At 36.5% G+C, this 288,358-nt stretch overlaps 9 protein-coding genes across 17 annotated transcripts; 2 read left to right on the plus strand and 7 right to left on the minus strand.

Annotated features, from left to right (window-relative positions):
• Window positions 1–13,381: 13,381 nt before the first annotated feature.
• On the minus strand, window positions 13,382–72,243 carry rassf3 (Ras association domain family member 3). The gene is made up of 7 exons (XM_044107791.1): window positions 71,663–72,243; window positions 59,097–59,209; window positions 22,141–22,248; window positions 20,035–20,208; window positions 18,762–18,849; window positions 17,092–17,207; window positions 13,382–16,267 (listed from the first exon to the last, which is right to left on the minus strand). The coding sequence occupies exons 1-7, from the start codon at window positions 72,180–72,182 to the stop codon at window positions 16,118–16,120; spliced, it is 1,269 nt and encodes a 422-aa protein (XP_043963726.1). The 5' UTR covers window positions 72,183–72,243; the 3' UTR covers window positions 13,382–16,117.
• A 2,190-nt stretch (window positions 72,244–74,433) lies between these two features.
• On the minus strand, window positions 74,434–82,211 carry LOC122826215 (apoptosis facilitator Bcl-2-like protein 14). 3 transcript variants are annotated; one of them, XM_044107799.1, is made up of 7 exons: window positions 82,138–82,211; window positions 77,997–78,399; window positions 76,546–76,647; window positions 76,396–76,466; window positions 75,642–75,800; window positions 75,434–75,547; window positions 74,434–74,509 (listed from the first exon to the last, which is right to left on the minus strand). In XM_044107799.1, the coding sequence occupies exons 2-7, from the start codon at window positions 78,388–78,390 to the stop codon at window positions 74,474–74,476; spliced, it is 876 nt and encodes a 291-aa protein (XP_043963734.1). In that variant the 5' UTR covers window positions 78,391–78,399; window positions 82,138–82,211; the 3' UTR covers window positions 74,434–74,473. The 3 variants fall into 3 exon arrangements, with proteins under 3 accessions (XP_043963734.1, XP_043963735.1, XP_043963733.1); XM_044107800.1 differs by lacking the exon at window positions 82,138–82,211 and adding an exon at window positions 79,642–79,747 and having other exon boundaries at window positions 76,396–76,463; XM_044107798.1 differs by lacking the exon at window positions 82,138–82,211 and adding an exon at window positions 79,642–79,747.
• Window positions 82,212–83,720: 1,509 nt separating this feature from the next.
• On the minus strand, window positions 83,721–163,431 carry dgki (diacylglycerol kinase, iota). 3 transcript variants are annotated; one of them, XM_044107795.1, is made up of 35 exons: window positions 163,339–163,431; window positions 158,375–158,648; window positions 127,600–127,708; window positions 124,413–124,508; window positions 116,246–116,320; window positions 116,029–116,085; window positions 115,881–115,946; window positions 115,732–115,800; window positions 114,686–114,802; window positions 114,295–114,369; window positions 112,995–113,090; window positions 112,828–112,910; window positions 112,550–112,610; window positions 111,234–111,347; window positions 108,006–108,131; window positions 107,703–107,781; window positions 107,330–107,385; window positions 106,709–106,771; window positions 105,200–105,273; window positions 104,474–104,585; window positions 104,305–104,391; window positions 103,181–103,293; window positions 101,426–101,488; window positions 98,115–98,215; window positions 97,159–97,238; window positions 96,859–96,903; window positions 95,391–95,460; window positions 95,276–95,316; window positions 95,078–95,202; window positions 94,214–94,239; window positions 93,171–93,208; window positions 90,789–90,909; window positions 90,657–90,693; window positions 90,212–90,311; window positions 83,721–88,714 (listed from the first exon to the last, which is right to left on the minus strand). In XM_044107795.1, the coding sequence occupies exons 1-35, from the start codon at window positions 163,376–163,378 to the stop codon at window positions 88,604–88,606; spliced, it is 3,000 nt and encodes a 999-aa protein (XP_043963730.1). In that variant the 5' UTR covers window positions 163,379–163,431; the 3' UTR covers window positions 83,721–88,603. The 3 variants fall into 3 exon arrangements, with proteins under 3 accessions (XP_043963730.1, XP_043963732.1, XP_043963731.1); XM_044107797.1 differs by lacking the exon at window positions 163,339–163,431 and adding an exon at window positions 158,719–158,846; XM_044107796.1 differs by lacking the exon at window positions 101,426–101,488 and having other exon boundaries at window positions 163,339–163,418.
• LOC122826213 lies at window positions 118,616–124,397 on the plus strand. 2 transcript variants are annotated; one of them, XM_044107794.1, is made up of 4 exons: window positions 118,616–122,595; window positions 122,696–122,762; window positions 122,895–123,019; window positions 123,153–124,397. In XM_044107794.1, the coding sequence occupies exons 1-4, from the start codon at window positions 118,731–118,733 to the stop codon at window positions 123,191–123,193; spliced, it is 4,098 nt and encodes a 1,365-aa protein (XP_043963729.1). In that variant the 5' UTR covers window positions 118,616–118,730; the 3' UTR covers window positions 123,194–124,397. The 2 variants fall into 2 exon arrangements, with proteins under 2 accessions (XP_043963729.1, XP_043963728.1); XM_044107793.1 differs by having other exon boundaries at window positions 122,895–124,397.
• A 668-nt stretch (window positions 163,432–164,099) lies between the features above and the next one.
• creb3l2 (cAMP responsive element binding protein 3-like 2) lies at window positions 164,100–192,422 on the minus strand. The gene is made up of 12 exons (XM_044107801.1): window positions 191,858–192,422; window positions 172,328–172,571; window positions 170,996–171,198; window positions 170,841–170,919; window positions 169,817–170,019; window positions 168,633–168,779; window positions 168,429–168,487; window positions 168,084–168,152; window positions 166,760–166,859; window positions 166,502–166,625; window positions 165,393–165,621; window positions 164,100–165,296 (listed from the first exon to the last, which is right to left on the minus strand). The coding sequence occupies exons 1-12, from the start codon at window positions 191,954–191,956 to the stop codon at window positions 165,227–165,229; spliced, it is 1,626 nt and encodes a 541-aa protein (XP_043963736.1). The 5' UTR covers window positions 191,957–192,422; the 3' UTR covers window positions 164,100–165,226.
• Window positions 192,423–195,148: 2,726 nt separating this feature from the next.
• Window positions 195,149–199,737, minus strand: ssbp1 (single-stranded DNA binding protein 1). Of its 2 annotated transcripts, XM_044107803.1 has the most exons (8): window positions 199,566–199,737; window positions 199,196–199,228; window positions 198,920–198,991; window positions 198,672–198,729; window positions 198,258–198,398; window positions 197,213–197,300; window positions 196,525–196,613; window positions 195,149–196,442 (listed from the first exon to the last, which is right to left on the minus strand). In XM_044107803.1, the coding sequence occupies exons 3-8, from the start codon at window positions 198,941–198,943 to the stop codon at window positions 196,399–196,401; spliced, it is 444 nt and encodes a 147-aa protein (XP_043963738.1). In that variant the 5' UTR covers window positions 198,944–198,991; window positions 199,196–199,228; window positions 199,566–199,737; the 3' UTR covers window positions 195,149–196,398. The 2 variants fall into 2 exon arrangements, with proteins under 2 accessions (XP_043963738.1, XP_043963737.1); XM_044107802.1 differs by lacking the exon at window positions 199,196–199,228 and having other exon boundaries at window positions 199,566–199,688.
• A 530-nt stretch (window positions 199,738–200,267) lies between these two features.
• Window positions 200,268–231,099, plus strand: lamb1b (laminin, beta 1b). 2 transcript variants are annotated; one of them, XM_044107804.1, is made up of 33 exons: window positions 200,268–200,541; window positions 200,783–200,955; window positions 205,398–205,533; window positions 208,341–208,414; window positions 209,494–209,682; window positions 209,760–209,823; window positions 211,140–211,342; window positions 212,048–212,168; window positions 212,707–212,895; window positions 213,930–214,106; window positions 214,225–214,337; window positions 214,428–214,507; window positions 215,558–215,693; window positions 215,780–215,938; window positions 217,111–217,244; window positions 218,469–218,589; window positions 218,699–218,885; window positions 219,461–219,604; window positions 219,684–219,915; window positions 220,833–220,990; window positions 221,145–221,369; window positions 222,086–222,303; window positions 223,559–223,655; window positions 225,241–225,610; window positions 225,679–225,863; window positions 226,568–226,809; window positions 226,888–227,088; window positions 227,375–227,519; window positions 227,597–227,804; window positions 228,905–229,046; window positions 229,910–230,086; window positions 230,167–230,326; window positions 230,688–231,099. In XM_044107804.1, the coding sequence occupies exons 1-33, from the start codon at window positions 200,508–200,510 to the stop codon at window positions 230,822–230,824; spliced, it is 5,331 nt and encodes a 1,776-aa protein (XP_043963739.1). In that variant the 5' UTR covers window positions 200,268–200,507; the 3' UTR covers window positions 230,825–231,099. The 2 variants fall into 2 exon arrangements, with proteins under 2 accessions (XP_043963739.1, XP_043963741.1); XM_044107806.1 differs by lacking the exons at window positions 200,268–200,541; window positions 200,783–200,955; window positions 205,398–205,533 and adding an exon at window positions 206,773–206,881.
• A 1,426-nt stretch (window positions 231,100–232,525) lies between these two features.
• On the minus strand, window positions 232,526–238,410 carry eri1 (exoribonuclease 1). Its single transcript, XM_044107807.1, has 7 exons — window positions 238,008–238,410; window positions 236,212–236,387; window positions 235,919–236,135; window positions 234,825–234,908; window positions 234,636–234,745; window positions 234,434–234,548; window positions 232,526–233,840 (listed from the first exon to the last, which is right to left on the minus strand). The coding sequence occupies exons 1-7, from the start codon at window positions 238,080–238,082 to the stop codon at window positions 233,598–233,600; spliced, it is 1,020 nt and encodes a 339-aa protein (XP_043963742.1). The 5' UTR covers window positions 238,083–238,410; the 3' UTR covers window positions 232,526–233,597.
• A 1,125-nt stretch (window positions 238,411–239,535) lies between these two features.
• tmcc3 (transmembrane and coiled-coil domain family 3) lies at window positions 239,536–283,908 on the minus strand. Of its 2 annotated transcripts, none has more exons than XM_044107808.1 (5): window positions 283,654–283,908; window positions 246,115–246,285; window positions 245,103–245,893; window positions 243,462–243,597; window positions 239,536–241,373 (listed from the first exon to the last, which is right to left on the minus strand). In XM_044107808.1, exons 1-5 carry the CDS (start codon window positions 283,732–283,734, stop codon window positions 241,068–241,070), a joined length of 1,485 nt encoding a protein of 494 aa, XP_043963743.1. In that variant the 5' UTR covers window positions 283,735–283,908; the 3' UTR covers window positions 239,536–241,067. The 2 variants fall into 2 exon arrangements, with proteins under 2 accessions (XP_043963743.1, XP_043963744.1); XM_044107809.1 differs by lacking the exon at window positions 283,654–283,908 and adding an exon at window positions 266,142–266,479.
• Window positions 283,909–288,358: the final 4,450 nt, after the last annotated feature.

The raw sequence follows: 288,358 nt of genomic DNA on the forward strand, positions 1-288,358 counted from the left end.
AAGTGGCCATTGTTCAATTTGGTGGAAATATTTGTGTGGTACGGAGGTGGGAGTATTAGGTTTAGTTGGTGTTTTTACTGCAGAAGCGACTCTTGGGCACTTCATACAATATATGGCAACATGAAAAATTGACATTATTGAAGCAATGTCTCAAGTTATCAACCAGGAAGTTAAAGATTGGGAAATGAATGAAGATTCACAAGAGCCAAGGTAAAACCCAGTGTTTAAAACACAAAACATTTTAAAAATGGATAATAATTCACAGTTCTAGTTAAGTTTGAGGATGAAATCTCCGGTTCATCAATCAATGACCTTGACGTACGTCAGCTGGTAATTTGTGTTTGGTAGCAACTTGCAAATTAAACTTTATTTGAAAGAGGATCAAAGAACACAGCAGAAGAATTTAAGATGGCAACTTTCCAAGTGTGAAAAAACTTTAACCACAACATCCACATTTTATGTGCTGCCCTTAAGCCTAGTTACACAATAAACTTATTTTCTTTCGTTTTTACAAGTACCGTTGGTGTGTTTTTTTCACATGGTGTTCTACTGTTGAATGCAGCTCTATCTACACATAAATATGGTTTTAACCAAAAACTAAATAAGCATCTTTGATTCACACGTCCACAAACCATAAATTTTTAGGGGCCCACGCCTAGTAATGTGTCATTCTTTCATTCCTGCTGCAGGGAAACCTGTGCAGGTTCAGACCAAACTCACTCCCACACAACTTAATGCAAGTAGCTAAATGGACAACCCAACTGCCATGTGCAATCATGAGAAAGGAAGCATGCAGCGCTGTTATCCTGAATCCCATCGTCCCCTTTCATGTCTGCAGACTCCTCCGTGTAAGAAGACCTCTTCTTTGTCAATGTGTCTTTAGGTTTGTGTCACAGAGACTGTGAGAGCCATGCATTCCTTTGCCATCCAACCTCTGTCCGGCCTGGACTTTCCCACAGAACTCTAAACCCTGTGAATGAGAGTAAGCCTTTGTTTCTGGCATTTTTCATCCCTATCCCAGCAACTTCCACATATTGGAATGCATCAGGAATGCCAGCACCAGCTACCTGGCATTAGAGAGTCTTTGTGCGGAAATAGGAGAGGCTAGGTCAAAGAGGTCCGACAAAGGATGGCTTGGCTTCTCAAGGTGGCCGGCGCAAATAAAAGAGTGATTAAACAGCAAAGCAGGGGTCAAGCATTACAAGGTTCACCAAGGAAGACCTCGAAGCACAATGACGGTGCTCACATCTTGGAGAGTTTTGCTATGACTTCTTCATGTGTACTGTAGAAATTATTAACTGGAGAAGTGGTGTAGCAACTGATTGGCATGCAAACACAAGCTGAAGCATTTAACCGGCTGCTTTGAGGTTATCACTGGCTGAAGGCTGACACGGTGAGGTATTGGTTACCCTCGAGGTGCAATTCCAGTCATTCCTGTCGACTGAGAGACAACCAGCACTGGATTTTAATTTAAAGGAAGGTGATAAAGATTTACTAAACAGATAGTTGGACATGATTAAAGTGATGGCTCTTTGGGCGTCTTCATTTATGGTCCTGGAGACTTTTACTATCTGAAGACAACTCTAATCTCAAATATACCAATGTGGTTGGTGCAAACCGCTACTTTGCAAAGCTTTAAATTTAATCAAATTACTATTATTTGGTGGATATTACCCTAAAGACATACATCTGGATTTAAATCAATTAGCATCACATTGGAAAGTTAATTAATTTTAGTAATTTAATTGAAAACATCAAACTCAGTTACTCTACAGACTCAATTCAACAAGTGTTATGAAAACCCAAAACTGTAATTTAAAAATCCGTATTACATAAAACATATATATATTTTAAAAATCTAATATTTCACATTTTTAAAAAGTCACTGTTAAAGTCACTGACTGTTTGCAAAGTTCTGCACATTAATGGAAAGTTAAGTAGAAGGAAAGATTGTAGCTGAAAATGTTGCAAACATTGTGAAAAAATAATTAAGTGGAGAATCACAAGGTGAAATAAAAGCTGAAAGACTCACCAGACACAGACATAACATGAGCATGGTCTGCAAAACAAGTAGTAAGATTAATCACGATTAATCGATTATTGAAATAATCATAAACTACTCTAATAATCAATTAGTCGGCTCAATAAAAAGCCAACATAGTCAGAACAGTAATTAAGCCCAAACTATGCAAAAAAATCTGCATTTTATATTTAACATAAAAACATCTTTGTCTGTAAATAAGTTTTACCTGAAACTCCTCATGTGACATATTTTAGGTTCACCTGGTTCAAATTCACTAGAGGAATGCTGTTAGACAATACAATGTTTTCTTATTTAAACAGAAATGTAACTGTTTAATTGCTTCTTTGACTGCATTCCTAATATTGTATAAAAAAAGACTTAAGTGGTAAATAAAAAATAAGCAGAATGTTCCAATATTTTTATTCAATTAATCATCAGAATACTCGATAGAATAGATTCTGAACTATTTCTTTAAGGGTGTTTTCCATAATGATAGTCCAGTAGATTCTGTTTGACTGGAGACCAAAATTGCAACATTTGTTACATTTTTTAGCTAATTGGTTTGCTTTCACACTACACTGTGTAAAAAGACCCAAATTAATTGAAAAACCTGTTCCCCTCCTCGCCTGTGGTGGCGCTGCACCAAGAACCACTGAAGAAGACAAAAGTATGACTTCCTTCTTTGTGAAATATAAACAAACATGGAGTAGCATCAGATTTTAGAGGTTGTAGGATTTCTTGTCTTTGGTAAAACATCACAAGGTATTTCTCCAGCTATAGCGCTTGACTTCTGCATTTGTTTTGATTGTATTTACCCAGAATACTTTGTAAAAAGTCCACTTCCTGCTTCTGGAGCGGTCTACGGCCTGCTTGGCGTTCACATATCCAGAGTTCACTTCAACCAAACCAAGAACGAGGTTTGTAAGCGGACCGAATTGTTTTAACAATTATGCATTTCCAACCAAACTAACCTGACTTTCTAGACAAAAAAAAAAAAACCCAGAGTTTGACTAAAGCAGACTAAACAGGGTTGGTGTTACTGCACCCTAAGACAGCACTCATTGTTTTTTTTGACTCCTTTATAGTTGTTGCCCTAAAGACAAACATGCAGACAAACAGGAGTCCGTCAGTACAGCAAATTCAAGTGCAACATGAGCGGCTGATCTTCCCTGGATCCTGAGCCTGAAGATAAGGAGACCAGATAAGGTGATAGCTGAAGGGCAACGTCGGACTCATGAAGGCAAAGGTGGGGCAAAAGGGCTACCAAAGGGCCCTGCAGTTACCTCCTGCAAGGACATCTGTAGCCTCTGCACTGCTGGAAGTCTACTTTACAATAATATAAATATCCAGAGTTATAACTGAGACTGAATATGTATCATTAGCCACTAAACAGCAGTATCGCTTGCCATTTTGAGACAGATGAAAGCGGCTTAATCCCAACCTCGGTTCAGCTCCAAACCAGATCTGAATCCACTCTGCCGGGTTCCTAGAAAACTCAGCAGATGTTCTGTTTATTACTCTGACACTGCCAAGAATCTCTGGGAGGACGAGTGAACACGGGAAGACCAGACTCCCCTTTCTTCCTCCTGAGAGGACATTTTATTCGCTCATGGAAAAGACGAATCATCTTACTCGACATGAAATCACTTTCGACAAACTTTCCAAAATAACTTCCGGTTTTAAAAAAAAATCTGGATTTCTTTGTACAGAGAAGAAATCGGTTTTCAGCTTTCTCTTCCATGCTTTATCTGATTTACCAATTTTGTTTTATATGAGGGGAAAAATCTAAGTCATGCAGCAGAGATTTCCCTTCAGTTCTTGTTTGGTATTTACCAAAGCAGACTTCACCATGGTCACCGACCCTGCATGTTGAGCAAAAAGGGAATCGTTTCCTATTTGCTTCATTATGTAACCAAAGAAAAGCTGCACAACCACCCTCACCACCTCTTCAACATCCAGAGGTTTGCTATAAAGTAATGTCTAAAGGATCAGAAGAGTCTGGATGGGGCTTGTTAAAGGGTCTCTGTCTGCACAATGTGGGTGAAACATTAATCACTAATTCTAGTGCAAAATTAGCTGCTTTTCACAATCAACTGAGTGCAGAAAATGAGAAGTGAGAGAGACAGAGTGGAAATGTTTACTTCTTTATTCTGTTAGAATGTGATAATGAAGAAGTTATGAATGAAGAACACGTTGCATTGCTTTAGTCCAAATTAGTCAGAGCTAAGATCTGGTTTTTATTTGTTGAATGCAGTTTGACCGGAGAAAAGCGTTTTCACTGTAAGTTGGAATGCGATTGGAAGGGAGAATTAGCGTGTAAACTGCAGCTCTGTTAACACGTGGAGTCCCTCATGACAGAGCCGCAACGCTTTCTTAAAGGGACAATGACACAATTTTCCAAACTCAAACTCAGAGTCAAAAGCCTGAACAGAGAATGAAAACAAGCAGAACTATAGGGGAGGGAGGGAGGGATGGATGGACCAACAGATGGATGAGCACATTGATGAATGGATGAATGAACAATGAAAAGATAAGTTAATGGAAAAATTACCAGATAAATAGATGGCTGGACAGACAGATGGATGAATGGTTGGATGGATGTAACTTTTAGACAACAAAGAAAGGAAATACCAATATTTCCGTGTTTTTTTTCACATCTTTCCATTTTAAAACCAATTTTCCTTTATCGTCATGGAAATGACAAATATTTCTCTGCATCGTGAACAAACTAGCTGCCCGCCTACAAACAGCACTGAGGAATAATGTTTATATTATGATATTTGTCTTCTCTACTTTCACTTCCTGGTGGTAAAAGAATAAATTTTAGGTTTTTATTCCTGAGGCTTTAAAACATGGCGGCTCCAGTTCATCAGCAGGAACCGTTACAATGGAGACACTCTTACTTTTTATTCTGTTAAATTACTTTATTCAGCTTTATAAAGATTGCCTGTTACATTTTACTGAACTGTGTTTTATTGTTTTTTTTATTTTATTCTTCAGAACTTTGCTCCGACTTTATTGGTTTTAAGCTTCATATTAAAAATAAATGCCACTGAACACTGATCCTAAAACTTTAACACATATCCTTAAAGCTGTTTCGTTGTTGTTCCATCTTTGTGTTTAATGTTTAAACCTTTTCCAAAAAATATGAAAGACTTTATAACATGTAATAGAAACAAAAAGCAGCTACTTTTGAATTGTTTAAAGCCTAAAACAGGATAATTTTCCAAATGTACTATTTTTATAACAAAACTTAAATTGGAAAACATTTAATCTGGGCAGTTTTAAGTGTTTTTCCATCTGTACAAACTTGTACAGATGGAAAAACACTTAAAACTGTTCAGTTCTTACTGTGCCATGTTTTCATTTACCTCAATACAATTTCCCATTATTTGCAAGGTAAAAATAATAAATAATAATAATTTTCAAGAGATTTTGCAAAAACATTGTGAAAAAGGTTGAAGTATCATATCAGCTGTGCATCTGCAACATTTTTGCAGGTAAAATACCGGAAAGGATAAAATGTGCAGGCAAGCCAAATGCATTTGAATTACCAAAAAGTAACACCAGGATCTCTCAAAACATTTGTTTTACACATTTACTCAACTATTATAAATGAGATCTAAGAGCTACTCTTTCCCAAAGAACATAAAATGTTGATGACTTCTGGAGCAAGAAGTTGGAACTTGCTAAAAGATAAAGTCAGACGTAGGAGTTTATCTTGTGAAATCCTCATAAAAAGGAGAAAATGCAACAGTGCTTTCAAACAGTGAGATTCCATGAATTACATTGGATATACTCACCTAGTAACAGGTAAACACACATCAACACTGACTCGAAAGCATTAAAAAAAATGTCCAAATTAAACAAAATCAGTCAAACGTTTTGGAGACCTGAGGTACAGCAGCCTGTTTGACCTCCACTTCACATCTGGTTCACTTGTGGTTTTACTGATTTACTGTCAATCATTATCGCCGTCAGAGAAACAATACGGCAAAACAAAACATCATAAGGTGTCCTTGGATAACTAGCGAACACATGACCAAGATAAAGGGCATTATTGCCGATATTATGATGCACCATAAAGTGTGTGAGTAACCATACCCAGAGGCCTTTACTCTGCCGAACAATAGACACAAAGACCTTCTGCTTTCGCTTAAAGAGTTTACAAAGAAAAGCCTCGAGGTTTGACGTTTACGCTGTACAGCTTCATTATAAGCATTTGGGTTTATCTAGAACAGAGTCTCTCAAACTTTTTCACATAACTTGAACATTTTCTCACACTAAAACAACATCTTAGGGTAGATCCGGTTCGATTGGGGACCAAAGTTGAAACATTTGTTACAATTTCAGCTGGTGCAGTTCAGTTTCTCACTGCACTGTCAAAACTAAATGAAAAACATGTTCCCCTCCTTGCCTGTGGGGGCGCAGCGCCAGCACCTACTGAAGGAAACGACACAGAAACCTCCTGCTTTCACTTAAAGAGTTCACAAAGAAAAGCCTCGAGGTGTGACGTTTACGCTGTACAGCTTCATTATAAGCATTTGGGTTTATCTAGAACAGAGTCTCTCAAACTTTTTCACATAACTTGAACATTTTCTCACACTAAAACAACATCTTAGGGTAGATCCAGTTCGATTGGGGACCAAAGTTGAAACATTTGTTACAATTTCAGCTGGTGCAGTTCAGTTTCTCACTGCACTGTCAAAACTAAATGAAAAACATGTTCCCCTCCTTGCCTGTGGGGGCGCAGCGCCAGCACCTACTGAAGGAAACGACACAGAAACCTCCTGCTTTCACTTAAAGAGTTCACAAAGCAAAGCCTCAAGTTGTGAGGTTCACGCAGTACAACTTCAATATGAGCTTTTGGGTTTATCTAGAACAAAGTTTCTCAAAAGATTTCACATAATTTGAAAATTTTCCCACAATAAAACAACATCTTCGGGTAGATTTGGTTCAACTGGGGACCAAAATTGCAACATTTGTTACATTTTCACCTAGAATTGAAAAACCTGTTCCCCTCCTCGCCTGTGGGGGCGCTGCACCAAGAACCACTGAAGAAAATGACACAAAAACCTCTGAAGAAAACTAGCACAACTTCCTTTTTCACAAAATGTAAACAAAAATGGAATGACATCAGATTTTAATGAAGTTAATGTAGCCAAGATGTAAAAAGAGAAGAATAAGAGGGGAATTAGCCAGGCTTAAACTTGGAATTATTGACCTAAATTATTCCTTAATAGTTACTTGTAAGTTACTTTTGTCTTTTTTCAAGTGTACAAATCTATATGCCCAAGAAACTAAACCAAAAATACTTATGATTTTCAGTTTTTGCAGTGCTGGAGATTGCAAACAATTAATTCAAAACCCAGAAAAGAGGAGAAATTAACCCTTTGGAGATGGAAATCCAGTCTACTATGAATTTCTTTTTAAAAATTATTCATACCATCTGAACTTCTTGATTAATTGGGTTGGAAAAAATACAAATAAAAGTGATGTGCTTCCTCAATTTTCATCTTAACTCTTTAAGTTTCCTTTTTAACTGAAAGACACTGTCGGCTAGTTAGAGGCCAATTTAGATAATCAATAAATGATTATCATGAATGAACCTACACAGCAGAAAATGAAAGAGTGTCATTAGTTCCACTTTGAGAAGCTAAATTAAACATTAACAGTTCGCAACAAAAGCATCCGTTTCCGGGAACTGGAGACTTTCTTTGCATGCATGTTATCAATAGAAAGAATCAGTATTGGTGTAAATTTGCTGGTGAAAAAGGTGGAGCTAATTTAAAGTATAAACAGAAGGTGAGTGATAATCAACATTTGGAAAAGCTGGATGTTTTTTTTATCATCCTGATCTAAATGTTTGCACCTGCTGGGAGTGTTTAGTGTACACAGTATGTCCATCTGATATGTTGTCATATAAATAATTAAAACGCTTTAATCCACAACTGCCACATTATGGTTGATCCAGATAAAATGCTTCCTGTTTGAAAGGAATTACCACAAAAACTTTAAGTAATTGTGATGTGTAAAATTTTGATTTCTTGAACATTTCCCAAATTTCATCGTTTCCTTGGATGCTCTTCTATCCATTTGAATCTCAGTAATGTTATTAGTACTATTATGAATATTTAAAGTACAAAAAATATCTAATTTAAGAAACTGGAACTCAACTGGGAATGTTTTTTTTAATTCAGGGCATTAAAATTAAAGTTGTTGCTATTGACAAGTAAACACACCTTACATGAAAATTATTGTAGTAATTTTGTTTTTTGACTAAAAATCTGATTGGTTAAAGTAGTAAGGACCTCTAAGAATATGTTACTGATTGATGTGAATATTTGGGTATTGAAGTACTTTTATAAGACTGGATAGGAAAAATAAATATTAATCATTTTCCCAGCAGTATTTGGGAAGTTGATATTTTTTTCTACTTCAGTGTAAATACACAGCCGACCTTATGAATTTTTTTTTATGCAACGTAATTCAAAATTATTTGTAGATTTTTTGCCTAGGGCATACATGAAATATTTGAAGGAAAAGATAAAAGAGCATTTTTCATGCCCAAAATATTTTTGTACATAATAATGTCAAAGTCATGTGGCTTATAAAATCAAGAGATTATTAGATACTGATCCAAATATCAAAGGCTAGACGATACCGCAGGAAAATATATCACGATATAAGCTGTTTCCTATTAGTCAATATCAATAATTATTGATTAGTATTTCATTTTAAATATCTGAAATACTACAAAACTGGCAGTGTGACCTTTACTGTTTCATACAGTTTTTATTTAACAGTGTTTTTTATTTTTAAGCAGTTGTGAGACACGGTGGCAAAATATTAAACTGCTGCTGTGCAAGTTACTCAGTAGGCTGTTGCTAGGTAACCAAAGAATGAGTGAGTGAGTTGATGCCACAAACCTTGAGCTAGCTGTGAGAAGTTAGTGGCTAAATCCTTTCCTCTGCCTAAATCTCCCAGAATGCTGTGCGGTTCTGGATCGGCGTTCAGTGAATATTCTATATATTTTATCACACATTTTATTTATTGATATTGATCACATGTCTATTTTAATTTAGACTGTTATTGATTTATTATCCAGCTCTAAAACAGACCTTAAGAAACCCTGAAAAACTGTTGATCAAAACCACTTTTACAGACTCCATTAAACTCAGGCTTCATGAATGCAACCCTCAAAGAAATGAGGAATGACGGAAGACTTTTTCACTCTGACAGATTACAAGACAGCGCAGAAAACTGTTTGCAGCACGTCGGTAAAATGAGATGGTCGGATGGTTTCCAGACTTAGATGAACAGTGAAGATCTGAAGCCAGAAACACTTTTGGAAACAGCTGACTCAGATCAAGAAACATCTCTTGGAGCCTGAAATGAGAAGATACCTGCATCTGAGCAACACAGCATAGAGATGACTAAGCGTGGGGCCTGCTGCCTCTGGCACTGTGCAGACATGTTCCACTCTGCAGCACACAGAAACCATTTCACACGGTCCCCAGACTCTTGGCTAAGCAAGTGGGAAACTTCAGCAGCTCTGTAGAGAGCATTTATACTCTGTGGTTGACTGTGTACACTTGCTGCCTGGTGATACATCAGCAAACGCATGAAACATTAAAGCATTTCAGAACTAATGAGTTTTTCCTCAAACAGCAGTTTAAAAAAAAGGAGGAATAAAATGAACAAAAATCTGATTTTTTGTGGATTGTTCTCAGAAAATAAATGCAACAGCAGCATAGAGAAGGAAGTGAGTCTATTTGCTGGTATTCCCCTCAAATATCTGAGCTAAGCTTTCTCTTCAAACCCACCCCCAATGTGAGTGTGTTCACAGTGTGTGGTCTGAAGGGAAAACTTTCCATGCTTTGAGGTATCATCGCCATCTCCTGGTCACTGTGACAAACTGCACCTACCAGCCTTTCAGATTGAAAATTAGGAATATATGTCACGGTAGACATGTGATCAATATCAATAGATAATAGAAAATTAAATAATTTCACTGAATTTTGATGCAGAACCGCACAGCATTCTGGGGGATGTAGGCAGAGTAAATACTTTAGTCCAGGTGTGTTCAAAGTGTGGTCCAGGGGCTATTTTCAGCCCTTGGAATAATCCAACATGGCTCCCAACTGAGGTTTAATAATGGTACAAATTTGAATTTCAACACAAAATATTTTTTTCTTTTATGAGCCACATCTTTTCAGCAAAATATAGGAGCTTGTTTTAAGTCAATAATAATATTGACTTAATATTGATGTAGTTGTATGTGAAATAATCTGGCATTAGAACAAGACATCTTAATGGGAAAAAGAAATTAAAACAAGCTACTATTTTAAAAAAAGGTTTCTTGTAAGTTAGTTTTGCTTTATTTCAGGTGTACTGAAATATTTGCACTAGAAACTAGACCAAAAATACTTGGTAAAATTTTGTGCTTTTGTATTGTAGCCCAACAGACAAACAAAGAAACACCCAAAAAGTAAAAAAAAAACTCAAACTTGCTTTTACTTACTTTTCAGTACCTAAATCAAGTAATGTAATTTAAACATGCAGTATTTCCATAAACCAATGCAGAAATCACAATAACGAAAGATTTTCAATCAAATTACCTGGCATTTTTAATTAGACAAAATATGGCCACTCACTTCTGACAACTTGTTTGCAAAAAGTTTGGAAACCCTCGCTTCAGCTGCTCAACCTCTCATAGCCAGATCAGCAAGGTTGGTGGAATTAACAGGTTGTTTCTAGGTAACCAAAGAGTGAGTTGCTAGGTAACTAAAGAGTGAGGAAGTTAGTTGAGTAACTTTCGGAGCAGCAGTTTAAAGTTTCGCTCTCATGCCTTTTAACTGCTTGAACTCAAAAAACAATGGCATGGCGTGAAAACTGTAGATAACACAAGAAATGAATATCAAATAAAACAGAGATAACGCCACAAATTAAGTTTAAAAAATGATTCCTGAATTCTTATGATTCTTAGAGGAATTAGGTACACTAAAACTGAAATATGTGTTTAGAAAAACACATGCACAGACATGATAAAGGAGGTGGATTTCCTCTGTTTAAGGTTCAAAAGTTTAACGGCAAGAAACACGGCGACTGTTATACTTTAATCTTGACCGAGGAGAAGACAATAAGGCTTTGTCTAAAGATCTAAAGCGGTTTCTGTCAAACAACAGAGGATAAAAGCTCCATGATGTCAGTGGGAATCAAGCTTTTAGAGCTCTAAATGTTTTCAGTCCGATCTCAACTTTAACTCTAAAAGCAGCTTTAAAAGCGCTCAAATAAAATGTAAGTCATGCAATATCTTGTTTTAGATGTGTATCTGCTTTCTTTCTTTTAAAAAAAGAAGTGTTTTTCCGAAAAATTCTGTTATTAATTAAAGTCAGATTTTCAGATTTTTAGACAGAAGAATGAAATGGCTATAATCATAGCACTGATCATGTAAATTTTTAGCATTTCATTTTCAGCAGAGATGCTAAAAATGTAATTTGTTACACATTTAAAGTGAAGGATGGAAATTAAAAAATAGTTAAAGATCTAAAACTCCATTTTGTCCACTTTTTATGTTAAAGCTAGCCTTAGCATTAGCACAATATATTTTCTGAGATAAAGCAGGATTTTTTAAAAAAAATAACCAGTCTAGGGTTTTTAACTATTTGGTGACAGTTTAGGAAGTTTTATGTAAAAATGCAACTGAAACTAAATCTCAAGTTTCTTGTTTTTGTTTTAGCTAATATTTACAGCTAGCTGTACACGATAGCATTAGCAATACATATCCACTCTAGATAGGGTGAAAGTAGCAAAACTGTCTTAAGGAAAAATAAAATTAGGGCCAAAAAACTCTGACATTAATTTCAGAATTCTTACTTTTTTCTCATGACTTTCATCTCAAAATTGTGATATTTTCATGTCATGAGTAGAATTCTGACTTTAACCTAAAATTTTTTAAGATTATGGCTTTTTTTCGGTGGCCCTCATCTTCTTCCGTACATAATCCACATAGATTGCTAAATGAAATAACTTACGTATTTTACGTAAAATACGTAGATATTTTAAGTAAATACTTACGTAAGTAAGTATTTTACGTACGTATTTTTATAAGTACGTAAAATACTTATAAAACACAAACTTAACTTAAATTAACCTGATGTAATCCTAAAATATTGTTATGTGAAAATACATCAACTGGTGGACTCAACCACTGCGTGTCATTTTTATTTTAGCTCACTTGAAACACTAAAACTCGGTTAATTAACCAAACAACCAGCTAGCTTTTAGCCGCGCAAGCTAGCAGGACAAATTTATGATTTTACATTTTGTAAACTTCTTAAAATCTGAGGGTTTGGAAGTGTCTAAGTCACAAACAAATGTCTTACCTTTATCTTTGCTTTCTTTCATTTTCTTACATTTTTCTGTCCCACTAAAATAACTTAATTGAATGCCATAATCACCGTTCGCCATACCCGTCAGCGGAAGTCGCACTGCGTCACAGAAAGGAAAAAGGGAAAAAAAAGGATTTTAATTTAAATATTCCATTAAAACATCAGCTACATCTTAACATAATGGCTTATTTTATTCTTTATTGTAAATGTATTTTATAAAGACGGCATTTTATTTATCTTCAGATAACGCTAAGCATTTAACATTATCGCCCTCTAGTGGCTGAAGGAGTACCATGCATTTGCAGAAATTGAAAATATGTATTTGCACTCAAATAACGAACATGTATATATATATATATATATATAGATATATATATATATATATATATATATATATATATATATATATATATATATATATGTATATATATATATATGTATATACACATATACATACATATATACATCAACTGGAATCGTACATGTAAAAAGGATTAGGGTTAAATTCACATTTTGTAGACACCCTCCTTTTGAATTATGTTTTTAACAAAATGCTCTTTTAACTTGTAATAGGAATAGAAAATATAACTTTGGAGGTTTTTATTTAGTGTTTCCAGTAATTTTTTGATGAAATAGGAAACAGTGATAAATGGCAACCTAGCTTGGTATTGAAAATTTTTTGTCTAAAAAAAAAAAAAAAAAAACAATCAGGAAATGAGGCCCAAAAAGTGCAGAGAATCAAACTCAACTAATAGAAAATAAAATAAATTCAACACTTAACATAAAACATGTCATTAATACCATAAATTCACACAAAAAATATCCCAATAAAGGTTAAGATACAACAGAGTGTGAAAGCGGTTCAGATTAAACAGCAAAAAATATTTATAGATTGAAAAATGAATTTAAAGCAGCAACCAGCCTGGTTTGATGTCATAAAACTGATAAACACAAAAAACACAAATAAGGCTTTAATTTTTTTTATTCCATGCAGACTTTCACATCATTTTCAATAAAAGAATATGGAGGCACTAACGGGGCAAAAATACCACTTTGTCTTGACAAGAAATTGTGTATTAGAACCTATTTATCTTTCATAACTGCCAATTAGAAAAACTTACAAAGTAATAACCAATTTATGCATTTATTTTCCCTCTAGATGTTTTAATTTTGCTAAAATAACCAATTTTGAATCCAAATTCACTCAAGTCAATGTTTTAACTTGTAAAAACAACTATTTCTCTGACTCACTTTTACAATTATTCAGTTATGTAAAAGATTCAAATTCCTAGAGCCCCTTTTTCCTTCCATAAACTAAACCCAGTGTTAGATATAATAAATCAGGGTTAATTTACCCTTTAAATAAAACTCTAAATATTATAAATTCTTCCCTGGATTGGGAAGAGGCCTCTGGTATCATTTTGCTCCTGGCAACAACACAAAAATATCTTTGGTTATAACAAAAAGACAAAGAACAGCAGAAAGAATAAATCTATCAGATGAGCAATGCATGTTTGACACAGATTTAAGAAAATAGTTACATTAAATGACCGCCAGAGGGCGTCATTGTACAGCAGTCCCTGCAGCACCATCAGCGTGACGTCATTCAGCGTCAGCAGAGAAAAAAAAACATCAGCTTTCATAAATCCTTATTGATTGTCTTTATACTCCTTTAAAGACTGATTGTGTTTTTTAAAATAAATTCAAACAAAAAGCTCCCAAAAGTGGATAATTCTTACAATAAAATATTTCAGTAAAACCTTTCGCACTTTCTTTTTCTTAGGATTTTTTTTTCCACCCTCACTTTCCGTTTCCCTCTGGTGTATCTCAACTTGATAAAAGGGGGTCAAAGCTGGACATTTCAACTTGACATTTAACACAATCTCATGTTTTCTTCCTTGTAAACATCTCATATTTCGTTGCTACTTCCTCAAACTCACTCAGTCGACTTCCAGAAACTATTTGCATCTCGTCGCTTTTTCCTGCACAAACTAGATTCTCCTACCATCACTGTACTGAAAAATATTTTTATTAAATCTAACTTGATAAGAATATAACATTTTCTGCTAAAATAAGTTTACATTCAGTACCTCATGCTTAGATTTAGCTGTACCAGTTTGGAGGCCCATTCCTGCCAGTGCAAAGAAATAAAATGGCGTATTTACTGTAAGTAAAGTTTACGACTTTAAAAGTTGAAATAATAAAAATGAACCTCAATTATGTCAGAATTATGAGTTTCCAGCTGTAAAACTCAATATTATGACTAAAGCTCACAATTTTGACTTTATATCCTATAATTACAATGTTAAAAGTGAAGATTACAACCAACACTTAACCGTATTTGATGTCATAATTTTGTAACAGATCATCAAAAGTAGGAATCTGAAAGTTAAAATTAAGACTTAACCACTCACAATTCACTCAAAGCACACAATATTTTGCTTTGCAAAAGCAGCAATGTGCTTCCATAGTTTGGTTTATGAATCGTCAAACTGGTTATGGAGCCCAAAATGTGCCAAAATCAATGCTATAAAAAGCTGACTCAATTACATTTCATAAGGCTTCAAATACGAACCAGTAATATATTACCAATATTTCAAAATCTAAAACTATAAGCAGTAAGTATAACAAGTCAAAAAAGTGATAAAGTTCTGAGCAAAACATACTCATATTCTATAACTTTTCAGATTTTTTTCCTAAGAAATATGCTAAAATAAATATAAAAACAATAATTTCTCCTTAAACAAAATATTTAATAATCATTGATAGTGATGGTATATCTTAATATTACAGCTAACTAAATTATATACGGAAATTAATGTTTGTAAAAAGTGGTCAGACTGCAACATCGTGCCGAAATTCAAAGAAAAAGAAAAAGATGACTTAAACATAATATTGTATTAAAAAAAAAAATGTAAAAAAAAAAAAAATTCTAATATTTTATATCAATAAGTGGACCTTAGACTTTTTTTTTGAAAAATAAAACATAAAAGCAATTCAAGATATTTAATATAAACTACTTCTTTAGGTGAAATAAATATATAAGCTTTTGAGTTTGGCACATCTGGGACTCCATACTTTCAGTAAAAAGCTGCTTTGTCTGTAGAAATACTTCTCCGTTTCCAGCTACATCCAGTTTACCTTTCTTATTTCCTCAGAGTTTTTGTTTAATTACATGCATCTGATTGACTCATCATCTAGTAAAAGCCCTGATAAACTATTCTGTCTGTCAAAAACAAGTTTGTTTCTTCCTCAAAACAAAACAAAATAAGACTTGCTTTTTTTAAAAAAGGAGAAAAAAGATAAAGCTTTCCCCATATAAATTAAGAAATAATATTTACAAACCTTTAAGAAAAAGGCATTCAATTAAAAAAATACAGCCTCAAGTCTTTCACTAGTTAAAATAAAGTGAAAGAAACAAAAAGGAATCACAATAAATTATGTGACAGCAGAAGAAAAAAGAACGAGGGATGGTTGAAAGGAAATAATGTGGCACGTGAATGGACCTTTGGCAAGTGAATGAAGTCTAAAAGTTAATTTATTTTCTTATTTGTCCATCATGTCTTTTATCCAAACCATCCCTCCGTCCAGGTGCTGGTTCCCTCCGTATTCACAGCCGTCCCTCCACCAACACGTTCACCTACGAGGAGATTAACGACAGAAAAACAACGTCCATTTGGTTTGATGGAGGGTAAATCCTCTACGACGGCGATCCGACCGCCATCATGGCCTCCTGCAGTCTTTGGCGGCAGACTTCATAGCGGCGAATTATCGCCTCCCTCTGCTCCTGCTCCTCTTTTTCAAGTATCCGGAGAAAGTTTCGCAGCTCTGGGATGGAGAAGGCGTCCCACTGGAGAGGAAAATACAGAAGTTTATGTTTCTACAGGAACGCTGCAAAGACTCAAAGTGTTTCAACGTGGTTTTATGTGACGGACAACAAAGACGTGGAGAACTGCTAAGAAAAAGGAAAATCTGAAAAGTGTAGACATTTTTTAAAGTTGACCTTTAATAAGGTCAACCTTTTTAAATGGGTGATCCTATGTATCGCCCATAGGATAGGTCTATGGACGATACAAAACATATTTATAAATTTTTTTTGCACAACACTATTCTTAGATGATGAGATTTTAATCTGCTCAGTTCTGTCTTTTTAGGGCGTCCTGTCACTTTAAACCCTGATAAACAGCTTCTGGCCAAAATCCACACGTAAAAGTTGCTGCAGAAAATCGTACATTTTGAAAAGCAGAAGAAGAGCCTCCTGCACAACCAGCAATAATACAGAAAGTGGTTTCTGATAACTCTTCCAGCAGCCATTGTACAGCACATACAAGGGGAAAACCAGCTGACCAAACATGCTGGAACTCAGCTTGGGTTGTTAGGTAACGGGTTGTTGGGCTGAGCTTTCCTGGGGTTGCTAGGTAACGATGCAGTGCCTATGGAATGCGACTTAATGGTGAGGTTTTTGAAATGGCTCATTTTCCAGACACCAAAAAATATTGATCTCCCCCCCCCCATGACAGCTAAAATATCTATATTTTTAAGCGCTTGGGTTGTTTTAAGAAGCAGTTGAGAGCCAAATGGAAATATAAAAAAAGCCTAACAGGAAAGAACACAGAGGACGACTGGGAAGAACAGGAAGACAAAGTGGGAACAGATCTGGGAAGAGTCCAGCACCATAACTTCTCCGGTCTGTTGTTCTCTCAGAACGAAGCTGAGCGTGTCGAGGTCGGGTCCGGCCACCAGGCGAAGGAACAGCGGCTTCTCAACGTCCGCCAGTTTGCACACATACACTGCAACACACAAGGGGGATAAACATCAACACACATTTATACAGGTGCTAAACACACCAGGATGGGTGTGGCACTTTAACAACCACCAACTCTACAAGAAACCGGGGTCAAAGTTCAACATCCAACAGAAATGTTAAAACCCTGAATCATTCCTATTTGCTAATTCCTAAAACAATTGGCTAATTTCTTGGAATTCAGAATCTTAAATATAGCAAAATGACATTTAAAGGGTGTTTAAAAAATGTGATGATGTAATTTCTTTTAAAGCTTCTGATTCACAACATCAGAGTTAATCGGAGCCACACCTCCGGATTTATTTAATGGCAGAACTTCAAACACATTGCCTCGTCATGGGAACATGAACAGAAATAAGCCAAGATATCAGACATCAGTTCTGTTTCAAGAGAAATTTACAGATGCCTAAAGGTGCCACACTGCAAAAACAAAAAATCTTAAAAGTATGGTTGTTTAATTTCTACTGCAACTATCTAAGATTAATTGAAATTAGACAAATCAAACGTACAAGACATATGAGCTTAATTTAAGTAAATAATTCCTTAATATTGATGAAAAAGTTCTAGTTCCATCTGTAGATTATTTCCCATGTTGAAAGTCAAATAATCCTCCACAGGAACTAGTTCTTTTAAAATCAGTATTAAGGCGTTCTTTACATCAAACAAGCTTTTATTTTCTTATAAAGTTCCCTATAAGTTAGTTTAGTCTTGTTTCAAGTGTATTAATATATTTGCACTAGAAAAATACTTGGTAGGATTTGGTGTTTTTACAGCGTATTTTGATTTGTTCAATTAATAAAAGCTGTGTGACCCAGTTACACCGATTCTGTCAGGAGGAATGGATCAAAATTGCATGAAATTATTTAGAGATGATGGCAGAAGGACATTCTAAAAGTTTATCTCAATTCATAGTTTAAAAATGATCCTAAAATAGAAATTTAGCTTGATTTAAGACCAGACAGTGATGAAAAATATATATTTATATTTAGGAATTAAGCAAACACTGACAACCAATCTATAAAAAAAATTAAGCATTTATTCCTAAAACATTCCTCCGTCTCTTGCCCACAACACAGTAAAAATTTTTACTTTCTAATTAAAAGTCAAATTGAACCCTTTAAATTTTACATACATCTCTGTCTAGACATAGCCTTTAATTAGCAGACATGGTTTCACTGCAGTAATTATAAACCAACCCAAGGGTGGCAAAGAAGAAACTCCACAAATTTATATAAATATTCTACTGATAAATAACTTTGAAGATAAACATTTAAGCTCACATTGGAGGTTTGTGGGTGATAAAGTCTCTTCTCAGTCTGAGCTGTTAACTAGACTCAAACAGAGGTGAAATCCTACACCATGTGTGTGTAGTATTTATGCACAGTGTGTGTGTATTCCTGGGTGTCCCTGGTGTGTTGTCGTAGTTGGGTGAACCCTGTGGTATTCAACACGAGGGCGAGGCCTGCACACATTAGAGCTCAAGCATCTGATACTGCGCCTGGCATGAAACTGCATCTGCCAAACGGTGAGGAAGACTCACCCTGCTCGTCTCTATGGCAACGCTTGTACAGCGCGTACTTGGCCGGGTTGTCTGCCACCGTGAACTTGTTCAGCAGCGCCATGATCACCTGAACTCACAAAAACAAAAAGTTGCTCATAAACACTTTATTAAACAACAAAGATTTTACAACTTTAGGTGAAATTGTGGATTTATTTTGGGAAAAACTTTTTAAAAAATTTAAATGCACCAGACTCACATGTTCAGATTTTATTAGCTTAACATATTAAAATATGTAAATATGCACAACATATTAAGTCAAGGGGGCTTAAAACAGTTACACGCCACACTTTTCAGATTTTTTTGGCTACAAATATTTAAAAAATTTTTTAGTTCATAATTATTCACCACGTTGTGTTAGAGCTAAAACAATCGTGATTATTCAATTATTGACATAACAGTAAATTAATTTAGTAATTGATTAATTGCTGAAATAATTGCCGCTCTGAGTGTGTCAAGTCAAAACTTTACAAAGACTATATACATTTTGCATTTAAGATTTTTTTAAATCCTTTATCTGTACATATGTTTTACCCAAAACTCCTCAAGTTATGTAGTTTTAACTCCGCCTGGCTAAAATTCACTAAAGGAAAGATGTGTTGCATTTCAGGCATAAAATGTTTATTTTCTTATTTAAAAAGAGAATTTAATTATTTGTTTATTAGCCTCTTTTAGTATATTTCTAGAATTGCATACAAGATTCAAGAAGTTATGTAAAGAAAATTGAAGAATGTGCACATTTTTAATCAGTTTAATCAATTACTTGTCAGCATAATCGATTATTAAAAAAATACACATTTTGGATATAAAATAAGAAAAATCTGTAAATACGTTTTACCAAAAACTCCTCAAGTTGTTTTAGCTTCACCTGGTTTAAATTACTGTAAAAAATCCTATCAAGCACCTTCTGATACCAAATTATTAATTGGTGAATCAGAAACTTGTCAAGTGAAGAGGCCTACAGTTTCTTAACGTTATTAATTTATTCTTGAATTGTGGTTAGGAGGCCGCAGGAAACCAGTCCAGGAGCCACAAATGGCCCCCAGACCCTTATTTGAGCACCGAATTATCAGATCTGTCAAATTTTGTGAAGCATTTAGAGTTTTGCTGCCTTTCATTTGGACTAAAGTAAAATATAAGAGGCAACTTTCTGTTTTGTCTCTCTGACCTTGACTTCATCCCGTATGTCATCACATCCTGATTAAACTTCCCAGGTGGCTGTGAGCTGAAAAGTGCGTCTGTGTGCGTTCCCCACCTGCTTGACCGTGTTCTCAGAGCTGATGTGGAGAGTGTTGATGACTCCTCGCGGCAGATAGAAGGCCTCTCCCATCGTGGCTCCTCCCGCTGCCCTCTGACCTCCGCGCACCGTCACTGGCCGCCTCAGATCCATCATGACCTTGACGAAACCAGTGTACACACCAGTAGGGTTCTGAAAGACGGACAGCTACAACGTCAGCTCAAAAGTTCAGGCACGAGTCCTGGGACTTTGTCACTCAAGATAAAAAAGGAGAGTAGAGATAAAAAGATCAGAAAAAAGAGCAAAGACAAAATAAGGTGTGGCAGAAAACTGCTCTGGTGTCGGCGAATATTTTGTTACGGGACTGAAAAGAATCCGGTCCGAGTTGTTTATGAATCGCCTCAACATTTCCAGGAAGCAAGGAGCTATAAACCATGAGAATCTGCCGGTTTCCTGTCCAAATCGTTAGAAATAGGGCTGCAACTAATAATTGATTATTATATTGTTTATTCTGACGATTCATCGGATAAAAAATAATTACCAGATTCAGCAGATTTTCATTTAACATCAAGCTTTTTTTATATAATATTAAAAATACTTTAAAAGAGTCAAACAAATAACTAAATTCCTTTTTTTTTTTAAATAACAAAAACATTTTATTGCCTAAATTCAATAATGTGGGATTCTTTCAGTGAAGTTATTTCTATTGGTTAAAACATATTTACAGATAAAATTTATATTTTACACAGTTCTGTCTCAATTACTGCTCTGAATATTTCGGGGGATTTTGATTCTCTATACTCCAGTTAATGGTAATCAATTGGTAAATTGGTAAATTCTTATTTCAGTAATCGATTTATCACAATTAATCCAATTAATAGTTTCAGCCCTAATTAGAAAAAATGCAAATCACTGCAGTTTCAGTGAAAAATAAGTCTGAAAACTTTTATAGTTTTTTATTCCTTGAAGCTAAATATTTAATCTGAAATGTTTTACTTCAGAGAAGGCTGAGGCAAAACTCCTTATAAAAGTTCAGCACCACCATTTTAGCAGCGAACCCAACTTCAAACACATCTGTCAGTGCCAAGGGAAACACTGTAGGGGAGAACAATAGCAGGAATAACATCACGGTCTGATGTGAGTGTTCGGGAATGCAGGGAGCAGGAGGGAACCGGCCTTAATGCTGAAATACCAGCAACAACCTGGAACCTCGAGTGTGAACTGGTGTTACCTTCTGCACAATCCACATGTGCAAAACACACTGCCGTTTAGCAGCAGAATTAAAAGTTTTCAGCACTAATTTAACTCCTTGAACAGGTTGGGAAAGGTCTATGGCCCATATAAAACACGTTCTTTACAATTTTTACAGAAAATCATTCTTAGATGAGATTTTGAATGGTAAAACACTTGTCTTATCCAGCAGCCATGAAAACAACTGACCAGACATGCTTGTGTCCTGGCGTTGCTAGGTAACAGGCTGGGCTTGGCTGGGGTTGCTAGGTAACGGCGCAATTCCCATGGAATGTGACTTTACTTTTGGGAGTTTCTGAACCGGTTCATTTTCCAGACTACAAAAAATATTAACTTGTTGCTAAAAGTTAATATAAGGTGTAATATTAGGTGTTTTTTTTTTTTTGTTTTTTTTATAATTTTGGCTGTTTTAAGAAGCAGCTGAGACCCAAATGGCAGCATAAAATCAAAATACTCCTTATGAAAGCCTTTTTATATTTTTGGAGTGCTGGTTATTTATTTTACATAGGCTGTTTTACTCCTAATTACGCTGACTGAACAAATTAAAGTGTAAAATGTTTTTACATTTGATCAAGCTTGTGAAGTTATTGGTGTATTTAAGTATGCTATAACGGTGAAGAGTAATCAAAAATAATTGTAATTCAGTACATTATGTCTGTGTTTAAAAAAAGAAGAAATGTTTTAAGTAAATTTAGAACTGCTTTTCTTCATTAGACTCATACTAAACCTCAGGTTTTGGATTGGTGCATCCCTACTATTTTTAATATACAAAGACAAAGGCCAGCTTTAACTCTCTTTACACAGGAGAACATGTGAAGATAGACTGAAAAACATTCTACATGTTTAGCATCATACAGTAAGGTATCCACTCACCAGAGTCATTTTAAGGTAGTCTCTGGTCAGAGAGTTGTACTGGTCAATTTTCTGCTGGATTTCCTCCCTGCTGAACTCCGTCCGTACTTCTCGTTCCTTCTCCACATCCTTCAAGAGACGGGAAATAAAACGAAAATGTGAGCCGAGATATACCAAATCAATCTATTCAGACAACAATAACAAGGCCACCTAAGGTTTTGCACGGTTCAAATATTGCGCCCAACATTCTATATGAGTCATTTGAGTTTTTCTTGCATGAGAGGCAACATGTGAAAGGCCTTTCTGCTTCAGGGTCAACCCATGACCAAAATCTCTTAAAAATCAACCCCATGCTAGGAGACTGACTGCTAATTTTAGCACGTTCATAGGAATATGACTGGAAATAAACACAAGCCTAAAAAAGTCTTTAGTTTGATTAAAAGCTCACTTCCAAACAAGACACAGATGTAGTCAGTGACTCAAAAAACACACAAAGCATAACTCTGGTAACATGTAGCAAGCGACTATGTTGCAGTTGTAAATACGCAGCACTCTGACCTCAGAGGTAATTAAATGTTTTATTACATAGCCAACATGACTCCAAGGAGCTCAGATATTCATAAAAACATGTCATAAAGTTCAGCTAAAACTTCAGCATCAGTGAATCTTCATAAAAAATAAGAATATTTACTTCGTTTTGAGCGTCTGCAGTGAAAACGGGGATATGACTCTTTAAAAACAATTAACTGACTGAGCGAAATGTTGATAGAAATTGGCTGGAGTCCTTAAAAGGGGGTAATTACATGCATATGGAGTTTAACTGCTTCATTTCTTTTAACCAGTAGAGCTTTTCAGGCCTGAAAATCAACAAACTCAAACGATTAAAACTCAATAAAAATCATTCAAAGAGTCCAACAGCATGTAAATCCCAGTGCAAACGCTTTATCTTTCTCTGGTGTATCCTGTGCATAAATGGGCATAGTGCAGCTCCCCTCTGCATCTATTAAAAACCACACACACATATACACACACACACACAGTGCAGAATCCAGTGAGCCTCTGAAGCACGTACACCCTTATATGGAAAATGCACACAATGCTCCAGGAAGACCCGAGGTGCCAATGCATCAAGTGTAACAAGTCAAAAGGTTTATGGCTCTGAAAACACCAGGAATCCCAGTCTCTTTAAAAACGTTAAAACAATTTAAACTGAGAAATCTAAAAAATCCAAACTAGACTAACTTTAGTCTAGCTTGTATCATCCATCCATCCATCCATTTTCTTTCACACCCTTCTTCCCTAAATGGGGTCGGGAAGCTTGTATCATAACATATACAAATCTTCGGAATATATGACACTGAGCTACAAAAAGCTGCAGCAGCGATTCACTCCACAGTTAATCATTCATTAAAAACAAATAGAATATTAGAATAATCAAAACATTTATGAAATTACTTTTGAAAAACCTAAATTATTGTTTCAGACCTGATCAGAAGTACAATAAAACCTTTTCCAACTTATTCATGATTATATACATTACATTATATACAACTGAAACTTAATATACAAATATTGCATAAAAATACACAAACAGGTCAATTTGGATAACCTAAATTATCTACAGTTCTTCAATGCTTAAGTACTATGTTTTTGGGATTATCAGCATCATAAGTCAAAAAAACACATAAAAGTTGCTATGGACTATAAGTTGTAATGAAGCTATGCAAAAATGTGTGACATACTCCAGAAAATACAATAATTTATTCTTTTTTTTTTTTTTTTACACGCTTGTCTTACTCAAGCCTTATATTCTGCTTAATAACTTGAAATAATTTTAAAAATTGTGGAAAACTTTTAATCTATTTTTTATGACTCGGAACCACTGAAAGCTACAACATTCATCAAAGACAATATTTCTAAAAAGTTGAATATTTAATCAAATCTAGTCAGCATACAGCAACTCGTCGGGATTAAAGAAGGAAGACAGACATGAAGACATCAACGCATCTGATTGATCAGATGTTTAACAATAGAACCAGAGTCAGAATAAGATCAATCAGCTTTAAAGATTTCTCCAATGATTCTAAATCTGTCTGGTCAAACTGTTTATTTTTTTCCCCGTCATGGTTTAATCTCACCTCTAAACTGGGACCGGCTCTAACGAGACAAATCTCATCACCAGGAAGTGGCAGGTAAAGCAGATTATCTGCCTCGTGAGGAAAGGGAAAGTTCAACAAGCAGCTATGTAGTTGGACCTTCATGCCAGCTGCTTATAGTTGAGAAATGAGGGCGACTTAAAGGGGATCTATTATGCAAAATTCACATTTTACATGTTTTATATTTCCATTTCAGTCTCTACTGCTTCTGAAATCAGCCCAAATGCTTTAAAAAAAAACAACAACAAAAAACGGCTAGCCATTGTTTTGGTAATAAGGTAATGTTTTTGGTGTCAATTATACAATTGTTCATCTTTGAAAAGCAGAAGTGGAGCCTCCTGCACAACCAATAAGAATGCAGCAAGTGGTTTCTGGATGGGAAGTCAACAACAAAACATTTGTCTTTTCCAGCAGCCATTGTACAGCAGTCAAACTGTAGTACAAACGTGCTAGAGTTTTATGGGTTGCTAGGTAACAATGTCTGCTGATTTGCAATGTTACATTCTGGAGGTTTTGGAGACGTCTCATTTTTCAAGCACTCAAATTAAAAAAATTATAATTTTTTTTAAGTGCTTTGGTTGTTTTTAGAAGAAAAAAGTATTTGCATGTTTTAAAATTCTCCAAATTGCAAATCCAAACCTCGTTTTATTGAAATTTCATGTGGTAGACCAACAAAATGTGCACAATAGTGAAGCGGGCAATGTGATTTTAGGCTATTTGTTTTTTAAAAAGTAAATATCAACCAAAAATGTGCATGCTGATCAAAAAGGCCAGGGTAACTGGAGGAGCTGCACAGATCCTGAACTCCACAAATTTCCTTTGTGATGGAGCAGAAAGAAGAAAGTTGCTGTTGAAAGAAACCAAGAAGTTCTGTTTGCACATTTCCACAGATGTTCTTAATCAGGTCTGGATTAACAGGTTACAATTTCAGTTTCTAGTTAAAGTGGTTGGGATTTACCCCAAAATATTAGCAGCAGTAATCAAAGTTAAAGTATCGCGTCAATACATAACTTCATAATTTTCACCATAGAAAACATTTGAAAACTTGCAATGTGTTCTTCTACATTGCCAAGTACTGTTTGGTGTAAAACACCAAATCCCAATAAAACTCACTGAAGTCTGTGTTTGTAAAAATGTAAAAAAGCTGAACCTGTACAGTGTGGTCAGATGGGAGTTAAAAGGGAACTGGGAGGATAAGAGCGACTGGATCTAAACAAACAGGAGAAGAGAAGTGCTGCAACACAATGAGGTCATAGACCGTTTTCAGGAACAGAGCGAATCCTCCCACTCAGGCTGAAAAATCAACACTAAACCGACGAAGCAGCAGCCAAGAAACACGTTATCATAATCTAAAAGGTGTCTTTTCTCTCTACTTTAACCAAACTAAAGGTTTTATCTCTAAAGATGTAGTTGCTCCCTTCAGTCATTGCATCAAGCTACTAAACATTTCAGATCAAGAGAGACAAACTAGGTGGAGTTATAATTCACTTGTTGCACAGAGCAAAAAGAAAAAAAAAAGGCAGAACTTTGCAACACCGAAAGCAGAACAGAAAATGAAAACCATAGTTTTGTCAGAGAGGGACAGGACTTTCTTTCTTTAGCCTTTTATCACACACACCTGCAGCATTCCTGCCTCTGTTTACCTCTGTCATGCTCGTCTGACATCCTCTGTCTGTAAATATGTGACATCACCGTAGGAGGAGTCTGGGCTTTTCTGGGCCCAGACTAAACACACGGATTTAGATACAATTTAGCTGAATATTGCAATATTATAATTAAACCCTTCTTATTTCTGTGCAAAAACAATAAAAACAGAATGTGGGTCAAAGAAACACTTTCTGTATTCAGCCAAGTCTTAATACAGCAATTAAAAGGAGATTTGAGTGCAACAAGAAGTACTTTACAGTACAAGTATAGTTACCATGACAACAGAAGGAAACCAAGGAAATCATGGAAAAATTATCACTTTGTGTTACATCAAATATTTTTATAAGAAGATTTTAATTTAAAAGTCATAGCTTTGTCCTAATTTACGTTTGAATTGTGGTCTGGTGGACCGCACAAATTCAGTTTATGGGCTGCAAATGGCCCTCATGCCTCACTTTGAGAACCCTTCCTTTGAACGCTCTTCTGATCTGGATTGAATACATTAATAAGCTCCATTATGACTTGTTTTTAATTTATGTTAGAATTTATTTCTTTATTTCTCTAAGCTTGCAGCCTGTTCCTGTGACTTCCTGTTGAATCGAGGGGGAAGTCTACTCGAGCCACACCTTTCCTCTTGGCATTCCTGCACTAAAGGGACCAAACGGCCCCGTGAAAAAGCACAACAATGTGCTTTAAAGTGCGGCTCACACCTTTCCTCTGGTGCAAACAGAAACAGAAACTTCAAATTATTTCTAAATGAACCTTCTGGGACTGATGGACTCATAAATGATACACATAGCTTTGATTGTGAAGTTTTACACCCAAATAGTGTGTTATTCACAGGAAAATGTTATTTTTAAGATTCATCAATCTGACATAATTTTCTAACAATGAAAAATATTAAGCAGAACAGAGTATTCTACTTTTATAACAAGTAAAACGTCGATCCAGATTATTTTACTGAAAAGCCGACTTTGCTGCACCCAAATCCGCTATTATCTAATTTATTAAACTCAGCTAAATATAGCAAGTGTTTTGAAAGAAAGTGATCCAAATACTGTAGTTATAACAGAGTAAATTAATTCAACTGAGCCCATAAGAATGTGAAAACTGGAAGCCTTCCTTTTAACACAGCAAACAAGTTTTGGGTCTATGATGAATAACTTCCCTTTCCAACAAAACCACAAAAAACAAACAAGTTTTAGTTCGAATTTTATTTTCTGAGTTCTTCTGAAAAATTAATTTATTTGCTTTTTGCATCTTATAATGTATTTCTAAAATTGTGTAAAAAAGGCTTAAGTTTTAAATGAGAAATCTGCAGAATGTGCAAAATTTTTCTGTTTAATTAATAGTCATATTTCTAAAATAATTGCTAGTTGCAGCCTGGTAAAGCTGCATATCTTATACATCACTGAAATGCAAGGTGGATACTGAAATAATATGATGTGGGAAAAACAACCAAATTGTTTTAGCTTTGAAGAAGTTGATCTGTAAGGATTTAGATGATTAGCCTGTTCATGTGAAATCTAAACACTAACGACACTAATGAGTAATTTTACCAATGAAAACTCAGTTTTGTAAGCATCCAACAAGGAAAACCAGTCAAACTTTCCTCTGCCAAGGCCGCAAATCACAAAGTCGATTTTAACTTGCCTAAGATGTAATTTAAAAGAAAAAAAGAGAAACCCAGATTTCTTAGTAGAGAAAACAAAGGTTTGGGTTTGAAGACCAACGAGTAAAACCTGCAGACTAAACCTGCTGAACCACAAGGAGTCCGGAGCCAGATTTCCTCACAGTAATGAGGACCACACCGGCATCGAGCTTTTCCACTGTGGTCCAGTCAGTACAACACAGAGAACACAGGATATCCAGTTTGTGTCGCAGGGCTGCTATGAAACCGCAACAAGTGTGTTTGCAGAGGCCACCCAAAGATGGAGCTCAGTTCATTACCAAGATCAGCAGAGGGAGGAGAAGGGGAAGTAAAGACACATGAGACAACATGAGCTGCAAAATGTGGAACAAAAAAATTAAAAATGACAAGAGGAGAAAAAGGCTAATGGGTTCATCCAATGCAAACCAGCAGGGAGAAAAGAACAAGAAAATCCCATAAAATTACAATGAAACGGCTCCTTCCAAGTTTTGCATTCAATAAAAACATTTCCACCACAAAACAATTTCAGTGTTTATTAAATACCGTAAAAGAAAAAAATAACTGCTGAGAAAAGGTCCCATTAGCTTTCTTTACAACAAACCTTTCCATAGGAAAGGTTTGTTTCTATGGAAACAACCACAGTTGATCTGCTAATTCTGTAGTCATGGCTGTTTACGGCAGATTTGTTAACTTGAATATTGTGCAACACACTCAAACATTGAGAGGTGTGTGTGAGTAAGTATTTACTGGCGAAGATTATGAAACTTCATGGCTCTGACCTTGGGAAAAAAAAAAAAAAAGGGGGAAAAAAAAGTTCGTTTTCAGACAGCGAGGCAACAATAACGCAGACTGGTTGTCCTTCTGGTTTATTATTTTGTTTTAGTCCGTATTTTTAAAGTAAACTCTAAGATTGTACAGTAAAGTGTTTGAGATTGGTTGTTTTGTTTTTTTTTAAAGAAAATCCTAAACAAATCAAATATAATTTACCTTTTAGTGAGCTGGTTAGGTTAAAGTGTTTGGCGCCATTAAAAGACTAAACACGCTCTAAACAAGGTCAAGCAATGAAAGGTGCAGCAAACAAACAGCGGCTGTAATGGAGAGCACTAGCAGCAAAGTTCACAGCAGAGTGAAGCAACACATTAACCAACAGTGTTATCTGTCATCTTGGTTACTAAATAAACCCTGAGCTGCCAGACTCCTACAGGAAGGGCTGCTTTTATGACGTGTGCGGTTATTTTCTGAAAACACGTCGAGTTTAGCCTGAAGGACAGAGGGAGTGCAACATTACGACACCGTCAGCTGTAATTTATTGACACCTGAGGTGTAATGTTTCTGTTGCACAAGATCTGAAATGTTCTCCTGCTTTACTTCATCCATACATTTTGTTTTTTTCCATAAATGAGAACAGGTTGGGCTTCTGTAGCTTTAACGTTTGCGTCATTTTCACGCTGAGTGAGTCAGTCTTTATTATTACATGCAAAATGAATAGATGAGATAAGGCTGGACGATAAACTGATTTGGGTTTCCATAGTTCAGAGTGGCAGAGGGCGGCCAAGCATGTTTTACACCTTCTATTTATTTAGACTTTGAATTCAGATCAACTCTACTATATAAAATATTAGGACCTGCCCGCATTTTTTTAATTACAAGAATAAAGACTCATATTATAAGAATAAAGTTATGAAATTAAGATTTCATAAATTACGCCTACACAAAAAATAAAAAATTTAAATGAGGAATGTAGAGCATAAGAAAGTCTTAAAATTACAACAAGCAGAAACAGCAGTTTGAATGAGAAAAGAGCCTCTAGAGTTATCAAGATCTGACGTGAGCAGCTCAGTCTGTGTGGCTTTAAAAAACAGATTCAGTCTTTTTCACAATCTTTTCAAAGTTCTGTTCTGGATAAAAATTTGATGCCGATGTGTTAAAAGATTAAGTATTTCTTTATCTGTAAAACCAATACAAAGTGTAACATCACAAAAGGCTCAATATTCCCCAATTCAATTTTTTGTGTCTTGATTTTTTTCATAAAATTCCGACTTTATTCTGATAATAACGCTTTACTCTCGCATTATTTTGACTTTATTCTTGTATTATTATGACTGTACTATTACTTCATTCTTGTAATAAAAAAATTATAGGCAGTTCCTAATGCTCTGTTGTAGAGTTGACTTGAATTCAAAGTCCAAATAAATAGCAGCTGTAAAGCACGCTTGCAAAACAAGATGGCCGCCGTGGGCGCCGACATCCCTCTGAACTACGGAAACCTGTGGACTGCATTGGTGAAAAAACAAAAACTTCATTAAGTTAATAAAATTGTTTTATCATCATTCCTGAATTAGCAAATCTAGAAATATTTTATTCAGATTTTTTGTTGATTTTGCATGATCATGCTAAGAATGTTAACCAGATTACTTTTGCTATAGTAAGAAGTTTGGAAGTCATTTATATTAAACATGTCTAGCTCTTATAGAAACTACAATGAAATTTACATCAAACCAATTCATCAAGTTTTACAAGGTGTGCACCCATTTCAGCTATCATCTGCTGTAGAAAAAGCTGATTTCTTATTATAATAATCTCATTTAACTTCTAACTAAACAAGGATCCTACAGCCAGAGGTTTCGCAGTCTATGATTGCATCCAGATTGTGTTGCAGAGGAAGTAGAGCTCAGTAAAAGAGCAGCTTTAAATTACATGATGAATCATAGTTCTGTATTTGTTGCAGGGCTACAATAATGACAAAGGAGGGTGTGTCTGGGTGCAGTCAGTAGGAAGACAGGAAACAATACCTGTGAGATGTGCATGACTATATATGGTTTCCACCTCGACTGCAGGGGAAAATCCCTTTTAATATTTATAACCCTCTGACTACCTATCATCAAACTGATCAAAACCCAGGGCGATAATCAGCCAAACAGAATGACACTGACTTCACAGCAAACATCCACAGTCTCTTTTTATGACACGGAAACAATGACAGGTTAGAGACGCCGTCATTAAGTAGAAACCCAAAATTAGGCATGTTTCAAATTACAAACTGGATGAATAAAACGTCTTTCATCGTAATAAACGGCTTGGAGGACATTTTAATACAGTGATATATATATTTTTAAACTTATTTCACTGATGATTTTAATCAAAAAACAGCTTTGTATCCCAAAGGGAAATAAAAATTTAAGTATCTTCAAAGAGAAGTTGTAGATGGTGATGCTAAGAGCTGGAAAGATCTCCATCAGCAGCCAGTGTCGCAGAGTATCGTAAGAAGCATCTGACTGAAGACAGTTGCTATCAGCTCAACATTCAGGGACAGAGATGATATTTTACAGCAAGAGCTCTCCTTTCCAAAATAAAAAAAAATCTATTATATAATTACAATACAATGGAATGCAATTTATTCCACTAAAAACTGAAAAACTTCAACTTGCATTTGTTGTTACGTCTATATTTAGAGTCACAATCTGATTTCAGCTAAAGTAAAAAGTCCAATGAGGCTTTGGTTGCACTAAACACCTCAGCAGAACCACAGGATCATGTTCACTGCATTCCTTGCACAAAGATGCTCTGTACACCACAACAAAATACCTGAAACAACACTTTGATAAAACCTTGGAGATCAAATAATGCCCAAAATATCAGGGCTGCAACTAACAATTATTTTAGTAATCAATTATTCTAACGATTAATCGGATAAATTGAAACATTCTGCAGATTTTCATTTAGCTACTTAAGCTTTAATGCAAGTAAACAAAATAAAATTTAGTTTTTAAGTAAAACAAAATTAAATTTTGTTTTTAAATAAAACAAAATTACATTTCATTTTTAAAATAAACAAAATTGAATTTTTGTTTACAATATTCCTTTAGTGAACGCTTGATCAATTCTAGTAAAGAATGCAGCTGCAGTTAAAAATATCTCTACCATCAACATGTGAAAAGCTCCAATTATTAATTGATTAATTTGTTTACTAATTAATAATTTGATAACAAAAGGTCCTTAATAGTATATTTACTTTGCTAAATTTGAACCAGGAAAAGGTAAAACTGACTTCAGGAGTTCTGGGTTGAACATATTTACAGAAAAAAGTGTTTAATGTGTATATTGTTCATTTTTGGCTTAATTATTGCTCTGAGTATGTTATTCTTTCTGCAAATGGCTGTTTTATTTAAAGTCTATTCAATTAATCAATTCAATTATTAAATTAGTGTACGATTATTCCAATAACCGATTAATCACAATTAATGCGATTAATCGTTTCAGCCTACAAAATATTGTGCAAAGTTGAAGAACTTTATCATGCTTGAATAAATTGTCTCTCACTTCCTCTGGATCTGTATAATTTTTTATTGTTCCACTTTCACTCTCCTCTGCACACATCAAAGCGAGCAGCAGACCACCTCAAAGACGGCTGTGGTTTGGTGATAATGGCAGCCTGGAGATCACAGTCGCTCAAACTGCTCCCAGATGAGCTCTGGGCTGCAGAGCAGGAGGAGATGGAATCGCTTACGGAGCCCAGTGGCAACCCAACAGCACCTCGTTCCTTTTGCTTCATGTCACATGAAGATCATTTACTTTGGGATCAGATTCTAGTTCCAGCAGTCATCTGTGTTTGGGGAATTATCTGATTACCTGTCACGAGACGCATCAACGTGACCTTGTACCAAATACAAACACAGCAGAGGAAGATAAGAAACCTCCCTAAAACCTCACAGAGCTAATGAGCTGAGAACAACATCACCATGGTCTTTTATTAAAGGACTCTTAAACATCTTCTTTATGTCTGAATCAAATTTACTTCACTCCGTTTTGGCCTGTTTTAGCATAAGAATACAATATTGATTCATGTTGAAGCATTTGATTCAGAACAAAGTGAAAGATGGATTAAACCAAATGAACCCACCATCTCTGCTCAGTCTGGTTTATTCCCCTAAACCAGGGTGTCCAAACTGTGGCTTGGGGTCCATTTGTGGCCCTTCAGCTGATTTTGTGTGGCTCCCAACTGCTTTTCAAAAATGACACAAATCTTGCCTGTGCAGCTTGCAGACGGAGACTTTTTATTTTTAATCTGGGTAAAATTGTTACTGAAAAAATTATCTTTTAATGAAAAAATGTTAAGTATGACACAAAGTGTTTGTCTTTTTATAATCGAACATTTACGGTAAGTGGAAACTTTTACCAGAAAGCCGACTTTTCTGCACCCAAAACAGCTTTGATTTAATTCATTAAACTTGGCTAAATATAGAAAGTGTTTTGAAAGAAAATTACCTATTTTTGTTCTGACAACTGAGAATAAATTTGTTTAATTAATTCTTTAACGTAGCAACCATCTTTACACTGAACAACATATCTTTCCTAAAGAAAAAATTGCACAGCTTATTATTTTCTTGGCCTGTGTTTACTTCTGACTTGACGATTTTGGTCCACATGACAAAAAGTTTGGACACTATTGAGTTTACTTGATTCTCCCACTGTTTGCTTCTCCGTAGAGTTTCTCTTTTGCAGATAATAATCTTAAACCAAGCCGTGTTTAGGCGCAATTTATCATCATCCCAGTCCTGACAAACACTGTTCTCCATGACGCAGGTAGTTCTTTTCAAAGGCAGATTTATCTTATTATGAAACAACACACTGCTCTGTGACGGAGCTGTGTGTGTGTGTCTGTGTGTGTGTGTGTGTGTGTGTGTGGGTGTGTGTGCATGCCTTAAGGCCTCTGGGTCTGTTTTAGAAGATAGTGAAGGCCACACAGAGAACTAAAGAGGCAGAGTCTAATAAAATCCTGAGAATAAAGGAAAAGCGGTGTTTCACATCAGAATGATGCAATGAATCTCAAGAAGGAACTCTGACTTGAGCTTTAAAATATTACAAAAGCAGTCAGGAGTTCTGGACCCAAAACCCAAAAAGTTAGCTTAATCATGAGACTAAACACGTTACACGCTTTGCATCCAGCAGCTGTTATTCTTGAGCTCAAACCCACAAAAATTGTGATTTAGTGGTTGGCAGAGTCAGCAGGATCCATCCTCAGACCGGACTGAATGAAACTTCACAGCAATATTTTCTATTAGTTTTCCATATTTAAGTTCTGACAAATATTTTTTTAGGAAATAGACTTCTCCAGACTCTGTAAAAACTTTTGATTTTGTTGTTGCGACGCAAACTGAAAACAGAGAGGAAGTGAACTTTCAGGAAGTAAGAAATCAGGTCACAGTTGGACAAAGGAAGGAAATCTAGTGATGGAAAAACATGGGAATGACTTTCAGTAAAAAGAAAAAAAAAAGAAGAAAAAAAAACCCTAAACTAAATATACAGTAAAATTAGCAGCTCTGCCCACTGGTTACATCTAAATATGAAACAACTAAAGTAATGCTTTAAAAAGACATTTACTCACATTTTAGTATATGGTTTTGTTTTGGTTTTTTTTAATAAGTAAAAGAAAAAATTGAAAAAGAAAAGCAAAAATTGCTCCCAATGTTTGGGAACAATTTTTGCTGAATAGTAACTCGTACCTAAACGTTAACAGAATTTAAAATATGATTTTTTTTTAAAAAAATATGGCTCAAATTTGTGCTTTAATGGTGCACAAATAACCACTGAAGTGATCAATTGGTTATAAAATATCCAAAAGTTCAATATTTAGTAGTAGGACAAGCCTTTTCGTAAGAATAAAAGATTTTTCATTTGGCAAACAACATAAAAATGTCTCCAGTAGGTCAAGCAGTGACGCTATGAAACTGTTTTTAGAATGCGAGAGAATAAATGAATTAAGAGAGAAATTAGATCTCCACCACAACAACAGTCAGCTTGTCTTCAGAGTGGCCTTCCAGATAAAAACTAAGTGTCAATTTTCCCACAGCAACAGATGAGGACGTTAACGTCCAAACACCGTGACTCTGCTTTAACTCTAGCTGGGATTCTAAAGAAATTTCCAACTCAGCCTGACTAACGTAAATGAGCGTAATGATGCAGAAAAGACCGGTCTAACAGCACACAAAGTGATTGTGACAACAAACGGAAAGGAGAGCTGAACACCAGCAGAGAGGCGCAGGCTGCAGCCAGGTACCAACAAAGCAGCATAAACCAACAGGCAGAGGAAGCGAGCGTTGAACAGCAGCAGAGGATCCGCAAACAAATCCTTTATCTCACTCTGTCAAGCACACAATGATGTCAGTCGTCCTGGACCCATTTGAAAGGCAAACACGGGCTGGATGCAGATCAGGAGGAATTACTACTTCCTCTACAGAAATACATCCGAGTGAACTCTGTACCTGAAACTAAGTACTGCTCCTGAAGTCATAAGCTGCTTTGGAAGCAGAAAAAGTCAAACCAGAGGGAGTAATATAAATTATTTCAGCAAGATGACAATGTTAACCTGACTAGGGATGTTTTGATAACTAAATTAAAATAAACCATAAGTTATAACAAGTGTTAGCATATATAATGATTATTAGTTTTTTCTTTTGACTGAACTCGCATTTTGCTTTTGTAAATTATGTTTTTCAAAGTGCAAATCTAAAGCTAGCATGTTTACACTTAGTTTTGATATGACTTGTTGATAATTTGGAGTTCCAGTTAATCATGTGTGAACAAGATCTATGTGACTGGCACGTTCTACAGATTTTTTATCAAACTACTTTAGCCTTTTCCTACCACATATGAAATACATTAAACATTGTAAACTCGCAAATAATTAAATTCCTTTTACAAATAAGAAAACATGTTATTGCCAAAATGGCATTCTTTTAGCTAAAACTTTGCTACTTGAGGAGTTAAAGCACATTTACTGACAAAAGTTTTTTTTTTTTTTTTTTTTTTTTTTAATCTTAAATGCAAGATATACATATTGTGAAAAGCAAATGGCCTTTTTTGGGTCTCTATGCTCCAGCTAACAACTAATCGGCTATAAAATTCATTGATTATTTCAAAAACTGATTATACACAATTAATTGTTTCAGACCTAGTATATTTTGCACAGTATTGTATTAATTACTGCTCTCAATGTATTGTTTTCCCAGCAAATGGCCTTTTATGGACCTGTATGCTCCAGTTAACAATTGATTATAAAATTAGTTGACGATTATTTCAATAATCAATTAATCACGATAAATCCAGTTAATTGTTTTTGCCTTAATATGTTTTGTACAGTTTTGGATTGATTACTGCTCTGAATGTGTTTTCTCTGTGAAGTGCTTTCTTTTGAATGTGTATACTCCAGTAACGATTAATTGATTACTATAGTAGTTGATTATTATTTCGACAATCAATCACGAATACAATTAATCATTTCAGTTTTAAAATGAATAGTGCTCCCTAGATTGGCTGCTTTGCAAATGCAAGTCAATTAAATTTATTTATATAGTGTCACAATAGACTCGAAATTATAATTGGTCAATAAGGTAATTATTCGGAAATAAGTTAGTCACATTACACAGAAAAATCCACAAATACTGATCTATTATTGGAGGGAATCCACTCTACTTTTCTAGGAAGGCTATCTGATGATGATACATTATGTCCCTGTTCCACAAAATGGTAAATAAACAATAATGTTCAACTTACTGGTTTCATTCAGTAAAAAAAGAAGTAAATCATTTTTAATTGAAACATTTATTCCAAATGTGAAGCTTCAAATGTGTCCAAATGAAGAATACAAGAATATTTTGTATTCTTCATAAATACAAAATAAAACTGTAATATATAGCCAGAACTGGTGAGTGAAGGAAGCAGCTGCTGACATCCATCCAAACCTCAACACTATCACTGTTAGTGCAAACTGCATTACATTTTCTGTGTTAGTCAACACTCTGCAGTATCAAACAAACTGAGCAAGTCATCATCAGATTGTTATTGTTCAGATTAATTCATGCTAGAGGAAGCGTCTCTGCAGCAACATGGCTGCTGACGTCAGCCACATAGTGAGCCTACAGTCTACCAGACTGATTTGAATTAAAGATGAGCTTCTGCTTCAGCTGTCCACTGCGCATATGTGCATGTATGGCTGATGCAGGGGGGTTTGGGAGGGATTAACCCAGCGTGGTTCTTCATTTGGTCAGCGTGACATTTCCAGACACAAACTGCCATTCACACAGACGAGGCCGTTAAATCCCCCTTAGACATGGCTACTCTGAGTCTGCCTCTCAGCTGTCAGTCCTTGTGTTCCTTCGTTTGTCAAATTTTATTAAACTTCATTTTCTTCTTCATGCAGGTACTCTAAAGTAGCCTGAAATGCATGCTCTCTGGATTCATACAGAGAACTTCCCCATTTTCTCATTTGCATGCAAACAACTGTGTGAACAAGACCTCTGAGTTGACAATCCCTAAAGAAAATAACAGTCTAATACAAAGCTGGATATAATTACTGGCACACTTTTTTTTCTGCTTAATTAGAAGCATTTTGAAGGTTTTGTATTGTTCAGTCTAACCCAGATTTAGCTTTATAGACAAAAATATGTGGGTTAAAGATATGCCATGTAACATGACAGCTTAGAGGGGACCTATTATGGAGAACTCACATTTTGCAACTTTTTATTCTTCCATTTGGGAAAAACAAGCCGTTTGAAAATCCTCCTAATTACTAAGTTACAATCCACTGGCTCTGTGCCGTTACCTAGCAACCCAACAAGAGCTTCAGCATGTTTGGTCGCTGGTTTTACCGCTGTATAATGGCTGCTAGAAAAGCGTTTTATTGTTCACTTACTATTCAGAAACCACTTGCTGCATTCTTCTTAGCTGTGCACGAGGCTCAACTAATGCTTTTCAAAGATGTACGGCTGTATAATTGCTGATCTGTTTGAGGCCCTTTTTACTGTAAATGAGTCTGGAGGTGTGGCCAGCAGCAGCTTGTTTGGATTTAAAGTGACAGTCCCTAAAACAGCTCAAAATAGGCAGAACTGACCAGATGAAAATCTTAAGTATGATTTTATGGGGAAAATAAATCTAATGAATATGTTTTGTGTAGCTTTATAGACCTGCCCTAATTTGTTAAAGAAGCATAATAGGTCACCTTTAACCTACTGATAAGCAATACATTTGGCAGGAAGTAACTTACTAAAACTATTACAGTCTCTAAAAGGATTATACTGAACACAATAGTGAGCATAAATAAACATTTAAACTGTAGCTGTCCTTCAGTTCAGCAAATATACAAGCAGTGGTTTCGTGTAGCAGTGCCACACATTCTTTCCCTGGGGGCAGCTCCCCTCCAGTTGTAATTACTGTTGGCATGTGGGAAACCAGCAGCACCCCACTGTAGCTCCAGAGCAACGGTTTAATGTCACAACCCCTCACTGCAGCGCTGCATGGGTCGTATTGTCCGTCGACCAAAGCGGAAAGGTGAAGGGTCATGCAAGGCTGCAGGATCTGCATGCAAGCGTCGTCTGACAGAACCAGACAAATGTGAAATGGGCAGAGAGAGGATGAATGGCTTGATTCTGCTATAGTATGCTGAGCTGTCAGGGAGGGGAACAAACCAGCTGTGTTTGCAATGATGAAACAAGCCAGGCAACTTATGAAGAAGAGTAGCAATTCAAGGGCATGCAGTACCTTGCAAGCGATTAACACATTGTGTTCCTTACAACCACTGAATTCAATACATTTTATTCAACTTAATGCCAATTTTAGAAAAAAAAGACAGAAAAACTGATACATCAGTAGCCACTTAGGTTTTCAACTCATATTTCCCTGTACTTAACTCCATCCATGTTCCCCTCAACTCAGAACAGCCATCATGTCCCCACTTGGTCACCACTGTATGATGCTGCCACCACTATGTTGCAGTTAGGATAGTTTGTTTGCCAATTAAAATACAACGAAGTTTGTATTTGTAACTATGTGTGAATGATTCTGCAACTCGGCATTCAGTCCAAACCGTTCTTCAACAGAATCATTATTTCTTAAGAGTGAAAACTTGCCAAACTGGGACCACTGGTCAAATTCCAGCGAAACCAAACTTGAAAAACGTGAAATAGCGCAAACGTTCTTGTGAAACTCACTGCCAAACCGCAGTGAAAATTAAAACTATTCTGTGGTTTTACAATTAAAGGAAAACCTGTAGTATAGGTAGAATACAAAAGCACCGAATATTTATAGCTATAATAATTTCAGTTTAAATCATAAGGTTTGCAGGTGGTTCTCATCTCCCTGTCAGGTGAAACCAAACTTGCACAACAGGTGGGCGGACGCAAAAAAAAAAAAAAAAAAAAAAAAAAAAAGTTATTTTTCATGTGTTCCCGGCATAAACTGCAACTATTTCAGAGGTTACCTTGCTGTCTGTGACTTTCCCGGGAGGTTTTTTGAAGAAAGATGTCCTGGCGGTGAAAAAGTACTCCTCGGAGTCTTCCTCTAAGCTGCTGTAGCCGCTGCTCATCGTGCTATTCCACGTCATTTGCGGGCAAAACTTCCCGACGCGGACCCGGTCGCATCAAAACTCCCCTTTTGAAATAACAGTACTAATAAAATAAATACATAAAATCCCCCGTAGCTGATGTTAAAAACAAGCTCCTGACACCAGACCTTTGGGTGTCTCCGTCAACTGGTGATTCACTCCTTTAAATTCACTCTACTGTCTCCCAGTTCTTTCTCTGCCTCTTCTTCGGTCACTGGAATAAGTCCGCCGGTTTGGCCGAAACTCGTTGAAATTGTTCCATTTTAAAACGCCAAAAACCCAACCGAGTTATTTTGCGAAAAAATACTCTTCTGAGTAAAAATAAACAAAAATTTTAACTGTAAGAAAGGGAGGAAACCACGACAAGCTCCAATCATTCGACGTCTCTGCCCGTTTGACTGTTGAATGTGCGACTCCCCTGTGACAGCCAGCAAGCTACAGTGAAGCCCCGCCTACTACAAGAAACAAACCAATCACCTGTCTTAACGTTTTTACTAAGCCCGCCCCATGCAAACAACAGCCAATCACGGAATTGAGTACTATTTTAAGTCTGTCTAAATATTCAAAAGAAAATGGGTGTAAAAATATACTTAAATTTAGGCTTTTTTTTCTTAAAATTTATTTTTTGAAATCCAATTTTAATAGAACCGAGCTACTCTTTAAACGAATTTATTACAGAATTTATTATAAAACCACAACTCAAAGAAAAAATAAAATAAAATGTTACTAGTAAACTCACTGGAAAAAACTGACTGGCAGTACAAGTACATGTTGTCACATTTTGTTGAGAGCGATCATAAAGTTGAGGACAGTAGTTTTATTTTTTTTAAACATGTGAAAATCTGAAGGGAGGGGTTTCCATTTTTATTCTGCCCTATTTACCCAGACAACCCTAAATAAAATTTAGGGCAGTGGTGTCCAATATCAGTCCTCAACAACAAGTATCCTGCATAACTTTACAAAACCTTTAGAGTATAGATGAAAAAAAGCTGTAATTGCAGCAAAACATGGTTCTATAAAAAGTTTATGAAGCACAAATGCTCTTGCAAGACACTGTAGATATAAAACTTTAAAAATGATACAATGCTGTGTCAAAGGTTAGCTAAAAGAAGTCCAACTATAGACGTGCAAAACTATCCCAAAATATTATTAAACCACAATGAAGCCACACCTACTCTAAGTTATGAAGAAATTACTAGAAACTGATGCTAAAAGCAAAGCTGCAACAAAAAGAAACCCATTGTGCATGTTTTCTGTCTTTCTGTGTGCAGGGACAAGTGAGTGAGCGTTACTTCACATACCCAGAGGCAAAAAGAGCCATTTTCTTCACTTCTGTTCAGCAGGAGGAGATTCACTTAAACCTCAGTAAATCCAACACATAACAAATCCCAACAGAAGGAGTATAAAGTTACAACATTACTGAAAAGTGCTACATTAAAAAAGGAGAGGACTGAAGACAAATATTTTAGAAACAGAAAGGTAAGAAAATGTTTTACAAAGGTAAAATGTTGTTTTACCTCAATTGCATAGTTACAAAACAAGTTCTTCGTCTGAAGAAAGCTTTTTCTCGTCCCATTCTTGACCAAAATTACAAACTCAAAATGTTTTAAATGCCTACTTGTGTCTGAACGTTTGATCTGTTTGCCTTCTTTGGATTCAAGATAACATTTTAGATGATTTTTAAACATTTCATAAAACATTTATCAGTGGCTTTAACCATAAACAGAACATTTTTCATATAGGTAAATGGTCAGATTCAGTGTCAGTTCCTGAATTTATTGGAACATAGTACTCCTTCATATTTCAGTAATTACTGGTGGGCAAAATTGACTTTTTTTGCAATATTTTGTGGTACTACTGTGATATCAATAAACTTATTTTTTACGTAACTGTATGACTGAGTGCATGACGCAGCATTCACAGCGCCACAAACACAAATATTGTTCTTGAAAAACATTTGAAATAGGATTCTTCAAGATGTCAGTCACTTATAATGTGTGATTTGTATCAACAAACTGGACGAGGTAATTGGATAATCATATTTTCAAATTAATTGACATTTAAAGATCCTCTTCTGGACCAAACAATGAAGTAGCAAAAATACATTCCAGAACAAACTGTCACTTTTGTTTTTTATTTACCATTAATAGCTGAAATTTATTGACAACAAATCAAAATTCCCATCATTGACACAGGTTTTTAATAGACTGTGATTGTCTTCTGAATATCACTACCTCACATAATGTCATAAATTCAATTAACAAAATGTAAACTGGTACCAAAATAGTACAATTAATAACATTTAGTGAGAAAGTACACTTACTGTTGAGTTTAAGTGGCTTAAATCACATCAGGGATTTATTTATATTTAACCATGTGGTATCAAAGCCTCCTATGGCATTTTTACGCAGTAAAAGCTGAGGTAAGTTAAAGCTGCTCTGTTTTCGGTCGCCTTTATTCATTATAGAACATGTTGTTAAGATTCTCAGTATTAAACTATTTGTGTAGCAACCCACCCAGCTGCAAAAAAGCCACAAAAATCAGAAAAAGCAAATTCAGATGCAGAATCTATGCTACATCTGCATTAAATCAGGCCTAACCCAATCTCACACATGTACACACTCACACAGCAGAGGGAGCGTTACATGCACACGAGTGCTAATTTAAAACCAGGGAGGGTAGGAAAGAGACCAAAATAAATATGCCTCGTGTGGGTCAACCAAACCAAAATCTGGTCTTTTGAAATACAACACAGCAGAGATCTACTCAAAACAATCAGAGTGCTCAGATCAGCATTGCTTCAGTGGACCGCCCAGCGTCCGGCGGGACATGAAAACTTTACTGGACATTCTTTCTTTAAATAATAATAGTTCATAGTGAATCCAGGAGTTAAACAGATTTTAAGCTCTAATTACCACAGAAGAATTTTCATCTCAACTGTCCACAGATGTTAAGATTGTGTACAAACAGATAATGTCTGGAATCAGCTTCTAAAAACTCCTGGCATTATGTCATTCATTAGCAGCAAACTTATTCAGAAAATCCCAGTTTAACTGAAACTAGAGATGCAATAAACTGAGAGAAGTGCACGAAGATGTGCTCATTGTGTTAACCTGCTGTTCGGTGACGTTGGCCTGGAGCCAGTCGGGTTAAACATTAATCGAATTCCAGTAAAGGCAGCCTTTAACTAGAATACACTGGAGTGGATGATGACCTGTTGCCCTTTTGGAAAACTCAGCATCTAGGTAGAGACAGACACTTTACAGGAATAAACAGCAATGCTACCTGATGCTAAACACCATCTCAGACCTGAGACAACAACACATTTTACTCAGAGTTTCCCCCTGTGCATTATAAGTCTGGTGGGCCACCAGACTTTACTTGTGCCCCCACCATGCTAAGCATTGCTTATTTTTCAAAGCCTTTTTAAAACGTTTGCATTTTGTAAGACTTTGTTGCTGTTGTTCATGTATCAATTTTCCAATATTTTAATAACGCATAATTATTGAGTGATATTTTCCAAATGCCCCGTCAACTTTAAACATTTTTTAACTGAAAAACCCGACAGGCTGCTGGATGAATGGCTGCACTAGCACCCAACCACCAGGCTGAGCAGGTTTTCTGGGGGAAACCTTGGTACTAAACAATAAAATGTCCCAGAAAATATTGCAATATGCAATAATATTATTGTTTTGAAACCATTTTCAAAATTATTATGCTAATAATAATTATTTTTTATTAATTATTATTATTATTATTATTATTATTATTATTAACCCCACCAAAAAATGTACATCTTGTAGAGCACACTTAACATTTAACTGTAAGATATTTTAAATATAAAAAAACCACAACCAAGAACAATAAATAAAACCCATTAAAAACCATTTAGAGCCTGAATTATGAATAAAATGGATTATTATGTCTCCGTAAACAAAATTACCATTTAAAAATATCAGAAAAAAAAATAAAGCTAATTTTAGGTTAACATGTGATTGATTGCTTATTGTGACAGATTTTACAATCTCAAATGTGAATAATTTGACAGCTTTAAATTTTGTGAAACCCCTTTCTGAATACTGTTATATCTATTTATTCCTCTTTTGTGCCCATTTTAAATATTACAGAAAAATTATAATTAGGCAAAATTGGTTTGAATAGGTCCAGGCTTTATAAAAAAAAATAACATTGCCTCACAAATCTGTTTTGTTTACATTTTGGGTCAAAATTATTTTATTTTTACTGCCTCCAAATGGTGAGAATGGCCATTTGTTGCTTTAATTCTAGAGAATAAATAGCACAGTTGATTATATTATATGGCAGCTATTCATATAGTGGCCAGTTTTTAAAAAATGAAACTTGCAAAAAGTGCAGACCAATAATCTTAGATATTTCTGTATCTGTGCAGCATTATTAGAGCAAAAGGACAAAAGTGGAAAAACTTTGAGTTTCAGACGATAACAAAGCTCTCAAACTCAGTCAAAGTCCTTCTACTTTTAGATGAATCATTTGTCTAAGAAATCTGATCTAAATGCCTGAATTACATCCACTGAAAGCAGCCATGCTCTGCAGAGTTCTGATAATGATCTAATTATTTAAATTATGATGTTGAAGCAGAAATCAATCTCAAGGTTACAAGATGTCAGAAACCAGAGGATTAAAAAGTGAATGTGGATCAGTGGGATCAAACTTTCAGCCTGGAAACAATCTAGGATCCCCAAAAACGGGATAAGAACTGAAAAAAATCAAATAAAAACTACGAAAGGCCCTCATGAAGAGACAAAGGACCACTGAGAAATTATTTAAAACTTCTACTCGTACTTAACATTGCTACAAAGACTGAAGCGTAACTCAGCCATGTATTCAGAGACGTAGTGACGAAGAGGTCTGGCCATAAGAATGCTGTTGGGTAAGATGGATGATCTGTAGCTCCTTCAGTTACACATTACACACATTCCTCTTCTGACAAACCGGTGATGTTTCCAACACAGCCTGCAGCTCTGATCACAGACTGACGGTGAAACTGACGGTGAAACTGACGGTGCACCCGAGTCACCAACCAATCACTTCCTCAAGGTTTAAGAAACCATCAGAAATTAGTTTTTCTGCTCATTTTTAATGTGCTGGAAGGATTTTAGTTGGAAATACCAGATGTACGCTGTAATTAAGTGTTAAACAGATAGAAACTGAGGATATCCAGAGTTTTTGCATGATTTTTGGTTTCAACTGTTTCTAAAAACAGAATAGTTGCCTAAAAAAACACCCAGATGATTTTTTAGCAATAATTTAATGTTTTTTGGTGTCTGGAAAGTGAACCTCTGAATTGATATGATGCTGGCCCTGCCCCCTTGTGGAAGTAGAGCTGTCCTCTGACAAGACAACTGTTATTATGGCAGACTAACGGACCTCAATGTGTTACCCGAGACATTTTGTGAGTCATTTTTGTCTTATAAACCAACACTGAGGCAGAGACGGCAGGCAAGAAAATTCTCTAACTAGTCCTACGTCGGGTCTATAAGGTTATTAGCGGGAAATAACAGAGAAATCAACAATAAAGCCAAATGAGGGACACAAAGTCTGGTTGGATGCGAGTGTGAATGCTGCAGGACGCACTTTGCACGTACAAAATGTGTGAGTAACGACTTAAATAATACAGGCTTCTAAAAATCTGCCTTCAGGAAAATGCAAACGGTATATAAATCCCAATACAGCAGTTGGCGCAGTCTGTTTTCATCCTGCCATAGAGCTACCGTTGGAATCTACATGCATAAAATCCAGCATAACTACCTTCACTTATTGATCTGGAAATGATTAGGTATTTAGCATTGCTATTTTAATTTAACTCAGTTGTGTTTATTTGACGCTTAGCTGTCAGTCGTGAGACGTTAGCCTTTTAAAATGAGTCATTAGCACGGAGCCTGAGCCGTTTGTAAGGAGTTGTGAATCGTTAGCACAGAGATAGCAGTAAGTGTCATTATGGCAAAAACTGGGATGTTTACTACCAGTTACCTTCGTGGTGCTGACTAACGTGGTAATGTCCATCCATCAGTTTCATTCAACTGGATGTGAGGTCGGCTGCAGTCCATGATCCATTTCTTGCGTTATTCCAGACTCCTTTTTGGTTTTGGAAATGTAATAAATTGTATTCCGGCCTCTACACTTTCTGGGTGATGGTTGTCGGGATTGCATATTACCCACTGATAATTTGGACCATGATTATCTTTTATTTTCCTCAAAATCTCCCTGACTGCAGCGTGTTTTCCATGATAGATACTGTCAATATTATCGAAGGATTGTACTGATTGGTCAGTTGCTGACAAGTGTCCTGGAATGATTGAGGGAGAATTACTCTAAGTCAGCATGGGGGCGGAGCCGGTGTCATGTCAATTGTTAAGTCATATTCGAAGGGCACTGCGCTGTTACCTAGCAACCCCAGCGGAGCTCCAGAACATTTGGTCAGCTGGTTTTAAGAAAAGTGTTTTATTGTTGACTTACTACTCAGAAACCACTTTCTGCATCTTTGTTGGTTGTGCAGGAGGCTCCACTTCTGCTTTTCAAAGATGTACGATTGTATAATTCTGTGTTCTGCCACATTTTTGATTTAAAATGTTCAGATACTTTAGAGCTCAACAAGATTAACCAACATCTACCTCATATAAGTGCCATGCTCTTGTCTTTCCTGTTTTGAGGAGTTGCTAAGAGAAATGGTTTCCGTGCTGATTTATAAATCACATCAGTCTCTTGTATTTTAATGGTAATTAACATTTGTCTGGTTTATGCTATAAGCAGACAAATGACACTACTGTGTTAGTTGTGCAATATATATTTTTACTTTTTTATTAGGAAAATTCATAAACATTTGGTAAAATTGGCTTGAAAAAAATGTTATTGTGCGTCAGTCATTTTTTTTTAAGTTTTCACATAGACCGATCATCCAATTTGTTGGATTTATTTATTTTACAAGTTTTTCATTTCCTGACAAAAGTGAATAAGTCAAGGACTATTTGCAACTTTGATTTTAATGTTTTCTGTCTGACTTATCCAGTACAATATGTTGGGATCTCCTTAGGGTAACAATCTGTTCATGTTTTTTCTCTGAAACTCTGTAAGTGTAAACGTCAAAATATCTGAATAATTTAATGTACAGAAGGTTTTCAGGAGCAGATGTCAGCCCTTAACTGTATTTGGCTGCATTTAAATTAAGTTTATCTCGTCTGTTGCATCTGCTGCCTGGTTAAATTACCCTATATGGGCTAATTTGGAGCACATAGACTTTAAACCTTTAACTTTTTTTAAAAGATGCATCAGTTTGGATTTCTCTGGAGCGTTTTAAAGTCTAAATTCAGCTTTTTCTGGCTTTCAGCAGTGAGGTCCTGTGGGAAAATCAGTCAGATGCTAAATGTCTGGTTAAAAATTAATCTGGTTTAAAAGCAGACAGACCTCATTGTGTCCTGGGTGAAGGGACAGAAAGCAACGTAGAACCACCAGGTGGACATAAAGCAATAAAACAGACATGGCAGTTTTCTCAACAAAACAAAGTCAAATTCCTTTTGGCTTTCATGGAGGGAAAAGTCAATCTACATTTCTTCTTCTTGTACTTCTTCTCTTTCTTCTTATATTTAAAATGTATTTATTTGTGGCATTTGTTTTCAAAGTCAATAACACAAAAATAACAGTAAAACCAAAGGATATGACATCATGTTTTATGAATTCATAAATATTCCAGGAGGAGGAAGTTGGGAGGAATGAATAGGTTTGCATTTTAATTTAGGAAAGTAATTATATGCCTGTTTCTGAACATTTAGGATAGAATCACACTATGTATTCTGTTCAATTGATTTCCTAAACAGAACAAAAATGCATGAAAATTTACTTTATGCAACATGTTATTGGCTGTTTCCCGATCAAATAATTACACAATTTGACATTTTGGAAATAAATTTGGGCAATTTAAAGACATAAATAAAATAAAAAAACACTTTTTTTGGGGTAAAATGTTTTGGTTTTTCATTATCAAAATTGGTTTATTTCAAAAAACATCAATGAATACACTTTTTGTCGCATCACACAAGTCACATGATCAACAACCTGATGTTGCCACAAGCAGAAAACAGGAAGTAGTAGGAGGATTATGGTCAGCATGTTTTCTAACAACTTATAAAATGAACAAACTTATTGTTCATTTATCCTGTATGATTTTAATTGTGTTTCTTATTTAATGGAAACACCGCAATTGATCAAATGTGTCTTTTTTTCCAACACTATTGGGATATTGGCAATGTTTTGCACACATTTGTAATGGAAATGCAGCTATTCTCAACTAATAAAGTTTTAGAAATTGCTCTTACTTTTATTATTTTTTTAATCATTTTTCACTTCATACGGTTTGTTTCTGGAGTGCAGTGGGTGAAATTTGAAGACTCAATTTCACTCAAGAGTTAAACCTTTAAGACATGTATCACACACAATGCTGGATTTTGTTCCAGGCCATTTGGGCAGTTGCCCAGAGTGGCAATAGAGTGGCAGAGTGGCAGACTAACATCAGAAAAAAAAAAAAAAAAAACAAAGACAACAGATCTGTCAGTTGGACCTTGAACATGATTTGTGGCAGACTGTCGTCCATTTCATACACCAACTGGAGGTACAGGTGCACAAGGTGAGTAAATATAATTAAGGTGGATAACCTGAGAATACAGAAAATATTTTCACAAAGTTGGCTATCATTTAATCTAGAAATATACTCCCCACTCTAACCAGGTTTGTGGTTTATGCTACAAACAGACAAATGGGAGGGTCAGAAAACTTGCTTACCGACCCTGATGCTTAAGAGCTCACCTTGTGAGGCTCTTTGTGTTCAGGAGTATTTATTAGTGGGGAGTGGTTTCTTTTTTTCAGCAGGAAGGTGTGTTTGTGGTCTAATTAAAAGGTAGGAAGGTTGGGGGTTTAAATCCCTCACAGCTGCTTTAAAGATGAGAAACAACAGAAGGGGATTTTACTCAGGGAACTTCTTTCACTTGGTTAATAATTAACACTATTTTATGCTGTAGGAATTAGACCTCATAAAAATTGGTCTGAACTGCAACAGAAAGGTCACGATTTTATAGGGATAGCTGCAGACGTCGCAACAGGATTTATGTTTATTTAAACATATTAAGCATTTGATCAATCTGGGAGAATTCAAAGCAACATTTTTAAAGCAACACTTTTAAAAAAGCAACATTTGCTTCAATATGTATGCAAGTATAAGTCAATCTAAACAATAACATGAAAAAAGGATTTAAAACTAGATTTTAAACTTTTTGCATATTATGTATTGTTTCTCAAAATAATAATACAAAACTCACATTAACACATGAGGAACTAAGATATCACATCCAAATGGATAAAATAATCATAAAATAATCAAACATCAGGCTGCTAGTCCTGACTCTGAATAAATTATGCATAATTGGAAAGACAAAGTCTAATTACAACTAAAAACATATAATAATTAATTACATATATTTATAAATACTCATTGTACATAAAATTAACTCAATAAGAGGTTTTGCCTTTAATCTTCAATTTACTTAAAGTTTGGAAAACTATAATTCAGCCACCATTGTTGCAGAGAAAAAAAAAAAAAGAGTAAACAATTATTTTTTCCTAAATTACAACTGAAGGCTTTATGTTAAATAAAATAGATTTTTTATTTGTCTGAATTTATAGTGAGACCAAAATGAAAAAACTTTCCTTAATCTTTCTACATCTTGCATGGCAACCCCAACTTGCTTTGATGTATTCTTTAAATGGTTTTAAGAGCATTTAGAAATAAAGATCTTTTTTAAAAAGTTTGTCAATATTGCATTTATGTTCCCAACAGGAGGAACCAGACGTGGATCACCTCCTCTGTCAGGATATTAAATGATGCACTGAATTTTTTACAGCTTGATTTTGCATCAAAAGTCTTAAACTTTAATCTGAGACATTTAACTCAAATTTATTTTTTATTTACCACATCCGTCTGGCCTTAAATCATACTTTAGTTGAATCAGTGCTGAATTTCTGTGCCGAGTCTCGGACAGATTCAGAAACTGCATAAATCGAACATGATGAATTCGGTTTGTTCAACATAAGAAGATGCCTGCAGTGTATTCATTTTTTAATTTGGACTCTGATTGTGGTTTCTGAACGTGTCCCAGCACACTGTGATCTACCTCAGGGTGTGCAGCCCAGTATTTTACCCTGACAGACAAAACACTGTGCGTCTCATGATCAAAGAGCAGAGGAATGCTGCCGGAGGATCACATGCAGGCCCGGTGTATCGCATAATCACAGACAGAGAGCCAGAGATGACGGATTAAACACAAACAGTTGCTGGAGAAGAAGGTGCATTGAGAGTAAAGATGCAATAACACCCATTATAAACTGCCAACCAACTGAAACAACAGAGTAGATGTATAGTTGTAACCAGACACACACCTATATGGGCAAAAACACATAGTTATTTTTAATCTACAGTTTAGATGTGTTTTTACTTCTAGGAGTGTATTTGTAAGGTCAGACACTGATGTTGGATGAGATAACTCCAACTCTAATTCTATCTGGCTTAAGTGCCTGCCAACCAATCCACACCAAACTTTCCAAAACTCCTAAAAACAACCCAACACCTTAATCGTCCTTTCACTGAACTTTAAACTTGACACAATGGAGTCAGTTGCCGTTGTTATGACAACCACTAACCTCAAATTCATCCACTGGATTTCCAGAAAGAAGCAGGGTTTCCACTGGCCATTTAATTGCGTAAACTGGAATCCAAAATTAAAATTTGCTTAATGGAAACAATTTTGTTTGCATCACGAGTCATGTGTTCAACAACCAGATGTTACCACTGGGAAAGACAATGAAGAAGAAGACAACAAGAAGTGGTAGGAGGATCATGGCGCTGCATGTTTTTTAATGATTTATTGTGTGAACAAACTTATTAATGTGTAACTTTAATTATGTTTTTTATTTAATGGCAACTTGGCAATTGCAAAAGTGTGTTTTTTTCATGTTGGCTGAATAGCTAAGGTGCGCAAACAAATATTTGCGCATCTTTATAATGGAAACACAACTACAGAAGTTTGATTTGTCTCTCTGGAGAACAGATCTCTACTACTCTGTAGTGCACAGGAATCGTTTTACACCACTTCACTCGATGCTTTGATTAACACTTGGTGATGTAAGTTTGGGGTGAAGCTTCTGAAACCAGTTCAAATTTCACTTGTGTGGTCTCCAGATGTTTACAACTCTGATATTTCCATTTTTGTTTAAACTGCTCTTTGCTTGCGGGATTTAAATAGTGGTGAAATAGACTTTTTTTTTCTATCCTATTAAATTATCAAATAACATCCAACATGGCAACCTTTGTTTTAGTGTTTTAAATTGGTCTTGATCAATAGTTTGGCAGAGTTTCTAAACATTTTAAAATCTCCATAACATTTTCTGCTGTAATTGAAGAAGATAGTAGAAAGAAATACTGGTAGAAATATCAAGCCTCCACAGCAGATGAACAAAGTTGCTTTTTTCTGCTCAGCACTGATTTTTGATGAAGAAAAGCTGCAGGTCTGAACTGAAACAGCAGAAGGGAGTCTCAATGCAGTAAAACCAAAACAGCAAAACCCGAAGTCAAAAGTCAAATTCACTCAACTGCGGGTGATTTATTGCCAAGATAAACATTTCTGACTCTCCCAACACAATTTTTTATTATCCTTTTTAAAAGCTCTTCATGAGGAATTTCAACTTTTTAAAATAAAACTTATCAAAATATACACCTGAAGCAAATTTAACTTTATGGTTTAGTTCTTTCCCTTCTGTCGCTTTATCATAAAACACAGACGCCTTTGTATTTAAATATTTTCCTTTTGGTTTCATCTTGTTGCTTTAGTCTGAAGTCTGAAAGCGTGTATTCAGCACTTTTTGTTGTTGACAGCAGGACCACGGTGCAAGAAGTCTGAATGAATGCTGAATGTGGGTCATTTACAGTGCACTCTTATCCAAGCCAGTCGGTTTCTTGGATAGAGATCATCCAACAGGATAAGGACAGGACCTGAGTTAAGCACAAATAAACAAATGCTGCGCAACATGACAGATAGCAGTTCACTGGGGAGTCCCACCCTGATGGGTATCTAAGTTTTCCTCTGAACCACCAACAAAAAACAGGAAAAAAATACTTCTTCCATTCATGTGAAGGAGAATATACTGGGTTGACAGATCTGCAGATCTGGTTTAGACTTTTATCCTGACCAAATAAACACAACTGAAAAAGATCCGAGTTTGTAGAATCCCAGTAGGCAGTTAGAGATTTTTTTCAAAGAATAAATGTAAACAAGGCAGCTGAGGAGGAAGGTTAAGCATTAAATACAACTTGCATAACTATTACCTTGCATCTTACCATCTTTAGACTGGTTAGTTACCCACTGCTGCAACAACTATTGTTATAGTAGGTTTAACTCATCAAAAAATACTCAAACATATTAATTATACTAACTATCTGCTTACACTTATTTTAACAAAGAAATAAAAAAGATATAAATAACAACATAGCTAGCTGGAATTACAAACTTTTCTAACTTCTTGTTGCAACTAGCTGTGCTACATGCTAATACTAGGTCATATATAGACAAGACCTTGAAGTTCTACATTATCGACAACAGAAAGACATAATGTTATAAAGATTAAAAAAAACACCATGCTCATGAAACATTTTGTTGGGTAATTTCTTTTCAATTCTATTCTTTCTGTTGTAGTTAATTATGCTTTCTCTGTGCTGTTATATAGCCTTTTTTATTTCATTATATCAATTATAAAAGCCTTTTATTAGTCTAACACTGTTGTGAAAATTTCTATCCAACTCTATTCAGTTTATCCACCTCGTAAATGAAGGACATTAAGTTATTTAGGGCTAGTCCAAGACGAGAAAATTTGTAATAAAGATTTCCCGATTAATAATTTGAAATTGGCTCAAAGGACACATATGGCAACAAGAATGCTACAGCAGTGGATGTTGATGAAAAGCAATATTCTTGAAGCTAAAAGAAACGTAAAAAACAGCCAAACTGCAGGATCCCAGGAATCAGTCAAGCTATATTCTCAGTGGTTTGGTTCACATTAATTAGACAGTAAAAAGCATCCATTAGCACACAGTGACAATGGCAAACATGGGGGCTCGTCCGGGATCTTAATGGACATCTTAATGGCTTTAACATTACAATTGCATGAAAGGAAACATTACTGCAGTTCCATGAACTGCGATAGAACTTGGATTTGATGAAAACAATATTTACAGAGCTAAAGGAAAAATCACAAGCTTACCATGTAGCAACCATTTGGCTCAATGACAAATCCTTATAAAAGATTTGATAAATGTGGGGGCAAATAGCAATAGCTATGAAATAATTGTTGACAATATCAAAATAAAACACTATATTTACTGTTACAGAAAGATTTACAAATACATCATAAAATCTCTCTGCTTCTTTACATATGTTTTATCTCAGAATAACAGTTGGTGATGTTGCACATGTTAGCTCCCAAAATTGAGGAGGAAATCAGAAGGACCCATCTGCTGGTGAGTCTCTAAGCTGCAGACGGGTGTCCTGTTTCAGCTGATGATGTTAGAGCTTTGTTTGTCAGACTGGGGATTTAATCCCAGACAATCCATAAAAGATTACAGTTTAAAAGTGAGTGTAATATTTCATCTCTGTCACTCGTTCTGCTGTTATGCAAATGTATTTTCTGTTTTATTACAGTTTTTATATAACCAATTGTTTAAAATGTAAACTTTAATTATGCAGTTTAAAAATTGATTCTGATTTGTTGTTTATTATTAGAAAATTTAAAAGAAAAAAAAATGTTTTCCAGGTGATTGTAGATGAAAGTGATGCTAGCATAGATTGGTGGTTTTAATTAAATAATTGGTTTAATATTAAGTTATTAAATGTATTTTTTTTCCCTCTAACGGATGTCCTAGATCTAGCTGAGAAAATACTTTTGTTCAAGTACCCAAAAAATAGGAAGTGGATCTCTTTAAGGACATCAGAATGATGCCTTTTGTAAATTTTAAAACAGCCCACATATTTCTGCACTCTTCCTAATGACAGATAATATTTGGTTTCTGTGGAAACGTTGGGGTCTAGCTTCAATTTGAAAATAATTTGTGGGATTTGGAAATGTTTTTCTCTCCAACACATGTTTGCAGGGGTTCCGTTTCATCATTAAAATGCTATATGATCAGTTTAACTTAGGACTAGATATCTACAAAACACTAAATACAGTTCAAACTCATGTACATCCATTAGCTAACTCACATTCAATAGGCACTGTGTCGTTACAGAGCAACCTCAGCAAAGCCCAGCCTTATTACCTAGCAACACAAGTGGAGCTCCAGCACATTTGGTCAGCTGGTTTTACCATTGAAGACAAGCATTTTGTTGTTGACTTTGCACTACTCAGAAATCACTTTCTGTATCTTTGTTGGTTGTACAGGAGGCTCCACTTCTGCTTTTCAAAGACGTATAGTTATAAATTTCGCAAAATGTAATGAACATGTTTTGTGTGTTCAAAGAAGCACAATAGGTCATCTTTAATGTATTGTGGTGCTAATGCATTCAGTAATTTATAAACTGTTAGAAGGATTTTAAAGCTTGTTCTCCAAGCTTCAGCGAAGATGGAGAACAGGTGATGTGCTCTATCTTCCTAGTTTCTAGTGACACAAGAGGTTGTTGATTAGATGACAGGAAGAAAGGGAAGATTGGAAGAGATACACTGAAAGGATGAGTAGTATGATAATTGCATGGTGATGGTGTTTGTTTACAGCACATATGTCAGAGTCAAGGCCCGCGGGCCACATCCGGCCCGCGAGAAGATTTTTTACGGCCCCTGGGATGATCTTGATTTATTATTAGAACCGGCCCGCAGACCGCAGCAAGCCGGCACCCCGTCTGAAAAAAAATATCTTCCTTATTTGAACTGTAAGTAGTTCTTTAAATGTTCTGTGAGATGATGTACTTACCCATGTATCCATAACAACCGGAACTTTCAATATCCACCAAGTTATTGCCGAAATATACCGTCTATTAAACGAGTGCCCCCCGGATTAATTATACTCTCTGCAGCTGCAGCTGCGAAGTTACCGTATTAACCCGATACTTGCTGGAAAGTGCAACGTCTCCCCTTTCAGACACCGTTGGAATTTTTCCACTTAGCGCTACGTGTGGCGGAATTACGGTACTGCAAATTTAGATGCGTCGCCGGCGACACGTCCGGTCTAGAAGGGTTATTAGCACAGCAGTCGTCAGCATAACTGTAAAATTAACTTTCAGATACCCATCAAAAATGGCAAAAAGGAAGGTGGACACTGAGAACCGGGGGTTTCAAACAAGGTTTAGAGTTTATATTTAGAGTTTTTACTCAGTTCAAGTTTAAAAGTTAAAGTTTAATATTTGTTTTCACTGCATATTACTTCTCCTTGATGAAAGTGTTGTTTTTGATTAATAGATTTTTGCACTTTATTTTATTGTATTTCAATCCAATTATATTTTAAAAATATTTCAGTTGTGTCTGTTGAAAATTAAAGATTACTGAAAGAGCCATAAGAAAATATTGCTTTATTTATCTGATCATATTGGAATATATTTGTTAGGTTTTCAGTAGGTTCAATTAGGTTCACTAGACTATATGCGTCATTTAAAAAAATTTCAATGAACATTCGATCAGTCCGGCCCTCGGCTTGTAGCTAAATTTTTTATTTGGCCCTCCGTCCATTTGACTTTGACACCCCTGGTTTACAGGGATATCTGCATGAATTCAGATGTTTGATAGTGAAGGAAGAAGAGGATGAAATACTCAGCCTTTAGAGATTGTATTTTCTGCTTTCCTGATGTTTTCTGATGAATTTTCTCTAAGTATCCTGTTGTTTTATTTGATGTATTACTGAGTTTTGAGCAATTAGGTATTATTAATGTAGTGATCCACATTCTGTCTGTCTGTCTGTCTGATCTTTGCTTCTATTTTCTGAGATCGCAGCATTTTTCTGTTTCGTTTTCGTTTCATTTTTATGTATTTGTGTGTTTTTGAATTTGTCCATGCATATGTTTGCAATGCATTTTGTTTGCTAAGCGTTTGCACCAGTCAACCAATTTATGTAACCTCATAAGTTGATTTGTAAGTTGACTCTTACAAAGTTTAGTCATCTCTTTCATGTTAAACAAACAGCTCGACTTGCAGACTTGAATTCTCCATTTTCAAGAACATTTTAATCACTAGAAAACATTAGCAGCACTAACAGATGCTCTGCTGTCCAAGTTGTGATCAATTACGTCGTAACAATACTTTCCCACAGATAGGTTCTTTCCCACAAGACAAGAACCTGGCACACAGGCCATAAAGCTGGGTGAGGTCTCATGAGATGCTAAAGGAAATCCAGCAGCAGCCAGATTGTTTAAGTATTTTATCAGATGTTTTTGGTATGTTTAACATCATACAAACCACTAATATAATTTTTAACAACAGAGTTTTGTGTGCTGTTTTTGTTGTTTTCCTGGAAAGCTCCAGAGTTTTCTAATCACTTCCAGACTCAGATAAATTAAGCAACCAAACTAAAAGACTTTTTTTTTTTTTTTTAAACCTGATAGACATTGCCCTCTGTGTTCACTCTCATTTCTTCCAATCTGTGAGGGGTTTGGTTTCTCTTGTGCTTCTATGTTTGTCTTTCCCAGCTCACAGGAAGTTAATTTTATTCTCTCTTTTGGCTCCTTGTCAATCATTTAAAGGATCTGCCTGCATTTAAACCAATTGCATGGCAGAAGAGGAATATCAGACCGTGTTACGTGTGCATTTTTTAGTATACTTTCATTGATATGTTGTCATTAGTATATTTACATTAGGTTTACTTTTTAAAAATCTATTAAACTGATAAACAACCTCCATTAAAGGAATGCTCTATTTTTAGGAGGATAAGTCAAAGTGGAGAAGAGCTACAGCTTTAGACCGTGACTTTATGTAATGTATAAATTAATATAATGTACAGGATTTAAAATGAGTTATCATCTATGTATTCTTGTGTTCTCAGTATTTGTTGTGTTCAGGTTTCATGTGCTGCACATTGAAGCCAGATGATTGAATTGACTGTTAATTCTGTTAGTGGTTTATATTAAGCAGACATTTCCTCCTAACAAGGTTTTATGGACCATGGTCAATGTTTTGAACTGTATCTGCATTAATGGCTGACTTTGTTGCTTATTGTAGCAGTTTTATTTATTTTTTTGCAGCTGAATTATTTTAAACCCGATTCATTGATGGATCTTGTGAGGATATTTGTAAAATTATAGCATATTGGCTTTTAAGGGTGACATAAGAGTCACACTGTAGTTGAATACAGCTACTCTGACAGGACTTTCATACATGCAGTTACAGTAAACTGAAACGGATCTACGTGAATATATCTAAGTGTAAATCCACAAGTGTTGATAGATGTTCACATACTGCAGAGAATACAACCGATTTACTTATCCTTCAGATGTATATAGGTGTGTGTTTGGTTGGTCGCTTAGTTGGAGTTTTGGTTGAATGAATGGAAGACTTTTTGGATAATTTCTTAGTCGGTCAGATGGTTGATTGGATCATTTTTTAATTGGTCAGATGGTTTGTTGGACAATTTGGTTGGTTGGTTGGACGGACGGACGGACGGGTTTGGGTAAAAGCCACATGAAGCAACGGCCGGAGCAAGAGAGGTGGAGAAGAAAGAGCAAACCCAACAAAACCTTTGAAAGGCCCAGAATTGGTCTTTTCTCCTGAACAATTTCTTATTCAACATCTAACATGAATTTCTCTTTCAAACTTTGTGATCAGAACTTGGCTTAAAGAAAAACACATAATATAAAATATGTTATTTTTTAAAATTACTGTTAACTCTTTGTGATGGTTTTTATGAGAATTTGCTTCTATTGGGTTTTTACATGGAAATACTGGCAGAACATTAAAAAGCAAAGAGGAAAATAAAGAATTTGGCTGAATTTCAAACTGTGTTTTATGGAGTAAATTCAGTATAAGAATAATTCACTCTAACTCACCCTAACCCAGGATGCATCACATGATAAGAATGGTGTTTTATTCCTAAAGGACAGCTGGGCGTGCATCCCTTTTAGTTTATAATGGCGTAGTTTTGCAGCTCACACTATTCTATTACACCCACATTTTGCTCATTTTAGTAACTTTAGCAGTTATTTTATGTGTCAGAACTCCTATGTAAGCAGCTGAGATTATTTTCCTTTCAGGAAACAGTTGCAGGATGTGTGACACAAGCACACAGAAACACCAACATTCAAGAATTCAAGTCAGATAGTTTATCTTCATATACACAAATTACACATCAAAACATGAGGATTTTTGTCTACTTTAACCACTATACTACAGTTTTCAGTAACTTAAATTTGCCTCCATTACATTTCTGGACTGGATTTTTTTATTAAAAACTGCAATTAAAGGGTCTCTTTAAAGTGTTATTTTTTTAAATGTGTGTATTTAAAATCAAACTAGGTTCTAAAAGGTCTCAGAGTTCACACATTACCTCGTCCTGACATGATTTATCGCCTTAGAGACCAATGTTTCACCTTTGTGTTTACAACACATCAAACCCGTTGATCTGCCTGCTGTGAATTTAGCTCTGCTGCTGCTCAACACTGATGTGGTTTTATTCCTCCTGCAGAACCAGGATTATCTCAGCACATTTCCAACCAGAGCTGAACACATTCATGAATCGTGCTGAGTAATGCTGAGTGCAGCATTGTGGTCCATTCATAAAAATATGCTTTTGTTGTGTGAGGGTGTGTGGTTGCAGGCAGCTGTGTTAGCTCTACGGATGGCGATGTTTTTCATACCTGATTTGCTGCACATGTGCTGCAGAAACGCTAAACCAGGGTTTAGTTATTGCTAATATGACCAGAATAATAAAAAAATAAACTAAAAATTACTGGAAAAAGTTCGACACAATTCCTGACGGTTGCATCTTATCATTTCTAAGACTGTTGAACTATTTCAAAAACTGTCTGTGGTTGTTGGTGAGCAAAATTTAAATCTTTTAAAATATTTACTGATTTAGTAAAATTATCTTTTTTTCCTATTTATATATAACGACTATATTGCACGTTAAGGCAGAAAATAATGGTGAAAATCTCCAGAGGCAGAATGTTTTACTACAGCACCATCATGTGGCGACCCCAGGTTACTACAAAATGTTCAATTTTCATAAAATGATACCAGCTTCATTCCAGTTTAAACATTATTTGACTATCTGGACTTTTTATCTGATAATTAATTGACAAAGCATAAACCTAACTGGAAGCCCTGAAAGTTGCAGCACCCAAATGTCTTGAGAAATGTAATCTGGATGATCCTTAATCAATACATTTTCTACTTTTAATAAATTCTTACTTTTAATCTATTCCGGTTTCTAAAAATTAAGCAAACAATGAGAATTAATCACACTGTAAAAGTTTAAAATGCATCTCACTGCTGTATTTGAGACAGCTGATTGGGTCTGTCGCAATAAGCAGTAAATCAATTAATTGCACAATAAATTAAGACAAACTCAATAATTTCCATTTGCACCTTTTCTCTTTCTTAACTGAAAACTGGATGACTAAAGTTTTCAGTTTGGTGCTTTGGTCTCAACTGTACTCTTTTTTGAAGTGCAGTTTTGTTTATAGAGGATTCATAATAAATTTTATTTGTTGTTTCTGTAGTTTTGTTTATTTATTTTGAACATTTAAAATGTCTTCCAGTTCCAGTGTTAAATGTTCATTAGAATTTAAAGTTTATCTTTAAGGATATGTTCTTGCATTCTAATGCCATTATCATCATATTACTTGAAAATGGGTTCAAAACAAAAATCTTATATTTTGTCGCTTCCATTAATGTTTATCTAAATGGAAAGGAGGAAAATGCAGCAAAATCCTCTCAAATATGACAAATTAGAGGAACTGATATAAAACAAAAGTATGATTAAAACATATAAATACACATATTTACAAGCAAAAGTGTAGATGTTGTAAAAACAAAACACCCATGAAGACATTTACACAGACAGCTGCTGAGGTAAACAAACGTCGGCTCATTTTTCACTCACATGGAGTGGCGTGTTGTTGTTGTTCAGATGGTCCTGACTGAGAGGCGACGCAGCAGGATGGCAGTCGAGTGACACTCTCTCTCGACATTCAGCATGACAAGCATATTTACAACCTGCAGAGAAATGAGTCTGCATCAGCTTAGAAGAGCATGCCAGCCAGAACAATAAGAGGAAGACGTTATTTGTGAGCTTCACAGACATGCAGAAACAACGTGTATGCAAATCCTCCATTGATATTGACAGCTCGTCGGTTGGGCTCGTAGATCCCATTTTGCAAATAAAGCCAACGTCATGCAAATTCTGAGATAAGCAAACTATAAAGAAGGAAAGATTTCAAAATAAAATTCATCAGGACACACTAACATTTTAATAATAATGCACAAACAGGACAGATTTCAACAAAATAACTTGGAAAATAAGCATGGATAGAACAAATGATTGAGACAGACAAACATTCTGAATGATTTTGGTTTAAAAACAAGTGCATTCTGGGAAATTGAGTGCAGTATTGGTCCACAGATAATTTTCATAGCCATTACATGGAAGGAAATAAATACTGGGAGAGAATAAATGTGAAAAACACGCATTATAGTTTTACAACATTTCCACTAAAATCAATAAGAACTTACTAATACTTTTAATTCAAAAGCTCTTTGATTTTAATCGCTTAAATTAGGCATAAACAAAAGTAATACAGTAAACGGATAATAAAAACTTTTCAATTATAATTTCTAAAGTCATATTTCATGTTTAATCTGTAAACTGCTAAGACAATAAGAAGAGTAAGAACTATATGGGAAAAGTCAAGTTATCAACTCTTTAAAAACATGCTTAAACTAACTGACAATTGTAATCAATAATAATTCAAATTGTAACAAAAATAAAAGCTGTGAAAAAAGATTGGTATTTATTCAAGTGAATACAAAATTAATACAATAAGACAGTGGAAAAGAATAGTTTTATTTAATTCAGAACTGAAAAACGTAGCTGAATTGTAGCATAAAAATAACAGAAGTCATAAAATTCATATTGAATACTTTAATAGAAAAAATTTAATTTTAATTTTTGGATTAAGTAAATAGTTATTGAGCAACTTAAATGAATTTTAAGATTAAAATAAAATATGTAAATATAATTAACTTTGATATTGCACTGTAAATATGTAAAGTAAAATGAATACATATATAGTCCATTATTTAATAACTTGGATCATTAAAAATGTAACTTAATAAAATAAAATGAATCTATTTTATGGTCAAATTTATTAGGAATTCAATATGTGAATAAATAATCGTTATAATATTAGTATTATCAATACAATATATAAAAATTACATACATGAAATATAAAAAAATGCATGTTATTAGTCCTTAATTAGAAAAACATGCTTAAAAAAAATCTTCAGTGATATTAAGTTATAGGAAGAAAAGTTCATTTTAAGCGTTTTGAAGAAATTCCAGTAATATCCCGTGTTCAATCCAGTTTTCATCCTTAAAACTGAGAATTAAAACTGAATGCTAAAAACACTGGACAATGTAACACTCTTAAAAACAAGAAGCAGTTTATATTTACATTTCCTGACATTTACGCATCTAATTGTGAAAAATAAGCATCTGTATCAATAACAGGTGAACTGCAAGATACATAAAAAGATGTTTTTAGGTTAAATCCCTTGATAAACACTTGGTCAATCCCACAATCCTACCTGTCGACTTTTTCCTCATGTGCTGTCCAACTTTATCCGACAGTTTGCACATGGCTGCTCCCATCTCCCATCTTAAACACTGTTAGACCTCATCGTCATTGTTCAATAGAAAGCTCGGCTCCTCGCTCTGCTGTCTGTCTGCCTCTGATCAGACCTCAGATGTGCGCAGCTGCCATTCTTCCCCTGTGTTGTTGTGCTGAGTGGCTGATTTAACAGTCAAATGGAGGCCACAGTGTGATGGACACAGACAGGGCAGGAGGGGAGGAGGCGGCGGATGGACACAGCACTGCTGACTCAGGCATGTCCAGCAGCTCTCTCCTCACTTACGCAGTTTGTTGTAACTAAAACACGTCCGACTAACCCGGCTTCCAATCCGTCCATTCATCCGAACATCAGATCATCCACATGGATCCACAGTGGGAAACACAAAACCCTCTACACACAAACTACGATCCAGAATAATAAGAAAGGTCTTTGCATATATTGTCTTTTAAACTGCACAACTTGGGTCAAGTTTCTTCCAGAAACCTCTCACAATAATTAGCTGTAATTTTGCCCCATTGCACCTGATAGAACAAAGTAAGATTTTCAACTCTGTTTAGGCCTGTCACAATAAGCAATAAATCACATGATATTTTAAAACGAGCTCAATAATTTCCATTTGAATTATTTATTGTTTTTCGCTTTTCTTTAAAGCAAAAAAGCAAAACATCCACGTTGCTGCCACCTTTGTACTAGTCTTTAGGACTGCAGGTTATTCATTGGGTTAATCTAAAGTTGATTAATCTTATCGATCAACTAATTGATAAGCGGCCATTTTCTTAAATACCGGAGTTTTCTATAACATAAAAAACTAAATTGCTCTTAATATTAAAATATGAAAAGAAAATCATTAATTTTCAGCATTATTTTGTCAGTTGTGTTAAATACTGACAGAATAAACAGAAAATTGTGATTTTCTCCTACTGTTAAACTTAGAAATATTTAGAAAATATAACAAAACAAGAACTGTTTAGGATTCAAAATCTATCTTGCTTATTAGAGTCATATGTTTTCCATCACATTACTTTTTTATCCCCACCGCTTTTCTGCCATCACATTCTCACCTTCGTAGCTCATCTGTCATTCTCAGTCGAGAAGTTGGCGCTGCTACGTTATGTAGCTCGGCTGAATTAGCGCTATTAAGGTGAAACTTAAGGAGCTTGTCGAATGTTTATATTTCAAAACAACTTAAGGAACTTGTAGAGTGCTTATATTACTAAAGGAAACCGCATAAATAGTATCTTCCATCCCACACCGAACGCCGTTTGGACCGTTTGTCTCTCCAAAGAAGAGGCGCGCCCTCCGCCATCTTTGTTTCTGCATCAACGGCTCCGCTTAAGGATGACCAGCGGCGCCCTCTGTTGGATGGCGGCCAAACTGCAACACTAAAAGAAGTATTTAATAGATTGGAGCTCATTTTAATCTAATAAAATTATTATTCGATTAATAATTAATAATTAATAATTAATTATTAATTAATACGTTATAATAATTTAATATTTAATCATTTAATCAACAACCATTGCCCAAAGGCATAATAACCTTACTGGATGTAAACGTTTGAGCTTATAGTAATGATAAACTACCGTACTCAAATAAAACATGATAAGTATTCTCGCTCTTAGCAAAGAGAAATAACTTAATTAAACCTAGCTGACCCAAAACAGGAAAAGATTAGTCTGATTTAATGTTGGACAGAGAGAAAAATGTGGGAATTTTAAAAAATATGGGGATGTTGAAGCCTGTAAAGTTTCAACATGCAACATGAATTATCTTAAATAATCTCTAGCATGAGAAAATTCTGAGAGAAAGAACTATTTTCAATCTTTGGGCAAAAATATGCAGCAATTCCTGCATGTTTTTGCTGTCAAGTCACAGTTTGTAATACTTAAAAACGTTAATTGTGCTATAATGCTGCAAAGATAAAATGCATAATTCAGTTCCAGTGGAGCATTTTGCTTTTCCTCTCTTCCTCTTCCTCACCCTCATCTTCGCTCTATGGAGTCATAGTGCTGTCTCAGATAAAAGCTTCCTTGATGCTGCAAATCGATCAGATACAATCAGCCTGACAGAGATGAGCTTGGACCAAAAAAATGTCCCGACCTTTTCTTTTTTCACATCTAGATGACTAAATATAGAACTTATTTGAATTTAAGCGACAGGTGGACGGATGTTTACTTGCTTACTTAGACACAGAAAATAATTTAACATTTTTCTGGACTGGAATAGAATCCTCTTATGATTTTATGTTGAAACGAAATGGTGCATCATTTCTACTAATCTACTATAAAGTAAATCACTACTTTGGATTAGATTATAAAGAATTGAAAAGCCTGATTTAAATATAGTCATAAAGTTTAAAGAAATTCATATTTATAATCTGAATTTACCTGAATGTAATGAGTTAGTGCAGTATGTTTTTACTAATCATTAGAATTTTCATGACAAATGTACGCAAAAATGTGTTGATATTCTAACTGAAAAAACAATCTTGCATTTGTGTACTGAATAATAATTCACAACACAATTATTAATTATTATTACAAATAATAATAATAATAATAATAATAATAATAATAATAATAATAATAATAATAATAATAATAATAATAGTAATAAATTAAACTCATAGTGCTTTTTAGGACACTAATTACATGGAATTAATGGAAATGCAACTATAAATATTAATACGAATAAATATTAATGACTTTCATAATTTTCATTTAATATTTGCTTTTTGATATTGCTTATGTATAATATTGTACCTTTACAGAAATTCACAAGTAATTTTAGTGTACTATTTTACCACTTATTATAAATAAGCCATTTTCTTAGTAATATTATTATTATCAATCTGTGAATTATCTAATAGAAAAACTGTGTTGTAGTTAAAGTTTCACCTTTTCCTCGTGACTGTTTCCAGTAAAACATGAGCTCTTATTGTGAAAGGATCAGATCTGAGCTCAAACCTGTCGGACGAAGAGATTTTTTTTTTTTTTTTTTTTTTAGATGCGTGTCAAACTTTTTTCTCTTTTGGCACCACGACTCTAATTCAGTCTGTGTTTGCAGAGAGAGCAGCAGAGAGGCTTCAGCTCCTCTAACATTTATTTACCTGCTGAGACGTTTCTGACCTCAAGCTGACCCAGAGACAAAATGGAGACAAGTGGCTCTAAAACTGGAGCTTATCACGTTACAAATGCTTAAACTACTAGAGAAAATATACATTTAATCTTTTACTGTAACTTTGTTTGAGAAAGTTTGAAGATTCACTCACACAGCGTTCAGAAATGATAACAGTAGATGTTACCGTTAAACATTGTGTTGATTAAATGAGTTGTTGTTTTTGTCTACTTATGTAACAATTGCAAATTTGAGCAAGGTTTCCAGGCACCACATATTTACATATATTACATAAATAGACTGTTTTTCTTCTTCGCAGTCCTGCAGTACATCAGATGAAAATGTTCCTGTTTTGTATCTATTGAATTACCAAATGTATTTCTTTCTGCTAAATGCCCAAAAAATTAATAAAATGTGTTTTTAGAGAAAATGTTTCCGCCTATCCCAGGATGAAAATGTTTCAAATATTTATTAGATAACCTGTAGGAAAGTTTTTAATTTCACTTTATCAATAAAATAACTACAAAAGAGGATTTGCTGCATGATCTAATTGTTTTTAAAATAAATAACAACTGAAATTACTGATATACGACTGTTAATTATTAAAGATATTATATTAGGGAAACAGCTGGGAGCGTTAAATATAATATAACTATCGTATCGTGCAGCACAAACATTTGACCCCAATTTAGTTTGTTTGGTGGGGGAATTGGTTGACCTTTGACCTCTAAACTTTTATTAATATCTTCAAAACAAAAGCAGCACAAACGAACATTTTAGCAGCACAAACATAGCAGAGTTGATGGATACCAGTTTTGTTTAACTTCATTATTACGGTTGACCTTTTGTGACCTTTGAGACCTTTATTAATGTCTTTGAAATGACCGCGGCACAAACAAACATTTTAGCTACACCAATGTTTTTGACACCAATTTTGTTTGGTTTGTTAAATCTTTATAACTTCACTCAGGTATAAAAAAATATATAAAGATTTATATTAACATACAAATCCTCTGTGTATTAAATCTGCTGTTTTTTATTTTATGATGCAAATATTGTTTGAGCCGAAGTTAAGTTTACTCCCAGTTGAGATCTGAATATGTTTTACATTACAAGAATTCAAATATAAATTTATTTGTAAATTCACCAAACAACAAGCAAGCAAAAGAGAAAAAAATAGTCTTTTTCAGTTTTTATAATTTAATCATTATTTCCTAAATAAGGATGAGAAAGAAAATATTTGACGGTTACAAGCATAAATAACTTTGATTCATGTTGAATTTGTTTGGGTTTGGATTGTTTTCTTTCCTTTTATATTTCTCTTTTGTGATTTTGTATATAAGAAATTGTGTGTTTTCAGTTTTGATATGTAATGATTTATGAAGAAGTAGTTTAGTTTAGGGCTGCACAGTGGCGCAGTTGGTAGAGCTGTTGCCTTGCAGCAAGAAGGTCCTGGGTTCGATTCCCGGCCCGGGGTCTTTCTGCATGGAGTTTGCATGTTCTCACTGTGCATGGTGGGTTCTCTCCGGGTTCTCCGGCTTCCTCCCACAGTCCAAAAACATGACTGTCAGGTTAATTGGTTTCTCTAAATTCTCCCTAGGTGTGAGTGTGTTGTTTGTCTTGTGTGTCTTTGTGTTGCCCTGCGACAGACTGGCGACCTGTCCAGGGTGAACCCCGGGACGCAGCTGGGGATAGGAACCAGCAACCCTCCCGACCCCATTAGGGAAGAAGGGTGTTCAGATAATGGATGGATGAATAGTTTAGTTTAATTTGATGTATATCTTTTCAGCCATGTTGTTTAAATTGTTCTAGTGTTTTGAAGTATTAAAAAACAAATTATTTAATTAATGATTTTTCAGTTTCACAATAATTAAACTGGATATTAAACTTTTCCCATCCTTTATCAGCTTAGCTGTTACTTTAAGCTTAAAAAAGGAGAAAAGAAAAGAAAAAAATCACCAATAGTTACACATCCGCCTTAAGTTCATCAAACTGAAATAAGAACAGGAAGCTGGAAAAGCAACGTATTCAGGTCCTTTTTGTGAAAATTTTGTTGTACAGTATTCACACAGCAGACATAAAATTCAAACATGCTTTTGTTTGAAGACTGTGAGCGTGTGAACAGGTGAATAAATGCTCCAGCCATCTGCTTTGTCCCAAGTCTTTTACCAATGTCCTTCCTACGTGCCTGAACACGAGCTGCAATGTTTCTGGCAAGCAATCAAACTTTGAGCTGCTCAGAATAAAAAAAAAGCAAAGCTATAACATTATAATCGATCCTAAACACCTCCAAACAAGCAAATTATTCATTTTAAAAATCAAAAAAATTGTAAAAACAGTAACTCTTCATGAATTTAACTTTGTTGCTAATTTGCTACAATTTTTTGCATTAAGAAAGAAAGAAAGAAAGAAAGAAAGAAAGAAAGAAAGAAAGAAAGAAAGAAAGAAAGAAAGAAAGAAAGAAAGAAAGAAAGAAAGAAAGAAAGAAAGAAAGGAATTTGGAAGCAAAACAGTTTCATTCACTCATCAGTGGAGGCACTGATGTTGCTAAAACTACAGGCAGAAAATTGACGTCATCGTTCATGATTTCTCCTTCTGCTCTCTGATTGGCCCGGTTGAAATTCTACCGGAAAGAATTGAAGTGAATAGGAGAAAGTCCCGACGGCTAGCCAAGCTAGTTCTTTACCAAAGGTAAAAATTCAACCAAATATCTTTAGTTTGGACACTGAGCACACCAGTTATAACCAAGAAAATAATAACAAATATTTTGGATTTTCCGCCGTCGAAACTCACCCGACTTTGTCCTAAGCGGACCAACTTCCAGACCCGCGGAGCGTCGCACCACCTTTGGAAAGCGGCAGAAAAACCGCGATATTCCCCTCACCCTTCTCCCAAAGTATTCAACGAACCCCATCAGCCCCACACTCTGCCCGGATGTTTCCACCTCTGAAAGATAACTCCCATCTACAGACGCCCAGATCCGGAGAATCATCCTCCCTGAGACGCTTCTCGGCCAGCGGCGGCGTCCACAGTGATCCACCGGCTCTCTTTGCGAGTCATTATCTGTCCGTGGGGGCCGTGGAGCCAAACTGTCAGAGCCACTGAACAAACAAGAGACGCCGGCAGCTGACAGACGCCCACTGAGAGCCGGTGGAGTCGGATTATACTGAAGAGGTTCCGACAATCAGCTCCGGTATTTTTCACAGAGGTTCAAAATGAGATTTAACGATGTGAGGATTTACTGCTGATTTCCTCAAATAAAGTCAAAATTCTATAAGATCTAAGATGCTGGGATGGATGTTTGAAGAAATGGTTTAATACATTTGTAGGTCTGCAACCAACGATTATTTCAGTAATCAATTATTCAATTGATTATTCAGACGATTAATTGATTAATTGGATAAAAACATCAGTCATATTCTGTAGAATTTTCATTTAATCGCTTAATTCTTTTTTCTTTTTTACGGTGGAGTATGGGAATATACTAAGACAAAAATTAAAAAGAATAATATTACAAGAATAAAGGCAGAATATTTTCAGAATAAAGTCAGAATATTACAAGAATAAAATAAGTCAGAATATTAAATAAAGTCAAAATTATGCTAGAAGAAAGTCGTGATAATATAATTAAGTCAAAAAGTCATAAGACTAAAGTCATAATACTATGATTTTATCATAAAGACTATATTCTCAAAATATTACGACTTCTCATATTACAACTTTACTCTTGTATTATTTCGACAATAAAAAGTAAAATTATGAGAATAAAGTCAGAATATTAAGAGAATAAACTCATATGAGGATAAAGTCAAAATAATACCAGAATAAAGTTGTAATAATATGAGAATGAAGTAATATTTTCAGAATAAAGTCAGAATATTAAGACTTTATTCTCAAAATTTAAACTAATGCTGTCAATGAGAGTTCAAAATTAAATAACTGTCTCATTAAGGAGACTTTTTCCATGAAAATAAGAGTGGACAGAGTGAGCCAAAGCTCCAGTTTCCTGCAGAAATGGCTCCCGACAGCCTCTTGGCTAATGAACACATGCTCTAATGCAACATTAAAGCCAATCCAACAAAGATACCTGCTCTGTCTGCAGGTTTCTGTTACTGCACGTCACTGAGAAACAGACAAAAACCATCAGTCCTCACACTCAGAGGCACAAACACTGAAACAGGAGCGCCAAAACTCAAATTATTAAACGATTACATTCAATTCATCACTTGGAAAAACATGGAAAATAAAGTTTAATATGTAAAGCTTTCAGAACTGCTATATAAAGAACATTACTTTATCATACAAAATGTGCTTTGCACTGCAAGAACACAACATCTAACCAAGTATTTTATTTTAAGTGTGTAAATAACTTAGTACACTTAAAGTAAGACAAAACTAACTTACAAGTAACTTATTTATTCCTTAATATTGATTTTAAAAAGTTTTAGTTCCACTGACTTTTTTCCCCACTAAAAATATGGAAATATTTTGTTACAAGTGGAAAAAAAATCAGTGAGTGGAACTAGTACTTTTATTTAAACCACTATTAAGGAATTACTGACATAAAACAATCTCCTACTTCTTGCTGAAGTTACTTGTACATTAATTTTGCCTTAATTTAACTGCACCAAGATATTTAAACTAGAAATTAGGCAAAATCTTCTTGGTAAGATTTTGTGTTTTTGCAGTGTGTACCTTTGATTAACAGAAAAGCATCGATCAGGTTTTGGTCTAATTCCAGTTTTTGATTTTAGTAAAGCTCTAAACTAGGAGTAATTTCTGTATAATCAGTAAATCCTGGATTATCTACAGTACAAATTATCTGAGACGTTTTCTACAGGATTTTATTCAATTTTGAGCTGTGAGATTCATTTGAAAAAGGTTCATTTTTAAGGTTGGAGAATTGTTTCTGTCTGAACAGTGAATTCTTCATTTATCAGACAAAAAACAGGAGAGTTTAAGGTACAGAGAAACTCAAGCAAAAAGACATAGCAAAATGTAAAATATTTCAATATCCAAATAAGACTCGCTCATCTGGAAAAATTAATGTTCAACTGAGGAAAACTTCTGCTCTTGCTGCCTTATAAGTGACTGTTTCTTGCGTTAATAAGTGAATAAGTGACCAATGTAAATATCAGCAGTGAAGACAAAAGTTTTTCCTTTAATGTTTGTTCTTGTAGTTGCTTATTCATTTCCTTGATTTGCTGGAGGTTAAGCAGAAAAAAGACATTTTTGGGACATTGTGTTTTTGCAACTTGTCTTTCTGTAAAAATAATATATAAATAATATTAATAATGTGTGGAAAATGTAAACTAGCTAAAATGAACAAGTCAAACTCATAAGATAATAAAGCAAACAGTTGGAATATTAAGTTTTTTCTGAACTAAAAGTATTAGAATAAAAAATTCTAGTGTTAGCTAGTTAGCTAGCTAGCTCTAGCTTTCCTTATTTAAAAAATGGCAGAAGCTGAAATTATTGCTTTCACAATTCATGTAACACGTTGCTATGGCAACAATAAATTCAATAAATTATACATCAATAAAATACAGTTTTTTGTTAGTACCACTTCAGTGTCAAAGTAGGGAAATTTTAAAACATAAATACACAGGATTTGAATCTAAATATAGCAACTTAGCTAAATAGCACTAGCTAGCTTCATAAAACAAAAGAGGTAAAACGTGATTGTTTTTCTCCATTTATTAAGGTTGTTGATATGCCAGTTAAAATTGACTAAACTAAGGTTTTTATCAATGTTGTCCATCTATTTTATTTATTTGAACAGGAAAAGCATTTTAGGTGGGCTTTTCACATATTATAGATTAGCTGTAACTTGCTAGCCTGTTAGCTAACATTAGTCAATTTCAAAGCACAGGAAATCAGAAAGCTTGTTTCTGGCTTTCTCCTGTATAATCAGCTTATATCCTCTGTTTAGCTAATAAATTGATTGCAGTGGACATCAGCCTGTTTGTGGTTGAGCTTTTGTGGATTCACCTATTCCTGTATTTTTCAGTGGAACATTCTTTTTCCTTGACTCTGATTGGCTAGCTACATGAGCTAACTTAAGGAAGAAGTTGGATGTTAGCCTAATGTGGTAGTGCTGTGACATATTTGTACTGTTTATTGGCACATATGAAAGTATATTTGGTGTTTGAACTATTAAAATAGTCAGTCCCTCTATTTTTAGAGGGAACTTAAGTATTTGTGGATTTAAGCAACTGACATCCCTACAAATGCAGGATTCCACTGTGCTATAGCATTTAAGCTAGTTAGATGGTACTATGTTGTTTGTCTATGTTTACAAAGAACATATTTTCGGTTAGTTATCATTTTAATGAAAATAATATTGAAAGTGAAGCTAAAAACAGGAGAGGAAAAGGCTTAGCATCAAAATCCAAGTGACACAAGTTTCGAAATAAAAGAATATGGCAAAACTTCTTCCATAACTTCCGCCTATTGTTTGTCAGATAACATCACACAAAGAGAGGGAAATGTAGACGAGTCAGTCAGGCTAGTTTTGTTTTGTTTTTTTAAAACCTGAACTAGTTCACCTGCATACTGTCCACATTCCTGACACTAAGCATTTCAGAGCCCTGCCTATTAATAACTACAACTTCTGAGCAGTCGGTCTTTACAAACGCCAAACTAAGTTAGGTGTTATGTCGACTTTGTCTTGACACCAGCCAGTTCTTACAAAGTATTTCAATCCCAGCTGTGAATACAGAGAGGCTGTTATGTTCAGATTAAATTATTTAATGCATTTTTTTCATACAATTCACAGGATGACAAAATGAGGTTGTGAGTTTAGGCTCCGAGTTGTACTTACAGCAACATCAAAAAAAGGTTTTGTGTAGTTATTAAATTGCTGGAGAGATTATGGTTCTTAAACAAGATGAACATAAACAAACTGTTTAAAGAAGCTAGCCTCAAACTGCCATTAATTAGCAAATTGTTTTCATCCTTAGATTGATATCTCTGAATAAAATCCAGGGTACCTGGTATAACAGATCTAAATGATAAATGGAGTCCACCAGAACATAATATAAGTTTAAATGGAGTTTATCATTGAAGGCCTAGGTTTCCTAGAGTTGAAAGGTCTAAAACAGATTTAGGTTATTAAACAATGTCCCAATCTTTGAGCATCTTAATTAAATCAAATCTACAAAAACATGGCTATCTATTCCAGGCAAGACAAGGCAAAAATACATTATGGAAGAAGACCAAAAATGTAATTTCTGCCCTAATTTCAACACACTGTATAGTGGGAAAGTAACGCTGTTATGTTGAAACATCATGCTGTGGCGGATACTTTTCATTACCTGGAAGATCCAGGAAGAAAACCTTTTAGAAACTATTAAAGATCTGAGACGTTGTGAAGACTTTTATCCAATTGAATAATCAAGACCATCGTTTGGTCTCCATTCAATCTGAGTTTAACTGTTTTTAAGGAAAGATGGGAAACATTTTTAGTGTCTGTACAGGGTAACTTTATCCCTAAAGACAGCCGTAGATTAAGTCAAATTTGGCTCAACAAACTAGGTTTCATGTTTGATTTGTTCCCTTTAAAAAAAAAAAGAAAAAAGAAAAGTAATTTCTATTTCACTTCACAACTGCGCTACATTTTGTTTACCTGATAATTAAAATCCAAACTCATTGAGGTTTGTGTTTGTCTCTAATGAGTGAGTTTGGACCTCCACCTTACCTGCACAGGTGAGTCCGTGTTGGAGGATATAATTACAGCACACATCGCACCAGTTGTTCTCGCCTCCGAGCTCGAAGGTGTGTCCCTCCCCGGTCTCCTCCTTCACTCTGGGGTCCTTTTCTCCGGGGGAGAAGATGGTCCTCACGTCGGGGGCTCGGAACCGGCTCTTCCTGCTCCGGGGTGGCCCCCCACCTTGCCCTTCGATCCCGTTTTTAGCAGCTTCTGCCGGCTTCTTCCTCTCGGAGCTCCGGGGATTCTCCTCTCTCGGACTCCAGACCTCCTCCAGAGTGGCCGATTGCGGGGAGGAATGCCGCCGGACCACTCTCACCACCACCGCGCCCTTGTTGGCCTTGGAGATCCGCATCCTGGCTCCGGGCGGCGGCCACGTCGTTTCGCAGGGAGCCTCGCAGGTCGTCGGGCTCAGCAGGGATGTGTTGATGCGAACAGGATCCGCTGCCGAGTCACCCGTGGGGGCGTTTTCACGGATCCGAGGCGGGGGGTTAAACATTATTCCCTTCATGCTCGGCTGGGTCGGACGGGACTCTGACACCGAGCCGCGTCCTGCCGCTTAAAGTCCGCGTTGGTTGTCGGAGAGCAGGTTGATCTGCCGGAGAACGGGTTGGATCTCATTTCAGACTCCACAGCGGCCAGCATGACACGCTCCGCTTACAAAAATGCAAATTTAAAGTTCCTTACAAACACTGCAAAGTAATAAAACCCAATTTAAATTACCCACACTGTCTATGCAAAAGGTAGGACTTACAAAAATAATTCGTAATCACGCTTTTGCTTGTTTTATTTTGTAGCTCTCTAGCCTGTAAAATACAATTTATAAAGTAAAGCCAATAATCTTACGGTTAATTAAAAATAATAACAGTCTTCAAATTTTTATGTGAACGAACAGAAAAAACTTAAATCTAAATGTCCGTTTTGATGTAAAAACGCAGTTTGACACGTTGTAATTCCGATTTTGATCACATGAGGGCGCTGTTTCAACCTGAAATAAGTTTCTGTTGCAACTAAAACGCAAATTTTAAAGGCTTTACATAAATTGCACAATAATAAAGGCATCTCAAATCACCCACACTGCATATTTAAAATTTAAGCCTCTAAAAATAATTCAGTCTGCTTTATTTTGGTTTTAAATGTAGTTTTATGTGTTAAACACCTTTTGTAAGCAAATAAACCTACTGTTAATTTTGAAAAAGACAAAATAAAATCTTAAATTTCATAAAAATACATGGAAAAAAGTTAATATAAATGTCAGTTTAAAAGCTAAACCAAGGTTTACATAGTTGTAGTTCCTTTATTCATCACCTGAAAGGAGCTTCTGTTTCTGACATAAAATTTACTTTACAAAAATTAATAAACTCACTTAAATAAAGGACTCTGTCCATTCTTAAGGTTAGCCTGAAAAAACTGACTTTTAAGTTTTTATTATAGTTTTCATTGTGAAACTTGGCAAATCAGATAATCAAATTATATTATTTGTAAATATGTTAGAAATGTACACTTAAATATTAGGTTAAGTGTTTAATAAAAACAAATTTGACTGAATTCACACATAAGCTTCATTTTAAATCTATATTTTTAATCAACTTTTGCATTAGTTTAAATGACACCTTCTGTGCAAAATCCATATATGTAAAAGGAAGTAAACATGAACATAATTCTTCATAATTCATTAGTTTGAAATTACAAAAAGATAACATTTTAATATTATAAAACAATGTAAAAACAGTTAAGGTACAAGTCTAATCCTGCTCCCTCTGTAAACTTACCTTACTTGATATTAAATTAAACAAATCATATCTAAATTACGATCAAATTCTCATTTTTTAAAAATCAAAAACCAGTTAAATCGGCACCTTTAGATACTTGCAGTTCATTTTATGACCTCATGACGGCGCTGCTGTACAACATTAGCTATGAAAATAATTAAGACCCCGTTACAAGAGACAGAAGTTACAGTGAGAAGTTTCGGCATTACGTTATTTTATATACAGAGAATATAAAATGAATATTTTACACTCAACATCAAGTGATTAGATTTAAAATGGATTTTAACAATTTATTGCAGTGAATTACAGTTAAAGTTGTATTTTAGTTAGTAGTTGTACTAATAACAATCATTTTTGTTTTGCATAGATTTTCTTCAACACAACTTATGGTTAATTTTTATAAAACTATGTTCTTATTTGAACAAGTTGGGTAAACTTTAAGGTATTCCAGAGAAGTGTTTTCAGTTATTTTCTCATACTCAGTACAAGATAATTGGAGAAGTTTATCAAAATAATATTACAGTAAAAGTAGCTGTAATTAAAAGTTAACTGTGGTTAAAAAAATATTAATTTGTGAACCTTTTTTTTTGGCCGTGTGTTTGACTTTGGCATTTTTTGTAGATATAAAAACCGTCTTTTATTATCTCCATGAAATAAAGAAACTGACATATTGCCACAAAGTGTTTTTATTCAAAACTATAATTTAAGGTTTTCACTTATTGGTAACAAAATAACATTAACATAAAAAACTTAAGGCATTCTTTTGTTTTTTATAAAAGTGCAAGTGCATTAATGACACACATAATGTTTTGTATAATTAACTTAATAAATTTTTGTTGATGGTAGGCTGCACAATAAGTGCTTTCCATTAAATTAATATGAAAATAATTTCCTCTTTAACTTTGGTCCAAGCAGAGAGAAAACTGCTTCTTGTAAACGATGAAGGTCCTGAGTGATTCCTTTCTTTGCACCATTTTGGTTTTTTTTTTGTTGTTGTTGTTGTTCTTGTAATGAATAATCAACTTCCAAATCAGTCAACTTCCTCTTCATCAGGAAACACTGCCTCCTGTTGGAGAAAGATCAAACATGTTTCAGAAGGCTTAGAAAGAACTGGGTGAGTTTACTTAGATACAGAAAACAGGAAGTGGTGCCATATTAGGAAATGGAACCACTCTAGAACTAAAGGGGGCGCTATTGTCTATGTTGAACAGTTTTTTCTCTTGAAATCTTTATTATTCTGGTCATTGCTAACAACATAGTGTACCAATTAAACGGCTCTCAGAACAACTTGTACATATGAATTTTATATATGTATTTTCTATATACTTCATTTGTTTTTGCCATTTTTCTCAATAAAATTTCTTTAAAAAAATTTAACTCTGATATTTTTGATGTGTGTATCACAAATGTTTGTTCTAAGTTATGTAAAATTGCTTTTTATGTAATCCTTTAATTTCTCCTGTAATAAATGGAGATTATTATTAAGTATTATTTATAATGAATATTTTATTTTAAGTGTAATCTGAGTTTAATTTCTATTATTAAGAGACTTGAAAAGTAATGGCCCTAAAGAGCTGAAGGGGGCGCCACTTCCCATCAGAAACAGAAACTCTTATTTTGAAACATTATGAACTCAATTTACTTGATTTTTTGTCTGAACATAATATTTTACAAACATTGTTAAACAAAATTAAAATATAGGTACATTTTATGTCCATTTGCAGTCACTCCTATTCCCACAATATTGCAGCAAAGACCTAAAATTATACGTTTATTGCAAATAGCAGCTTTGCACAAGAAGTAAAACCAACAAATTCAATTAGTTAAATATATATTGATTTATGGATGATGACAGAAACAAAAAAAAAATTAGACTGCACTAAATATTAAATGGCACTCCCTACAGCTCTGGAGTGGAATTGTGTCATTCCCAAATATGGTATTTCCCCTGTTTCTGGGTATTTAAAGCAGGAAGTGAGGATGTACTTACGTATCCACCCTGCGTTTGAGCCCACAATGAATAATATTCCTGCAAATATCGAGCTCCATGTTTATATAACTTGACTTTGGGCAATGCCTCCACAGAGGCGAGACGACTTGTAATCTGATGACAAAAAAAGAAAAACATTTGAATGAGACAAACTACTGGCATTAAGAGGTACAAGCTGCAAACTTGTGAAGCAAAAAGCTGCTCTCACCTCTAAGGCGGCAGCGATTTGGGTTCTGTTGGCTGCTTGGGGTCCTAAGGCGTCAGAGTCCGGTCTCCTGAAGCCGATCCGGATCAGAAATCTGTTGAGAAGCCTCGCGAAGAAGCTGTAGTCTAAAAAAAGGTCTGCAGCAATGTGCGCCAGGTCAAACTGTGGGTGGACACAAGAATAAACTGGTTAGTTTTGGGGAAAAAAAGCTGCTTTAACTGTGTAACTAACCACCAAAATTAGAGCGTTGTAAAAAGTCTCCAACAACACAGAAAAACGTCACTAGATTTATCAATTATTGGTTTTTGTTAATCAAAAAGTTGCTAAATATAGTGATAAAGTTTATAAATAAGCAACAATGCTTCTGATGATAACCCCACTTAAACCCCCCCATCTCTAAACCTGGCCACGCCCCTCTGTGTCACGTGACTCCGCCCACTTTGAATGAATTTTAAAAATTTTAATTTTAATTTCACAGTCAGCTAAAATCCATAAAACCTTAAAAATAATGTTTTAGAGAAATATAGGCTCTTTTTTGTTCATATTTTTATATTTTCTCATCTGCTTTTTTTTCCAGCTTCTGATAAAGCTGTGAAAATAATTCAACCTATGAACTCTGGAGGAGTCATAAATGACTGAGTCTGAGTGTTTTATTGTCGAGTCCAACTGGAAACTCCATTGCATAATAAAAATGCTGAACATTAGTCATGTGCAGCCAGACTTCCCGGAAGAACTTGATTCACTATCATTTCCTTACCTCTTCTGTCAGCCGGTCGCCTTCGTCCCTCAGCAGCAGACCAATCATCTTCTCCACATCATCTTCCCCTGCTAAAGATTTTAGAGGAAATTATCTTTCTAGTTCAAAATAACAACATTTTAGGGCTCAAACTAGAAATTGGAGACTTGCCATCGGACTCGATGCACGGATCCATTTCGGTAGTGAAATCAAATTCATCGGCAATCCCGATCACTCGGTCCGCCACTTCCTGCATCGCATCCTGATCTTCAACTAAAAGAAACAAATTATCGGGTTGAAACGAAAACAAGCTGCAATGTTACATCAACTGAGTCGTTTCCTTTGCTGCTCACTTTATTTTTTTTAATTATTTCAGTCTAATATTTTGATGAAGCATCAGATTTAAGGTTTCAGTTTGTAGAAGATGAAATACAGAACTTGTTACATTTATGGCACACTTAGTAAAGATGTCTAAAATAAACTCTCCTATAAAATTTCAACCTTTAATTTGATTATATTCATTCAATGGTAGAAAAAAAAAGAGCAAATGTTGAGCCATTTTCTACCACACTTCCAGTGATTATTAAAAGTATCCATCCACTTGGACGTTTCACCCTCTTATTGCTTTTACAAATCAATCAGGGTCAACAAAATGTGACTTTCTGACCAAAAAAAACACTTCAATATTAAGTGAATCTATTTCTACAAAACAACGACAAATATAGTTCACAAAATAAGTGACAGCATGAATATTAATTTTCTCGAAATCAGTGTTATAATTGGTAATGGTTGATTTCTGAAAGGATTAAAAGGGTAAAACATCCCAGGAACCGTTTTGTGGTTGTAACCTGATAAAACTGAAACTTGCAAACAAAGTTTGAAAACTTCTGAAATCCACTGTTCAGATAGAAAATCCAATATAATAATAGAATTTCCAAAAAACTAAACGGTCAGTGAAAAATATAATATTTTCTATGGGATTTTTTTCTCCTGTGCTGAATAAAATATACTCAAATTAAATGTTAGATTAATATAAATATTTAACAATGCGAATCTGCTTCTGCAATAAAAGATGAATTTATTTAAAGACTTATTCCACATCTTCACCAGACGTGTTTAACACTGAACGTTTCAAATAATATTTAAACTCAAACCGATTTCTTAGGCATAATTTTTTCATCTCAGAATTTGAGTTACTGTATTTAACATCGATATTAAAAAATAATTTCGCTATTTTGTTCAATAATACTAATAGCAAATAATTTACCTCAACATCAGTCTCTTTATAATTATTAATTTGTCCGTATAAATAAACATTTTTATTAAGTTTGTAGCTAAATTCCGACATTTATATTATAATTTACAAGTAATTAAGCTACAAGCTAAAGTGTAAATGTTAAATATGTTTTTAGTCCTGCTTGTTAATTGCAACATAATTAAGTAAATTTTTAGTGCAAGTTGATTTCCTGTTGGTTGTTTTTTACATTATTTGGTCCTGAACTGAACAAAAACATTTTCTTCTACCTTTACAACCATAAAAGCCTCTTCAGATGTTTTCAGATTTTTTATCTGCACACATTAAATCTGAATTATTCAACAGGGAGTTTTACCGCGATGCTCACCTTCTTCGTCTTCAGGAACAAATTTTCGGTACATGGGGTCGGTGAGGTCATCATCCTGTGGTGATTCTGGCTCCACCGTCTGAGGCTGAACACACTTGAAAATCACTTTCAGATGCCTCCATATCTTCTTTTTCTTCTTCTTCTTCTTCTCCTCCACCTCTTCCTCCTTGTTTTCAGTCTTTCCAGATGTCTGAGTCAGCGATTGTTCTGCTGCCGAGCCGTTTTCTTTGGGTGTGTTGACTTTCGCTGGCCGCCGCCTCTGAGCGTAAGCCATCATGAGCCTGAACTCCACCGTGTCCTCCATGTTTTCTTTATCAGAGTTCAGATTACAGTCCAAGTGAGCGGTGCTGTCGATGGTTTCTGAGACGCGGTTTTCCACTTTGCCGTTCTCCATCGTATTTATCTGTAAAAACATATCAAAGTTGTATTTATTTATCAAAATAATAATAAAAAACCCCTAATAACTTTAGTTATAATTTAACCTTTTTCCAGCCGAACATTTAGTATCTGAGGTTCATGTTTTAATTTTCTGTATTTAAGATGCAAACAGCTATTTTCTTTGGTTACCCATGAAATGATTTCTGCAGCCGCAGAACCAAAGGCAAGGATAATAAATGACAAAAACAATTCCTTAGCAATCATTAAATAAAAAAAAACAACAATTACAATTTTAAAAAAATAAAAACAATTCTTTCTTATATACGCAAATCTCAGAATCTTTATTCAAAAATGGGGTAAAAAATAATATATTTATGATTATTGTCAAAGTTCATCATCAGTTTTTTGTTTACATTTTTATTCTTTAATTATTCCAATTCTAAATGGAGTCTGACACAGAAATAAAAATAATCTCCACATTTACCCTGGTCATACTTAAACTATATTATTAAACTTATATATATATTTTCATGTATCCATTTTAAATCTTCAAACTTACATTAAAAAGATATCACATTTTTATCGTTTTCCATATTTTTCACCACTTAGAAGGTGTCAAAGAAAACTTGCAAAATATTCTAAAATATTCTAAAAAACTTCTAAAATATTAAATAAATAAATTACCATAAACTCAAATTGTGTATTGTGAAACTTTAAATATGCAAGAAAAACAAGAGAAAATCGCTCTCGGTTTTTTTGGCACAACTGGGTTGCTGTACAAAAAGTTTAATCTTACACACATACGTACTTTCGCAAAAATATACAACAAAAGCCTAAAACTACATGTCTATGAACTCAAGAAATGTATCCTAGTCCGATTTTTACTTGTGTAAGATATATTTTTTGTATGTTTAAGTTAATTTTTGGATATTTCAAATGTATTTTCGGATTAAGGAAGTTTCCTGAATTCGTGTTGAGGGAGTTTCTTCAAACAGCTGTTTGAATGACGACACAGATCAAAATCTGAACTGTAACAGAACAAAGTTAGTCAAGTTAAAAAAGACAAAATGTCGACATTTGTATTACTTATTCAATAAAAAAGAAAAACCATCGTAGTTCTGGTAGTTTAGTGGTCACATTACGATCATCTTTCGCGGAGGTTTAACTTTTTACGGTGAAATTAAACCAAAAACGTATTTAAGTCTCGTTATAAATTATGAAACCTAATTTTAAAAAACCTAAATATGCAGAAAACTAAAGTACTTACCGTTCTCGAGCAATAAAAAGTCTTCTTGTCGTTTGTTGAAACTCCTCTGACTTCAACCGACCAACTAAAAATGTGAGCCGCGTCTCATATTTATTACGTTTATGACGTCATTCCCGTCGACGTCAAATGAGATACATGTTTTACACAGATATGGCAAGCCGTTTTAACATAAATTCGGTTTTGTCTGACTTTCCGTAATTACATTCTATCTAAAAATGCATTTTGACTAGACAAAACTACATTTTGACTATCCGGAATGGTAATTTAAGATATCTGTATTTACATTCTGACTGGGAAGAATAATAATTCGAGATATCTTCAATTACATACTGACGAGTAAAAATTCCTTTTAATATATCTCAAATTACGACACTGGACCCGTCATTTGATGGGACACATCCGTAATTATAATTTAAGCTATCTCGAACGTAATTATGACTAATCAGAATTACAATTTTATATATCTGAATTAAGAATTGCGTGGAAGACCCTTTATGCTGTCCAAACAGTTGCCTGTAGAAGTTTATGTTTTTTATGTAGCATGTAGAAGTAGGCTATATGTAAACTTATAGAATATGGTAAGAAAATAAATAAAAAATCTAATTTATTCCCACAAATCTAAAACAGAGCCAATTTTGCCATATTTAATGTAAAAGATCTGGAAACATTAGTTTTTGTATACAACTTTTTATTGTATTTTTTTACCCTTTCCTGACTTACCCTTCTGTAATGTTTAATTCTACATAAACTTAATGCAAACTATGATATATATATATATATATATATATATATATATATATATTATAAAATCAGGCAAATATAATTAAATTCATCTAATTCTGCTAGGATAGTAGAAATGTATTTCTGGTCAATAAGGTTGCCATATTTGATGTTAGATATGTATCAAACAAAACACAGAATGCACTGGATTAAATAGCGTTTAAAACAAAGCATCCATTAAAGGGGAGCAACTGTTTTTATTTTATACACCTCCCTTTAACAGCAGGGTAATAGTATCGGCTTTATTCAAATTTCTTCGCGTTTTGTTTACAAATGAATAATGCAAAATAAGTTTATTTGAAACCATTAAACCTCAGGCACAACAGTTATTCAAATTATCCAAAAGGTCCCAGGTTACAAAACATTGAGAATTGCTGATCTAAAGTCTAGATGAAATACCAACTTCCTCATTAGACAACCAGCATGTTTTTTTTCTTACTTAGTCATAGGATGACTCAGAAATATTAAGGCATGTGACATGTTTGTTTTTAAGAATCATTTGAATCTGAGTATATTTCTTTGGCTCTATTGCTACATAAACAATTACGGTGTGGTACGTTCTGTTTGGCTGTAGTTCTCAGATGTGTCTAAGGATATTCACAACTGATAGTCCGGTAGATCGGTTCTATTCGGGATCAGAATTACAGCTTTTCATACTGTAGTGTAAAGAAAGGAGTTGTAAATTACTGCCAAAAAAATCTCAGAAATTTTTATCTCAGAAATATTCTAGAAAGAATTGCAAATTTCTGAGTTTTTTTGGGCGGAAATTTCTATCGTTTTTCTAGCTATAATAGCCCTAACACTCCGTCGTTCTTTGACGCTACACTGTCAAATGATCCAAAGCAGGGGTCTCAAACTCCAGTCCTCGAGGGCCGCAGTCCTGCAACCTTAAGATGTGCCTTTGCTGCACCAAACCTGAATAGAATAATTAAGGCTCTGGAGAACTGATCTACCCAAGGTGGAGGTAATTAAGCCATTTCATTCCAGTGTTTTGAACGTGTGGCACATCTAAAGTCTCTAAGTCATTGAAAATCCTGTTCCAATCCTCGCCTGTGGTGGCGCTGCATCAAGAACCGCTGAAGGAAGCGGTACGAAAACCTCCGAAGAAGACATGAACTAACGTCTTCATAAAATGTAAACAAAAATGGAGTAGCGTCAGATTTTAGCCGTTGTAATATTTCTGGATACAATCTGAAAACATTCTTCTGTGAATTTTACACATTAAATATGTTGAAACACTTTTCCTTCCGTCCTGTTGACCATTAACTTTTTCACGTTTAGCCTTTATTTAGCTTCACGCTACAACGGTTTGTTCTTTAGCTACTTTGTTACTCAATGAATGATAAAGCTAAACCAAATTAAATGCTGTTTTTTTTGTAATTCAAAGCTCAATCGCGTTATTTATCATGACGAGATAAGAGTCATAACAGCTTTCCAGAAATGAACTCTACCACTTACGGTAGAAAAATTTGCTCTTGGCTTGTTTGTCACAAGGAGTCCACATGATTTTCATGTCATCAAGAGTAAAGCCAATGGAAACATCATGAGATCCCATATGATAAGACTTCAAAATTATCCTGAGTCACAGTTTTGGTTTTCTTTGTATCCTAAACGTCCTTGTTTTTAATTTATAGAAAAGCATAATATCACTTCTTTAATTTGATTTTACATCATAGTCTGTGTCTGTGTAGTAATAATGAGGCAAGTATAACTTACTGATACACAGGGAAGCAACCAGATGTGGCGGATTATTACTAAAATGAACCCAGGTGTGTCTAATTAGAGCTTAAAGAGCTCGGGAAGAGAGATATTGTGTGATTGGTCACAAACCGGAAGTGGGCGTGGTCACGTAATGCCCTTCCCAGGAGTTGTGTTGTTGACAGTTCCTAAAAGATAGGGTGAATGACTCACACACATTAGCATAGTAACAGAGAACAACACTTCTCCAATATATTTAAATGCCAAACCGAAAGCTGACAGAAGTAACAGGAAGTAACTAACTCTTCAACTTAACTGGAAAACAGTCAGTGGAAATCCACACACAAAGATGGGAAATTACAGCAGTCACTCTGATTAGAATGACAAAACAATATTTATTAGTAGAATTAAGCGAGGAAATTCAGAAGAAGGTGAACAAAAAAATGGCAACTACAGGAACTGAACAAGGCGATTCGTCCTGCTTGCCGCTGGACCTCCCTCCTTTCTTTCTGGTACCATTTGTTGGTAAAATAATAAAGATGTTCTATTTATTACACATCTTGACAGTTTTTAAAAATGTTTCCTTATGAAATTATGTTGGTGATTGTTTACATGTGTAACAAGCTTCAGTAAAACAAAAAAAAGCTAATTTAGATTATATAAACTAACATTAGCATCATGTTGAGCTGCCAATGGTTCTTTGCCAATTGCAAAAGTGAATAGAATACTAAAGAATTAAATTTTCCCTACGTTACCTTAAATCAATAGCTAAGAAGTGGATAAAACCTGAATTGAATTGAATGTTGCCACCAAAGACACATCCGACTGGTTTTGGAACAGATTAAGCTGGCTAATGTTTAGAAAATATTAATGTTTCATTATAATATTCTGAAACATTTTGAAAATCAGTGGACCAGGTTTGTGGTATTAAACCAATCAAATTAAAGTAACTCCATTAAATTTTCCAAGAGGAGTATTCCTATATCCAGACAGAATGATCCTGTCTGTAGCTACAAAGTGTGTAGTTGAGTTTTATTTTATGAAATTAAATATGAATTAAGGATTATGGACACATTTATTTAGAGAAAATCCTCAATAGATGAAATCTTGTGTTGCTCTCCTATTTCAAGTTATTTCAACATTCAAATGATTTTAAAAACAATCAAGACCATGAAGAGTGGATGTAAACCTTTGACCAAAACTGTACATGTACTCGGTTTATGTGTATTTATATCAATATTTAATAAACAACACTGAAAATAATATAGATATTAAGTGAATATTTGGCAGGATAATGATAGCAAAAATACTGAATGGGAAAAATAGTAAAAGAATAATAGTCTGATATGATAAACTTAGCATTAGCATCTTTGAGTTAGCCTAGAATGCTACTAGCATATTACTTTAACAGATACTTCACAAATTAAACATGTAAAAGTTGTATTACATGTTGATAGTTACCAGTTTGATGTAAATATTAGCAAAAACATCCTGTTCAACAAATGGGAAAATTATGTGGTTGCACTCTCGCTGTATCATGCTAGTAGATACTAGCAGTTACCACGTTAGCATCGTTAGCAAAAAGTATAAAGTCTGTTTGGTGAGCTTGAAATAAATTTGATGTACTTTATTTGACAAAATATGGACTTTGTACTGTAATGACCATCTTTACATATATACTGTACACATACTAAACCGTATAACTTCAATACATTGGTGGTTTTCAGTCGGCTCCTTGCTGTAGAATTACAAACACAGAAATCAAGAAGTGTGGAGCCCCTTCTACATCTAGATGTCCAATGACAAGCACTTTTGTTGCAATGAGGAAATCACCAACTTTCCTCCAACATTCACTCAAACAGCAACGGAGGTCAGAAACAAAAAGAATCAGCAGTTCTTTAAATAAACCTCAAGTAATCTCAGCAGCAGGAAAATGAAATGTAAAAGCAGAACAAAAATACTGCCAAAACATGCCCAAACTTGAATGAGACTCAGGTATAATGTTCAAAACTAGAAAAATGTAATACTTTAAACAACAATAATGTAATTTTTTAATGTAATTAACCAGAAAACAGACCCAAAAGAGGTAAGAAAACGTCATGCACAAGTGAAATGTGTTTGTGTCGTTCAGAACAGGCTGGAACATTTCACACAGTCATTCACAGAAAATCCATTTTTCTATAATCCCGAAAGGAAGCGCTCTGCGTTGGAAATCGGACAGCCATAAACATCGCAGGAGTCCTGCATTTCGCAACAAACGTTTTTCATCATCAAAAAGTGAATTTAGTTCAGAAAGTTTCTGGTAAAAGTTGCACAATGTTAGGAGGAAGACAGAAGAGTCTGATTCAGGAATGTCACCAAAAGTAATGCTGTTGCAGATTCTGATCATTAGCATTAGCAATTCGAAAGAGTCTCAGTTTAAAAAAAACAGCATTTACCATTTTTTATTATAAAAAAACATTTAATCATGTTTTAAATTGAAAAAAAAAAAAAAAATTTCAAAACAGCAGCACAAAAGTCCACCTTTTAATTTGAGTACATTTATTTAGTAGGGAAAACAAATATTACAAATTAGAAAATGTTTTAGTTTGAAGCAAATGTTGGCTTTGGATAAAAATATATGACAAATTCATGCCATTTGAATTTTCATAAATAAGGAATTTTTAAGAAAGTAATTATTCAACCCAATTTATAACAAATGTATTAAAAAGTTTAAAAAAATTTATATGTTTTTGGAATATCATTGAACAAAACATGAAATTTCAGTTTATGCTGCTGCAATGAAAGATATTTAAGGCTTTCTACCAGGGCTGCCAACAAATGTAACTTTTAATCACACAAAAACAACAAACATTTGAACCTTTCAGTTAATTAAGTTAAATAAAATCATCTTGGCTTTCAGATTAGATCTATTCTTTAAATTATTTCTGTCAAAATCGAGCTAATTTAGGCAGGAATCTGGAAACTAAAGTAAATTAAAAAATACATAAACTTCCTGAACATCTTACAGAAAACCTTGTAAAGTTGTTTAATTTCTCTAAAATACAAAAGAAACGAAACTCCAACTCAACTTTGCACATTCAATACTCCTCGGTGCTAAATGCTCGACTGTGTTAAACATTAATGTAATGTAAACAACAAACAGAGAAATGTAAAAATTGAAATAAAAATAAAAATAAACATCTTTATATTCTACTGAATGGCTCAGATGGTTTCTTTTTTTGTTGTTGTTGTTTTTCTGGATGAATACTGCAAACACACTTTGCTTGTGTTGAAGGATAAATTAATCTGTACAGGCTTGTTTTTGTTGGATATGTTGTGAGTCACATCTTCCCGCTACACGTTTCTATGGAAACGCTTTATAATTCAGGAGAAGCCATTAAAAAATGACAACAGGCATCGGTTTGATTCAAAGCACATAAAGCTGCTGGGAGATCCCAGACTCATATTTACTCGATTCTATCGCCTTTCAACAGAAACATACGCAGCTCAGGTGAGTTCCTCCTTTAAGCCGGATGTCTTAATGTATGGCAGGCAGTTTTAGCATAAAATCAGTTTCGTCTGACCATCCATAATTACAATCCAGGTATATGAAAACGCATTTTGACTCAACTGAATGGTAATTTAAGATTATTCACGTTCTGACGATAATAATTCAAGATATATTCAATTCAACTTTTCAATTCCTTTCAAAATACCTCAAGATGCATCATTGGGTTTGTCATTTATTTGTAATTATAATTCAAGATACTGCATCTTGAACACAATTAAAAATAAACTTTTTACATATCTGAATTAAGAATTGCCCCTTTGTGCTACATTGTAAAACGGAAGAATAAATTTCCGGATTAATCCAGAAGTTTTCTAGGGAAAATACGGAAATTTCTGAGCTTGAAAAGTTGAAAATTTGCCAGAAAAAACTCAAAAGTTTTGAGATTAATTTCAGATTTTTTTGTAGAAATCTTGGAAACATCTGAGATTTAAAAGTATAAAATGTCTGAACATAAATATTTAAATTTCTTGAAACTTTTTGAGATTGACCAAAACATTTTGAGTTTCTTTTTCTAGCTATTTTTCCGACTTTTGGAGCTCATAAATGTCTTTGTTTTTTCTGGGACATTGAGACACATTATTTGCTTCCAGTTTAATTTGCATCAGTCAAATATCTAAAAATACATTTATGATGTTTTTAATATTTGTGTTATTTGGATATCAAATTAGAATTATGACTAGTCAGAATAAAAAGTGAGATATCTTAAATTATTTTATGACTAGTCATAATTTAAATGTTCATATCTGAAATATATGTTGCAATTATTGTAATTAATTGTATTTATGTTGGTTTAAAGCTTCCTTACAAATCAATAACATCATTTATACCACCCAGAATATGTTTACTAATACATCTAGTCATATACCAACTTTAGATATTTGAAATATAAGTGTGTTGAAAATGATTTTATGTTAAAACAGCCTGCCATACACTCACCTTTCCACCCTGACAGGTGAATAAATCAAAGGCGATTTGCTAAGAAAATACTGAATTTGACCCTAAGGAATGTGTTTTGTTGAAACAGAACAGCTAATATATTTCAGTGTTTAGAAAAGGTGTTAAAAAACAAGCAACACTTTAGAATATTTACATTTGAGGCAAAAAAGGGATTCATTTTTCATTATTGGTCCAAAAGTTCAAGCTGTAATCAACACCTACAGACACCTGTGGTACAGATGTTTAAAAATAACCTTCAAGAACGTTTATCTTTTATTGCAGTAGTAGTAGAATACATTTAGGATGCATAAAAGCTTGTATTTATTAATCCCTGACTTGCAGTTTCTCTAAGGCTTAATAAATCAGAGAAGGAAAGGAGAACATGCCATTCAGGTGATTCAGACGTCTGTGGCTCTTTGCAAGTCAGGACATGGTTCTAAAAACACAATTATGCTTTTAACTTGGTCCAAATCTACAGTCAGTCATGAGTAAGAAGCACAGAGCAGCCTGACCTCCACAAACAAAACATTTCTTATCTTGACTCCATCAAGGAGTGATTTCCACTGGTTTGGAAATTATAATCACAAAAAGGGACATAAAGAGTTTACTAAACTCTATCAGGATTTTACCTGAAATATAAATTAAACATTCAATATGTGGAAAAACCACCTAATGTGTACAGTTGATTAAAAGAAGAGACTGTTTCTCTCCTTAAAGCCCCAAGAAACACAAATTATTGAAACATGAGGTCATTTTTAAATAAAAGTCTGCCGGAAAACTGAAAATGGTTTATTTCTGGGTGTCTTATTAGCATAATGATCCAAACTTATAGCCAAATAAACACTAAAATGGATAAAAATCAGCTTTTATATATCTGCAGACCTAATAAAACATGAATAAATTTGTAAATTTCAGATTTTTTTCCGGAGCAAAATGAAGCTGCTGCAATAAAAGATCAATTTTTCTGAAGGTTTTCTCAGGAGTGTCTGTACATGTGGATGATTTCTGTTTATAACATCACAGAAGAGCTCAGCTTATTAATGCCTCCATGTACACAACTGGGTGAAAGGTCAGTGTGTTTGTAAAACAGACAAGTTCAGTCGTGTTGATGATGTTGGTTTGACTCCAGACCGGACAGACGGCACGAACAGGACGATCAGCACAAAATGAAACCTGATGAACGGATGAGCTACATTCAGTTTCTTTAGTTTGTTGTTTTGGTTCAGAGAAGATTTGTGGTAATTGTTTCACATCTAACATGTGACCTCCACTTTCCATTCAAAAACAAACTGTGGTTCCATCTGGAAGTTTCCAAGATGGCTGTTTTGACTCGTATTTAAAGGAGAAGGACTAATCCTACAGCACGCCTTTGTTTAAAACATTTAAAAAAAAAATGATAACACTGTCCGTTGTTTCCTAGAAGAACTTTGTTTGGGAGAAATGGAGCGCTGCTGTTTGGTTTCTGTACTTGAGTCATAATGAGCTGTGACTCATCGGGTGAAAACAGCAGCAGCATGTGACAGACAGGTTTGAGTTCACGCCCTGGAAATCCAACCTGGATTCATGAAACGGTGGTTATTTGGATTAGATATGACACCACAACAGTGTAATGTCTTTGGCACACAGGTTTATGGGATAAATATTCTGCTTTGATCGCAATCCCGATCATTTTCCAGACTTAATATAGTTGCAAAATATGACCAAAACAACTCCATTACAAGACGAATTGCACTTGCAATTGTTAAAAGTCAATCAACCAGCACAACCAATAAATAGAATAAATAAATATAAATAAATAGTCGAGCGTTAAAATCTCTGCTGCAATGCTGCCGCGTTCGGAGGCAGTTTGTTTCCTGGTTCGCGTCTGCGCCTGCGGAGTGAAATCCAACACAGGTGTGACACTTCCCTCCCGGTTCCTCTCTGCTCCGGGCCGGTCCAGAGTCCAGAGTCCAGAGTCCAGAGTCCGGCGGGAGAGAGCGACGGAGCGTCAGCGCCTCAGACGGCCGTCTCCAGGTCTTCGTTGGTGCCGGATGACGTCTGCTGCTGGGAGCTCAGGAAGACGGCGAGCTCAGAGTCTCCTGCTGCTTGGTCCGCCGCCGTCTTCCCCTGGTGATAAACAACAAGGCTGGAGATTAACTGCAACGTCAATCTGTTAGTTATTCAACAAACAGTATACCGAAACCAAACGTTTTCTCACTGTCCCACACAAAATCACCAAACATTTTCTTGTTTTATTCTGCAAATTTCACTTTTGTTCCACGTTTCTGTACTTTGATTTGGGTCTGAGCTGTTTCTAAAAACAGGCCAAGCACTTAAAAAAAAGCAAAAAACAGACTTGTTTTCTGCCAATAAGTTAATGTTTATTGGTGACCAGAAAATTCACTGATTTCACTGTAATGTCACATTCCATAGGCACTGCCCGTTGCCTAGCAACCCCAGGAGAGTTCCACCCATCGCCTAGCAACCCCAGCAGAGTTCCAGAACATTTGGCCAGCTGGTTTTATTGCTCTATCAAGATCAGAAATGTCTTTAAAGGGAAGATTGTGGCAGAAAGTTTTGATGAAACTTTACAATATTAAGAACTTCTTGAATTTAATTTAGCAGAATACAGATAATTGATAACATAATATTTCAAAACGCAACTGTAACCTTGAATGTTTTATTTCTAGAGTCTAGATCTGATTTGATTTGACACATGTGACTTACTGCATTCGTGTTAGTTGTGCAGGAGGATCCACTTCTGCTTTTCAGAAATGTACGTTGGTGTCTATTTGCAGCTATTTTCACATGCTAGTGTAAACATTGAGTGGCCAGCAGCAACTTAATTGAATTTAACGTGTCAAGAGGAGCATAATAGATCACCAAAAACAACCCAAAATTAAAACCATACTTAATAAAAACAAAACAGTTTTTGCAGCTGTGGGGAAACTTTCAGCTTGTTTTTTTTTACTGTGATCCCCCTTCGTTTCTGCTCAGCAGCTTGCAGGTGTTTTGTAGCACAATGCCAGGACACAAACACATCAACAATTCTCTAGAGAAGGAAGTGTTCCTGTACATCAGTCTGAGAAGGGTTATAAGGTAATTTCCAAATAATTTGATCTGGGAGTCCATTGTTTACAAGTGGGAAACATTTAAAACAGCTGCCTGTCTTTGCAGGAGAGGGTTTCTCAGGGAAATGGTATGAAAAACCCCCCACAGTGTGATTCCCTGCCTCAGTTAGCATTTCTGTTTCTTTTCTGATTATAAATGGCTCCCACCATAGAGTTTATATTTTAGGATTTCAACCTAAACCAAAATCAGGTTTAAATGCAGAAGCACAAGTTGAGCTGAATTTGACTTATTTCTGCAAATAATTACAAACTACACATCAATTTTCCCTTTGCTATGTTAAAACAAACCATATTTTCCTGGTTTACTTTAAAATGAAACATCATGAAACCAAAACTGAGGCTACACCAGAAGTTAAGAGGGACACGCCCTTAAAGCCTGCAAAGCAACTTCTGGGTAAATCATTTACATGTCGTGTTGATCCGAAGTTATTCAGCTGGAGTTACTGAAACTGCTTCATATCTTTTCACTTCTACCATTTCATCTGTTGGTTACCTGGAAGTTTGTCTTCCCCAGCGAAGCGCCGGCCTCCACCAACATCCGACACACTGCATGCTGCTTCTCTGAGGCAGCTTTGTGCAAGGCGGTCTCCCCCCTGCAGACACACAGGAAGGCTAAGCTAAATATAACTCTGTGGTTTGATAGTCGACGACATTAACAAGTAGACAACAGTGACGCAAAACTGACAGAAAACAACAATTAGCAGGACACAGATTGGATGCTGGTGTGAATTCACACAAATGTCCAACTATAAATATCTTAACTGGGTTCTTAAATGCCATTGAATAAAAAATGGACAATTTTCAACACATTTTTGACATCTAACCACATTTCCTGTAAATGGAGTGACTACACATGCTAGTGAGAAACATGCTAGTGGAGTTTAACATCAGCAAACCTTCATAATTAATACATAACGTGAACATATTTTCCAACCTACCTGTCTCTGTCGGTTAAATCCAGGAGAACTTTTGAACCTGCAGAGTAAGAAACAAAAAAATAAATAATAAAATAACATAAAAATCATCTACATTATTTACCAAATGTGTTAGAATAAAGTCCAGTTTCTCGCCTTGCTGCAGGATGAAGTTGACCAGATCTGTGTGTCCGTTCTGGGCAGCTAGATGTAAAGCAGAACAACCGCTGGAGTCTCTCACCAACAAGCTGACTCCTCGACGTACGCTATCCGTCAGCTGGACAGAAAATATGCCACAATGTACAGGAATCTTCAGGTTTTATGCAGAAAGTGGGAAAAATACATTGAAATCACATGCCACTTTTAAGAAGTGCTTTCAGGCAAACTTTGTATTATTGCTTTTAAATTTCTAATCCAAACCTTTAGAGGAACAATCCAGAGACAGAGTGATGGACTCAGACCTGAATCTTCAGAGTCACATTAAGACAGTTACAAAGTCAGCCTTCTACCACCTGAAGAACATTTCCAGGCTTTCATTTCCAGCGTATCACCGGGTTACAAAATGTTATGTTTGTTGCTTGTTTCATAATTGAACACTGAATGATGCAAGTCTTTATATCTGTTGCTGATGTTACGCCTAAATTTCCCTTTTGCGGGACAATATTTCTATTTTTAAATCACTTCCAACTGCCTTGTTACTGAAATATGCAATGCAAATAAACTTGACTAAGAAAAAAGAGGAAGTGCTTATGAGAAACCGGTGCAGTTTAAGAACCACCAAACCTCAAACTTCCGGTAAACTGCAAACGGAAATGAACGGAACACGCAACATTGCATCAAGTTCAAAGTGAACTCAGTTCAAAATCAACACTTTTAACATCGATTAAAATTCAAACCTGGCCAAATCGACGTACGTTCAGAGAAACGTTTTGTAAACAGATAAGACAAATATTGAGCTACTGAGCAGAAGTATGTTTGGTGGAGTGTTAGGTTGCATTCACACTGGAGTTTGAAGTGACCCAATTCCGATTTATTTTATTTTTTTTGCTTTAATTCGACCTTTATCCGATTTTTTTCATATCATTCTGAACAACACAAATCGGACTTTTTTCGACCCAGGACATTTAGACATCCGATACATATCCGATATTTTCAAATGTGATATGAATCTCAGAAGATCGCATTCATCCGACCTGAACGTCATTGATATTCGACAAACGTCACTATTCTGCGTCCTGATGCTCGCAAGCGGGAAGAAAATCAACAACCACGGTGGACCTTAATGAAGATTAAGTCGTTATATGCTGCTCCGGTTGGACAACAACTTCAAACGTGTAAGTTAAGTTCTGCCGTTAGCATCCATGTTTACTTCCGCAAACACTGAGCTCTTCTTCTTCTTTTTTATGGCGGTTGGTAAAACACTACTGAGCACATTGCGCCCTCTACTGGGACTGCGGGACACTTTAAGTCGTTTGCAGTTCACACTGTAGATCACATACAAGCCGCATGAATTTGGAAGTATGAACGACCACGCAATAAATAAATAAATAAATAAATAAATAAATAAATCCGATTTGAGAAAAAATTGGAATTGTAAATCACTTCAGGCTGCAGTGTGAACGTAGCCTCAGTCAGCAGCACATGGACTCATCCAGGTCAAATCAAGGTGAAACTCGGCCTCTGCATTCCAGAACTGACAACTCTAAGTTTTTGTTTGTATTATGGATGGATGGAGCTCATCAATGCTGTACCATAACATGTTGTTGCCATGTTGTTATGTTGTTGCCATAACATAACCATTACTCTCTCTTCCTGGGTCTGCTGCTTCTGGGGAAAGCAAAAGTGAAACTTGTTTTGTGCAATGTCATCTCTGCTTCGCCTGTTTCCGGAAAGCCAGCTCAAAGTTTTGTTATGACGAAAACTGTAACTAAAAGAACTGTGTGGAAATGTTTGGAAGCTAAAGATTTAAATCTACTCTGGACAAATATATGAAGTGGGCAGAATTATGAAGACACATGACTGTTTCAGATCATCAAACCTGGAATAATTTTCTCAAATCCCGACTAAAATACAGTCAAAAAAATTGTGGACTAAAAGCTAGCTTAGGGACAGGAGACCCAAAATTCAGCTAAGATAAATGATGTAAGATGAACCAGGTAGAACTATGATGCATAGATGTAGAGAGAGGATTTTTTTCGGAAGCTTGTTTGTGTAAAAATAACTTTATATTCAGAGATTTAGAGTTTTGGTTTCTGTATGTATGGGATGTGTTTTTATAAAACAAGGTGATTTATACTTCAGTTTAGGACACAAAGTTTAGGAGAAATGTTACAAATTATGGAATGAAAAATTAGTCAGACTTAATTAATTTAATGACTCAGAGGTGCTTTTGTTTAATAGAAATCCTAAACAGACTGGAAAATCCTGTGGATCACTCATGCAAGTCTATCCTAACTTAAACAAACAGGCAGAACTGGCTTTAGAGTTTTTAAGTCTTTGGACATTGTTTGTTTTTTTTCCCAGTGGAAAGTACCGTACCAGTAGAAGATCTCCAGTACTGGCAGCAGTTAGAAGAGCTGCAACAAAACACAAAGACACACAGCGAAGTCACGACAAGATCTCCTCACATGATTTCTGAAGCATTTCATTAGAAAGATCACATGTAAAAACAATCTGACTCATCGTGATTTAAAAGGTTCAACAGATCCAAACCTGTTGTCTCAGAAATAAACCACATGACTGTCTGACTCTTGGATAAAATGTGTTTCTAAAAGCAGCACATTAAAATGGTTCTATAGGCACTAAATAATCATTATCTACATGAAGGTGGCACTAGATAATTTTAATGTTGATGCAGAATTGCAGAATTAAAATGCAAAAACTTCCAGAAAGAAAAAAATAAGTTATAAATTGAGTTTATAATTGGATTTTGGAGCTTAAAACACAGGAATATTTTGTGCAGAAATGTCCTTTTTAACCTTTATGACGTGAAACTGAAAGCAGTGCAGAAAAATAAAGAGTGAAATGATGAGTAGTAAGAGGAAGTTCAGGGAATTCCTGACTGTAAATAACTAAACTTTGCTCCAGGGTTTCCTTTTATAACAAGACAAGTCCAGGCATGTCTCAGTTCATTCACTAGAAACAAGCAGAATGTGGAAATATTCTATGATTCTGGGTTTAATGATTCATAATTCAAAAATAACTTCTTAAAATTCTCTTGAACAGTTGAAACTGATTTAATGCACAACGAGTTGAAGAAGGGAAACGCAGTAATAAAAAGTAAAACACTCAGAAGTAATAAAAAGTAAAACACTCAGACTTTTACTTTGCAAAAAGTCGAATGGAAAAAATATAAAAAAATTCAGTACAGCAACGAGTTTACATTATTAATTCATTATATTTTAATTTTATTCTGTTCACTGCATGTTTTTTTTCCTTTTCAGATTAATTTTCTTGATCTAAAGTTTTTGTTTTTGTTTTCAAAAAAATCTAAAACTTCACATATGTTACACCATAAAACTATTATCTGTGCTATGTAGGTTTGGATTATATCATTATATAATATGGTTGCCGTGGGTTACCTTGTTCATCAGGTGTCAGAGGAGCCCTGAAAAAAAAAAACATAAAAAAGAAGAACAATTATTTCATTAAATGTTATCAAGCAGCAAATCTGGCTATTAAAAAAGAGAAAAGATTAGAATATATTATTTTTACTCAGGCTTTCCTTCCAGTGGTCCCATGTTAAAATGATACTGGAGGCTCTGTTGTGTTGCCACGGCAACCCCTTGGCATATTTACGCCATTTTTTAATCTATTGTCAAACATTTGCACCGAGAGCACGATTAAATGTTTCCAATTCCAATAAACAATAATAATGATTTTAAAACAGACAGTAAAGGCAAAAACCCCCTCAAAGTCAGCATTTCACAGGCGACATGAAATGACATTAAAAAATATTTTTCAGTTAAAAATTATTTTCCAGGCTTTAATTTTCAGACTTTTGTCCATTTTGGAAGCATAACACATGAATCTAAAACAGATATTTCTACACTAATTCAACCCTTTACCATGATTGAATGGCAATAAAGTCTGATAATATTTGTATTTTTCTTTACTTTTAAAATATGTGGAAATATTTAAACACAAATCTTTTCTAAAATTATTAACTCTGAACGTGCCTCAAAAATTTATTTCTCTTACCGAAAAAGTGATCCATTAAATAATAATAAAAAAAAAAAAAACAACGTGTCATTTGCTGAACAAATCCGTCATCTAGTGACATCTGGTGGTCAACAAAGGTAACTGCAGCCACATTTAACGCCTCAATGTATTCAGACCTCTTCATTAAAACATTCCCTGCTCTGAAGTCTGAAGCATTAAACTACTAAAAAGTACTAAAAGAAAAAGATTCAAATGAAGTTATTCTAAAAATGTTGCTTTAATACCCTGCAGTAGGTTCAACCACCAGATCTGGCATCCCAGCCGACGACGCCTGGCTCCCCACTGGTCCCTCATGGTCCAGGATGAAAACCTCGTCCTGACATATTTCTGTCACGAAGTGAAGATGCTCCTGCAGAAAACGGTCAGAGTGAAATAAGAACCTGTTCTCACCGGGCGTAGTGACGTCTGACTGCCATCCTTACCTGAGCTTTGTCGATGCGATAGAAACGATCAGCTGATGTCGCTGAAATCATAAGAAACAAAAACAAGTTGCTTAATAAGATTATACAAAATATTAAATGTGTTTTTGAAACTCACAGTCCAGGAAGCTCCAGTTAGGAGACAGTCTACTGGTTGAACTGGTTATGGGGACGCCTCTGATTTCATCCTGCAGGTAAAAAAATAAACAAAAAAACAAAAACAAACTATTTTATTATTGAACTAACAATTAAAAATACATAGATAGATACAGTTAAGCTGTTTTGAATTGTCTTTTCCAGATAAAAACGCACAAGGTGGAAAAAAGTTAGCAGAAAAGGAAAGAGTAGAGAACATAAAGGCATCAAAGGAAGCAAGGATGGAAAAGAAGAACGAATGAAGGAGAAACAAGAAGGATGGAAGGAAGGACAGCATTTAGGAAATGAAATAGGAAATTATCTCTGTAAATATAAGTAATTTTTCTTATAATCTGAAAAATAAATAAAATCCAAACTTTTCCAGACGGCATTGAAGCTCTAAATTTAAGAAGCTGGAAAAGATGTTTGGGCAATTTAATTTCCTATATTTTTAATATTCAAAACACATTTGTAAAAAGAGAATATAACTTAAAGGTGAAGAGATAAGAAAAAATTAATTCAGAACAGAAATTATGGAACGATCGAGATAAACTAAATCTCTCAATGCATTTAAAAGACAGTTTAAAACGTCTTCAGGATGAATTATTGGATGCTTTTTGTGTAGTTATTAGTTTTCTAAGTTTAAGTCTTTATGTAAATTGCGGCAAATATTCTTTCTGCTCCTTTTCATTTATGATTTATTTTAGTTGCTACTTGAACTGTTCATATTTACTGACTGGTGAATTAAATAAAAAATAAAATGAAATGAAATCATTGTAAAGAATGCAACATTTTTCAAATGAAAGGTATAACAAATCAAAACCTAAAAATAGAGCTGGGTGATATAACTTAGAAGAAAAACCTCAGTATTTTTCTTACAGCAGATCTGAATCTAATTATTTTATTTTTTAAAAATGAATCACAAAAACAACAAATGTTTTTATTTCAATCCTCCATTCTGTGATTTGTACGTCGGAGGTTTAGAGAATTTGTATTAAATCACGAGAATAAAGTCATAACACTAGCAAAATAAAGATGCAGTTTTACCAAAATAATATCTTAAAAGTACAAGAGAAAAGTTGTTTTAATGAGGAAATAGTCTTGATTTTTTTTTTTGTATTGGACCTCATAAAATTATCCCTTGATTCTTCTAAAAAATATTTTATTCTAGTAATATTAAGACTTTATTGTCATATTATTTTGACTTTATTTTCTATTCTTATATAAAAAAATGAAGGAAATTGTAGCCTGACTCTTACATTTTGTTATAGAGTTTAGCTGAACTCAAGATCTAAATAAAAAGAAGCTGTAAAACAAAAGGGGCAAAAAAAATCCTGATTTTTCTAAAACTTAAATTTTTAAAAACAAAAAAATTTATTTATCACCCAGCTCTACTTAAAGCCCCAAATGTCTTTAAATATTCCCTAACTGTCCCTCTCCAAGCGAAGTACCTGGTAGTGCACTCTGTGGCCAGTAGATGGCGCCTGGTGTAAATCCTAGCAGGCACAGCAGACAGGTTTGAAGGTTAGCAAGCAGCAGAAGAAGAAACAAAACACACAAACTTCCACACATGTTAAAGTCAAGAAGCTTTCAGCACATGAGGCAACCAGCTTAAAAAGCAGCGCTGCGCTGCGAGGTCACCTATAAATAACCCGGATCACACAGAGGAAGAAGAGGAAGAAGCAACAGAGGAGGAGAGAAAGCAAAGCGCCGACGAGCAGACGGCGATGATGATGAAGATGAAAACTTGCCTCTTGTAATCTGTCGATGTAAAGTCTGCAGGTCTCCAGGTCACAGTCGCCTCTCACAACCACAATGCCGACTGGGATTGCTGGGAAACACAACAAACACTTTAAATTACTTCCTCTTAGCACAGGGGTGTCCACAGTGCGGCCCGGGGGACATTTGGGGCCCTTGGGTCTCCAACTGGTCTTCAAAAATGATACAAATTTGGCTTTTCAATGCAGATGGAGACTTTTAATTTGTAATCAGGGTAAAAATTAACAATGTAATTTTCTTTTCCTGTGTTGTACATTGAAGTACAACAAAAAGTATTTTTCTAACTAAGTTTTAACAAAAGGTTGTTTCTTAAATTTGGCTAAATATAGCAAGCGTTTTGGAACAAAGTGACCCAAATCCTGTTCTTATTACTGAAAATAATACAGTTTAACACAGCCAACATGCTAAATCTGCTACGGCGTATTAGGAATGTAAAGGAAATAAAGTTGCACATTTTTGCCCCAAGAAATTGAGAGTAACCTCAACATTTTTTAGAAAAAACTTGGAAATTTACAAGAAATTTTTTTTTTCCCCTAATTTTTCTAGGGGGAAAATATCTGATCTGTAGATAGAGGTTTTATTTTAAAAAAAAAAAACCTTTTCAAAAATTTTCTTTTGAAGTTTTTTCTAGAAGTTTTATTAAAAAAAAAAAAACCTTTTCAAAAATTTTCTTTTGAAGTTTTTTCTAGAAAATTTCCAAGTGATTTTGTGGTTAATCACAAGATTTCTGAGTTTTTGGTGAAATTTTACTCGTACTGCTTTATATCAAAAAATTTTCAAGAAAACCTGTCAAATTTTTCCAGAAAAGAATTCCAAGTTTTTTACTAACTTGTGATTAATCACAAAACTTCTGAGTTTTTGTGAAAATTTACTCAGGTGTTCAAATTTTTCCTGAAAATGTTTTTATTTTTTAGAAAACCGGCCTTACAGATGTCTCGCAGTCGCTCCTTGTCGTATTGCAGCCTGTCGTACTCCTGCAGGCGGATCCGGTTCACCCGCAGCCGCAGACGGTCCGGAACCGCATGAGGGCTGCAAGGGAAGAACATGCCAGTGCATGTACGTGCACGCGCACGGATGAGACATCACACATGAAACGGAGCAGCGACCCGGAAAAGTATTCACATTTACAACCACAAACTTCAGTTTATTCAAATTGGGAAAAGGAAATAAAATCTAACGTGGTTTTTAAATGTTTGTATGAATAATAAAAAAATATTAGACATTTTCAAACTCAATCTGGATTTTTTAAAAACAATGTTTTATGGATTTTTAAGAACAAAATATTCACCATGTTTCTGCACAAACATGGTGAATACAAACAAAGATGGCTTCCATTTCTGCAATTTGATAAAAGTTTTTTTGTTTGTTTTTTTTTACATTTGGATAAAAATGTGCATTCCTTTAGTGAACTCTTGATCTTTTATAGATAAAATTTTTCAATTAACTCATCAATAATTAATAGCAAAAGGTTCTTAATAGGAGTTTTTTTTATTACTTCTCTGAGACTATTTTTAAAATCTGTTAATTATGAAATGATTAATCATGATTAATTATTGTTTCAGTCATAAATGCATTAATTTAATATTTGAAGAGTTAGGAATAGCAATGTGTTTTTTATGCACTCAGAAATGGTCGAGTTAAACACCAAGAAATAAAAGGGTGTAGATTGAGTTTTTAATTAACTCAAAACCAAAGTAATGTTTTGTGTATTACATTTTACCTTTCTGTTCATTTCCGTTTACTTCACAACAAATGTCATCTCAAGGCACTTTATAAAAAATAATTTCAGAAGTTTCAACCTAAGGAAACCCAGCGTTGAAATTACCTTCTATTTTTTAGAAACTCAGTTTCTAATCTTTTAAATGATGAAATAAAGTCTGAAATGTAAACATATTCCCTGCTCAGGGTTTCCACGCTGCAAAAACACAAAATATTACCAAGTATTTTTAGTGCAAATATCTTAGTACACTTCAAATAATACAAAACTAACTTACCAGCGACTTCTCAGTCAGAAATAGGAGCTTGTTTAAACTAAATAATTCCTTAATATTGATAAATAAGTTCTAGTTTCACCAATGTTTTAACCTATAACAAGACATTTTCCAATGTTATATAAGTGAAATAATCTTTCTAATTAGGTGACTTCATGAGTAACTGTGGTTTATATTTGTACATTTTCCCACTTCACATTAAGCTCCACTGATGTTTATGGTTGTAATGTAACTTTAAGAGGCTTGGCTACTTTAGCAAGGCACTGCATGTAGTTTGTATTTACGCTCACATGCACACACAGACACTCACAAATCACAACTAAATCTGAACTTCAGAGACATTTTTGCAACGTTTAGTTCCTGCTGTCTGGTTCTCCTCTTAGCTAGAGCCTTAAAAGATAAAGTCTCACTAACTGGAGGCTGTAAAACATTTTTAAATCTAATTCAGCACAATATCAAATCTGAGCTCTGGTGATGTTTCAAAAGATGCTGGAAAAGAAAAAAAACCCCGAAACATCGGAAACTGTCCCTGAATCTCAACATGTTACCTTTAAAAGAAATGTTTAAAAAACTCACTTTTATCACTCAGATATTATATAAATTGGTATTTTTGTATGGAAAGACCAAAGACATCACATTGAGGGGAGATCTAATAAAAGCAGAGCTCACAGTAAAGTTAAAGGGACGACAGCAGGAAAAGAAGCACACTGAGAAGACGTCAGCATGCCGCCAAACACTTCCTCGCTTCAGTAAACACTTCCTGTACAAACAGACACTTACATTCAACACAGCACAGCAGTCTGACCCATATTTGATGCTTTAAAAATATACATATATACAAAAAACCTGCTTTACGTTTTGAAATGTGTACGAACAGACTTATGAACTTTTGCTGTTGCAACACAAACATTATTGCTTGTAATCATAAAAGAAACATTTTCATAAACTCTAAAGCTAAAATTGGTCTTTTTGTAATAAATTCTTCTATATTCTTCTGGTCTAAACACGTTTTGATCCTTCTGAACGGATTAAGACAAAACAACTAGCAATTATGAGAGTTATCAAATAATTTATCAATTATGCTGAAGATTAATCGGATAAAAATAACACATTTTTTTAATCAAAGCTTTAAAAAGGTTGGAAATAAATAATTCAATTGCTTTTTTAAATAGCAAAATAAACAGTTTATTGCCTAAAATGTAATAACATAGTGTAGATTTATTATTTGTAGATGCAAAGGACGCATCTGCAGCTATAAAATACTTTATCAACTTGTGAAGCTAAACTCTGTCACTTAAGAAGTTCTGAGTAAAACATAGAAAGTTTTTTTATTTAAATGCAAAATGTATATAAGTTCTGAAGAGTTCTGGCCTAATCACTGCTCTGAGCTTGTTGTTCCTTCAGCAAATGGCCTTTTTTAGAGTCTGTACTCCATTTAATGATTAATCGATTAATAAATTAGCTGACATCATTTATGGTCACATTTACTGCCAAAGATAAGCACAAATTATATCAATCACAATTAATCATGATTAATATAATTAATTGTTTCAAAGAAAATGCACAAAAATAAACTAAATTACACCAGACTGTAAATGCACCACAACGTTCAAATCTACCAGAATGTTTATGGTCACATTTATTGTCATAGATAAGAACCAATAATGCAGAAATAATTGTAATTATTTCTAAATTAGCAGCACAAAATCTTTTATTGTTACTGCAAAATCCTGGTGAGACTGATCAATGTGAAAAGATACTTAACGAGTGGAGAAACGGCTATTTATTGATATTTAACAGTTTGTTAATGGATTTTATCAATACATTTTGGTGCAACTGGCCCTTTAAGAACATTTATGATCTTAATATTAGTTTTACACCTCTAATATTTTGTGACAAATCACTTAAGGAATTATCTTATTGTTGCTAAAATACTATTTTCTGTTATTTGAAGTGAGTACGTGAGATTCTCTTTTATTTCAAATTCTGTAATGTTTATTACCTGGAAACTATTTAAAACCCAAAAGTTTTCCTCACTGAAATCCCTTACCCAGATTTGACTTTTGCTCAGAACATTATAATTAGCTAAAAACCAAACTGTAGTAAAAGCTGCAGTGATTTCCGTGACACGGCCTTCAAATATGGGCCAAACCTGACGGATAAAACGTGACGGCACCTTTTCATTCGCGCCGACGTGCACAGAGACACGCGAGCGTCCAGCGACAGGACAGGGGTTAGAGGTACTTACACAGAGAAGGAGTCGGGGGGAGCAGAGAGGCGGCGCAGATCAGCTGCACACACCTTCTGAATACTACGGCCGCACAAACGCAAACAGACACGACAAAGACGGGAGAGAGGACGGACGGACGCATGGTGGTGGAGAGGGAAGACAACAGGAAAGAAAAAGAAAAGGTGGGGAAAGTGTGTTGGACGGATGAAGAAAATAAGAAAAGGATGGAGAGGAGGAGGGAAAGATGGAGAAAATCCCAAAAGGTAAGTCGACAAACATTGATAGCACAGTCCCATAGCAGTGACACTAAATACTACAACAAGAAGCTAAAGTCTCTACTCTTCTTTCTACCACAAAAGGCTGGGCGATCAACTGATTTTATTTTTTGAAAATTAAATTTTTTTGGGGGGGAAAATCTGGTTTTTATTCCATTAATATGCTCTCTGGGTTGTCGGCCATCTTGTATGAGTAGCGTGTTTTGCCGTTTCTATTTATTTGGACTTTGAATTCAGATCAACTCTACGATGGGAGAGGCTACCATTATTTAAAAAAAATAAAAATAAAGTAAATTTTTTCCCCAAAAAATTTTGACTTCTCAGATCAAAAGTCTGAATTTTCTTTTTTGAGTGGACCTAAAGCAGCGGTCCCCATCCACCGGGCCGCGGCCCGGTACCAATTGGTCCACGGACCGGTACCGGGCCGCAAGAAATAATTAAATATGTCCGTTCTATGTATTGAGTCTGGAGGAGCTTTTATTTTGAAAATCCTAAACCGGATGCTGTCGGTTCCGTCTTGCGCGCCAACATGCAGCAGAATGAGCAAGAAAGAACAGCATCGGTCTTGGTCCTTACAACGCGCACCAGCCCCGCTCTCACACTTTTAGTACAGCGTGTGTATTAACACACACACACACACTGTACTAAAAAGTTTGGGGACCACATCAATTCAGGCATTTTCTAGAAAACAAAAAGAAATATCTGAATTTCAAAAGTCAAAAATTTGCTAGAAATGTTGAGATTATTTTCTAATTTGTAATCAGGATAAAAATTACTAATTTTCTTTTCTTGTGTTGTACATTGAGTTCCTTAAGTTCCAAAAGTCAGAAAAAGTTTTACTTTTTTCTAGAAAATCTTTGAAATGAATCTCAAAATCTTTTGCAACAGGAATAGAGTTGAAATAATACCAGAACAAAATCTTTATATTTGCAGAATAAATTTGTAATTTTATGAGAACTCAGACGCAAAAAATAAATTAACTAAATATTAATTATCTGAGCTTTTTTTTCCCATTAAAACATCTTTTTCTAGTAGAACTTAATCTTTTCCTACACTATCCTTCACAGAAGTGATGACTGAAATAAAAGAACATTTTTTGAATAAAGTGAGAAAAAAAGTTGAATAAATCAAAAATTGGATCAGGTATAAAAAATATCTTAGACTTTATTTCTCGCCCAGCCCTTCTGCCACAAACACACATCTACTGTAGCTCGCTACGAAAAGCAGGAAATAGACCCACATTTACATTTATATACTAAATACAGGGAAAAGACAGAGAGTGTTAAATCCTCAAAATGTCTCCTGATCTGTAAAACATCTCTAATGGTTTCATTTATTCAAGCACAGTGAACTCACTAAACAGATTGTGTGACTCGGTGAGTGTGAGCTGCAGCCCGGTCTCTCTGTAGCACCACGCCTGGCCCAGTTCATCCGTCTCTGTCTGTGTGTGTGTGTGTGTGTGTGTGTGTGTGTGTGTGTGTGTGAGGAGCTGACTCACTCGTTGAGCAGCGGCACCGACGTGCGTCTCTTGCTCTTCTGGACCATGTTGGCCTGATTTCGCAGGGAGATGCGCAGAGTGGAAGGAGCCAGTCGGCACGGCTCGCCGTCCACCTACACACCCACACACACATACACACACACACACACACACAAACAACATTATTATTCTGCAAGACTTCTCTGTAAAATAAAAACATTCATTTCAAGTAGAGATACTCAATATATGACATCACTATTTTCATCATTGCAAAAATATTATATTTTTTAAAAATATAATATTTTGGAGGGTCTAACTGGTTTTGATGCTTTCAGTGGATTTATGGTTTTAGCAGCTGAAATGTTAAAGCTAAAAGAAGCTTTAACAATTGTGATGGCAAATTTAATTATAGACAAAATGAACTGCATTGACAACACAAGTTTTAGAAACTGTATTGACGTTCTGCAGTCCTAGTTTAAAGTTTTAATCAAATTTATTGAACGGATGGATAGAAAACACAAAGTGGAAATTTAGGAAAATTAAAATTCATCACCTTGCAGAGCAGGAGAGAAAGAGAAAGAGAGAGAGAAAGTGAGAGAGAAATTGAGAGAAAAACAGAGACAAATGGAGAGAGAGAAAGAAAAGACAGAAAAGGAGTGAAGGTCAAAGACAAACAGGGAGAAAGAAAGAGAGAGAGAGACGGAGAAACAGAGAAGGAGAGAAGTAACAGAAAAATAATCAAATCCTTATCCAATTTTTTGTCATATGTTTCACACAACATTAGTGGCCTAAAAAACAAAAAAGGTATAAAAATGTGTGAAAATGTTTTAAAAATCCAAAAGAAAGTAATTGTGACAAACCTAAACAGGCATATATTAATGCAGACCATCTGAAAAGATTACAGGTTTAAATTTATTATGTAGTCAGTTATTAATATAAGCTTGTACATGTTCACTAAATGCTTTTATTTTCAGCTTTTAGGGTTGAAAAACAATAATAATACTTCAGAAGTTTACAGTTAATAAAACCTGGGTAGTAATTAAACATTAAATGACTCAGAAATAAGAGACTTTAAACAAACTGTATTTTCTTTACAACGGTGACACCTGCTGGTCATCACATGTAACTACATCCATGTTGGTTACCTGAACAGGTACAGTCTTGTAAGTAGTGAGAACGACTTCTCTGCACTGGTGAAGCCTCTCACCGTGACCGCCGACCTGTAGCGCCGCCTGGTGGACGACACAAACATGTACGGTTTAGTAGAACATAAAAGTTTTCCTGTCAGTTGATGTTTTTTAGTGTTTTTCTCACCAGAGAGGCCATGGTAAAGCCGATGACCTCGATGCAGCCGTCGTCGTGGCGCTGCGGTTCAAAGTCTCGGTGGTCTCCGGTGTTTCCCCACGGCACGGTGCCAGCACAGTACCTGCATGTCACACATCAAACACCAGCAGCTATGGCAGCCGTCTTCATGCACCCAGAGAGGAAGCTGCTCTTCCGCTGAGGACAGAAATCATCTCCAAAGACATGAGAGTCAGCAACAGACGGGTCGAAGCTCTGAACCCAATTAACAGAGAACACGTCAAGGATCCTGCTCCGGTTCAAGAGTCTCATCGTTTCTAAGAGGCCTCAGCAATCAAGTGGAAAAAACTCATTTAGAAAGATCAGATGTGTCCTATTACATCAAGAAATAAAAATAGAAAAATTTAGTAAAATTTATGTTACAAAATAAAACTGAAAGAGATGCATTTCTAAATTCATTATATATAATTTTATTGTGTGATTTAATAATAAAATTTGGCAGTTTGTTTTACACATTTCTTCCAACATAAAATATTAATTTAGTGTACCGGTATTTACATAAAAAGTTGCTATTTTTCTAAATATTTTTTGATTTATATTTTTTATATTAGGTTAGATTCCCTTTTATGTTGAAGAGCTTAGCAAAATTCCAATATAGAAAATATAAATGATCAACAAATATTTGACTTGAAGAAGTAAAACCGTCGATCGGTTTGGAGGAGTTTGTGACGGACCCACCTGGGAATGTTTAAAAACACGATGCACTGAAACTTGAGCTCCTGGATTTTGGGCGTTAGATCCGTTCCATCGCACTGCAGAAAGCAGAGAACCAGAGTCACTCCTGTCCAACCAGAACCAGAACCAGAGACCCGCCTTTTATTTTGACAGGCCGCTCAAACAGTAAGCTCACTTCCTGGTTTCTACTGTCAGATCACACAGTGGGGGCTCCTAAGCACCAGTAATTGGTGCTGTAAAATATTTTTTATTCAACTCATAATAAGAGATAATTGAACTATTATGACTGTTAAAGCAGCAGAGATTTAATGTTTCAGTTGTGAGGGGACGCGGACGGTTTAATGCTGATGTTAAACACAGCTGAAGTCAGAAGATTACATGAACGCCTCATGGGCATAAATGTGACACTAATTAATTGATTTTAATGATTTATTTGAAGTGCTATTTTACTCCAAGCTGGAGTTAATGTGGAGCATCTGTAAAAAAACAGTAATGGCTCCCACTGGGAACAATAAAGACGGCATTAACATCGACTACTGCAGTTGGGTTTAGTGTCAGGAGTAAACACTCTGTAAAAACATAAAATCTTACCAGGTGTTTCTAGTAAAATATCTAACTAAAATATATATCTTGTGGATGGAATAAAATATTTGATCTGGACTGAAATTTTAATGAATTTGGTCGTTTGCCTGATGGGATTCATCACATGGAAACCACCCGGTTTAATTCAGTAAAGCAGCTTAATGAATGTGTCAAAGATAACGTGCTGTCCTCATTGGTGTCACTGGACAAAACAACCATTTTACAGGTAGGCCAGGTCTATGGGTGTCATAAAACGTTCGTTACATTTTTTTAAACAAAATAATTCTTAGATAATCAGATTTCGGGCTGTTTTAGGACCTCTTGTCACTTTACATTGAAATAAGCAGCTACTGGACACGCCCCCGATTCAATATTTACACTCGCAAGTGTAAATACAACCTTACAGCTTTGAAAAGCAGAAGTACAGCCTTCTGCGCAACCAACAAGAATGCAGCAAGTGCTTTCTCCATGGTAAGTCAACAACAAAACACTTGGTCTTTTTCTGTACAGCACAGTAAAACTAGCTGACCAAACGTGCCGGAGCTCCACTGGTGTTGCTAGGTAACAGGCGTCACTCCGTTGGGGTTGCTAACTTTTTTTCACCAAAAAAGTGAAGCTATTGACAAAGAAATGTCTGTGTGTGCATTTTAAGAGCTTGGACTGTTTTTAGGAGCACTAGAAACCCAAATGGAAGTACAAAAAATTTAAGTTTTGAATAATAGATCCCATTTAAACCAGCTTTCTAGGCCGTGGAGATCTATTTATTTGTTTTAACATGGAGTGAATGTGAGCGAGGAACCCCAGTGGGACTCCTCCTCAGGGTCAACCCCCAAAGAGAAGTTGAAGGACGGCACGTTTAATCACCCGACTCAGACATGTCGACACGGAAGACGATACGAGTCGAGAGAGGAAGAGCGTGTTAACACTCACCACCACTCTGACGTGCTTCGACAAGTCCCTGGAGCTTCTCTGGAGGAAATCTGAGAATGCAGCCTGAACAGACAGACACAGACAGACACACACACACACAGAGGCAGAAAAACAGACAGAAGAAGCCAATCAAACAGAATTACAGTTCATTACATTTCCCTCATTAAAAAGAGATAACTCCTCTGTACGTTTCCGCTTCAACTGCCGCCCATCCTTTCTGACCTTCAGCTCCTGTTTTGTAGAAAAAAGTCGGCTGGATGGTTTTGTTACATCTGTTTATCACTTTCAAGTTGATTTCAGTTACTTTTATCACTGGAAACAAGGCGGTATTCTATCAGGTTTGTTTAGTTTTTCCTCAGAATGAAGGTCAGATGAATTATTAAGAGCGTGACATTTGCTTCGCCAGCGTTCTGGATGAATATTGCACAAGTCAGGCTGCTCATTATTGATAAATAACTTGGAAAACACTTTCCCATAAAGGCCAGTGTTTAGTTGTTTTTGAGAGAAATTTCACTTGATTTACTGTTCCTCATTCCTGCAGGGTGTGTGAGGGTCATTAAGGCAGAATTACAGCAAACTGGAGACAAAAGTAAACTATCCAGTCAAAGTTTTTAAACTTACACCGGCGTAGAACATCTTGTTGCGGAAGCGACTGTTGAATTTCTCCGGGTTGGCCTCTGGACGAGAACAAAACGCCGAAAAACGGAGGAAAATTCAATCAATGTGTGCAGAAAACATGGAAAGTTCAGGTCTTTGTTATAACTATACAACAGAACCTTGATAAATTATTCACATCCCTTGAATATTAACATTTTGTAATGTTTTGGAAACAAACTACAGTGTATTTATTGGGATTTAAACATGAAGAAGTGCATTATCTTGAAGTGTAAGTGTGGTTTTAAATGTTGCAGCACATAAGTTTGAGATAAGTACAATAGAAATTGAAGTCTGAAGGGGTGCGAAAACTTTTGGAAAGGGAATTTGTGAAACAGACCTCTGGACTCGTGGAACTCCAGCGTGACGTGAGCATCAAAGCCGAGGCTGAAGTAGTTGTTGAAAACATTCAGAGGAAGCTTAAGAGGAACAAAAAACATATTTAAATATTCAAACATTTATAATTGGACATTAATAGCAAAGTAGGTAATTTGCCAGGGAGACACTGGTGCAACACATAATCAGTACTTACACATAAAATATTTAAAAATAAAAACAAAACAGTTTTACAGATTCCTTGTTCTGAAAAACATGCTTAGGAATAAATCCAGCACATTTTCTGGCTTGACCCTTGACCCCTGACCTTCTGAGTGCCTTCTTCTGGCTGGACTGCAGTTTTCTCCACCAGCAGGTTCCACCTGTCGAGCTGCACCACCGAACCGTCCTCAACGTGACACAAAACCTTTGACACCGGCTCGTCTGTGTAACCCTGCAGCAAAACAGAAACAACAGGAAGAAATCAGGATGTTTGAACTCGGTTTCTTCTCATGTGAATTTAAATTTAAATATGAAGTATGAATAAAGGTTAGTTGCATCCCCAAGCAGAAAGAGCAAGAAATGATCCAGCGTTCATTAAAGGAGTGCTGCGTTATTGCATTTTAGGAAATAAAATATTTATTTTCCAATTTAAAAAAGAAACGAACTGATCGTTTGCATCTTTTCTAATATAAGATGAGCTTAAGTGCAAAATGTGTCAATTTTTTCTGATTTCCTCAAAGATGCTCTGATTCCAGAGAGCTAAAAAGGACAACCTCACTTTAACAAAGACCTGCAGGAGCGATAAAGACGAGAGTATTAAACCAGACGTCTAAAAGAGGAAAGAAGAGAGGAAAAAATATGAAGAAAATGAAGCAAGGAGGGATTAGGAAATGGGAAAAGATAAAAAGAGACAAGGAGAAAGAACAGCAGTCAGGCGTATGCAGAGGATGAAAAGGGCAGAGCTCTTGCACATATGGTAGCTAGAAATTGTCTCGGTCTAATCTTCTCTCGAAGCGTCAATCTCTCCGTGGATCAGAAGTATCTCAAAGTCATCTGGACGTCCTCGCCGCGTCATTTCAGATCAAACAGCTTCGCTCTTATTGAGCTGAATCTTTAGAAACTAAACTCTGCTCACAGGCCATCATTAAAACTCATCTGTACTGCTGAATAATGCTTCCTAGTTACTGACTAATATATCTGCTTATGCAGCAATATGTTCTGCTGTAGATTCATTAAAAAATAAAAATAAAGAATGGATAAAGGCAGAGGACCTTTTTAAGACAGATCAGTCAAACTGCAGAGAATGTCTCATCTGTACTGACATTTTGCATCAACCAAGAGGCTCAGAGTAACTTTGGAGGAGTTGCAGAGAGCCACAGCTCAGGCGTTGAGAAGAGTTTTATTGGCCCTACAAATCCAGATTTAGTGAAATATTGACAAAAACTAAGTCAATTGTTTGACAAATGTTCTGGTCAGATTAGACCAAATTATGAAGCGTTGAGTGTGGAGGAAAGCTGTAACTTTCCTCCACACACATAGTGGTGGCAGCATCATGCTAAGGGAAGGATGTGTCTACTTTTCAAATTGTACAATTAAAGAATTTTTCAAGGACTTTCTAGGCATGTTTTCCAACTTTTCCAGCATCACAATTTCGAGATAAAAACATAACAAATTAACTAAAAAAATCACTTTAAATTTGCTATTGTATAATATAATTTATCATTGTTATTAATAATGTTTGTGATAATATTTTATATTCTACAGCAAAGACAACGTAAACTAAAAATATTGAAAAATTTCAATGTTTCTGAAATGTTTCTCTCACACAGACTCTATAAACCTGAACAAAACAATAATTTAACAAAAAAGATCCTCAACTTCAGTCACATTTAATGCATAAAATATAAGCCAACCTGTATTTTAACTACACAGATCAGTAAGTCACTGAGCAGTTAGAAATAATAAACATTCAAAAATAAAATAAAAATTGTTCTCGCCAAGTTTTCTGGCATTTCGCAGACAGAAATAATTTAGGTAGTTCGAATTAAACTAAAATAAGAACATTTTTTGCCTTTGGGAATGTCCTGAGATTCAGAAATTTTGGAAGGAGGTTTTGGATAAACTTTCACTTATCATTGGTATTGATCTCAATCTCTGTCCTGGGTTGTGTGTCTTAGGAATTTTTCCCACTCAAACTCAAATAAGAAAGGTCGATCAAAAGTCCATAATTTATTGTTTGGTGCAGGCTAAATATAGTATAGCCAGGTCCTGGAAATCTGTAACCAGACCCCAACTAAAAACCTGGATGTCTACATTATCAAGCTCTCTTGCCTTGGAGAAACTCACCTTTATGATTAAAGGTAAATACTATGTGTTCCAAAAGATATGGGAAAAGTTTTTGCTATTCTTGGAGAATTTAAATACTCATAATGAGGATTGACTGAATGTTTTCTAGCTAATTTTGATTATGTTTTTATTCTCATAGTGACTGTAAGTCTGTTATCTTCATGTTAATTCCAAATGTACTCACTTGCTCAAAAATGTATGAAACTTAAACACTGACGTCGGGATGCATAGATTCAGGGAGGACAGTGCCTTCACCTCATACCTAGCCTGTGGACTGTGATTAAATCTCTTGGACTAAGTCTCAACATACTCCCCTGAGATATCAATCTTAAAATATTTTGCCTCACTGTAATCAACTAATGCTGGTCACCTTGAATGTTTAAATTGTTAATGTGTTTTCTTTTCTTTTAATTTTGTTAGGTGTTTTGTGCACTTGTGAGTTATTTGTCTGTATGTCTCTTTGAATTGTAAAAGACAATAAACAGATTTTTGAAGAAAATAAGAACATTTTGGTCTGATTTAACTTCACACTGAGAAAAAAAAAGTGTCTGTGTCTTTATGTATAAAAGTATCTAACTTAAACTGTAAATATTTTCCAAATTTAAATTGAACTTTATTCTAAAATTGTGCAGTAAGAATATCAACCACTTTCCAAATCTAATGGAAACTCAAGTATTTTCAAGGATTTGAACCACCTGTACAAATGCCTAGTCAAAATGGCCTAGTCAAAGTTCAGAAATCTAATTAGCGACCTGTGGGAAGACAGTTTCTGAATCTCATTTGACAGATCTTTAATTTCACCACTGAAGAATACTTTTTGTTTGGTTTATTTAACATTCCTGAATCATTTTTGAGTTTTGGGGAATTTCATTCAGAACAAGCGGAATATTTTGAAAGGAAACAGGTAAAATATCAACTGTAACTAAATCTTCTGTGCTCGATGTGCCAGCGGCTTCGAGGAGGTCAAACAGAGGTCAAGGCTTGAAATGCTCCGGAAGAGCGCTCAGACATCCTGGAATGTGGGTTTCCCTGAAACTCCCAGAGGCGTTGGAGACGCAAACATTTACGTTTATTTTCAGAACGCGAGACAAAAACAGATGAACTTCACCTGCCGTGTGAAAAAAGTAATGTACTGAAATAACTGGAGGATAAAATAAAACCCCGTCTGCCGTCCACTCTGCAACATGAGTCAAGGCTGGAAACTCACCCCGCCCCAGTTGAGCGTCCTGGCGAGGTCATTTCCTGTTCCCAGAGGAAGTACAGCGACCGGAGGCTGGGGATTCATCTGCAGCTCATCGAGAGCGGAGAGGATCCACCCCACCTACAGACAGAGGTGGGTAGTAAATACCTACACTAAGTTACAGTTACCTGAGCAACTTTTTCTTAAAAAAATACATAAAATTACTTTTACTGTATTTCTAGTGCAAATAATACACTAAAAGTGTAATATTTTTTACAGTGGATACTCTACTCACAGTGAGTGATGTCACTAAATTAAGGCAAAACTAACAATGAATGAGAAACAAACGCATCCTTCCGCTAAAAGTTTGTTTTTCTAATGTTATTTTAAACCAGGTGAGCCATTTGGAATAACTTTACATAACTTTCTAACATGCAGTATTTATTAACGACTGTACTAGTTTATTACTTTATTTTACTTAATGTGTATAACTTTGGTGATGCCACTCATCAAAATGTAATGTTTGTTCAGTTGTTGGTTGTAAGGTGTTTAATTTATAACTTTGTAATTTTGTGTTTTTGCTGTAAAGTATATATTGCAATCTATTATTCAGACAATTAATCGATTAATTGTATAAAAGATGTAGATAAATTCTACAAATTTCTTATTAAAACACTTAATTTTTATACAAGATTAGAAATGCATTAAAAGATGAAAATAAACCAACAATTAATTTCTTTTTTCTTAAAAATAAACATTTTACTGCCTGAAATCTAAAAACACAGCATTCATTTAGTGAATTTGAACCATGTGAAGATAAAATTATGCAACTTGAGGTGTTTTGGCTAAAACATATTTTCATCTATTTTTGTACATTTTGGTATAATTACAGCTCCAAATATGCTTTTTTTCCCCACCAATTGGTCTGTCTGCTCCAGTTAACAATTAATCAGTTACTAGAATTAGTTGACGACTACTTAAATAATTGATTCATCAAAATTAGTCGTTTCATAATTTTTGATGATTTCTAAATGTGCTGCTTAAATCTGGTAAATTGTAATGATGTTATGTATATATATAGATATTATTTCAGTCTTTAAAGTACCAGATTTCGGACTTAGTTTTAAATTTTTGTCTGTCTGATTACACATTTTCCAATATTTAATCAGATGTTCCGATCAGTGACTCATGACTCAGTTTTAACGTTTTTACTTTTAATTGAGTAAAAATATGTAAAAAAATATTATTTCTGGATACTTTACACTGCCTGCAGAGAGGTAAAGAAAGCTCCAGGATCTTGGTAAATAATAAGAACTGGTTGAAAAATGAGCATAGAGTCTTACTGTGCCGTCTCCACCGCAGGCCAGGATCCGCAGGTTTGGCACTTTGCGGTACAATTCCAACCTGAGAATTGAAACAGCAGCTGCAGAAATAAATGGTTCCTTTCTCTGTCGAGATTGAACTCCTCTCCAGTCTCAAAAATCTAAAATCCTGCCCAGCTGGTGTTTAAAATATATCACAGATTTCCAGGCATTTAATAAAAAAAACTCTTAATTCAAGCCCCTGTTACAGTGTAGGAGATTCAGATCTTTTTTTCTAGAGATTAGAAAAGATTACTCACGCTTCTCTTAGTCCACCTTGTGACAAGTCAAACACTTGTCTGGGGTTTAAGATCCACATGAACATGTGCAACAACTTGGCACCCTGCAGGTGCAGACGTATAAAACAATGAAGGCTAACAGTTTCAGGTGCTGCTAGCGAGCGAAAGGTGTAAAAAGATTCACCCACCTGGTTGCCTCCACTCTTGGGATTGACAAAAACCAAGACGGGTTTCATGAGAGGAGAAGGAAGCGGTTTCAATATGAACGGACGCCATTTAGAGTCCTGCAGACAGAGAGAAAAGTTTAAAAATAAAAGAAGTCCAGGTAGAGAAAAAGAGTGAAATCCCTGTTAATTCACCACATCTGGATTAAGAAAAAAACTTAAAATGTTTCTATGGTTTCTTTGTTTTTTCATCTTAATCAATAACTACATTTGTAAAACTACAACTTTTAAAAGTTTGAAAGTTTTGTGAAACCTCCATTGGCTGATTCAGGTGATGAATTGATTGTGAACACAGCTGAGTTGCACTTATATTATTATTAGTTGTTTGTATTTCAATTACGTTCACCAAAACATCGATATAAATACATCTGATATAAAAATAATACTACAATTACTGTAGTTGTCAATTAATGTATCAATTAATTGTATCTTAAAAATATTAAGTAATATTAGAAATACATTTAAGGTGTAAATGAACAATTATATTTCTTTTTAAATTAACAAAATAAACATTTTATTGTCAAAAATTCAATAACACAACATTCCTTTAGTGAATGTTTAATCACTTGCAGCAAAAAATTCATCTGCAGATAAAAAAATGTCTAACATGAATATGTGTTAAAGTAAGACAATTTTTTCTATTAGCTAATTAATAACTGGGTAGCAAAATGTGCATAAAATATATTTTATTTACATAATTTGAACCGAGTGAAGCTAAAGCTGTGACTTGAAGAGTTCGGGTTAAAATGTATCTACAGACAAATAGTTTGTTTTTATCTTAAATGAGAAATGTAAGTAAGTCTTTGTACAGTTTTAGATTAATTACTGTGTTAATGAGTGTGTTGTTCTTCCAGTAAAAAACTTTTTTTAAATTCTGTATACTCAAGGTAACGATTAATCAATAATGAAATTAGTTGATTGTTTTAATAATCGATTAATCACGATTAATCCGATTAATCATTTCAGGCCTAAACTATGCAATTAAAGACAAGAAAAAGTTAACTTTAAATAACAATTTAAAAATGTAAAAAGAACATATTTGAGCTTGATGAAATTATATTTTAACATTAAATCTAAAATTAAAAAGAGAAAAAATGTATGAGAATAAAGAAACTGATTTAAAAAGATATTAAATATTTTTCTAAACTGAAATAAGATTTCAAAAACCTGTTTCTGTGTCAACACAAACATTAAAACCATAAACACATTTTCTTCGCTTGTTTGCTAAAAGCCACTGGATCAATAGGAGCGTTTTCTCACTCACATCCAGTCCTTTCTTGCTCGCCCTTCGTTTGAAAGACGTCCGTTTTTTCCTCCTGGCCGAGTTCTTCAGCGAGCTCTGGGACACGGAGAGTTCAGATGTTAGTTCGCTGTCACCGCGTCCACGCTGACGCTGATTAGAAGAGCAATGAAGCATGCGACGTGTCTGCGGGAGACATTTTTCTGCGCTGGTTTGTGTGTGAGGGAGACTCACACTGAGGTCTAAACTCAGGCTTCCCTCGGAGGTCAGACGTACGTCGGATCACATCGCATCACACCCACCAGCCTCCGACAGGCCGCTTTTCAAATTTAGCCCCAACGAGGTCGCTTTGCATCATCGTCACCGGATGACAGCGGGTGAACTTGATCAACTGGAGGGAGGGACTGTTTCTCACCTGTGGCTTCCTGACTTTGATGATCCAGGAGGGAGGGACGATGACTCCGGCGTGGGCCCCCAGCGAACACGGCTCCTCGATCTGGTGCAGCATGAAGCACGTCACCTTGTTGTGGAACTGGAAGACCAACGGACGTTAACTTTTATTCATCTCTAACAAAGAAAACCCTCATTTCATCTGAGTATTAGATGAATAGATCAGCGTAATTAAATCTTAACACTTGCATGCATCACCTGCCTCAAGTCTGGAACAAATAGACACTAGCAAAGAACGGCGTTATTAAATTATTAGGGGTTGCTAGGCAACAGCACTGTCCCCATTCATAGTGACTTAACAGTCAGGAGGTTTTTGAAATGACTTGTCCAGACACCAAAAAACATCAACTTAATGCCAAAAGGTGACCTGTTAAGCTTCCTTGAACAGGTCAAATTCTTTGCACAAAATTATTCTTAGATTTGCCTAATGTGATCTGCATTAGGGCAGATCACATTAGTTTTTTCACTCAACGTTTACACTTGCATGTGAAAACAGCTGCAAACAGTCACCCAACTGTACACACATACACCTTTGAAAAGCAGAAGTGGAGCCTCCTGCACAACAAACGAGAATGTAGCAAGTTGTTTCTCAGAAGGCAAGTCAACAACAAAGCACTTGTCTTTTCCAGCAGCCATTGTACAGCTGGCCAATCGTTCTGGAGCTCAGCCTGGGTTGCTAGGTAACGGGCTGGGCTTTGCTGGGGTTGCTAGGTAATGGTGCAGTACCAGTTGAATGTCATTGAATATTCAGGAGGATTTTAAAATGGCTCACTTTTCAGACATCAAAAAATATAAACTTATTACTGAAAAACTTTTGGGTGTTTTTTTAGAAGCAGCAGGGGCTCAAATGGAAGAATAAAAACATGCAAAATTTTAATGTTGCATGATAGGCTCCATTTAAAGTAGGAATATTCTTTAGGAATTGTACATTTCACAACAGTGAGGCCTATTGTTTCTCATCTACTTCATTTTTATTTAGTTTTCTTGAAGATGAATGATGAGTTTCCTTACCGCCTGTTTACACCAAGAACAACTGATGGCGATTATTTCTTTACTGTGGAAGAACTTCTGCTGAAAACTCTGAAAAAACAAACATTGACAGTGAGTTTTTGGTTCTTTATAAGGACTCAAAGAACATTTCTGTGTGTGAGTAAGCCCACCTTCCCACACTGTTTACATTTCCCCTCCTGTCGTCGCCTGTGGACCCAGTGGTGTCTCAGTACGTTCTGTTGGCAGATAACGGCGCTCAGAGCTGCGATTCCTCATTTTTACAGCCACACACACATGTTGACATGAAGAAACACTCACGTCTCTGAGGCATCGGGACCCCCCCTCCCTGAAGGTCGGCTTGCATCTGAAGTTAATCTTAACAGAGACACAAACCGCGGTCGTGAGTCTGAAAGCATTCATCTGCGGCTCGACAGAATTTGACGGGAACAAGGTTGGATAGAATTTAATTCAAAGGAAACAAACGTCGGCCTTGAAGGATGAGCAGCTGAAGCGTGTTGGTGTTTGTGTGCCTCACCTTTTCTAGCTGCTCTACGCAGCTGGTGTGGACTACAATCTTGCAGGCGGCGCATTTCCTCCTGGGGGCCGACTTCTTAAAGGAAACACAGGGAGCATAGAGCAGAGTGAGACACAAAGCCACTGAAAATACAAGCAGTGAGGAAAAAACGAGTCATTTATCACCTGGTGCGTCTGGCAAAACAAAAACACTTCAGATGTCAGAGACGAAGTTGTCTTCATTGACTGGAACTTCACGGCTACAATAAAAGCATTTTTACTCTAGTTTCTAATGCAAATATCTCACTGCACCTGAAATAAGACACTTTTAAGAAACTTTTCAGCAAAAAATAAATGATTAATTATCATTAATTCCTTAATATTAATAAAAACATATTATTTATTGGTGAAAAAACCCACCAGAGGAATCAGACATTTTAAGTCATAATAAGAGAAAAATATCTTGTTTCACTTATTACTAGTACATTTTCATCAGGAATTATTGACTTAAAATAATGCTGGAAATTTACCTTTATATTAATTTTGTCTTATTTCAGGAACATAGACTAAAAATAGTTGGTACAATTTTGTGTTCGAAGTACTAAACTTTTAATAATCAGCCTTGTTTCTCTCTTTTTAATTTCATAATAAACATATATTTAATTGATTTACTAAAGTTGGACAAATACATTATCAAAAAAATAGTGACTCAAACTCTGTCCTAGTCTTGTCAATTAAACACCTAAAAAATGTGTGAACTGTGTGCATTTCTTTCAATAAGCATAATATTCCCATGTTATTCCCTTAAAAATGGCAACTTGTTTCACTAAAACACAGTTTTGAGGTTTATTGTTACACAGGAACAAAACAAAACAAAACATGTCTGAGTTTTAATTTAGAAAACTTTGTGGTCAATGTTGCAAAAGGTTTGGACACCACTGCTTTAGCTGCTTTCCTAATTAACTACAAAGAGACCTGAGAACATTTTATAGTTCCTACCACAGCCTGTTAAAGGTGTTGCACATTTGAAAAAAGGACAGTTTCATTCATTTTCACATTTAGTTTTCATCTAATTTAACTTATTTAACCCACAAAGACAAATCTACCTGGAAGTCAGAGAAATCTCTCAGCGTTTTCTTCTAATCATACTGTAACTACCGTGAATGCTCGTGTCGTAATTTTATTGTGAAAAGTGCAGGTTGTTTCTCTGCTCTTTATGCTAATAGCTGCTATTCTCTGCTAGAGGACAGAGTTCACAAGGCCTATAATTTAAACGTAAACGTCTCAGCTGTCAGGGATTCTCTAGAGCGCAGTTTGTCAAAGATGTGAATGAAAATTAAACCATTAAACAGTGAGAACTATTGGCAGCACTTTATTTTAAAAGATAGATGCATAAGACTGTTACAAACATAAAGGAGTCTTCAAAATGTTTAAGACTGTTGTGATGAAGGTAAATAATGACGCTTTTAATGAACTTTTAATGCAAAATTGCATCTTTAAATTCAAAGTTACAATAAAACATGCATTACAAGCACGTTAAAAGTGTAGAATTTGAATTAAAATGATTATTTGTTGAATAATGACAGTTAATGCAAAGTTGTACTAAAAGTTGCATTAAAACTGTCATTATTTACTTTTGTTACATGCCTGCAGGCTGTTTGTTTCTCTTTCCCCTCCCCCTTTGTCTCTTCACAGGTATTAGGGAAAGCTGGTGTCAATCTCCCTTGATTGATCCTCATCAACCATGGGCCAATCAGCATCCAGGGAGGCCTTATTTAAGCAGCCCAGCTGGGGAGAGCGAGGAACTGGCTTTGTTACCTGACGCATGTCTTGTTGCTCTTTGTATGAAGGTTTGTGGTGGGAGTTAGAGGGTGAGGTAAGTTTGGGGTACCCTGTACATTTCATCACGTAGGTGTTTGTTCTGTTAGATACACTAGGTAAGTAGGTGGGTGCCGCCCATGTAAAGTTTTGGTGGAAACTTTTGTTAGATTAGATAGGCAGGGTTTTTGTTTTCTTTTGTTTCTCTAGCACAGACGGAAGTTAGGCCCTGTTTTGTTTTATTATTTTCTTTGATTTGGCACCACCTAACCACCCCTTTCTCCCCCACAGTTTGTGTGAGCCTTCTGGGATTTTCATTATCAATAAATCCCTCCTTTTTTACAACATTCACTTGGATTCTGTCAATTTGTTGTGGCTGTCGTGTTACTGCCCTCCTCACAAAAGGGGGGGCCGTAACACAAGTGGGGGCTCGTCCGGGATCTCCATTTTCCCTGAGCTGTAGACATCCATAATAAGTTGAGAGATCCTTGTGTCTGTTTAGAAATGAGTTTCAGCTTAGAGGATTTTGTACAGGCTCCTAGCCATGAACAGCTGGAATTGTGTCGGACTTGTTATGTCTGGCTGAGCATTTTGACATTTCAGTGAAAAAACACTTTTCAAAAGCTGAAATTAAGAACATTGTTGTTCAAAAGCTGGTTGAGATTAAAGTCCTAGGGGACCCAAGCAAAATGGATGTAGATGTTTGTGATGTTCCTTCTGTTGATTTAGGACGCCCTCCTTCAAAAGATGAAGGAGTTGCTGTACTGGCAACGCCACCAAGGGGGTTGGCAGAGCCCCAGGCGCCCCCTGCGACTTTACCACGGTTCGATCCAGTGTCACCAGAGCTCAGTGGCTCCGGTGGTAATGTCAGACTCAAGGTTCGGCTGGCTCGCCTACAGCTGGAGGCACAGGAGAGGGAGTTGGTAAGAAAAGCTGAGTTTGATTTCAAACTTGAAATGCGCAAGTTGGAAATTGAAGCTGAAAAAGAGATTAAGCTGAAACAGCTAGAGGTGGAAGCTATGAGACTTTCACGTGGCACCTCGCCTCCTCGTTCATCTGTGTACTCTGATTCTCCACAGGTGGTGTCGGACAAACACAAGTTTGATGTCAGCAAGAATATTGCTTTGGTGCCTGTGTTTAGGGAGTCAGAAGTGGACTCTTACTTCAGTGCATTTGAGAGGATTGCTGTGGCACTGGAGTGGCCAAAGGAGATGTGGGCTGTTCTAATGCAGTGCAAGCTCATAGGTAAAGCACAGGAAGTTGTGTCATCATTGTCAACAGAGGAGGGCATGAAGTATGAGGTACTGAAAAAGTCAATCTTGCGTGCTTATGAACTTGTACCTGAAGCTTACAGGCAAAAATTCAGGAACCATAAGAGGTCTAGTGGCCAGACCTATGTGGAGTTTGCACGTGAGAAGGGACTACTTTTTGATAAATGGTGTGCTGCAAGTGAGGTTAAAGGTGACTTTGAATCCCTTCGCCAACTAATTCTGTTGGAGGACTTTAAGAACACATTGCCTGAGAGACTGGTGGTTTTCCTGAATGAGCAAAAGGTGGCCTCTTTATCTAAAGCAGCCATTGTTGCTGATGAGTTTATGTTGACCCACAAGAATGTATTTGTGTCTGTACCTCGTGCAGATAAAGTTTTGAACATTCGTCAACAAAAACCTGACCCCACTCAGTCAGAAGCTAAGGCTAAGCAGCAATCTCTTTCTCCACGTGAGGTAAGGGAGTGTTTTTACTGTCATAAAAAAGGCCATGTCATTGCTGACTGCCTTTCATTAAAGAGCAAGGCTTTAACAACACAGACAAAAGGTGTTGGGTTGCTTAAAAATGTGTCACACTCCAGCAACCAAACTACTAAAAATGAGAATGAACTAGATCCCTGTTTCATACCTTTTGTTACCCAGGGTCTTGTTTCTTTAACAGGGGATCCTAAGGATGGCCGACAAGTCAAAATCCTGAGGGACACGGGTGGTTCCCAGACGATCATTCGGGAGGGTATTTTGTCTTTGCCTGTCATGTCATCTTGTCAGTCCAGAGTAGTTGTTCAAGGTATTGGAATGACCTTTGTATCTGCACCACTGCATAATATCCACCTTGACTCATCTCTTGTGAGTGGTTTTTGCAGGGTTGCTGTTCTTCCCACCTTGCCCATAAAGGGGATTGATCTCATTCTAGGGAATGACTTGGCAGGTGGAAAGGTATTGCCTGTGCCTGAGGTGTTGGACACACCTGACACAAGTGTGGTCTTTGAACCAATGCCTAATATTTTCCCTGCTTGTGTGGTTACGCGGGCCCAGTCAAAGAAATACAATCTTGATTTGTCTGATTCTTTTCTTGCTACAGAGCAGACTCAATCAGCCGGATCGGAGACTGAACTCAACAAATCTAAAAATGTATTTCCTCTTCCAGGACCAGAGATGATGAAATTACCAGCCTCCAGGGAGGAATTCATTGCTGCTCAAAAACAGGACAAGACTCTGTTGAAATGTCATTCTTCTGTTCTTACCCAGGAGGAAGCCCAGGGGAAGAAGGTGGCATATATGGTTGATGATGGTCTCTTGTTGCGACGCTGGGCTGGTGAAAACTTGGAAGACTGGAGTACCGTTTATCAGGTGGTTGTGCCAACAAGGTATCGCATGCAGGTGCTAGCATTAGCACACGATCACCCACTGTCGGGGCATCTGGGTATAAATAAAATGTATAACAAAGTTCTCAAACACTTCTTTTGGCCAGGTCTCAAATCTGATGTTTCACTTTATTGTCGTACTTGCCATGTCTGCCAAGTTGCAGGCAAGCCAAACCAGGTTATACCTCCTGCTCCTTTGTCCCCAATTCCAGTTGTGGGTGAACCATTTGGAAGGGTGATTGTAGATTGTGTGGGGCCTTTGCCAAAGTCTAGAAGTGGAAACCAGTTCATTTTGACTATAATGTGTGCTTCCACCAGGTTTCCTGAAGCCGTGCCCCTGCGGAGGATCACAGCTCCCATGATTACCAAAGCTCTGGTAAAGTTTTTCTCAGTGTTTGGTCTTCCCAAAGTTGTCCAAACAGACCAGGGCACAAACTTTATGTCTAGAACCTTTGCCCAGGCACTAAAACAGTTGGGTGTAGAGCATGTCACCTCAAGCTCTTACCACCCTGAAAGCCAAGGTGCACTTGAAAGGTTTCACCAGACATTAAAAGCGATGCTGAGAAAATACTGTATGGATACAGAGAAGGACTGGGATGAAAGTATCCCATTTCTATTGTTTGCTGTGCGTGGAACAGTGCAGGACACTTTAGGTTGTAGTCCTGCTGGACTTGTGTTTGGACATGAGGTTAGGGGACCTTTAAATGTCCTTAAAGACCAACTAATCTCTTCCTCTCACTCTGTAAAAAGTATTCCAGAGTATGTTTCAAAGATGAGAGAGCGCCTTCAGACAGCTTGTGCACTTGCGCAGAAAGCCTTGGCTTCAAAGCAGGTCAAAATGAAACGACATTATGACCAGAAAGCAGTCACTCGTGAGTTTAACCCTGGTGATAAGGTTTTGATTTTGCTGCCCATCCCTGGCTCTTCTTTAGAAACGAAGTTCTCTGGGCCATATGTGGTAGAAAAGAAACTTAGTGAAACAAACTACATTGTTCAAACTCCTGATCGCCGCCGCAAGACCAGGCTTTGTCATGTCAATATGATAAAACTGTATCATTCAAGAAAGACCGACCAACCAACCCAGAATCGGGTTAAACCCATTTCCCCTGTAACCTGTGTGTCAAAGTCAGCTGAGGAGGATATGGTAACACGCAAAGATCCTCCACAAGTTGCAAGGCTTAGTAATAGTGAAATACTGGCTAACCTGCCTGACTATTTGTCACATTTATCAGGTGACCAAGTGGAGGACATCACAAAACTCATATCAGACTTCCAATGTCTGTTTGGGGATGTTCCTACCAAGACTAATGTGGTGTCTCATGACATTGTTCTCTCCAATCCTGCACCTATAAAGCAGAGAGCATACCGTGTCAATGCCACAAAGAGGGAGCTCATGAAAAAGGAAGTGGAGTACCTTGTTAAAAATGGACTTGCCATTCAGAGTTGCAGCCCATGGAGTTCTCCATGTCTATTAGACATGAAGACTGATGGAAGTCCAAGGTTCTGCACAGACTTTCGCAAGGTGAATGCTGTCACAGTCCTTGATGCACACCCGTTACCCCTCATTGAAGACTGTATTGATGAAATCGGATCAGCAAAATTTGTCACTAAACTTGACATGCTAAAAGGGTATTGGCAAGTACCTCTAACCCAACAGGCCTCTGATATCTCAGCTTTTGTTACACCAGACTGTTTTCTTCAGTACACAGTGATGCCTTTTGGGCTCTGTAATGCACCAGCTACATTTCAAAGGCTTGTAAATAGAGTACTGGGAGATGTGTCAAACTGCCGGGTATATCTAGATGACATTGTGGTATATTCAAGTGACTGGTCTACCCATCTTTCTGTTTTGCTTGAGGTCTTCAAACGTCTTTCAGCTGCATCACTGACGCTCAATCTTTCTAAGTGCGAGTTTGGAAAAGGTACCATTGTCTATCTGGGTCAACAGGTTGGTGGAGGAAAAGTGTGTCCTGTGGATGCAAAAGTCAAAGTAATTTCTGACTTTCCTGTTCCTTCAAGCAGGAGGGAGCTCCGTCGATTCCTGGGGATGGCAGGATTTTACCGTCGCTTTTGTAAAAACTTTTCTACGGTAGCTGCTCCTTTAACAACTTTGACCAGTCCTTCTACACCTTTTATTTGGTCTGATGAATGTCAGCATGCTTTTGAACATCTAAAAGGATTGCTCTCATGTTCTCCTGTTCTTTCTCTTCCCAAATTTTAGTCTGCCATTTAAACTGGACATAGATGCCAGTGCTGTTGGGGTAGGAGCTGTCCTTCTGCAGGATGATAAAGACGGAATAGAGCATCCCGTAAGCTACTTCTCAAGGAAGTTTAATCTTCATCAAGGTAGATATTCTACCATTGAGAAGGAAGCGCTTGCACTACTCTTGGCCTTACAGCATTTTGAAGCTTACCTTGGCTTGAGTGTGGAACCAATCACTGTCTTCACAGACCATAACCCACTTGTCTTTCTTTCCAGGATGTACAATCAAAATCAAAGACTTATGCGGTGGGCTTTGATCATTCAGGAGTACAACCTGAAGATCTGCCATAAAAAGGGGTCTGAGAATGTATTGGCAGATGCTTTGTCACATGCTTTTTGAGCTTGGTTTCTTTTACCTGGAGTATTCCAAACATTTATGTTTGGACTTATAAGGGTGGGGGTGTTACATGCCTGCAGGCTGTTTGTTTCTCTTTCCCCTCCCCCTTTGTCTCTTCACAGGTATTAGGGAAAGCTGGTGTCAATCTCCCTTGATTGATCCTCATCAACCATGGGCCAATCAGCATCCAGGGAGGCCTTATTTAAGCAGCCCAGCTGGGGAGAGCGAGGAACTGGCTTTGTTACCTGACGCATGTCTTGTTGCTCTTTGTATGAAGGTTTGTGGTGGGAGTTAGAGGGTGAGGTAAGTTTGGGGTACCCTGTACATTTCATCACGTAGGTGTTTGTTCTGTTAGATACACTAGGTAAGTAGGTGGGTGCCGCCCATGTAAAGTTTTGGTGGAAACTTTTGTTAGATTAGATAGGCAGGGTTTTTGTTTTCTTTTGTTTCTCTAGCACAGACGGAAGTTAGGCCCTGTTTTGTTTTATTATTTTCTTTGATTTGGCACCACCTAACCACCCCTTTCTCCCCCACAGTTTGTGTGAGCCTTCTGGGATTTTCATTATCAATAAATCCCTCCTTTTTTACAACATTCACTTGGATTCTGTCAATTTGTTGTGGCTGTCGTGTTACTGCCCTCCTCACAAAAGGGGGGGCCGTAACACTTTCATTACAACAGTAATAAACATTCATGAAGACTCCTTTATGTTCATGCTGTGTCATGTCTGTCTTATGCAAAGCCCTTCAAATAAAGTGATACTTAACTCTAATTCAAACAAGCTTTTTTCAAATAGCTTGAAAATACATTTCTTTCTCCGTCTTTATCCGGTTCATAAAAATATTTAAATCAAATCTCAGACGTTTTGTTGTTTCTGGTCTAAAAAGTAAAACTGCAAAAAAAGATAAAACGGTTCTTTAAGCTCAGAGAAGATTTAATGTTCATGTATTCCCAGCATTAGTATTCAGTTCAGACGGTTTCCAAGTTGAAATTATTTATAATTGAGTGAGAGTGGAATGTTTCCTTTAAGAAAAAGAGGCGGCTAACGGACCAGATAGCAGCAGAAATATAATCCTAGGAGAAGCACCTGCTCCTTCGTTCCTGTTTCCCTCTTGCAGAGACGTGATCAGTCTTTACTCACCGCAGTCTTCAGGAGACACGCATCCTCCCCGAGGTAGCACAGCTCTCCTGAACAACTCGTCTCCATCCACAAGTGATCTCCGTTCCCTGCGTTTTCCTGCAGGAGGAGAAGAAAGAGGATTAAATTATCACTTAATGAGGCGCCGCCGTCCGTCTGCACGTCTCCCTCTTTAAGTGACTGTTGCTCGGTCGTATATAAAACTGCACAGAAACACTCGGAGGAGATTACGGCCAGTGAGTGTGTCGAGTGCATAAACGCTGCTGCTGCTGAGTAGGTGGGTAATTCACGGCGCCTGGAAATCTGAGGTGTTAATCAAAACACTCCAGAAGTAGCGGTTAACGTCCAGCACTCAGAGAGCGGCTCTGTACGAACATGTGATGGTGGGAATTTAACAGAAAACATTTGGATTTGATCCCAGAGGAGTTAAAAAGTAGACGTCCAAGGAGTGGCAAAAGTAAAGGAGGTGGAGTAGCAGTGCATGGCAACAACTGGAAATTTTTTTACTGTGAAATATCGTCTCTGTTGTCTGCATATTGAGCTGTTAGCATGTCCAGACAATCATGACTCTGGTAAACAGCAAGTCTTCAGTCAGAAGCTTCTTCACATCTGCTGCTATTCTGACTGCTACTGGAGAGCCTCCCTGCACACACTGATGATACAAGTTCCAAAAACATTTATTTTTCCTTTAAAGTAATTGAATTTGAACTGAAAAGTCCTTGTTGGTTGAAGCGAGGGTTGCAACTAACGATTGTTTCAGTAATCGATTAAAAAATGCACATTAGTGAACGCACCTGTGTCGGGCTGATCGGTTGATTATTTTTTGGATTTGCAGAATAATAATTGGAGAGCAAAAGTTGCTAAATGGCATTTATTTTATTTTATTTTATTTTTTTAACAGAATTTGAACCAGTTGAAGCTAAAACTGGCACTTGAGTAGTTCTGGGTAAAACATTTACAAAGTTTTTCTTCTCATTCTAAAAAGGAGAAACTATCTAATTTTGTACAGTTTTGGCAAATTGTCTTTTTTACCATTTAAAAAGATTAATCAATTAATAAATTAGTTGTCGATCAGTTATTCTGATTTATTGTATATTTTCTTGCTTGAAAAAGAATTAAATTACTTGCCTGTCTGCACATTTTAATGTATATCTAATATATAAAAAAAGGCTAAAATGAAAATGTGGAAAATATTCCAATTAGTTTTATCCAACAAGTTGATTAATTTTACATCCACTCCATATAAAAAGTTGATTTTTTGCTTTTTTTTTTTATCCTCAATTTTTTTTCCCCGATTTCTTTCCAAGAAAATAAAATTTGACCTGTAAAGCTGTTCAATCCATTTCATTGATCGTATTAAAGGTAATTATATATCTATGTATAGTTATGTAAATGTGTGTGTGTGTGTGTGTGCGTGTGTGTGTGTGTGTGTGTGTGTGCATCATGCAGGGATTTAAAGGTTAGTGAGGATGTGCTGAAGTGTCTCTGCAGGACGCTGCATTTGAGCCCATAGCAGTTTACAGATCCACATCAATAATAAACCACTTTGTATTTACAGTTCATTAATGATATTTAATACCTTGAGAGCTGAATCATTCACTGCAAAACATATTTTAAAATGGCTTTACACCTTAAATTCTTATATTATTTTGGGGAAATTTGTGTCCTGATGTCATCAAAGAGAGAAAATTCTTTATTTTTTGCTAGTTTAGTCAGGAAGGGACAGATTGCAGAAGGGCGACAAATACGAGTAAAACTCTAGAAATCCATCATGGAGTTTGTGGCGTTTTCATCACTGAAGTATTTTAGATATTTATGCTTTATTTTTTTTTTTAATTTCTTACACTTTTCTGAAACTTTTAGTCAACAATCAATCACTTTGTAAGGAGGAAGTAAAACACTGTAAAACATATGAGCAGCATTTAGTTGTGTCTACTATCTTCTATTCTTTATGTCAAATAAATTTATCCAGTTTTAGATTTTGAACCTAAATGTGAGTTTGTGAAAGATAAACTTACAGTAAAAAGTTTATTTATTACTTTTGTCAGACCTCCAAGAGTTGAATAAACTGTTTTAAGAAAAACAGGAAGAAAAAAAAAGACAGAAGTGGGAACTATTTCCCAGAATGCTTAGCGGCATGTTGTTGTATCCTGAGGTGGAAGTTCTTTACACTGACCTGACTCTTGTGTTTATTTTTATTCTATTTTTATTTCTGAGCAGAATTCATTGTGATGTTTAATAAAATTCATCATCAGTTCTGATTTTTTCTTCCTGCAGTTTGAAGTAAGAATTTAAATTATTCTAAATTAAAATAAGTAGTTATTTTCACTTGAAACTGTGAGTGAAAATATTACAGAAAAGTGGCTCTTTAACTAATTATTTGGTTTAAATTGCAGCATTAAGTTAAAACTCACAATTCAACATTAATGAACTTAAAAGACATTGTTTAGACAACTTGTCTCTTCATGAACTTTAATTTCTGAGTTAAAACCAAGACAATTTTCTTGTTGTCTTAAATTGCATTTTCAAGTTAAACCACCTACAAATGTTTTACAGTGAATAAACATCAGGGTAGATTCAACATTTCTTTAATATGAATTGTAGAAAATAGGATTTTAGACCATATTTAACACATTTAAATTGTAATATGACAAAACCTTATGATTACTGCCATCACAGCTCCTCCTGCAGAACCACACACTTCAGATTTTAGAGCGTCGTCTTTGAAGAGAGTGAAAGCTAATGGGATTTACCTGCCACTAAAAATACCAGCTCAAACTTTTTGTTAATTTTTGGACGGTTTAATGCGTTGTGTTTCGAGTGCTTTCCTTTGCCTCTTGACATTTTTTCGTTTTAAAGCAGCTTTGCGGTGTTGTGATTCATGATTTGTAAATAAAATCCATTAAACTCTGGAAAAAACAGGTGCTGGAAAAGTCATAGCTTGAGAAACGGTGACACGTAAAACTTTCTCTCCCACGCTGCTTACACATCGTCCTACATTATTAATAAAGAGGAGGAGAGAAACCGCTGGGGTTTGTTTTTTTTCTCCACAGAAGCATATGCTGATAAATTGAGATTGTAAATGTCAGGCAGTGACTCAAAGCAGAAACTTAAACCTAGTCAAGCTTTTTGCACAATTAACAGAATAAATGCATGTCGCTAAGCATATTTGTGATGCAGAGTGTCTGACCGTCCAGTCCACGCAGGTTCGTAGATCCTTGTTTGGCCCGTTGGACGCTGGAGGGAGTGAAGGCTGAGGCGGGCCGAGGTAATGGAGGCCTGATCTGGAGATGGCTTTCCTGCATTCAAGAAAGACAGCCATAAAAAACACTGAAATATCATTTTTATAATAATAATAATAGTAATAATGAGAAAAGCTGCACTGATGGCAATGCAGAAGTGAAGTGTCACGCTTGCATAATGACACAGGGTAGATGAATAACTGTGAGGACTTGGTTTCAGCGTGATTTAGTCCGTAAATTATTTATTCATAATTTTCCGGCTCAGCTGCAGATATTTGTTAGAGGCGGACTGGGAACAGCTTGGTGGAGAGCCTGCCAGCAGCACTTCATGGTGACGAGAAAAGAGTCGAAGACGGATGACTCAGCACGCGTCTTCCTCTTTTTACGCGCTCAGGTTTAGTTAACAGTTAACATGCTTGTCTCTCCAGCAGTGATAATATAACATCTATGATAAACTCTACTTATGCATGATGTTATTTCTGTCCTAATACTGGAAAAATATATTTTTCTATAAACCAACAACTGAAAAAGACACAAGGAATTAATAGTTTATTTTTAACTGTGCTATTTGAGCTTACTTCAACTAAATGTAATTTATATCAAAATGAATTGAATATGAACTGAATTATTTGCATGTGCAACACAGTTAAAGTGTTTCCACATTAATTTCTGGCAGCTCAGGTCTTCACAGATCTGAAGGTTTCCTGAAATTAAAGACGACTCTCTGGACTCCAGATGAAAAACAAACGAGTGGAAAAGGTTGTCCGACACATCTGACCCTGCTGCTGAAAGTTTTAGTGGCCATCTCTCCAAAATGCTCACACAGGACAAAGAGGAGTCTACTTACACACCGTGCAACCTGATCACACCTAAACACACACGCACACACGCCCACACACACACGCACACACACACACACACACACACACACACACATGTACTCACAACACTGGAGCTAAAAATAGCTTTGCGTGGGCAACAACAGAACAAATGCAAGGACGTATGGTGACTGGACACAAGCCACAGAAACCTGTGGGCTACACTCACAGAGACACACCCCAACCCTAATAACACAAATTCAGTCCAGGGAATCTAAAAAATAAAAATCATAAATAATTAGACAACTTTTTTCCCCAAGCTTTGAACCACGCGGCTTATACCCCGGTGCAGCTTTTCTGTGGATTTCTCTTCAACCACCAGGGGGCTCTTTAGCAGGAAGTGAATAATTGGAAATCAAAATTGGAAATCAAAGAAGAAAGTGCTAATTTTCATTTAGAACAAGCACATGCTAGCACTAGGCAAGACGGAGAAATTTCTTCAAACTCATATGATGCAGCTTTTAAGTTGAGGGCTATTGATCCGGCAGTACAGGAAGGAAATAGAGCCGCTGCACGTAAGCTTGGCGTGAACAAAACCATGGTTCAGCGTTGGAAACGGAGGGCTCCACCTTAATAAATCCAGCAGATTTATTAGAATGCTGCTTTCTGCTGCAGAAAACCGAGAGTGGCGGAGATACCAGCGGCTTGTATATGTACGTTTGCAGTTTTTTCAAAAAAATTGTATGTGCGGCTTATAGTATGCTGCACTATATAGACCAGAAAATACGGTATTTATAAAAATAACTTTCTCTTATTTGGGACAAACTTCTAGAAATCTGCAAAACAATCAGAACTGAGAAAAGCAAAGTTACATTTCACCCATACCAAGCAGGGAAATGCTTTGCTCCAAACACAATCCTGACATTACAAATTAAGACATGGCATTTTGTCCAAACTTGAATCACAAACATTGGAGTAATCGGTCTAAGATGAGGTCAACGCCTTCATCTTAATGCATTCTTCTCTTGTTTGAGCCTGTCTGTGGATCAGGACTGGAGCAGAAACAACATGCAAGCCTGAATACGAGGCTTGGATCCTGGAGATATTCCCACAGGACGCAGTGCAAGATTTATCATAAATAAATTCAACAATATTAAACACTGCAAAACAAAATCTCACCAACTCATTTCAGTTTAGTTTCCAGTGCAAACATCTTACTACACTTAAAATAAGATAAAACTAACTTATAAGTAACTTTCAGCAAGATAAATGAGCTTCTTTTAAATAAATAATTCTTTTAATACTTTAGAAAAGGCTATTTGCAGATTATTTTCATCTTTAACAAAACACTTTTGTCATATTATAAGTGAAATAATCTGCCAAATAAACAACAACTTTTTCATCCATTTTAAGGAATTATTGACATAAATCACATGTGTCAAACTCAAGGCCCGTGGGCCAAATCCGGCCCGTCATAACTTTTTATGTGGCCCTCAAGATTCTAGACTAAACACTAAGTGAACTTAAAAATGATATTATCAATTAAGTCAATGCAGTTTTTATCTGTTTACTGCCAAATTATATCAATCAGTCCCTCCAGTTTCTTTAGAATTACGGTGAAAATTCACACAAAATAAACAAATCCCTGCACTTTTTTGCGCTAATACATAATTGGGAATTTATTGCAGATTTTTCTCAAAAATTGTCAAAAACCTTCCTTGTACTAAACAGCTGCCTCAGCCTTAATTGATGTCAGATTGTAGTCCATGATCTACACAGAGAGTAATAAAGGTTGCATTTACCAATAAGCGTAAATATTGCAAATATCTCCAAATTAGTACAAGAACACTTTGATTCTTATTTCAAAAATCACAAAAAGAATCATGAAATCCTGGAGGGACTGAAAAGATGTTCAATAATATTTAATTTCAAGAATTGATTGATATTTTAACAATTTGTGAACAAGTTTTATCAATGCATTCTGGCACCACCGGCCCTTTCAGAGCATTCATGAGCTTGATTTGGCCCAACAGGAAAACGAGTTTAACACTCCTGACCTAAAACAAGCTCATACATTTTGTTGATTTTGATTAAAGTCAGTTTTGTCTTATTTTAAGTGCAGTCAGATATTTGCATTAGAAACTAGACCAGAAACCCTCTGTAATATTTTGAGTTGCTGCTGTTTTTGCTTGGCGGCGCTGGACCACTAATGAGCAAGCATGATGTGGGCTGTTTGAATAAGACAGATGAAGCAGCAGGATTTTAAACCCTAAAGTAAAGAGATTAAACTGGGCCCAGCATGGTGGAGTTGATACAGCTGCTCCCTTAGTTTCCATCTTCACAACTTAAATACGTTTGCTCTTGTTCCTCTGCATTTAAAAAAATAATCACTTCCGTCCTCCATTTTCCCTGCTGCATGTCTTCTCGCCACAACCACACATCACACTGACTTCTCCCTGATCTTCTCCACATCACTGAATCTCCCACCCTTGCTCCTCCTAATCTTCCTCCCTCGTGCTCCTTTTCATCCCCTGCTCTTCTTACTCATCCGCCCCCTTGTCTCCTTTCCTTATTTTCAGCCTTCCCCTCCTACTCCTCCTGCAGAGGTGGGTTGTCAGCGTTGCCATCACGACCACACAGTGGGAGCATCGGCAGCTTGTCCACTAATTATCCTGCCAGAGAATCTGCTTTAGTGTAGATGTCTCGTGTGTTTCAGCGACTTTACACTGAAAGCAGTTACACTTATCACACTCTGTGGGATGATCGTGTGTATGTGGGAAAGAAAAGTCAGCAAGTTCATGTCTTTATTTCACCTCCTACGCACGCAGAATAATTCTTCAGATGTTGTCTAAATAGAGATCTTAAGAGGTCAACTGTTTGGGACATTTCGGGTGATTGAAATATTATGCTACAGTTACTTTAACTTGTTTCTAAAACTCTCTTGCGCTGAGCGCAATAACTGTGTTTATAGTCGAGGCTGATAGGAGAACAAAAGTAATAGCTACAAAAATAAAAAGGCAGCTGCAAGTGGGAGGGATCGAATTTAACATCTTCTGACTCGAGAAGATGTGATTACGTGGGAGAACCCGGTTGCTGAAGGCGATACAGGGGTCCTACAGAATTTCAAGGCAAAATTCCAGACATTTTTTCTTCCTCAAATTCCCAGGAATCATTTTACAGGGTTTCACCAACTCACATTTAAGACTTTTAAAGACCATTATGAATGAAATTTAAGACCTACATCTACCTTTGTATAGCCAACTGGCAACAAATCTGCACCCTCCCTATGATAGACACCAAAAAGCTAGCTAGTAAGGGTATGTTAGCGGTAGCCACAACAGACCGGCTGAGTTCGACTCTAGCTTTTGCCTAATTATATAGAGCTACGAGAGACATCTAAAACAAGATTAGATGGCCCTGCCACAACAAAACTTAAGATTTTTGATCGACGTATTGAAGGCTAGCTTACTGTTTTTAAATTAATTAAAGTAATTTTAAGCCTTAATTTTAGGTACATCAATTTAAGACTTTTAAAGGCCATTATGTGAAGAATTTAATACCTGTTTATACCTTTGTATAGCCAACTGGCAATAAATCTGCACTTACCTATGACAGACACAAAAAAGCTAGCTAGAAAGGGTACATTAGCAGTGAGTTAGCAGTAGTCTTAATAAAGCATAATTAAAAGGTCTTAGTGTGACTCAAGCTTTTGCCTGACTAAAAGGTCCTGCAAGGAAAAAAACCCCAAAGTATACAAGATTAGATGGAAAGTTAACTTACTGTTTTTATTTTAATTCCCTAATAATGGATAAATGAATTTAAGACATTTTAAGACCATTATGAATGGAATTTAAGACCTATGTATACCTATGTATAACCAACTCTCAATAAATTTGCACTTATCCATGATAAACACAAAAAAAGTTAGCTAGCAAGGGTATGTTAGTGGTTAGCGGTAGCAGCAACAAAGCATAATGAAGATATCCGAGTGACAAAATGTAAAAATTTTAATTAACGTATTAAAGGTCAACTTAAATTTTAAAAATGAATTTAAGTAATTTTAAGCCTTTGTTTTTGGATACATGAATTTAAGACTTTTTAAAGCTGTGCGAACAACCGGATTTTATTGCATAATTTATAGATACAAAAGTTCAAATGCGCTGATGAGAGCTTTACATTTGGAGCCAGGAAAAACAGTGACTGGATGGCTGGATTTGGTGGGATAACCTTCTAAACTGTATGACTTTGCTGGTATTTTTGCCAGTAAACTATTCAATACAATTTGCACAGCTTCATGGAAAACGTTAGTGACTTCTTACAATATGGTAGATTGACTTCTCAGGATTTCTTTTTTCTTATAGCTTGTTAAAAAAGACAAAACCTGTTTCAGTCCAGATTCAAACTTATCTCTGGTTTCACTCACCTGTTGCCGAAAAGCCGGTGAAACCAACGCACTTTTTTCCCCTTCCTCCTCCGCTTCCCTGCTGGTCCACTAGCTTCAATATTTATCATCCTTATTCTTAAAGATTTTCTGTTTTAAGCCATCGTTGGTGGTTTTAAGCATTGAATTCAAATCTAAGCAGTCATGTACTTCCAAACTTACAGCACAACTCAGGTAATTATGTCAATCAGTGGGAGGAGCTACAGACACCCGACACCAGACACCTGAGCTCTGTCCTACACAACAATGTGTGTGTGGTGATGCACATTTATTTAGTTTAATTTATAACCAGCTGATTGAGATTAAAGTTATGTATAGCAACGGGTTGTTTCCACACAAAGGAAACATTTAGATTAAGAAGAAACGATTGTTAAAATATTCAAAGAAACACAAATGAGCGTCAACATAGTGCAGTCCAGTGACACTGTATCTCTCTACAAGTCTAATCAATCATCAGCGTTTCTTTTGTCCAATTCTTTTCTGTTAAACTGAATAGAAATTATTTTAATGAAGTAAAGCACAGAATAGTGAGGCAGCACTAAAGTTTTTTGTTTTGATCCAGTTGTCAAAATTTAACCTGGAAAAAAAAAAAAACTCACGTTCTTCTTCAACTTTTCCGTTTACCATTTTCCCTCCCCTCTCGATTACCTTACAGGTGAGAATGATCTATTTTTAGAGCATTGCGTAAGCGATAACCTGACAGGAGGCAGACAGCAGACAAGAAGATAATCCCCGAATTTCAGGCTGAATGTTTGTGAAGGGGAAAAAATCTAAAAGACTTGTGGAGATTTAAAGATGATTTTAGTATCTTAACAGCAAGCCTTGGCAGCCTGCTATAAATTATTAAAATGGTAAGGGAAGAAAAATACCTATGAAAGTTAAGTACTTAAAACAAAAGGAGAATTTATTTAAAGAAAGAAATAGCATTGCATTTTGTTAGAGGAGCTCAAATGTTGGCTAATGGCTGGTATTTAAACGGATAATTTTGTTTTGGTTGTAAAAAGACTGGGTCAGAGTTTGCTATTGTTTTCAAAGGTGAAAGGTCATTGGTTCAATTCTAGTAAAGCTCTTGATTACTGGAGATAAATACCAACCCAAATATGACCCAACAAGGATTAACTGGGTACAGAAAATGATAGTCCAAAGCAAAAAAACTGTCACATCACGTTGCCTGAATGTAATAGATTAAAAATTTCTGAAGGCAGCTATATCTAAGCACTACAAATTAAAACAACACTCCTCTGTGTGAAGGTTGCTACTGAGTGAAAACAATTAAATGTTAGCCTTTTCTTTGTCTAAAGTAAAATAAAAGAAAGCTGTATAACTGTGATTTATAAAAGCTGTGAAAGGGTGAGAGAGAGCAAAACGTTCAACAAATATTAGGAAAGATAAATGTATTACAGGAAAGTTTTATCATTTCAAGCAAAAAACAACATTTTGAAAATCTCAAAATTAAGGTACGAATCTGTATTTTGGAGAATGTACACAAAGAAAATTGTTTTAGAAATGATAGTCATGCCACTTGTGCTAATTGCTAAGATAGAAGACAGCTTCAAATGTTAACTTCATTACCACTTTTCCAACATCTTAAAACTGTAAAGTACTGTTTTACAGCAAGTGCAGTCACTGTGCTACATCTCCTCTGCTCCTGATCTAAATATTTAATCACCACTTACAGCAGGAAAGTCAGAAAAAATCATTGTGAATCCTGTTCTAATACATTTTCATATTAAAGTTCACATGAGATAGAATAAAAGTCTAAAATTAATGAATCGGTGTAATAATATCTTACTTTCCTGGTAAGACAACCATAAGTAATACATTTCAAATTTATATATCTGTTTGATTTTGCAACAGAACTTATAAAAAATATAAATTCAATTGTATTTACTGGAATGAAGAAGCATCTTAATCATGTCATCTGCATACAGGCTGGATTGAGATAAAGCTTGACAAATTTAAACCACTAAAATATTAATTTATAAAACCCATTTGTTTTTTGTTACCAGACGTCCCATGACTCAGCATACTTAGGTCTGCACCTATACATCATAAAAACGCAGAAGCTTATAAAACAAATGTTGCATCAAGAAGTAATTCTTATATAGGGGCACCACTTATGCAGACAAATGAATGTATTAATGGATACTGGCAGACGCATTCAGCTTGTTTTTCATTCAGAAGAGCCTTACAATTGTCCTTTTTTATTTATTTATCTGCTTCATCTGCTCTTTTTGATCTCCAAATTTTTTCCCTCTTTTTTGCTTGTATGTGGGTCAGAGAGAAAAGGCTTGTTCGTTGCCACTGGTGACAGAGCACACTCAGAGAGAGTATGTATGCATGTATCTGTGCAAGAAACAGGAGACAGAAGACAAGTCGGTGTCTCTACGGGCCTCAAGTAATGATGTATGACAGATAGAGGCTGTTCTCAGCCTGCATGCAAACATATCGGGAAGAGGAGCAACAATAGAGTAGTGGTTTCTCCACCACATATGCATAATTTTTTAACATTTCAGAGTATTCAAACCTTGGAATATACAAATATTAAATGTAACAATGGTCAAGAGACCCAGAGGAAGTTGTAGCAAAAGAACTGAAAATGAGACAATTGATGTTGTCCCAGACTACAGCTTTTTGTCACTGTGTCACCATTAAGCTTTTTTTTTTACAAGTTATGTTAGATTAGTTTGTACCAATTATATATTTTCAAATAAACTAGTCTTTTTGAGAGGTGCAGACTTTTTATTGTTTTTTCTGTTGAAATAATAAAAAAATACTCACATTTTTAATCCAATTCAAACTAGAAAAGGCATATTTTTCTTAATAAAAAATAAATTGGAAATTGAATCAAATCAAATCAAATCAAATTTTATTTGTATAGCACATTTCAGCAGCAAGGCATTTCAAAGTGCTTTACATCATATCAGACACAAAAACACAATGCAACATAAAATCAACAATCAAAACACGACATTAAGTCCAGTTCCATCAATAAATTTGTAATTGATTACATTTCAAATACAACTCTAAACAGGTGGGTTTTTAGTTGAGATTTAAAGGAAGTCAGTGTTTCAGTTGTTTTACAGTTTTATGGAAGTTTGTTCACAAGTATTCCTAGGTTGTGTGCATTTTTGCAGTTCAGTGCTTTAGATTAATAGACGTTTATTAAAACTGGAAGCAAACTTATAAGAACCGATTTTTTCTGGGAGCTGTCCACATCTTTTTTGTTTCTTTTTCTCTTGTTATCCATGAAATACATTCATTTTGTAGAGTTTCTCACATGTGTATTCTTGTGACAAAACCTTGGAAAATGGGGGCTCGTCTGGGATTTGAACCTGAGGAGCTCTTACTTAATAACTTAAGTTTCCACTCCCTAGTGACACTCTCCAGTTTATTGTGGCTGATCCCAAGATAGTCCTAGGTTAGAAAGAATATATAGGCACCAAAACCACCTGAACTAACTATTCTCCAAACTCCAAATGACAGCACTACTCAAGGCTACTAAAGTTAAGTCCGACAACACTACAGAGGAAGCAATTTCAACTGCTTTAATCTGGTTCCTAATATCTCTGAGCCAATCTCTAGGATCACCCACCCATATAAAGTGTGTCTTACTGACATTGGCAGAATTATGTACCTGAACCTGCAGACAGGTGTTCTAAGTGACATTTAGGTTAAAAAATCAGATCTTTACAAGGCTTCTTCAACCCCCCATAGTTTGGCATTTCTCAACTTCAACTTCTTCCTACTTGTTTTTTACTGTACATCAATGACATTCAGTGTTCAATAAGGTGGGCACATATAGTCTCTGACTGTGACCAAGCGCCACAAAACAGGTGCCTTAAATTCAATACCATACCTGAAAAACTGTTCAGACACTGTAGGCAGGATAAAGTAGCTTATAAAAGATTGAAAAGGCTTTATTCAGCACAAGAGCCCTGCATCATTTCAGCAGCACCACAGGCATAACAGCGAGGCGTTCTGAAGTAGAGGAGTAAAGTTAGAAACTAAAGGTAATGCGGTGCTAAACATTTGTGCAATGCAAAGCTTTGAAGGGTTTCTGGTGGATTCAGCTATTTATCTTGTAATCTTCAAGATAAAACGTAAATGACTACATAAGTTTTGACATAAAGTCTTATCACCAAAATGTTTTCAAATGAGTACAGATATTCTAAATGTTTCTTTTATATTTTAAATTCTTGCGACAAGCAATCTCTGTCAAAGCCAGCAGGTGTTTCATGACACAGTTTGACTTCTTGTTTTAGCCTCAGTTTGACCTCATGCTCTCTAAAATAGACACAAAAACATTTTTGCACACACAAAACCGACAATAGCAGGAAGAAATCAACACACAGACGCAAAGAATGAAGTTGGATTGCGAACAACCGTATTTGGTGTGGAGTAATTCATGAATTTCCAAACACGCTCCCTATCTCCACACTCAAACTTTTAACTACCTTCTACTTAAGGACTGTTTGGTGTGTTTTTGTGACTGTGTATTGGGGGTAGGCAGTGAAATTTGTTGTTGACTTGGAAACTCAGACTTCCTTCCCACTTTTATTCAAGCATGCAGCATTCTTCTCTATGTCTGTCTGCCTTCCTCCCTGAATGTCTGTACTTTTATCACAAGAAGGACCGGAGTCCAGTAGTGGAGAAAAGAAAGTTTAGCTTTGGAGGTATTGCTACCAGGCAGGGGAGGACAAGCCAAAGTGATTTAACCTCACTGCTCCTCCATCCTGCAGAGCCAAACTGATTATCTGCAGAATGAAATGCTCAACACACCTGCAGACCACCAATAAACCTGCACTGTTGGCACAATTGGCAAGCTCACGCCTGGATCACATTACATAACATGTCCTTCCAGATGGTCCCTATGTCAGATTAGATTGTCATGCTCCCACTGTGACCTGAATAAGACGTGAGCAAGCAAACATGGAGCTTTGTTAATAACCTGTGCAAAGATAAATAGGCATGCTTAAGACTTGAAAATAAGTCAAATTACAAAATCTGATTTTCTGAACATGTGGTGACTTTTGGTCTTCAGCGCAGCCATATGGGTTTACAATAACAGTATTGACTCTTTACTAAATTTAACGCAACTGATACAAAAAAACATTGAAACTTCTGAATTGTTTTGCAACAAACATTAAAACAGGGACTGAAACAATTAATCAGATTAATTACAATTAATTGATTATTGAAATAATTGTCAACTAATTTAGTAATTGTTAGAAACAGATGATTTGATAAAAAAAAAACATATTCAGAGCAGCAAATAAGGCAAAACTGTAGAACAAATCTAGACATTTTGCTTTTAAGATAAGGCCACATTTGTCTGTAAATGCATGTTATTGCATTTTAGGCAATAAAATTTTTATTTTCTCATTTAAAAAAGGAGTTAAATTATTCAGTTATTTGCATCTTTTAATGCATTTATGATATTGTATAAAAAGTGGTGAAAAACAAAATCGGTGGAATTCGCCATTTCTTTGTACAACTGATCGATTAATCATCACAATAATTGGTATCTAACATGGATTACTAAAATAATCGATAGTTGCAGCCCTAATTAAAGCAGCATTGCATGTGCAAATAGTTCACTAGGTGCTGCTCTCTCTTTACTGTTTACCAAATCATTAATAACATTTAAGGAAGTTTGCTGACTTTGTTCAGGTTTTACTAGTTTTGTGAATTGTCAATTGTTAAATTGAGCACACATGAAAATAAATCAGCAAGAGAGGATTTAAATATAAAACAACATCCAGCACCACAACATAAGAGGTTACTGCCTGTCACGTTTTGAAAGAATCGAGCACATCAAGGTTCAGGTTCTTTAAAACAGGAACTGCTGCATTGCAAAGGCCGGTTGCAACATGCAGATCAATTGAAACAGTCCCAGATTCACCGTGGGGGAAGCAGCTGTTTACCTGAATACTAACTGGTGTTTGGTTTTAAAACTTTTAGAGTATTTTCAGATTTAGGCCACATGCCGTAAAAGATCAGGAGTTAAACTGCAAGTGATAAAAATGTTTTTCACATGTTTTTAATCACTTTAAATAAATGGTTCCTAGTGCTCTCCTCCTGCATTCTGGGTTGATTTTGACTGATCTACTAATAAGTATATTTAATTGCAGCGTGCTCTCTTCTCTGTGTGTCTCTGACAGCGAGTGGGTGTGTGAGAGCAGCTGCAGTTTGGTACATCATCAACTCTTATTAGATCACAGCCTTCACACAAAGCTAAGTTAACATGAAGCCACTTCTGGAAAACACTCCACTCCGCTCTTGCAAATGCACTGGCCAGTAACAAGCAGGCACAAATATGCCGGGAAAAAGAGGCAGAAATGTCACAATCAAGCTGAAGAAATTCATACGGACAATCATGTGTCCAAACAGCAGCAGGAAGCAAAGCAGAGAGTAGAGATGATGGATTATAAACAATCCGTTAGCTGATTAACATGCTTTTTTTCCATTCTGCACCAATTTTGAATTGTTGTTGGAGGAAAAAAATGTACAAATAAATTTAGCACCTGGTGAACAACCGAATATAAATCAAAATGTTAAGGGGATAGTGTAAACTCGGCAGCACTGCAATGAAACCATGCAAATTGCTCACTTGTATGGTCCTTAGCGGTTGTTTGCATGTAGTCTTCAACCAGAGATGCAGCAAAAAACTTGTGCAAAAGAAGGAGCAACTGCAAAGCTTTGTAAATTTCCCCCAGAGCGCAAAACAAAAGCCAAGAGTTGGAAATATGATGGGAATCCTCAATATTACTGGAATTATTTCATATGTGGGCGTAATCTAACGTTTAACAGATTGAAAAATCGAAGCGTTTTCACCCCCTAACAATGCCGTTACCATGGCAACTCTAAAACGCAGGCCAGTGTTGGCGAAATGCTGCTTACATCAGCAAATCCTCTCAGGTCCTGTTTGATCTTTACATCAGAATCACATCATCAATGCCCTCTGGAGAACAGAAATCTTATTTCATTGTACAATTAAATATATTTTAAATGACAAATAAATCAGCTACTTGTTACTATTTACATATCAAAAGCCAAATCGTAGTAATTAATGCTGTTTTTTGGCTGCTTTAGGATGCTAAAAACAGGTGGCAATAAATAAATAGCATTTATTTTAACTAAGATATATTTTTTCTGGCACTTTTTATAAAGTGTCAGAAAAAAAAAATTTATATATATATATATATAAAAAAATATATATATATATATATATATATATATATATATATATATATATATATATATATATATATATATATATATATATATATATATATAAAATATATGGCCTATACTTCACCAAAAGATGTCATTTTAATGAAATATGATTAAATAAAATAACACAAAATAAAATAAAATGACAGAATTTGGATTTTAAAAAATAAACAAATCTGAGGAGAAAATACATTTTTCAGATTTCTTCCTCTTACATTTTGTAGGAATCAATTTAAACAGTGTCAAAAAAATCAGAAAGCACTAAATTTAAAAAATAAGCTAATAAACTACATAACCAGTCCAGTGGACATTTGCCTTTATTATTTGATTATGAATTTGAGATCATTTGGTTTGGGACAACTTGCAGCACACAAGCTGATTTGCATGCGTTTGTGTTTTTCTCTTTCTCAGCAGGTTGTGTTCTCAATCTGAGCTGTGAGGATTTTATTAGCTGCAACACACTGAATCCTTTCTAATAATTGAACTATTTATTGAAACAAGGAAAAGACATTAAACATTTTAAAAACCTGGAAGCACAAAGAAGAAACGTGGAGGAAAAGAATTAATTACCATCAACATTTAGATGATTTATCCACTCGAATTTTATGTATAATTGTGTCGTCATATCTTTTGTCCACGTGTGTGTGTGTGTGTGTTTGTGTGTGTGTGTATCCGTTTATAAGGCTTGGTACAGGAAGCATGCCTCTTTCCCTTTGACCTTCCTCCCTCTATTTATAAGCATTGTCTGTCTCTCCCACTCTCAGTAATACGCATGTCAACTTCAGCCTCTCCACACTCTGTGTCCCTATTATCCACATGCCTAATAAATATTTTACACCACTTTGTGTCTGGTTATTTGCTTTGCTATAATGGTTCACAATGTTTTACTAGCAGGAGCTAAAAACCTTTTATAAACAATTATTTTCCGAGAAGAAACTTTTTGCCGGAGTTGTTCTAACTCTATTTGAAATGAATTTTTAGACATAAACTGATGTCATTCCTACCTCATTTGGCCGCGAAGTAAAGATCCACCTGTTAATTCTAATTTCTCTTTCAAAGTTATAGATAAAAGCATTTCATTTGAATATCTGCTTGGTTTTATCATGTGACAAGATGCCAAGCCTCTTAATGTTTGTTATAAACAAGTCAATGAGTGTTTATTTAAGAGAAGTAATGTCAACTATTCTGTCAAAAACTGCTTTAGGACCAAATTAGCACAAAAATATGAGTTAAAACAAAGAAAAATAGAGGTATAAAGATTATTTTTTCATTTACCTTCATATCAACTACTTAGAAAGAAATTTGGCCCAGAGAATAATAAATATTTTTTACTTTAACTCAAATACTTAAGGTTAGATGTACCTTTCCAGATGCTCAACTTAAAATTAAGTTTATGGAAAGAAAGGTTTTAGGGCTTTAAATTAAAACTGGAAACTGGAAGCAATAATGAGAGAAAAAAGGAGGTAGGACACTTTGAAGGAGCGAGGATACAAGAAAGGAAAGACAGAGGTAAGGAAGAAAGGAAATAACAAATGAAGAAAGTCTACAAATATTTAGACGTTTCGAGTGAGAATAAAGTCTGGAAATGTGCAGGACTGTTGGACGAAAATGCACGTTTTTTCATATTCTAGTTTTCCTCTTCCAGACATCAAACTTCAAACATATTCCAGAACCCTGTAAATCACATGCGTCAAACTCGAGGCCCGGGGGCCAAATCTGGCCCGCTGTAGCTTTTTATGTGGCTCTCGACTCCAAATTACATCAACAAGTCCCAACAAATCAGTAAAATTCACACAAAAACAACAAATCTCCACATTTTTCCTGATTGTGCTGAAATTTTCTCTTAAAATTGGCCAAAAACATTTGGTTTAAGTAACTGTCCATAGCTGATACAGCCATTAATAAAGTCACATTTAACAGCATACATTAGTGCAAATAAATACTTTTTTAATTAGCCCCACAAAATCTGTGATTTCAATTGCAAATAAAACAAAACAAAAAAAAAAAAACAAACACAAAAATAATTAAAATCCTGGTTGGACTAATCAACCAATCAAGACCTTCAATATTATTTAATTTTAAGAAAACACTTACTGAATGCTAAAGCAGCTATTTGTTGATAATGTAACTATTTAATAGCTTTTATCAATACAATCTGGCACAATGAGTTTTACACCACTGCTGTAAATATTTTTCAAATGACGTTTTTCAGTCACACTGAACAACTAAGGGTATAAATACGATGTGGCACAAAACCCCACTTTTCATTGTCACTATTTAAAATGGGAAATACGTGAGAATATGCCTTTCCACTAAGCCAGAGGGTTAAGGCTACAACTCCCTTAACTTCTCCATGTATACAGAAGAAACAATAACTAAAAAGTTCAAATAATAGCCACCATCAGCCTTCTTCCTTTGTTATTCCAGTCACAATATTTCTTATGTTTTCCAGCAGGTTATCAGGAGAATGCATGTCCTTCTCTGGATACGCTGAAGGTTGAGTCTGTCCTTCAGTTCACTCCTTCATTGGCCTACATTACATCTCCTGGGTGAGTAGATGAGGAGGAGCAGGGAACATGGGCTGGGGGATAAAAAGACGAAGAGAGACAGGAGGACACATGAAGAGTGAGACAGAGAGAGAGAGGGACACCGTGAAAAGAAAGAAACAGAGGAGAGAGAGAGAGAGAGAGAGAGAGAGAGAGTGAGTCTGTGGGCGGTCTTGGCTTCGCCCAGAGGCCTTGGCTTCCCTCCTCCTCTTCCTCTTCATTCTCATCATCATCTCTCCTTCACACTTTCACACTCTTCCATGCTCTTTATTGCAACATTAGTTTAAATTGGGATGCAACACAGGTTTATTCAATTAAAAACAAAGCATTAAATATCCCTTAGTGTCCAATAAAACAATTTAAACAACATGGAAATGCAAAAGTTGCCAATATAAACATTTTTCTTTGCAAACCTCAGCTTTTTTCTTTATTCAAAATCAAAAATGCTTCACAGACCAGCTGGACTAATACAGATTACTGTTTTACAGTGTAATGTTCTTGGTACAGTTTGAATAAATTGCGTTCAGATTTTAATTTTCTAACTAATATTAGATTCAAGCACTGGAAGCGTCTCCCTGTTTTGTGTTTGTCAGCGAAGTCTCTTTCTCCAACAGCCCACTCGGAAAACCCACTCTGTTTCTAAAAGCAGAGGGAGAATGATTGTCTGAACTGACAGCTAACAGTCATCAACTCAACAGACCAGCAACTAAAAACAGCAAAAACCAAAACAGAGTTCCTACATCATCTTATGACAGACATGACGGATGGATGGATGGATAGATGGAAGGATGGATGGATGGATGGAAGGACAAATTTCAGATGGACGGCATCCGTCCATCTCAATGAAAGCCTATCATCTGGACAGATGGTTGGACGACAGACTTCCACGGATGAACAGATGAACATCCAACATGTCTTCTCGCCTCTGAAGTGACACCATGATGGTGAAAGCGGCGAAGCAGATCTCAGAAAGTCTGAAATGTTTTTCCCACAAACTGACCTAAAACTGATATGGACCTAAAATAACAAAACAGTGAACTTGACACAAGCTGCACTTCAGCACAGCAGCATGACAGGCAGGTAATCCCCACAGGTGACGGCAGAACTGCAGGTGACAGCTCAGTGTGAACACACACACACACACACACGCCAACTGAGCTTCCAGAAACCCTACACACACATACTTCCATGAAGCAAAACCTCGGAACGATTATAAACTGACTAGAGTCTATAACAGAAAGCAGACCATGTAGGAGAAATCTACTGGAGAGGCAGAGAGTATGCAAAAAGAAGAAATACAAATCAATGCAAATTGATCTGAACAGATGGAAATCAAGTCTACTGTATTTACTCACAGGTTGCTTCATGGGGAGAGAAGCTTGCTGAATAAACTTCCCAAAAGAAAAACACAAAGCTGCTAAAATGAACCTAATCATCACCAGGAAACCAACATTTTTAATGCATTATCACATCTAACGCAAACTTTAAAAATGATCCTAACAAAATCTTGTTATAAGTGAAATAATCTTCCAGTGGAACTAGTACTTTTCAATCAATATTAAGAAATTATTTACTTAAAACATGTTGCTATATCTTGCTGAAAGTCTTATTTCAAATGTACAAAGATAGAATGAGAAACTTGGTAAAATTAGTTTTTGTAGCTAAGTTTGTCACAATAATCAATTAATCAATTATTGCATGATAAATTAAAATGAGCTTAAGGAATTCCTTTCTGATGACAAGTGTATTTTTTGAAGGGCAATTTTGTTTACAGACACTTAATAATCTGTTTTATTTATGGTTTTAATTGTGTTTTATTTCTTTTTTGTTTATTGTTAATGGAAGTTGTGTTTTACTTTAGGTATTTAAAATATTTTCCAGTTACAGAATGAAGCACAAAACTAAAAATTAAACTTTATTAGTCTTTGAGAAGGTGAACTCTCATAATTGATTTGTTATCATGACAGGCCTAACAACGACCAACTCTAAAGGTTTTAAACCAACCTCACCTACAAGTTATTACACAAAATTAAGTGTCACTTTTCTTCCCCCAACTTATTAAGATTTGATTGAGTGATGCTGAAAGACGACACATTTCTGCACAGTCAGATGATGATACAGTATCTGCTCTGGTGCTTACAGTCAATTAAAACGTGTCATGAACCTGAGCCAGATGATGGCAGCGATACTACCGTTTTCCTCTCCTCCCCCATGCTCCCTCTCTCACCCATCCTCCTCCTCCTCCTCCTACGTAATTATAGAGTCTGCCAGGCCGCCTGTGTGCGTGTGAAAGCGAGCGTGTAATGTGTGGGCGGCGTTAGATTCACGCTGCGCATCTGTATCTGACCTTTACCACGGCGAATAGACACACACACACACCAAGACGACGGTGAAGAATGATATCAGAGGAGATAAAACATGTGGAGCACAAGGCAGTAGCAGTAGAATAAAGATTTTAATCAAGAGTTTGAGATGTAAATAACTAAACTACTTGTCTGGATTAACAGAAATATAAATCCTTTTTGTCAGTAGTTGATCCAGCTAGTTACAATACAGAGGCCCAACTATTGATTCACGTAACTCCAAATGATTCACAGAAAATTGGACGATTAAACCTGAGTTATAGGAAAACTAATTCTTGTATCATTTATTATTTACCGGGACAAATTTCCTATCATGGTAATAATTTTGAAGAATTGCATAATAATTTTGAATAATAATAATTTAAATTTAAATTTTAATTATTCTGATTTCTTCTAGTGTTGAAACATTCAAATAAACAGACTAACATGAAAAAAAGCTTGAATGATTCCAGGGTCTGGCTATTTTATATTTTGTGCTCGTTGTCGTTTCATCCAGACTTTAACTCATTAAAGTCTGGCTTTATGAAGCACTATCAATTCCAAAAATGATTCCAATTAATTCCAGATATGTTTTTAAAAACTGTCCATATAGTCATGACTGTTATTTTTACTATTCTCTCCAACTTTTGTTCAAAGAGAGCATCGATAAATAGCGATAAATTATATAAATATGATTATATAAATATGGCTTCCTATAAAAACCCCACTTTTCAGTCATATAAATATGATTACACTCAGGTCTCAAAAGCAGGATTTGTGTTTCTGGTGCTTTGATTTCTGTGTCTTCCGTTCGCAGAAATACAGTTGCATAAAAACCTGAGAGATAGATTTTTTTGGTCATAATTTTATTGTTATCGCATGAGTACCACACAATATCATGATACAACTAATTAGAAAAACAATAAATTAAATCGTTGGGTCATCATAACTACCAGCTACTACCACTATATTTTATTTTTTAAATTTTTGCTGTCTTGTTGGACATAGGAGGACTAAAAGGTTAAAAATTAGCAGCCAAAAGACGAATTAAGGTCCTGTCTTAATTCAGCTAAAAGTACACTTAGCACTTTCACTGCAACGCCTCATATTTGGGCCAATGTTTCTATAAACCGTTTTGGTTTTTGTATTTTATTGTGCTTCTGAACCTTAATACTGCTAATGTACTGAAAACAAATAAGGGCTTAAAAAACTGGAAAGCAGAGAATTTAAAGTGAAATACTCAGCAAAAAGAGATCAAGTTTACAGTCTGTATAACCTGAGGGCACAACTGGCTAATAAAATTAATCATTTACTGATGACTCTTTAACCTGAGCAATTAGCGCTCCCAAACACACAGAAAGCGAGAGCGAGATAAAGATGCTGTCTCACTAATTATAGCATGTCTCTGCAGCTGAGGTCTGCAGGGACATGAGTGTGTGTTGGAGCATGTGGGGCGACCGTGTGTGTGTGTGTGTGCGTGGGGGGAGGGGTGTGCGTGTGTGTGTGTGTGTGTGTGCATCACAGACTAGAACTACATAAAAAACACACACAAGGCAACAGAAGCATTTAAGTAAAGAGTAAAGAGGGAATGTTAAATGAAAAGCATTATTATTTAGAGAGAGTCACATTAAGATAATGTGTGTGTGTGTGTGTGCGTGTGTGTTTATGAAGCAGACAAAGAGCTTTGAGTGGGGACTCATCTTTCTGAGTGCTGAGAGATGATCAGAGCTGGGTAATCCTGCCTGCATAGACACACACCACACAAACAAGAGACTAACCACAGGGCTTTTAATCCAGGCGGCACACACTCGTTTGTAGACATGGGAAAGTATGTTGGTGTGTCTGTGTGTGTGTCCCCCAACTGAAACCGATAAACAGCAGTTTAGGATGACAGAAACCGACTGGTTTGGGATGATAAGCGAAGAGAAAGAGAGAGAAAAAAACAGGAAATAAAACGGAGCGGTTGCAGAAATGAAAGCATGAAGCAGCTGGGTGAGCACGCCACCAAATTAGTCAGCAGAATCATTTGGCAACAGAACAGTGGATCGCTCTCTTCCGTCAAAACCACTAAAAATATCTCTATAGACGACCATGTACCAATGAGAATAAATAATTGATTAATTGCCTGTTAGCTTGATCTTCTGCCCTTACTCAGACGTGGAATGAACAAAAATCCAGATTTTTCTGGACTGTATAGGAATTATGCAGCAACCAGTGATGGAGTCACTGTCACCTCATCAGCCGACTCCACAGGTTCATTATCGAGACAGATGGGCTTGTTGGAAAAGAGAAGAGGTGCTACTTTCAAGTAGAAAAGCGTACAAAGGAAACCCTTCCAGCCTCTGATTTCCCCTCAGTTCCTCGCTCACATTTGATCCCAGTTTGTTTGGTTTGCCAAGTTCTCTTTCATTTCATCTGAGCTCTTTCCTCCACTGTTCTTTATGGGTGATTATTCTGGTGTTGAAACACTCAAATAAACAGAGTAAGATGGGGAAAAAGCATGAAAACTATGATTTCACGGTCTGGCTGTTTTATATGTTGTTTCACCCAGACTTTTAAGTCATTAAGTGAGATGGAAATGAAGAAAATTAAACAAAACGTGGGTCTAAAATCTGACCCGGATTATCACATTTTCAGACAGAGTAGCTGCTTCTTATAGAATGTTTTACAGTATAGTAAATTATTCTGAAGGAAGATATTCTTGCCAATTTCACAAAACTATGAGACAGCTATTCTGCAATTATCATTTGAAAAACTCTTTGGATTGAAACAAACCAAAAGTATCAAAAAATTCAAAATCTCATCAATAAAAGTTGTTTTCAAACATGTAGTCATTTTGTTGATTAAATATAAAAAAAGACACGTCCAAGTTCAAGGTTTAAGAAATGAATCAATTTATGAAGTTGGGATTATTTCAAAGCTTTCTAAATTCTGTAAGATTAGAGAGAGATTATGAAACGGCAAGGACATCTTACTGTGCAGTAGTTAAATCAGAAAATGTTCAAATGGGCATTTTATACTTAAATTGCACAATAAATTCTGTGTGACGTTACATGCAAAACCAAATTTTAAGCATTTCTGTTTTATATTTTAATTGCATTTCAACAAGAAAGTCAAAAACACGAGGCTGAAGACTGGATTATTTTTTAAATGTAAACGCGTGCAAAATTTACAGCCTGTTCTGGGCCTGTATTTCTTTCCTTTACGTCTGAAGAATGTAAGCAGACACCCACAGTCTGTTCTGTCCTGCTGTATTTTTTATTTTAGTCCCATTAAAGTCCATCTCGGATGTTCAGATAACTGAAGTTGCTGGTTTACTTCCACTCTGGTTGCAGTTTTAGTAATAATTCTATACAATCAGTTTTACTCTCTAGGTGAAAATGAAATATTTTCTTCTTTGTTAACATGTTCAGATTAAAGAGTCCACTACTTCACACCAGCGTTGACTGTCTTTTGTTAAAAACATGTGAAACCAAACTTCCTGCGACAATCAGATAACTGTTGAAATAATTGACAAATTGCTCAAAACAAGTTTTTTTTTTTTTTTTTTTCTGCCAGGTTCCTCTTCTTTTCTCTGAAACCAGCTAAGACTTACTTCTCTTTTCTGGTTTTGCTTTTACCCTCTTTTGTAACCCCAGTTCCAAGCAGGAAAAGCCTCTTACAGCCAGCCAGACGACTAATAAGGAGCAGCTCTTGTTAGCCAATCCCTCTTAATGCTTCAGCACGCTGTATTGTAGGTAAAATACCCCAACGCCAACACACCCGCGCTCTGAAACACTCCCGAAAAGGCCAGGAAAGGAAAGAGAAACCTGCCGTTCCAAAAAAAAGACATGATCAGTGGTGTTTTTAGATAGATATGAATAAGCGAACACTTACACATCATCAGCCAACTGGAACACAGAGAGCAGGGGGTGGGGGGCTGTAGTAATGCCCTGCTTGGCTGTAGTAAATATGACAAGAGTCGGGAAGAGTGAGTCAATGTAGACGAGTAACACTTCACTGTGATTAAGAGGCTCACATAGCGCCAGCATACGCACAGAAACGAAGACTGTAATGGTCCGAAACGTAGAGAATTACATGAAAGAGCAATTTATTACGGTGAAACTGGTGAGCTTCTGGGAAGCTGCTGGGTTTTTGTTCCCCGTTTTGTAAATTATTACAAAATGATGACTATTTTAGAAACAGAAAGTAAAAATAATTAATGTATTAGTGAAAAGAAAAAAAAAATAAATTCAGCGGTTTCTATTATTAGTTTTGAGATTTTGCAGTAAATTGTGAAAGATATAAGTTCTGCAAATGTTACATCTAGAATCTAATGAAATGTGGCAGGAGAAATCCACTTTAAAAATCGTAATTTTGTGGAATTTGTTTATTTCTAGATGCAGTATATCAATTGAAATCCGATTAAGTTTTTCAGATAGAATTGGCAAAATTATTTTTGTTTGCCTAAAATCAAAGGTAAAGGTAATTATATTTATATAGCACATTTTCAGCAATAAGGCAATACAAAGAGCTTCAAAATCAGAATAATGACAGATAATTTTTAACCTAATTTCTTAAAAATTTGAGCATTTTGATATTATTTCACAAGTTTCAAACTCTGCTGGACACTTGCTACATTCTTCCTAACAAAAACGCTTTATACCAACATTTATGTCATTTATGTGTAGGGAAAACCCTTTTTTTGCTCAAACTTTAACTCTGTGGTTGATGTCCTGGAGATGTTTGTTTGTTTCTTTTTAAGACTTTATTGTTGGTTTTTAGGCATCAATCTTCCAGTCTTCCAATAGTGCATAACTATCAAGTGATATTTTCACATTTCCAGTCAACTTTAAACATTTTTTAAACTCAAAAACAGCAACTGGTATTGCAAAACAAAACAAACCAAACTGTACCAATTCTCAACAACTTCTGCATGACAAAAATAATGCTAATAAGTGCTAATTAAGTGCCTAATAGATTGGCACGCCATTCCATTTTATCATCTCTAAAGTCAACGTTTACAACTTTATTGGAGATTTTTTGCCACTGACTTCCTTATATTCATTTTGACAGAAATTATACATATCTTGCATGCGCTCACTGTACTTAGGAGAGAAAATCAGAAATGTGCATGTACGTCTGTTGATCTGAGGACAAGAAGAGAGGAAATTGTGTCAGTAAGCCTCAAGTTTCATCAACTATTGCTACTCTGATCATCTGTTTAAAAATTTATGAGTATTTTTAAGCTGTTTGGACTGTGCAACAAGCGTTTCATAGGATTATAACACAAGCTTCTTTATTAAACCAGCTCATATTCTGGTTGTGATAAACATAAAAGAGAAGCTCCTTCTGCAGGTGTTTTCAGGTTACAGCTCTGATTTTACATCCATTTTATTCGGCATGCTCTTCAGCCATCGGGGATAATGGAGATGGAGATAAAAGGTGTGTTTGCCTGAGTCCATCCATCAAGCCCTTGCTGAAATATTTCATGAAATTACAAGAAGAAAGCAAAATAAATAATAATAAAAAAAACACAACATTTTAGAAGTAAAAGAATAGATGGCCAAAAGAAAAATGAATGGATAATACTCTGCAGCACAAATCTAACATCAATTTTTAATATTATTATAAACCACATCTGGTTGCAAGCAGTAGAGGAGCAGTAGAGACAAACAAAGGTGTGACTAAAACAAATTTTGTTGTGAAATTGTTTAAGAATATTAAAACGTTTCCGATTGAACAGCAAATAAGCAATTCAATCAGAAACTGATTGAACAGCTATTCAGTGAACTACTGATATAATTTATATCACTCTATGATATAAAACATGATAGAGTGACCATTATAAAAAGGAAATAAACATTACTTTTTGTCAAATTCCATCAAAATCATTACACAGTTATACCTCAAATATATTGATTAATGTTCCAGTTATTATCAATCAAATACCACTTTAAGGTAGACCTGTGAAAACATTGTTGCATTAATTAGTTTGACTAAACATCAACGAATGTAAGAGTTTCTCTAGATTTTGCTGGAACTTTAGATCTTAAATCCTGGAAATGTTCTTCAGATGCTAAAAGGCTGACTTTGTAACTGTCTTTATGTGTCTTTGAACGTTATGGTCAGTTAGGAAAAAGTGAACCCCCATGTAAGATTATAAACCTGATTATTTCATATAAAGTAAACATTTAATAGCTTGTCAACTCTTAAATAGGAGAAATATTGATACTTTAGGTCAATATCTATGTTTTTACAGCTCTAACTTTATGCAGTAGAGTAGTGGGGTGGTAGGAAAATACTGTTATCCTACTGGTTGGTATGACAATCATGATATGAATTACTTAACCCATGTTTTTCTCACTCTTACTCGTTCTGCCTTATGATATTGTTCACCAAGATCCACGTCTACTGAGTGCATTCGCCACATTGTAAATTCATCCACATGACTAAATGTATTATTTTCAAGCAGCTGAAATATTATAGCCACCAAAGCAGTCCTTAGAAAATGCTAAATTGCATGAACTCATTATGTGATGACGACTGCAATTCAATACACGGTGCAGCTTTGGTGCCCTGAGAGATGTTGAGTCATGAAGACTCTGAGGAATGTTATTTAAACTTTGATCATCAACAAAAGCCACATGTAATGTTCGTGGAACAGCACTGAAATAATAAAAGGCAGAAGTTAAGGAGTGGAGATGTTAGGTTTGGGAACTAATTCATCCAGTGTGATCTGGGATCACAATACCTTTGCATATTTGTGTCATGCCAAACAAATATAATGTGATAACATGTTATTTTGCTGTTACTTGTGTCTGTTTTGAACTGCGTTACAAGCTCTGTTGTGTGCACCACATATTTCTCTTCATTTTGCCCTTTCAGATATAATTTCCCAGGGGAACGGTGGGGTCATTGTGCTGCACTGTGGTGTGCTGCTGTTACACAATTACTGTAAATAGAGAGACATTACGTCGGTTTCTCAATCTGAAATCTCTTTCCTTCAGGCATTGTTTGAACAAAACCAGCTGCAGATTACGAAGTTTAAAAATGCATGAAAGCCTCCAAGAGCTCAAAGGTAAGCATGTAACAGAATCGGCCACAAGCTTCGCCACAAATCAAACTGCAACTCCGGCGGCTCTGAATAAGATTTTTTATGTTCTTATACCACTCAGCAATCTTCCTCCACTCTCACAGCAGTTTGACTTGTAAATTTACACCTTATGCAAGAGTAATAAAGCAATTACAATATAACGTTTCACTATTACCCATTTCACTCTTTTATATTTCTTGAGTAATGACTCTCCTTTGACTCTGAATCAAGCCTTCAGCCTTTTTTCGTCTCCTCACTCTCCCTGGTCGTCTTTTTCATCTCTCTGTTCTCCCAGTCTCCTCAGTGCTCTGGCCTAATTGAAAGCTGAATACAGTTTTATATTCTGCCAGCATCAGATGATGAAAGTGCTTTGATCACTGTTTACCCCTGCAGGTGCTGCGCAGCACCAACAGCCATACCAGATACATTCACGTCTCTTTACCATTTCTCCTCTCCTCTTGTCTTTTCCGCGTTTCTCTCTTTGCATGCTGAACGCTGTCTCTCAGTCTGTTAGATTACATGATGAAACTGCAGTAAAAGCCAGCACGTGGACACATCTTTTGTTTGCAAAGTGTGCTGTAAATAGTGGAAGGATAACGTTGCGAAATCCCGTTGTGTGGAAGCCTTTTTTGCAACATTTTCCTAGAAGGATGAAGTAAAGTCTGACCACAAGAGAAAATGGGTGACGTAGCAAAACGTTTAATTCTTAGTGGTTTGAGCAAGTCCTCTATGTTAATATAAATACATGAGTGAAAGAAGGGAGTTCAAAGGGAATTTATCTATTGAGTCACATAATGTATAAGTTAGCAAATCAAACCATGATTAATAATCAATATTTCCAGCTTAATACATGACAGAAATGCAACACTTTTTCTATTTTAGGGCTTTAAAAACCAAACAAAAACAAAGAGCTACTTCTTTTTTTCTCTCAGAAAACTGGCAACAAAATGTCAAAACGACTGAGAAATATGTAAAAAGTGGTAAGTACAGTGGAGAATCTGTAATGCTGTGGGCCTCCTTCCCCTCTCAGAGCCATGTGAACTGGGTCAGTCTTTTATGGCAATTCTACAATCTTGAAACACCAGAATTCTTTCAATAAAATCTGATTTGTGTCCTAAAATCTCAAACACAAACATCTGGACTTCGGTAAACGCAACTGGAACTTTAACCAAAACTTTGTGCTGTGTCGAAATGAGACAAACATTTCACGTTTTGGCAACAAACACCACATTTGATTGGACAGAATGCATTTATTCCACCGCTATACTCAAAAAAAAAGGAACGTGAACCACGGCAACGTCCTCCACCCACCATGGATGAGTATCCGTTTTTTTCAGAATCTAAATTATCATGAAGGTGTCCAAACTCAATCATAAAACATGGCTTTTATTTCTTTAGCAGCAGCTAATAACATTACCAAAAAGTGACAGAGATTTACCAGTTTTTTGGATAACTGGTTTTCCTGCAAACGTAGAACCTGATAACAGGATTCAAACACATTTCATGTCAAAAATTCACCATTTTTCTCAGAACTTTCAGTGAATTTATAAACTCTCAGACTTTGTTAAAGCCTAGAAAAACCACAGCATCAAATGAGAAAATGAAACGAGAATTCATAGAAGATCCCAGAAAACATGCTAAGCGCAGTGCTTGGGATTCTAGGGCAGTCATCCAGTCGTCCGCCATGTTTTTGAGTTAAAAAATGTTTAAAATTGACAGGAAACTTGAAAATATCACTAGATAGTTATGCGTTATTGGAAGACTTGAAGATTAATACCAAAACAGAAACTATAAAGTCTTAAAAAGAGGAAATTATTTTTAAAAGCTCCAATAAATTAACAATGCTAAGCCTGGTGGGGACAGAAGTAAAGCCCGGTGGCCCACCAGGCTTATAATACACTGGGGTAAACCTGTTGACTTATTTTTATAGAATACTTCAAACACTTAAATTCAAAAAATTACTTAACTTTTCCAGACTGCAGGAGTTGTGGTTTCTAATCAATACGTCAATATGCAAAGCAATAGTAAGGCAGATTCAAAGATTTTTTGAATAATGATTTGAGAAATCATTATTTTCAAATAAACTACATATGGTATAAACTATAGAATAACACTATCTGCTACATAATTCTTGCTTTCTTGTCCATTTTTTACATTATAAATGTACATGTAGTGGATAAAAACTAGCATATCTCTTAGCAAAATATAAGAATATTTTGCAAGTAAATTATTCTTTTAAAGCCACTTTTACTTTTCTGTCGTTGCTTTCTCCTTTATTTGGTCTTTTAGTTTACCAACCTACAGACAAATAATGGATTATTCTCTGCAATCTTACTTTATAAAATTAATATACCCCATATTGTCCATGAGTAATTCCACATGAAGTGCAGCTCTTAGCTGTGCTGAATATTTCATAGATTAATTTAAATGTAGACATCAACCAGCTATGACTAACATTTTCTAGTACTGTGTATATAAAAGCTTTTAGGTTTGGACAGCAGGAAGAAGACAGAGGAGTGTTTTACTGTTATTTCACTGTTGGTTTTGTTTTGCAGCTCAGAAGCACAACAGGAGGCTCGTTGTGTTTCTGAGCTGTGAGAACTTTAGATGTTTATCATTTCTTATGAGATTAAATGAACAACAGAGATGACCGGCTGTCACAGACAGGCAGGAAGTTCAATTTGCCAACTGTGGGTCCAGCAGGCTGATTGACCAGTTAATTAGAGCAATTTCCTACAGATTCATTGGTCAAGGTTCATAAATATTCCTCATGTCCAAATTACACTTTTACAGAATTAACCCTTTGGTAAAGTTGTCCGAACTTTACCCATTGCCGTTCACACAATTTTTCTTATGAAGAAATGTTTCAGAAGTGAAAGGAAGTCCTTATTTGGCAATAATGTAGGCAACGTTAAAACGTTTATCATTATCTCGGCCTCATTTGATGATCTGTTGGTAGACGGCATAAAAGTCCTCAGTAGACATGGATGGATGGATAATAAACTTCAGTGGATAAATGACAAACTTCAATGTTGGATAGATGGATGACAAACTTTGATGGATGGATGGATGTGAAAGCCCAGTATTTCTCTTGTTTTTCTTATTAATCCATAATAAACGTATAAACCTCCAGATTTCCCCAGAGCTCGTAGGTTGTCATATTGCTGTGCCGACTGGTTCAGACAGATAATGGTAGAGTGTTCCTCAGCCAGTGAGGGTTACCATGCCGCCAGATGGGCGAGACGTCTAAGAATAGATAAAAGGAAAAACACACACACACATAAAGTGTGACGAAGTTCTGGCAGATAAGTTTCACGTGCCTCACGCTGCTGCTAGCACACAATACAGCAGAAAAACTCGCCCAGACCCCGTCTTTGATCAGCTTTCTCTCTCTCTCCCTCATATAGCCACATATGGTGATTCACTTCTTGGCATTGGCCACTTCAAAGCTATGTAAACTACCTTCCTCCTCTGACCGGCTGACTGCTTCCTCCTCAGCGAGGAGGGAGGTAGGGGTTCACAGATCACCTGAACCAAAAACAATGCCGCTGCAATTCAAGATCCAACAGCAACAACACAAACATACATTCATCTGTTTTTATTTCGTAACGCTAAAAATGAGGGCTAAAAATACAAAATCCAGCGAAGTTAAACTGTGAAACATTATTAAAAGAAGAAAAAAAATAGTGGTAGCTTCTCTAACCATCTGAGCAGTTATTTCCACATTCCTCTTTCAGCAGAATAGTCAGCGGTAACAAACCGTCTCTGCTGCGACACGAGCCAAATGTTCCTCTTTCCAAATGAAATTAATCCAGCAAGGGAAAACGCTCTCGCTGTAGACTAAATACACACACTGGGTGTTGTGATAGGAAACAGAGAACAAGATTAGGGCGAAAAGGATCACATTTTAAATAGAGATACACGATGCATCAGCATTAGGGCTGAAACTAATGATTATTTGGACAACTAGTCAATAATAATTCTTGCTTTCTTGTCCATTCTGGACTAGTTCATTTAAGTTTTTATTTTTACAAAAATCCAGTGACATAAACTGAGTAAATTGACTTAGTAGCTTTAGAGATTATTTGTCACACGCATATTAAGTTAGACATAACTGCAAGGACTTTAAGTTTTTCTCACACAAGGAAGACTTTTGCAGTTTAAAGCTTTCTTACATTTAGTAAGCTTCATAATTTATAATGTGTTTTAACAAAACACTGAATTCTCTACTTTCACGTCAAAGCTCATTAAAATGCACTTTCTACATCTACTCTAACATGCAATAAACCAGTTACTTCATTATGTAATTAAGTGAAATTTAAGACCTAATCTGGAAAATGTTGACATATTCAATTACTTTCAAGTAATTGAATATGTAATTGAATATTCAATTATAATATCTCATAAAAATGAGATTAAAGACATTTAAAAGCCACAACAGAAACCTTGGAGTTGAACTTTGTAAAGCAGAAAATGTTTACAACAAAATAACGACTGTCATAATTTGCCCATATTTACATATTTAAAACATCCGAGTCAAGCAAGGCTGGATGAGGATTTGAGTTAATCTCATCACAACACAGTGAGGAAAAGGATAAGGAGTTACCCTAGCAACCATTTCACCTGAACGTACTATCCTACCATGACAAATGTAACTATGTGGAGTTTGTTAAATGCTCTATTTTTTAACCACTTTTATTGGCTTTAAAGTATTTTTGAGTTAGAAACTGATTTGTTAAAGCAAACCAAACTCCTGCCATTTGCCAACTCATAAAACTGAGAAAAGAGGAACATTAACAATGATTATTTTCTTTTTCTTCTTCTTCTAAAGCTGAGGAAACACCCAGAGGAAGAAAAACTAACAACAAAAACAAAAAGTGAAAGAGCTCTGAAAACGTCTGAATTACAGTAAACCCACTAAATAAACAACAACAAATATTCCCAGAAAAATAAAAAACACACAACACAAATTATCGTCTGGTAAATATCTTCAAACAAGATTAAAAAACAGAACCCCTTCACAAACTAAATTAATCTAATTATATAAAGCATTAAAAAAAACACTACATTTTGGTGTTCATTAAATTCATTCAAAACCTTTTAATTTTTTAGGTATCTGATCCAGATTTAGTTTCTGTGATTTAAGAAGCTGTTAAAGTAAATCAGAAACAAACAAGAGACTAAATGATTGATTAGGGCTGAAATTACAGCAGATACTTGATCTGGGGTCTCCATTTTCAAGAAAATAACACTTATTCAGAGGAAAACCACTCAAACTATTGCAGTTTTCTGTGCTTACGAACAAGGAAAACACAGATGCACAATGCTTTTTCCTAAGGTTTGAAAAACATCAAAGAGAAAAAATGCTTCATAGGAACTTTGATACACATGGTAGTTTTGAATGCATCTGGGAATAAAATACAAAATGATCTCGAAAGCAAATGTTCCTAACCTAAGTGCTTTAAAGTACATGTTGATGCTTTTATGACTGTAAACAGTTGAAGTTTTTGACTTTAATGCATTTTATGAATTATATGTTTATGTTTACACTTTTGTCTGATGCTTTTATCCACAAATAAGGAAATAAAAATTTAGTTAATACTTAGAAGGAAGACAGCTAGTCGTGACATGCAGAAATAACAAACATAAAGACATGCAGGAATATTGGAGTTTTTCCCCCCAGATTTGACCTCTAAATCCCATTTTTTTTGTACTGATTCTTTCAGATTAGATACAGTAATGGAGATATGTGATTGTGTGCTATCAGCAGCAGCTGTCAGTCACACCGGGGTGTCAGGCTGCTGCTGGCATTCACATAAACACAAAAACACACATTGCTCACGAATCAATACAGGTTCTCTCCCTCCCCCTTCACAGGGTGCTACAAAAACAGGGCTACACTACCGTGACATGCACACGCATCCGCACACGTACTGCGACTGTGTTCATGCAGAAATGTTTTGATTTGGGCTCAAATGTTCGTGCTCTGCATGGATTTATGTTGTGACAGTTAGCAGCACCGTAGCGTGTCTTGCCTGAACGAGCCAGAGCATTCCCCTGTCAGAAATCTGCTTTAAAGACAACAATACAGCTTCCCCTTTTATGTTCTTTTACTATTTATAGGCTTCACTATGAATTTCTTGCATGAAGGTACATAAATATATATGTATACATATTTAAATCCAAGAAAAACGCACAAATCTCTAAACACATCCTGCTCTGAGCGACATCCTGCCACAGCATCCTCCCTCTGCTCTCCACTCACCGATACGAGGTCTGCTTTCTGAATGCCAGTCCGCGTAATTTCTCCTCCAGAGACTCCTGCTCCATGTCCGGCAGACTGCTGAATGTGTCGCTGCAGCCTATGGCAGCCTCCTCGGAGCCCGCTCCGGACTCTGAGTCACCCCCGTCGGCTCCGAGAGAGGCCGGGCGACCGCCGAAGGTCCCTCCCGCCGCCATCACCGACGGACCAGTGCGGCTCTTCGCTTGGGGGTCCATGCTGGTCACTCCGAGATGGACCCCCTTCTTTTCTCCCCAGTCTGTGACGGGACACGGATGCGGGTGGTGAGAAGGAAACGGGAACTGAAATGTCTGCGGGAATAAAATAACCTGACGTTCTCCGTTGGAGTTGCCTTAACGCGGAGGTCTCCGACCGTTGACCGCCTTTATATGCTGCAGGACGGCGGAGAGAGCTACACTCACGAGCCCCTGGACCAACTGGCAAGCCAGCTCTGTACGTTAAGCTGCTACGTTCAGACCGGAAAAGGTGTAAAGCCCTTTCAAAATAAGACCCAATCGGTCACAAAATAACACAAGCTAGAGCATTTTTATTTTTAAAAAAGTAGACTTTCTATGTAATTTTAAACAATCGCAAATTTTTCATTTATTTATTGTGTTAATAAAAAATATCTCCATATAGTAATTTTATTTGTTGGATGTAAAATTCCAATTTTAAATATTGAGAGAAAAATCATCCTAATTGATAGAAATAAAGGCTTGAATACCAGTCAGTGAGTAATTACAAAATCACTCACAGATAAAAATACAAAAATATTCTACAAAATTATAAATCCATCCATTTTCTAACACCCTTGTCCCTAGTGGGGTTGGGAGGTGCTAGTGCCAGTTTGTCACAGGGCAACACAGAAACAGACAGGAGAAACAACCATGGACACACACACACCTAGGGAGAATTTAGAGAGACCAATTAACTTGACAGTCATGTTTTTGGACTGTGGGAGGAAGCCGGAGAACCCAGAGAGAACCCACGCATGCAGAGGAAGAACATGCAAACTCCGTGCAGAAAGCAAAAAGAGATGTTCTCAGAATTTATAAATTGGCTACCTAGTTCGCCAGTCATCAAATTAAAACTTTTAATTTGAAACGTAAGCAGACCGGAAGTTTGCTACTTTATTCCTTGTGGCTTGACAAGTATTTCAAGCTGAGAGCAGCGCGTCAAAAAGAGTGTTCAGTTAATATTTCTAAATCCAACATCCACCCAGCTTTACAGGCATCTTTGGCATCCATCCATCCATCCATCCATCCATCCATCCATCCATCCATCCATCCAGCCAGCCAGCAGTGTGGAGTATTCTCTCTCCTGGTTTTGTGCAGCTTCATCAGTCAGAAAGTAGGGCAGAGAGTGAGAGTACTCCCACCACCACATGCCTGCTGTCAGTATCTGCCTCTGAAAAGACTCACAGAGAGAAATCTGTTGAGTCTGCATGTCATTATCTCTGCCATCATGTTAACATCTCTCGTCCTCCATCATACAAGTCCCGCAACATGTTGCAGCCATCAGCCACATCTGGCAGGCTGTGGAGGTTTTTTTTTAAGCATCAGGGTCACTAAATCACCACTGACCTAAAGAGATTTTCCTCTCAGTCATTCCTGTTGACATGGATCTGTAACCCCTACCAGAACTTTTTTTTTTTTCATTTGCATCTTTGTACATTTTATAGTTGGAAAACAAGACTCAATGAATGCTTGTAAAACCTCAAATGTTAATAACTTTGTTCCTCTAAAACAACATTTCAATCAGGTTGACATCCATATTTTCACTGGACCACAGTTGATTCTTTTCTTTTCAGGCTTTCTTTCAATCAATTAATCAATCAGGTCAGCTTTAGTTTCTATTATTACTTAGAAACTGTGGAGTACTCATTACTTTTACAAATTTAGAGCATACTTAGGAAGTCCAGAGAATACTTATACTTATCTAGCATCCCAGAAGTCCAGAGGATACTTACTTACTTACTTACACTTATTTAGCAACCCAGAACAGGGATTAGAACTTGGAACCCAGAAAAACTACCTTAGCAAATACTTTTTAAGACTCCTATTTTCCCAAATCAGAAAAGGAATTAGACCAGAGGTTACTTACTTGTACTTGGTTTATTTATTCTTCAAATTCATTTTTTTTTTGCCAAGAAGATATTTTCTCCTGACATTTACAGCTTTATAAATTCTGCTACGCTCCGCTCGATGGTTCCCATAGCAACCGGTAACCGACAGCTCCTCCCCCTTTTTCCTGTTGCCGTCTTTAACTGTGTTTTTTTTAGATAAATTTAGTTATGTACAGAGTTTCATGTGCGATTTTACAATGTTTTTAAATGTTACCAGTAAAAAAAACACTGTTTAATTTTACAACATTTTACAACTATTAGACATGGCTCTATTTCAAACAAAGAGTTTTATTTTCCAAGTGTTTCTCGTCTGAAATGCATTGAATTTCCAGGGAACTTTCGGATCAAATAAACTCTGATGTACATAAGTTATCCATCACTTCTGCTGCCAGACTGAAGGATTAAACAAAGTATGAAGCGTCTGTTTTGAGAGGTTTGTTTGTTGGTCAGGATGCCATCATGTCTGTGCTAAATTCAGTCCTGACATTCAGGCCAAACACTTGTCTGTCCGTCAGCTGCTGAATCTGTGTTTAGCCTGCACAGCGCGAACTCCCCAGATGACCACACTGCAGAGCTTGGATCCAAAACCTGCTGCATTCCTCTTGAAAATAATGAAATTATATAATAACTGTCAGGAAGAGGGAAGATAACAATATTTTTGAGGATCCAAATGTACCAATAATGCCGTGTTTATGGAAGATCTTCTAATATTTAACTTGTAGAAGCGGAAATGTATGAATTCTCTGCTAAAGGGTGGAGAAATAAGTAAGGAAATGACTGGAGATTTAATAGAAGATCAAATTATGGTGGACGAAGACATTACATGCACAACATGCACTGGCAAAGAGTTTCTGGTTTGGTTTCTGTCTAAATCAATAACTGGAACGAAGGTTTGAGGTTTCAAAAACTTCACATCTGAGGTAAAGTTAAACAATTTAGAGGCTTTCCTCTTCCATCATTAAGCCATGAACTTTGAATAATCCACCAGGACCACATTAACAAAACAACAAAAACCAATCAACAGCATAATGCTGCCACCACCATACTTGATAGCTCAGTGTTATTAAGTTTGAAAACATCTTTTTGTTGTTTTCAACTTCTGTTTTATCAGTATCGAAAGGATAATATTAGTTTTTCTTAAAGCCAAGACCCAGTTATGGAAATCTAACCAAAATATTTGAATATTGGGATACAATTAAAGCTGGAGGTTTCATATCATAAAGTTCATTAATCAATGTTTATCCTGGATTTAGTTTAGATTAAACTTCGCCTTGGTAGATAGTCTTGTTGCATTGTTTTCTGCAACATTTCTGTTTATTTTGCTGTAAAACCTTTGCTAAAGCAACATAACCTGTATATTTTTCTCAATTGTTCCAAAATGAGAATGCATTAAAAACCATGGCACTGCCACCGCCGTGTCCAACAGTTACAAACTGTACCTTTTACTTTGAGTGAAACATAATATGCAATTTGACATATTGTGCTCTACACCTATATTATTTTTGCCTTGAGTTTGTTGTTGCATTAAACAAAAGTAAAAGAAAGAATCGTTTTTTATGGATTATTGTTCTTCAGATTTGATCAGGCACAACTGGATGGTGATGGGATCTATAATTAACAACTTGCCTTTACTGTAACTTTAACTGTTTCATTGCATGTTTTGCTCCCAGTTATTTTTATCAGCCTCATGGCAGCAGGCTGCATTCAAACAAAGCTCTGCTGCTGCAGCTCATTGTTCGCTGTGTTACTATGTGAGGGAATTGTTTGTGAAGCTTTGGGACTTCGTATTATCCTGGGACTGTCTTAGCAATTCACACGTCTCATTATGAAACTGTTGACCTATTTTGGGAAAATAAAAGCTCCACTATCTGCTAGCCTGTAAACTAACAAGCTCAGGCCTATCTAACAAAGTTTGGGCTTAATTTAATTCAACACTGGGAGAAAATGCTTAGAGGTGGCAGCAAGTAAACTGAATTATAGTATATTATATAAAGTTTATAGGCTAAAAATAAATGTTAAAATGTGTTGCAATCCATCAGCTGTAGGCTGAAATATCCTTAAAGTTGAAGAAAAAGGATGCAGAAAAAACTCTAACTTGCTTCTTAAAAATAATTGATCAAAATTTTATTTTTGAAGCCATTTTAATGTTATTTTCAGAGTCTGAGTCAGAGGGAGCTGCTTTAAAACGTCCACAGCTGCTGATTGTAGAGAAACGTTTCAAGTCATATTTTGCATTATGAACAAATACATAAATGAACTTTCTCCCCATAACAACAACTTAAAGCCATTTTATGCAACAATACACAAATCAGTAGATATCTTAATCTCAAGATTAAGTAGACGACTAATCTTTACAGAAACAATTTTCGCATTTGCTAAGTAATTACAAAGTGCAGTTTTCAAATGACGGATGTTAAAACTGTCACTATGTCATGTCAGATTAATATTAGACAGATAATGAAAAGATCCATCTTCTCTCATTCCTCCCTGAGCTACTATTGCAGTCTGAATAAATTAACCGCTCCCGGTCAAAAACAACCAATCAGAGAAGGACAAATGGCTCTGGCTATCAATCATTTTGTGTAGTCACTGCTAAATTTGCCAATGGAAAAGCCCTGAATAAGGGGACTATTTCAATAATAGAGTCACAGACACGTTCCTTATGATGAAGCTTGTTCTGTCTCAGTTAGCTTACCCACATACACAACTATCCCAGACTTGAAACAACAATATGGTAGCAAACAACGAAACATACTCACAAGCTTTCCTACAGTTAATAAACTAATGAGCAACCGTACAAGTGTGTTTATATAAAATCTCTTACCTGAAGAAAGGGAATATTTCAATAAAAGAATAACAGACATTCCTTCTTCTCCAGCGTGTATCTGAAGAGGAAGTTCCGGCGCCAGCGCTAGACTCCCCCTGCTGGTTGCATCCTGCCACTACATCAACCAAATCAAAAATAATTCGCCCAAACTGCTGGCAAACATTGCAAATGCAAATAACAACATTAAAGTCTGTAATGGATACAATATGTAGATAAGACCAAAATAAGTAAATTAACCTCAAACTTATAGTTAATGTAAATAAACACATTTCAATCCATCACACTAATGGTGGAGAAATGATATACTGTTCAGGAAAACCGATTATCCACTATCATCGGTGGCTATGCTAACTAGCCTTAGCATTTCTGGCATGCTAGCTATGATGAACAAGCTGTAGCTTAGAAGAGAGCAACGTAAGGATTATTGACAGCACTAAGACCATACTCCTGGCTATGATTGGTTGTTTCTAGTGTATTTCTGTAGTTACAGGAAACTTTATTTTTTCACAGATTATCTGTCACAACATGATAATTTTAATAAAGATGTAAAAAAAAAAAACATAATTTATAAAAGCTACTTGCAGCTTTAACTTATTGGTACAGCAGAATTTATTACAGTAAGTCGTTCAGATCCTGACGCACCAAAGCAGCAGCAAACCATCACAAAACCACCACGTTTTGGTTCTTACTAAATAAAATAACCTCAAAGAGCAGTCGGAGCTTTTAAAAAAAAAACAAACACTCAACCACAATCAACATGCTTTTACTACGGAAAATACTTTATTCACTTCCAAAGCAAGAAGACAGAGACTAGTTCAGATCGACTTTACATGGGAGCCACAAAAACACAGAAGTTCTTTATACAAAGTGGAACCAGTTTGTTTCCAAAGGCATTGACTGTGAGGAAATGTACTGTAAAAGACTGATCATCAGTGCTTCCCATCAATATCTTTATTGATGAACTGGCTAATCTAAACCGGTTCAACAGGACATCTGAGAGGGAGAAAATGTTGCTATAATGCTCAAAAAGCCAGCGTTCATAATTTATCGACAGAACAGAGCCAAAAATAGAGAGCAGGGATGAATTATAGATCATCCCGACACATTTAAATTTTCCTCATTTATTAACAACCTACATTTACAAAAATAGAAACTTTTTTCCAAGTTTATAAGATGTATTTTTGGTCAACGCTTAATTACAATTATTAAATGTCTTTTTACTTTAAGAAATGCAAATTTAATCAAATACAAACCTAAATACCTCAGGAGGACACTGAATAAAAAAAGAGTCTAAAGCTACAGACAAGCTAAAATTCTGTTTCCCCCACTTTTCTTTGCATTTATTGAGGAAAAAATTGTCAAAAGACACAAACAAGCCAAAACTGAACATGAGATAAAATCCTTAATATTAATCTTGGTTTTGTTTTTCTCAAAGGGACTAAACACAAATGCCTCAGAAATGTAAATATATACTTATATAATATAAAAGAATACAAATAAAATATTAAAATAATGTATGAACACAAGCTAGTATCAAAATGGGATGAATGCATTTATGAAATAAAAAAAAAATTCTATAAATACACGACTCATCATCAGTGTCCTGTAAGAGCCTCACATGTTGAATTTTAAAATAATTTTCTCTGGAATAACGCCACACTGCTCTGAATTTTTGTATATATATATCTCAAGTCGGAAACCATCAGTGCAACTTTTAATTCAGAAATACAAGGCAACCAGTGCCTCTTTGTTATTACAATTTCAGTGTATTTGATGGAGCAGAGATGGCGTCGGACCTCAATCAGTCACCAGGGGGCGCTGCTGCTGCTTCCGGACACATGAAAAAGCTCCAGAGAAATCTTTTAGGATGGGGCGAAGTGAGACCTCAGGAAGTCTCGTTGACCGATCGATCCAGCTCTACAACCTTACTGCTGCTCCTGTTCGCCGTCTGCGACCTGGAGGCCAAGCAGCGAGCAAAACCCAATCAGAACCGCGACGTTAAACAGACCCGAAAAGTTTTAATTTGAGTCCACCGAGGCGCCAGGGTTCACCTGTGCAGGTCTAGCACCAGGTTCTTCTGCGTGTCGTTGCTTTTGTTCCTGAAAGGCGGGTGCCTCTCCGCTCGGTTCGGTTCGGAGCCGAGTTTCTGCTGCTCAGAACGGCGCCACGTTGCCATGACGACGGCCGGCGCGTCCTCCCACTGTTCGGGGTATTCGCCGCCGAGGCCCAGGAGGTGCGGCTGCTCGTCCTCGAAGGTCGACAGCAAATTCCTGCTTTTCACTGAAAATGAAAAAGAAACGAAAAATTAAAAGGAAACGCCGAGCAAAAGCATTCACATCTAGCCTAGCTGGCTAGCACTTCACAGCTCTCCCATATAATTTCTAACGGGCCAATCAGCGAACAGAATCAGATTTTGTGAACGATGACGTCGATTTGCTGCGCCGTTTTAGAATTGTAGTCTGCCTTTAGTTTTAGCAATGGCGGCAGTGGAAAATAAACGAAGTCCGTGTTGCCCGCGTTTCTAAATAATGAATTAGCATTAGCAGCCATTTTATTCGGCATTTTTCTCTTAGCAATGGAGAATGGTAGAAAGAACGACAAATCTTTTGGTTTTTCAGTAGAAAAAAGTTTCCTGCAATCTCAAAGATATTTTCAGGTCATTTTCTTTACTTATAACCACAAAAATGAAGTTGCTTAAAATTTTCCGCAGCCTAACACAAGAAAGCATCGGTTTGTGTGTGAGCAGAATGTGAGAAGAAACTGAATTTGATTGTTAAGAAAATTATATCTGATCTCAATTACAACAGTGAGTGTGTCTGTGTGTGCGGGGTAGGTAATAAGGATGTAGTGAAAGGTCAAATCAGTTTCTGTGGCTGTTGCTGCTGAGCTGTAGGTGGAATCTGATTAGTGGTGATGGAATAATGGACCACCAGAGTTTTACAGCTGGGAACTAATGATTCATGACAATGGGAACAGCGGGGTAGGTCAGGCAAGCTGAAAACTTCAGAAAAATGAACAAGTTTGCCTGATCATTATTGAAAGTTAACTTTTCTAAATCAAAAACTTTTCATATCAGAGCCTTTATGAAAGAGGTGACTCATGAGAACTCGTCCTTTTGTCTTTCTTGGTTTTCTTTAATGTATTGCTGGAGTAAGATTACCTGTAGCTGTGTAGGATTCAGGCATCTGTCTGGATGGTACACCTGTTTCAGTGATGCTTGATGACAGAGTGAAGCTGCTCGGGTAAAAACTCCCCAGAAACAGAGCGAAACACAACACGACCACCTGGAGAGCAACAAACAGGCAGGCGAAGAGAGAAGGGTGGATAGACGGATGAATAAGTTATGAATTACAATGGAAACAGATGTTTCCAGTTTAATAATCGATGCTCCATCAGCTCAGTGTCACATATGCGTTACCATTAAGCATGAGGATGTCTGGGTGCCCGCCATCCTGCACGACTTTTGGATTTTTCCTGCCACCATCGCCTGCAGAGCCTGCAGCTGCTGCAGCAGAGACCTGCAAACGCACACACACACACACACGCACACACACACACACACATATACCGATGGGTCAGACTGTATGTAAGGCTGTGTTTTATAGTCAAAATAGTAGACATGGATAAATTGAAAGAAATTTTAAAAAACAGAGCACTGCATCTATCCATCTACCAATTTATCTATCACTCCATTCAGCAATTTTAATACTTTAAACATGGATAGATGAGAAACACATGAATGGATGGACGAATGGATGGATAAAATCATTCATGGATGGATGGATGGATAAAATCATGGATGAATGTCTCTGTATCCATCCTGATGTCTGACAGGATTCCTCCTGATGAAACAATTTAAACCCTCTGACCACTGGAGAGCGCCACTGAGCTCCTAGACCTGCTAATTAACCTAACAACTTTCTGGTTGGTTTAATATTAGCTGATGGAAACTAGCCGTCCGGCTAATTCACCCTGATCTCATGGAACATGTTTGTTTTATCTGCTGCCACTTTCCAGACAGCTTCACATGTCGCAGAGATTTTCTCTCTCGATCGCTAAAACGCAGCACAACCGTTGTGCCATCCAGGTGCAGCGGCACAAAAACAGGCTCCACCGCCCCATTTATCTTTTCAGGAGTGACAGCGAAACACACTTTAACAGCTGAGTGAAAAACCCCGACCTGAAGCAGCTGTGAGGGACGCACTTAACCCGATGCACCCGCTTTGTGCAGCACACGCCGTTCATCCGTGCAGAATTTTCACTGCGTTTCGCAGTGAAAATGGACTCATGATTATACATGAACGCAAAAAGCTGCAGCTGAATGTAGAAACGGGAGCCTCTGATTCAGCTTTATTTTCAAATCACAGAACTGAGTCATTGTTTTCCAGCTCAGCATGATCCAGGCGGTCAGGGCTAAAACCCTCCAACCCCCGGAGAAGTGAACCTGCAGGCTGTAATCAAGCCTTCAACAAAAAACAACTGTCTAACTTTAGCAGTACTTCAGTTTCTGAAAGTTCAGGTTTTGAATCCTTATTTTTGTCTTTTCCTCGATTAAAAAAAAATCTCTCAAATATTAACCTTTCGACTATGTTTTCTGGTTAAGAATCAAAGTGACAATCCAACTGTGAAGCTTTTAGTAAAACAAAACAGAAATGTATGTTTTTTGAAAGCCAGAGATCCAAATAATAGTTTCTTCTTCTTGAGTTTTAGTTGAAAAATCCCAAGAAACTGTATGTCCTTACTTGTTTGAGCACTCGAGAGTTTCCACTTTCCTGCGTAGCTCGTTGTTCTCATTGGAGCATGTCTCCACCCTGTGGTCACACAGCAGTACTGCAGTGTTAGTGACTCATAATTAGCAACATCAACACACACATTTTAAATTTGAAGCAGTGATTTTACGTTTCCAGCTCTGTTTGTTTAAGAATTCTCTACCATTATGCAGATGATGTGCTAATATTTTTTAAGAATAGCAATAAAAAACCAAAAAAACAGGAACAATACTAGATTTCTTAGTTTATCATCTGGACTTTTCCAGGTATTTATTTTCCTGTTAGCTAAAAGGAGAAAAAGGACAAAGATGAACTTACTTTTTCTCCAGAGCATCCATGTATTCTTTCTTCTTCCTGCGACTTTCTTGAGCTGAAATCTGTGAAAGAAAACAGTTGAATAAAATAATCAAAAGACTGTAAAGAGTTTATTTAAAAGGGTTTCCTCATTCTACAGAAATCAGAGCAAGACTAGCATCTAATTTAAAACTAAAATCAATAGTTTGCATATTCCTGAGCTCCTACCTTGTTCTTGATTTTGCGGCGGATCTTCTTTAGTGCCTTCTCTTCTGCTTTGGTGAGCGGCAGTTTGGTGGGAACGGGATAACCTTCGGCCACCAGCGTTCGACGCTCCTCCTCCGTCAGGATCAGCGGCCCAGACCCCTGTAACTTCTGCAGGACAAGAAGGAAAATCTAAATATCTGCTAATCTATTCTAGAGTGCAACCCCTTCTGCCACTACGAGAACACCTCCTGTTCGGTAAGGCAGATTTCTGTTAAAATGATCATATTGTGGATCCAGGAGAGTTCACCAGAGTTTTATTTAAAATGTCCTCATGTTTCAAAACGTTCATGATGCCATACATATGACAATGTTTTCAAGGATTTTGGAAGAGCAACAAGCTCCCCAGCTCCTCCGCTGTGCTCAACAAAAGCCATGACATGCAATTTAGTATTTTTATTTAAAATATTCACGTTCACAGCTCAAATACCATGATATATATCTAGATATCTGCTTGAAAAGGAGGAAGGCAGAAGCATAAACTTATTTTGCCCAGCCTTCCATGTTTCACATTTCTTATTAACTTAAAAAAAGGAAAAAATAATAAAACAATAACAGTGAGATAATACAGCCAATGAATTTCTTTTAATTAAACATGAATCCACCAAATACAGACTTTATAAGAATGGAAATGAAGCACTTTTAGTTTCCTGTCCCTTTGTCACTTTTACACTGATTAGTTTAATTCTGAGTCTAAATCCTCTAAAATATAAACATCTAAAAATTACATTTTCACAGTCCTAAATGTTTAAAACATTTGAATTACTGCTATTATTGGAAATATGAGCAAGTTCTGGCCACAAGTTGTTTATTGCAGGTATTTTATGACTTATTAGTATTGTATTGTATTTCCCATTTTGAAGAGAAATCTATATTAATGAAGCAGGGAGTCCTTATAACATAATTTAATATTTCAGGAGACAACGTTCAGCTTAATAACCTTAAATATTCTTTAGTTCCTGTAACATTTTGCTAAAACATTCATTTTCTATTATTATTTTTCCCACATTATAAATGCAGAGAAATTAAAGACTGGACTCTTGTACCTGAACATCTTTATCTTTTGACATCATAAAGTGTGAGTGGTGTCCGTCACTTTTATAACAAATTGAGCAAAAGTTGTGAGAAAATAGAAACTGGTTCCTTACATGAGGAGCGGTGAGCAGCGGGGAGTTGGACAGGGAGGACGTGGCGCGCGGAGACACCTTGACGCTGGCCTGAGACGGAGGTGGGCTGCTGGGAGAGGTGGGGCAGGACATACTGGGAGGGGCGTGGACGGGGGTCTGGCTGCCCTCAGAGTCACTGCCGTGGGAACTGGGAGGAGTGGGAGGCATCTGCAGGGACTCCAGGCCTAAAAAAACCCAACAAAATTACAAAGAAATTACAGATTTGTTTGGGTAAAAGAAACAAGCCAACATGTTAAGCCCAATGCAGAAGTCCTTCATTTGGATTAATCGTGATTAATCGATTGTTGAAAGAATCGTGAAATAATTTAGTAATTGATTAATCGTTACCTGGAATATAGAGACTAAAAAAACAAACCTTTCATTTACTGAAAGAACAACTAATTCACTGCCAAAACTGTACAAAAAATATGCACATTTAGCATTTAAGCTCAACAAAAAAAAACTTTGTAAATATGTCTTACGCCAAACAACTCAAGTGACATATTTTTTAGTTCACCTGGTTTATATTCTGTAAAAAATGCTATTGATCACATTTTACTATCTACTTATCAATCAATAATTAAAAAAATAATAAATCAACAGATTATCTCTTCATGTTAAAAGTATTTTTTAGCTGGAGATGCATCTTTAGTTAGAGTAAACTGTAAAAAAAAAGGAATACTGTTATTGCATTTTAGACAGTAAAATGTTTATAAAAAGAACTGAATTATTTGTTAACTTGAATGTATTTCTAATACTACATAAGAAGGCTTAAATGAAACATTTGCAGATTTTTTATCCGATTAATCAATTAATTGTTAGAATAATCAGTAGATTACTGATACATTATATAACTATTATTTTTGTTAGTTGCAGCCCTAGATGTGATTTAAGTTTGTTCAGGAAAACTTTTCCTTCATCTTGGTTTCAAATGTTAAAGAACTGTAATGCTCAAAACCTGCCAGCAGTAGTCGCTGTAGCACACAAGTAAAATCCTAACTCTGACCTTTGGGTGAAAAATTGAGGAACTGGTCCACTTCATGGGGCTCCAGCTTAATTTCAGGGATGATTTTCTCCTCTTTAATCTGTAATACAGAAGACAGACAGTGTCACAAACAGAACAAACTGAAACTCAGAGTTTTAAAGAGGGTTTTTTCCTACCTTGATTGCTTTGGCTTGGTTGGTGATGCTGCTGGCTGCTGTCTGGGCCACAGGGGCCAAAGCGGGGCCCTCAGGTCCACGAGGGTCCTCACTGGAGGCCAGAGAGAGTGAAAGAGTAGGGAGCAGAGAGGAAGTCACACAAAGGAGGCCCTCAATGGCCTCTTCCTGCTCCATGGCCCACTCAGGGGAGTCTCCATCAGACTCTGTGTTGGAAAAACGTCACAATATGAAATTACTTCACATTTCATTCAAAAATAACCAGTTTTTCTTTGCATTAACAACCATAAATGGGGTATAACGGTTTTCCAGATTGTGGAAAGTGGTTTATCTTGTGTCATATTGGTAAATGTAAAAATTTCCATTGTTATAAAATAAATTTTAAAATATCTAAAAGAATTAGGTGCTCAAGACTCACTAGATGTCGAAAGTGGAAGGTTGGATTATCCTTAAACTTGGCATAGAGCTACAACAATTTTTTTTTGACGATTGATCATTTAGTTGGGTAAAAAAAATCTTCAGATATTTTCCGCATAATATAAGAAATACATTAAAAAGATTAATTTCTAATATTGCATGAAGTGCTGTAAATGCAGTAGATCTTAAAAACTGGATGATCCTTAAACTGATGGATAGAGCTGCAACTAGCAATTATTCTGATGATTAATCAATTAATCAGGGAACAAATTCTTCTGATATTTTGTTTAATTACTTAAGCCTTTTTTACACAATATTAGAAATGTATTAAAATATGAATTTATAATATCGAATTAAGAAGATCTCAGGATATCTCTAAAGTGGATGATTACTATTTTAGTAATTCATTATTACTAAAATAGTAATAATTGGCCCATTATGCAGATTCAGGACAATACTTCTAATCTTTATGCAAAATTAGAAGTTCTTTAAAAGATACAAATAAGTACATAATTGATTTGCTTTTGCAGATAAGGAAATAAAAATGTTAGTGGCATAGGATTCCTTTAATAAATGCTTGATCATTTGTGGCAAAGGATGCATCTAAAACAAAATAAACACTGTCTACTAATATGTGGATTAGTTTTTGGATTAATTACTAGACTGGAAAATCTGCTTAATAAGAGCCTTTGTAAATTTTCCACTTGAGGAGTTCTGGGTAGAAGTCGTTAACAGAAACAAGGTTTACCATCTTAAATTTACAGTTTTGGGTTAATCGCTATCTGACTCTGTTTTATTTTAACAAATTACCTTTTTTGAGTCTGTGTACTCCAGTTAACGATTAATAATTTACTAAATTAGTTGACAATTATTTCACTAATCGATTAATCGCAATTAATTCGATTAATCGTCTCCCACCTGCTTCGCTGCCGTGCTCTCCGGTGAGGTGCGACAGCGGCGACTGAGGCCGGCTGTCTCCACACAGCGAGTAGCTGTGCTCGGCGGTGATGTGCGGCGGCAGAGGAGACGACGGGGACAGATCGCCGCCGTCCTCTCCCTCCATGGACTCCACGCCGCCTTTGTCCCCAGACAGGAAGGGGTCGCTGAGCAGCTGGCCCAGCAAAGCATCCGGGGAGAGGTCGTCCAGGAGCTCACAGAAGTGCTGCAGAAAAGAGAAAGAAGGTGGGAGGTAACAGACTGATAATTACACAAAAACCACAGCATTAGAAATCTCTGACAGCACCTCTGTGATTACAGGATATTATCGTCTCTATTGGCACCTTCAGCCCCCTCAGGGAACCCCAGCGCCGCCAGTCGGATACTTATCCACCTCCTCTAATCAGCATTTCTGTTTGTGTCTCAGTGTGGTGATACTTTACCAGACAAAGCCTCCTTCCCCCATCGCCACATTCCTTCACCTCCCTACAAGGGGAAGATCCTGATCCTGTTCAGGATGTCAAGACCAGCAGAGACACGGAGACACTACGCTGATAACACACTGATCTATATCTACAGACAGCAGAAAGGTCTCCAAGTTCATGTTCCAATGAACCTAGGAGTCAAAATATTTCAATTATATTTTCTTATGTCAAGATATTAAAAAACAAAAGGTAATTTTCAGTTTTAAGAAGCTGGAGTCACAGAAAAGTTTGTGCTGAAACAAGCTAAAATGCAAACTACTCCTGGTATTACTGTCCAAAACCAAATCCTTTTAATTCAACACAACATTTTTGAGTTCACTTAGTGCTTTGAAGTATAACACAGTAACTCCATTTTCTTTTTTCACCTCAGTCAAAGTTCCAGGAATCTCCTATTTATGGAGAGATTTAAAGCAATGATAAAGAAGTTTGGATGGACGGACAGACGGACGGAAAAACCAATGAATGGATCCATAGCAAGATGGATGAAAGGACGATATATAGGTTGCTGGACAAATCGATAAATGAACTAATGAAAGGACAAACTGATGGATGGAGTATCAAGATCTTAAAATGAAGGAACAAAGTAAAAATGGATGTGTGAAGTTTCCTAGTTTTCTCTGTTTTCCTGGAAACTGGTTATTTAATCATTTATAGTTGACCTTCTTTGTGAGCAGAAAAGCAATCTGACGGCAGCCGCCTGCTTGGACAAAGTCTATGGAGTCATAAACTAGTTAAAATTATATCACCGCATCTTGTCAAGGCATGGAGAAAGTCAGGTATCTAAATTCAAACGTTTGAGTGCAATCAGGCAAAACTCCAGCTAAGGCAAGATCCAAAGTGGACAGGCCAATGTCCAGCATGTGGCTTCAATTACAGACTCACCAACACGGGACGTCCAGCATTTCTCTGTGTCCCACACAAACAAATGACCCTTCCTCCTCTGCTCTTTTTGCTCCCTACAAGTCCCGTCTCCAGGTTTCGATGTGTTTAAACACCGACAGCACACCGTGAATCTCTTCAAGGAGGAAGAAGGCAAATATTTACACTTCTCTCCACCCAGTCGGCCATTTTCTGATGCCCAGGATGAAGAAGAGCTTGTGTCCAATATATCCAATGATATGATTCAACAATATAGAGTATGTGGAATAAATCAATCAGCCAGTTAGGTACAAACATCTAAAAGTCACAATGTTTAGGGTTCTCCAACTCCAGTGGTCTGCAACGTTCAGCTTCATCTCTAGTCCAACAAGCATGGAGGCCTCAACAGAGCCTAATGGCAAGATGAAAGATTCAGACTTGGATTAAAACCTTGAGGTCCTCAAAATGGAAAATTAATGCAAAGCAAGTCCAGAAAAGCAGCGTCTTTTTGGTGTTGATACTGAAACTATACAGAATGAGAAATTAAAACTCTGATCTGGTAAAGAGGTTTCAATTCCTTCAAGTGACTTTAAAAACCAAATCAGATTGACATAAATAAATAACGGGTAATTGAAAATAAAACAGCAAACCAGACACATAACATGATGCTGCCACCTCCGTACCTCAAATTTGAGCTTGTATTTTTCATTTAATTATGACATCATTATTATTTTATTATCGGCAAACGCTTCACTTTTAGCCTCTTCAGGTCAAAGTACATGTCTAAAAAATGACACCCTTTGTTGTTTATGTTGATTAATGATCACTATAATAATCAATTATTCTTGTTATTAATCAATTTCCTTTTTAAAAGTGGCCCATTCTATTTAACCATATTTCTAAAACAGAAAAACATTTTATTGCCTATTATAAACACCTGATAATTTGTAGCTAGAAATACTTCTACATCTACAAAAGCAACAAAAACATTTCTGCTTGACTTAACATCCATACAATGTATTGACCTGTTTACTATTGTTTTGTTTAGTAATTGGATAATAAAAGGTGTTTAATGTTAGATTTTATTCTGAATTTGAACCAGGTGAAGCTAAAACGATGCAACTAGAGGACTTCTGGGTAGAACACATTTACAAGCAAAGAAGTTTTTTCATCTTAAGTGAAAAGTATAGATATTTTTGTATAATTTTGGATTTATTACTGCTCCTAGTATGTTCAGCAAATGACATTTTTTTGGTGTATATACTCCAGGTAATAACTATAATTGATTAATAAATTAGTTGACGATTAATTCTGAAACGATTAATCGTGATTAATCGTTTCAGCCCTAGTTCAAATTTGATATTTCACTCCCTTTGTATCTCCAAACTGCTGCTTAGTTGAAGACAAAAGACCCAATTTCTTAAAAACACAGAATGGATGAACCCGTTAGTTTATTCAGAAAGGAGGAACTGAATGTACAAATGCACAGAAACAGAACCACACCAAACTCCCACACTGCGGCTCCATGAGCTCCCTGTCATTTCAGCTCGCGGTTGCGGTCGAGAGCGACGGAGAACCGGTCGCCGACTGGGTGTAGCTCATCACACGCCCAACAGAACCCCCTTTGTCCCCAGAGCCCTTATGAGGGAGGCGTTGTTTAAGGGGCCGGCTGTAACTCAAAACCCTCCAGCTGGGAAACAGAACCAGGGAGGCTGAAGCCCAACTAGAGCAACTTGGAGGTTTAACTGGAGATGGAGCAACAGTCAGAACCGATAACAAAGAGGCTATTCTGATTTTTTTTTCCTGAATAAAATTCTCTGGTAACACAGAAAATAACGGGTACAGGACATCGCTGAAAGATGAGATTGTAATCTTTTAATTGAAGGCTGTAGATGGAGGAAATGCAGACAGATTAACTGAGGCTCAGTCTGATGCAAAATCTCAGAAGCTTAGCAGAACTTTTAATATGCCAGATGTTAATCAAACCAAAGTTGAGGCAAATGGAAACTTCAAAGTAGGTCAGACGAGCACAGAAAGTCCAAACTTTATCCTGATGTAGAAGCAAAAAAGCAGAATACATCATTTATGTATAAATCCATCAAACTATGAGGATATTTTAGTTCAAAATAAGGAATAGAGTGACAGAGTCAAAGTTTTCTTACATTTCGTCTGCAGATTTTTACAACTGAGATTAAAAAGACAATTTACCCACCTGGAATTATGGGTTTATGGATTAATGGATTCAACCCCATTTTACTGGACTCTGTTTTATTTTGGTCAATAACTACCTAAAAAGCATTGGAAACCCCAGCAGTGTTCACTTTTATATAAACTTGGTAGGTTTCTACATTAGGCACTACAATCTGGTCTCTACTATTTTTTGCATTTTGCGCATGATTAACTCATCACAATCTCCAACATTACCAATAATGCTTCAAGTTTTATAGAAATCTGTCAGTTTTTGCAAAATTTTAAGTAATTTTAAAAACTATTACTATAAACTATGCCTCAAATGTAACAAAAAAATGTTAAAAAAGAAAAGAATAATCTAACTTATGTTTGCTAGTTAAAAACCAATCAGTTCCAATAAAATCTCCACCTGCAGTTTGGATTTGAATGCTGTTTAGAGGGCAGTAAAATTGGAAAACGATAACTTCAGGTTTCAATTGAAAAAAGATATAAAAATGTTAATTTCTGGAGCTGTTTGCAATGCTACAATGGTACCAATAACAAATCATACAGCCAGGCCTGTCATGGTAGCAATAAATTGCCCCAGAAATTATTGCGATAAATAATAACATTGTTGTTTTGAGACCATTTTCAAGTAATATATTGATAATGGCGTAACGATGCAAGTTCATCTTCTGAAAGACCAGTAAACTTTAATTTTGTAAGGAACATTTAACACTGGAACTGGGAGTTAATTATAGAAAAAATGAAGATCACACACAACCAAAATAAATGATAAATAAAATGGATTGTGAAGGCTCAAAACAAAACTGCCCTCCAAAAAAAAGAATCAAAATTATTAATTGCTTATTGCGACAGGCTTAAATACCACATAAATTTAAAGTATTCACTAACATATACATACATAGAAATCATACAAGCTCTTTTAGCTTTAACCTTAGCACCAATAAATAAACAGGATTTATTGTTCAAATGCAGAAACCGAAACATATACCTGTAAGGAAGTTAATCCTTTAAGGACAACAACTAAAACTAAAAACCTGTCCAGTCAGTCCTAAAGGAGCCCCAACAGGTCGGGTCTAGCTGCGTTTTGTACCCTGACCTGGACTCAGCTGTGTTTACGCCTCAGCTGACAGGACACTCGCTCATAAAGCAAACGTCCCAAAACGTGCAGCCTGCTATCAGGACAAGCCAGATGACTCATTAGTTTGATTGGGATCCAGATCTTTGGCTTTACATGCCACATATCCTCACCACGTGTCCAACTATCAGCAGATAAGCTGAAAGAACATACGAACTTTTATCTGACAGCCCTGCGAGAACTTTATATCTTATCATTGTTCTCTTTATTTCAGTTCTTGTTAAATGAAAGGCTCACCAGATGATTTTTAGTTCTAATAAAATCCAGTTTCTCCAACTTCCTGTTTGCTATTTAGTGCTGGTCTCTTCAAAATCAGGACACTCCTGCAGCCAGAAAGCTGGAGCAGCACAGGAAGAACAACATATAAATCAACATCGAAGCTTGTAGCAAATAAATAGATAAAAACAGAAAAACACTTTTTACAGCTATTAGTTAAGCTACATTTTGCAACAGAGATGCCTTCAGAAAACACTGAATTACAAACACATGCTGAAGTATCAGTGATTTGTGCACAATTGTAACCAGCAGAGTTTGAGATAAGTATCTGGGTTGAATACTTTTCTATGCATAAATTCACTTTTATAGACAGAATTCAGCATCTGGAGTCACAATAAGCAATGAATCAATATCAACCAATCGTGTGATATATTGAAATGAGCTCAATGATTTCCAACTCTGATGATAAATATTTTCTGATGGAGAATTTTGTTTACAGAGACATCATAAACTTTATGGTTTATAGACATTTCTTTTTTTATTTGCTTTTTTGTTGTTTTCTTTGTTTTTTGTTTGTTTGTTTTAAACCCACCCAATTGTTTTGTTTTTTTGATACAAGTTAATGTTTTTGTGTGTCTTGAAAATGAGCCGTTTCAAAAACCTTCCAAATATAACAGCATAAGTCAGCAGGCACTGCCCGTTACCTAGCAACACCAGTGAGGCCAGCCCGTTACCTAGCAACCCACACGGAATCCCAAGTGGAGTTCCACAAAGTGCCTTTAAAATATCTTCCAGTTTCAGTTTTGACTTCATTAAAAAAATTTAAGTTTGTTAGTCTTTGAGATGGCAAACTAGCATTATTATGTGACATTATCAATGCATTTATTGAAAATAGTCTAAAACTACCATATTACCCAATTACTGGGACAATTTATTATCCAGCAAAATTTGTCTTCATGACAGGCCTGAACTGGAAATAAATATAAAACACATTTTTGACACAATATCAAGAAACTAAAGTATGATTCACCCCAAAACCATCTGTAGTGTAAAAAGGTTGAATCAAGTTTGAAACCTTCAGATGTTTTCAAGTCTCCTGTTGATAGGAGCCATCCATAATAGGAAACTACGACTATAAGTCACTTATCAGTTGCTGTGGGCTCACAACAAGCAGAGCATCTCTGCCAGGGCACTGATAATAGTGTGTGTCAGTGATACGAAACAAATCACAGGCCTTGGGGTGATCTGGTGGAGTTCAGCCTGACATTGTTATATTGTATCAGCAATCAGTAAAAATAAGCTCTAACACATTAGGTTTCAAATATAGACTGGTATTTTATCAAGTAAAAAGAAAACACACCCATATCTGTGAGATTCGAGCCAAATGAGCTCAGACAAACTGACTCGAGCTAAACAAAAACGCCCTCGCTCTCAGAGGGATTCGAGCTGGTTCCCACACGGATAAGAGGGCGACGCAGACACTCCCTGACCCCGATCCTCGACATCGATCCCAGCCGGGCTTTCCAAAAACTAAGAAGTAGTCAGAGATCCAGTATCAGCTCCAGGAAAAGGCCGGATAACAATACAGGATAAAACTGCAGAAGAAAAACCTTAAAAAGAGTTTCTGCAGGTTTCACTCAAATTTAAGACTTTTAAAGACCATTATGAGTAAAATTTAAGACTTATATAATGACAGATGTAGAGGACCAAAACAGTGACATTTCTGGGGTCTTTTTGTGGCTCTTTGCAGCAGTTTTGTGCTTCTCACATATCATTTAGTTCTTTAGCTAGCTAGCAAGCTAGTATTAGCAGCTTGTTAGCAGTAGTCTTAACAGCCTTGAGTTTTTGCCCAATAGAAAAATCCTGCAAGAAAAAACCTACATAGATTAAATGATATTAAATAGTCCTGCCAGGACAAAATATAAGACCTGTGAGTAGCGTACACCAGCCATTTTACATTTTCTTTAATGAATTTAACACATTTTAAGGCCTTAATTTTAGATAAATGAATTTAAAACTTTTAAAAGGTGCATGGAGACGCTGTTCTTTTAGTTACAATCAGATTTGTTTCTTTACGGTATCAATCTGATGCTTTTGGATTTCTTTGTCCACACCTTAAAATGTGGAATTTATAATTTAATAAACAATAAAGGTATTTAAAATTAGACCTGAAGACGTTTAATTTTTTATATGAAAAGAAAGAGTGTTTAAATAGTTCATACAAAAGATCGAAAAACATCTCACTGAGTTGCCACAGTTCTGTTTGCAAAGCCATTGGAGCTAAGTAGAAGTACAAATACTTACACTCTGCCTTCAATGTATTGAAATCTTTCAAAATATTTGAATGCAAAAAGACAGGTTGAACTGGATAGGCCGACAATAATTACTCAGCATAAATGTATGTAAATTAATTCATGAGTCATGGAAAGAAACTTATTCAAACTACAAAATACCTACTCATTTCACCTTTAAAGTTAATGTCCTCGTTCAAAGTTGAGAAATGTAGAAAGTCATAAAGTAAAGAGACTGAAGTCTCATTTTGTCACCATTGGAGAACTGAAATCAGACATTACTTCATATCCACCCAAGTTTCCTGCTCCAATATGAGCTCATAGGTTGACGATTTGTAGTCTGGTGAGGAGAAAGTCCAAATAAGAATATTTGTCTTAGAGCAGCACCCTGAAGACCTATCAAACCGGCACCTTGCGCAGGGATTTAAAAGTATATTTTGTTGGCAGTCTACAGCAAAACACTATGTGATAAAAAAATTTAAATTACATTCTGGCAGCAATGAGGTAGAGGTTATGGTTTGCGCCTTTTTTTCTTCCAATGATTGTGTCACCATGTTTTTGTTTGGCGGTGAAAGGAAACAGCTGAAAGTCTCACTTTAGCATACACACCAAGCTTGTCTTGTTCTTGTGAGAGATTAATTCCTCTAAGTTAATGTAGCAGACAAATGTTACTTACAGAGCTTGATGTGATATTTGTACACTGCAAAAACACAAAATCTCACCAAGTGTTTTTGGTCTAGTTTCCAGTGCAAAGATTTTAGCACACTTGAAATAAGACAAAACTAGCTTACAAGTAACTTTTCAGTAAGATATAGGAGCTTGTTTTAAGTTAATTCCTTAAAATTGACTTAAGATATTAAGGAATATATTAACTGTAAAGCAGTTCACTGGTTTACAGTGCGAGTTTCAACACATATTTGATTGGGGTGGAGTGATAGTTAACTTAGATAAATAGCAGGATGTGAAAGAGCATGAAGGAAGTCCTGTTTGACAGCAAGCATTTACTCTCCTCCCACAAGCAACAACATGAGTGCATTTACATAAACACTCAGAAAATGTTTACATTCTGCTAAAAGGCTTTGCAGACTGAATTAAAAACCATTTAAAGACCTAAAAATCTGCTTCCAATTTCATGTTACTGGTTTAATGTGAAAATAAAGTCAAAATGGCAAGACTTGGACTCAACATTTCTTTTTTTAAGTTCAGAATCATGACTCAGATGTTGTCTGAGTTCTGATTGGCCGATATTCAACAAGAATGTGTGTGAGGAAACAAGTCGACCCAAAGGCATGATGAAAAAGTGTGTTTCTGACCCCTGTTTTCCATCCAAGAGAGCGTCCCAGAAGTTTTACATAAAACACACACAGTCTTTCCTTTCCTGCCCTATCGGACTGACCGACAACAGAAAACAACCCCCACGGTTCCCCACCATCGTTGCACAAGCAACTTTACAATCCACAGTGCTGGACTGTAGGGATACGTTTAAAATAAAGAAATACCAGTAAAACTAATGAGACATCTTCACTTAGTGTAACAATTTGAAGCCAATCGTTCAGTAAAACCACTCAGTTTCTATACCGTGTTGCCCAACACACTGAAAACATTATCGTTATTTGTGGGATCCGGACTATAACAGATCAATTTCAACACATGCTAAAGACTGTTAGTTGCAACAGAGATTACAGTCAAACCACAGAAACCTAAAAACTTTAAACTTTAAAGCATATGCATCAAAACTTGCTTGGCCAATAAGTAAGTTTGCCATTAAGTAAATGCATAAAATTTGATATTATAGTTCAAAGCAGAGTGTTAATAGAAATACTACAGTTTTGGCTTGCGATTAAAATTACAATATAGCACTTTTCAAAATAAAAGACAATATTTTTACATTTTTGACCATGCAAGGCTACATTCGAATGCAAATGCGACCCAATTTGGACTTTAACAGGAAATAACAGGAATGCCCGAGACTCAGTCAGATGCAGCACGGAAATATTGTTGCTGTGGAACAAAAACACAGCTGTTTCTTCATCGCCATCTTGTTAAAACTGGGTCAACACACACTCATGCATAACCTTTTCCATCTCTATACACAGACCATTAGCTTCACACGACTCCAGCTGAGTTCAACTCAGGTCTCCTCAGACAAACTGCATCTTTTTTCCCAAACAGATTTTATTTTAGCAAGAATCTTCAAACACTGATTATTTGTAGATAATATTTCAGTTTATTCATCAACCCGGGGGGTTTTATTTGTGTTTATCCTGCTGGATTCTCCTTCATCCCAACACTTTTTGCAGCTGCTGGGCGACCACTGGGTCAGCAGCACCTTCTTCGTTTTAAGACTTGTCTAAACGTGCCGCCTTTTCCAAATTCCTCTCTTAGTTTAGTCTTTGAGGTGAATGCTTTCCAAGCAGACATCTGACTAAACGTCGGGAAGAACTCGCTGACACATTAAAACCCACAAACTCAACCCTGCAGGGCTGAGTCTGCCTCAAAAAAAAAAAAAAAATCAACCTTGAAAAGCCAAATGTTTCAGTTTTGATGAAAAAACTGCCAAAAAAAATTGGCTAAATCAACTAAATATGTTTCTAAAGAGCCTTTACAAATAATTAAAAACAAATTTATAATTACACAACTGCATTATTTTACATTTTACGTAGACAAAAACATAATATGGAATCAAAAATCTGATTAATTTTCAAAAATAAAAATAATGATTCTTGGGAACATTTTTCTTGACGCTAGTTGGTTGAACCTACAAAAAAATGTGAAAATTTTGCTCTTGCAAGCCATTGTCACAAAAAACTTTTAGCAACTTTTACTTCATCTCTTGTAAATTTCATTTAAATTCTGTTTAAACAAGCCAGTGATTATGTATTTAATGGATCAAAACAAGGGATGGGCCTGTTACCAAGCTCTAGATACAAGAATTTTTTAATAGCTCAGGGTTCAAAACAACTAGAATTATGCATCGTGTAAATCCTGTGGTTAGAGGAGGTTTTATAAGGAGGAATGCATTGCTGCTCCCTGAGCATCAGCTGGCTGAAAGGTAACTCTTCCCTGACTTATAACAAAAACAAAAGGATTCCTTGGAAATATAAGTAAATGAAACAAAAACAGTTAAAATATGGAAGCTAAAGTGCTTTAATTTTTTTATGAAGGTAAATATATTTTATGTGCACATTGCCTTATTAACACAATTCCCAGTTTGGCTGGAAAGCAACAACACAAAAGATTCTTAAACAAGCACCACTTCTTCTCCAAGCTACACAAAAAGCCTTTTGTGCCACAAGTAAACTTGCTGCAATCCAGCTGCCAAACATGAATCAGGTTGTGTGGAAAACTCTTTTCCTAAACTGAATCCAAAGGAGGAGGAAGAAGAAATCCAGTTTTGGGAGACACCAGCAGCTGAGCAATGTGTTGTCGCCCACACCCTGTAACCATCATAACATCTGGCAACAATAAATCCAGCAACATCATGGCCACATCACACCCAACTGTGGTGCCTCCCCATGTCACAAACCTTTGGTTTATGTTGGTCAAAGCTGAAGATTTTGGGGATTTAAAGCAACAAAAGCAGTTCAATTATTAGGGAAAGAGCAGGAGCAGGATTTTTTTAATAACTCATCCGTCTTATGATTGACCAAAAGATCCTTCAGCTCATGTACATTTAGGAGCCGGTTTCTCCTAAACTTCTACCGTCATTTGTTAGTTTTCTAACCTTTTGGGCCAGGATGAATGCTTGATGCAGGCGGACTAAACCGATTGGTTCCGGCCCAAAATTCAGTCATAAAAGGAATCAGAAGTTATACCTGAAAAGGAGTTCAAGAGTCAAAAGTCAAACATCAACGATGAAGACGATGACAAACCGACCAGCAACATGGTGGAGTTAATGGTGGCATCTACATCTTTCTGTGCTGTGTGAACAGAAAGCACTTCAGTCACAGGTTGCTGAACTCAAGGCAACTTGCTACTTGGTCCGGGAAACTCAAGGCAACTTGCTACTTGGTCCGGGGAACTCAAGGCAACTTGCTACTTGGTCTGGAGAACTCAAGGCAACTTGCTACTTGGTCCGGGGAACTCAAGGCAACTTGCTACTTGGTCCGGGGAACTCAAGGCAACTTGCTACTTGGTTTGGGGAATTAAAGGCAACTTGATGTGAAGTTTTGTGAACTCAAGGCAACTCTGATGAACTGATCACTGTACTGCAAGGTATGCTGAACTCAAAGCAACTTCTTACAAGGTTTTGTGAACTCAATGCAATTTGCTATGGGGTTTGTTGTACTCAATGCAACTTGTTACTTGGTTTTGTGAACTTGAGACAACTTGTTACTTATTTAGTGAATTCAAGGCAACATGTTTTGAATTTCTACTAAGCTTAATGCAACTTGTTACTTGGTTAGTGAACTCAAGGCAACCTGTTCACAAAACCGTTGGTGAAAAGCAACGTTGGCACAACCAAAACCAAACCAGCCCAAACTAGAGTAGCTCCAATTTAGTTTCTTATGTGACAAAATGCAGATGAAAGAAGCACAAATTCAAACAAAAGCTGCTCTTTAAATAAATTTTTATTTAGACTTTATATAAAAACAAAATCCTAAAAAAAAAATTTTCTTTTTAAAAAGTCAGAAGAAAGACTGATAAACATATGGGTCAATGTAGATAAAGAGTGAAGAGAAGCAACCAGATGTTTTAGGAATTTTGGACACGAGCCGACTCGTCCCGGTTCACCCTGCAGGAGAGACGGAGGCAGGAGGGGGAGGAAGGCTGGAAGGTGAAAGAGGTTTAGGCCTGAAGCTGCTCTACATTTAACACTTTCCGCTACTGGGAGGGTTATGAGCTACAAAAACCATCAACGCTGGGCGTTTTACGTACGTCACGCTGTGCAACAGGCAGTTTGCAGGCTTTGAGGTATAAAATGTGAAACACTGAGCGTCAGTGTAGAATGCATCAACCCTGATGTGAAATCAATAGTTTTAGTTCAATAACCTTAAAGTCTTCAACTTGGAAAACAACTGTAAAGTACTTCTAAACTACGGTTGTAAAGTGTAAACAATGAAGAAAACTACGGGACAGAGGGCAGTCGGATGGTTTTTACTGGAATTTTAAAAAGTCTGAGATTGTTGAAACTGCTTTGAGGCTTTCGTAAAGGCTGGGTGTGTAAAATCTAACCAGAATTTAAACCCACACCCTCTAAACCACACAGTGAATCAAATGACAGGGGGCTGCAGATCCATGGAGAAAGAGGGAGGAAACACCAGAAAGAAGAGTAAGAAAAGATACAGAGCGATAAATTTAGCTTTGCCTCGGAGAATTAAGTCTCCTCTTGATTTCCGTAATGATCCCTTACACGCTGATTACTACCTTCGCATTGCTCCCAACCAGTTGGCTGTCTGCAGAGAGCTGGAGTCTGAGTACTGTTTCAAAGTTCAGGAGAAAAGTTGCATCAGATTTGACCAGGAGAAAAATGTGTGCACCATCTGTCCAGACATTTAGGACAAGTTTAAAGCTTGGCCTGCAGGCACAGAAAGAAGTAGATGAGAAATGCTGATGATAAATTAAAAAAATCTTTAGTTCAAAATTGTTTTAGGATTTAAAGGCGGAAAATAGCTCAAAAAGAGAGAAGAAAAACAATAAAATCAGCTAATTAATTCCCTTTCTTACCATTTGAACATGATCTTGAGGGGTATTGCTTGAAAATAATAAATACTATTGAGTTATTTAACAAGCTTTAAGGGAGAAAACCAAAATTAAACAAGTTAAAAAAACTAAACTAAGAAAAAAACACAGAAATTGCCATAAAAAATTAATAAATTTCAGATTCTCCAGATTAGTTGCTGGTGCAAATGTTATGCATTCCAGCTCACAGATTAAAATAGAAAATTTGTTAATTGCTATTTTATTATTGGTAGTATTGACCAAAATTAGCAAAAAGTAATAATTGTATTATTCTAAAGGATATATTCTGTGTTTCAAATATTTCCCTTAATGATTCTACATCATCGTCAGAAACACTGCAGAATTTAAGATCTCCCTTAAAAATCCCAAATTTGTCCAAAACATTCCCAGCATTCCCAGAAGACTACTTCAATGTCTAAACAGGCTTTACTTGTCATTCAACGACATCAGAGAATCGAGGTAATTAAGTTTGTCTAATGTCACGGATATAATATTAATAGGGATACACAATGTATCGGCAATAACATTGTCGATACATTGACAATGTATCCACGCGTTTCTGTGGCACTTTTAGCTAGCCTACAGCACATACAAAACAGAGAAAACTAAACGCTGATATGTTGATTTATTTATAGTTTAAATAGGTGATTAGGTCATTATTTGTTGAGGAAAAAAAAGAAAGGTAGAGATAATAATTTAACTATAACAACTGCAGCGCACCGTTCAACTAAATGCGTACGTAATTCCGCTCCCATCGATCACACAACCCAGATGATTTGCACTTGACACACCCTGCGGTTACAACAAGCAACAAAACGGAGCTGAAAGACGTCAAACAAAAGCAGAAAACGTGGGACGTTGCACTGCCTGCTCAACAAAAAGCAGAAAAATCTTAATTAAAATAATATGTTGAGTTTAATTCATCTGCCACCCCCTAATTAAACTCAGTCAGTTGGGTTGGGTCGGACACAATGTCTCTAGGATAGGTCCGGGTCGGGTTGGAGTTTTTAGGGCTGATCTAAACTCTAGCGCAGATTTCTCCTCCAGATGTGGATCAGGAGGAAGTCATGAGGCTGTGCATTCAGACCACATCAGGTGAAATGTTCATAATTTAAGAGAAATTGTTTCATCTCATTGTTTATATCAAGTTATTGGGGGCCACAGTCAGTGGTTTTGTCTACTGTGGAGGAAAAGTTTGACTTTGCATGGGATGTGGATTCTCTGTTGAAAATCAATTAGAAGGAATAATTAATTAATATTCAATAGTTGGCAGTCATTTTGACTGCTGTCAGTCAAAATGTGGACAACAAAAAGACCTCTGTCATCGCTGCATCCATTCTCAAATCCATGGACCAAATCAAACAACATTCAACAGTTTTTAACCAAAAAAAAAGTCTAGAAAAGAACCATATTCAAATTTAATGCAGACAAATTACAGAACATCAGTGACTTTCCTGCTGCTTTTACTGACAGGTATGTGAACTGCCTGTTCAACTTTAAAACAAGAGAGCACTTTGACCATTTCTGGAGATAAACAAAAGAACTCAGACTTTGACAAACTTCTAGATTTGCATGACAGAAAAACAAGGGATAAAACAAAACTGATAATTTAATCTCAAAACCTTTCAGCTGGTTGATATGATTTTGACAGAGGAACAACCGGATGATCCTGCACCACTCCTGCTGTAATTACTCTCTCAGCCTCATTGTGACACAGAGGCCAGGGTGAAGACGAATCTGGAAAGGCTGGTCTGGCATGCAGAATTGGAATGTGACCAAACTTGAAATGTGATCAAAGAAACGTCATTATTTAAGCTTTTTAAGCATAAAGTAACCAAGTTGTGCACTGGATGACCGTTTCCTTGGTGCACAATGACAGGCATGTTGCAGGTCACACACATGGACCTTTCACACAGGCATAGCAAGATCACCGGCGAGCAGGATGCCCTGCCCCAACGGAGAACAGGCACTCCTCTGTGAGCACACACTGACCCGATCTGAAGCGGCTGCCAGAGCCGTCATCTACAGCCTATCAGTACAGGTTGGGCATTACAGCTGGTTTGGGAGATACAAATGAGAACCTGCAGGAATTATGTAACCGGAGTCATATTTGTCCGGGAGCAAACTCAACAAATACACCCTTTTCTCGAACATGTTGAACCAATGAAGGTATGCAAGTGTAGTAGGTTCAACGGGAGCTCGAAACAAAACCTGATATTTCATGTTTAAACTCTGGAATTTAAAATAAATCTCCTGCTGAAAACTTTTGACTGACAAGAGATCTGGTGTGGGTTTTATCTTTGTACTCCCCTGACTTTCCATAAAAGTCTAAACAATGACACGTCAGAGTCCTGAACAAAGCTTCTCATCGTTTGTTTACGAGAGAAAATCTCACAGAACAAAAGACTGAAGTGTGTGTAGAAGTAAGGCTCACTGATATTCTGCTAATGTCGAAAAACACAATTTTACAACTGTGGTGTTTCCATCACATAAGAAACGCAATTTAAATTAAATATGAATAAGTTTGTTGGCCCAATTAGTCATTAAAAAAGACGCCACTTCCTGTTGTCTTTCCACATGTAACCAATAACATCCGGTTGTTGGTTACATAACTCATGTGATGCAGTTTTGTGAAATATGCTAATTCTGATGTAGTCGAAAATCCACCTAACTGTAGCACAAAAACATTATAAACAAAAATGTGAATTTTCTTTCAAAACTGGAATGTTTACCATTAAGAAAATATATTTTTGCAATTCCAATTTTGCTTGTATTTTTGCACAAATATGGGCAAAACGTGTGTGAAATCAAAGTACTATTGGCTTATCTGTAAACAATCATCACTTTGAATCATCACAGCCTTAAATTTAAGGCTACAGCTGAAAGAATATCTCAGCATGACTGTTTTTAATTATGTTAATACTGCAGAGTTTGCACCACAGATGTGCATACGAGTGAACAGTAAGATGAAGACTTCAGGACAGCGACTTCCTAACAGGGGATTGGTGCAAACTTCTATAAATCCCTCTACTATTTGTTTGGGACATCTGGAAAATAATTTTTCTGTAGGAGAGAAGGTACAAAGTCCGGTCTACAAACTCAAAAAAACTCATGTGAGGAGAAACAATTCTGCCCTGGAAAACTGCAGAGTTTAAAGACAAAAGTTTCCCTACGTGTTCATCTTCTACATTGTGGATGCTTTTAAAATTTCAAGCAGAAGTCAAACACGTCACAAGCCTACGATGCCTATTGTTACTCCTGAAAAGAGTGTGACACATGGCTGCAGATAAAAATAACGTCTTCATAATCGTAAAACCTGAACAACTTGAAGGTTTAAAGGCATCCAGGCTGGGAGGAGACTGTTTAAAGTAATGAAAAAAGCAGCTGATGACGCTGCTTAAGGCTCACTGAGCTGTGAGGAATCCCGTCTGAAGCCCCCGGGAGGAGGGAACGTGAAGGAGTCGGCCCACCGTCAGGGCAGGAACAAAGGCTGCAGTCTGTTTCTCAGCCTGCCTCACATTCAAACACTACAGTCTTGTTACCTCGAACGCTGAAGCGTCTCTCCAGTTCTATACAGACACAAACTGTTCATGTTTATATATAGAACATCCATAATGCTGCTCTATGTTACATGAATTTATGTATTTATGTATCACTTTTCAACATTCAGAAAACTTTCACCCTTAAAGTCACTGAAATCAATTTCAGAAGAAACTTAAAATGCATAACATTTTAAGATCTTTCCCAGATCTATGAAAAATGTTTCTATATGCTCCAGGTAGAAAAGTTGTAGAAAATATCCAAAATGTGACCCAAATCCGCTTTTTTGCCCAAATGTCTGACAGCCCAATAGAGTTTTTATCAACGCCCAGAAAATCTGGTATGTGGAACTAATTAGGAGACATACGATTGTTTTCAATGCTTCTGCAGACTGAACGGCCATGTTGCATTTGATCCGGCCTTTCAGTCATTTATGTGAGAGATACGTCAGAATTCTGCACCAGAAAAAAGCTATATGCAAAAGCTATATGCAAAAGCTATATGAAAAAAGCTAAATCAGAAATCGATATTTATTTATTAACTTATGAAGAAGGTTTGTGTCAGTGAAGCACAACGTATCACAATCTTAATGACCACAAAACTCTGGTCCACTTCAAATGCATATGTGAACACCAAGCAGACCAGAGACCACCACAAAACCAGGAAGTGGACTCCAGCACAGGGCATTCTGGGTAAATACAACCAAAATAAACAGTGAGTCCAGCGCTAACACATTCTGTGAAGAAGGAAGCTGCGTTTATGTCAACTTTGGAGATTTTTGTGTCGTTTCCTTTAGTGGTTCTTGGTGCAGCGCCACCACAGGTGAGGAGGGGAACAGGCTTTTGATTAGTTTGGACTTTGACGGTGCAATGTGAAAGCAAACCACTCAAGCTAAAAATGTAACAAATGTTGCAATTTTGGTTCCCAACTGAACCAAGTCTTCCAGACTATCAGGTGTGAAAACTCTATTAGTCACAGACTCCAACTAAAATTAGCTTCTTTGTCTTGCAACGGGTCTTAATTAAAGCAGCCAAACAAATTCAGTCAAACTTTAACAGCAACAAGTTTTCACCCGTCCGCAGGAAGCAAGTGCAAGTGGAGAAACAAGAGGCTCACAGCTCAAAAAGAAAAAAAAAAGATTTGATTTTAAGATGGCTGGAGAAAGTGAGAGTAAGTCTGTGATGTCCTGAGATGGGATGGAAAACCGAGCCAGTGTGAGTCTGAGGCTGACTCAGCCTCCTCGGTGTCTGATTTCCGTCTTTGGCCAGATGTTTTTACACTCTGTGAACCCCACACACACACCCGCCCGCACACACACGCACGCACGCACACACACACACACACACACACACAGCTGCCTCATTCTCTCCATCTCACACAATCTCGTCCCAAAGGAGACACACAGCTGAAAGACAGACTTCAGCTTACATAACCGAGGACCTTTAAATGCAGAGCTCAGCTTACAGAAAGGAGAAACGCTCTCTCTCTCTCTCTCTGTGTGTGTGTGTGTGTGTGTGTGTGTGTGTGTGTGTGTGTGTGTGTGTGTGTGTGTGTGTGTTTTATCTCCTTATTTACTCTGTCCAGTAAATATATCAACAGCTCATAAAAACCAAGACAATGGATTAAAAAAATTACAGATTTAAACTGAAATTTGAAACAGTTATTTTTTCACAGAAAGATAATAATTATAAATGTTATTGACTAATAATATTTACACTATGATTATACAAAGGATAATTATATATCTTTAATAATATTATACTTTGACTAGATTTGGAGCTTAAAACTACCTGCTAACCTAATTTATTTCAAATTATTCAGTTTATTTCATTCTAAACATGTTTTCTAGGAAATATATTCACTTTCATTACCATAAAAGTGATAAATAAAGGAAAATATTTGATATTTTGTACAACTTTTTGGTAAGTGGATTTTGTTTTAATCAGAAAATTGTGAATTTTTAGGTTTTACACTTGAAAAGCCTCAGTTTTTGGTTAGTATCAAGGTACCACATCAAATTGTGTCATTTATGTTTGAGCTGTTAAATAAAGTTTATTTATTTATATTATTATTAAAAATACAGGTTTTTACGATCACAAACCTAGGATAATATTCCTCATTTAGAACTTAATTTTCTACATTTTTGTCAAACTTCAATATATTTTAATGGGATTTTAGGTGACAGATCAACACAAAGTGGTGAATAAGTGGGAAATAGAAGGAAAGTTACTAAAAGTTTTTAAAACCTTTGACAAACCTCTGTAAAATGCGTTGTGCACTTATATTCAGCCTTCATGACTCACTACACTTTAAAATTATCTTTCAATACAATTACAAGTGCAGATATGTCATTGTAGCTCTGGCCTGCTCTCTCTTGGGCTCCAGCCAACTCTGACTGGAGTCACTGTTCAATTAAAGTTTCCCCACAACATGATGCTACCACCACCATGTTTCACCACTGAGTCAGGATGATATTTAGAGTAAGTTACCTACCACATTTGTTGCACGGACACAAGAAAAAAGTAATATTTTTGTTACATCTGACCAGAGCTGCACAAACTGTTGATGTTTAAATATTAGGAAGTTGATTTATCCCTTAAACCTGCTCTATAAAACCAATTCCCTACGCTATTATTTCTATTAATGCAATTAATTGACTCCCCTCGGTTATCAGAGGAAAGTAGGCTAAATATACATCCAAAAATGTGAAAATTCTGTTTAATTTGCATAAAATCCAGACAAAACACATTGAAAATGTGTACTTGAGCATTAGAAGTATGCTTCTCTCACTCATTTATTAACTTTAATTCTTAAATTATTTACTTTATCTTAAGACTGTGAAAGGGAAACTGCAATATTTTCCATTAAACTAAATAAAAAGAAGGTAATAAGTCGATTCTTAATTAGAAACCCCATCCATAAAACACTTTATGTGAGACTAGAAAATTTCTGCAGCTAAACCTGTTGCAGCCTGGACCCCAAGGCTCAGTTTAGCGAATGGAGAGAAGGGTACCACACATCATTAACTCATCTAAGGCAAAAACTGCAGCCAATCAGCACCTCCCCCCTTGATCTATACCTGATCGGTTAGGTTTGATCGATAACTTACATTGGTGTAGAGCACGGAGTCCAGCTCCCCGGCCTCAGACAGCTCGCTCAGGTTTCTGTCCCAGTGGAGCAACGACTCGCTGCTGTCCAGGATCTCCATGATTTTTCCTTCTTTTCTTCTTCTTTCTTTCCTTTCTGGGTTAAAGTTTTGTTGTTTTTTTTAAATCAACTCAAAACTTAAATAAAAGTTCAGAAATAACTTGTTTGATTCAGAAAAATGACTTGAGCACTGGTTTGTGTTAACAGCTGTTTTCTCATCGGTCGGATTCAGGCTGAGAAATGTTGTTGTTATTGTTTGGGATCATCTCCTCTCCGGTTCGAGGTCCACAGACTGTTTCCAACCGGATCTCTTTTCCTTTTTCTCTCCTCCCGAACGGCAGACAGACAGGAATGTGTGGGCGGAGACAAGAACTCGGGCAGGGGAAGTGGAGCAAAAAGAGGGGAAACATTCAGGAAAATATATTTTTTTAAATTCTTTAAAGTCTGATTGTTTGAAACAGGATGAAGCCGGGCAGAATAAACATTAAATACACGCTTTAATCTAAACATAAAGAGTAATCTTTTCCAGCTGTTTGTGACGCAGTTTGAAAGTACCTTAACGTCCCAAAGTCTCGCTTCCGGTTAAGAATTTCAAAATAAAATGGCACAAACGGAGCAAGGCAATTAAATTAGCCTAAATAAATTTAGAATACAAACTATAATGATAAAGATTTAAACATAAATTATTTGTAAATTCTGTGTAAGATCTACATAAAACTACTTGAAATTAATATGAAAAACTATTAAACCATCTTCTGATGTCGATTTATTTCTCGTTTTGTGCTGTGTGTTTCTTCATCTTTATATGTATGTATATTTATATTGTGTGTTGTATATGTGTATATAACCTGCACTTTAACTCGAGTCAAGCACGGTCTCAATCTCGTTGTAATCTGTTGATGACAATGACAAATAAATATCATCTTAGATTAAAAAAAATGTTAAAAGAATTTTGCTGGAATATTTGTGGAAAGTATCACTATTTTGACAAACAAAAACAGACTTCTTGTTTAAACACAAGGTTTGCTCCATTAATTTTGAAATATTTGGAGATTTTAAAGTATTCAGTAAACACATATATATTGTCACTGTTTTAACACTTATTTTACATTTCCTACTGTAACCGTTGGGTTCATAAATTTTATGCTTAAATTTGATTCGGGAAAATGCTTCCTAAATCTATTGTTTCATGAGGTAATGTTATTTGTTTGTATAATTTTTTAACATTTTAATTTTTAAAATACCCAAATTTACAAATAACTTTTTGTCTGTCTGATGACATAATTTACACTTACTGATTAATTACTCAGAACTCGATAAAATACTTAACTTTTTCCTTTCTTGGATATTTACGTTTTACCCGTTTTTGAACTATTATTTATGAAGAGCCATTAAAATTAGTTATAACTAATCAATTAATTTTGGCTGGAATGGCTCTCCATAATTTTTCAGTGAAAAATAATAAATCTAAAAGTTTAGTATCAAATAAAAATACAGCAATACAGAAGTTGTTGTTAAATTCACGTTTAAAGAACAAAATAACTGAATACTTTTATTTTCTTAAGTCACTGCTTTACTTCACTGTAAATTAAATCCACAGGTTTCCTTCTGCTAAAAGCCCCACCCACCATCGCTGTGTGACCAATCAGAAAGCGCCTACCCTAAAGTTCTACGTGCACATGGGATTAACTAATAAATGATCCAACCAATCAAAAGATAGCTTTAAAATCATTCCAACCAATCACTAAAGGCCAAGAATCCCTTGTACTTCAGCCCGCCCTTGATTGACAACTATTCAATACTGTTATTCCTCTCATTTTAAACAAATAATGATTTACTAAACGGGCCTTTTTCTATTTAAAACTAAGCTTTATTTTCTGTTTTCCATCACACTTTAAATGTTAGCTGACTGATTAAATCATATGAATTATATCTTTGAGAAGATATAATTAACAAAAAAGAAGAATTAACAAGGGAAGGGGAGTAAGAGCAACTGGTTAATGTAGGAAGGAAATGACACAAACATAACTGAAAAAGAAGTCAAGTGACAGAGCAGAAAAACTTTAAAAACTTGTCCAACTCTGGTTGAAACAGGAAAACAAAACGCTGCAGCAATGAAACTGACTCTGACGGCGTTTCCTCTAAATTTGCATACGGATCCCCTTTTCCTGACCCTGAAACATTTCTGTCAGCTGCAGCTGTTGTCTACAGCGACAACATGCAATCATTAGACATCAAATGGAAAACAGAAAGCTGATGCTTAGCTTGAAGAAACAGCTCTCCCAGGGGTCAAAATGTTGCCTCTGTACACTTTTGAAGCAAACGGATGCAACAGCAGTTAAAATCGAGAGAAAAGACTGAACTTCTGAACTTCCACTAACTGTCCAAGAAATGAGAAAACTGCTTGGATTCAGCACTACGTCTTCAAAAGAGGCCTGTGAATCATCTTATGTAAAATCAAATGTTTTCTGTATGATTTTTGGTACATTTTGGATTCACTTGCTAGTTGCTAGGAAAACTACAACTGCAAACTGGAGAAAATCCTCCCCTTCAACTGAAAATGATGTTTAGCTGACTGCATGACATTTTTCTACAAAAATGGACGCCATTGATTCAGTACTTAGATGTTTGATTCTGTGAAAATATCCAGTCAAGAATTGTTTGTGTGGATGGATATTGTCAGTTTATTGTGCAAAATATATATATATATTATATGAAGCCTGCAAAAATATGAGCTTTTCCAGACTGTAGACAAATGTCTTGCTGTCTTAGTTGGCAAATTCCTTTTTAGTAAAAGGAAAATTAAAATAAGCTTCAAAGAGACCCTATTTTGTATATTCCAGGCATTTTATAGCATAATCCACCATGCAACCTTCAGTTGTTATGAAAATGCTCTATATATCAAACACAGGGTTTCCCTCAGTGTATTAAGCCTGGCGGGCCACCAGGATTTACTTGTGCCCCCACCAGACTTAACATTATTCATTTGTGTTTTCAAAAAATGTCTGCAATTTTTAAGTCTTTATAATTGTTGTTTTCAGATATTAATCTTCCAATGCTTTAATAACATAATTATCAAGTGTTATTTTCAGATTTTCCTGTCAACTTTAAACATTTTTTAACTCAAAAACCTTACAGCCTGCTGGATGAAAGACTGTCTTAACCCCAAAAACCAGGCTTAGCAAGTTTTCTGGGGAAACCTTGTAATAACGTAACTTGTTATAACATTTTAACACAATATAAACCTCAAAAGTCGATTTTACATAACACTGTGCGTTTAATACAAATAAAAGTCACTCTACAGAGCTTTCTGATTTGAAAGCTAAACTTAAAGGTGACCTATTATGCTTTCTAGAACAGGATAAGATACGTAGTCTATGGTCTATACAAAACATGTTCATTACATAATTTTGAACAAAATCATTCTTAGATAATTAGATTTTGCTCTGCTCAGTTCCGACTATGAGCCGTTTCAGGTCCCTCCTATCACTTTAAATCCAAATAATCTGCTGCTGTCCACACCCCCAGCTCAACGTTTTCACTCACACGTGAAAATGGCTGCAGATGAGCCATTTTACAACCGTATATCTTTGAGAAGCAGAAGTAGAGCCTCCTGTTTCTGGATGGTGCACTGCAAAAAAAAAATAAAAAATATCGCCAGGTACGTTTCTCATGCCAAAGTCTTAGTACATTTAAAATAAGACAAAACTAACATAAAACTAACTTTTCAGCAAGGCATAGGACCTCATTTTAAGTCAATAATTTCTTAATATTGATGAAAACGGACTAGTTACAAGCTACAAGACCATAAATCTTAGTGGGATTTGTGTTTTTGCAATGCAAGTCAACAACAAAACATTGTCTTTTCCAGCAGCCACTGTACCATAATACAGCATTAAAAACAGCTTACCAAACGTGCTGGAACTCTACTTGGGTTGCTAGGTAACGCACAGAACTCCACTGGGGTTGCTAGGTGATGGCACAGTGATTTGTGACATAACATTCAGAAGGTTTTTCAAACGGCTCATTCTCCAGAGATAAAAAAACATTAATCTATTAACAAAGATAAATGGGTGTTTTTTTAAAGCTCTCATGCTGGTTTTAACAGCAGTAGAAACCCAAATGGAAATATAAAAATGTACAAAAAGTGAGTTTTGCATAATAGGTCCCCTTTAAGAAGAAACTTTGAAGCGAGTTGAATGAATTAAACAATGCACGTGTCATGATTTCTACAGTGGAAAACTCAGAACCGGCCATATTTATTTTAAGTGATGCTATGTACATATAGAGAAATCAAACTTTTTATGGACAGAGCTTGTTCTGCTCCTCTTGAACGTCTTCATTTCTGCCAGCAGCGGGCCTCACAGTCAAACATGATCACGGCTTACGTCCCCCCTCATACTAAACAGTTAGTAGTCCTCAAGTCTTATTTTGGTTTGAAGAAGAAAAGTTAAACTACAAGTTGTTTTCATCCGTAGCTGGATGCGAGGAGGAAAACATCCCTCAGGTTCGGTCTCTGATGTTGTCGCTCAGGAAAACAATGTTGTCTGAAAGGAGAAAAAATGTGACATTTGAGTTGTTGTTGAGAGAAGAAGAAGATGAAGAAGGTGCAGCTGTAATAAATCTAACCTGCGATGATGGTGGTGACCTGGCGTCTGACTTGGTTTTTGTCCACATATTCTCCATAATCCAGTTTTCCCTCCACTAGAATCCTGGACCTAAAAATGAAAACAATAAATTCCCCTCATTAACAGGAGGATGATGAGAAATTCTTCATCACTCTGGAGTTATTAAAGACATGAAACAGTTTTACTTCATTTTAACTGATAAGAATGTAAGCAGGAACTTCTTTCTTATAAACTTTAAAAGTGAACATCTGCCAAAAGGTAAAACTCTCCTGCATATTCATATTTTATTTATAAATCGTCAGAGAACATTAGAATCCATCCGTCCGTTCATTCATCAATCCATCTATTCCTTCATCCGACCATCTATCAGTTTATTAATCCATCAAATTCTCACACAACCATTAATTTTTCTGTCCATCCATCCATCCATTTTTTTCTATCATTTACTCATTCATCCATGTGTCCACCAGTCGTCCATCAACCAGTCTTCCCTTTGACTCGTGTACTGGTCCATACATGGATGGACAGGATGTAAATAAAAACATTTCATCTGGTTCTTGTTCACTCTTCCAATCTCATCTATTTACTGCAACAATAATAACTTTAGTTTGGTCAAAAACCCATGAAATGCTGCTGACCTGCTGGCTTCTCACCAACATCCAGTCAGGTGTCAGCCATGTTGTTCTTACCCTTTCTTGACATAATTGTAGGCAACATCCCTCAGGCCCGGTTTGAACACCGAGACACGATGCCACGTTGTCTTCTGGCTGACGTCTCCTGGAGACAGAAATATTTAGGCTGCTGACGCTGAACCTTGGAAAACACAGCCACGTTTCTGACCTTCATTAATGCAGAACAATAAATCTCAGCTGCCTTGGTGTGTATTCCTGTCTCAACAAGCTCAGAAATAGTTTGTGTTTATAATTTCTATTGCGGATGATGAATAAACCATGAAGGCTGAAGGAAAAGCAGGATCACTAAACAGAAGCTCAACATGTAAATCAGAGTTGAGCTCTTTGCTGACCTCTGGTGGCCAGAATTAATCATTGCACTACCAGTTAAATTTAAAAGAATTGACCCCTGACTGCAATTCAAGGAGGTTTTTGATGCAGATGGAAGATTTTTATTTTTAATCAGGAGAGAAAGATTACATACAAACTGAAATCATATTAAAATACAAAGATACAAAATCTGTCTTGTTCCAGACCCCCAATGATGCTTTTATTGCTGCCAACTGACAGGTATTTTCTTTTTTTTTTTTTCAATAAACACCTGACAGATATTTCTTTTAATAATACAAATCTGCCAAACATTTTTTATATTGAGGCTCTAGAATAGTTTACTTTTGTCTTTGACACCATTAAATTGTCATAGTTTTAGTTAAAGAAAATTATTTTCTTAAATCCTCAAGTCTTTTTGACACAAGTGTGACACATGTGGCAAAAGGTTTGGACAGCCCTATCCTAAATTGACTTAAGCATATGGAACTGATTAAGATCTTTAAATTGTTCAAATTCAAATTCAAAAATACTTTATTTATCTCAAAGGGGAAGTTAAATATCCACAGAAACAAGGAACGCTTTTTGGTTTACAAATGTACGTAAACTCTCTATTTGGTTTACAAATGTACGCAAACCAAATAGAGTTTTTCCAATAAAAACACATAAAAAAAAAAAAACAGAAGTAAATTCATTTTTAAAAAAATGCTAACTTCAAATTTAAACAGCCCCCCACCTGTAGCGCTTGTTTCTCCTTCCCCAGAGCGCCACATCTCGTTGGTCGCCAGTGAGAAGATGGTGACGGGGTTCCGACCCTCCACTTGTCTCATCACCGGGTCCTGCCCGACTCGCCCCAGCAGCTGCACGCGGTTTATCGCTGCAAGGAAGTTTGTAATTAAGAATGCTGCTTGATTCAAATTAGTTCTGTTCAGTAACTCATATCAGATGAGATCATTGTTCATCTTTTATAAATACAATCTCTTGGACTCTAACTGTCTGGGCTATTATTTAGTTAATACCTACAACATACAAACAAACATAGAAATGGTTCATCAAACAAATAAACAACCTTCTGACATGACCAATTCAGAAAAATTAATGACTGTAATGCACATTACTAAAGGAAAGAACCAAAACATTTTCATCTTACATCTTTCCAGGATTAGATTTGCGTCTGTGCTGCTGTGTCTCACCAGCTGTCGGAAGATCTGTGGGAAATTAGAAATCTTAAGAACAATTTGTTTTGTATACAGAGTAGTTTGATTGCAAAAAGCATAGAAATGTATGATGCTCTTGCTTGTGGCAATCATATTGAAAACAACACATGGCTACTTAATGAAGCGCAACCACAATTATTAAAAAGATTGTTTATTTTTAAAGAGAAAAGTTTAATCTCACCTGCACTGAAGCATTTCTCAACATCTTGTCTGTTCAGCTAACAACTTTTAGTCAAGACAAAACTTTCCTGGCCTGAAAATGGAAAGAAAAAGAGACATTAATCTCCTTTTTAGAAAAAAAGTTCAATTTCTGAACTTTTTCGCACATTCTATTTTCTAAAAGTACAGTTTAGACAATAGAGTTGTAGTTTGGGAAAGGTCTGGATTTTGACATGGAAAATGTGGACTAACAGTGAAAGAAGGAGAAAAATGTAAAAAAATAAAATAAAATAAAAACCTTAGAAGAGTGCGAAGGCTGGATGGTCCGAGCCTGAGAGATCAAAGAAAGAAACGCCTGAACAATGTAATTTTATTAACAACAATTAGCAACAGTGAGTTAACTTAAATATAAAACCCGTCTGTAAGTCAAAGAACCAAACTGGCCGTTTTAGGCAACTATTTGTTGTGTTAAAAAAAAAAAAAACGGTAAACATGGACGCAAAGTCAGAACAGGATTTTCCACGGCAGAATGTGGACTCTCCCGCCACGGGACTCTGTCCAAATTAAACCTTAAAAATTTCCTTCAAATAACCGGACTCCGCCTTATAGATTAATAGTGTAAATACTGACAGATATGCATGAAAACAGACTAATAAGGACCTACTTACAGGAGAACAGATACGATAAAAACTCCTGAGATGCTCCACTTCTGATAGCCGCTCAATAACCTCACGCTACATCCGGTCCGTCTTCAGAAGAAATCCGACTGAGAATTCCCAACCCACGAAGGTTCCGCTTCAGAAAAAATTAATTCCCGTGCATTCAATGGAGTACTCCCATCAGAATAGTATTGTAAAATAAAACAATTTGTTATTAATTTTGATTTAAAAGATAAAATAAAAAACAATCGTTTTTTTCTGATTTTAAGTGAAACTTGCAACATAATCAACAGAAAAGTCAGATAAGTTATTTTTGATTATTAAGATTATAATCATGAACTATTAGACACGGAAGATGAAGCACTTTCTTTTGTTTTTCCACTTATATTTTTGCCAGTCGAATATAGAAAGAACGACGGATACATACATTTTCTATTTAGAAAACAATCATGAAAAACAAATAATAGAGAGGTAATATATGATTCTAATTTTAAAATACATTAAGATTACACTGATGTTATGTTCAGAACACAGAAGCAGAAATTTTATTTTGGTGTGATTTGCTCTTTTTTGATCCATATAATAAAACATATAAAATTAGCAGTACAGAAAAATGAAAAATTTGAAAAATCAGAAGAAAAAACATTTACTTCCTTCATCTTTCCTTTTCCATTTTGTCGAATATGTTGTTCTTTTTATTGCATGGAAATAAAAAAAAAACATTTCTGACATGTCCATAGTTATTCTTGTTTTTATCCCCTTCTACCAGCAGATGGAGAGCTTGTTTTCCGCTTCCAGCTGTGGACTACGGCTGACAGTGGGGTGGAGTTGTTGGGATGCCAACTTTTCTGAAGACTACTCCCTTCATTCTTGACTTTCACAAACTCCTCGGCAGCCTGGAGTAAAGACTCCTCAGCGTCTTCCAGAAAAAAAAGGGCTCCTCTCTGGAAGATGAGGGTCTTCATCTTCTTTCTAGCAGCTTTAGGTGAGTTCAGCCTTATTATCTTTATAAAAAATATTCTGCTGAACCCTCACTGTGAAGACTAACATGAGTTGCCAAATTGTCTCCACAGCAGCAGAACATGTAATTCAAACCACATGTTGTTGTTTTTTTTGTTCCATCTCTGTTTTGGAAACCATAATCTTCCTGTAAAGGATTTGTTCTAATAGAAACCAAATACAGGAATGTAGAGATGATTTTCCTGACATGGTTCTCCTCCCTGCAGCGCTGTGGAGTCCTGTCAGGGCACAGGAGCCAGAGTTTGGAGATATGTGCACGGAGGGCAGCTGCTACCCCGCCACGGGTGACCTGCTGATCGGCAGGGCGCACAGACTCACCGCCTCCTCCACCTGCGGCCTCCAGGAGCCCAAGCGCTTCTGCATTGTCGGACACCTGGAAGTAAGACACGAGTCTTATATTTAAATTCATACAAAACGACACAGGACATTTTTTTCCTTACGATCTGAGACTAAATCAGAGTAAACATTTTATGTTTTAGCTCATTTGGATAATCGAGTTATTCATTAATTTCAGACATATTTATATTTGTTTGAAAAGGAGAAGTATAAACCTATCTGAGTCTGCACTTTACACATTATACTCATTAAAGAAAATAAAAAATATAGATAAATTAAAAATAATTGTATCAGGTGTATAAGATATTCTTTATTACTTTCTTCTCATTCAACAATTTATGATTAATATATATTCAAACAATTTTGGAAAGACCAGAAAATCCAACAGAGCCTTTTATGGTCTTTGTGGTTTTTATGGTTTTAAAAAAATTTTAAAAATATTTTAAATAAAAAAACCATACAATTCAGAGAATAAAGTCAGAATAATGAGATTAAAATCATAATATTTTGAGAATAAACTATGACTTTAGTAATATTGTATTAAAGTCATAATATTACAACTTTATTCACATCATAGAGTGGTAATTTTAAAAAAATTCTTAGCATGGCCCTAACACTCTGTTGCAATAAGATGATGCTATGGCTAAGATTTTTTTTTAAGTTAACTGGAGACACACCTGTGGAGGTATTTTAAGGAAACACATAAAACACACCACTTCCATATGTGACATAATAAGAAAATACAAAGAGCAGCATAAGAAAACCAGATAAAAAATCAAATAGCGAGAAAAAAAAAATACATTTTTTTTTGTACATTATATAAAAATATCTGGTTTTAATAAGTGGGAATTTTACAAAAACATCAAGGAATGTCTGAGGTAGGAGCAATTTGCTCAGTGTTTCATAGATTATCTGCAGAGATTGAATGAAAATGACCAAAAACGACCCCAGAAGTGCCGAGTCGACATAATCAAGATTATTTTGCGGCGTGGGAAAGAAAGTCTTCCAGATGTTTGCTGCTTTTGCTGTGGCCTCCAGACTACAATCTCCTATGAAGATGATTCAGATACTAAACGTAATCAAAAGGAAAAATTAACTCCAAGTAGGTTTGTTGGGGTTAATGCAGTCATGTTGGTGGTTTTAATTGGCAGAACACCAGTTCTAATCAGACTAACAGTTTATTTAGAGGTTGGTGGTTAGTCCTAAACTCCAGTAATGTTATTTTAAAGAAATGTGTGGTAGAGGTCAAAGAGCAAGGTAATCCATGCTCAAGAGTTTCATAAGTCATAACAAAATCACAAAATGAGACTTTTCTTGTTTTAACTCCTGAGGAATTAGATGGATAAATTTGTAACCTTTTGAATAAAAACTCGAGATAGGCCTGAAATCAACCATTTCACTCTAATCTTTTACTCATTTATTGTACACGATTAAACAAATGAATGTGTTGACAAGTTTAAATGTGTCAAAATATGAGTGAATTAATGTTAGTTACACTGAAGTACTGAATACATGCTGAATTATTCAACAAGTGATCAGTGACTTACATGTTGAGTCAATGTTAGGTTTTCAACCATAACTGATACGATACACGATCTAAATTCACATTTTAGTTGATGTTATACAAAGAAATCTATATTGATTGGCATCTCAACCATTAAAATTTGACCACAAAACATCATTGATTCAATTACATCTCTTCGACATTAGTTAATTGGCTCAAATTGGATGATTGGTTGATCGTCAACCTTTACCAAAAAACAACATTTCTGACCATAATTCATGACTGAATGAACATCTTTTGCTGTTGATAGAACGTGAACCAGTTTTCCTCTCATGCTGAGTTCATTGAAAACAGCTGAAATGTCTTCTGGTCTTGAAGATGGCATTTTAATGACTGTGAATTATTACGTACGAACCATAAAAAAACAAACTCATGATTTAGTGTCAGCGATGCGGTTCGATGAATGAAGTATTTAACTCACAGAGCTCGACTTTTTATTTTTTTTTTGCAAGTCCTGCAGTTGGAACAGAGATAAAACTTTTTAGATGGTGTGCATGTGTGTGGGAGGAAGCGCATGTATAACGTCCTCTTGCTGTTTTGTCAAGTGGGAGTGGAGGCATTCCCCTCCACAATAAAAGCTCTGTGTTTCTCACAATCCCTGCCCTGTGTGCAGAAAATCCAGGGGCGAGGTTTGGGATCTTCTCTACTTATCTGTGTGCTTATATGAATAGTGTTTTTATGAAACGTTTCCGAGGATGAGCACAGTGCTCAAGCATGAGCTGCGGATTTGAGAGTGAAGAGAGTTTCAGATGTTTTTTTCACCAACGGCTGCGAAATGGATCCACTTAGCTGGACTTGTTTTGGTTTTTCACAAACTCCATCACTCAGACATTCAAGGGTTTGTGAGCCAGAAAATGTGGGTTGAAGGTCTGAGAGGGAATGATGCAATATCAAACATTACTTACAAAACTAACTGGCTTCACTTTTTCCTGCTCTAGTGGAAGAAGTGTGGAAAACATGATGTTTTAATAAATAATCTAGATCAGGCGTGTCAAACTCATTTTCAGTTCAGGCCACATCAAAAGTCTGAATGTTTTTTAAGGGCCAGTTGTGCCAGAATGAATATATTGATAAAACCCATTAAAATGTTAAAATATCAATAAATAGCTGTTCCTCCAGGATTTTGTGATTGTTTTAGTGTTCTTTGCAATCAAGATTGCACATTTTATGGTGCCATTGTTAAGTATTTATGGCATTTGCGGTAATGTATGAAGTTAAATGTAACTTTTTAGTACTTGTCGCCACATCAATTATAGACTATAACTTCCCATCAAGTAAGGCTGAGGCTGCAGTTACTTAAAACCCTCCTGTTGTCCTAAAATAACATTTAGTGGATCTTTGGGGAGTTTTAACACAGTGGCGGGTCATTTTGACCCGAGGACAACAGGACGGTTAAAATCAATATATTTTAACAATTTTGAGAACATTTGCAGTAAAATGAGAAAAAAAAATTTAGATTTGCTGATTTTGTGTGAATTTTGCAGATTTGTGAAAAACTGGAAGGATTTATTGATGTAATTTGGAGTTTAGAGGGCCACATGAAAAGCTGTGGCGGGCCAGATGTGGCTAAAGAATAAATAAAACCAAAGAGCTTAAATTCACTAAGCGCTCAAAGAAAGGCTCATTTCTCAATCTCATTATCTTTTACTGCCCAAAAAGGAAGAAAACTCCACATTAATTATTTTTTATTTAATTTCCTGTTTTAAAATTTTCTTCTGAATATGGTCATGAAATTAACTTTAAATGTGCAGCCAGTTTATGAAACCTTTTTCACTTTAAGAGATTGGCAACGGAGCATTTTATTATCTGTACAGATGTCCATTAATCCTTTACTTTACTTATTTTTTAATTTATACCTTTATGTTTAAGGTTTGTACACTGTGAGCACGTCTTGAATCATCTTGAAATGATTCATGTAGAAGTAATTTTGTTGAATTGCAACAAATCAATATCATTTGCACTTGTTGACCTTCCTGAGTGTCTTCTGCTGATTGGTGTAAAACACTATAAAAAGAAACTCAGCTCTTAAATGCAGAATAGTTAGAAAAGCATCATTTCTAGCAATAAGTCTGACACGGCTAAAAAGGTAGAAACAGCTGCTAATAAAAAATATGTATACATTTAATTCCTTAAATGCAAAATATTGCAACATTTATTGCTTTAAAGCTGTAGTATGTGACCTTAATTTAAAAAAACAATCTTTTTGCGTCATGTTGTGAGGGTGTAATATTAGACAGATAGTCTATGAAAATATCAATCTCCCCCACCTCATCCCTGAGCTACTATTGCTGTCTGAAGGATTCATCTCTTCTGACCAATGACAACCAGTCAGAGCCAGGAGGAGGGTCTTAGAGGAGTCAATCACCCTCATGTACTCACTGCTAAATGTCATAATGATGTTTATCCATCATAGTGATGTTAACTGTTTATCTGTGGTCATCAGTAGCTAAGTTAACTAGCTTTATGTTTATGTTGTCAAGAAGAAGCTGTGGTTTTAGCAGAAAGTGACTGACAGCGCTAAGACCCGCCTCCTGACTCTGATTGGTTGTTTCTTGTTAGTACTGGGAGCACTGGGAGAAAACAGAGGAGCTTAATCCTTATGTTAAAAAAATGTTTATGTGTTACATACTGCAGCTTTAAAAGAGAGAAACTCTTTTAAACTTTCAATACTATCTGTAGTTATCAGATTTTTTTATATATTGAAAAGATGAAGTAATGAAAATACTTTCCAAATATTTGTTAAATAACATTTTACAATGTTCTTAAATTTCTGATGTAGATAAATGCCAACTTTGTGTATTTTACATTTGGATTATAAATAAAAAGAGACCATAATGCATTTTTTGATTACATGTTTTGTGCTAGTTTCTGCAATACGGGCAGTATAATAGACCAACTGGTTGCTGTTTTCTTTCCATTAGGAGGAAAAGAAATGTTTCATATGTGACTCCAGGGAGATGTACGACGAGGACAACAACCCCACCAGCCATACGATTGAGAACGTGGTCACCACCTTCGCCCCCAACCGCCTCAAGACCTGGTGGCAGTCTGAGAATGGTGAGGAACAAACAAAAAAGGAACATATTTTTACAGTAGAACACCATGTGAAACCTTGGTAAGGTTGTTCTCATGGGAACTGAGCCTATAATGACCCAACCGGAGATCACAGAGCTCCTCACACACAGAGCCACTCTGGGCGTGAGGTGGGGGGTTACAGGTGTGCTAAGGAGAACAGGTGTGCTTGTAGGAAACGGATGCATCATCACTAAACACTACTATGACTTTTAAGTGTAAGAAAATAAATCATCCAAAGACCTTAAGGTTAGGGTTTTTGCCACTTGCAAAAGACAACCAGTTTAAAGGTATTATTGTCTTACAGGAAGGAAATTCACTTTGAACCCAGGATTTTGTAGGAATTTTGTTTCCTATGCTGAAGGATTAAAGCTGTTTCTGTTGTGCACTAGGTACTTATCTTTGATGCAAATTTTTTATTTTTTGAAAAAATCTGGGTAATTTTAGTGCATTCTTTTATTATTTTTAAATGTAGCTTAGCATCAAAATATTACTTAGAACAACTTATTCTGCCTATTAAACACATCATAACAGAAAAAAAATAGATTTTTTTTTATTGATAACTAAAAGCAAAAAGAGTTTAAGCTATCTAGTTATCATGGTAAATAGCAAGCATGCCAGTTAGCATGTATGTTAGCTTCTTAAACAATGATTTATTTTCCAAACCTAAATTATTTTGGTCATTCATGTGTTTTTATTTATTCGTTGTTAAATCAATAATTATAATAGTAACAGAATTAACTTAATCAAAATGTACAAGCTAGCTTGATTAGCGGAAGTCTCAAGTTCTTCCCACAGTCTCATAATGTGATGTCTTCAGTCGAGTCTTAAAGCGAATAAATTTATTTGAGTTTTAAACTACTGAAAGAAATGATCACAATTTGTCATAATAAGTATCAATAATCGCAATTAGTTATATTAACAGTTTTAACGGATTTACAGCGGACTTATTTTTTTACAAGGTAAGACGATTAACATTCATAAACTTTACAAGTAGGTATGATTAGAAATACCATTATGATTTCTTATATCACTATGGAGAAGATACGCAGCGTCTAACCGTTAATAACCATAGCAACAGTGGCGCACGTCATACTGTATAGCCAAACATGTATGGAAAAAACTGGTTAGCATCTCGTCTTGTGTAGGTTTTGAAGACTTCTCCGTTGTAAAGGGAAACGCTGTTTATGACATAGTAATATAAATCATGTTTTGTGAATTCAGGTAAAGTCGGTAATTTGATCAACACATCAGGAAGGAGGAGGTACGGGTCGGAGTCTAAGCTAGCTGGTTCCAACGTCAGTAAATGCCGCCGTCTATGAGCCCCAACCAGGTGTGTTACGCTCACAGACAAATTAGCTCGACTGGAATAAGTAGAAGCCATGAATAAACCGGCAAAACAATTGCTTCCGACATCCATCATGGCGCCTCGAATAATTAAGTGACACAGTTGTAAAGGGTCAATAACTGATATGCAAACTTCCAACTTGTAACACACAAATGTTGCCTACTTTTGTTTATTTACAGCTTTTATAAATTTTTATAGTCAATTATGTTTGTAAGATTGTGTGTAATCACATTAAAGCAGGCTCTCTGGCAGTGGGACGCCTAGTAAATCCCTCGTAATGTAAGCATTTATGCTGCAGACTCGGACTGTTTCTGAATGGTGGGAAACTGTGAGGAGTTTGAGTCATAGTTGGAGCAGGAGCCAGTGGTGCAGATGGTTTTGAAACAGCAGGAAGCTGGAGACGTATATTAGCGTTCACATGGGAATTTTTAATTCCCTTGCAGCAGTCCTGTAGTTCAGTCCAACGTTTTGCCATGAGGGCCAAAATCGTTAAGGTGAAAGCACTTGAGGCCACAAAAATTGTTATTTGTTTAATAACCTTTTTAAATCAAACCTTTTGCAATTTTTTTATTTTACCTGGTCAACAATAAAAAGAATAATAAAAAGACAATTTATTTAAATCAAAACTGTAGATTTTTTTTTGTTATTTTAGAAAACTGATTAGTGAATTGTTTTGGATACAAAATCTAAAAACAGTCTTAAAAAATTACATTAGTATAAGATAGGCCCAATTAAAAAATTTTTTGGCAGGGTTGATTGTTTTCTTGCAGTTCAAGATTTGGACTGCATGTTATAAATTTTAATTTACATAATAAATTATACTATATTAATAATTAAGTAAATTAATTCTGCTTATTGTGAGAAAAAAATAAGCAAACTTAGGTAAAATTAATTTTACTTAACCAAGTAGTTTTATTCAAAATGACTTAATTTTAATTGAAGTAAAATTATGTCCATTATTGTGCTTCTGGTTATTATTAACAAAAACTTTGCTAATAAATGCAAATCGATTTAAAAAAAAATATATTTACTTAAAAAAAAAACACTAAAAAATAAAAAATGTCCAACTGCATCAACCAGCTGTGCTTGTCAATTCTACAATTGAGGTTTGGGGGCCTCCCAAAATCCTTCAGAGGGCTGGTAATGGCCCCCGAGCCACACGCTGGACACCCCTGCTGTAGTTCTTTTAGTGTCTGAAAGCAAACAAATCTGCATTTTGTTTGTACCCTTGTCATTCCGCTTGCTTTTCTTCAGAAAGTCATTTTGGTCTCCAACATATTCCATAACCTTAAAAGGATTAGTTCCACATCTGGACCCGAGTCGGCTCAGCTGCCTAAAGAAACCATCTGCATGTTTGGACATGGGGAAAACCCATCAGCATTTTAAATTCTCGTCAATTTAAAGGTGTAAATTGTTAATTTTCTGCTTGGTCTTTCTCCTGCAGGTGTGGAGAATGTAACTATCCAGCTGGACCTAGAAGCCAAGTTTCATTTCACACACCTCATCATGACCTTCAAGGTGCTGGATTCCTCTACGTCAAACACGAACTCGTATACATACAGAGAAAGATACAGAGACCTTCATAAAGTCATCCTGGTCTGAGAGAAGAAGGAGTAACAGGAAGATGCTTTTGACCTCTTAATAATTTGCCTACGCTCGCAGTCAAAACAGACTCAGGGACACGCTTCCCAGTCCCTTCACATCCTGTTTTCTGACGACATCACAGGAAAAAAAAAAAAATCAGCATCCGTTTCTGTACTGTAATGTTAGCTGTTCAAACGTTCAGGCAAAAATGAAAATAGAAACAACTAGGACTCTAAAGGGCATATGAAATCTGAACAGAAACCAAATTCATATTTTCTTTATTGCAAAAATACAAAAACTCATCAGGTATTTTTGTGCAAGGCTTCTTGAAATAAGACAAAAATAACTTATAAGTAGCTTTTCAGAAATATATAGGAGCTTGTTAAAGTGAATAATTCCTTAATATTGATTTTTTTCCCATTGGCAGATTATGTCACTTTCCCATGTTTTAAGTGAAATAATCTGTTACAAAGTTACTTGTAAATTAGTTTTGTTTTATTTAAAGTGTACTAAGGCATTTGGACATAAACTAGAACTAAAAATACTTTGTAAAATTTGTGTTTTTACTGTGTACATCAAATTTCAATCTGCCTTTCATGAACATCATAATTCAACAGATACTCACTGCTTCAGTTTGTTTAGGCTGGCTACATTTCTGAGAAATGTACAGCAAACTAAATCTGTTGTCTTTCAGACCAACTCATCAGTACACTAGCTTGATAAACACTTAGCTGGCTAACTGTCATGTTAGCATTTTTGACAAGCCGAAAGACAACTCAACCGCTGTTAATGTATGAAACTGATTTTAGCAAATATTTAATTTACTTAGAAAACATTTTGCAAGCTACATCATCCCATCTTAAAAATAGCTAACAAGCTAACTCCATTGACAATAGCTGTTAGCTAGCTCACTAGCTAGGTAGAACAAACAAGATAAGAAGGACAAGACTTTAAAAATAGAAGTCATATTTGTATTTATTTCAGCTTCACTGAACAAGGTTTTGCATTCGCAGACGTTTCGTCCTGCTGCCATGATGATTGAGCGGTCCATGGATTTTGGGAAAACATGGCAGGTTTATCAATACTTCGCCCAAAACTGTGAGTCTGCCTTTCCTGGCATCTCCACTGGACCGATGCGTAGAGTGGACGAAATCATCTGTGACACCCGCTACTCAGACTTTGAACCATCCACAGAGGGAGAGGTGAACTCGTGATGTGTGTTTTTGTTTTTGCCCTTGTTGCAGAGTTTGGTTTTGATTGTTCTTTCTTGTTGTTTTAGGTGATATTTCGGGTGCTGGATCCTGCTTTTGAGATTGATGACCCCTACAGCTTGAGGATACAGAGTAAGCTGTATCTTCTTGTTAAAGACAGCTTGTTTACAACACACAAATCAGTAAGCAAAGCCTAATTAAGGCAACTTTACACACAAAGAATCCAAATAAAAATAGCTTCCTGTAACTTCCTGTTATTGGCTGTGCAGCTTCCCACGGCGCAGAGGTCAGAGAGGAAGCGCTCGGAGAGGAATTTCACATACAGAAGCAACTTCGACTTTGTAAACTAGTTTACATCCATGCTGAGACACATAATTTCTCTTTCCCAGTCACAAACCCTTTTTTACATTTCAGCACTAAAAACAACTTTACTCTCAAAAAATGAAACAATATTCTTGTTTCTTCTTTGTCTTGTAGCCCAAACCAATAAAGTGAACATATTTTTTAATATTATATTCACTGATGTGAGAGATGCATCGTTCAACTGCTGGTCATCTTTGAGACAGACTTTTCAGCATTTCTCACAGTTTCAGCACCATGATAACGTGCCTAAAAGATCCTGCTACTGTCCGTTTTTAACATAACAAGCTTATTGGTTGAGTTTTAGTACTTTTATTTCATTTTAACAAACCAAAAAACACTGCTCAAAAACTAAACAGCTGCTGAATGACCTGAAAAAGTTAGAAAAAAATACTTCAAGGGCAGCCATGAAGTTATAAAGAAAATTTCTTTTTAATCCGTAACTGTTGATCATGACCACTTTAACAGATTAGAAATAAAATATAAAGACAGAAATATATTTTGGTGTTTTCTGATGCTTCCAGAATTACAAAATTACAAGTTTTTGTAGGACTTAAACAACCCTAATGGAAAACATTTAAATCCAAATTTTAGAAAGAAACTTCATTTTCTAAACTTAAGAAATAAAACCAAATAATAAACCAAACAAATATAAATATCTACAATCTAAAAGTAAAGTAAAACCATAAAATATTTAAGCTTTTTATTTAATTTTCTCCAAATATTTAACAAAATTTGGCTTGAAATCATGGATGTCATTAGTACTCTAAAACCAATAACAATAATAGCTATTATGAAGTTTAATGTAGGTTTTATTTGAAGGAATTTAAAGGTAGGAAAACCTGCAGCAGCTAAAAAACAGCATTTATAGACACATTTATATTTAACTTGCTATAATTCTTAAATAGAATAGAAGCTGTTAAGCATGTTATTTTGCAGGTAGGTCTAAAATGTAAACAATAATTGTGTAAAACATGTTTTAAAAGTTGAATTTAACTGATGACCGAATCAAGTGGATTATTAATAGGTTTTCATAATTTTACACATTTAATTACATTTGTTTGAAAAGTGTTTTCTCTGCGTTTTAGACATGTTAAAGATCACAAACCTCAGAATAAAGTTCATCAAGCTCCACACGCTGGGTGACAACCTGGTGGATTTCAGAGAGGAAGTGACGGAGAAGTACTACTACGCGCTCTTTGACATGGTCGTCCGAGGGAACTGCTTCTGCTACGGCCACGCCTCCGAGTGCGCGCCCATCGACAGAGAACAGGGCAGACCTGAAGGCATGGTATAAAACAACTTTACAACCGTTTTTATTTAGCAGATTTTTCCATAAACAATTTGTATCATGAAATATATTCCAATTTTGTTGGAAATAATTTGTCAAGACACATATGGACTTCAAGAAATTAATGAATTTTTATCAACAGTTCTCTCATAACATTAACTGCTTTTCTGTTTATCAACTAAGATTCTGAAATATATTATAAAATGTATAAGATCTTCCCACACTTTACCTGTTAATTCTAGTTAGTTCACTTCGTCTATCTAATTTTCTGCCTCCAAAACTGTAGAAACTGAAAATAAATAAATAAATAAATTGTCCAGCTCTATTAATTATTGAGATGTTACAAAATTTGTCTTTAAGGGTAGCCATCTTGGATGCCATCTTAATTAAAGTCTAATATGCAATTGCTTTGAACAAAAATTACCATAGCTTACTATGTTAGTGTAAAACATTTATTTATTTTTCTTCTAATTATCTGACCCATAACAGTAGCGCCAAGTCAGAAATGTCGGCCCTCTTGAAAAATGGTCGCTATATTGAATTTTTGCGGTACATGATTTGAAAGTGAGTTTTGAAGAATATATGTCCTAAATTTTATGCTTGAGCTATTGTTCCTCTTATCTGTTTACTATTACCATTCGTTTATTGATATATTTTAGTAAACTTTACGTTTTCCTGTAAAGATTAGTCTTAACTCGTGTGTAGGTTCATGGCCGCTGCGTTTGCAACCATAATACTGAGGGGCTGAACTGTGAGCGCTGCCAAAAGTTTTACCACGACCTGCCATGGAGACCTGCAGAGGGCCGAAACACCCACTCCTGCAAAAGTAAGAGCACACACGGATCGGTTCAGCTGTTTATGGTCTGAGCTTCGCTGCAATTCAACAAACTAGTTGATTAAAGAAGTTTAAATATTTACATTAACTTCCTGATTTATTTGCTATTTTAAAACTTCAAGTTTCCAAAAAGTATAGATCAAATGTCTTCACATTTTGTTTTTGTACTTCCATTTGGGTTTCTATTGCTTCTGAAAACAACACTAGCGCTTAAAATAACCATCCAGCCGTTTTCTGACAGAAAGTTCATGATTTCTGGTGTCTGGAAAATGGTTTGTTTCATAACCTTCCGATTGTTAAGTCACATTCGACGGGCACTGTGGCGTTACCTAGCAACCCTCAGCCAGCCCAGCACCGTCACTTAGCAACCCAAGCTGAGCTCCAACTGACCAGATTAAAATCTCATGATCCAAGAATGATTTGGTGCAAAAAGATGTAATGAACGTGTTTTGTATCTATCCTAATATATTGAAGGAAGTTTAATAGTTCTCCTTTAAGAACTATCACGACTCGTTTTTCTTTTTTTCAGGATGCGAGTGCAATCGCCATTCCCTGTCGTGTCACTTCGACCTCGCCGTGTACATTTCAACCGGTAACGTTAGCGGAGGCGTGTGCGACGACTGCCAGGACAACACCGTGGGCCGGCAGTGCGAGCAATGTGCCCCTTTCTTCTACCAGCACCCCAACAGAGACCTGAGAGACCCCAACATCTGTGAACGTACGTTATCCATAAACAATGGCTAACGACCGCTTACATGACCTGTCTGTGGATGGGGCTGACGTTTCCAGGAGATCTTTAGTTTCCTACTGACTGCAACCATTTCACCAACTGGATTAAATATTTTAGAAAACCTAATGAGGGCTGTTATAGCGTGATTACAGATACCGACACGGTACTGCAAACTAAACAGGTCTGCATGATCAAATACTCGCACAATGTGAAACTAACACTTAAAAGCACTTAAAGTAGGAAGAAGATTGATAATTAATCAAGACCAGATGTGATCATTTAAAACAAGCAGGAATTACAAATTGGAACCAAGTTGGTGAAATAAATTAAACAAAATTCAAACCAGGTATGGCAATCAGTAAGTGGAAAAAATGTGAAAAAAAGAGAAATTATGTCCAAATGCAGTCAGAAGAAAAACCTTTCAGAACAAAATGGCAAACACTTCTTTTTCTTCTTGACTTCTCTGTATTAGCTATGTTCAGGTATGGCAGGAATAAATATTGCACAAAAATGCATTACATTCTCTAACTTGTTATCAATAGGTTGGTTTGATGTGTTTTCTACATGTTTGTCTACTGAAATGTGACAAGGAAAATAAATACTAGTTGTGGTCATAAAAAACCAGGTTCTACTGGAATAAACAAAGTAACACACTTTAATAATTGAAAACAGGAAGTGAAATTCATCAATGAAATGAAGCAAAAGAGAGAAAATACAATGAAAAAAGAAAACAGGTGATGTAACTCAATAAAAAAAATATTTATTACAAGTAATCAAATTTGAGTTTATACAAGTATATATACAAAGCTTATTAAGCTGTCATGTTGAACTTTATACATGTAACAAATAATTTTTTTTAAAATGCAAGAAATAGTTTTTCAATGTAGTTGAGTTCCAGGTTGGCTCATTTTGACATAAATTATATTTGTCAACTTTAAAGACTTTTAGTTGTACTCAGTCTTTATAATCCATTGGTCTCGACTCTTCAGATCATTTTAACGTAATTATTTGTGTCTTTGCAGCGTGTAACTGTGACCCGGAGGGATCTCTGCAGGGCGGACTGTGTGACTCGCGGACTGATGTGGCGGCCGGGTTGATCTCGGGTCAGTGCCGGTGTAAACTCTATGTGGAGGGAGAGCGCTGTGACCACTGCAGACAGGGACACTACGGACTGGGACAGGGGCCAGATGGGTGCCTGCGTAGGTTCAACATTTCTATTTCTTCTGTCATATTCATTGAACCATAGAGGGCATTTTGAAGGGAGGTGACTAAACACAAAGACGTGCTGCTGAATTGTTTCATTGTATGTTTTGGCAGCTTGTTCCTGCAACAGCCTGGGAACAATGCCAGGAGGAAACCCCTGTGATTCAGACACAGGACAGTGCTTCTGCAGGCGACTTGTCACCGGTCACAACTGTGATGAGTGCCTGGTACGACTCCAAACACAAAGTCACAGTCAGTGGGGATCATTTCACCTGCTGTATGAGTAAAACTCATCTGTTTCCTTTTTGTACAAACAGCCAGAGCACTGGGGTCTGTCGAATGACATGGACGGTTGTAGACCGTGTGACTGCGACCAGGGAGGAGCAATCAACAACAAGTAGGTCAAAACACACAAAAAAGGCTGATTTAAGGCCTTCTACACACATAGCCGGGTCTTTCTAAAAACAAGGTTTTCATTCACATGAACCTGGATAATGGTGTTATAAACATGCCAAACCTGTAGGGGGCAGTGTAGTGCAAAGGTAAAACCTATGTCAGCCAATTAGACTGCTTCAAAACAACTTCCTGTTAGCAATTAAACATGGCGCCAGGCGGTCTATTTGTTTGGACGGATACATTTGTTGAGCTACTTTAAAACTGTATTTTAGAGCAATAAATCGATTTGATCAATTGAAGATTTAATTTTTGTAAAATATGCCCCCCCCCCCAACAATCCACTCTTGTTAGGGAACATTGGGGGATCAGAGGGATGTCAGCACACCCAATGCGGCCTTCTTGTTTTAGTAGCATATCTTAAAGTTTCCATTTATTTAGATGTCAACTGTACAACTAAATATTGGGGTCAGGCAAAGATTTTAAAAAAAATTAATTCAATAAAGTTGGTGGTATTGCAAGAATGTAATCAGTCATATGACAATAAAGTCAAAATAATGCAAAAATAAAGCTTTAATATTACAAGAATAAAATAGTATTATTTGGAGATATATTTCGAATGAAAAAAACCCAGATGGATGATTTTACCATTAAAGCAACTTTTTTCTCGTAATTTTAAGATATTCTTCTAGTAAAATTGGGTCTTTATTCTGCCAGTATTATGACTATTTTCTTGTATTTAAACAAAAAGTCTTGTAGCCTGGTCCTGATATTGTTTTTTAGAACTTACAGAAGTGATTACTGAAAGAAAAACATTTTTGGAAAATATTTTCTGTCATTTGTAATTTCTGTTTCAGAAAAAAAAAAAATTTGAGAAATAAATGTAATCAGAAATCAGATTTGGTATATTTTAAAGCCATATCGTTCAGCCTTAATTCTAACAGTTTTAGTTGAATGTTTATTCATGTTCTCATCTTCATTCTTTGATTCAAAAAGTTTTTCGAGATGAAAACGATGTTCCAGTCTTTTAAATCTGCCTTTTCTCGCTCCAAAGCTGTGACCCCCAGTCAGGGCAGTGTGTTTGCCGGGCGCACATGTTCGGACGCCTCTGCGATCAGGTCGAGTCCGGATTCTACTTCATCTCTTTGGATCACTACACGTATGAAGCCGAAGAGGCTCAACACGGCCCTGTAAGCGTGTAAAACTGGTTTTGAATGTTTCTTCCTTTTCTGCTCTACCTGCTCCAACATTTTGAGAAATCTCTTCTTTATCTCAGGGGGTCAAATCCGTTGCGAGGGCCTATCCTCAGGACCGAAGCCCCACATGGACCGGGATGGGCTTTGCTCGTGTTCCTGAAGGCGGGTACATTGAGTTCAGTGTCAATAACATCCCACAGTCAATGGACTACGACATACTTGTTCGCTACGAGCCGCAGGTAACGTACTGGAAGGTTTTTCTTATCTTAGCTTCCTGCTTGTGTTTTAGTAAAGTAGTTCTGTTTCTATATTAGTCCTGTCACAATAGCAAATTTTGCTGGACGATCGATTGCCCCAGAACTTATTGCGATAAATGATAATATTGTTGTTTTGAGACCATTTTCAAGTGATACAATAGTAATAATGGCACTAAAAAAAATTAAAGAACACATTCTCAATGATCAATAAACTTTAAATTCTAACGGACATTTAAACACCAGAACCGAAGACATTTGAAATATCCAAAATAAATAAAGAAAGCATTATTTTCCGTATTTTAGAAATACAGAAAATAATAATTTGATCTCAACTATACCAAAATAAAAGGGCTAGTTGAGACCAAAGCACCAAACTGAAGACTTTTATCATTCAGTTTTTGGTAGAAAAGAAAAGAGAAAAATGATAAATAAAGCAAATAAAAATTATTGAGTTTCTTTTAACTTGATTAATTAATTTATTGTGTATTGTGACAGGCCTAATCTTTATATGTGATCTCTTTCTAATTGAGTCTGAAGTAATTATTATCCTTCTGAAACATCAATTGTCTGTTTTTTTTGACAGAGGCCATCAGATTTTAATCACCAAGCATTTTGTGATATTTGAAAGAGTTCAACAAAGTTCTCAGGGCCTTTATTAAAGGAGACATATCATAGACCCTTTATATCATATTTTGCACATTTTTGTACTTCTGTTTGGGTTTCAACTGATTCTAACAGCCAAAGCGTTTAAGATGTTTTGGCAGAAGGTTAATGTGTTTTGGTGTACGGAAAATGAGTCATTACAAAAACCTCTAGAATGTAACGTCACAAATCAGCAGGCTCTGCCCCTCAACTAGCCATCTACGCCAAGTCATGCCTATTGCCTAGCAACGCGAGCCAAAACCAGGCCGTTACCAAACAACCACAGCCAACCCCGTTACCGAGCGACCCAGACTGAGCTCCAGAAATCAACAACTCTGGTTTTGGTCAGCTTCCAAAACCAGAGGGAACGATTGTCCGACCAAAAGTCTACATATGAATGAAACAGAGCTAACTTTGCTTACCATGCTTAACTTTGCTGTAGCGCTCTATGAGCTCAGAATGTCTGAAAAAGACCACAGAGTGAACATATTCTTGCGTGTTTGTGTTTACAGCTGCCACAGCAGTGGGAGCAGGTGACCGTTCGGGTCGAGCGCCCCGTCTTCAACCCGCCGAGCTACACCGCCCACTGCAGCACCTCCGCCCAGAGCGGAGACGAGCAGTTCATCTCTCTCCCACCTGGATCCAGGTAAAACGTTTGTTGCACGTCCTGCCAGGTGTTATGACACCAGGGTGTCCACACATCTTTAAAAAGTGTAAGTTGGCTAATTACAGGTTTTAAATTTTGGCATCACAGGACCATTCAATCTTGTATGTAGTTCTTTTTTTGTTTTAATGGCGGTTGACAAAAAACTATAGGAAGCATTATCGCCACCAACTGGTAAGGAGTGAGGACCAAAGAACGGGAGAGAAATAACCCAAAAAAGAAAAAAAAAAAGCTAGATCCTATTTCTATGCAGTTTTTTCTTTTGTCAGGCAAATGTTTGAGTTGTACACAGATATCTTTACTGCGTTCTGTGACTTAAGACGGAATATTAGGGCCACTCTAGAAGAATTTTAAAAATTACAAGAATAAAGTCATAATATTTTGAGAATAAAGTTGTACAACAATAAAGTGTAAATATACAAAAATAAAGTTATAATATTACAACTTTATTCTCATAATTTCATTTATCTTTTCTTTGTATAGACCTAATACTCTGTGGTAGTAATTCATGGTGGTTGCTAGCTAACAAGCTAGCTAGTTTTATTTTTTCTTGCATCTATCATGGGGAAGTCCAAAAGCATGTCCAGGATTCTCTTGCAAAAGAAATTTTTAATCTCAGTGGGATTTTCTTGGTTAAATAATTAAATAAAAATGCATCATCAGTGGGCTGCACAGTTGGTAGAGCTGTTGCCTTGCAGCAAGAAGGTCCTGGGTTCGATTCCCGGCCCGGGGTCTTTCTGCATGGAGTTTGCATGTTCTCCCTGTGCATGCGTGGGTTCTCTCCGGGTTCTCCAGCTTCCTCCCACAGTCCAAAAACATGACTGTTAGGTTAATTGGTCTCTCTAAATTCTCCCTAGGTGTGTGTGTGGTTGTTTGTCCTGTCCGTCTCTGTGTTGCGACAGTTTGGCGACCTGTCCAGGGTGACCCCGCCTCTCGCCCGGAAAGTGAGCTGGAGATCGGCACCAGCACCTCCCAACCCCACTAGGGACAAGAGTGTTAGAAAATGATTGGATGTTGGCTGGAAGACATTTGTTTTTATCATTGGCGCTTTTGTTGCCAGCACACATACGAACCAGCAGAAACCTCTAACGATCCCCTATCTTTATAGTATTTTCTTTTTGGTCTTACATTTTGTTCAACCTGGAATTAAAAAGTCTTAAATCTGACCCTGCTTACGTGCTAACCTGACCCCGATGTGTGTTGCAGGCATGTGCTGCTTGTGAGTCCGGTGTGTTTGGAGAAAGGACTGAACTACACCATCCGCCTGACTTTTCCGCTGTATTCTTTGGAAAGCCACATCCAGAATCCACACACGCTCATCGACTCTGTATGTTTTCTTTTTTTCAAAACATTTATTTGCATTGAACTCCTGCTAGAGCTCCTTATAAAGTCATCTGACATTGCTCAAGCACTGAAATACTCTGCTCCGGTTTTAGCTGGTGTTGATGCCCCGGGTCAGAGAGATGGAAATGTTTCATGGGACGGAGGGTGAGGAAGCGTGGGACACATTTCAGCGCTACCGATGTTTGGAAAGCAGCCGTAGCGTCGTCAAAAGCCCGATGACAGACATCTGCAATGACTACATCTTCAGTATCTCTGCTCTGCTGCACAAAGGAGCAATGAGTATGTTACTGGTTAGGTTGCGTCTCAAGATGTTGATTTTTGGTCCCTTAGATGATATCTTCTTTGTTTGAGGCTGTTTTTAATCTCTTTCTCAAATTCAAAGCAGAATATAAAAGTTCATAAACCACCAAAACAAAACTAATCTAAAAAGAAATCTAATAAATTCTCTTGGCTACTTCTCTGATTGCTGCTCCTTCAGACTGTTTAGATAGTTGGATATAATTTGACTTTTTCCATAGATGATGAATTGAGATATTCAAAAATTGGGGCATTCTATTATAGCCAAACCTTGCTTTAAACTTTTTCTCAACATCACTTTAACTGACCTGTCCACTGTGTTTCTTGATCTTCATGATGTTAGTTGTAACAAACCTATGAGGTTTTCACAAAAAACCTGAGATTAAACTACGAACAGCTGAAATCTATCAGATTGTTAATGATTTCTAGAAACAAATGGATCCATAAGATCTCGTAGGAGAATAAAGGGAGCTAAATACAAATCAAATAAAACTTTTAGAAAATCATGTATCTGTTTCCTTCTACTTTGTGTTGGTAACTATTTTTTTTCCACCCAGCTTGCCACTGCGACCCTCAGGGTTCCATCAGCGCCGTGTGCGATCCCCACGGCGGTCAGTGTCGATGTCGGCCCAACGTGGTCGGCAGAAACTGCGACCACTGCGCTCCGGCTACGTTCCTGTTCAGTCCTGCTGGCTGCAGATGTGAGTGTCAGAAATTGCTTCACTTTGCTGTGCAGTGGCCTAACTCTTCTCATTAATGGTAATTTAATTTAACGCCCAGCTTGTGACTGCGACCCGCTGGGCTCCGTCACTCCTTTCTGTCACGAATCAACTGGTCAGTGTGAGTGCGTACAGGATGCCACGGGACGCCAGTGTTCCCACTGCTTACCGGGTTTTTGGGGGTTCCCTCAGTGCCGACGGTGCCAGTGTAACGGCCACAGCGAGTACTGTCACCCTCAGACCGGAGAGTGTCAGGGGTGCAGAGACTTCACCACCGGACATCACTGTGAGAGGTACAATGTGGCGACAGTAAAGTACACCGTTACTGCTCAGCCAGTGTTAAATAATTTTGCATTTCTTACTGCATGCTTTAGCATTGCAAAAGAGAAAAAGCAATGAGGAACAAACTGATTTGCACTTGGCCAAAGATACAGTTTTGCAAGTTGTAAACATAAAAATGGGCTCTGATTTTCAAAAACACGGATTACAAAACAGAGTCGCTTTGGTTTTTGGGCAACAGCAGCAGCTAAAACAACGTTAAGTGGCATTCAGCCTGTCCAGCTAGAAGTTTTGATTTGGGGAAATTCAGGTTGCAACAGCACCAGACTGACAGACAACAGAGGCATATAGGTACACAAAAAAATCATAGAAAATTAAGAATAATATACTGTACAGTAAGCACATAAAAATCCTGTGCAGTTATCAAAGATAGCATAATCCAGTCTAATGTGATAATTTTTAAAAATGTAGAAAAACATGTCTGCATATTTGTGGATTAAAAACTACTTACAATGTGTGAAAATAAAATTTTGCAGAAATGTTATCAAAAATGAGTAAAACTGTGCAAATAGCAACAGGAATGTAAACCGAGTTTGTTGGTACCAGTGATGGTTGTGGAGTCTGAGAGCATCTGGGAGGAAGGATCTGTGATAATGTTTCTTTGTGCACTTAGGATGCAGCAATCATATGTGTTTTCTTATTGTACACAACAGTAAAAAACAGACCTCTGAATCAAGATATATAACAAAACACACAAGGGCCCAGAATGGAGCCTTGGGGAACTCCGTATTTAAATGGAGCTGGAAGTTTTGACCGAAACGTCTGGAGAGTGCTGGAAGCTTCACACTGTTAATAATGAGAAACTTTGAGTCTGTAAAAATTCAGCAGAACAAATCTGAAACAAATCTGTGAAATCTCTCTTCTTTTTTAGATGTATGAATGGTTACCATGGTGACCCAGAGCTGGGATCAGGGAGCCACTGTCGCCCCTGCATGTGTCCGGACGGACCCCGCAGTGGTCGGCAGTTTGCGGACAGCTGTTACCTTCTACCCAATCAGATGGTGTGTGTGTGCAGCCACGGCTACAAAGGTGCATTTTACAGATCTGTTATTGTGTAAGCAGCACAAAAGCATAATTTTGTCATCATGTCTTCAAGTCACACAGATCTCAAGATGTTGCACCTCTTCTACCTCCCTGTAATTTACCTTTTTTTTTTTTTATTCTGTTTTCTTTTGTCATCCAGGAACCAGGTGTGATGAGTGCGCCCCGGGTTATTATGGGAACCCTCTCATTCCCGGTGGCCGCTGCACGCCCTGCGATTGCAACAACAACATTGACATGCATGACCCAGGATCCTGCGACGTCCGCACAGGTGCCTGTCTCAAATGTCTGTATCACACGCAGGGCCACACATGCCAGCAATGCAAACCGGGATATTACGGCGACGCCACCACACAGAGCTGCCGGAGTGAGTATAGATACACACACACACACACACACACACACACACACACATCCACACACAAAAAAAACTCTGCTTATGCTTTGCTTCCATTGAGCCAGACGATTTAGGAACCTTTATAGCAGATCTTGAGCAGTGATTCTTAAACCTTCTGAACTTTTGTCCAATTTGGAGGGTATATATTAATTGTTTTTTTCAAATATGTTAAAGTTAAGTTCGTCCTCATGTCTTCTTATATCTTGTTGCAAATACGCTTTTCTAACACATACTATAGCCACGTGTGTTTTTTGGCAATAAGTTATTGTTTTTTGGTATTTGGAAAATGAGCCGTTTCAAAAACCTCACGAATGTTCAGTTGGCATTCCAGCGTTACCTGGCAACCCCCGCCGAGCCCAGCCCCGTTGCCTAGCAACCCAGCTGGAGGTCCAGCCCTTTCAGCTCCACCCTAACCTGTTAAAGAAAGCGTAATAGGTGCCCTTTAGATAAAGGGTACTTTTTGGAACTGGTCTTTAAAATGTGTCGATTTAAAACTTGATACTGAAATTTGGCATACTTCTGCAGAACCTACAGCTTTTCTTGGGGCTTACAAGTTTCTTTTGGAGGCTGGTTTGGGTGAATTATGAATTAATTTCACAAAACCTGAACACCACTTTAAAAGACTCAAAGAAAGTCTGACTTCCTAGAAGTAAATATAACGTATGGCTTGTCTTCCTTTTTAAAAGAGTGCATGTGCAACTCATTGGGGACGACATCTTACGTCTGTCCATCCCCTGACGACTGCCGCTGTGACCAGCGTAATGGCCAGTGTTCCTGCCTGCCCAACGTGGTCGGGCAGAACTGTGACCGCTGCGCTCCCAATACGTGGAACCTCGCCAGCGGAACGGGCTGCCAACGCTGCGACTGCGACCCTGTCCACGCTGCCGGGTCTTCCTGCGATGAGGTGAGTCAGACGCAAAGCAAAACTTCGGTCATAGCATGAGCAAAATATTTTAGATTTTAGGTTAGCTGACGATGAGGTGAGCTGTTGGTGTTGTCATCTAAAGCAGGAAGCAGGTGAGCAATTAATGTGTTTTCACACCTGAAAGTCTGGTAGATTCAGTTCGACTGGTAATGAAATTTGAAAGATTTGTTACATTTTGAGCTGCTGTGGTTTACTTTCACACTGCATTGTCAAAAGATCCAAACAAATTGAAAACCCTGTTCCCCTCCTCACCTGTGGTGGCGCTGCACCAAGAACTACGGAAGGAAATGACCCAAAAGGGTAGGGTTAGGGTAGGATTTCTCTTTTGCTGTTGGTATAACACCACAAGCGCTAAATTAGTGGATTTGTTTTAGTTCAATTTACCCAGAATGCCCTGCACTATAGTTTATAGTGTTTAATAGTTTTTGGAGAAAGCAGGAAAACTGAAAGAGACCAATTAAAACAGAGGGACCCGATCAAAGTGAAGGATCTGGAAACTAAATAGGAAAGAAGCCTGAAAATAATCTAAGATAAATAAGTTAAAATTTACAAGAAAAGGAAAAATTAAATAATAACAGATAACACAACAAATATGACCAAACAGAAATTGAAACACTGGAGGAATGTGTCGGATTTTCAAAAATCACAGAAAAATTGAAGCAACTAATGAATAGGTTTTCCATACGGACCTAAAACCAGAATTTAAAGACCAAGAAATAACCGGACTAAATCCCAAAGCAGTCAGTAACTGAATCAAACTCTAAGTGCTGCTTTACTGAGCTGCTGCTGCCAGAGTTTTTCCATATGGAGACCAACATGGGAATTTTACACAAGGGAAAACAGCAGGGTCCTCTTATCTTTCCACTAAACACTCTGATCTCTGTTTGTGTAACTCCTTTGATATATTCACCACAGCTATAAGGGAATTCTTCCATTTTCTGCTTTCCTTTTGCTTTGTTTTCATTAAAACGCACACATCTGTATACAAAAAACTGAAATGCTACGCTCTCACAAACCTTTGTGTTTACTGGCTTCTCTCCAGCAGAGGAAGGAAGTCTCAGAATACACAGTGGAACAACTGAACGCACATTTAATTCAGAGGCTAAAAAACCCCCAAAAACTACAAAACTCCATTGTCTCTGCACCAAAAAGCCTTGAAAATTACCGCTTTCTGCACAGTGTTGGGCTAAAATTCATGTGAATTAACTGGATTTGTGTTGTTGCCTTCCTGTAGGTTACGGGTCAGTGTGTGTGCAAACCGGGTTTCAGTGGCAGGACGTGTCGGGAATGCAAAGAGCTGTTCTGGGGAAATCCAGAGGTCAAATGTCACGGTAGGACTTTATCACTCATCACAAGCATCTACAGCACGTTTGAGATAATCTAAAATCTAGTGTCAAATCCCGATTAGTCGATTATTAAACTAATCATCAACTAATTTAGGAAATCAATTAATCGTTAAGTAGAGCACACAGGCTCTAAAAAAGACCATTTACTCAAAGAACAACATATTCATTGCAGTGAATAAGTTAAAACTACGCAAAAATATATAAATTATTCATAGAAGATAAAAAAACTGTAAAGAGGTAGAACTGTAAATAACTCCATGTCATAGTTTTATCTTCATCTGCTCATAATCGCTGCAAAATATCTCTTTAAGCACCTTCTGATATCCAGTTATTAATTGATTAATCTGATAAATAGTCAGCCCTGTTCACATGTTGAGGATTTTTTTAGCTGCAAATTTATCTTCTCCTACAAATAACTGTAATGGAATCCTGTTAATACATGTTAAGCAATATTTTAAAATTATTTGTTTGCCTATTTTAATGTATTTCTAATAATTTATTAAAAAAAAAAGAGGCTTAAATGAGAAATCTGCAGAATTTCAGTTTTCATATCCAATTAATCACCAAAAATATTTTATAGGTTAAATCAATAACTAAATTAATTGTTAGTTGCAGCCCTGCTAAAGTCCAAATCCAACCCAAACATAATTTAAGGTGTTTAATCTGGTTTTGTTGCTCAAACTGCAGATTTTTTCCAACTCTGTGGCACAGTAGCTGGAAACAGAAAAAGGTGAAGACATGGCCACAAATGGGATAGATATGGGAAAACCGCAATCATGAGAACCAGATGTCCTCATAGATTCCCAAGCATCCCTGTTTTGTCATGGAACAGATTCCTAATGTTCTGCAGCTGCACCCATCCTGGTCCGTTGAGCTGCTACACCAGCTGTATGCTGCTTCCTATCTGCACATGACTCAGTAATGCGCCTGCTTCATGGGAAACGGTGTGAGAAATGAGTGGGAGGGATGTTCTCTGCTCTTACAGTATCTCAGATACGTACCATTGGTTACTATGTGTAGATTTCAGTCTAATATGTCTTTCTAAAGACAAACATATTGTGTGATCATGACAGAAACAATGGAGCAGCAATGGTTAAAAACTCTGCATTCCTTCTGCCTGACTCATAACCATTCTTCGTCTCAAAGGACGGAAGGAAAGCCTTTTGTGCAAGGACCAGAACCTGGGAGGTTAACAAGACCTTTTGGTATTCAAGTGTAAAATTTCTGGTTGTAGATGAAAAGTTTAAATAAGTTCACACCAGAGACATAGAAAGTAACACTGAAAGTCGATTCTGCAAAGTACACGGTGTCTACACATCCTTAAAATGTCTTAAATTTGGGTATCTAAAACAAAGATTTTAAAATGTCTTAAATTTATTGAAAAACAGAAACCTATAAAGTTAAAGGTAACCTCATAAAAACAACTCAATCCCCTCCATTAATTTCCAAAAATAACTTCCACACCTCTTGTGTGATCTTCCAAAATCTTCCTGTAAGTTCAAACTTCCAAGCAGGAATCGTCAAAGATCCAAAAACTGACCTTTAATCCTTATTTTCTTTGCAACACCAGCTTGTGACTGTGAACCCAGGGGAATCTCCAGCGGTCAGTGTCATCGAGCCACAGGGCAATGTGCGTGCTTAGAAGGCTTCTCCGGCCATCGCTGTGACCACTGCGCCAGGGGCTACAAGGGGGACTTCCCCATCTGCGAACCCTGCCACCAGTGCTTCTCCGTCTGGGACACCGTCGTAGGCGAGCTGACCAATCAGACTCGTCGTCTGGAGGCCCAAGTTACCGAGCTGCTGACCACTGGAGTGACGGCGCCATACAAGGAGCTGATCAGCAGTCTGGAGAGAAACGCCAAGGCCGTCAGGGAGATCGTGCTAAACAAGACCGCTTCAGAGAAGCTGGAGAACGTCCAAGACCTGATCTATCTGATCACGTAAGTAATTACATGGAAACGTCAAGATCAAATTTACAGTTTGCTTCAATATCTCATTGTGTTCCCAGTGGAGTGGTGTCGTTCCTCAACGGGAATCTGAGCACAACACAGGGAGACCTGAATCATGTTAACGATGGAGCAAACACAACGGAAACAAACTTGGATGTACTGACCAAGGAGGCCAACAAGCTGGAGCAACACGTCCAAATGCTCATACAGCAAGTCCACAACATCAAGAACGCCAACATTCATGGTGAGAAAAAAAACTTCCTCATAATCTCATTATGCTTAGTTACTCTAATGTTCAACAGATTTCAAAAGGATCTATTATAAGATCTATTATAATAAATTCCCTTTTTGCATGATTTTGTGCCTCCATTTGGGTCTCAACTCCTTCTGAAAACAGTGCAAGTGTTTAAAAAAGAACAGCACAGTCATTTATGGCAATAAGTTCATGTTCCCTAATGTTGAGTCACATTCACTGCACATTTACACAGCAACTCAAGCAGAGTACCCGCAGGTTTGGTCAGCTGGCTTTACGGCTTTTGTGCGTTGTATAATGGCTGCTGGAAAAGACAAGTGTTTTGTTGTTCACTTAATAGGAAAGCACTTGCTGCATTCTTGTTGGTTGTGCAGGAGGCTCCACTTCTCTTTTTCAAAGATGCATGGTTGTATAATTGCGAATCTGTTTGCAGCCATTTTAAAATGTTGAGTCGAGGGGCGTGGCTAGGAGCTAATTTGGATTTAAAGTGACAGAGGCCTTAAAACAGCTCATTCTGAAAGGTGCTTAAATAGGCAGAGCTGAGCAGACTAAAATCTCACCATCTACACAATGGGTCACCTTCAAAGAAGACTGGTTGGTTAGTCCAAAATACTACGATTACTTCAGTTTCAGTGATTTGTTGTTCAGCTTTCTCTTTAAGCATAAATTTGATTCCTCAACTTTGTGGTTTGTAGGAGCCATGAACACAATTTCTGCTGCACACATGGAGTCCCAAGATGCAGAGCTTCGCTCCAATGCCGCAACCAGTGATCCTGGCAACACTCTGGAGCAGTCAGCTGCATTACGGAAAGCCACTGAGGACAAACTGAGCAGTAGTCAGAGGGAGTTTGACCGGAAACACCAAAGAAATGCGCAGAAGCTGGACAAGCTGTCCAAAGAGTTGGACAAGTTTGACTTGTCCCCGCTTAGTGAGAAGGTGAGAGACACTGGAAGGTGTAATCAATTCAACACAACCTCTGCTGGTCACCAACCTCATATTGTGATGCTTTTGTAGATGTGTGGCGGTTCAGGTGAAGGGGAGAGCTGCTCCACCTGTGGCGGATTCGGGTGCGTCAAGGAGGACGGAGCGCCCCACTGTGGAGGGGAGGGATGCACCGGTTTTGTCACAACGTCTCAAACTGCCCTGAAATCCTCCCAGAAGCTGGACCAGGAGATCCAGCAGGCCATGGAGGAGGTGGACAAGCTCTCCAGGATGGTGAGGGGAAGAACGGAGGGAATCAGGATGCACCTGAGCAGGAAAAGGAGGGAAAAATTCTTCAGTGTATCTATACGTTTATTTATCATACATCCATCAGTCTGTTGATTATCCGTCCCCTGTCCGTCCATCCATCCATCCATCAACTGGCAACTGTAAAATTCAGACTTTAAATCTGGACTGAATTTATTATAAACTCTGAAAATTTGAGTCTGGAAAAATCTAAAATCCTGTAGGAACATAATCGGATCCCGAGAGCTGATATCAGGTATTTTTTTACTGTCAGGTTTGGGAAGCAAACATCCGCGCCAATGAGGCCAAAGCGAAGGCGATGGATGTGCTGATCTCATCCAATCGCAGCAAAGAGAGAGTAGAGCAGAGCAACAAGAAACTCCGTGACCTCATCAAAGAGATCCGCGACCTTTTGACCAGTAAGTTTATCACCAACTCCTCAGCTAACCGCAGTTTAGAGAGTGAAATAACAGCAGGTTTGTTTCTGATGGAGCAGATGAGAAGGCAGATGCTTCTGTGATCGAGGCGGTGGCCAATGAGGTGCTGGCTCTGAAGATGCCGACATCGGCGGAGAAGCTGCAGGAGCTGACCAACGAGATCAGGGAGAAGGTCGGCACTCTGACCAGCGTGGAGGAGATCCTCAGTCAGAGCGCCAAGGACATCCGAGGTGCAGAATCTCTCCTGACTCGGGCCAAATCAGCAAGGTAACTTCCAGAGTCCCGTTCTTCATAGTTTCACTTCCACAGTGACAGATTTGTTGCTATATTTTAAAGGTCTTCTGTTTTTTTCTTTGGATTTTGGCTGCTTTTCATTGTCTTCCAGGCATCTTTAGGCCTCAAAAGAAACAATTTTATGATCATATTTTCATATGTACCTTTACAAGAGCGTGACAAACCCATTTATACTACAAATACAAGTGACAACTATAAATTAATTTTAATTAGCATCACATTTTCCAATTTTTTAAGTCACAGATACCCAAACCAAATGGCAAAATTCAGGCAGTTCAGATGGATAAAATGAAAACAAATCAGAACACTAACCAGAGATCACATTTTTGGAGAAACTGTTAAGAAATGCAGTTTTGGATTAAAAAGAACGAACAATAAAGCTGTAAAAATGGCTAAAAAGTAAAAGCCACTGATGCATAATGTCCCATTTGTTGGATAATCGTTTTAAAATTAACATTAGTTTTCCTCCAGCATAAAATCAAAACTTAAAAATGTCAATATTAATAAAGTTTTAGATTATTGGTGTTACCATTCAGTGCACTTACACTGGTTTTCCAGGTGATGGAGTTAGAGTTCTCTAATGTTTTAATATAAAAGAAAAACTATTTCTTTCTCTTTCCGACATTAACTCAAAATAAAATCTGATCCATTTAGGTCGGTTAGGATTACTTAAACTATTTTACTACTTTATTTCCAGTCATTCATATTAAGTTTAACGCCTTTGGGCAATTTGGTTAAGCCCAGATGATGGTTACATTTATTCGTAATGCACAACATTTAAATAACTGGAGGCAAATCTTTTTAAACACATGGATGGAAATAGAGAAGTGAAAGAATATATGAATTAATTTTATAGTTTTGTGTGTAGAATAGACAGGAAATGGATTTTAATTTGGAGTGCTCAGATATACCATCTTAGAACATAAACCCAACTCAGATTTGGATTAATGCTCCAAGTCCGAAATGCGGACAAATACTTCCAAAGAACATGGGAGAGGTAATTCAAGAAAGTCGTGGAACAGAAAGACTGTATTTATGAATCAAGAGCTAACTTTGTTTTTTTCTTTCATTAGTGAGGAGGCATCAAATGTGACGGCGATGGCGCACACAGTGAAGGTGGCGTTGGAAAAGACTGAGCGTGCTCAGAGCATCGCCATGGACGCCATTCAGTTGGCCAATAACAACACAAAAGAAACCACAGACCTGATCAACTCTGTGAGTTTGACCAATAAAAGGCATAAAGTCATTTTTTTAAAAATTAATTCGTCCAATATTGAATGCAAAACATAACATTCACATTTTGCACATTTTTGTACTTCCACTGCTTCTAAAAACAAGAGCTTAACAAAAGCAGCCAGTCGTTTTACCACCACATAATGGCTGCTGGAAAAGATAAATGCTTTGTTGTTGACGTTCCGTCCAGAAACCACTTGCTTATTATTGGTTGTGCTGGAAGCTCTACTAAGGCTTTTCAATGATGTACCGTTGTATAATTGTGCATCTGCTTGCAGCCATTTTTATGTGAAGTGTAAACGTTGAGTTAGGGGGGCGTGGCCAGCAGCAGCTTATTTGGATTTAAAGTGGCAAGACAGACTAAAATTATGACCCTGTATTAAGGCCATTGTAGATAGAAAAAAAGGGAGTAGACTTTTTACAAAAAACTTGGAAATTTTGTAATTGATTTACAAAATTTTCTAGAATAAAAAGAACATAAAGTCAGACAGTTAAAAATTTCCAAAACAAAACTCAAATTTTGAGATGTCAGAAATTTTAGAGAAAAATATTGAAAATTTGAGATTGAAAAGTCAAAAATTTGCTCACAAAAACTTTCAATTAAAAAAAACAAAAAAAACTTCAAAAACTTCCATAAAAAATTTGGAAATTTCTGCTTCAAAAGTAAAAAATTACTGACTTTTGGAGCTCAGAAATTGTTTTGTCTATAGAATTTTTGAGATTAATCTCAAAATTCTCGTTATCTAAGAAAGATTTTGTGCAAAAAATCTAATGAACATGTTTTGTATCACCCACAACCCGTCTTCTTTTAGCTCTAGTCCTTTGAAAATGGGTTTATGTTTCAGGTCGAATCAGAGACGGAACAATCTGAGCTGAAGCTCAGTGAGACCACTGGTCGTCTGTTGGAGCTGGAGCATGACCTGGGCCTGCTGAGGCAGAACAACCTGGAGATGAACCAGAAGGTGGAAACGGCCGAGCGGGTTTCCGAACGGGCCAAAGTGATCGCAGAAGAGGCTCAAAAGGTCTCAAACTTTTAGCAACCTGGGAGCTGATAACTTATGTTAAAGATTTAGACTTTTATTTTCCTCCTCTGTCTTTGTAGGAGTTTGATGGGGACCTAAAGGATAAACTGGAGGTGGTTGAAGACTATATCGAGGACAAAGGGGAGTCAGTGCTGCAGGCGAGGAGCAAAGCAAATGAGCTGCAGCGAGAAGCCAGAGAGCTGATCACACAGAGCAACAGCAAGCTGCAGAGACTAAGAGGTGAACCGTCTCATAATTATAACCAATAAAGATTTTATGTCCAAGCTGATTAATGAGTTAATCTAAAGCTAATTGATCTTAACGATTAACTGCCATTAAAAATAATAATGACTTGGGTTTTCTTGTAGCATGAAGGACAATTTTTCTTTATATGTTGAATTTAAAAAAATAACCCTAAACATTACATTTCAACAAAGTTTGTCAATTGTATTAAATACTGACTGAATAAACAGAAATAGAAGCATAAATATATTTTAAAAACCTAGAAACAGATCAAATAAAACTAAACGCCTATTAAACAATTGTTTTTTTGGTTTTCTTTTCTTTTTTAATTAAATAAACATTTATATTTTTCTTTTAGAGTTGGAGAACTCCTATGAAGCCAACCAGCAGGTTCTGGAGGAGAAAGCAGAAGAGCTGGCCGCACTGGAGCAAACAGCCCAGCTCATCCTGGATGAGATCAGCCAAAAAGTGTCGCTTTACAGCAGCTGTCAGTGATCAAATCATCACCAGCAGGGAAAGCTTAAGCCATGTCATCCTTTAAAGTTGCCAAAAAAACCATCTAAGTGTTGAAATAATTAAACCACAATAAGCCAGCATGACCTCAAAACTAAAAATGTGTTGAGTTTCAAACACATTTGGTTAGACAGGTAACCATTTCACTGAAAGCATAATATAGAATATATTTGACATTATATGTACTTAATGTGCCCAGGTATTTGTTTATGAACAGCACAGAAGCCAGTTTTTTAATAAAGGAAATCATAAAAGCACTTCTACTAGTTTCTTTTGAGTGTTTAAAATACATTTAAAGGTTTAGCTGATTAAAGAAGCCTCTGCGTGAGGCCCTAAAAGTAAAATATAAAATTATGAAACTGATTAATAGACCAGTGACCTATTAAACCAGCCAGTCAGAAAAGAGAATTGTTTCCACAGAACTATGTTTTAATTATTTGTACTTTAAATACATGATGTCAAAGGAAAACAACATTGCACAAATTCAATTTTAAAAATTAAATTTAATAGATTCACACAGTTTGCTATGTCTCAAGTGTTACTTTCCGTTAATTTAAATAATGGATGACAGCTGAAGAAAACAGAAAACCTCTTATTTTTAGAATAAGACATAACACTCACGGTTGCAGTTTAGTACTCAAAAAGTACTTTAACTGTAAATCCAGCTTTGTAAATTCTTTAAATAATGACACTGAAGTTCAGATTCAAGTTCAGATACGACAACAATCACACTGGCCAATCAGAAGAGAGAGGTTTTTGTTACGTTTAGAGTCAACGGAAAATTTGTGCTCTAGGTGTAGCCGCTTTATTATTACTTGACACTTTTGTTTTAATTGTCTATAAATATGGAATATGTATATCAGTTTAGCATTCAAATCTTCATTCCATTCTAGCTGGGGAAGGTAAGACACCAAAAACTTGCTTACCAATCGTCATCAATCACGACGAAGAATTAGCAGCAGCGGCTACTCTTTCAGAAGGACGGTTGAGTTTTATGCAGATGTCAGCTTCGTATCTGATTTAAATGTTCTTAAACAGCCAAAAAGCTGAATCAAAACAAAAAACGTCAACAATTTTATACATTTTTAGAAAACACTTTGCTACAGCCAACTGATGTATTTCTATTCCGAATTCGCCTAATAACCAAGAAAGCTAACTACGTCGAGTAGAATTCTTTGGGACTCTAAACGTAACGAAACAATCTCTTTTGATTGGTTAGTTTGATTGATTCTTAAGATAGATACTTCTTCTTCTATTGCGTTTTATGGCAGTTTACACACTTTGCGTATTACCGCCATCAACTGGACGGAGATGTAATCTCAGAAATTATTTTTTCCCCTTTTTCTTCCCCCCCTTTAAGATAGATATTTAGGTTTTAAGGATAGTTTTTAAGTCTAAAGGTGATTGAACAGTGACCAATCAGATCTGTCAGAGAGAATGGTCGTACGGCTGCGGTTAGCTATGGTAAGTAGCTAATTAGTAACTAGCTAGGTAGGAGATTAAACGTAACAAAACAGCCACTCTTCTGATTGGCCAGTTTGGCTGTAAATACAGATTTTATAATTAAAAAAAATGTTAAAGCCTATTTCGGATTGGTCAGTGACCAGTTAAACTGGCCAATCAGGGGATAGATTTGTTCTGGAAAGGAGGGATTGTTAAGAAAGCCACAAAACAATCTCTCACCTGATTGATTAGTTTATTTGCGCCAAAATCTGGACTTTTTATCCTTAAATGTTTCAATTATTTTGATTTGAAAAAACAGTTTAAAATAGAAATTTGCCAAAAATAGCCCTATTAACAAAAATCATTGCCTCCTTGAAAATTTATTCAGAACATATTGTGCACTGAGATAAAAAATATCTTAACACAACATGACAACATAAAGCACATTCCCCAAAAGGACAATACTTAAAAAGGTTCCCCAGTTGCTCAAGACATTTGGTTAAGTTAAATTATTTCTGTATTCTTATATTTATGGAGCAAATGAGTCTGCAGGGCATTTTCCTTGAAAAACATGATGTTATAAATTTAAATGGCACATAACAGTAGTGAGATGTGTGGTTTATGAACAGTTGCTGATCATTTTATTTTAATTTGCTTCTTTAAGAATAGAAAACAGAAAAAATAGAGCATCAGCTATACAGAATGCTGCAGGAATGATCCATTTATTTTTACAAACTGTTGTAAAAATATTTAGAGTGAGACCTCCTCCACGACAGAGTACTAGGGCCATACTAAGAACAAATAAACAATATAAAATTACAAGAATAAAGTCAAAATAATGAAAATAAAGTCAATATTTTGAGAATAGTCATAATATTTCAAGAATAAATTCATAATACAATAGTCATGTTTCAAAAATAAAGTCCCAAAATATGAGAATAATCATATTTTTAGGATAAAGTCATAATATTATGAAAAAACTCAAAATAATCGGAAAAGAAAGTCTTGTTTTGAAAATGAAGTCATAATAATTCAACAAAAAAGTTGAACTATTATAAGAATAAAGTCGTAATATGAATATTCTCTCATTATTTCAACCTTATTCTCTGGCAAGTTTATTCTTGTAATTTTAATATTTTTAATATTTTCAGTATGTCGCCCTCAATCGCTGTACTCCTCAATGCAAAGTCTGCACAAACTGAAATATTAAACTCTCCTTGCAGCTTTAAGCTTAAATTAAAGTGCTTTTCTCTTTCTGTAAGTGATGCGGGTGAGGACAGATTTTAAGGCTGGTTCATTAAAGTTCCTGGCTCTACTCTCTGTTGCCCGGGTTACGGGGCGGCGCCGCTCCTTCCACCGGCGCCGAGCTGGGAACCGAGAGCAGCTGGCCGCCGTGCATGCGCTCGTTGACGCGCAGCTGGCAGCCGTCCTGCAGCATGCGGACGGCTATCCGGGCGATGTTGTGACAGTCGTCCAGGCCGCAGTGAGGCCGGCCTTCGTATTTCATGCCGAGCTTTTCCAACATGGTGCTCAGCTTCGTCTGCGTGCGTGGGACCTGGAGGAAACGAGCGGCGGGAGGTTAAAAGCCGTGGCAAACATCAGAAAACGCTGAAAGAAGAAATTCAATCGAGCAAAAGTAATCTCTAAGTGATTAAGCTTAAATTTAGCTGAGTGAGATTGCTTAAAAACAAGGTCACAGATTTTTTGTTTTTGCTTGTTTCTTTTATAATCAAAAAAAGGACCAAAAAAATTATTTTTTATTTAAATCCCGATGGAGTTGTACAATAAAACATCACAGCCAGGCTACAAAAAAATATGTTTAATTACTAGAATAAAGTCATATTACTAGCAAAATGGATAATTTTTCCAGAAAATTAAGTTTTAACTATCTGCAAACATTACAAAGTTTACTCAACATTCATTTTAAAATTTTTATTTCATGTTGAATTTCTCAAAATTCTGCCTTTATTTTGTTGATATTATGACATCATTCTTGTGTTATTTTGACTCCGATTTTGTACGACTGTATTCTTGTAATAAAAAGAAAATTGTAGCCTGGTCCTCATATTTAGATTTTCCAAAGATTAAAATCTTCACATTACCAAAATTTTACTAACTGAAAAGAATCAATTTATCGTCCAGCCCTACCTTGTAGAAGTTGCAGTAAGACTTTCTTATATTTATCCATTTCTTTGCAAACTGAGGATATCGGATCCGGCTGATCCGACACTGGATGTTGAGGAACTTGCTCATGTCCCACGCCCTGCAGAAGGAAACAAACACATCAGAGCAACCAGAGAGAGGAACGCCAAACACTGCAGCAGCAAATTGGGTCGCAAAGTAAACCCACCCGTCGGTCAGCATGGCGTATTTGTATTTCGTCCCGAGTTCCCTCTCCTGCAGCCATTCCACGACTCGGTGAAGGACGTCTGGAAACGGATCCGCTCCGTCCACCGTCTCCTAGAGCCCAAAACACCAAGAGGTGCAGTTTGACTTAAACTCTTAGACCTTTAGGAGACGTGAAAGAAGCAACTCAGACCTGTGTGATTCCTGTTAGCTTCACGCAGAAGTCGGAAAGCTGCGGGTTCACCTCTGGTTTCACGTACGCCTGAAAAGTGTCCACCTGCACAGAAATCGCATTTAACAGAAGAAAATCTTCCACTAATTACTTACAGCCAGAGCGGGGTGGGTGGAGTACACAAAAACTGTACTCAAGTGGGAGTAGCAATACTTCATAATAAAATTATTCAAGTGAAAGTAAAAAGTATACCGCAGAAAAAATACTTCGAAAAAAAGTTACTTAATTAGTTACTAACCAACTCTGAAGGCAGGTCTAGTTATCGATTGAAAGTTGGTTGATCTTATTGAATGACTAATAATTAATTGATGAATGGCCATTTTCTTGAATCAAGAGGACTGACTGTCTTCACATAATATGAAGAGCTAAAGTTGTCACAATATAGTAAATTTAAAAAAACATTAAATTTTATTTCAGCTGTATGGAATATATAATATGAAAACAGTAACATCCTAGGTTGCAGAATAGAAAAACAGATGAAAAGAATAAAATATGTGCAACACTTAATGAACAGAGATGTCTGTTGCTCTTTAGGAATATTAAAACTCTTAAAGGAAAATTAAAACGTGGTTGTTAGCATCATGTTTTTTCCATCATGTTACAACTTCTTAGCGTTATCTCCTTCGTTTTTCTGACACATTAGCTTCACCTTCGTTACAGTTGTTGAATAAGAAATTGACGCTGCTTCGTCATGTATCTCAACTGAATGAGCTCTATTAAGGTGATAAATTAAGAAACTTGTCGACTGTTTACATTTCTGAACAACTGAAGGAGCTTGTCGAGTGTTTATATTTCCAAACAGAACCGCATAAAACGTATTTTTCATCCCATATCGGACTCTGGACCGTTTCTCTTCCCCGTTCTCATAAAAAGCCGCCATCTTCGTTTCTGTATCAACGGCTCCCTTAAGAATTACCACCTGCGCCCTCTGCTGGATGGCGGGAAAACTACAACATTAAAAAAAGGTCTTAACCGACAATCGATTAGAACTAATTTTAATCTAATAAACCATTCATCAACAATTAAGTGTAAATCTACCAACTGTTTGTACTTACGATCTGTAAGGTGTGCGTGTTGATGAGGACCATGGGGAACTCGATGATCTCATGTAGGAAGTCTGAGGGATTATCCTCCTCGCACGTGGCCTCAAAGTCCACCACGCAGATGTAGTCGTAGTAGGTATCGGTGGGCCCTCCCTCTGCGGCTGACTGCAGCAGCTTCTGCTTCTTGTAGTGGTTCTTCAACCTCTTCTTCATCACGTCCTTTACTCCTCTTCACGCACAAACAGATGGTAGATTTTATGAGCGGACGCCAAGGTTTCTACAGCTGGAAAAGGGAAAACACTCACCTGGTGTCGAGCTTCAGCTCCGCCAGTTTGACCCGCAGCTCATCTTTGGACATGCGGTTGATGTGGCCGTTAGCCAGAGCGATCTCTTTGTAAACCGGGTGACTGAAGTCTCTGTTGGACTGAGACGTCTCCGGAGCCGTTTCGTCATCATGACATATTCTGCTGCAGGGTTTCATCTGGAGAAGAAACAGTAATTCAACACTTGAATACTGCCTAATAATCAAGTTTATCGATTCATTTAATTTTTGGATTCCCCCCCACCCCCACTGGCGCATTTTTGGCTTTCAATAGTTCAGACAATAAGCCGCCATCTTAACACGAGAATAAAGGCATAATATTACAAGAATAAAGTCTCAGTAATACAAAAATAAAGTCGTATGACATAATCAAAATAATATGAGGGCAGAGTCTTAATATTACAAGAATAGGTCATAGTATTAAAATAAAGTAGTAATTTTATGAGAACTCCTACAACAAAAATAGAAGAATTAAATGAGGAATGTTAAATCTTGTTATACGTTTTACAGACAATACTAAAAAATCTTTTAACATATGAGCACCAAACTATTATCAGAATCTGAAACTATGGTCCAAACTGTCTTGTGCCTTTATAACTCTAACAAAACTTTCTTTCTCCTAATTTTCAGATTTTTTTTCTGGTAAAATGGCATTTTTATTCTGCTAATATTATCACTATTTTCTTGTGTTTAAACAAATTCTTGTGGACTGTCCCTAATACTTTTCTGTGCAACTCACAGAACGGGTTGCTGAATAAAAGCCACTTTTTGAAAGTACTATCTGCTCTTTGTTCTTTAAATTCTAGATACAAAAATGAGGAAAAAATAATAGAAATTGATCTGATGTTTTCTGATAAAACATTGAAGATTTCACTGGGAAACCAGGGACTCATAGAAGAGGAGAGCAACCTTAGGAAAGCAACAGGCTGACTGTCTGCATAGTGAGCTGCACTATTAAATTACTGCATTTTGCTTAAATGCAGTAATTTAAGCAAAAGGAGCAGCAGCCTGGTATTGAGGGGATATACTGGGGCCAACTTTTCTGCATTAAGACAAAATTTTTATTGGTCTTTTATCATATTTTATCTATCTGAGAATCTACGTTTTGTGTTTTAATGGTATTTTGTAGTCAAGATGAACAAAAAGAACTGGACTACATCACTACGTGTGTAATGAATTGCTACAGAATATATGGACATTACTTTTTATATTGAATTATTTAAATAAAATTACATTTTTGTTCATATTTTAATTTCTTGAGATACATTTTCAAGGTTCCTCCTCATTAGAGATTAAATATACATCCTTTTCTAAAATTTACACTATTTATTCGTTTGCAGCAAACAGATTAATGAAGATGGCAGAATGATAGCTCATCCATACTTTAAAAAGACATTAAAACACTTACATTAAACTTCAGAACTTATAAATAGTTGGGTTGGATAATTTTTAGGATTCATGTTTAAAATCAGTCCAGTTTTGCAGTAGATCATATTGCTCTTATAATGTTCAATACACATCCAAATTATGTACGTTTAAAAAAGTATACTAACATGAAATATGCTAAATTATTTAGGATTCGGGAATTTTAAAGCACATTCAAATGAAATTTAGACTAAGAGAAGCATGTTTCTTTAACTTCTAAACGTCGGATTTTATTCACATTTCAACGCATAACATAATGACAGATTCAAGACAGAAATAAGAATAAAATCATGTAATGCTGTCGTTAAAATAAACATTTTATTTATCGGAAACGTTAATTTATGCCAGACTTACCTTTTCAACATATTTTTCCTCTGACATTTTCACATTTACGTCTGTACCTTGAATGTTCTCCTTGTGTTCATCCATTTAATGGTAAAAAAAGATAGTAACTGTTAAAACAAGCAAATTTCATGTAAACAAAAACTCGATTTTACAGCCAAAAATGGCTGCACCAGGAGTCATTAACTAATATTAACTCTTCCTTAAAGCTAAAAGAAACGTGTAAATGTCATTATAGAGCAGCTAGACTGTACATATTTACAGAAAATAAGAGCAATAAAACATCCTGAATAAACAACGTCTCTCCTAAAGCACCGCTAAACTTAATTTTCTTTGGCTGGACAGATAAGGAACTGCTTCCGGTTTGCGCCAAAAACGTCCTCCTTGCTGCTCCTAACCGCCACCTAGCGATGAGGAAGACCAGTTACATTTGAAAATACTGAAATGCTCTACGATCAAGGTCACTTTCGAAATAAATTTAATTAAAAATAATTTTCAGGTAGTTTTAGGTTACATAAATATTTAAACATAAAAATACTTAGGCAATATATTTTTCAATATTTTATATTGTATTTCTGGAATTGAAATTTAATTCAATGATACTTTATTTATCCCAAAGGGTCATTAAATTCTCATGTAACTTTAAAAATTTGTGGATGTTGATTCTGTGGGTGGGAAGGCTCTCTGGTAGCAGCCAATGTCGCATCAAATCTGAAGAGACCTCTAATTAAAGTTATGTACTAAAACCTGAGGCAATAATTGCCCCAAAAAGCAACGCCTTTACCCAAAATATTATTACCAAACGTCTACAAAAATAACAAATTAGAATCAAAGCAAAACAGCCACTCCAACAAGGTAACACTATTCAGGTCCTGTAAGGTTAAGCATCGTGGGTAACGGTAACACAATATTATCAAAACTGACTTCAAATCTGGATTAAAAAATTCTTCTTCTCACATTTACAGACCTTAATTTATAGAGCAGTAAATAAAGTATCTAATAAGTGTGGGTTAATTCAGCGAATGTATTTTTACTGAATCATTTCAATCAAATACAATAAAACACTACGGACATAGCTGCTTATAAGTTCAATGATTTTGAAATTGTAATGCTCATCGATGACCACTAGATGTCACTGTTGGCCAAACTTTAATTATTGAATTATTCATAGCCTAAATTGGTATTTTCTCAAGATTATATGGTTTAGCTCAGTTTTATTTTATTATTTGTATAAACCTGAAGAGTTTGTATCAAAATCAATTAAACTGAAGCTTTTGAGGGACAAATTGATTAATTAGGAAGAAAAGTAAATGGACAGATGCACAAAATTATGTAAGGATAAATGAACATAGAGATAACAGGATAAGGATTAAAATCCTGAAATACACATATTTTTCCATATTTCCAGATCAATTCCAGACAGAACCGTAATGTAGAGCTGCTGTCAAACTAATTTTCTTCGTCTTTTTGATAATTTTCCCATGACGAAAGCAGAGCATCTCGGAATTCACAAAATGGTGAGGAATAAACACAACCAACATGATAGAAAAACAAAAAATTTATTTCCTTCTGTGAAAAAATAAGAATAATCTTATGAAACCCACAATTATGACCGAAGCACAGAAAGAAATTAGAAAGTGTTTCTTCTGCTGAAAGTAGTGTTTGAGCAAATTTTGAAAAACATTCAGACAGAATGTAAAGGATTCTCCATGTTTGTTGCTTTTAAATGGACATTAAACATAAAAAGAGTCAGAAGAGAATGAAGAAGCTGCATTGGAAAGGCATCAGTCCCATTCCACCGTCTTCATCGACAAACGATTCGGGGAAAATCTGAGCTACAAGTTTCAGTTCCCACTGTTCAGTTTGTGATGCTGCTTTCAGGTCCAGTGGTAAAAAAGAAATCCTATCACTTTTTAACCACTTAGAAACCAATTTGGACAGTAATATCTTACGGAAATAAATCAAGATCAAAAGGTTAACAGCAGCTTAAAAACATTAAAATGTTTTGTCTCAGCCAGAGCACTTGGATTTCCACTGGACTTGAACGCAGCACACCATCAAAGGCTTCATGTCAAAGTTCATTTATTCAGGTCAGTCCATAAAAAGGCATTTTGATGAGTCACATTTAAAGTTTGCAGGCGCTGCCTCCGTCCTCACAGTACATGTTTGCACAGGTTAGCGTTTTCTCCTGGAGTCCAGTTCTGCTCAGAAGTTTACATACACGTTTGTTTGTTTTTTTTTTTGTTTTTTTGTACAATTCAATTCTGAAAAGAACATGATGGCCGTAAACGTGGGAGCAGAACCGCAGCTTTATGGAGCCAGTGTCAAATGAAAACATTTACATACATTAAAACAACTTAGAAAAAAACACATTAAGTTAACAAGAGGAGAGGCAGTTCAGAAGCTGTGCTGGGAATAAACCAGTTTCTTTTACTGGGAGTTTCTCTGTTTCTTTGCTGGTTCAAAGTGAAACTAAAAGTCAGCAGATGAGAAAATCAGGCTGGAAAACTGCTGATCTGAACCTCGTAAATGTGCTTATAAAAACCTTACAGGATGTTTTCATGGACACTTTCTAATCATAGTCTAGTCAACATTTAAAGTGACATGTCAACGTATTTCTGTATAAATGATTTTATTAGGCATGCTTTAGTGTCTCTGTGGAAAGTTTTTCCTCCTGGATTTGTGAAAGGAACTGCAGTTTATCAGTAAACCTGACTTGGAACCTGATTTCTGGTTTATGTTACACAGGAACAAAGACGGATATTTCTCAGATTGTTCCTTTATGAAACCCAGCAGAGACACACGAGACGAAGGATTCAAACAAAACAAAACAAAAATGGTCGCACCAAATCTTAAAAATGATACAGTAGGGGGCGCTCTCCGCCCGCTGTGTTTGGTCAGAGGTGAGAGGCGCAGCTGCGACGAATGCCTCTACTGCCCGACTCGAGCCCGGCTCAGATTCCGATCCAAAACGACTTCGCCTCCTGATGCGTTCGGGTTTTTTTGGGCGAGGCTCTCGGTTCGGACGGGTGAAGGTGTTGGCTACATTTCCGGCGCCCTGGCCGGTCCGGGTCAGCGCGGGAGGATCATCTGGTCCAGCGTGTACTCCACCTGTTCCCAGTTCTTCCACAGTATCACCAGCAGGGACACGCCCAGGCAGGTGAACGCCATGTGCAGCCGGCTGCGCAGCAGCGGCGCGGTGAACTTGGCCGCCGTGGAAACGCAGACCAGCAGGACGGTGGCGATGGCCAGCATAATGTTGATGAGGCGGCCCAGCAGCACCTTGGCGTCGGTGTTCTCCAGCTGCACCGTCTGCTGCTGCTGCTGCTGCTGCAGCTCCAGCTTAGAGACACGCGTCTGACACGACTCCAGGACCTCCTGCACGAGGCAAAGGTCGAAGGTCAGGTTAGACATCCCCACAGAACTGCAACCTGCAGCTTATACGATGTTTTTAAACACAGATGTAAAAACAAACGCAGGTTTTAGCTGTTTTTCATGGAATAACTGCACGAAATTTCCACAACATTGACAGTAAAAAGTACCAGCAACATTTATTTTATTTTATTTTATTTTTTTACATTAAATCACAGATTTTAACACGCTGCAAAAACACAAAATTCCACTGGCAGATTTTTCCACTTATAACATGGAAAATTATTATTATATCTTATTATTAGTGAAATAATCTACCAGGGGAACTTGAAATTATTTTCAAAATTATTAAACCAAGCCCTAAAAGCTGAAAAGTTACTTGTAAGTTAGTTTTGTTTTATTTCAAGTGTAGTAAGATATCTGAACTAAAAACACTTGGTAAGATTTTGTTTTTTTTTTGCAACAGCCTGTAGAAGAAAATTAATTAGTTCTTTGCAAAAGTTTGTTTTAAAACCATTAAAAGTTAAATAAAATTGTCAGAACTTTAATAATATCATTTACTTTAGTTGATATTTTCTCAAAAAATAAAAAGAACATAAGCTGGCTAGATGGGCCTTTTGTGTCAAAAAGATCTAAACATCCAAAAACTTTTATTCATGTAAAAAAAAAAACAATCTAAGCAGAAGCTGCAAACAGTGAAAATAAATCAGCCGAGTTTCATTAAGGCACGTTTCCTCCAGAACTCAACTTAATATCTGATTCATGCTTTGAACTGTAACAAGATGAAAGCAAATACAGTCATTCACTAACTTGGAGTTTTACAGCAGGAATAATTGTTATTGTTTACTTCAGCAGCTTCAGTCTCTCAGACTTTGTGGAAATCTTTCTGTGCCAGAAGGAATCAAAGTCTAAACATTGTGAGGACAAAAATCTGCGACTTTCAGCAGTAAAACCACGAACAGTGATTATTTTACAGTGGTTTTTATTTTAAAGCTTGTAAAGACGCACTAAAGTGCTTTTAAATGTGTAACTGTGGGAGGTTTCAGTTCATTTCACAGAGGCAGACTTTCTGCTTCTCCATGTTTGAATGACGTCATTTGAAACGGGATTAAAATCCAAACCACAGATTTTTCATATTCAAGTTTAAAGACATTTTTCATGTCCAGCTGCGGAACCTTTTATGAGTTATCTCTGATATAGAGATCCAGATTGTGACTTTTATCATTGTTTATTACTGGAGAAAATTAAGAAAGGTTTTATTGTTGGTAAAGAATGCTGTCAGTTTGTAGGGAAAGCTGTGGAACTGGTTTGTATTTCTGCTGGAAAAATGTTTGTTTTTTTGTTATAGTTTTAATTTAGAGGTGACATTTTATGGTGCAGAGATTTTGCAGGTTTGACCAACTAAAATTTAAGACTTTAAAAGAATTTTTAAAACCATTAAGAATGGAATTTAAGTTTTATATCTCCACAGAAATGTCTGAACTTCGACCAAGCAATAGGTGATAAATTTAGACTTCCCCATAACAGATGCAGAAAGTTGCTAATTAGCTGCTAGCTAATTGACTCAAACCTTAGGCTGACAGAAAAAACCCACAAGAAATGATCTACTACTTATTCTGATTCCAGTTAAACATTGTGTAGTTTTATACTTTTACCTTTTCGTCTTTCTTTTGGTTTTGTTGTTTTGTTTATATTTCCTTCTAATTCATCTAGAGAAACTCCTATTAGTTTATAAATTGTGAAGTACTTTTGGTTTTGTTTTGCTCTTCTTCTGCTTTTCTTGTTCTGTTTGTATTTCCTCTAACTCATGTAAAGCACTTTGAATTGTCTTGTTCCTGAAAATGTGCTTCATAAATAAAATTACCTTGACATTACCTGCCTGGAGTTGCTGCTGAACCATCATAGACTGAACAGAGATCAATGTGTTTTATGCATATTGATGATTTTAACGTCTATTAGCTGAAATGTGCTCTATAAACTTTAATAATTTATTGATTTTTCATCTTAACAGAAACATAATTCCCCCTAATCAATGGACATTAGCTAACAGAAGGTCAGTTTGATTAAAGGCTCATTTGTTCTGTGTTCAGGTACCTGGATGTCTCTGGCCCGTTCGTAGGCCTGGTAGGCCACCTTCTCCTCGATGCTGGCCAGTTCCTGCTTCAGGTTACTGGTCTCGTGCTGGTGCAGCTCCGTCAGGTCGTTCAGCTGGTCCTCCAGGCGCTCATACCTGGCAGACGGACGCCCACGCCGCACGCAGGGAGCCGAGGAGAGAGCCAGAAACAAAGCAGAACTGAGCGAGTGTGTGGGCATAAAAGCCGCGCAGCAGCTTATAACGATGCTGCTCCGAGTGTGTGGTTGACGTAGCAACAGTCTGCTGGTTTGTGTGTTAGTGTTTTAGCATGCAGCAGCGTCTAAAACGGACCATTAAACTGTCAAAGCTCACAGCAAACGACTCCTGTTTACTGTAATCTGAGACAAACATCTTAAAGGTCAAATTTAAACATCTTCCTCTGTGGAGCCGATGGAAATAATTTCAGCTCAAGAGATAAGACAGCAGACATAAAAGTTTCAATTAACTTAATTTCTAAATCAAATTAATGTTGGCTCAGGTGGAATAAGTTTACAACAAGCAACTTTAGTCAACTCTAAAAAGAAAAACTACCTGAACAAGTTTAAATGTAATAGATAAATCTAAAATCCAATATAGCAGCTCATATTTCAGTTTTAACTTCAACAGATTAAGGGTTTTAAAATTCTTTAATCAATTCTGTACAGTTCAAGAATGAAAAATGAAAGAATATTTAATAAAAGGTCACATTTGCAACCTCCCTCTTTTCTGATTTTGAAATATTTCTCATTCTGTTGTAAAAAAAAAAACAAAAACGTTTTTGTTCTTCTTTCATTTTTCTTTCATTTTTGAAAATCTGGCAGCCAGAGAGGAGAGTGATCTAAGACTGTTCAGTTCCGACGTTATTTTTGTGAGGCACGGTACTTTCTGCTTCACGCTGCGCATTTTAACTCCGTATTTAGGGACAATTTGAAAGGCTAAATTTGTTAAATGTATTGGACAAACTGTGAAACATCAACATATGCAGAAAAAGTGAAATTAAGTGACTATATAGGCGATACAAAGAGAAACAGCTACGGATGGATCCACTGAAATGATCTGTTTCATTCATTGTGTGGAACAGCGCCCCCAGAGGTGAGACACAGCACTGCACTGCTTTCATGTATTTAAAAACCTAATTTATATAAAGGATTAAAGGTGAGGCTCTTAAAGAGCTTTTGTTTGTTGATATAATGAATCCTAACACCATGAGTGACAACATGAGTTTTGAGCTGACAGTCAGTGAAATGTAGCCGGTTCTTTCTACAAAACACAAACAAAACGCTCTGAACACTGCAGAAACACAAAATCCTGCCACGTATTTTTGGTCTAATTCTAGGGGAAATATTTTAGTATATTGAAATAAGACAAAACTAATTTACAAGTTACTTTTCAGCTGGACATAGGAGGCAATAACATGGGGAAAATGACGTTATAAGTAAAATAACCTGTCTGTGGAACTTTTTTTATCAGTATAAAGGAATTGTTGACGTGAAACAAGCTCCTCTGTGTAAGCTGGTTTTTTTGTCTTGTTTTAAACAACATTTGCTCTAGAAACTACAACAAATTTTCTTGGTCAGATTTTGTTTGCAGTGACCCTCAGTGGTTCTTCCTGCGCTGCTCACCTGTATCTCTCCTCCTGCATCACCTGAGTAAAGTAGGAGTAGTCTCTTTTGAACTGTGTGCTCATGGCGTCCATGTCCTCAGCCAGCTGAGCCTGAGCGTCCCTCACCTCCCGCACCATGTCCAGCACCTCCAGAAGGCGTCCGCTGGAATCGGACCTCCCTGGACCCCCCGACCCGGTCACAGACCCTCCTGCCGGGTTCCCGTTGGAGTCGGCCGACCCCGACGTGCCGGTGGAGCACTCGTCGTCGCTTTGGTACTTCGAGGGTTTGGCGACGGTGTTGGCGCTGCCGCTCAGGCCCCGGGACGTCCCCTCCGCCTGCAGCCCTGAGCCGCTCTCCATGGAGCTCTTCAGGTGGGCGATGTTGTCGGCGCTGCCGAACTTATTCCTGATGCGGTTGGCGAAGCCGAGAGGCTTGTTGAAGAAGAACGGCGGCGAAAGCGAGACGCCGGGGCCGATGGTCTTGATCTTGTCCATCGTCGGGTGTCGGCCGGAGGAGCTGATGTCCCGCAGGCTGTCGTCTTTGCTGCGAGAGCCCGACTCCTTGCTGCTGCTGCTGCTGCTGTCCTTCTGGCTCTGCTTGCCGTTGGTCTCGCTGTCCTTCATGCGGCGGTGGTACTGCTCCAGCTTCTTCTGCAGAGCAGCGATGGTCTGCGCAGACTTCTGGTTCCTCTTCTCAAACACCTGGCGGATCCGGGCGACCTGCTGCTTGTCGGCGTTGTCCACCAGCTTCAGGTACTCCGCCACATCCTTTTCCCGCGCCTCCTGCTCCACCCTGATCTGCTCCGTCACCTGAAATTAAAACCAGGAGGAGGAAAGCTGGTCATAATTAATACTCGACATTTCTCCTGCTTCGCTCACAATTTAAAACCAACTCAATCATTTTCATTTGCATGATGTATTGTTTCTCTCTTTTTCTACCAAGAACTGGCTGACAAATGGTTTTTGACACTCCTAAATAACTGGGTAAGGCTGTAACATAACGAAGTTCATCTGGATGCGAGTAAACGCACCTTGAGGATCTTCTGCTGCAGTCGGTCGATGCCGAGCGCTCCCTTTGTAAAATCCACGCCGACGCCATCGACACCAACGCTGTCCACCACATTCAGGTTGGACTCTGAGGAGCCGCGTCGCATCGACACCGGGATGCTGAGGGTGTTGGCATCGTTGCTGCTGCGCTCTGCCTGTGGACACAGAGACGCCTCGTTCTCAGTACTCTGTAGTGGACTACAGTTCCAACAACATGACGAAATATTCTAAATATTTGCTATAAATTGTGCATCCCAGTGTGGAGGAACGAGGGAATAATCAAGAGATTAGGGCTGCAATTAACGATTATCTTAGTAAGCAATTATTCTGACGATTAATCAAATAAAAAATATGGCGCATCCTACAGATTTTTTATTTAACCTCGTCAGGATTTTAATACATTAAAAATACATTAAAAGATGCAGATAAACAAAAAAAATCTATTATTTTCTAAGAAAATAAACATTTAATGCTGCACTAATACCACAGGATTCCTTTAATAAATATGAACCAGGTGAAGATAAAACTAAGCCACTTGAAGAGTTTCTGTAAAACATACAGAGCAAAGGTGTTTTTTTATCCTAAAAATTGCTACATATATAAATATTTTTGTACAGTTTCTTGGCTTAATTACTGCTCTGGATATGTTTTCTTTTCACCATATGGCCTTTTTCAGAGTCTGCATACTCCAGTTAACAATTAATCAATTACTAAATTACTTGAGAATGATTTCAATAATCGATTAATCACGATTAATCATTTCAGACCACCTACGCAGCGTCAAATGACAGATGTGTTCAGGTCTGAAATGATTAATCAGGTTATTGTAATGAATCGATTATTGAAATAACAACGACTAGGAAAAAAATGCAGTTTGGTGAAGAAACAACAGTAAGTAAGCCAAACACTTTGCAAAAATGAAATACAGTTTGAATTTAATATAAGCAAAAACTCCTCAAATGGCATATTTTACATATTTTAGCTTCAGCTGGTTCAAATTCGCTGAAGGAAAGCTTTGTTGTGGCATTTTAGACAATAAAATGTTTATTTTGTTATTTAAGAAGGAAATTGAATTATTTGTTTATTGCATCATTAATGAATTTCTAATACTGTAAAAAAAAGTTTTAAGTGGTCAAATAAAAAATCAGCAGTTTCTTTGTCCGATTAATTGATTAATCGATATCTAAACTAATCGTTAGCTGCAGGCCGTTAGCTGGATGTGTTTTGGAGGTTTTCTCTCCTTCCTGTTCTTCCTCTTAATGAGTCCATCTAAGCTGAGGAGAGAGTGGAAGATCTCCAGAATGCAGAGCTAAACATGAATACAAAATGTGAGGATTTTTCTGTTTAGAGAGCCGATGAAACGGGCGCAAAAGGCAGTAAATCTGTTTTACGGCTGCACAACAGTGAGGAGCCCTGGAGCTCCAAACAAACAGCCTCTGGTGATTCTTGTTCACTGCACCGACAAAGGCAGAGGATTACATAAGGACACCTAAAATATTACTAATTCTGGTTGCCAGGGAAGCAAAGCAAGCAGCTGACATCCCCCTGAAGGCGGGTTGTTATCCCCTGGCGCAGAGAGTTACGAGCCGAATACGTGACACTGTAATTGTGTACCGTGGTTGAGAGCAAGACAGTCTGTGGCGCAGCCTGCAGAGTCAGCATTCATCATCCATCACAGGCCCACAGCATCAAAACACAAGCGCAGCATGTTTGGATGAAAACACAGACAGATGTAAGTCTGAGAAACTGGATCCTGGTGTTACTCTGAACACACCATCCCACGTTATCGGTTTAACACCAACCTGTTTTCTTTAAAATCAGAGTTTGATGGGGTGTGAAGGATGTTCTACAACTTTAATTATTACACAGCTTTAGCCATTTCCTTGTTAAAATCTCTGATAAGAGTTAAAGAAAGGCTTCTGTTTACAGTATAACCAGCCTTGTTGGCTCAATGAGGGAAAGAAAGCTTAGAATTACGTAAGAGGCAACAGTTGTAGGTTTACAAACCACTCTGGGGTTTCTGAGCCCAACCCTGGCAATTACCCATCTAAACACAGCAGTTGGAGGTGTACAGATAAAAAACTTGGTGTTTATTTACTAAAGCTGAGCAGCCTGCATTAAAATGCTTCAAGGATGTGCATATTTCAGAACTAAAACTTCTACAAGTATTAAAATAATATGAAATAAATGTTTATATTATGCCTTAACTTAGCTTCTTTCTTAATAAACACTTTTTGATGGCATCAAAAGCCTCTCAGGAAGTGAATACCATATATGGATAATTAGCCAGACCACCAATCAACTGCAGTTTTAAGGAAAATGCTTTGTTTTATGCAACATGTCTATCCACAAATAACATTAATTCAATAACTTCTTGTTCCAAACCATTCAGTCAAGACTGGTAGTCGCAGCAAATTGAGTTTCTAATGGGTTAATGAGCATCTGTGTGTTCAGCCCGTCAACTCGTATGAGCTAAAACAGACCGGTTATGTGGAGAAAAGTGAGGCTTACACAGTTACTACACAGCTTTCCAATCTAAAGAAGACTGTTCTGGTGACGCAGCTGTTGAAAACAATGACATTAGCACCCGAACACTAAAAGAAATTTAAGATTTTTTTAAACACACAGTTTGTGTCATAAGCGTAAATTCTCCACCGCAGCAAATTAAAGTGAAGCCAGGTTCAAAGGCAGAGCACTTTTAAATCACTCCATAGAGTGCCGGTTTATCAGGTCTGAATCACATATATTTCTTTCGACCATTTCGTCCTCTCTGGACAAACCACTGATTAAATATTTACTTTAAATTCAAGCTGGAGACTTTGCTCTCCAGTAAATACTTTTTGTCTTGGGTGGTCATTGTGTTGCACAAGTTGGGTGATTCAAATAAACATCATCTCTCTGCTACTTCTGTCTGTAATCTCAGCTGTCTTGCAATCCACTTGCTTTTTTGTTTTGTTTTACTTTCTAAAAAGACAAACAAGAGAAATTCTCCTCGGGTTCAGATATGAGAAATAATCCATAACAAAAGCAAAATATTTGCTCCAGAATCTGCGTCTTTGCCTCTCAGACCTGAACAGTGGTAGCGTTGTGTGTTGTGTGCGCTCCCTCTGCTCTCCCTGCACACATTTAAAAGTAGGTCTGAGGGTAAACACAGCGAGCATATGTCTGAGAGGACACACATGCCCGCTTTAGAGAGCAGATATCTGGTCACTTCTCACGATGCGACCCTGGTCTGCACTCTGGGCATTTAGAGAATTATACAGATGGATGGACATGGAGCCAAAACACACAAGGACACGTCCCTATGGGGAACCAGAAGGCAACACGCATGCTGTGGCGTAAAAAATTTAATAAAGAAGAATTTAAGCATGATGGAGCAGAACAGAACATGTTGCAAGTGAGCTCTTTTTTCACAAAGGAAGAAGCAATCGTTAAATGTAAAACCCCGATGACTTAGGCGGTTCATTTACATCTGATCTGGTTACTGGGTTCATAATGTAAAAGTAAAAATGTCACAAGTCACATTTTTGATTTCATAATTGTGACCTGTGACATATAGAGATATGTGAGCTTTTCTCACATAGAGCTACTATGTAAGAAAAGTTGCAACATAAACAAATGGACGAAAAGATGTTGCATTTTCTCACCACCTGAATGTCAACAAAGAAGAAGACCTGAAGGGATCCTGAACCCTTGAATTATTGAGTGAAGCGAATCTTTAAAGCGCGTTGGAAGCAGCTAAAAAGTGAGAAGGTTTTATTGCAACGGTCTGAGAGAGAGCAGGCGGATCATTTAAGTTAAACAACTCCCTGATGGTTGCAGCAGTTTTGCTTAATTTCCATTCAGTTCATCCAGTAAGTGGATGGATAATATTTCATCCTGAACACCTAAGCTTGTTATCTTTTCTAACAAGCTTAAGTGAGTTTTCCAATTATTAAATAAGGTCTTTTGGTTGATTTTGCACCACTTGACAAAAGTTTGGACATTGCTGGTCGTATATCTTGGTACATTTACAGTTGATCTCCTTTCATTTTTCTTCTATGTTTTAATTATGCTCAACTTTGTGTTGGTCTATCTTAATAAAATACATTGGAATAGGCCTGTCACAACAAGTTATGGTGGATGGTGAATTGTCCCAGAAGTTATTACGATAAACAATAATATTGCTATTTTGAGACCATTTTCAAGTAATCTAATGGTAATGGTGTCATAACACAAATCAACATTTAACACTAGAACTGAAAGACATTTTAAATACCCAGGACAAATAAACAAAATAACATAAACAACAAATAAAATGAACACTAAAGTGTCTGTAGGCAAAATTATCTTTCAAAAAAAGGGCTAGCAGAGACCAAACTACCAGACTGAAGACGTTTGTCATCTAGTTTTTGGTAGAAAGAAAGAGAGAAAAGAGAAAATTTATAAATTACGACAGGAGTTTCTGTGTTTTATATGGCAAATGTACATGAACACTCTTGAATTGTGTTCATTTACATTGCAGTAAAAGATGCAAGATGAGCCAGAAAGCAGAGAGGTAGTTTGCATCAGGCTTTTGTATTCAAACTAAATGTTTAGAAACATGAGCTGTGCTCTGTACATGAAAAATATTCAAAGTCTGGCAGCTCGTCTGGCCTCAGGAAGAAAAAGCTCCTGTAGTTGGTCTCCACACAGAAAGGTGGGCCATTTACCGCGGCCTGTAGTCCACCGTTTTACTTTCCACCAACACAAACCGGAGGAGGAAACAAATCCAAGACGAGGAAACCGTAAACAACACAACACAATCCTCGCCCCGTCACTCAGCTAATCAGCGCTAGCCGGGAAAAGCTGCAGCATTTTGTCAAAAACCAATCAGCTTTACCTGGTTTAATAGACAAATCAATCCTAGACATTTTTCCATCAACTCCAGGCTGTTTGTGGGGAATTTAGAGCCACTTTTTCTTCAGATAAGCACCAAACATCAATGTTATTTAGCGAGCGTCAACAGCGGCGCCACGGGAGGCTTTGGCACAGAAACTTCACCGCAGCAGTGAATATTAATGAGCTGATGGGACGTTGGAGAAAATGTTCAGGGCCCAGTGGAATAAAGCCAACAAAAATAAATTGTGTATTACACAATAATAAATGTGTAAATAAATGCTGAAAAACACAGTAAAATGTACCGTCAGCTGTCTAATGGTGTTGGAGAGACATCCGAGAGACAAAACAATTAATTAGGTGCTCTTGATTCTGGGACAAATGAGTGCTTAAAGCAGTGAGTGTGACAGATTACACTACATTAGTCATCCATTAGTCGGCCCGAACCCTGCGTGGGGCTGCGCTCCGTCTGAACCGGTGAGCCAGATTAATACTGGCAGGGGTGAACTGGTGTGTTGGAGCGCAGGGGAGGAAGTAATGGGATTGGGCGAATCCCGATCAGGAGATTTAGAGGGTGAGGTGTTTATAAGTGGGTTAGTAAAGACAATCGCAGGAATCTGTCACATTAACAGAGTGGAGTCATGTGGAGCAATAACCGCCTCGCCTCGGACGGAGCAGGAGACCAGTACTTAATGTTACCATGACAACGATACTCAAACAGAGAGGAAAAACACAAAAACAAACTTAGTTTACACATCAACAGGAGAGTTAGATACTTATTTAGTAATGCACCAACAGAAACAGCAGCAGAGTCACTTTGAATACCATCAAAAATCAATTTAGTTACTTAGAATATTCAGTTTTGACATGTAATTAAACTAATTTTAAATGTAGAAACAAAAATTGCATGTTGCTTGAGGCTCTTTTTGTGTAAGTCCTGTCACCAGGCTAACAATAACTTGAATATGTAACGCTAAAACAAGTTTAGGTGGCAACACTCAAAAAAACATTGTTTCTGCTTAAAACATATATAAATTTAGAATCACTGTCATAAAAATGAAAAATGGCGGCCCCAAACAACTTGGCCCGATCGCAACATTAAAACTGTTGAGTTGTAGTTGAGAAGATAAAGAGAAAACAGATAAATGAAAAAAATAAACACTACCAAATTTACTGAAGAGGAAAAATCAGCTTTCTTTAGTGTTTGGTGGTGATAAGTGGAATCCCTCCTGCCTTGTTCATCATGCTGACCTCCTCCTACATCCTTCCTTTTTCACCAAACACAACATGAAACCCTGCATCTCGTTGGACAAGTATGGAGATGTTCTCAGATATCATTTCGGGTTTTCGCAGGTTAAATTCGCCAAGGCAGCTCTGTTCCAGGAGCCAAGAGAAAACAACAGATCCTTTTTATTTATGACTGCGCTTCCTGGGGGCTACAGAGAGAACTCACACCTAAAGCCTCATGCATCACTCTGCCGACGGAGAAGGTGGAGGTTACAGGAAGGAGCACACCTGCAGGTAAATTCAAATCCAGTCAGGTTACAAATAAATCAGATGAGAGTCGCTGGTGAAAAGAAAAAAATCAGAATGCAAACATGAAATGAAAATCTAGTTTGGTTTGAGATGAAATGGGGAAGAGGGGATCTGCTTTGACTTCATTACCCTGTAGGGGAAACCCTGTGGGGCAGTGGGGGAGCTGCACAAAGACGCAGCTCCCTCTGGGGGAAATTTATCCAGAGAATAACTGAAAAAAAGAAACAGCTGTGGAGAAGATGGAAAACGAGAGACAGGCTGGTAACGGATCTCAAACGAGAGCAAGTTGAACCCTTACTGCCACATTTCAGGGTTTTTATTGGGGGGGGAGTCAGAGTGCTTACCTACTGCACAGATTTCCTAAATCTATAAAAAGATGATAAAACCAATTTCTCTCTGTCAGACATTTTCTTACAAGAAAATATTGTTTCACATTTCTTCAATAAAACTCTGAAGAAACACCTTAAACATAATGGACTCAACGTCACAAACACCTGACCAAATCTCAATTCATAACATTTAAATATTGGATCTGATTGGGGTATTTATGTCAATTTATCCTCTTAATAAATAACATCTTTCATTTTTACAAAATTATTCCATCTTGTTTTGAGATTTTAATGTATATGTTTCAATTTAAATAAGTACAGTCTTAACTTCACCTTTGCCCTTCCTACAGTGACTGCCAGCATGCACACTTACAGCTGCCTGGGGCCAGTTCAGGGCGGGGCAGCGGAAAGGTAAACGGTGTGCGTCATCGCTTCAGCGAAGCACCGACTTCAGGTCTGAACTGGTGACTCTGCAGACACGCCTACGGGCCGAACTGACGGCGGGCAGAGCGGGACACGTTCCTGTTCTGCTGCTCTGTTCGAACATGGATCCTAAAGACGAATCGCATCAAACTGGACTGTTTTCATTTACTGGATATTCACTGATTGACTTCGAAATGTTTTAATTGGACCGTTTTTGACTTTATGCATTAGATTAAATAGATTTATAAACTCAAAACGTGCAAAAAAATGACTGTAGATTATAGAAGTCAATGTATTTATTTATAAATAAGTATTTATAAATAAATATTTCAATTCAAATTTCAAATTTTATTTGTATAGCACATTTCAGCATCAAGGCATTTCAAAGTGCTTTACATCAAATCAAACACAAAACACAACGCAACACAGAATCAACAATAAAAACTGAACATTAAATCAGATTCCTTCAATAAACTTGCAATTGATTACGTTTCAAATACAACTCTAAACAAGTAGGTTTTTAGTTGAGATTTGAAGAAAGTCAGTGTTTCAGCTGTTTTACAGTTTTCTGAAAGTTTGTTCCAGATTTTTGGTGCATAGATGCTAAATGCTGCTTCTCCTCGTTTGGTTCTGGGGACGCAGAGCAGAACCAGAACCAGAAGACCTGGGAGGTCTGGAAGGTTGATACAACAGCAGCAAATCTTTAATGTATTGTGGTGCTAAACCATTCAGTGATTTATAAACTAACAACAGTATTTTAAAGTCTATTCTTTGAGCTACAGTGAGCCAGTGGAGAGACTTTAAAACTGGTGTTATGTGCTCTATCTTCCTGGTTTTAGTGAGAACACGAGCAGCAGCATTCTAAGCAACTAAAAAATATGTTCTTCATGATCCAGAGTGGCAGAGGTGAGTCAAAATATCTGCTTTTGATTGATCCTGAAAAATAACCGCTAGCAAGCAACAATCAGAAACCAAAAATCGGTAAATAAAAAAATCACAAAAACAAAAAGAAGTTAAGCAGCATTCACTGCAAGATGTTTTCAGATAAAGCAGCGGATGTGTAGCGGGGAGGCAGAAATGTAACTTTAGCTGCAGTAATTACTCCGTTCCAAGGAGCATTAACTTCAGTGCATAGTGAGAGGATGAGAGAAGGAGAACTGGCTGCCACTGACAACAGAAACGACAACAGATGTAGCCACAGATGAGATCTCTAAATATCTCCGGAGGTTTCCCACCACATTTACAGGAAAACTACCAGGCTCTTTACTCCATCAGGTACAGCATTCACTGCCTTCATCTGCTTTTCTTTGCGGTGCTGCTGATTTGTTTCCAGTCCAACTCTGCAACCATAACGTCGGCAGACTCTCCTTTATTACACACATGTACAAAACGACAGTGGTGTGTCACGCTTTCTGTCATTGGGATTACAACAGAACAATGGAGGGTGTCACTCTTCACTCTGCTTCACCATCACAGAGATTTTATCTTTAAAAAAAGTACAATCTAGAGGTTTTTTCTCAAGCCAACGTGTTCACACAGTCACAGTTGGAGTGCCATGCCTCTGAAAAGCCCACAGAGCCTCGTTAACAAACCACAGATGGAGGGATGAAGGGCGGAGGGTCAAAGACCAACTGAGACTCGCTGCTCTCATCCTCCGCTCACCCATTTCCCTCCGACACTCAGAGCAATTTCAAACTGTGACGGCTCAAAGTGTTGCTAGGGGAAAATGGTCGCTGCAGACTCACTGGATGACGCAGATATCCGTAGCACAACAAGAAAACAACAGACGTCCAGGTACTGAACGCATCAGCACCCATTATCCGCCTGCATCATGATCAAAATAAAACTCTTCACGTGTCCAGCTTACACTTTTTCCATGAAATTAGAAATTCTAAGAATCACTGTCGTCCATTTTCTGTCGTCATCTTATTCTTACAAATGCTTGCAACACAATTTGCTTTAGATTTCTGCTAAATTTGTGTCTAAATCAACTCTCTTTCTTGCATTTTGCAAAACATCCTGTTTCCAGGTTTAAATCCAAGCCTTTGATAATCTCCAATATCGAGGGTAAAAACAGCCAAAGTAAGCTTTTTAAACCGAAGAAGAAAAGTAGGCAGCATTCAGCATTTGAGTTTGTAATTTAATGCCTTTAAATTGGGTAATTGGGCCTCTGTTGCTTTAAAAACTCCTACTCTTTCAGGAAGTCATCACAACATGGTTCCTCTCTTAACCCTTTAACAACATTTCTACCAGCGTTGCACTGAGAAGTGGCTCCTATAATGAGCTCAGCAGATGCTCAGTTCCACCAGGTGTTTGCTAATTGCTCTGGCTAGTCTGAAGGAGCGGAGTGGGGGAGTTGCGCGGTAGTGGTGCTCTGTGAGGAAGAGGATTGGAAACTGCAGCTCAGAAGAAAAACTGCGTCTCAAAGGCAAAGCTAGATCCACCCAGGTGATTTATCAAACATGCATGAAACAATCAAAGCGAAGATGAAGGAATAACATTATAACATGATAAAAAGCTAAAAAAGTTATTATTTTATACAATTATTAGAAAAAAAACCTAATTTGAAATAGGGGGATACACAAAGCAGTTAATTATTGAGTAAGGAATATAAAGTTTATACAAAGTGAAGCAGACTTTATGTTGACTTGTAATATGCAATCAATGATAATAATTTATCTGCTCAGTGACTGAAGACACAAGAGGTAAATTAACATATAGGTTCATTTTTTTTCCCACCAGGGGGTCTTTTGTGGGCTCTAATGTCCCTTATTTGAAAGTAGGCTGACAGGAAGGGGGAAGAAGGAGGAAGACATGCGGCAAACGTCTGCCGGGTCCGGGAATCGAACCCGCGACTGCCGCATCGAGGACTGAAGGCCTCCAAATGTGGGTCGCGCTACCCCCTACGCCACCACAGCACGGCCTATATAGGTTCATTTTTGTGTGTGTTTGTTAAAAACAACATTGCCTCATTTTCTGTCACATTTCTGCTTTAGTAACTGAGGGGAAAAAAAGATAAATCCAGTAACTTTTTCATTTGGACTCATGCATTTTTCCAGAAATCTGGAGTTTTTTCTTGCAGATTACTTCTCTACTAGATATCTGATTATTTCAATTTAAAACATCTGAATTGGCCAGTATTAGTATCAGTGAACCTCCTCTCTGGTCTCCTGCTGCTGTGCTTATTAAATTAAAAGGCATTCATAATTTCTGCCGGAAGCCATGACATCTCAGTTTATCTTCAGATGTAAATGATTTATTTCACAATCTGAAGGACGATTTAGGCTGAAGAGTGTTAAACTACTTCAAGATTAGTTTGCTTTTAAGTAAACAAAACCCTCTGGGGCAGATTCCAACCACGAGAGCAGAGGTCAAAGTTCATATGTACAGTAAATGGAATTAATCCACTACAGTGGTTGACCAACAACACAGGAAGATAACCCAGTGGAAGCATAACTCACACCCCTGCAGAGAGAAACACGGAGCTGTGGATGGATATTGAGCTAAAAATCAATGAACTGCTGGCAGCTCGTTTACTATCACGAGTCTGCAGCATGGTCTAATGATGTGGTACAAACACACACACACTGCCACAACACACACACTAAAAGTATGAATAACGACATGCGAGTTTACCACAGCGTGGGAGCCGTGCGGTTGATATTATTACATGATAACATGCAGTTTGGGACTCGATACAAGGGAGAGGTAGTAATCCTCTGCTCCGGCTCTCCGCTTCATTCGTAATCTGAGATTTAAAGCTCTTCTTTCCAGGGAAAAAAGATTATCCACCCTGCTTTCTTCTTCTCAGACAGCAGCCAGAGATACGAGGACAGATGTGAGCGTCTGAGGAAAACGACAGGAGTAGCCAAAGGGATTCAAAGGACAGCAAGGAGGAGGTGAAGCAGATCAAAACTGGCAGAGAAAATGTGAAATAAAAAAAGCAAAAGGTCAATGTTTGAACAAGTGGACAGTCAGAATCAGATCAGAGCTTTCAAACAACCAGCTATGTTGGAGTTCAGACTGTGGCCTTTAAATACCAAAATGTCTCCAGCTTTTTTGGCCTTTTGTTCTCATAAAGCTCATTTGAATAAATCAGCTGAACTACAAAAACAAAGCAGAAACTAATCAATAAACAATCCGAGAGAAAATTTCCTACTGACATCATCCAGCAACATCAACAAAGTACCAAACACAAACTCTAACAGGGTTTCCCTCAGTGTATTATAAGCCTGGCGGGCCACCAGAATTTATTTGTGCCCCCACTGGGCAAAGCGTTGCTTATTTATTTAAGTCTTTTTAAAATATTTGCATTTTTCAACACTTTATAATTGGTGTTCAGGTATTGATCTTACAATCTTTCATGATTATCAAGTGATATTTTAAAATTTCCTGTCAACTTTAAACATTTTTTAACTCAAAACACAACGAACCGCAGGATGAATGACTGCCCTAAAGCCCAACCACCGGGCTTAGCTAGTTTTCTGGAGGAAACTTTGCTCTAATCTTTAACACTTATCAGGCTTTTTCACGCCAATCATGATTGATTATTTTCTTTTAAGTGCAACAAATTTAGATTTTGACAGATTGATAAACATAAATAAAAGAGTTTTTGTTCAACTCAACAAAATGTAGATCAAAAGTAAAAGTAGTTTGCAAACATTTAATAAACTGTGGAAAGAGAATCCAAATATTTCAGTAATTGATCTACTAATCAAGGCCATTCACAGAAAAAAAAAAAAATCACCAATTCCTGTCTCTGTCTCTGGAAAAAACTGCTCAAAACTCATTTCACAAAACAGCGCAGTCCTGGCAACGACTCCCATGTCTGCTGAGGAAAACCCATGACAGCAGTCAGTATAAAACAGCTTCTACATTCTTGTTTCATTTCTTCTCTCTCTTGAGGCACTGCAGCAGCTCACACATGTGTCTGACATCAGAGTCAAAGAATTTTACAAAATGTTTTCACTTATTTTTCAAAGTTGCTTCAGACATATTTTAAATGGGCGATTCCACTTCCTGACTATTTTATTTTGCAGTGCTTATATTGGAAAAAAAAAAAAAAAAAAAGCAACAGCATATATTTGTGTTTATAAATGATGTGAGAGGAATATGAATATGCCCAAAGATGCTTTCGGGATGTTAGAAAGCGAGAGAGAGCAGGACTTACTTACTACAGCCAAGTGGCTTCGTTTTATCCATTTCTATTGTAAGATAAAGATGATTTAAAATGTCAACTCCAGTAAGAAAAAAGTTAAAAAGCAAACAACAAAGAACAAATTTAACAACTTTAAGGTTTGTGATAGCACTGTAATATTTGGCAATATTAAAACTACAAGTAATTTAATGTAATATTGACATAAAACATTAAAAACCTGCAACTGTGGTATGAAATCTGAAAATAATAATGATATTGTTTACAATTAAGCAACTCCTTTCTTTAGTATTCCAGTCACTGAAATATCAGAAACTATTATACTTCAAACATAATATCCAACTAAAAATGAATTAATTTGTCTTCAATAAAAACTATGCACCAGTTTTACATATTCCGAAATGAACCATTAAATCAAAATGCAGAAGGAAAGTGAACCCTGCTCAGGTAGCGCTGATCATTTCCTCTGATTCAGGCAGACACCTCATTTTTTTATGTTCGGTTCAGTGCAGCCGTTCTACATTAAAAGCAGCTTCAGGTTCGCTTCAGGCAATACGGGGAGAGCAACATCTCCCCGTATTGCCTATATTCTAAGCAGTTATGGTGGAGTGGAAAACATAAACAGGAACAGGAAACGGATCAATGTTTTAAGGTTGTGCCAAAACTTCTGGGCAGCATCAAGTTACTGCTTTGCATCAGCCCGACTAATCGTCCCTGCTTTGTTTTTCCTGAAAGGAGAAATGTTAGTAGGTCAGACATGATGACGTCACTTTCCACATTTAAAGTCTGAACCGCATGTCGGCACGGTAACAGACATTTAGACTCCAATTTCATTATTTCTGTCACAAAAAACATTCAGAATTCAAAAACAGCAATGTATACATTTTGAATTCTGATTTTCTTGTCAATATTTAACAATATCTCCTCAACTAGCAACAGAAAATCGCATCCTTCATATTTATGATAACAATAGACAACAATTCCTTCTCCGAATCCTCAGATATCAACTACATATAAATAGTCACACCAAGAGGAACCACATAGTGCACAGTCCTTTCCGTTTTTAGAAAACAAATGTTTGAGGTCTCCATGATTCACACTGCTCTGAACTCACAGCACACACACACACACACACACAGCGGTGAAGCAGCATGCGCTCCTCCAGAGCTGAGGACGCTGAAATGTTGACATGAGTGTAAGTATAACCCAGCGGCTTCATTCAGACTGCGTGGGAGCATTTTAAAGTGTCCCCTGGGGATTATATAACTGAACTCTGCAGGTGTTAACGGGCCGGGACTCTTCAGTCGAACCACGCTGAAATAACAAGGTGTTCCATAAATACATCTTCCATTTAAAACAATCCTCTGTGATTATTAGAAACGGAAAAACCTCACATCAAAGATAAAAGAATCAGTGTACGTAACGGCCTTAAAACCGATTTATTCAAGAAAATACTTATGTATTGGTCATTTTATTAAGATTACGCACTTTCTTGTTAATGTTTAATACTTTTTAGCCATTTTATTGTTCAGATAGAAAAATTAATCATGAATGAAAATAAGTCCACAAAAAACCCCAGAAACAAAGATTAGGCCAACTAACATTTGGTGACCTTCAATGTAGGATATTTATTATATTTATGTAGTTTCAGTCATGATTTTACAGATATATGTAACTTTTTCTACTGTCTCAAACAGTAAATACTGTCCAGCAGAAAATATCTGAATCCTAATCCTCCTGTGGCTGGGAGGAAAGAGGGAGGCTTATTTCTATTGCTAAAACTCGTTCATTTGACCATCAATTCATAACAAAAAAGTAAATTATAAAATCAGGAAAGGTGACTACTGGATGGATTACCTAATCTTGTACTTCTAAACCAGTGTGGCTCTTTGGACATTCCTCAAAGGTTCTTGGTAACTTTGACTAAAAATGATTTTAAAAAATTCATTTGATGTTTCGGTTGGAAAGTATGCATTTTCTTTGCATCTTTTTCCACAAATCTCTTGTTCCCATTTTACCTTTTTCTCTTTTGGGCAAAAGGTTTATGTCTTTGTTTAGCTCATAACCCAAAAACTGAAAAAAGTGGAGTTTCTTTCAAATGTGACCAATTTCCTACAGTGTCCTTCCTAAAGGTTGTGTAACATTAGCAGCTCTAAACAAGTTTTATTCAGCTGGGCTGACGGTAAAAATGGCTCTTAGGATGTAAAAGTTGCAATCCTGAACATATAAACAAGCAGAAGATATTTATGAATGAATCTGTTGGAACGGTGGATTATACTGGAGCGGGTTTCAACAGCGAGCTCAGTAAAAAACAGCTGTGAATCAGCTTCCTATCATGTGACTCAGGGCTAAAAAACTGCATGAGTGTTAGCCCAACACTGGATCTCTTTAATGGGTTCAGTATCAGTGTGTTGGTTAATCCACTCTGTGTTCACACACAGATCGCTGCCGCTGTGCGTCTGTTCACCGTCAGCTTAGCCCACTCCATCTGTAGTCCAAAACGCCTGGAGAGGGGGATGAACTGGATGAATGTTTACGTTTAAAACATCTAGATTAGTGATATTTTACTGATCGTTTCTCCTGCAGCTTCCTCGTCATCCCTCATCTCGTGTCATTTACTCCTACAACAGACCGAGGGAATCACATTCCTCCGGTTGCCCTGACGACAGAGGCGGCTCGGTGGATCTGGCCTCGCACCTCGCCGTAATCGCAAACAAAGTGAGTCGAAGGCGACGACCATCCGTCAGAGCCCATTCAGCAACATTCACTCCTCCCTCTTTGTTCAGTCTGAATGGCCCAAACAAAGGCCGGAGCTCAGCTCATGGTGGAGGACCGAGGAGCAGACGAGGTCTCGCTCTCTGAGCAGGAATTAAACCGGACCTGATACAAATGCTGCTTTCTGCTATCCAGAAAGGAAGATGGGAAGCTCTGACCCAGCCTGGTGCTTTGAATGAACTCCTAGACTTTCTACTGCAACTGACCATTCTGGTGATTAATCGATTAATTGGATAAAAGAGTTTCCATTTACTATTCAAGTCCTTTTTTTAATAAATGCAATGACATAGTAGAACAACTCTGCCTAAAACTGCAAAAAATAAAAACATAGTTTTGGCAGCATTTTTACACCCAGCTGACAGGCAGGGTGCAGCAACAGGTGGAGCATCAATCTGAGACTCTACACAGCCAGAAGAAACACTTTGGTATTTTATCTGACTTTCAACTTATTTGAAAATTGTAGAAGAGTGTAAGTTTTTTTGCGATAAATAAATACTAGGCTTGCAATACAGGTCTAAATTTCAAATATCAGCAACTGTTTTTAGCACTTTCAATTTGCCAATACAATAATTTCAGAATACTGGTTTGAACTATGACATATTTCTAGTAGATTTTAATCTAAACCAACTGGTTTTTCTATTAAAAGTAGTTCAGAAAAATCCATTTGTACCAAATGAATAATTCAAGTTGTTGTTCATCTGCTTATTTCAATTTTTGACTTAATAAAAACCGACTGAAAATGTACTCAAAAATTATTTCCAAAACATTGGCATTACATGATCTTTCTATTGAAATTCAATGAAGTTAAGTAGAACTGAAACTGATGCTCACTGAATAGTAATAATAATGTTATAAACTGTAGAGAGAGAATTTAATTCACTTTAGTTTTACTCTACAAAGAGATGGATTTGTAACTGATGGGGCAAATTAATATTGTTTTCGACCCAAATGAACTAAATGTGTAAACAAACTCGATGTGCCTGATTGTAGACTGCAGCTAATTTTGGTCATGTTGAATAAATTCCCGTTGGTGTTCTGCCAGGACAGTGAAATTAAAGCATCGGGGAAGACAAGCTTCCCTTTAAGAAGCCTGACAAACGCGCTGTTTCCCAGAAGGAGAAGCGTCAGGAGCTGGGAGTCGGAAACACATCCCCATCCTCTTTCCTCAAAGAGAATAAAGTCTTTGAAAGCGTCTGAAAGTGAGCCTACCCGACACATGAATTATACACACACTCAGACACACATACCTGCACGAGCTGACCTTTTAGAAACCAACCGTATTGATGTCTGCATAAACCAAGTCAACACTAGTTCTGAACAAATCCTTTTCCTCGCTGGTATCAGATCCTTTTTCACAGTGAAAGTGAAGTAAGTGTGTCCCTAAAGAGCTCGTCGGAGTAAACAGAGACACGAGAAATCGACTGGTGACCAGAATCAGATGGTTTTTAGCTTCCTTGGCACCAAGCGGTTGGTTGAAAACTCAAAAAGCTGATCTTTTTCCAGACAGTACTGGTGAGGTGCAGCACAAAGATCAAGGAAGGTATTTAAAGGGAAACTGTATGTTCTTTGACAAGCAGGTGGTTCATTCAGGCTACAAGAGAAAAGCAGATTATCAGCAGATAACAGAATGACAGAGCACAGAAAAGTTGCTTTGGAGTTGGTGCAGATTATTCTAAAGATAAAAACAATCAGAAATTAAAAGAAATTTCACTTTCATCAAAATCTAATACTTCAAGATTTACTGTGCTGGAAAAAAGTTGCAAAATTGCAACATTTGTTATATTTTTAGCTTGTGTGATTGGATCGTTTAACACAAAGTGAAAAACGATCCAAACTATTTGAGAAACTTGTTCCCCCTTTCTCCTGTGGTGGCGCAGCACCAAGAACCACTGAAGAAAACGACACAAAAACGTCTGAAGAAGACATGAGCGCAAACTTCCTCCTTCATGAAACGTAAACGTAAATGAAGTAGCGTTGGATTTTAGCCGTTGTAAGATTTCTCTTTTGTCTTTGGCAAAAGACCTCGAGGCATTTCTCCCTCCACATTTGCTTTGGTTGTATTTACCCAGAATATTCTACTTCCTGCTTTGGGAGCCAGTCCACTTGCCATTCACATATGCAATCAAACCAGCACTAGAGTTCACTTTAACCCTTCCAGACCGAATGAGTCGCCGATGATCCAGCCAAATTTGCGGTACCATAATTCCGCCACACTTAGCACTATCTGAAAAATTCTAACAGTTTCTGAAAGGGGATACGTTGCGCTTTCCTGCCAATATCAGGTTATTACGGTAATTTCACTCCCACCATAGCAGGGGGCGAAATTAATATGATGAAACACTCTTTTAATAGACGGTAAATTGTGAAAATAACTTGCTAGATATTGAAGGTTCCAGTTCTTATGGAGAAATGGGCAAATATATTTACTCACAGGACATTTAAAGAACTGCATACAATTAAAATAAGCAAAAATATACAGGCAGAGATTTGAAACTAAGATCTTATAGGGTTAAACAAACCAAGACCTAGGTTTTTAGGGGGATCAGAGTTCACTGTTTTGATCCCCATCAGAGTTTGATTGCGCACTGACATCTCCCCAAACAAATCAGACTTACAAGACAAACGAACTACAGTTTAATTAAAGCAGACTAAACAAGGTTGATGTAAAACAAATACTTTTTCAGAGCACTGTATGTGTTGAAGTCCGAATCACTGAATATAAAGAATGAATGATTGTTTGAAAAAGCGACGTTTTAATTTTGGTGCGTCATGAAGCTGTGCTTTTATCCTTTCTTAACCAAACTACCAGGTGCTGACTTGCAGAAATAAAATCCACTCCTGTGGTGCGTTTGAGAAAAGCTTCATTTCACATCAGAGCTGCTCAGCAACAAACTGCTTCCAGGTGCAAACAATGGAAAGATGCGTGGCCAACCACAAGCATCCCCTGAGCAGAAAGGGAAGGACCACTAGCAGCCACTGAATGGCTCATAAAAAGTGTCATCAGTAAAAAAAAAATGTCAGTACATGTTGTTCTGTGTACCACAAGGTACCTGCAAAAACACTCTGCGCCGATGTCTCACACCGCTGCAGCTCCTTTCACTATAATTCTCAAACCAACTGCGCCCAGAAGAGTTTATCTGGGGCTTTTAAATCACTCCACACTCAGCGGCTGTGAATTTCAAGGCAGCACAAAAACAGAGCACTTCAACGCCATTAAAACCCACTCCTCGTTCAAAAGTAAGCTTGATATTTCTCATTCCAAAACGGGTACACAGAGGAATCTATCTGTCATTTTACTCAACGTTGAGGAGCTGCAACTCCGAGACAAGCAGGAGATGCATGCAACACATAACAGGAAGTCTCTGTTTGACTGACCGCTGGCTGCCGTCCAACAAGGACCACGGCTTGGGAGAACGGCCCACTCCTCTGGTAACACTTAAACACCCAATCAATATCCCGGGATTTTACGGTATTCAATAAAGAAACGACTTAATCGTCTGCATACAGACTGTTACTCAAATAACCAACTGTTGAAGCCAAACCTAAAAATAGATGAGACTGGTGTGTTGTCTCCTTACACACTAGAGGAGATACAAACATATGTTTATGGCAGACTGCAGGAATCTGGATAAGATACATCAAAAAAGGACTGGGTTAAACCGCCAATTTGGGTTATGTCTTGTCAGAATTCAAATTTTCAAACTTCCTTAAAGTTCTTATTTGTCCTTTTTATAAACACCAAAGATTACTATGAATTTACAGCAGATATTTTTACAGTGAACAGGCTTGTAATACAGGAATTTTAAAAACTTGAAAGACCAGAAAGGGACACGGAAAAGCAGATGGGATTTAAAGATCGATGATGGACGAACAGAACAATGGATGGTTTGATGGACAAACAGGTGTGAAGACTCAAACTGACCAAAGCAGGAACAGTTATAGTGGTGCACAGATGGACGGATGGATAGGCAAATGAAAGGGCAAACTATTGGATTGTTGGGCCATCAGACAAATAAATGGGTTAATGAATAAACAGTTGAACTGAGGGGTAAATAGAGTGAAAGAATAGACAGATGAATGGACTTCAGGGCATATAGACAGACTGATGGAACAAATTGACGAACGAATTAGTGGAGAAACAGGGAGGTACATTAATGGAGTGATGGAAAAAAAGCACAGACTACAAGTGACAAACCCATAGTCTGGATCTATATCAATTCAATTCAAAATTACTTTTATTGATTCCAAAGGGAAATTAAATGTTGCTGTAACTCATTAATTCAACATTTGTTAAAAAGTTATTGTAGATGGTGAAGGATTTGGGCAGGAAGGTTCTCCTATAGCAGATTGTATTACAGTGACTTTGAAGGAGCCTCTGACTGAGGACACTCTGTTTTTCCATGACAAAAGTCCTGCACATCTGAATCTAATGACTGAAATACCTGCTAATGTCCTAGTTTTGTAAATCTAGTGTGTAGCTGTTTGATATCTTCACTTGGGGACTGGAGTATCTTATAATATCCCGTCAATTTATGTTTACATGCAAGTACTTAACATATCAGCTTCAGTTGTTTTAAGATGCGTCTAAATTTTGATATAAAACAAATTAACTTTGGTTTAGAGATAAAACAATGCATAAAAATAGGTGCAAAATACCAATATATTGGTATTGGTAATTGGTTGATGTGTAGGTACTATCCTAAGGAAGAAAAAAACAAGAATACATTTTATGTAAATGAAGATAGTCTTTTCCAAATAAAACATGTCAGGACCTGCGGTTGGTGGAGAGCAGTGTGACAGCTGGATGTAGAAACTGGCTTTACCAATACACATCATTTCAATGCCAAAACATCTCTCTCTGTAATAATATCCGGGAGTAAACGTTGGTTAGCTTACGTTTGACAACTTCGTCAGCAGCAGAGAAAGCCATATTTACCATTTTCCAGCCGTTAGTCACCGTATCCCCACTTCTCCTAAACTTTTCACCGCAGCGTCTCAAGCAGGTCCTGGCATAATAATCAGAGAACTCGGACTGGATCCCTCTTTTCGCTGTCCGCGGTTTCAAACGTGACCGTTGACATGTTCGAAGCAACAGATGCCATCACGGCAACGGCCGCCGCGCTCCTGCTGCAGCTGGAAAGCGACCAACGGCGGAGAAGATACGGTCCTTCCTCTCCGAGCTGCCCGCCGCGGTAATCCTCAGCCCAGCGAGCCGGAGAGACACAATGTGTGTTTAGGCCCCGCCCACCCCTGCAAACTGGAGGGAGGGGCTGCGGGGCATATCGAGTACACCCCAATTTATTTATTTCACATGAAGAAAATATGAAAATGTCCGGGGATCCGTAAAATTTAGAAGCAAAGACAAGCTGGCGGAAAATATGTTTAGGGATTAGATGTAGTTTAGCTCGCCCAGAAAGGTACGATTGACACAAAATGCATACAAAAAAGAAATTAAGCAAAATAGCCTAAAAAAATAAACAAATAAAGGAGGGAGAAAGTTTAAAAAAACAAAACAAAAAAGCTTTTTTAGAAATAAAAAATAAGAATACATGAAGAATAAAGAATTTCAGCGCAATGAAATATTTTTGTAATTTTTCAGCTAAATTTGTCTATTTCCGGTTAGAACAGGTTTAAAGATACATTTCAATAAACACTACTTTGCTTTAGTAAGTATAAATATACAAAGATGTATATATACACAAAGAAAAAGAGATCAGTATAGATGGGACAAAAAAGATTAACTGAAATAAATCAATAAATATATAAATATATTGAGGTTTGTAAGTTAATATTCACTCATTTTAAAATTATTATAATTTAAAAAAGAATGACTCATTTCTCCACAGTAAGGTCATTATGATCACCAAAGGTTATTAAAATAAAGAACAATTAAACTAAACTAAGTTTTTCCAGGAGAAGAAATGCAATTTCTACTTTTCAAAAACATATGCAGGGACTGTACTTGAACTACACACCAAATAATGAACCTTTTCACTAATCAGGATCGTGTTCTTGTCTCAGAAAAAGAAAAACACTTAGAAAATTGTTGGCTTGGAAACTTCAGTTCAGTATAATTCTGTAAATCACATTTGGGGTAAAAATAAGTCCATTATGACCTGATGAACAAACACAATTAACCTTATGTGATAAAGAAAACCTGCTGAAATGCTAATCAGATTAACAGACTTTGGTCATAAAGCAATATAACAACAACTACAGATATTATCTTACTATTAATTGCTGAAAGTTATTGTTTACGATGTTGTTTTTGTGGTCACTGTAAATATGACACCAACTTATTAATTATGTGGGCTGAAACAATGGTCAAATTACTCTGCAGAGGTCCAGGGGTTTGAATCATAAATCATTTAAAGACACAGTAGCTCTCCTTTCAATACAATGATGAAGACTCCAATTAGAGTAGATGGTTATTGTGCCTGTCATATGATAGTTTATTGTCCAAACACACATTAAAAATTCATCCTCAGAGGATGAGACCTCTGGTGGAAACTCTGAAATGTAATAAAAAATAAAAAGCACTTGGTATAATCACTTCCTTCAACTCATCTGTCATCCATTGTCACTTTTCTTGCTTCCTTAATTCACACGCAGACCCGAAGCCCACTTTACAAGAACAGCAGGTTAGTCAGCCGCCTGCTAATCTTTGAGACGGATGTGTGAGAGTTGACGGGTTACGTGCTCCGAGGGCCGGTGACTCAGCCTGCAGGCCACAGAACAGCACCTGGTGCTGAGGCAGCCTGCGGGGCAAAAAGCTCTGCCACTGAAATTTGAATCTGATCCCAGCTGAGTCAGTCTGCATTATTTCTGTGGGAGCCAGAGTGCATCTTTAGGTGGCTCTTTGCTTCTTCCAGCTGTGATGAATCTTTATGACCTCATTCGCTCTCGGTCCATTTCTCCTGGGAATCGGTGTATGAAATTCATGCTCATGAAGAGGAGTGTAAATAGATAGAAGGCTGGGAGTTAATTGCTGCATTTAATTATGTGCAGATTGGAGCACTCTTTGTACTTTAAAATTGATTTGTCTGAGAGAAATCATCGGATGTGGGCTCCCAGGAAACAACTTCAGCCTCTAAGTGCCGTTAAGAGCAGCTCTCTGCAGAGCTGCACAACACTTATAGGGGAGCAGGAGTGGAAAACAATAACTAGAGAGCTATTTTCCCTCCTGCTTTGTCTCCATGAGAGCAAATAAAAGCAGGAACAGCACAACTATTTATCAAAACAATCCTCATGATCAACAAAAGTAGCAACTGGGTAATTTTTTGTTCCTTTATGCTGTGACTGGATAATAAATAGATAACAATATATTGCACTAGATAATACTATATCTGATAAATATTCAATTCACCAGACTCCAAACCAGAACTGCACAGCATTCTGGAAGATGTAGACAGCTCAACTAACACACTAAGTCACCCGCTCTTTAGTTGCCTAGCAACAATTTGCCAACTTGCACAGCAACAGTTTCATGTTTTGCCACTGTGACTCATAACTGCTTAAAAGTAAACAAACAACAACATGGAGAAAATCGCCAATATTTGACATTCTCTCTAAGACCACTTATAACTGCTAATTTCAATAATTCAAACACAAAATATACATTAATTTAGATTAAAACACACATCTTAGCACTACTACTGACGCTAACAGCTTTGGTAGTTTTTTTTTCTCCGCCCTTGACGGGTGCAGCCAATCAGAACAAAGGAAAGTGAATGGTGCTTCTGGATTGGCTGATTTGAAAACAGCCAATAGCACATCAAGTAGAAATGCGTGAAGTTATTTCATCTTCTGAAATTGTATTTTCTTCTACAAAAAAATAAGTAAATATTTATTTTCTTGTTTCTTTATTTTATCTATGTACATTTCTTTTCTATTTTCCGTCTCTGAATAAAGACTGTAAAAGGTGGGTGAGGTTTGAAGGTTTGAATAGGTTTCTGCTTCTGTCTACCTCCTTTCTGAACAAATAGTTATAAAAGATTATGTTATGTTATTTGAATTGTAAATATGTTTAAAATAAACAGAAAAACCAAACAAATGCCTCTATTCCAACTGGTGGAAGTGTGATGATTTGATCTTGTTTTGCTATTATAGAACCAGGACACCAAACACTGCAGAAAATATGCAACAGAATGCAATAAAAGAGCATTTTTTACACAATTATCTGCAAACCTCAGTGAACTTAAGGATCTTTGTCAAGAAATGTGAACAAAACTGCAAACCTTTATGTTTAAATAGAGCATACTTCACTTTGCTCTATTTACAGGGACTGTAAATGTTGGGAATTTACGACCATCAATGGAGGCCAAAATTCACATGTGCGTCAAAGATTCAAGCACTTGCGTGTATTTCTGAATTCCACATTGCATATCACATAACACTATTGTTCTCTTTCCCCCATCCTGAATGTTTGTGTTCTTTATGGACTTCCTGCTTCACTTCCTGTCTCTTTCTTAGAGGGAACATCCCGTTTGACCTCAGAAACACCAGAGACGTCTCTGCAGTCAGTAATCTGTTGGGCGTAGGATCAGGATGTTGTAATACGCTCGAGGAAAACCTGGATCTTCATTCATGTAATAATGACTATCAGTTACCTGTTTATTTGTGCAATGGCTAATTTTTAAAGTGTTCAAAGAAAAACATCTGTGGAGATGAACTCCTTGGCCTCAAAGTTATGTCAGACCATCTGGACGTAGTTAGGTGAGTTTTATTAGATATAAATGATAATAATTAGAAGAATGAAGAATTCATTATTCTTTATTAGATTTTGAACCAGGGAAGCGCTATTTGTGGTTTTGCTAACGTTTCTTTTTTCTACTAAATTAAAATAGTCTAGCTATAGTAAACGAGATTGCTGTCTCAATGTACGTCTGGGGTTAAAATAAATACATTAACGTACATTGTGTTGTTTTTATAAAGCCAAAATATGGACTACAACAATTTATTTTTAGATCTAACAAACAAATTAAGTGTCTTTGCACAAAGTATGGCATCGATATTGCTGACAAAAGCTTAAATTTTACTTGGTATTGGATCGTAAAGAAAATCTGTTGTATCGAACATCACTACCACTTTGCTGACATTTTTGGCACTTTCCCATTTGGATTGTATGGTGTCATAGAAGGGATGACAAACATGGTAAACAAAATAGTGTTCAAACTATCAGTAACTTGCAGAGTTACTGATAGTTTCAATACTGAGTGAGAATTTGAAATGTAAACAAAAAATTTAAATATTAACCACGACATTGAGCTAATCAATGTAGCTGAGTCTAACCTCATTGTGTGAGATATCAGCCATTTCAAGTCACACTTTAGTAGAAATGTCATGACATGTCAGTATCAGGTCCGCCAGATGAAAACATGCCAGGAATTATCTGGACACAAACCAGTATTGTCTCTGCAATTGCTACAAGTGATACATGTCAACTGCTTAAATATTAAATTATAATTTCCAGTACACTTTGCCATCTGTACAAGTATATAAGTTCATGTTTTTTATTTTTTCATTGACACAAGGGCTTCCATTTGGACACAGTCTATTTTAATTATGTGAAGAGATTTTGTTAAGCAAGTGATTTCTTTTTTTGTGCTTGAAATAAGAAAATTTTACTTATACAAAATAAGTTTGAAGTTTGCTTTTTAAATATGGATATTCTAGTTTCTAGTATATATTTACTCATAATAAGTAATATTTTCTTAGTATCAAGCTTTTACATCTTACTGAGATAATGAAGTACAAAAACACTTAAAATAAGAAAAATATTCAAACATAAAAACATCTTGGTGAGAAAAAATTATCTTATCAGAAAATAAACAAGCATAAATCTCCTTAATTTACAATAATTAATCTTACTAAGGTTTCACTTTTTGCAGTGTTTAAATTGATTAATTACTAACTTCAGAGCTTCCCTGGTTTGCAAATCGAAGGTTCATTAATCTCCTCCAGTGTTGACGTCATTCCTGCTCTGCGACGTCGCTGCCTGCATCGGTTCCTTTGCCTCTGGGTTTTACAACCAGCATGTGAGGTGAAGACCAAAGTGAGAAGAGAAACTGGGAGCTCATAGATACATCTTAGTCAGACAGGAAGGGAAACTCTCCAGGGCAGACTGTGTTCAGACATGACCACCAAATTAAACTCAAACACCTGCTTTAAACAAACGTCCCTATCAAACTGCAAGTGGATGTTTATAAGAGAGGGTTCATTCAATAACTGTATAAAGAAATTAGCATTCAAGACGGATGAAACCTGCTGTAATGTCCTTGTCATTTTAAATTCAGTCACCGCTGTGGGAATATGTCTATATCTTGCAGAGCACAGCAGCAGAATAATAAAACTCTCTGCTGGGTGGATGTTAGCATTAGCATAATTCCTCTTTCATTCCTGGTGTCAAACAGGCTAAGGACAGATTTCAGAGACATCCACTCATATTATAACTGGAGTATTATTGGAGTTAATACATCTTAAAATAAAGCAACATTTTCTCACTGCAGCTCCTTTTTAATCTCTCCTCAAATGGCATCACTCTCAATAAAGCTGCCAAACCTCTGCGCATTTTATCATAAATCAGTGCCAGACATTTAATTTTCTTTCAAGACTTTCCTCCCTCTCGTGTGAATTTCTCTTCCTGTCCCTGTCTTTTCTGAACTTATCACTTCTCTCATGACTTTTCATTTTATATTAAACTGAGGTCTAAAAATATATCATCCAAAGTTCCTCCATCTCTTCGCCTCTCATCACAGAAAGTGTTGATTTTTCATATTTTGAGTGAGAAGTTATTTTTCTAAATGTCTCCGGAGTGGAAAAGATATTTTTCTGTTACATCCTGGGGCAGTTAAGAGACGCGGGTGACTCATGCTTTTAATGTCAAACTGTGGGTCAAGAGCAGGTCAATTTGTATTCATCTTTGCTGCCCTGCAAACGTCAAAAAGGGACATTTAGAAAACTTTGGAAAAAAACACTCAAGTTGTCTAGAATTCAGTAAAAATCACAAGAGGAATAAAATCTTTCCAAAAAAAGTAATTTTTGTTCAATTTACTGTACTCTGCAGCAGTGACCGGATGTTTGCAGGTTTCAGCAAATCAAATTTAAGACTAAACACTGTTTTAATACCAATGTTGACTGACACGTGAGCTTGAAAAAAAACAATAAATAAATAAAAGGAATGGTTAGGAGAACTAGTACAATCAACAATAGAAAAACTCTTTACGGTCTTAAAACTCATAATGCCAAAGTTAAATAGATTTTTGGTTTTTTGCAGCTACCCTCATGTGGGTTAGCAGTAGAAGTCAGCAAGTGTTAAAAATTAACTTCCTCCCACCAACTGGCGATGAATTTCCACTAGATAGCTAGGAAGGCTAAATTAGCAGCTAGTTAGCGTTAGCCTCAACAGCCTCAAGTCACAGAATGAAACAAAGATGTTTAGATAATAAACTTTTGTCTGACAGAAAAGTCCCCTGAGAAAAAAAAACTATGTTATAAAAAGCTACATATAAGAAACACAAATTTTCAGTTTGTCATAAATAATGTGGGGAACACAGAAAAAACAAACAAAGATTGTTTTGACAAATAAATAAAATTAACTAACTAATATTTCTGGTAATGATGGTTTAACGTGTTTGACATGACAGTCATGCTGGCATCTGATTAGAGCAGAAAACTGACCAACTCATAGTTTTTACAGATCATCCCCAACTGTCAAGCCCATAATACTGAAAGAAACTGGTGTTGACTGGTATATTTCTGTAGTTAGCACTGGGAGCACTGGGAGAATTTTTTCACAGGTTTTTCTAACTTATATCACACTGTCGTAAAGATAATTTTAACAAAAATGTGACAAACACATTAAAGTGCAGCTCTAAAGCACTAACATGACAAAAAAACAATTTAGAAAATTATAAAGGAAATTCTTTATTTAGAATGAAGCTGATTTTTTTAAGATTGCTTGACACAAAAATTGCCACATTTGTGAATCTTGGCCTCCAAACTACAAAGTTTCCACCAATATCCAATTGCAACAGAGACTGGAGGTTGGGGATTAAAGAAGATTTATTATTCTGGGCACTCACATGTACGCCAGGCGGAAATAATCAGTCTGACATGACATCATCAAACTCAGAGGTCAGCTGTCCTGTCTGTTGTCCAACATCAGTAAATCCTTTCCAAGAACACCTCATGAGAGCGTTGGTTATCTGTTTGTGATGGCGCCTGTCATTGGGTTTGACGGAGCAGGTAGAGGACAAAGAGGCTGTGAAAATGATTAGAAAGTTGAAAGCTGTCACACCGGGTCAAAGTTTCCATGTTTTATTCTTATCTGGACTAACATAGTATTTTAATAAAATTAAGAACTTTGATTTACATAGAAAAGGGAGCAGGAACATAAAATCCATCAGGTTTGCCTTGTATAAATATACACAAACATTATCCTAAATGTTGATAATTTTTCTAATACTTTGAAAACTTGCTAAGCCCGGTGGTTGGGGCGGTGAAAAGTTGACAGAAAATTTGAAAATATCACTTGATAATTATGTGTTATTGGAAGATTAAAATCTGAACACCAACTATAAAGTCTTAAAAATTGCAAACATTTAAATATATATATAAATAAGCAATATTAAGCCTGGTATGCAGGGGCACAAGTAAAGCCTGGTGGCCCGCCAGGATTATAATACACTGGAGGAAACCCTGTGTCTGGATGTGGATTCTTCACAAACCTCTGAGTTTACTGAAAGGGTGAATCAAAGAATAAAAGTTACTGAATGTTTGTCGAACTAAATGAATCCTTTCTGTTGTACTTCCTGTATTTTTAACAGGCAGTGAAAATGTCACTATAAGATTTGTTTTCTGCATCAACCTGCCAACCTTGAGCCAGAAAAACAACTTTGTTTACTTGTTTTTATTTTTTATTGTTGTTAAGGGCCACAAATGGCCCCCAGGCTGCACTTTAAGCACTCCTGAATTAGTGGGAACCGTATCTTCCACATTTCTGCTACACTCATCCTTCCATTCTCAATAAACAAGCAACCAGAAGAAGAAGAAGAAGAAGCTCCACTGTTCCTCCTCCTCCCACTGATCCTTCTTAGCTCTGTTCAATCTCCACAATAGCATTTTACTCTTTAGGTTCCCTCCTCTCCAGCCGACTCTTTTGTTCCCACCATCAGGGGAACTAAATCAGTGGCTGAGCTGGGGGATGTGGGATAAAGGCTAACGGTAAATTTAAGCAGATGCGTCTCCGTTATTCACGCAGCTTTATATGAGGGAGAGATTTATTTTGTGGCAGTATACGTGACCTTGATACAGTTGTTATGAAGAAAAAAGGGGGAGAATAAATCTGGTTTTTAATGGGCTGCACAATGACAGTGAGAATAAAAGGGGTTTTAATCTGAAGAGTTAAAAAGAAAATGCTCTTTAAACTTAAAATTAGAAATGAACAACAATTTCTTTAATAGATTGGACAAGAGGATTTGTCAACTCTTGAACCTGACATCTACATATTTTTTATCTTTTTGTCATGTTACAACAAAAAGTTTTGATGAATTTTATTTGGTTAGAAAACCAAAAGTGTGAAGTAATACTCCGATATAAAGTCAACTGCTGAATTGGTGTATAACAGGGTTTTATTTTAACAATATTATAGATGTGATGAAGTTTGTCAAAATTTATTTACTTATTGTTCCAATTTATTTTGCTTAATTAAGTTGTTTCTTCAGTTTTTTATTGATGTTTTAAGTTCTGTTACTGCTCTTGACAGTTGGTGGTCACCATAGTAACGATAACAGACAGCTCCTCCCCCATTTCCTGTTGCCGTCGGTAACCGAGGCAAGCATTAGAATCAGCTCTGTGCTTTCTTTACAAGTGTCATATGTTATCACATATTTTAGACAAATTAAATGATATTCAGTGTTTCGTGAGTAATTTAGCTTTGTTTTGTAAAAGTTTTTAACTGTTGTTATTATTAATGTTGTCAATTTTAGTCATGATTAATTTTGCAAATGTTAGTTACTGCTAACAGGGAGTTACTGCTTTGTAGTTTTTTCAGGGTTATTTATTGTACTTTATTTAATGTGTAGGGGAAGAAGCTGCTGGACCGATGTTAACCACCAACTTGATTTTCTACTTTCTTAGAATAAATACAAATAACCTGAATGTGTTTGTTGCGAAGTCAACCTACTGGATCTGAGACGATCATAGAAGTGTGTAAAATGCCACCAATTTAAAATAAAAAGAGGAAATAAACGTTACTGTTCCAGCTGATTATACTGCAGTTTACATTGCACAATGGTTACATTAAAAGAAAAGTGTTTGGGGTGTGCTCTGGTGGCGTAGAGGGTAGCGCGCCCGACGCTTGGAGGCCCTCAGTCCTCGATGCGGCCGTCGCGGGTTCGATTCCTGGACCCAACGACATTTGCCGCATGTCTTCCTCCTTTCCTGTCAGCCTACTGTTGAATAAGGGACACAAGAGCCCACAAAAGGACCCCCTGGTGGGGAAAAAAAGAAAAGTGTTTTGCTGTTGACTTTATGTGTAGAAATAACTTGCTGCCTTTTTGTTGGTTGTGAAGGAGGCTCTACTAATGCTTTTCAAAGATGTACATTTGTATAATTGCGTTATTTTGGATTAAAGTGACAAGAGGCCTGAAATCAGTTCAAAGAGGCAGAACTGACCAGACTAAAACCTCATTAACTCAGAATGATTTTGTGCAAAAAATGTAGACCTATCCTAACCTGTTCAAGGAAGCAACACAGGGCACCTTTAAACCGCTTCAATCTGTATGAACTATTCATCAAAGAAACAGGAACCTGCAAAGAATTTTCTGTTACTACATTTATTCTCACACAACGTGGCCTTTCTTGGAAAATAAAATTGCTTTTTGCCATTTCTGTGGGTTCCTGCTGCTTCAGCATTCAAGCAGTTTCACTCCGTCTCTGACAATCGCTGTTCACTGTTATGCATGAAAAACCCGTGGCTCGCCTCGAGTCAATCTGCTCCAGTAATCACATCTCAGGTCATTACAAGTCCATTCAAATACTTTTTTTTGGGGAAACACGATGAGGGTCTGAATTTGCTTCAACAGAAATATGTTGACTCCTTCAACATGCATGGCACCAAGCAGGGATGTTTAAAAATCAGTGGAATAAATAGAATCTATTGACAAGAAGCCGCTTAAAGTTACTTTTGTTTAATCAGGGGTCATGAAATGTTTTAAACCAATTTTTCAATGCTTTCTGATACCATTTGTCTCCAGACATAAGCTGTCAAGACATTTTCAAGCTGCATAAAAAGAAAAGCTGGACTTTTTCAGCTGTGTTTCTTGAAAATAAAACAATTTAAGCTGATAAAATAAATATGAAAGCTCCTGTGAAGTCAGAGAAATTGAGTTTCTCATCAATCGCAACATCAAAATCCAACATGGCTGCCATGAGCAATGTGGACTTAAACTTTTAATCATCGTCTCAAGCACAAATACTGCTCTAGAAAAACTTCTTTAAGACATGAATAATAAAATGTACCATTTGTATCACTAAACTGAGTGGCTATTTCATTTAATCTTCAAATTAATTCATATTTATTGATATCATAATTGAACATAATGGTAAACCTTAACAATTCCAGATAGTTTTGGAGGTTTTTAAACATCATTAGTTGAAATTCTGCCATGTGTTTAAAGCTAGTATTAGCTGCAATACTTTATTTTAATAATTTTTTTTTATCTCAATGAATCATTTGACAACCTCTTAATTTGAACATGTTCCTTCAGTTATACCTTTCTCTTAATCTGACTTTAGTTGATCAGTATTTGGAAGTGTAGCAAACAAAAACTGAACGGCTTTTTTCAACTCACTGCTAAAACTACAGAAACACTACAATTCTTAAACAGAAAATCAACATCATTGTTCACAATTTCTTCTGTTTACTGATTGGTCTGATTGAAATTCATCATGAGAGAAATCAAACTCAATGGGAGAAATCCCAGACAGAACAGTGAAGGGAGATGAGAATCGATAAGAATTGAATTAAGATTGGTAGTCCTAACAGATCTAAAAAAGAAAAGTTTGGTCTGATTTAATTCCTGAAAGTAGGGAGAAAATAATTATGCAGAGTGTGTATACCTCGGATCCAAATTGTATTAAAATATGCTGAGGCCTGGCTGGTAACCAAAACTATTTGTTTATCTTTTATTCACAATTTTAATATACCAAACCCTGCAGCTACACCACAGCATAAGCAGATGTGACCCTTTGAGTCCCTGAATGCTTTCATAGGATGCTGAGGGCACCAGAGGCAGCTTGAAATAAACATCTAAGGGTCAGGCTTTGAAAGCATGCGGGGGAGGTTTGCTGGGACACCAGCTTTCATGTGTCACTGTCCCTTTGGCCCGAGTCACTGCCCACTCGGCACCAGCAGCTTGTGGCATTTTAGCTGCTTTGTCTTCTCTTCCAGCGTTTTTAAAACCCTTCTGTGGTTTTATTTTAACATAAAATGGCAAACGTTGGGATATGGAGGGTAATGAAATTGGATGATAGAAATGCGATATTAAAAAATGAGAGGTCAGAGATAAAAATATACTGTTTAACAGACTGGCATTCAAAATGTCAGAAAGCAAAGTAGAGAAATCGCCAGCATGGTGAATAAAATGTCTGCTAATTACAGAGATGGCATCATCTAATTGAGGCACTTTTGTGCAACAAAATCGGTTCAACTAGGTTAGTTTTTTGTTTACTTGTGTCTCTTTTACAGACAATGCTAATTAACAGAATCATTACTACTTTATTTTTATAGAAAGTTTATCTTATGAATGCATCTTTCCTGGATAATGTGACTAATCTCAATTTTTTGAAGCAAAAATATCTTCACATATTGCATTGTTCTGTTACTGTATTAACTACAATATCTTGTAAAATGTACTTTTTACCTTTTTAACATATAAAGAAAGAAAACTTTTTAACTGCTCTGAATAATAAACTAAATGTGATTGACAACTGGGATCATTTTGAAATGTAGATAATGGACTTGTAATTTGTCTGTATAATTTGCCTTGTGTTGTGCTGTAAAAATAAATCGACTTAAATTGAAATTTAATTGAACAGAAACATAAAAAAAAAACTTTAGAAAATAATTCTGCAGCCAAAAGTGTAATTGTTTTTGGGGAAAAATGAGAATCTAGATTTATGTGTCATTAGCAATATGTGCAATGTGATGATGTAAGAACCAGATTATTGATTAAAGATGTTGAATTGCAATAAATAATATTGTTTCTTAGAATTGACCAACGAAGGTAAGCTAGAAAAGACAAGTTGGGGGATGTACCACAGATGTTAGCTTCACTGAAACTGCCTCTGTTTAAAACACAAAACCCTTTTTTTTCCTCTTTTCTGAGTCTGTGGCTAGAGGCTGCAAGAAATAACAAGGTTATATGTTAATGAAGATGAAAACACACAAACACACACATGACTGTGTCGCTGTTTGACTCAACCAGACAAGTCAGTGAACAAATCCTCTTAAATGTAGCATAATGCTGCTTAGACATGTGAATAGAAAATGCCCTTTTTCTGTGTAGCTTGGCCAATTTGAGAGAAACGGTGTTGAAAATCACTTTAAATTATATCAAACTGGATTTATTGGTTTAAATTATCAAAAAATTTCATTTTATAAATAGTTACTGCGATGAAATACGGCAAAGGGATCAGAATCACAACTGTACAAAGTTATCCTGGTGCTTTTAGATTATTTTATCACTTTCATAATAATATGGTCACATTCATCTAATTTTGACTTGTATGTTTTGATATATAGTCCTCATGCATTAAACATACATTAGAAATATTGTTACTATTATTGTGTTGGCTTGACATTAAGGTCACAAAGATAAAACAAAATAAAAATTAAAACATTCTATATAGGTTTTTAAATATCAAAAACAAAGAATTTATCCTACTTTCAAAAGCTTAGATGTCTCTTATATATAAATAATTTTGTTTCTTTAATATGACATATCTATTTAAAATCTGTCTAATTTACTTGGGTCTAAAAATTTGAAATGAACTGCTAATTGCTAATAGCTAAATATGCTATGAAAATGTAATACTTTGTTGTAATTTCTGAAATGGGTTATTGAATCTGTAAACTTAAATTTAATTTAATCATTTAATGATATTTATTTTCTTGTCTTTCTTGGTCATGGTTTTAAAGACTGAAGCAATTAGAAAACACTGCTAGCAAAGGTAAAGTTAGCATTTAGCTAACGCTTAGCAGCTAAATAGTCAGTTTTCCCTAGATCTGAGACCAATTTTAGTTCAAATTTATTATGTGAACACAAATAAAACTCTAAATAAAATTTGTCAATGATTTGTCACTCAGTGAAATGTGAATACTTTTTTCTTATGGTAGCTTCATTTTGTATTTTTCTTTAGCTTGAATAGCTAAAGCCCTTTATCTATATCTATAATCTAGTCTTAGAGACGTTAACAGCTGGTTTCTAAGGCAACCAGTCATGCTGTATTTTTATTCTTAAATGTTTTTATGAATGTAAATTGCTTTTGCACAGTGAAATTTATGTGACTAATATCTTTTGAGAATCCGGATTTCCATAATTTTTTTCCCACCATGTGGATGTGAAGGACACCCAGAGTGAAATGTCTGGACAGCAATCGCTGTAGCTGGAAAAATACTGAATGAGTAATTAAGTGAAAGCAATCAGTGAGGAAACATAATGAATCAGAACAAGCATGAAAGAGAACATAATGAGTTTGTAGAAGAGTGACGCAAAAATGTGAGGCCTCATTAAAACATCATGTCTATCATGACGACATCAATTATGTAGTTAAAGACAGGATATCATAATTAATTTGTTCATTTTTGTCTATACAGGCTTTAATTTGATTTGGTTATGCAGCTTGTAGTCCACCAAGCAGAAAAAGTTGCTTTGTTCTCCTTCTGAATGCTAATTTTGAGTTTGGAATCTCCTGGAAAATATCAAAACGATGACTCAGGCCTGCATGCAAACTTGTCAAGCAACTAACGCGTGCTCAGGTTTTTTCTGTTCCTTCCTGAGAATGCTGATCTTAAGCTGCAGGTTCATTCCTAAGCCAACGGGGAAGTTCAACAGGAAGTGGATTTTCCCCAGAAGCCTGAGGCAACTGACCACAAGTTTGACCTCACTAAAAGTGAAACTCGCAGGCAGGAGAAGCACTTTAACGCCAACACAAACGCGCAAGAACAGAAGAAAATGGCTTTCTCTCTCCTGGACAAATTTATTTAAATTATCCAATAATTCAGCATCAAATGGACAATAACTGGATGAAGATAAACATTGGTAACGTGTTGTATCACCAAATTGCACACAGTAACTGGATTTAATCATATTTTCAATATTTATAGACACTTTAATTGAACAAACAACTGAAAGAAAACTGCAAATCTTTACAATACAAACAATTTTTGGGTTATTAAAATATCCTTATTTGGACTTTATTGTGATTATAAACAAAAATCAGTATCATGATAAGAAATTTATCACAATAAATGATAAACGATACGATAAATGCCTTCCTAAAGCATGCCCCAAATAGATATTTATCTATAAAACAATAGATGAATATAGAAAATCACTTTATGCAAACAGTTAAGTACGGTAGAGCACCTATCATGCTGTAGGTCAGTTTCTCTTAAAAACAATCTGTAATAAAATGTTTACCAGTGGCACAAATGGAGGAATATTATAGTATGTTTGGTCGTAAGTACCTGTGGAGGTTAATGAATGGAGGACAAAACACCAGGAAATAAAGCTTCAACTTTCATCCAGTGTACACCAGTTCATATCAAATGAGATTTCTTGGAAACTCTGGCTGAGCTGATAACTGAATACTCCTCCATACATCTTACAAAAAGCAGAAAATATGCACCCGAGGGGAGAAAAGCCGGTTCTAACAGCTGATACTAATTCTGAATTACCAGGAAGAGCAGCGAGCAGAAATGCTCAAATGTACAGACACTGACAGGAACCCAAGAGTTTCTTAGAACTATCCTGTTATTTTTGTTGAAATGCAGAAACAAAACCAGACCGCTGACTAGTATTGTTTTTAATCAGGGTATATGCAAGTCATCTTTAAGACTTTTTAAGACCTTTTTAATGCCCTCTTGAATAAAATTTGAGACAAAAAAAATGGATGTTTGATCGAACTTTTCTGTATTTCAATAAAGCACAGCAAAAAGTATGAAACAGGCTTTTTGCTTCTCACACTGCAGATGGCGCTCTACCATTTTAACCCCCAAGTTTCTTTGCTCTGAGTAATCTCCTATACATTGGCAGTAGAAGTCAGCCAGTGGCAAAAACAAGCGTAGGAAAACTAGCGAGCTAGCAAGCGCGTACATGTTAGCAGCTGGTTAGCGGTAGCATCAGTCGCCTCGAGTCACACAGCAAAAAATATTCGAGTGAGACTCAAACTTTTGCTTGACAGAAAAGTCCTAAGAAAAAAAAAACATTTAAAATTGCTGCCGTGACAAAATTTAATAGTTACATTTTAAAAATAAATTTAAGACATTTTAAGGCATTATTTTACACACAGTTTCAAGAGTTTTTAAGAATATAGTAGTAGTGGCATTTGTGACAGTTGTTAGGAAAATAGTACCTTCAGTTGTTAGAAAAATGCTATATGTAACAAACATGACGTAAAAGAAATTGTAATTTAACAGCTTGAAATTGGGCCTCTGTCTCTTTAAAAACTCTGCCTTCAGCAAGTCATCACAACATGGCTCCTTGATTAAAGCTTTAAGAATGTTTTTACCAGCATTGCACTGAAAAGTAACTGGCTTAATGAGCTGTTTGCTAATTGCTGCTGGCTAGTCTGAAGGAACTAAGTGGTGGAAGCTTTGGAGCATGAAAACTGCAGCTCAGAGGAGGAGCTTCGCCTTGAAGGCGGGGCTACGTCCACCAGGCGTTTTACACAGCTGAATGGTTGCCATGGAGATTAAATGATTTCTTAAACATGCATGAAAGAATAACAGCAACACTTCTGGTATGTTTTAGATGAAGTAATAACATTATGACATGATTAAAGCTAGAAAAAGCTAAAAATTTTAAATGATATTGCCCATTAGAGGCTTTTCATTACTTTCCAACTGGAAACTGGACAAATATCTGTAACAGTTGCATAATTAATCAAAACTTTTAACGTTTTTAAAATTCTGAATTAAAGTCAAGGCCAGCTTTGAATTCAAGGAAGAAATCAAACTAAAGTCAAACTATCCTACTTAAGCATGAAAGTACAAGAGCTCACATGGAGACGGAAGCCTCTGTCAAAAAGTGAAAAACAGAGATTAATGAAAGGGACGGGCAGAAACAGCCACCGCTGAGGGTTTGTCGCCACATCAGGGTGCAAAAACCCGTGATAACAGCCGACAATGAAAAATCAGGAGCTGACAAATCAGGGAGCGATTAAAAAGAGGCTTCTCTCCTCGCTGTTTCCTGGTTTGTGGACTGAAGATGACTGCTGGCCTGACAGGAAGGGCCTCATTGTGCGGCAGCAGAGGGCTTACGTAAGATCTTGGTGTGCAGACATGGACGTGATGCACACTCTCAGCACAACAACGCAATGTTTTCTTTTTACAAAACAGAAACTTGGTATGGTATCGCTAGAAAAAAAAAACAATTAACCAACAAAACAAAACAAAAATGTGTGCATCGGAGCCGGCATTCCTCAGCTGTTGCTCAAACCGCGAAGGCCAACGGCTGAAGCATTTACTTAGAATGAAACATGGTGAAACTTGTCTGACTCAACCATTAGCTGTTAGAAATGCACTTCCTTCACTTTTACTGTAAGTCCATGTAAACGCTTTACTGCACAGCTATAGAAAGAACAAACTTTTAAAAATCAGAATAGGATTCATAAAGACATCTAAAAGTCTCGTTGTTAGAGTAAATATCAAGATTATAATGGCGGGTTTGTTTTTCCCAACAGCAAACTTCAAAAACACAAAAATATTTTGTCTAGTTTCAAGAGCAAATTTCTTTCTTCTCACTTAAAGTAAGAAGAAATTGACTTAAAGTAACTTATTAGCAAGATATAGGAGTTTTAATTAATCAAAACTTACTATCAATCAATCAATCAAGTTTAGTTGTGTAGCACGTTCAGCAAAAAGGCAGTTCAACATCATAAAATGAAAACCAGTAACAGCTATTACGTTTTGACATTGTTAAAAGTTTGCTAGTTCCACTGAAACATGTTGCTATCAGTGAAATAATCCGTCAGTTGAACCAGTACTTTCTCTAAAACAAGCTCCTTCATCTTGCTAACAAGTTACTTGTAAGTTAGTTTTGTTTAATTTTAAAATAGTTGCAGATTTTGTGTTTTTGCAGAGTTTTGACTGGAAACCACATCAAGCTAGCGGCAGCAGCAGCAGCAACAACAACAGAGAGAGTTTTAAAGTGCATTTCTACCTCTGTCACCCAGATGAGTGGGATGGCGCTGTAATTCTTCCTCATCCCTCCTCTCCCTCCGAGCCTGAGGTCAAAGTGCATGGAAGTGCATGAAGCCCCCTGTGGGTCGCTGGCACTCTGAAGCTTCAGTACTCCAACAGAGCAGCAAAAGCAGCAGCAGCGTCTCTCTCTCTCTGTGTTTCGTGTGCAACAGTCTTATTGTGAAATCTTGCTCTCCGTGTGGCAGCAGCTATTAGAATCAAAGTGGCTCGGATTCCTCCGGTGGAGGTGTGTTTTCAACATTTATAGCCACCAAGCGCTCTCTCTCTCTGGGGTAAAGGCATTTTCTTCCCCCTCTGATTGCTATCAGACAGTAGCAGAAACCTGCCAATCAGGAGCGAGCAGGCGGAGAGGATGAGGAGGTTTCAGGGAAATGAATGAGTGCAGGATTCGCTCCCTGAGGGGGACACGTTTTACTGAACAGGACAGTCAGATAACAGCGTGTTTACACGGCCAGGCTGGACTCTGCACTCCCGCTCAGGCTCACTGGGACATTCTGTCCAAACCGGGAAGAAGCTGCTCCTTTCTGTCACGAATCCAACCGAAAGGATAATAAACGAGTGATATTTTGAGCATCAGTTTGTCTTTTTTGATGTTCTTAGCAATTACCACCCAAGGAACGAGTGACTGTGCTGTTGATACAGATTCAAACATCAGACAATAAAACTCAACATTTGTTTAAATTCCTGCAAAGTTTGGAAATTGTGTGGTTTTTTTTCTCTTAAGAGACCGTAGACAGGTGAAGATGTGCAAAAAAACTTAAAGTAAATTACTTTATCATTGCAATGACATTATGTCCCAGTGAAATTTTTATTTAATTTAGTTTTATATAATTACGTCCAATTAGTGGATGGAAAAAAATCCACATTTACATAATTTAAAATAATATAATCTCTTACAAATAACATAATACAATATAAAATAGTAACATTTGTAAATTTAATTTCATTATGTCCACTTAGATTGTGGAAAAAGATTCATAAGAAAATATATATTTTTAAATATATAACAGAAAATAATATAACAGAAAAAATTATAACACAACACAATAAAAATGTTTGCTTGGAACATTTGTACATTTAATTTTGTTTAATTATATCTTAGTGTGTGGAAGAAAATGCACATTAAAATATTTTTTAAAACATGTAACATAAAATCTAAAAAATATATTACATTATAAAATATCATATTTTATAATACATAAAGTTCATGTATTATGTGGTATAAAATAATACTTTATATATTCAATGATAGAAGATGTGCAAACCCCCATCCTTAAAATAAATTAGTTTATCATTGCAATGATATTATGTCACAGTAAAATTTTTTATTAACTTACTGGGCAGAAGACAGAAGAAATATAAAGTAAAATAAGATAATAACAGTGCTTTGACTTAATGTCTGTAAATAAAAAGCTATAAGACTAAATAAGATGCAGGTCCGTTACTTTAAGCTCTGTCAAAAATGGCTTTCGCTTTATAAGAACAGAAACAGCAACCAGAAAATAATATTTATAATTGAAACTTTTTAAACAACTTGAACTGAAACAAAGAGTTGAATTTTACTCACAGATTAAGACAAATGGTTATTTGAGAACCACAATAGGGTTCTACAGGCAAAATAAAATGTGATGATTTTGCTAAAGTATTATTTTTAATGTGAGATGTTCTCAAGTTAAACGTTGGATTATTGAAACTGATTTAAACAATACTTTAAAAAAACAGCAGCTGTGTAGTTCTGCATGGCCTTCTGTTTGTTTACATAACCCTGAATTTATAAGAGATTAACTCTGTATTTTACAGAGGATGGTACAAAGCTAATTTAGATAAAATAAGGAAGCATTTAACCTCATTTGCTCTTCGTTCTGAGAATTTGACTCCGATCAAGGCTGCAGATCGGACTTTCATTTGACACAGTTTGGAACATTTTCATAAACAAAACCATTCTGTTCTACCACACCCTGTAATTCCACTTGCATAACTTTGATTGAATGTATGACTTGAAGTACCAGAGGGAAACAATCAGATGTCGAATCACTTCAGCTGACTCCTTTAGGCCAAGTCTAATTTATTTAGAAAATCTCACATAAAAAAAACCCCAACTGCTTTATCCTAATTATGTTGCAAAAATAACATAAATAAAAGACAGAAAGCAAATATTCCCCAGATGTGGTTTATTTACGCCCTATTTTATAACTATAGAGTTTGGTGATATGGATTATTAAATAAAATTTTATATTTTTTCATACCAGATCCGATTTCTGAGAAGATTTTTGGCACTACCAGAGCTCCATACAACGTCTTATTGACGAAGGTTCCTGGTCACTGACGTCTGCCCAGCAGCCCATGGGCATAAACATAAACTCTGATGCTTTTTATCAGCCTTTACGCCCAAATGAGTGCAGGAAACCCATTAAAGCAAACCCAAGATTTGGAGAATTACAGTCTGGTAAACGCTGAGGAAAAACCTCACATTTTCCTCCAGGAGCAGAAACCACTCGGGGGAAAGCATTGACTGTTAGCGGTGTCAAATAGAGAGATAACGAGGAAGAGGATTCACCCTCTTCATTGCATTTCTGCTGCTGGCATAGCTGCCACCTCAGCCAGATGCTGCATCAGCAGTCACAGAGTCAGAGGCTCAAATTATCTGCTCCATTTGCAGACGATGATTCAGACTGCAGACAGACGTAGACGTAGCTAAAGAGCAGCTAATAAGCCCCTTGCTGAATAAAAAGTGAGAACTTCAGCTTGTAGTGCGCTGGGAACGCTTTATAATTACGCATCAAAGCACTCACAGCTGATTGTTCTGAAATTACTCTGAGGATTTAAATGCGACGCCTCCTTCACTTTGCAAAACGAATCTCCTCTGATGTCTGAATACAGATGGGAACGGATCCGTGTTCGGTAAAATGCTGACAGGAGATAATGCCAGAAGCCTTCAGAGCCAAACTGATGAAGCTTTGGAGGCAGGGCTGACTCACTGACACAAATTAAGAAAAGAGCGCCCCCTTTTGGCCATTAAACGCCAGTAAAACTCACCTTGTGATGATTTTCTTCTGCTTCCACATCCTCCACTGGTTTGAGGAAGAAGCGACAAAAACAGGAAGTCTCCTCACTTAGCAGCTGCAAAAGTCTGAAATTAAAAAAAAAGAAAAAAAGAAAAAGGTTTTAACTGTTGGAAAATTATCAAACATTTCTGAACACCAAGTGGAGCAAAAGAAAGAAAAAAGTAACAGAATATTGCTCCAGTTTAACTATATATACATTTCCCTCACTGCCAAGCAACTCTGGTTACTCGTGAGTTTTAAATTTAATTCAGGATTCTTTAAATTTAACCAAAATCAAAAGAATTCATTCGTGTAAGGGCAGAGTACATTTCTAAATCTCAGATATTCTCCAGAAAAAAACAAGAACATTTCTGAGCTCCAAAAGACAAAAATTTGCTAGAAAAAAACTCAAAATTTTGAGATCAAATTCTAGAAAATGTGTGGAAATTTTTCAGTTTCAAAAGTCGAATCGTTTTTTTTCCTAGAAAACTTCTGAGATTAATCTCAAAATTACTTATTTTTATTTTCTCGCAAAATTTTGACTTTTCAAACTCAGAAATTTCCAATTTTTTTTCTGGAATTTTTTTTTAGATTAATCTCAAACGTTCTGAGTTTCTGATTCATATACATTTACACTGGCCCTGCTGAACTTTTGCACTTTAGCTATAAATTGATTCATTCACAACAATGAGGTAAAAAAGAGGCACACCTGTAGGTGAATCTTAAGGCAAATCAAACTCACCGTTTGCTTATGAAATATGAGAAAATCAAAAATATATCATTAAGGATATCAGATGAAAATCTTTGGTTGTCAATAAGTCTGGTTCATTCTTGTCGAAATGTTTTGAAGTTCATTCATCGGTTCAGTTACGCTGAAGTACATGAAGGGTTCTCGCGAGATCTTGTGATGGGCGGTTGAAACTTCTCGTCGAAGTGGAGTTTGGAGCCATCTTGTGGCTAACGGCCCCTTGTAAATACAGGTGAGGTTTCTTTTTTTTATTACGACTCCTGCATTTGATAGCAGTGTTAGCTTGACACAAGTGACTATTTGAGACTCTTATTTTGAAGTAAAAAAAGAAAAAAAACCTTAGAAAGAAATACTTCGTGTTCTGCTGGGTTATAATCACAAAATTTGATCGTATTTCCTCGACAGGCTAACTAGTACCGCTAATAATAAAAACCCCACCAAAGAAACTTGCCATATGGATATTTTTTGTTTAAATATACTTTTTAAAAACACGTGTTTTATTAAATTCTTAATAATAATGGGATATGGGAACTAAATGATTGTGTGTGCCTCAGTCTCCTTTTTCATTAAATTTAAATAAATCCTAAAGGGACATTAAATGTTGTTGTAGCTCATTAATTCAAATTCTTCAAAGAGTTATTGAAGATAGTGAGGGCAGTTGGTGTAATGTTTGTACTGCAGTACATAAAGGAAGCCAAGTCTTTTAAAGTTATCTAGTTTATTAACTAACAGCATCAGACATTGTAACTCTGGTTTACCCGCTCCCGTCTCTGGCGTCTCTTTCGTTTATCTTCTTGCATCACCACCTACTGGTGCTGCATATCATTACAATTGGCAGGAAAAATTTCTTGTAACAGTCTGCACTACAGTGA

The sequence above is a fragment of the Gambusia affinis genome, linkage group LG23 (genome assembly GCF_019740435.1).
Source record: "Gambusia affinis linkage group LG23, SWU_Gaff_1.0, whole genome shotgun sequence".
Lineage (NCBI taxonomy): Eukaryota > Metazoa > Chordata > Actinopteri > Cyprinodontiformes > Poeciliidae > Gambusia > Gambusia affinis.

Excerpts from the sequence above, each read along its gene's own strand:
- rassf3 (XM_044107791.1), bottom strand. The coding sequence starts at position 72,182 with ATGAAGGGAATAATGTTTAACCCCCCGCCTCGGATCCGTGAAAACGCC. Across the intron at positions 20,209-22,140 it reads ACTACCTTAAAATGACTCTG|AACCCTACTGGTGTGTACAC; the intron begins GTGAGTGGATAC and ends TCCGTCTTTCAG. Across the intron at positions 16,268-17,091 it reads AACAGACCGGAGAAGTTATG|TGGGACGCCTTCTCCATCCC; the intron begins GTGCTGGACTCT and ends TTTCCTCTCCAG.
- LOC122826215 (XM_044107799.1), bottom strand. The coding sequence starts at position 78,390 with ATGGAGAACGGCAAAGTGGAAAACCGCGTCTCAGAAACCATCGACAGC. Across the intron at positions 76,467-76,545 it reads TCCGTGCATCGAGTCCGATG|CAGGGGAAGATGATGTGGAG; the intron begins GCAAGTCTCCAA and ends TAAAATCTTTAG. Across the intron at positions 75,801-76,395 it reads GCGACCGGCTGACAGAAGAG|TTTGACCTGGCGCACATTGC; the intron begins GTAAGGAAATGA and ends GTCCACCCACAG.
- LOC122826213 (XM_044107793.1), top strand. The coding sequence starts at position 118,731 with ATGGATGTAGATGTTTGTGATGTTCCTTCTGTTGATTTAGGACGCCCT. Across the intron at positions 122,596-122,695 it reads TAAGTGCGAGTTTGGAAAAG|GAGGGAGCTCCGTCGATTCC; the intron begins GTACCATTGTCT and ends TCCTTCAAGCAG. Across the intron at positions 122,763-122,894 it reads TTTGTAAAAACTTTTCTACG|TCTGCCATTTAAACTGGACA; the intron begins GTAGCTGCTCCT and ends CCCAAATTTTAG.
- dgki (XM_044107795.1), bottom strand. The coding sequence starts at position 163,378 with ATGTCTGTTATTCTTTTATTGAAATATTCCCTTTCTTCAG. Across the intron at positions 158,649-163,338 it reads GAAATATTCCCTTTCTTCAG|ACTGGGGAGAAAAGAAGGGG; the intron begins GTAAGAGATTTT and ends GTCCCGTCACAG. Across the intron at positions 114,370-114,685 it reads TCAAAGTCAGGAAGCCACAG|AGCTCGCTGAAGAACTCGGC; the intron begins GTGAGAAACAGT and ends TCCGTGTCCCAG.
- creb3l2 (XM_044107801.1), bottom strand. The coding sequence starts at position 191,956 with ATGGAGATCCTGGACAGCAGCGAGTCGTTGCTCCACTGGGACAGAAAC. Across the intron at positions 170,020-170,840 it reads CCTCAATTTTTCACCCAAAG|GCCTGGAGTCCCTGCAGATG; the intron begins GTCAGAGTTAGG and ends GGGTTTTTTTAG. Across the intron at positions 168,488-168,632 it reads GCCGCAAAATCAAGAACAAG|ATTTCAGCTCAAGAAAGTCG; the intron begins GTAGGAGCTCAG and ends TTTCTTTCACAG.
- ssbp1 (XM_044107803.1), bottom strand. The coding sequence starts at position 198,943 with ATGTTGAGAAATGCTTCAGTGCAG. Across the intron at positions 198,399-198,671 it reads AAATCTAATCCTGGAAAGAT|CGATAAACCGCGTGCAGCTG; the intron begins GTAAGATGAAAA and ends ACTTCCTTGCAG. Across the intron at positions 197,301-198,257 it reads AGGAGAAACAAGCGCTACAG|GAGACGTCAGCCAGAAGACA; the intron begins GTGGGGGGCTGT and ends TTCTGTCTCCAG.
- lamb1b (XM_044107804.1), top strand. The coding sequence starts at position 200,508 with ATGAGGGTCTTCATCTTCTTTCTAGCAGCTTTAG. Across the intron at positions 215,694-215,779 it reads AAGAGGCTCAACACGGCCCT|GGGGTCAAATCCGTTGCGAG; the intron begins GTAAGCGTGTAA and ends TCTTTATCTCAG. Across the intron at positions 230,327-230,687 it reads CAAGCTGCAGAGACTAAGAG|AGTTGGAGAACTCCTATGAA; the intron begins GTGAACCGTCTC and ends TTTTTCTTTTAG.
- eri1 (XM_044107807.1), bottom strand. The coding sequence starts at position 238,082 with ATGGATGAACACAAGGAGAACATTCAAGGTACAGACGTAAATGTGAAA. Across the intron at positions 234,746-234,824 it reads AGCTAACAGGAATCACACAG|GAGACGGTGGACGGAGCGGA; the intron begins GTCTGAGTTGCT and ends TTTGGGCTCTAG. Across the intron at positions 234,549-234,635 it reads TACGCCATGCTGACCGACGG|GGCGTGGGACATGAGCAAGT; the intron begins GTGGGTTTACTT and ends TTCCTTCTGCAG.
- tmcc3 (XM_044107808.1), bottom strand. The coding sequence starts at position 283,734 with ATGCACTTTGACCTCAGGCTCGGAGGGAGAGGAGGGATGAGGAAGAAT. Across the intron at positions 245,894-246,114 it reads TGCAGCAGAAGATCCTCAAG|GTGACGGAGCAGATCAGGGT; the intron begins GTGCGTTTACTC and ends TTTTAATTTCAG. Across the intron at positions 241,374-243,461 it reads AACGGGCCAGAGACATCCAG|GAGGTCCTGGAGTCGTGTCA; the intron begins GTACCTGAACAC and ends TGCCTCGTGCAG.